Below are 276,444 nucleotides of genomic sequence, written 5' to 3'. Positions count from 1 at the left end.
TAGAAAAGATCATTTAACTTCCAATGAAGTGCTTTCAGCTTTGCAAAGGCACCCAGCAGTTGTATCAGTATGACCATAACTAAATAAAAATAATCCTAAGGGAGTGAATATTGCTGTGTCTGGTGAAAATACCAGACAACTGGGAGGGAAAGCAGTAACCTGCAGGAATTTGGGCAGAACACCAGGGCTATGTCCCCCCCGAGGCACTGGGTGTTTTGTAGGACCAGTGCAGCCTGTGAGACCTGCATTAACTAGAGCCTGACCCAGGGATTGCCTGGTCATCCCTCGGAGCATCTCCCACCCTTGTGGCATTGATCTGGCACAGGGATACATGTCAACTTGACAGGAAACAATTCCAGAGCTGGGAAATCTTTCCCCTTGTCTTGCCCTTCTGTTGCTGCTCATCCTAAGTAGTCTGTTGGTCAGGGTCTGGAATTGCATCCTCCACTGTGTGCTGTTTTTAGCCTCAGCCAAAGGTCAGATGTCTCTAGCCTGACTGTTGAGTGTCTCCTCTGGGATAGTTCCTGGGCTGCTCTGCTCAGGGACGGCAGAGTTGGCTCTTCTGACTCACCCCATCTGTGCAAACCTCAGTCTCACAAACCTCCTTTGGCAGGTGCCTGTTTGCCTCCCTCAGCAAATGTGGGAAGAGACAAGTTGAGCCTATAATCCTAAATTTTGATGGGTAATTCTGCCCTGGTTTTTTAGGTAGATGCACTTTGATGCCTTTCCTTTCAGCTTAACAGAGAGAACCCTGACAGAGGCACGTTGTGCAGAGCAGGGTTATTCTCCAGAGCAGCTCTTGCCCTTTCAGCTGGGGAGATCTGCTGTTCACATCCTGGTCTGCCAGAGCTGAGCTTTGCCTACAGGAGGAGAAGCAAGCAGAACATGATAGTGCATTGAAAGGCGTTTGTCCCCATTAGTGATCTTAGTTTCAGTGTCTGTGGCGTGGGCGGTGGCTGCCTTTAAGAACAGAGGGTTGGCACACCCGCAGAATTTCACTGTACCCGGTTCTTTAATGCCTTCCTGGATGGATAGTGTTCCATGCCATGTAAATTCAAGCCCCTAGAAGTGGTGGTGGAAACAGGCAGGACATTGTAAACATGCCTTGCAGTTTGCTGTATTATTCTGGGATAAAACACTGCCTGGCCCATGAATTCAGCTGTTATTTATTTGATGTACAGCGTGCCTTGGGGGCGTATTCTACCCTCTAGGACAGGCAAGGTGCTGGCTACCTGTGGGATGTGGGTCCCTAAGCCAGTAAAGAGAAGCAAAGCCATCAGTTCCCGGAGTCCACAGTCCACCCCAGTCCCACATCCTCTCCCACAGACAGTGGCATTGCCAATGGGAGCTACCCTAATCCCGAGGAGATTGGCAGAGCCCTCGCTGGGTCTGCCCCTCTCCACAATCTGGGCAGGCTGTCTTTGATGCACACACATCCTCCAGTCCCTTGGGGATTGAAATCCAAGTTAACATTGTCAGTCTGTGGGCAAATAGGGTGGGGAGCCTTTAGATGGAAATATTTTTCCTTGGAAAATGGCATGTTATCAAAACAGAAACCTTCTGTGGGAGTTCTCAGTTCAGAATAACTTCTGCTGGGGATGCAGTTTCTAGGGAAAGAAAGCACTATCCCAGCCTTGCCTGCGATGTGGTGATCTGTGTGTGCAAGGTCTGGTTTCAAGTCACAAGCCTGAATTAGGTCATAGAACTGTACTCTCATATCTTGTTGGAGTCCTGTTCAACAAATCCACTGGCTGTCCTTTGCTGTTCCAGTCAGCTTCTTGCAGACGTGTTTGCTTACTTATTCCTTTGTTTAATAAAAAAAGGCCTCAAGAAAACCCCATTTGGCTCAAACACAGAATGGGAACGAAATGTTTCTCTAGCTGGGAAAAACATTTCCTGCCCAGCTTTGTTCAGACACACAGCAGTGCACAGGCCGCACAGTAATGAGAGGTGTGGGGCCAGCAGAGCCAGGGGCAGGTTTTTGGTGCCCTGCTGCCCCTCTGAGGGATGGTAGCTTCACAGGGAAGGGCAGGAAGCATCAACAGCCATCAACAGAGTCCCTGTGCAACTTTCTGCTTTATACAAGAAGGGTAAACAAGGCAAAGAAGGGTTTAATGAATCACCCAAAGCTGCAAAGCAAAGCTGGAAGAGGCCTGTCTTGTCACTTTTAACAATAACAAAGCAAAGGTATAAGTAAAATAATATACTGCGAGCAGTTTTATTTTTGGAGAAAAACTGTCAAGAATGAGGTGTTTTCCTCTGGTTTTCCTTTTATCCAACCCTGCCTGGTATCCTGGCAGGCTCCTCCCTCCCTATCCAGTGGAAGGTTGTCACTGCTTCAATCCATGGCCATCCAAGCCCCAGTCCCAGCCTGTCCTGCTGCTCTTCCCTCACACAACCTTTCTTGCTCTTGCACTGACTGCAAGTGGGGACCTCACTGAAAAGCTTCTCAAACACATATGTTCAGACACCAGAGGAAAGCAGGACATTGCATCCTTTTGCTGGAAACAGGGGACATTGGAGGATGAAGAATATTTACCCCCCGTAAATACGGCGCTGTGAGCTGTACTCTGTTTCTTTAAAATTCAACATGGGGGAAATGTGTGATGCTCCATCTCTTTGTGTTTCTTCTCAAGTTGTTTTTGAGTATCTCCTTGTAGCTGTTTGATTGAAATCCTTTCTAACTGAGTCTTCCTGGGGAGATCCTTACAGCTTATAAATATAATCTAGGCCTTGGGCCCGTACAGCTCTTAGGAAGAATTAACTGGTTTGGAGCAGCAGACAGACTTCTGAGCCAAGAGTACAAAACAAGAGAAATGCTAAGGAAAATAAATAGCGATCAACAAAAGGAGACAGGCACAGGCTCTGATTGCTCATTTGTTCTGCCAGCATCTGTGGCAGAAAGACAAAGATATCCACCTAATGGGGAAGAAATTCATGAGCCAGGGCTCATCCATACACAGCATTTCAGGTAAGAAAAATATTGCAACCTTTCGAGGTACCTTATCCAGACCTTCTCCCTGCAGTGACCTTCCTCAATCAGAGGCCAGATTTCATGTGAAAGGTTTTCCTTTGCCAGAGTATGAACTTCAAAGGGTGAGAAAAAATGGGTTTCATCCAGCGACCAAGAATGCTCATTTTATTTATTTTTTCTTTGGATCCTAATTCCCTCTTATTCTTTCTCTCTCTTTGGGGATAAAGCAGGATTTTCTTACCACTGAGGCTGGGAATGAGAAGTATGGTTCACATCCATGGTGCTCTGCAGACATCGCCTTTACACTGAAGGTTTCTGCTCACGTCTCCAAAGCACCATCGCCAGGGAGAACTGTCTGATTCAAGTAACAGGACAGGAGGGAGAGAAGCCTTGGAGGAAGAAAAAGCACAGATAGACCTTGACAGTGGCAAGGCAGAAAGCACCAGCGATTCCAGAGCACTCACATTAATCAAGGCACCAGCCACATGGGTCACAGAAGTGTTGGGGTTGATTCCACCAACAGCACAAGGCTGGAATCCTGTTCTGGGAGCTTTTTAATTTGCCACCACATTTTATCACTCAGGTCTTAACATGTTCCAATGCTCAGTCTGAAGGTTTTTAAAAGCTAATGTTATAAGTGCTACACCCTGCCCCTTCTCATGCTGCCTCATGCAAACGGACGGGGAGTTTGGGATCAGATTTTCTGACCTGTTTTCTCCCCTGTTTGCCACCTCTTAGTGGTTGCATCTGGAGCAATGTAAGATATTTCCTTCAGCATTGACCTGGAAGGGCAGTGGGGAGAAGGCCAGGACGGCCCCAGATGTCCCACTTGCCAGGGAGGACATCCAGCAAAGCCTCAGCCCTCAGCTGGAGAGCCTCTGATCATCTTGCACTGATATGAATGTCATTAATCATGGCACTACTTTTTCTCCCTGTTGCATAGGCTACAAGAATATGCTCAGCACCGCTTTCCTTGAGCTGCCATTGCTCTGTTAGATTTCACAAGTAAATGTTTCTTGTCTCCATAGGGTGAACATTGGGATCATCACTGGTTGTACAGTGGCTCCAAAGTAAACCAGTGTGAGCTCCATGACTCAGTGCAGCCAAGCCTGTGGGGCAAAAATAGCAGGCTGGTGTGCTGAGATGGTGGGGGGAATCAAAGAGACACTGTCTACCAAAACTACGATGTCTGCAAATGAGCTCCCAGCCAACGCAGAGCCAAAAGAAATGTTTCTTCCATGGACTTATTTATTTTCGAAATCTGAAAGGAAGCAGTTGCTGAAGACAAATGGACACTGTGCTGAAGGTTTTAGAAACAAGACATAGTGGTACAAAGACACTGATAGTGGAATTGCCATCACTGATCTTCATTGTCCAAGCCAAGAGGGACTGAATAAAAGCTTGAACTAAAGCCAATGGAAGTGAATAGAAGCGAATGGGGAGATTCCCACTGCCTTTAATGAGTTTTGGCTCTGAACCTACATGAAGAAACATAACTAGCAATGAATAAACTAAAAATCCTTTCACCTTTAACAGAACAGACTGGTATGAGTGAAGTGACAGAGGGAATCTGTTTACATTGCAGTTTTTTTCTAAAGGTGGCTGTGTCCCACATTGGATAGACAGTCTAAGCTTTGGGCATTGTCCTTTCACAGGTCAGCAGCTGCAGCCATCAGGCTGAAATCTCAAAGCAGAGATCCCAAACCTGTCCTAGCTCCCCTAGCAAGAAGCCTCTTTTCCACCAGTCAGCGCGCCAGCAGCTTTGTCCCCCCCCCCCCAAGGCCAGCCACTACTACCTGGAATGGATGGTGTGTCACACTGAAAAGGGCACCTAAGAAAAGCCCTGAATATAAACAGAAAGTGCCTCAAGAAAATAAGCACCTTCCTCAAGGCTGTGGTGTGTCCTTCTCCAACAGAAGGACTTGGTGCAGTCCTGGGGCACTGCAAAAAGAAGACTCCTTGGCACAGTTAATTGTAAAATTAAGGAAGGAGATGCAGAGAGAGATGGTAGGGGGAAAGCAGGACAATATCATTTATCTGGCCAGTTCCTGCTCACCTCAGGGGTTGGGTGTTGAAGGAAAACAGAAGAACTATTTCATATTTGTTCCTCATCTATGCTCTGAATAGAGTCCAATCTTAGGAGCCCGTGATGGCTTTTGCAGGCAGGCAGGCTGGGATGTGAGAGTCTTTCTCAGCGAGGTCACCAAGCGAGCCAGGGCAGGGCCAGGAATAGCGCCCAGGACCAGCACGCAGGGCAGCTCTGTGGAGCTGGAGACAACAGGCTTCCCTTTGTCCCCTAGGAGTCACCACCCAGGCCAGGGAGCTCCACTCAGGGCTTGTTTCAGCACAGCCTGTGCCATGAATTTCAGAGATAAAGCAACCGTTTCTTGGATGCTGTTTCCTAAGGAAAAGCCATTCTCAGCGACTGCATTCTGCTGTTTGGTCTGTGAGTGAAGTCAGATATGTTCTTCCCATTTGGTGCTTTTCCTTCTCCAAATTTCTCTCTTAGCAGTCTCCTAAACTCAGTGGGCTATCAGACAGAAATGGGAGGAATGATCCAGCTGTCAGGGCATTGCTCTGGTTCAACAGCATGATTCAAACTGCTCCTCTGCCAAACCTCACCTGTATGTTCCTGGAAAAGTCACTTGATCTCTCTGTCCTTCTGCTCCTCGTCTGTAAAGCTGGGTTAAGTATCTATCCCAAAGACACTGTGTTCTCATAGAAGTGGTGCTCCAGACTCTGCAATAACACTGGAGCACTGGAATTATCCTGGAGAAGGAGTCTCAGCCTGGCAGGATATTAGACTGACTAGCAAGATATTTTGGGATTAAATGGGAGAAGGATGTCACTGCAGCCTCTCATGGCACCATGGCACAGGGTGAGACTGACTGGTTGCGGCAAACTGAATTGAAACTGCTGTAAAGTAAAGCCTGTATCCCATGGCAGGAGGGTCCTGCTTGTTTCTGCCTGTAATGTCCAGTAAAGGGTGAAGCTCACAGTGAAAAAAAATGCTGCTACTCTTTTTTTAAAATCCCCAAGCTTTGTGTTCTCTGCACCTGCCATCTCACAGCCTGTTTACTAACATTTAAAGAACAAAGCAGTTGTTTTTTAAAAGCCTTGGTATCCCTAGCAATGCCACAGACCCTTTTGTACAGAGGTTCTTTGTCTTCTGGGCATCAGGAAGAACGAAAAGTACTGGAGGGATTTCCTACACTAAATGACAGAGGTGAGAATAGCAAGGGCTTCCAGTGGGAAAAGCAAGGATTCTAAAAATCAGCAAGGTGGGCCCTGCAGACTGGTTGGTGCATGTCTCATCTCTGCTTCCCTTGGTTATCATCTCGTTGTCCAGGTACTTGTCAGGCTCTCGGCTGGTGCCTTTGGCAGCTGGGATTGAGATCAACCTACGTTGGCTTTATTACATTTTAGCTATGGGCAAGGTAGCCCCTTCTTCAGATAAGGGTCACATTCGCAGTCCGTTTTAAAAATGCAACCAAAACATGAAACTGCTGCTTCATCTTTTCTTTCTTAGCTTTAACTCCTTGAGCCAGACTGTCTCATTTCTCCCAGCAGCGCTGAGTTCATGCTGATGCCTGGAGAGGTTTCTTTCTGCTGATGGCACAGGGCTCTGACTCTGTGTGTCTCTTGCTCCTCATAGGTTTGTGGCAACAGTTTGTAGGTCACAGAAAACTTTATCTTCTTCTTCAGAGTCCAGGGATATCCTCAGATTTATTGCCTCTTGCTTCTGGCTGGATCCATGATGGGAGCACTTGGCATGAAGGTGCTGCAGCAGCAAGAAGCAGCTCACCCTCACCTGGGAGGCTTCAGCCTCTTTTCAGGAGAAGCCCAAAGGAGACTTCCCCTGGGACTGCTTTGGGTTTGCCTCAGTCCACACTCAGATTTCAAAAAAAGGAAAAAATCCCTCAAAAAAGGTTGAGAAGGAGGAGAGGAATTGCACTTCTCTCTGTCCACACAGTGTGTCACCCTTACTCTGTGCCGTTGTGCACTCATATAACATTCCTGCGGGATCATAAATGACTTTTAGAGGAGCGAACTCACAGTCCATAAGCTGGCACTGTGCAGGTGAAATGGGGATTTCACTGGTGACAGCCTCAGCCTGCAGAAGGATTGAACCAGCAGCTCCTTCTGAAGTAATTGAGCCTTGAGTAATGAGCCATTGAGGATTCCTGCCAGCACCAGTGGGTTGATGAGGGTGTTGCAAGGCCAAGAACTGCCTCTTCCTTCCCAGCATTATCCCAGAGCACGAAGGAAACCAGTTGTCCTTTCAGCCTTTCCTACAGGAAAGCTTCCTATTTCCATCTGCTACTTTTGGGAGCCAACAGTCCGGAACACCAACACCAACAGCAGAGGCTCTGCGAGGTTTGGCTGTGGCTTTCACATGTGTACTTTTGGGAACAATATCACTCCACTTTCCTGATGAAATGGTGGTGACAGTTCATGTGGATAACAGTGAGGTGCAGGATTTGAAAATTTCCAGGTCTCCCTTCCAAGGAGGCAGGTAATTGTGTTGGAGGTGTACCTGTGGGGAGGTGATTCAGCACATCTCTCTGTTCCCCAGCTACGTTGGTTTTTTCACTCCATTTCAGCAGGGTTTTGTTACTCTATTAGGGGCACATTGCACTGGTCTGAGAAACCCCCTCACTTTCCCTGGGACTACTTCAGGTGTAAGGGACTGTTCAAAATGCATAAAGGTAGCAGAATCTGGTAGATGGAAACAGATGCAGAGATGTAACAAAGGGCATTTCAGAAGGTACTTTCTGCCAATTTTATGTGGTGTATTAAAATCTAATAGGCATGAAAACACCGAAGTTACATATAAATCTAACACGATTTTATAGAAATTTTTTTTAAAAGTATAAGCATTTTCTGTATTTTCTGTTAGTGCATATTGGCACAAACATTAGAGTTATGCTGCTCTACACTGTCTGTCCTTCTGTGCTGTAGAATGGAATAACAGAGGAGTTGTCTGCCATGGACTGCTGGAGTATGGCCACAAATTGTAGATTGAAATTTTTAGCCTGGGTTAAAACATTTAACATTCTTCTAGAAGAGTTTTTCTTTTAACCTCATGAACATCAAAATAATGCTACAGTTTGGTGGCTGAATACTCACAGAATCGTAAATTCATTGAATTGTCCAGGTTGGAAAAGGCCTCTGAGCCCGTGGAGTCCAACCCTTCCCCAGCACTGCCCAACCACTAACCCTGTCCCCAGGTGCCACATCCACACATCTTTTAAATCCCTCCAGGGGTGAGGACTCCACCCCTGCGCTGGGCAGCTGTGCCAGGGCTGGAAGGCCCCTTCCATAAAAAAGTGTTACCAGTATCCAACCTGAACCTCCCCCCCCAGTACAATCGGAGGCCATTTACCGGGAGCAGAGCCCAACCCCCCCAATTCCCCCGTCCTGTCAGGGAGTTGCAGAGCCAGAAGGTCCCCCCTGAGCCTCCTTTTCTCCAGGTTGAGCCCCCCCCAGCTCCCTCAGCTGCTTCTGCTGCTCCAGCCCCTTCCCCAGCTCTGTTCCCTTCCCTGCACACGCTCCAGCCCCTCAGTGTCGGTCTTGGAATGAGGGGCCCAGAACTGACACTTCCCTGCTTGTCACACTATTGCTGATACAAAATAACATAATGAAATAATAGCATCCTTATGAAAATAATAGCAACCTTCAAATCCTTCTCCTAGCCCTGGAAACCCAAGCTGAAATTTAGATCTCCCTTTGACAAGTAATGTCATGACATTCTTACAGCTCTGATACTCAGTTCTGTGGTTTGACTGTTTCTTCCTTATATCAAGAAAGTGATGCCCCTGGATGACAAGGAAAATATTCCAGGGTCAGCTGTTAATTCTTGCTTTTTGCCATCCAGTTTGGCAGTAGCTCGTTACAAGTGTTGGCCTGAACAGCAATAGAGATTTTCCAATGGTTTGCAGTGTTATGGTGATAAGAAATTATTTATTGCTTCAATCTCAGAGCAATGTTGATCTCACTCTTTCACCCCCTCCAAACAAAAAACAAGACAGGGGAAATGGTCTAGAAAAGGAGAGAAAGAATAAATCTCAGTTTAATAGTGAGTGTGCACTGAACACTTCCCTTCCCCTGGGTGAGTCTCTTGGCTTCCTCCTTTCCACATCCCTCTGGCAGCCGCGATAGTTGCTTACACTGAAAAGTCCTGTTGTTCAGTTATACTCTCAGCTTCTTTTAATGCAATTTAGCAGCTGGAGATGAGGAGGAGGGCCAGGAGCAGGGGAGCAGCCAGCTCCTCATGTGCCTCCAGTGTGGGGCTGCCACCATGGCCGCTCCAAGCACAAAGGCAGCAAATCCTCTCTTTGGCTGCCACATTCCTCCTGCTTTTTGCACAGGAGGGGAAGAGAAGGAGGTTTAAGACCTGCTGGGTGCTTGCCTGCAGATGCTTGTGGAGAGAGGCAGGGCACATCTAAGGACACTAGTAAGGAATAAGACTCAGTCAGGAGCAGCACAAAGGAATGGGTGAGGGAGAAGCAGCTTCCAGTAATGTTCCCCATTTAGCACAAAAACATTTAAAAACATAAGATCATCCATAGTATATCATGTCAAAGATTCATCTACTCCATCGTCCTGTCTGACAGTGGCTTAGATTGAAGACAGTTAAGAAGGCAGTGAGGAAACAGTCTTTTCCAGGATTAGTTTCCCAGCCTGGGACCATCTGGGCACGTGCTGGCAGAGAGCTGCTGTATTTTTGCTTAATAACTCCTGGTGCCTTTGCTCTGACCTTACCACATTCATCCTGAGGGCATGTGTATCTTTAATACCCACAGCAAGGTTTTCCATAGCCTGTCTGCAGGGTGCAGAAGCGTCTCCTTTGGTTTTTCTCACCATGCCACCTGCCAGTTTCATTTGCTGCTCCCCAAGTTCATCGGTGCAGCTCTTGTTGCCTCTTCACCTCCTTCAATTTAAAGACCTAAATCACTCCCTGCCTCAGGTACCTATTTTTCATATTGGAAACCCATAGTTTGCTTAGCCACTGCTGGCACTGAAGCTGTTCCACATCACCTTTTTTTTAAAAACTTTTTCCAATGGATCTGTTTCTAACGATGTTAATAAAAGAAGCAATAACTTCCTCTGCACCTATGGAACAAAAAACCCCAAGGAGCGATGTGGAGAAGGTTTTGGCCCCCATAATATATTCCAGGTGAACTGCAGAGAGTTCCCCATGAGTCAAGTAAAAAAGGGAAGCAGAGCAGAAAGCACTCTTGAAACTATTTGGGAAAAGTAGGGATCCATTCTGAGACAAATTTCCCAAGTGCCTGAGTCTATTTTTGTGCTCAGTTCTGGGTTTATTTGCACCCACACTCACACTTTGTTCTGGCTACTCACCAGGATACTTGGGGAAGGCCCCTGTGCATGACAGCCCCAAGCAAAGACCATAAACCCCTCATTCAGAACCACTATCTCCCCCAGCCCCGTGGAATTTCATCCTCTTTCCTTTCCCTTCTTGCATCTGACCTGGGCAACTTTTTGCCCCAATGGCAGTGATTTTAGGGTCCCTCTGTGCTCAGAAGCTCAACCTGAAGTGCCTTAGAGGGCAGTTAAAGAGAAAGGAACTGTTTATATCTTTCTTCTACACAGTCTCAAGACGAGCATGTAAATTCCCACAGGTAAATCCCAGCCACAGACTGGGATGAGCCCACAATCTTGATATGGGAATCATGAAGGATATCTAATAGTGCACTTGGCTGTGCTTTCTCTCTGTTTAATCCTATCACTGTTACCAAGGGCTGTCTCGCTCTTTATTCTTGCATGATATGATAGTTAAAAGCAATGCTGCAGATGATTTGATCATTTCTCTTTTCAGCTGCCTGTGGTCTATTGCCACGTGTTGTCTCTGATGTGACAGAGGCCCCAAGAGCCATTATATAGGAAACTCCAGGGAAAATGGGAAAGCTGCATATTTTTCTTGGCATAAGGATGATTGTTCTGGCCAAACTGAGTCCAGTGTTGTGTGTGTTTATGTCACACATTATTATTTGCATGGCCAGTCCTGGGTTTCAGGGGCCGGTGGTTTTGTAATTTGTGCAGCCCTTGCTGCTTGCCTTTACTGTTCTCCGCTGGAGTTGGGGCTGTTTCCTTTTTTATTACCACTTCCTCCTGAGGGAGCAGTAATTTATGGTCAGAGGTTAACCTCATTTGCTGAAGTATCCAACTCCTATGCCAACAGATCTATAAAAATGGAGAACGGTGATGAAATTATGGGAAATAAATAAAATAAATGTTCTTCAAATGACACATACAGCCATTCCTGTGGAGACACAGAAACAGAGGAATTTCTGTGATGGCTGAGATCAAGCTCAAATCCAGTGTTCTGCCTTTGTTGGTGGATTTGCTTCCCAAGCCAACCGTGGTGGACACATCAGAGCAAAACATCTCCTAATCACGACAGGTTTTTACCTGGTTCTGTGCAGCCCTGGGCCCTCCCCTTGTGCCTACAGCACTGCCGAGCTCTTGACTTGGATGACATTTTGTGGTAATGAGTTCCACAGATTAGCTGGGCATAAAGATGTTTTTTTTCCTTTGCACATCAATGGCAACTCAAACTTTCCCACTGTGATCTGTACCCACGGTTTCAAAAGGACCTGGGAAAAATGTGCTGTGGGACAGAAGCTGCTGTGAGGCTTCACACTAGTGTGAGGGAGAGGCCAGGGCTGGATGTGTTTGTGCTGTGAGACCTGGAGTCTCCTGGATCTGTCTGGGCAGCTCACACCAGCATGTGAGACCTGAGCTGACTTCAGGGGTTACTGATTCTGGCAACTACCGTGTGTTTCCTGTAAAGGCCAAGCTCTTGGAATTAAGTGGATGTGCCAGGTGCTGATGCCAGGCTTTTGGGTTTTTCCCAAGGTAGATTCTTACTCTTATGTGTGTGTCTGTGCCTGTATGTCTGTGTGGGCCAAGAGAGTGCAAAACCAGAAGGCAAGTAACGAGATATGGGAAATGGGATTCCTTTTCCTTCAAAAACGTACTAGACTTTTATCCCTGATATGGAAGGAGGTGGAATAAACACTTAATTCTTCCAGCTGTGATAGCAGCCACAGACTTTTTGGTCTTGCTTAAAGTGAGATTTCGGTCTGTTGTACAGAATACTCTGTCTCCTAGTTGGAAGGGGGACTGCTCCAGAGCATGGCCCCTGTGCAAGGTCTGTGTTCTACCCTCCCTTTCCTGCCCCACAGTTATTTTTCATGACATTCCACATTAATCATAAGCATGCAATGTTGGTGATGAAGCAATTACCCAAAAGCTCATCGAGTGCTGTCACTGGTTCCAGTGCAGGGTCTGTGTGCTGACTGGCAGCTGTCAGGAGTGGTCTATCCTGGGAGATCCCTCAACCCTCACCCACCAACCCGCTTTGCTGTTTGGTCCTACTGCTCCCCATCAGAATTGTTCCCTCAGTTCTGGTCCTTCCCCAAGAGCAGGTGATCACCTTCCCTGCTGGTGGCTATTGCTTGTTGATTAGCAGATCAATTCCTGGAGTTAACTCAGGTGCACCAAACCAGCAGAAGGCTGCTCAGGCAGGGTGAGCAGAGCAGGGACAGCTCAGTTCCTTCACAGAATGGTGGCACTTGGGTTTCTCACTGACCCTCCTTCCCTTTTCCCATGGGGGTTCTCAGTCCCCATGTGTCTCAGCCACCCCAGGCCTCAGCTCCCCTGGGGGTAACAAAGCTCCTTCTTTTTGGGGCAGCTCTGTCCTAATTTTAGCCTCAGTGTAGATGATTCTGTTAGCACTTGCTACACTGAGCAGCTTATCAGCCCGGGCTGAGAGCTGGCCAGCTCTGCAATGTATAAATCGCTCCATATGTCCCTAATTCTGTCCCCCAGAAATGAGCTGGAAGTGACAAGGCAATAATTTTAGGTTGCAGGAGTCATGTTTGGCTAAGACGAGTTGGCAGCTTTTCTGAGACTGAAAGAAAATATTTAAATACAATAATGAGCACTATAAAGCCTGGCTTTAAATAAATATTAGGCTTTGACACAGACTGGAAGAAGCCAAATTTCCTGCTGCTGATAGGTTGCCCAGCTCCCAGGAATGTAATCTGAGGTATTTGGCTCACTTCATCTCAGCAATTTAAAAATCATTTGGACTGAAAAAGCCACAAAGTGTTGTCCATCAGAGTGATTTTGAACATAAGTTGGAATTGCCCAGGAAACTCCTCTAAGGCTGCAGACTAACCCGAGGCTGTTCTTTGCTGCACAGTCTGTGAATACCCTCACCCAGGCACCTTCTCCATCCTGCTCCAAACACAGCCCTGCCCTGTCTCAAGAGGCTCCCTAGGTCCTGAAATGGAGGGGGGACAGCAGACCATGAACAGTCCTGTGCAAAATTGCCATGAAAAGCCTGTTTGGAGTTTACTCACGGCTGTGGTTGTTTTTTGGCAGGCCCTGTTTGGTAAACTGCCCTGTGTTCCGTGTTTACTGGTGGGAAGAGGGTGGGGATCACTGTTGCACTGAGAGATTATAAATATATGCCTTTATATCCTTTCAGCAACAGATAAAGCAACTCCCCTGGTTTGAACCAAGGGACTCCAGCTCAACTTTCAGAGCACCCAAACTACATCATCCATGGCCTGCAAGATTCCCTGGTGGCAGACAGAACATCCTGGAACAAAAAAACAAAGCCTAAACAAAACAGCCTCCTGTGAAATAAATACAGGGATACACAGGAAAAGCTTTTAATCTTGGATAGACAGTCGTAATTGTCCTGTCTTCCTCTCCCCTAAAAAAAAAAGAGAATCCTATAAAACATGTTTTACTACCCAAGACACTGCCTGATAATGGGAGAGGGGAAGTGGGAGAGGAGGGAGCACTCTGTGAAAGAATGAAATCCTAGGCTTGGATCTGGGACATTAATACAAAATATACCTCCTGCTTCCAGGATAAATTCCTCCAGGAAAAATGTAGATGAACAGCATAAATGTTGCATTTAATTTTCTTTCCTCTGTTCCAGATAGTTGTTTTCCCAGAGATCAATGAACACTTTGGCTGCTAGAAATCCCACCTCTGGCAGGAGAACAATGAACAGCATTAAAAATGTAAATCCCACTGAACTAAATGCACTGAGAAATGCCAGTTCAGCTCTACAGAGACCAGAGGGGGAAGCTCTGGGGCTCGTGTCCATGTGGAAGTTGTGCTCAGGCTACAGGTTATCCCTGGGCATTTGGAAGATACTGGATTCTTTTTGCTTCTCCATTCAGATCCCAGGCTGAGCGGAGCCTGGCCAACCTTGAGCCCTGAAGAGAAGTATCCAGCATCCTGTGGCATCTAATGTTATGTCCCAAATGTTTGTGTCATTCTTTCACACAGCCAGGCTTGTCCTGAGCCTCCTTCTCTGATCACCTGATGTAAGTCAGCTTATGACAATAAGTGAAAACCTCTTTATCCTGAATCCATCCCTGCTTAAGGAACAAGCAGGGGATTTAGTGGGGAGATTGTGTGGAGAGGGGAGCAGAGAGAAGGCAGACCCCAAGTAAAAGCCTGTTATCATATTAATCTGCTCTGTTATGGAAGAGTGTGAGTGTACCAATGACAGGAGCCCTGCACCACAGACTGGGAGAGACCCCCAGGAAAAGTCAGGGCTGTGTAGGAATAGGAGACACCCTAAACCTGCTGCTGTGCATGGGAGAACCCCCTGAGCAGCTGAGCTGGCCAATCCTGCTGTGTCTGGGGAACTGGAGTAATGGGGAGGGGTTGAGTTTGCCAAGCAGGTTGGTTTGTGCCAGATCCAAGGTGTGGTCAGGGTTGAACACTGGGTGTATTCAAAGAGCCAACAAAAAAGTCCTGTCAGCTTTCCTGTGGTTGGCATTCCTCTCCATGCCGATGGGACTGCTAGGCTCTGAGCTACAAGTCTGACTTGAGTGTCAGTTCCTGTGTGCTATAGCAGCAAAATCCCCACTGAGGTCTACAGGAATAAACTCCATATTTTAGGAGTGCCTTTTCCCCCCTGTGAAATATTTCCAGAGCAGCTTCACCAAGTGTCTGTGCATTACATTTCTTTCCAGGGCTTGCAGGGAATACCTGTGTGTCCTTTGATCTTGAATTTCAGGGCTTTTATTTGATCACACAACATTTCATTTCATTCTCAGGTTAAAACCTGGCTCTTGGGGTTGCCTCTCTCAGCTTCCTCCAGGGCTGTTTTGTGCACACAAGTCAAAGTGTCACACCCAGATCCTGATCTTAGTAGCACTCACACATCCCTAAATGAATTTCTAGTGGCAACAGCAATGCCTCATTCTAAGACAAATGGAGGCAGATGTGGATGAACCTGAAGGAGAGTGTTTTGTGCCCCTTTTCCCAGCATGCTGAGCTGCCTCAAAGATGGAGCAGCAGAGCCATGCCATAAAGGAAATGCGTAAATACATGTGAGCTCTGCTCTGATGTACAAGAGCTGAATTACATCCTCTGTACCTCCAGTCTGCTTTCTGTCCCCATCCTTCCCTCTTGAAGTATTAATAGCTTTATGGTGAAATAGTTTCAGCTGTAAAAGGAGAAGAAAAAAAGAAAAAGTAGAACAAAACCTTAAGTTGGATCCTCACCTGAGGCAGCCCTCACAAAAGGAACCAAACCCACGTGTGCCCCAGTGTCTGTGTGTCTGTTTATCACCAAGGCAAAAGCTGCTATCACAGTGTTAAAACTTCTACAAGCAGAGACAGGCAACTGCTTTTTTGTCAGCTCCATTGCTCCTTCATCCTAAATAAATGCAGCACGTTCAGGACAGTTCTCACATCTAAATCTGAAGACAGAGTATGAACCTTTATAAGCTTCAGGAGGGATTTAAGCTTTCCCTTGATTTTTATTTTATCTCTTGTTACGTGTTCCATGGCAGCGTGGCAGGAACGATGCATCGGCCTTTTGAAATGCCTTTTATTTAATGACTTCAAAATGCTTTGAAACCATTTGGCATGTGATAAGAACTGGGTCAGTTCTGCCTTCCTCATTTTAGAGATGAGGACAAACGGGTAGAGAGGTTAAATGATTTGCCCTGCAAAAAGGAAATGGATGTATAGTCGGTTCGGAAGAGCACCTAAAACTTTTGGCTCTGTTACCTCTGTACTTACCATAGGAATGGATTTCCTCCTTCTGGGACAATTACTTCCTTTGTGATCATTGGCAGTGAGGCTGACAGCCAGAAAATTACAATTAAAGGCACCCCAAAGAAGAGCAGGAGCCCAAAGCTGAGTTTGTCCCTCTACAACAAGCTGGAAGGACGAGTTAGGGGGAGCTTTTAGAAGAGAACAGGACTGGCTCATGGGTGAAGTAATTGTAAAAAGTGTCAGGGCCTCCCAAAGCAGCTGCTGCCAAACAGCCCAGCCCAGTACCCTGGGAATGTGGAGCCGAACTGGGGCAAGACATCAAATTGCAGGGTATTTGCCCCATCAAATGCCTCTAGGAAACTGCAGAGCCAGGGAATAAACTGGCTGGCCAACAGGGATTTATGTCTTCTCTCCATTTCTGTTTGCTTTCATTGCTAACCCGACCCTGAGTGTGGAACTCACTGGGAAGCACATTGCTCTTGAGGCTCCCTGTTATGTAGGGTCTCCTGGTCATTCCTGTTTTGCTGGCAGTGACAGTTCCTGCAGAGATGAGGTTCAGGAGGGTCTCAGTTTTCATGTAAGGGTGAAGTTTCCAGCCATCACAGTTGCAGGGAAAAGCCCAGGTGACAGCTCACAGAATACACAGGCTTGAAAGGTTGATAGCAGGCCATCTACATCAAATCACCCTGAAACAGAATTGTCAGGGACTTTGGGGTGTTGTTTTATCACCTCGGCAGAGGAATCGCAGGCTTAGGAAGCAGGAGCTGCTCTGGAGCAATGTAAGTGTGTCAGATTTATTCCCAATTTATGTGACAATACAGTGGCAGGAGGTCAGATGCAACTGAATAGCATTTTAATAAATCTCAACAAAGTATCTCAGGAAACTTAGAAAGAGGAAGATGTTGTGCTACAACATCTTAGAATTACAGAAGGAATAATTTGCATTTGTCTGCTTCCTATCCGAGGCTAATGCAGTCCAATGCAAACGGGAATGCCCTTCACAACCCCTGTCACAAAGTACCTGAGGATTTCCTGAGTGGAAAAGTTGCTTACTAAAAAGAATTCCATGGCAGTTCCTTGAGCAACCTCCCCCTTTGGCTTGAAATCTGCTTGTATTTACTTCCAGTTGTGTCTTTATCATGTTTGCTTTTAATAATCAGGTTTTGACTTACGAAGGAAAATTTTGCAATCTAGTGATTCCCGTGGGACCATCTCAGTGCTCCTGCAATCAGCACAAAGTACTCTTGATGGCAATACAAAATGTGCCATTCGGGCCTTCGATGAGAGTCCTCTGGCAGCTCAAGCACTCTCAGACTGAAGAGGAGCAAATCCAGCCCCCAAATATGTTGGTTTTGCCCCTGCAGGTTTTCTCCTTGCACATTTAAGCTGTGCAAAGCTCCCAGTGGGACGACAAGATCTGGTCAAGAGGGTGGTAAAAGGAGGGATCCATGAGCACTGGGTCAGCAGTGCTGGTCCTGGGGATCCTGAAGCTTCCCTAGATGAGAACCAACCTTCATCTTGTCACCAGCTGTGACCTCCAGCAAGGAGATGTCCCTGCTCCAACTGCATCTGCACAGCTTGCTGCAGCCCAGCTGGATTATGTGCCCCTGGTGCTGCTCAAAGTGTTCCCTTTGGTAGGAAACATCCACATCACTGTGTTTGTCCTGTAGCAAGGCACAAAAACCTCAACAGACCTGGCTCCAGGCTGTTATCTGAATTTTAAAGTATAACCCCTATGTGCATGAAACCCCAATTTCATTATCCTGACAGCTCTTCCTTCCTTCTTCATGGATCCTCACAGAGGAAGGGAGAAGATGAGGTCTCCAAAGACACAACAGGATTTCCAGCAGGAAGGGCAGCATATTCTTATCTAAGACACTTACTGGAAGGGGAAGGATGGGAAATTCATCAGTTACTTTTGTGGAACAAATATTTTAAAAATTGCTACATTTGTGTGTTGTCTATAAATAATTGTATTTTTAAAAGCCATGTCAAGAGTTGGACTGACAGGATCCTGGACAATCTGGAGACTTTGTGTGAAAACCAGCACCTTTTTTTAGTTATCTACAGAAATAAAGAGGGTGTGGGAGCACCTGGAGCCAAACAGATCAGGGACCAAGGAGTTATTTAGAGAAAGGGAATGGAACATTCATATATGAGCAGGGACCACAAGGTGCCCAGGGCTAGAAGAGCCAGCATGGCCAAAAGCAAGGACAGTCCCTTCTCACTCACTTGAAATATGGCAGGAGCTGATAGCAGCTGCAGGAATGATCTTTTCAAACAGAAATTGATTTTCCCAAGATTGCCAGTGGAGAAGAACAGTGCTTTGGCATTAACAGAGCACGTCCAAAACCCAGTGTTTACCCCCCCTTCAAACAGACAAAGCATCAAAAATTTTGACAGTGAAGGACCTGACCCTCTGAAAAGTAATTTTCAGTGAACCTGCAGATTCTCTTCCTGCAGGCTGAAGGACAAAAATAAGGATTCTTTCCCCTGTGACAGTTTACCAGATCCAGAGGACGGATCATGCCCGGCCAGCAGCTCAGGATGGATTCATTTCCCTGTGTTCAGTCACTAAATGCCCCCTGCAATGTTCTGGAGCTTTGCTTTGTGCCACATAATGATTATTTAAGGGCAATAACCATGTTTACTTAAAACTGCTGCATCTAAAACACCAGCAGAAGATAGATTATATCTTTAAATCCCAATCTGGGCACAATTACTGTTGAATTAGCTCAGTATGTGTCAGCAAGACACAGCTCTTTGCTTCTTCCATTCTTTTCCTGTTACCAGGGATGGCAGAGGACACTTTGCCTTTGCTCCTTGAGGCAAGTCCTTCCACAGCTTTACTTTTAGGCTGTTGATGATTTTCATGTCAAAAGCAACGAGATTTCAGGAGTCAAGCAGGGCTTGTCAGATGGTTCAGGATCTGGACATTGAGAGACTGAATGCAAAATAATCCCTCACTTTGAGGGAGGTGGAAGGCAATGGAGAATAAGACAGAGCCCAAAATGATGTATTTCCCTGCTGACACATGCATCTGAGAGAACCCTGGGATGTCAGAATCAGAAAAAATTGTCCCCAGAGCTTTTGAAGTGCTGGCAAGTGTTCCAGCCAAGCACCCTGGGGTGCTGGAGCACAAGCAAGTGTGAGTGGAGATGGGCAGGGTGCACCCAGCCCCACGACGGGTGGGCTCTGTCCCACAGACACAGAGGGGCTTTTTGAGGTGGAACTGGTCATTAAGCAGCAGAATTTAGGCTGGGAGGGAGCTCAGCCAGGAGGTCATCTGGTTCAATCCCCCAAGGCCCAGCCCAGCTCCAGGGGAAATGTAATCATTTATTTTACAGAACTTTGACGAGTCCTCTTCTGGCAGTGAGTTGAAATCTGTCCTGCTGCACATCACCTGAGCCCCATCTGCTTGGGGGCTGCTTCTTTCTTTGTTTGGTAAATATTTTCTCCTTCCTTTTTTAAATAAACAAGAGATATTTTCTGGTTCAAATGTGGGGGTGGATGTGGGGAGAAGAGCATGGGGAGGAGGAGGAAACCAGGAGCGTGGAGAGCAGGGAATCCTCTCCCCATCTGTGAAGAGAAGAGAGAGAAGGTGGAAAGACCACCAACATAAAATTAATTAACAGGGCTGAGAATGTGTTATTTTACTTGCAGTAACCAATGAAACCAGCTAATAAAGGAAAATTATATTTTTTAAGGCATATGAGAGGTAGTCAAGGAAACACAATATCTCCCCTTCTCTGCTGTCTAGCCTCAGGAAAAATACATCTCTGATACTGATGCCATCATGATAAAATCACATTTTAAAAGTATCTGTACCTGTGCTGCTAGTAGTGTCAGATTATTAAAATGATGAGAACTGTTCCCATTTGTCTGGCAATTTCCATCCCTGTGCCACTATTAACTAGTGCCTCTCTGTCCACCGCCACAGGGACAGCCTTGTCTGAGGGAACTGAGTGCTTAAGGACCACAGATTTCATTTAACAGCTGAGGCAATGACCTGAAGCACCATCAGAGATGGGAATAAATGGCAATATTTGTGCTGCTTTTGGAGGGGAGGACTGCATCTGTGCTGAGGTTTAGCTCCTGTGGTGAGAGAGGAGTGGTGGTGGGGAAACAGGAGCCTGGTGTGGACCTCTCCAGCTTTGGTGCTCCTTTTCCCAGCAGTGATATAGGATGGACCTGGCATTACATGCTGGGGGATGTGATGGTGGCTACAGCTGGCTGAACTGTGGCCAAGAGCTGCCAACAAAACACTGGCACAGGCTCTGGGAATGAACTTAAGATCTAGGGATGAATTTAAGATCTGAGATTAGCTCAGCTGGTTAGAGCATGGTCACAGGTTTGGTCCCTGTAAGGGCCATTCACTTAAAAGTTAGACTCATCAAGAGAGGATCCCTGTGGATCCCTTCCAACTCACAATGCTTTGTGACTCTACCTAGGTATGAATTTAAGATCTAGGTGTGCATTTAAGATCTAGGTATGACTCAGATCTAGGTATGAATTTAAGATCTAGGTATGACTCAGGTCTAGGTATGAATTTAAGATATGACTCACCTTTGTTTCACCAACCAACATTTTCCTTGTTTCTTCACGGCTGAAGAAAGCACCTGGCCAGGGGGACTTTGTTAGACTTGTGCCTTACACACAGTTTTGGCTTGTCAGGGAAAATGCCCCTTTGGGAGGCTGACAGCCCCAAAATCACGTCTGGATTGACTCAGAGAAGGTGAGGGAGGCAGTGTGGTCCCAAGCGTGGTGTGGGAACTGATCTCAGATCACATTTTAAGAGCAATATTTACATGTCCGGGTCTGATAAAGGTTCCTTGTGACGCTGCCAGTTTCCTTCCAAGGGCTGAGGGACGGCTCCGTCCCGGCTCCCGAGGAAATGGGGATGAGGTGGAGACGCCCAAAAATGCATGGACTATTTTACAGATGAACTCGGGAGAATCTGGCAGGAAGCAAGGGCTGGGCAGGGTGGGAAGGGGAGTCTGCAGCATGCAGGCACAGGGCTCAGTCCTGGCTGACACTGCAGGGCAGCTGACACTGCCAGGGAAGGGCAAAGGCAGGGATAACCGGGTAGGGAAGGTGGGTGGAGAGCACTCAGCAATAAAAGGCCAAGTTTCCTGAGCCTTTAAAGAGGAACAGAAAGGTCATCACCACCTTTCCCCTGAGCTGGGAGCGCTCTTTGATGCCCAGCTGCCTTCACCCACCCTGCCCTGGCAGCACCACCACCCCCAGAGCACCTCCTCCCACAGACCAAGCAGCCAACGGAGGCTGAAGGGCAGGGTGTGCAAATCCAGGAGTGGCAGAGGGCTTGTGTTTCCACTGATAACACACTTAGGCAGAGCCAGAGGCCTTGAGGCAGTTTCGTAATTTTTTCCTGACACTTATTAATGATTTTCTCCACTTTGAAGAGCCGTGTGAATGTCCACCCAGAGGATGAGGACAACAGTGTGGGAACTTGGAGGAAGAGAGCAATAATGAGTGATTCTCAGTAATAATTACTCACGCTGAGCTTTGCAGACAGAGCCGTTTTCATTCCAAGTGATTCCCCTGCACTTGAGGCGCTGGCTAGGATGGTCCCTGTTCATGGGCTGCAGGAGCTGGGGCTGCAGCAGCAGAACTGATCCCTTCTCTGCACTTGCCTCTCGCTCTTGCACAGCCATTCTGTGCTAGGGAGGACACACACCATTAGGAAACTGCTTGGAGCTCATCTTTCCCTCCTCAGCATCTGCCCTGCTCTCTCCTGACTGATGCTGATCGCTGATAGTCCATGACAGTGCCTCAGAAATGACCCAGCCAGCAGGACATGGATCCAGCTATCCACAGTCAGCTGGGAGACCCCGCAGGGCTGGAGCCTCCCGTGCCTCCGTTTCCCCACTCCCGGGGGTAGAACACTGGGAATTACCCTGGAAGTGCTGTAGGGAAGCTGAGGTTTGCTGGGCAGCCACCAGCAGGACACAGCACTCTGGGGCTGAGCAGCAGAACCTTCCTGTGCCAGGCGGTTCCTCAAAGCACCTGGTCCCACCTGCAAACTAGGCCCTGCTCGAGAGGAGCAAAGCAGACTGGAAAATACGTCTGTCTCCAAGTGAGAAATGTGGGATTGCTGCCTGTCCCCTGCCATTGAATATTAATGATCCCTCCTGGGGAGCACAGAGGAGAGGGGGAGGAAAAATTGCAGTGTAAAAATGAGTTGCTGGAGGCAGTTCCTTGGCATTCTTTTTGGCTAGTTTTTCCAACCTAAACAAACAAATGTTAAAAAAAAAAAAAAAAAAAAGAAACAGAGAGAGAAATAGAGAAAATGTTGCTATTTCTTTTTTTTTTTTTCATTTTAAATAATCAAATCAAATCACTCATGAAATCAGGCTTTATCATAAGCCATGTGATGTTGGATGAATGACACAGAAATTCTCTTCCCAGTAACTCCAGGTGGGGAGTTTACAGGGAGTGCTTTAAATGAAATAGGGATTTTACTGGGGAATACTTGAATCTCAACCAGCTTTCTTGGATCCTCTTCCTTCCAGAGCTTTATCCCATGGGACTCCATGAAGCAAATCCAGGATAGAGAGCTTGCTGTGTGTCCTCCACCGTTTCATGGTCACTTCATTTCCAGATAAAGTGGAATAGAAAATTGATGTGATAAAAGGAGAGATTAGTGAAATGAACATTTTTTATGTGCCACGTGGAAATAAACTGTATTTCATTAAATTATTCCTCCAGCTGAAGGAATAACATTTAAGCTCAATAAGATTAGGAATTTAAAAGACTTCATGAGAGCTTCATTTCTCAGAAAGCACAATCAGGGACATTCTGACATTTAATTCCTGAGGAGACTGTAAAGTGAAGCTACAAAATTGGCCACAGTTAACATTTGCTTAAAACGTGGACACAGTTTTGCACAGACTCAAACAACGCAACCGGAGTCAAACGAATCGTTTGCTCAGTGACTTTGCCTCTTTATTCCTGCTTACAAATGCTTTGTGAACAGCTTGCAGTTTTCTCAAACACACCCATTCTCTTCTGGGAGGTACAAGGTATTCATCAGATAAGTTTTATGAGTAATTCTCAGTCTTTCCTTGCTGGGGTCTATATTTAGATTTGTGCTGCAGTGGCTAATATTGAGGGGAGGCTTAGGTCACCCATTACTATTTCTATTCTCTGACTGAGTGCAAATACACAGAGTTCTGAGCTCAGACTTCACTTCAAATGTCCTCTAATTTCTGTTAATAGACTCGTCCTCTCCAGCACTGGCCAGAAATGAATTTAAAAGTAAAGTGTGCAAATGTTAATTGACCTCAGCACCCCTTTGAGCTGCTGTGGCAGATATTTGATGTGCTACTTTCTCAGTTCCAATTTCAAAAACATAGAACACAAAAAACTGAAGCAACATTCAGTAGAGGTGGTTGGAAACTGCTGTCAACCTGAACTTTGCTTTGCTATTGCCCTCTCTAGAGAGCAAACTTAGATGACCAGCCTAGATTGAAAGCCTCTTTTTTGAGATATCCAAATCTCTGTGAAATGAGTCCTGTTTGAAGTAAAAAAATACCCCCAAAATCTCAGCATTTTGTGGAAGAAACAGCTTCTTATCAGAAAAAAATAAAATCATTTTAGCAGACACATTTCTGTCTCTGGTATCTATTTTTGTGTCCCTGAAAACACACACTGATCCTCTATACTTTATATGGGCTCAACTCTACAATTTTGCTTAGAAGGTTTGCTCCCATTCCTCCTCTTTCAGCATGAAATGAGAGACACAAATATCCATTTCTATTCTGATGAACCCAAATCAGACCCTCAGTGCACTCTTGCTTTTCTGTGGGCTACTAAAGAGCATCACTGCTGGATCTCCCTGCTGCTGCCACCCCCTTTTACAGCCAGTTTTGCTACAAATTATTAGGGGATGAATGGTGCATTATTTGAAATGAAGATATTACTGCTTTGCAGATGCTGCTGAGCTCTTTGGGCTGGAAGTCAGCTTAAAGAAGACAGAGGTCCTCCATCAACCTGCACCTCAGGAAGTCCCCCATCATCCCCACATCACCATTGGCCAATCAGAGCTGAAATCAGTCCAACAGTTTAATTGCCTTGGTAGCCTCATCTCCTCAGATGGTAAGATCGACGGAGAGATAGACAACAGGTTAGCTAAGGCATATAGTGCCTTTTGAAAACTCTACAAAAGAGTATGGCGTAATAAACACTTAAAGAAAAGCACCAAGATCGGTGTTTACAAAGCCATAGTGTTGTCTACTCTCCTATACGGCTCCGAATCATGGGTCATCTACCGCCACCACCTGCGACTCCTGGAACGCTTCCATCAACGCTGCCTCCGTACAATCCTGAACATCCACTGATCAGATTTTGTGACCAATACATCTGTACTAGAGCAAGCAGCTGTCACTAGTATTGAGGCCATGTTGATGAGAACACAGCTGCGATGGGCAGGGCACGTCTCAAGGATGAAGGACCAACCACCCCCTCCCTAAGATCCTGCTCTATGGTGAACTTGCCACTGGCTGCCGCAAGAGAGGAGCCCCGAAGAAAAGATTCAAGGACTCCCTGAAACAACATCTCAGCCTTGGCCATATTGATCACCATAACTGGTCTACTCTGGCCTCCAATTGGGAGGCCTGGAGACACCCCATCTATAACGCAGCTGTCTCCTTTGAGAACACACGCAGGATCACTCTCGAGGAAAAAAGGCAACGCAGAAAGAACCATGTCTTGCAAAATACACCATCTAAGGAGTCTTTCTGCTGCGCCTTTGGCAATCGGATATGTCTGTCACGTATTGGCCTCATAAGCCACCAGCGTGCCTGCAGCAAATGTGGATAGTGCCTTCCCAAATCTTCGTTTGCGAAGCCTAGCCGTGATGATTAGGGGATGAATGGTGCATTATTTGAAATGAAGATATTACTGCTCGGGAGGTTTGCTGATGCTATTCAGGGCTCCACGTGGAATGCCAGATCCATTCACACCATACTGGAAACGTCAGGTGCTGTGTGTCTCCACAGGGGTCCTCTGAATCTTCCCTTCTCTTACCCAGTTTCAATGCTGAACATCACAGGCTTAAGTGTTTGATTCAAAAGTCAGCAAATAACGAGCACTCAGGGTACAGTTCTACACTGCATTAAAAAAGAAAACCTCCTTTGAGCTGCAAAAAACAAAATAGTCTACAATTTTACCTTGGATTCTGCACCTGAAGGGAGATTTTGGAGAAGGACCTAGGCTATTTTTTTTGCAAGATGGTTGTGAGCAGACATTCAAATTGGCCTTGGCTGCAGGTTCTTTTACTCAGGGCCAGATCAGGCACCTACAGTTATGGTTTAGGTGAGTGTTTGACTAACTTGCAGGATGTGTTTTTGTCTGGGCTGTGCCATGTTTTTCTACAGAACTTAAAAGTTTTGAGACTCTTGGTTCCCTTTGTGCTGAGGCAGTGTGCTCAAAACCCCGCTGGAGGGTGTTTCCAGCTCACTGCAGGGCTGTTCACCTGCACTGTGTTTGCTGTCCTGCTGTTTGTCTTTCTCTGTCTTTCTTTCCTCTTTTCTTGTAGCTTCCTCTAGTAGACCAAACCAGAGGTTTTTGCAAAAACTGTTTAAAGTGGCTGTGCTGTGGTTGTGTCAGAAAACCTGTGCGGGTGTTCCTGCAAAACAGCGGTTTTAGCTTTCTGAGCTGCCTGGCTGCTCAGTTTGGGCTTCAAGTTGTTCACTCTTTACAAGGAAGTTTCTTAACTCCCTGCTAGATAAAGATATGGAAATGTGAACAAATATCAGAGCATATCACAAAATCTCTCAGTATTCTGTAGGTTTAACTGCTCTGGACCATCTATTTTTATTGTGGTTATATGCTGGAAACTTTCAGAACAGGCCATGGTTATATGTTTGAGAATTTTGTCCAAGCAATATCCTTTAGTAAAGATGGGGTGAGGTGAGTTCAGAAAAGAACAAACAACTCTGAGATTAATGGATGGATTTAAAGGATGAGTAGGAGAACTAATGGTCGTGACTCACTGGCCAGGCCTGTTTTCCAGAGTATTTCTAAATCCAAGATGTGCAGGCTGAAAGAAGGTGATAACCAGCTCTGACCTCTGAACCACACTGTTAAATGACACACTTTAGAATCCCCACAGTTATCTCAGCAGAAGAACTGAATCCAGCTGCTGCTTCCAGGTCCTGCTGCCCTATTCAGACTCAAAACCAGAGCTTGGTCCATCTTTTCCAAGCTTTTTAGAAAAGAACAGGTGATGATGAGAAATGCAATGGCACAGAATATGGTGCCACTTGTCAGCGGTGGATCAGAGCACAGGCCAAAGGAGGAGAAAAGAGTTTCCTTTCCTTAAACAGAGAAACCAAGGGAGGTGCTGTTGGAACTGGAAAGCTGTGATGGTTCGGAGGAAGGGAATTGCAGCTCACAGTCATAACCTGAAATGACCACTGCCGTAGAGCTGTAACCATGGCTACCCCTCTTTGAAAAGCAGTGCAGTGAGATGTATAAAGCCATCTTTATTAGTGCCAAGCTGAATGACTGTCATACCCACTTGGAGCAAAACAACCCAGCCTCTAACACAGCTTTGGGGACAGCTCTGTTCCTGTTTTGCTGAGGAAATGGAGAGGGAAGGTGAGGCCATAAAAAAAATGAAAAGACCTGCCATGATTCTAAGTTATATTTTAAGCTGATCCACATATGAGGGAAATACTAAAAAAAATGTGGCTAATATTAAAAAGAAATTCAGCCTTTTGCTACACTAAATAAACTGCAGACTGGACTGTGTATAAACACACATAGGCAGCATGTGACCAAAAGAATTTTCAATTAGAGATGAGATTGCCTCATGGGTCACTCAGGTGTTCCTAGGAAAATGCAGAATTACCATTTTAAACCACTTTCTGCCCATAATTAAAATACTGTAAATCAGAACCAACCTTGCTGACTGGTTTCTCTTCACATGCCTTTGGGAATAGAAGTTTATTTATTTACCAGTCCATGACAAGAAGTCCTCGTGTCCCATTCTGAGAAATAAAGTGTGCTGAGAGCTTGAGAATTCCCAAGGGAATAGGCAATACATGCCTATAGAAAGGCAGGTCTTGCAATAAGTGAGTAAACCTTTGTAAGCTTCAAATGGATGTGAACAGAACAAAAAGATTTAGGTAGAAAGAAGGGGGTTTTTAGGAGCACAGTTATATATTTTGGGGTGTGTCCTTAAACAAACTGAACTTAACACTTTTCAGAGGTCAGATGTAAAGAGATTTATTTCCCCTCCCCCCCCACTGCTTTTGAGTCCTACATTTGTTTGCTGCAGGAGGTTGGTTGTTTCAGTGGCCGATTTGTATAATCAGCTGTTATGATGGGCAACCAAGGATGGAGAAAATAGTTAATAGTGCTCATTTTAATACAAAGTGGAGATTTGTGCTGCATGTCAGAGCCTGAGGTATTTGCTTTTTAATGCCGTATTGTCCACCCCAAGCTTGTCCAGATCAGCTGTTTCACTGTTTCCTCCTCTCCAAAAATCGTGATAGTGGTTTAAAAAAAGGAGGGTGAGCTCTTCACTAACAGGGCAGCGAGCTGAAGGGCTCTGTGCTTTGTGGATGATGTTGAAGGGAAGCTGCCTCAACGTGTGGGAAAGGCTGGAGCCCCAAACCTGGCTTTACAGCCACCTCCCTACACGATGTGTCCCTTGCAGGGACAGGAGAGGATAGTGCCTTGGTCCTGTGTGCTGCATGAGAAGGGACCCACCAGGGATTGTTCTTTGCAGGCACTGCCATCTGGTTTTAGAAAATGTTGTGCTTTGGCTCTCACATTCAGTTGTGCCCAGGTCCAGCTTGCTGGGATAAATCCTGCTGGCTGTGAGGTGGCCACTCAGGCACCTTGTGCATCTCCTGGCCCTTTTAGTTTCTCAGAAGTCAGTACAGCTTCCCTCAGAAGCTGTCTGGGGCCAGTCTTCAGGCAAGGTTCTTTTTTTTTTTTTTCTTTTCTTCCCCCTTCTCTGTGGAACTGATTGAATCTGGGTTATGGCAAGTGGTGGAGACCCAACCTGCACCACCAAACTGAATCCCTGTTCAGTCCTTCTCCTTTGCCAGGTACATTTTTCAGTACTCATACAAGTAATCAAAACCTCATCACCTGTTGCTCTGGGTTGCTTTATTGCGTGTGACTTTTCTTGCAATCCATGTGTTCTACACTTTGGCATTAACTGTGTGGCACAGTTCTCCTTCCAAGGAGAACCCAAAGGCTGACCAGCAGCTGCTGGTGAGGATGTCCTGGGTGAACCCAGCCTCGTTTGGTCCATCTTTTCCAAGGGGCAGATCCCTGCAGTTCCCCATGTCCAGGGGTCCCATGGGAGACAACTCTTTGCTCTTCTTCCAGCTGTGCAGGGCCACTTATGGGAACTACTTGACTGTTTTCATGATTTGAGGCACTGGTGACCAGAGAAAAAGGAGTCCTTCCAACCACATGTGTAATTATTCACTGTGATGAAAGAAAAGTGAGTAAATTCTCTGCAATGCATTAACCTTTGTCCTAATAATGGGTATCACTTGATTTGTCACTAATTCCTGGAAAACAGTGCTGCCACAACACAAAATCAATTTACATCTCTTGTTTTCACAATCGAGTGTCTTTTCCTTGTATTATGCCCCACTTACTTTCTCTAGTAGATACATTGTCAGTTTTTATATTTTCTCAGCAGTTAAGAGTGAAAAAACTGAAGATCTTTCTTCAGAGAAGTTATGCTAGAGCTGCTCTTGTGATCCATGCTGTGCTGTCTTATGCCTGACATGTACCATGAGTAATTGAGGAAATTCTTCTGCACCAATGATAGTAAATATTGGTGTCTGTCCTCTTCCACAGAAAATTATTTTTGTGCTTGTTTCGGAAACCGAAATGACTCTTGTTTCTTTGAAAGGAATTATCTTAAATTGCTGATGTACCTCCATCACTTCTGTTGTCAGAATCAATTCAAGGACAGGATGTGTTTGGGTTTCTTTTAACAGTTTAATAATACAGAGTTGTTTGGCTTCAACCTGCAATAAAAATTGTGTGAACTATTATGCAGCACATTTGATCCCAAATAAGGTGGCTCAGGGAAGCTAAACAGTCTGCAGCAAATTAAGTTCATGTGCAGCCACTCGTAATCCTTCTCCCAGTCGTTCCCATTTACTTTGACTCACAGGTACTGTGGTGGAAGATATTGTGTGGGCTCAGGGTGACAAGTCTCCATCCCAGCTCTCCACTGCACTGCCTGAGGGAATCCTTTCGTCGGGGTCAGAGTCTTTATTTTTGTCCCAGACCCACAACTGAGACCTGCCTCAAGCACAGGGGGACACTGGAGGTGCTGCTGCAGTGGGGGCTGCTACAGTGGAGTCTGGGATGGGCCTCCATCCCTCATTTTCCAGACACTCGGTTACAACATCTCCAAAGGATGGTGATGCAGCAGTTCCCTCTCTCTGATGGCAGGAACATCTCCTCTCACAGAGAGGAGATTAAGCAGACAAAGTGCTTGGAAACAACATTCCAGAATTCTTGCTGTGACCACTAAGGCAGAGAAGAAGAACATGGAGCAAGCACAACATTCTCAAATAGCAAAAGATCGAGTTTCCAACAGCCTCTCCAGGTGACTAAGTGTTGTCAGGCTGGAGGGGGCCTCTGAAGCTTGTCTTCTGTATCTTGCTGTTCAAAGCAGGACTGGCTTTAGCCACAGACTGGATTGCTCTGGGACATGAAGCCTCCGTGTATCTTGTTTTCTGCTGCTGCCTATTGTTTGGAGTACCTCCAGCCTGGTGGGAAACTTTGGCTGTGGATATTGAAGATGACTTGCATTTTTTGCTTTCATAAATTCTTCTGTGACTTGGATTCTTTGAGGAAATAGGTCTTATGGACAGGTGTTTTAAAATGGCAAAGTTAAGGCATCTGCTCCTGTTGTGGCTGTTGTTGGTCTGAAGTGTCTATTCTGTACCTTTGTATTTCACATTTCACTTACTGTGGTCAGTAAAAATAGATGATCGTTATATTTTGGTTCAACTTCTTCCTGTTCTTATCCATGTTCTCCATCAGACTCCCTCAGTGGCTCCCTGAAAAGTCTGAGGCCACAAGCTCTTCCTCCCTGCCTCCATGGGATGGCTCATGGTTTTAGTGCTGTCACCAAAAGTCTGGGTTTTGTTATTGAAATCTGCTCTGCTGCAATGCTCCTTTAAAAGGGACTTTAGCAGCAGTCTCTGGCCAAACCTTAAATACTTACAGGCTGCAGAAAGGGGGGTGCTCTGCATGACAGCTTATCTCTTAAAGACTAAAGACCTGAAAATTCCCAGCAGGCAGGATTTTGGTCTGCTGAGGGCTGGGTGTTGGGATGAGAGGGCACTGAGGGGTGTCTCCAGCTCTGTGTTGAGGTGCCTGTCTGGGCACAGCCCTGCACTACCCATGCTGTGCTGAGAGCGAAGCGTGCATTCTTCAGACATAGTGTGAGCCTCAGCTTATCCCTAATGGAGCTGCAGGGACACAGGGAACTCTGCACTGCACAAGGTGGAAAGTCAAGTCTCTAAGAAGGAGGCAGCTCAGCTCCTGGTGTGGAGAGTAACACAGGGACAACACGGGTGCCCTGCCCAGCCCTGTGTGTGCTGGAAGTGCTGAGGGAGGGTTTCCCCACTGACTGCATGGGTTGGTATCTCCAAAGCCTGTATGAAGTCTTTAGTGCTCCACAGCAGGGCGGGTCCTAAGGAAAACACCCCAAACTAAAGTAGTCAGAGTGGAGGGAGCAGAGCGGGAGCAGCTCCTCGGAGTCGAGCGCCACGTCCTCTAAATGTTACGGGAACATCCCAGGGAGATGCTCAAAACACTCAAAAGGTTACCACTGCCCAGGCTTTCAGTAGAACAAAGGCCAACTATTTTTAACTTAATTTCAAGTGGGAAGCCTAAAGCCATAAGCTGGCCTGATTGTAGGAGGCCTTGGCTTCTCTGCTAATCAGAACTCAATGTATAATGTGTGCCTGTGTCTGACTATGCTGCATCCAAAATCTGCTCTGGTCCCGCCTAGTGCCTGACACCCACAGATGGGGCCCAGCCTCGTGAAGTCCTGCAAGCACTGCACTAAAAATTCGTTCCTCTTGGAGAGTTACTGTAAGAGACAGCCAGTTCATGAACCAAAGTTGAGGGTTAACAGAGACATAACAGACAATTTGCATTATTTAGAAGTGGCCCCATCTGCAGCTGTTCACTACAAGAGAGTGAAAAAGCAGGAGGGATTGCCAGGCACATGGGACAGACACCATAAGATCCATAGCAAAGGGATCTTGTGTTCTGTTTGAAGAATCCAGGGCTCCTTAGGTGTATCCTCTACAGGACACAAAGCTTTGACTCCAAGGGTACTTTCAAAAATTAATAATTATATTTTCTTTTGAAGATCTGCAGAGATTCTGTTAATGTGCCTGCCAGCAGGAGTATAAGCATTGATAGGAGAAGGTCTGCATCTGTTTTGTATGGCTTTCTTCACCCTGGTGATAGAGCCAAGAGAAGCCAGGTTCTGGTCCCCAGTCACTTCCTAAAGTGCTGCTTTTGTGGGTCTCTGCTCATACTTGTTTCTGGTATCAAACAAAAGCTACTGAGACTTCTTGGTGAATTTTATGAACCCAGCAGGATCTGAACATCATCTTGGATGGGTAAGCTGGGCCAGAGTTGCACTGTACTTCCTGACAGTTCAGCCTGTCTTTCTGGTATGACAAAGCTGTGTCAAGAAGACAAAAAAGCAAGTTTAGGCCAGCCTTATTCCTCTTGAAACAGTATTTGCAGCAGGGCCTTTCTCAAATTTACAGCATACTTTTCTGGTTTCTGACCTGTCTGGGAGGGCAGGCCCCGCGCTCAGCGAGGCACGTTTTCCACTGCAGCGACAGGCAGGAGTGCACAGCTGGTTTTCCATGTGTTGGGAAACGGGATCACTCTCTGATTGTGGCACTCTGGGGGACCTAGGCAATGGGAAGAGCTTGTTTCTTAAGAATAAGCTTGAAAAGCTTTTAAGCAGAGGACCCATTTGTTTCCTTGGTGGTGGGCAAGGGCTGGGGACAGAGCAGGGCTCTGGTCCTGGAGCACCACCCTCGTCTTGGAGCGCGTCTCTGGTCCTGGAGCTGGTCCTGGAGCACAGCTCTGGTCCTGGAGCTGGGCTTTGATCCTGAAGCTGATTCTGGAGCACAGCTCTGACCCTGGAGCTGGTCCCTTGGATTGACAGTTTGCAAACAAAGCTGGTCTGTGCCTTGGTGCTGCTGAGTGCCCATGAGGGCACTGCCTGCACAGTGATGTAGATGAGGCTGGGAAGGTTTTGTAGCCAGATGTATAAATGCAGTGCAGCCCAGGCCTGCTCTTGGCTGTGTCTCCAGCAGCTCTGAGGGAGCAGTGACCAGCCTGACAGCGTGGTGGTGTCACAGCAAACGGTGCCAGTTCCCCAAAGAGTTTGATCCTATGGCTCCCATACCTCAGCTGCTGATCAAACACCTACTCTTGCTTGTGCAGGTGATCCCACAGCTCAGTGCTCGAGTCACCCTGGTATTTCAAGGGAAAACTCTGCTGTTGCCTTTCCAAGGAGGTTTTTCCTGCCCTGAGCACGGGCAGGGATCATGCAAGGTTGCTGCTGTTTCTGGAGGCTTCGGTACCGTCAGCCTGTTCCCTTTTGCAAGTAGCACAGAATGGTTTTCTACAGCACTGTGAGAGTTTGGAGCTGTGCTCAGTGTAAATCCCAGCTGTTGTTGTTCATTCCTTTGGATCTGATGAGTGTTCCAGACCTGAACATCTCCAGTGTAGTTCTCTCTTTAGTGCTCTGCACTGCCTCGTGCTTTTGAGGAAACCAGCATGTCCCCAGGATGTTAAAGTGCACTGAGGGCATGGATACACATGTTCATCTTATTTGTAGGACTTCTCTGTGCCCCAGCTATCCCAAGCGCTGTGGAGGTCAATGAGTTTGGAGATCCCAAACTGCATCACAATTGAGGCATTGCCCTCATTTTTCTATTGAGAGACAGAGATGTTGTGGGGTTTGTTAAGGTTGTTATAGAGCTCTCAGCATGGGAGGTTCCTGCTCTTACTCTTCCAGAACTGAGACCTACCCGTGGGTCTCCCCTTGTGTGGAGCCTTTCCTGCATTTCCCCCGTCCATCAGAAAGCACCACACTTGGTGTCTGTGCCCAACAGCCTCTCTCTGCTCTTTGGGAGAAGGAGAACAGCCTCACAAACCAAATCCAGGCTGCATCTCCATCGTGTCCTGCAGTGCCCCCTTGCTGGGCACTTCCCAGGGTTGGCCACGACAATTAGTAACAATTAAGAGCAGGGCAGAGCAGCAGGGCAGAGATGCCTGTCTCACTTAGTTTCAAAGCTCTCACAGATTGCACGCCCCAGATCACAGGAGGGAGTTGATGCCACGGGTAAGGAGCACTGGTTAAAACAGACCTGGCTGCTCCCCAGAGAGCTGAAGGACTAATTAGGGCCACAGAGAGTCAGCTAATTCAGACCTTAATGAGCCCTGAGGGTCTGTGAGATAACAAAAGCTCAGATGAGCACAGCCCTGGAGCAGTGCTCGGTTAGTAACAGGAGCCCTGACAAAAGACGGGCATCCTCCATGCCACTGGGAGGAAACTGTAGAAAAGAACTCTAAGGAATCTGGAGGCAGATCCTCCCTTCTCCAATGGCAGATTTCACCCCAAAAAACCCAAGATTTGAGTTGTCTGTTGTGAAAGCTGCAAAATGGGCTTGTTAGTTCTTGGGTTGCAAAGAGAAACTAAACCTGCCCAAAGATGAGACGAAAGTCTTCCTCTTGTTTTGAGGACTTGGATTAGATCTTAAATTTCTTCTGTAGGCAATTATTTTTGGGGTTATTTTGGAAAAAAACTCCAAAAAAGCCCATGGTACTTTTCCTCTCCTTCATTTCCTTGGGAAGCACCTTTTGTAGGGTGCTTTTGTACATCCTCCCCAGTGAGGATTTTTGTGTGTGCATGAACAGGGCTGTGATCTGCCCTTGTCCCACGTATGTGGAAACAGGGCTAACACCTCATGGGACATTTCTGTGCCCCTCAGGTATAAAACAGATGCAACGCAAAAATAAACAAACCAAAAAACCTCCCAGCTGAGGGTCCCCTGTACCTTTAATCTCTGCAGTTACTGGTACCTGGAGCCTTTGTGGTTCGTGTTGTTCTGCAGTGACTTTTGTGGAGAGGTGGACTGGTAAAAGCAGCCTCCAGAACAGGTTCTTCATAATTTTCTGACAAGTATGAAAATATTTCATCTCTAGGGTCCTTGGTGTGACTTGGGGTATAGTGTGTGTCACTCCTCATTATTTCAGGCGGGGTTTTCTCACCTCCTCCACCCTGTTTTTCCATGGCTGCTCCCGCTGTGCCTCTGTGTGTGTGTGAAGGCATTTCTACCCCAGCCTTCCCACTGGGAGTGTAGGGCAGGATCTGGCCTTGACTCCCAGGTTTCCATGAGGGCTTGTGCCTGGCTGGCTGTAGCACCAATGATCTCTGCTTTTAGAGATCACTGAGAAGTTTGGGACAATGGACACGATTTTGCTTCACAGCTCATTTTTCATGAATTAAATTTCAATTTCATTAACTATTTCTCACACTTTTATACTTCTCCTCAGTAAACTAAAATGCTGATTGTGGAGCAGATGAGCATGATGTCAAGTTTTCAAAGAGGGTTATGGAGAGGAGGAAATTTCTGCACACGTGATGGAACCTCCCCACCAAAGGAGCACCTGGGTTTGCTTCCCTTCACATCGATCCAATTTCGTATACATGTATGACACTGTATGTGTCTGGGAATCCTCCTGAGGGGGTTGCAATTCTTTCTGTAAAAAAAAAAAATAATAATAAATGGTCTTTTTGACAGATTGCTTCAAACCTGATCTTACTGGGAGCCTGGCAACACCTTCCCTGATGTGTTGCTCCCTCAACCCTGTGGTTCTAAGCCCATCCCACCATCTCATGTATCACTAATCCTTTCAAAATATGGATTAAAATACTGAAAAATATAATAATAATATTGATAAAAACTGATTAAATAATAATAATTATATTAATTTAAAATAAAACAGAAAAATAATACTAAACATAAATAATAATACTGATATTAAATAATAAAATAATACTGATATTAAATGAAAATAATACTGGAAAATAACACTAAAATAAATAATAATTATATTAAATAATAATTATTATTATATTAAATAATACTAAATAAAAATAATACTGAAAATAATACTAAAAAAAGAATAATAACAATACTGAGAATATATACTGAGAATAATAATAATACTGAGAAAAGCTAATTTAAATACGGATAAAATGGTTTTATTTTTATTTTCTATTACATGTGTCAAAGCAGGCCTGTGCTAAACCTTAGAATGTCAGCCCCGTTGAGAGACAGAGGCTGGGTGGGAGGTCACCTGGAATGGTCAGCTAGGCCAACGGTGAGAAAGAGACCAGGTTTGTTTCCCTGTAAAACAAAGGATGGTGCCTTGTTCCTTAGCCTTGTTTACCCAGCTCAGGATCAGCTCCTCGCTTTGCAAGGCAGGATCCTTATCCAGCTCGCTTTGTAAGGCGGGATCACGCCCTTCCTCTGCTGTCCCAGCGCGTTTCCTGACAAAGTACAACCTGTCTCCTCCTTCTGCCGCTGCGACCGAAATAGCCGGGGGAGCCGAGCCCTCCGGCGGGGGAGGTGTCACTGCAGACACCGGCCCCTGGTGCTGCCCGACGGCCCCGAACACGGGGTGCAGCTTCCCGAGGGACCGGGCTGTGCTGCTGCGGGATAAAGCTCTGCTGGGCACGGCTGCACAGAGCTGGGAGGGGGGGGGGTGTGACACGGGCTGGGATAGAGGGGACAGGAGTGGGTGTGTGACAGGGGCTGGGTTGGATGGGATGAGACTCAGTGTGTGGCACAGGCTGGGTTGGATGGAGCAGGAGTGGGTGTGTGACAAGGGATGGAATAGATGAGATGGGAGTCACTGTGGGGCACAGGATGGGATGGATGGGATGGGGGTTGGCATGTGACACAGAGTGGGTTGGATGGGATGGGAGTCGATGCGTGACATGGGCTGGGATAGATGGGAGAGGAGTTGGTGTGGGATGGGCTTGGTTGGATGGGATGGGAGTTGATGTGTGACACACTTGTGTCAGATGCTCCATGAAGGTTCCAGGCAGCCCCAAAAGCTGGTGAACAGTGTGTCCAAAGCACTGAGCACAGTCCTGCTGTGACTGCAGGTGGTCAGCACATCCCCCCGTCTGTCTCACAGCCTCTCTTTTGCATCCTGACTGTGTGATATCTTCATTGTACTACATTTTACTATTCATAGCTGTAGCTATGTGCTGCCTTTTGCATCATGTCTGTATTAACAGCTTGCGCCCCTTAAATATCCCAGCCAGGCAGATGTGTTGTCTGTGACCACCCTCCTCTTCCTGTGCTGCCAAGGGCAGTATGTGTCCCCCACCCACAGCTCCTCTCCCTTTACCACATGGGCAGTGATTTGCTGGTGCTCTGGCTTTTCTATTCTGGCAAATAGAAATGGCTGCAGCATGGACAGGAAAAGAGTCTTTATTTTTGGCCTTCTGAACTTAGTACCACAAAATAATGGGATATGTTGCAAATTGTGACCTTTTAAGCATTATTTCTGGCATGAAGTCCTGACGTTCTTTTTGCTAATATTCTTGATATATGAACCTTTGAGGTTTTATTTTGCAGTCTAAGATCCCAAGAAGAACGTAAAACGGTGCAAGGTTGGCAAGAGCTGGAGGATTTACAAGACAATTGCAGGCGTTTTCCTTGTCATGGAGTGAGTCTGTCTCATTTACTTTTCTTTAGGAAGCATTTTAGAGCAGGTATGTTTTTGCTAACCAACCCTTGTGCTACAATAACATGAGGGTATTTGATTTTCTTCTTGTTATTTTATGTGAAACCCACTGTGCAGATTTTTCAATCAAAATTCCCCAGTGACACTTCATCTGAGTCATTATCTTTTAGGAAGTAGCTATTGGAAGTCTCATCTCCCCCCTTCCCAGCTTCCAAACCACTTAAAAGAACTGTGATAGAAATGGGAAGAGCCTCAATCAGAGATGGAGAAGTTAAGCACCGCTGAACTCCACTCATCCCCCTTTTCCCTTCCCCATAGCCACTCCCACACCCTTCTGCTTTACCTCCTGCCTCTCCCAGATCAGCTCCTGGCTCCCTCTGGGTTTGGCACTCGGCAAAAGTGGAGACCTGAGGGCAATTCCTGGATGGAGAAGGGAATTCCTACACTTTTATCCTTGGGGATAGTCTGATCCTCGGCTCTGGGATGGACAAAGGTGGTGTGTTGTTGCTGCGAAGGTTATGTGTATATTCTGAGGGTCTCTGCAGCTGCCACTGACTCTTGGGAGTGTCTCACTCAAGGCCCCAGAGAGAGTGCCCTTCCTGTCTGTGTGGGAAAAGATACAATGTGTGTCCTCTGAAGTGAACACAATAGCATGCAGTGAAATCCTCTGCATTCCTTGTATCTTACTTCCAGCTGAGATACATTTGTGGATGCTCCACTGGGTGAGTTCGATCAGGGCATCTAGATGGAAACAACTCTCTTCTAAGCATTTAAATAGTTTTTATTTGTTTATTTTAAATCATAACTATGGGAAGAAAAATCCCCCTGCTCCCAGCAAACCCTGAACCCACATGAATGTAAGAACCACAAAGAAACAACCTCCTGTCTGAGTCTGATTTCCTGGTCCCACTGCTCACCCCAGTAGGGAAATACATGGAGAATCAAATGGAAAGTGAAGAGAAATATGATTCACCAGATATTTTGCAGCCCTGTCATTAGAAAACTGAATAGGTGGAAGAGTTGTCTTGGATTAGGAATTCCTCAGCCCGCCTTGTGCTCTTCTCCCTTCTCCTTGTTTACCTTTGGCTTGCTCAATGTAGAATTCATTAATGTGGCAATGATATTTTAGGAGAGCACTGGGCAGATACTTTGCCTCTGCTCCCAAGTCAATCCTCCTTCCTTGCCTCCTGCTCCTCAGCTGCTTTCTTCAACAGCATCTATGATCCCACATTTTGGGCAATAACAGGGCCCAGAAGGGCTCTGGTTTATTGGTTCCCATCTGGAGTCCCTTTTCCCTGGCTTTTGCCAAGTGTCTCATACACGTGGGGAATAAGCCCTATGTGGTACTTTCCCTCATCTCTGGCTGATGACATTTCCTGGGATAGCAACATAGGAAAAATAATTAGCAAAGCTCCCAGCAATAACAAACCGTGAAAATCTTTGCCCTTCAACGTGGCTGTTTGGCATTATCAAGGAGAAGAATGTGAAATGGTAACACTCTTTAATTCATTAATGTGTTAATTGATTTCACAAAATTAGTTTGTAGGCACTAAAAGCAGTCTCTCTTATCTGCTTTTTATGAACTGCAAGTACAAAGCCAAAGCAGGGAAGGCAAGGCTGCCACCTGCACAAATAAATGGAAATGCTGATATACCACAAGTTGCCTGAAAGCAAAAAGCAAATTCTCTCCTGCTGAATTTGGTATGCATCAAAAATACAAACTTCCTGCATTTCCAGTACTCTGGAGAAGAAGAGGGCAATGTTTTGTTCCCCATTAAGAACAAGGGACAATCAGAACCAAGTAACAGGGAGCAACTCAATTCAGTGAATTTATTTTATTGTCAAGAAACCCCTCATCAATCTATTGCCACAGATCACTGCTTGTGAGAGAACTGGAGCATAAAAGTGAAATGGAGTTGTCATCATACCAAGTGTGTCTCCCTTCAAAAACACACTTCCAGTAGTATTTATTTTCTGTATTGATTTCAAGAGGCTCTGGCTACAATACAGCTCCTCCTCTGGTGTGAATCCTCCTCTGGAGAATGTCTTCCAGGTGTTTTTTCTGAACACAGATATAGTTGAGAAATCAAATCAGCAGTGCAGCAGACAAAGGGGATGGCTTCAAAGGGTAACCTTGGAGTGGTTAATGGCTTGGCATCACTTTCTCAGCATCTTTGCCTGGACATCTTAAGCCTCCATTGCTGTCAGGGGAGAAGAGCTCTTTTCCCCCTGCTTTCTCTCTAGAAGTTTAACCCACATCCAGAAGTTAAAAATTACTCTCTTAGAAAGAGAAAAAAAAAAAACAGCAGATTGCTCACTTTGAAAGAAAACAATTTTTTTCCCTCCCATTTTAAGTGAAGATGGGCTTTAGTGAAAAAGAGTTGCTGGGTAGGAAGGGATGTGTCCTGATGGAGGAGCAGGCCCAGCACTGACAGGAAACAGGTGTTGCCCTCACTGCAATGAAATCTAAATTTACCTTGCATCGGTGTTCTCCCCACTGCATCCCCAGGGATGTTTTCTGGACACCTGTCAACCCCCGGCCAGTTTGGGTCACCTCCATGTCAAGGTTGGATTTTGGAAATCAGCTTGAGGCTGAAATGGGGCTGCATTCAGAGTCTTAAAGGTCTGAGCATAATGAAAATGGTTGCCATGAACCCTGGCCCAGGGTTGTTTCTTCCCATGGCTTTCCAACCTGTGTTTCTGTGAGTGCTGTTGGAGAACAACCTGCACTGGTGAGGGCAGAAGGACTGAAGGGCTGGCACTTGTGATTAGTGCTACTGTGAAGCTTCCAACTGCTTGGGGTTTAGGAAAAGTTCAGGCATCTGAAAGTGCATTATCCTAACATTTGGCACGATGAAAATCTGGAGGAGAGAGTATTAGAAATGTAGTTTTCATTAACACGAGCTAATCAAATCATTTAGCCAGCACTCTCCGTACCGAAGCAGCCACGTTCTATTTTGAGCTTTCACTTTTTCTGCCAGGTTCTGGTCTCCAGACCAGCTTTATTTTTGAGTGAGAACTAAGGACTTTTGCACAATGTCAAGCATCGTGCACTGGATCTGCTCATTTGTGGCTGGATTGTGCAATTCTTACCCAGCCAGTGGGACTAATTTTGGGTGTGCCTTGAGTATGGGGTGGCTTTGGTTAAGGACAGGCTCAGCCTTGAGCTCAGAGTTCAATTGTATAAGAACCCAGCACAACCATGAGTAAGGCTCATATGATGGAGCCCTTTCTTTCAATTCTCAGCTTTGTTGTAGTCAAGAGTTTCCTAAGAATATTGTTTATAATATACTCAGTTCCTAACAACCTTTTATTTCTCAGTAGCAGAACCTCACCCCTTCTGTGGTTTCAGCCCACAGTCTGGGAAAAGGAAGTTTCTCCTGTTTTGTTGTGGATTCATCTCTTTGCCATTATCCTTCTCACATCTTTGTTGGATGTAGACTTCGTTTTCCTTTAATAAACTTATTTTTAGCTCAGGAAAGTGCACTTTAGATACCATCCTTCCTGAGCCATGCTGCTGCCTAAGCAACCTTGTTCTTTCTGGAGCATTTAGTGTAAGGTATGTTTTCCCCCTAGGATTTAGTAAAGCTGCACTGAAGTACCTGTGGTGCTTGGACACGAGTTTTATTTCCTGAGAAAGGCTGAAGTCCTGAAAGTCAAGAGTGAAACTCTGATTGACTCCAGAGAAGTGAGGATGAAGGGGGAGTAGCTGATATATCACCTTGATAAAACTGGGAATACGTGAGTGTCCAGCAAGAACAAAACCCTGGCACAGTTCTGCTTCTCAGCAGCCTCAGGAGCCCAACCAGTGCTCCACTTTCCAGCTCTGAGTGAAGGATGGGCTGCCCAGAGGTGAGAGTTGGTCTGTCCCTTTGTACCCCAGGGTTTGCAGACACTGAAGAGAGCCTGGTGAAAGGAAAGAGGGAAATCTGCAGTGAAATCTGAGAAGAGACGTAGTGCTGGGATGACTTGTGCAGACGAGTCAAAAAATTGAAAGCGGAGTTCAGAATGTGGACAAAAGTACTGAGATTACATCCTGATGTTGGCCTGATTAACTCATTAATTCCCATGTAATTCAGTGGGCTTTGGAGAAGGCTCTTCCTGTGCTGCTGCTGCAGATTTGGCTCAGTTCAGCTTCACTGGGGTTTGCCTGGTGGGAATAAAGCTCCAGCAGCTTCCCCAAAGGTGTGACTGGGCCCTCCCTCCTGTGGCCAGCCAGAGATCCAGTTTAATGCACAGCATTTCCCTCGGGCCACAGGACCTGTAGCTGGCTGTGCACTGCTGCTGACAGGCACCTTCCATGGGAGAAACAGGGGGGGGAACCATTGCTGCAGGCCAGGGAACAAGGAGAGATGGGCCAGGGCCATGAGTTTGCTCTTAAAGGTCTCTTCCAAACCAAATGATTCCAACTGCTGATTTGTGTCTGTCTGGTTCTCAACAGCTCATGGAGGAGGTTTGCTCAGTCTCTTCCCTTCCATTAAAATAGTTTTTCTCAGGGGGTTCCTGCTTGCTGTCTAGTTTGAGATCCATCTTTTTCTCTCTCTGCTGTAATTTTGTTTTCATAGCTCCTACCTGGTTGTTCACTCACTGCACCAGATCTCAGGTTTTATTTATTTTAGATATTATTTAAATAATTATTTTATTTTATGATCAGGAGCTTACGAGTGTCTTTTGCCAAGTGCCACATGCATGAGCAGCTTGGCACCACCAGTGTCTGGAAAAGGTGCCTTTTCCCACCACCAGCAATAGCAGCTTTAACCTTGTGCCTGGTTCACTGCTAATTTGCAGTGCTCAGAGCACAACTATGCCTGCCTGGGACTGCTTAATGGAAACTTGGGAGAGGAAGAGAGAGAGAGAAAATGCTCAGGAGGCAAAGCAGGAGAGATAACAGCCTCTGTACCATGGCTAGAGATGGTTTTTAAGGAGGGAACTTTGCAGATGTTAATGGAAACCTGCCCCATGTGCACAGGCAAATGCTTGAGAACTGGATGCAGGGGATGCACCAGCTGGAAATGGAGAAGGACAATGATTAATGCAGAATCCAAGATGATATCCAGCAGGGAGTGGGCTGGAAAGGAGTTTGCAGGTGAAAGCCGAGCCCTGCAAGCCAAAGGGCCCCTTATCTCCCAACTTTCTGCAGCGAGAGAGGGGGAAATGAGGAGGCTGTGGAGCAGGCTTGGCACTGCCTGGCCAGGTGATGAGGTGCTCCCTGCACCTGCCCTGGCTGCTGGCAGGAGAATGAAAGCAGTGGAAGGCACAGAGAGAAATTATTAAATGCAAACAGAAATTATTAAACCCAACAGAAGTGGAGAAAGGGCTGCTGTGCTCTTGGCTTGGCCCTTGCTCCCAAGGCATTTCAGAATGCCCTGGCTAGCTGGGATCTGGGCTCCAGCAGAGACTAATTCTGGATTTATAAGAGTTACAGTTATGCCCTTTACTGCTGTTTGAATTGAAACATTGGACCCAAATAACTGAATTTAGGGGTGTCCTTAATCCAGTCTTCAGGTGCAACCTCAACAGCTCCTACTCCAGCACTGGGCAGTGGGTGAGGAGAGGTAAGGGAGGAAGTAAGAAGGGAATTAAGTTGCAGTCGCTGTGCCAGGCAGGGTCAGGACACCCCTCAGCCACTGGGGTGCTGATTTTTCTCATTACCAGAATGAAAGAGGGGGTTGTGTGTGTGCAACTCAAGCAGTGCTTTCCCAGTCTGTGCTGGGCTTTAGGCACCGCTACCTGAATAACAAGAAATAATGTCAATTGGCAGAAATGCTGCAGTTTAAACGACTCACTCATGGTTTGTTTGAGCTGCTACATCGCAGAACTAATGGCCAATCACCAACATTACAGCACCCTCCTTGTCACAAATGAATGCACACAATGAGCCTTGTTTCTGTAATGTCACCGCCTGGCAAGTAATGAGAAAGAAGAATTTTTGCCTGTAAATTGGAGCACATGTTAAAAACCAGAAGTAGAAAGCAGAGGAGCTTGTGAACCACCTCAGTAATCAAGAATTTACAACCCTCAGTGCTGGTCATAGCAGGGAAACGGGGTGATGACAGAACAAGGGTGTTTTCTGAACAAGCTGTACAAGCAGGATGTATCTGGGAAGCAAGAAAGCAGTGAATTAAATGCAAAAGGAAATTTAAAAAAAGCAGAGGTGAAAGGAAAGGAAGAAAGGAAGGGAAATGAGAGAGGGGGAAAAGAAAGGAATTAAAGGAATAAATAGAAAGAAAGCAAATAAGAAAGGAAGGGGGCTTGGATGTGTCCACTCAGGCACTGGGTGACCAGCAGGAGGGAACAGGTGGAGGGGTGTGAGACAAGGAAGGAAAGCAGGTGGAGAACGTGGATCTGGCCTCTCCCCAGCCTGTGGGGCAGGAGGAGTGAGCTGGCAGCCCAGGGGACAGGCTGGCTGGGGACACATGGTTGGGCTCTTTGGGGCTGTCTGTGTGTGTCTCTCTCCAGGACCATGTGGCTGGGAATGTTTATTGCTGCTTCAGAGAGGGCTGTGTCCTTACAAATGTCCTGTGGGCAGTTTGACGTGGCCCTTAGGGACACCCAGGGGGTAATGAGACATAAAGGGGCTTTCCCCTATGCTCTGGGGGGTCCCCAGGTGCCCCCCCGGCTGCAGAGGGCACTGATCTGTGCGCAGGCTCCCTTTGATCACTGTCTGTGTTCGTTTCATAAGCCCCGGACCTCTCTGTTCCTTTACATTTTCCTGAAATGCCTGACACCAGCACACCTGAAATGATGTCCCCTGATACACCACTCTCTTCCCACCACCTCAGTCTCCCACTGTATCCTTCACTAACCCCAGTATTGAGCTCTGTTCTTAGGAGCCAAAGAGAAACAACTTCAAGAGCAGCTTTAATTCGTTATGAGCCACAAGTCAAGAGCGGAAAAAAAAATCTATTTTTTTTACCTAGACAAGTGTTGCCATGTCATTAATAGTGCCTTCATTGCTAAGCCTCTTTACAGTCCACTTGTCCTGCCATCTGCCTGGTTTGCTCTGAGTGCTCTGCTGGACCAGGCTGGGACAGAACCATGGCTGGCTTTGCTGCTGGTTCTTTATGCTCAGTTCCACTTGAAGGATCTCTGCTGCAATATTTGGATGGAAATACTGCAGAGATGTGGTTATTTATCTGAACCATCTCTTTCCGTTGGCACAAAGGGAGCCCATCACAGTGTTTCTGTTGGTTTCAAGCTCTTTGCACACCTGGCAGAGGCCATGCACATGAGCAGGTCCAAGTGAACAGGGTTGTCACCAACAGGTCATGATAGTTTGGGGTGGGTATAAATAATGCCTGACACTGAAGACAATGCTCTTTTTCTGCTGCCCTCTTGGAATTTCTCATCCTCCAGCCCGGGAATAGTAGAGGAATAACTTGGAGCGGGGGGTAAGGGGGTGTCAGAATTCAAACTGGCATTTCTGCAGCACTTTCTATCAGCTTTTCTCTTCCAGCAAAAGCTTTTGTTTGTGTTTGGTACATGACTGGCTATTACTAACATGCCTTTTCATGAAAAACCCAGAGAATTACAGAGTCAGGACAAAAACCAGCACTGAGCAGGTTTTCGCCCTCTCCCAGGGATGTTATCTCTGGATTTCAGGGGACTGGTTATTCCTTAAGTGTAAATTAGCTCCTTACTCTAACAGCTTCCAGTGTCTAACTCAAACTGGATCTGGCTGGGGAGTGTGAATGAACTGGCTCTGCCTCTTGGGTACATACTCCGATTTCTTTTTCACTCCCCAGGAGACCACACGAACACAGCCCCTGCCTCCTCAAGTTACACAGTCTGGTTTCTCATGCATTGGTAAATCAGCAAGGTCAGTGTGCCCAAGGTGCAAGAAGTGGGTGTGAGAACCCAACCACCCATTTCCCTTTGCCAGATAAGTGTTGTTACCACCTGTTCCAGCATAAAACCACCTTGTATCCACACACAACCACCACCTTGCTGCTCCCTGTCCAGGGGTGTCTTTAGTGGAGCCCCTAAATGATGTGTGAGGCTGAAACCACTCTGTAATCAGGCAGCAAAATCAAACTTGTTTAATGGTACATCCAGACAGTAAAACTCAGGCCCGTGTGGCTGTGCTAGCAGCACCAGGAAGGACAGCAGGACACGTCCTGGATGGCAGTGGCAGCCCCAGGCCTTGTGCCATCACACGTTCCTTGCTTCTCTCCATCCATTTCCTTCTGCCTCCCATGATCCTGCCCACTTGTGAGTCCCAGAGCTGGAATTCTGGCTGGGGCAGGTGCAGCAGGTGGGATACATACCTTGGTGTCACAGCCCCTGTGCAGTCACTTCACTGTCCACAGCATGCAGCAGGTGCCTTCAGGTGGTGATTTGGTGGCTTTGTGTGGAGCCTGCATACTCAGAGTCCTCAGGGAAGGGGCACAAACCATCCTGGGAGCAGAACCAGAGACCATGACACCCATCTGGGCTCCCACCACAGCTACGGGTATTTATTGTATTTGCTGCTATTTTCTTTTCGTGGTCCAAAGATTCGGGATTTCCTTTGTATAGCATGAAACCACCGCAGCAGCAGGGCTGGCCAGGGACTCCTCTCTTGCTGCCCTGGATCTGTGGGGGAGTGAAACTTTGAGGAAATCAGTGCATTGGTCACAGATTCCCTGAAAAACCAGCCTGTGGGATAAGGGTTTGTTATGGCAGGTGACAACATGGTTACAGCTCCCCTTGACATGATGAGAGAAAAACCCTCCCAGTTCCTGACCCACCTTGGGTGTCCACACAGCCCCACCTGTGTAATGGTACCAGTGCCTCTGTTGGAGCAGGGAGGGCTCTTGGTGGCTCTCCCAGGCTTTTGTGTTACCTGGGTGATCCTTGGGAATGTGAGGGCCCTCCACGGCTGGAGGACATGGACATCATGGACACCAACACAACAGAGCTTTGGCTCCAGCCAAAGCAAAAAAATAAATCACAAAATACGAATGATGTGGTTTGGGGTTGGATAAGGCAGCAAGTGACAGTTTTTTACAATGGCACCATTAGTGCAATTTGCCCATTTCATCCTTTGCTGGTTTTGGGCCCGTGAGACTGTCAAAACCACACACTTCCATGTCACCTGAGCTTTGGAGGGGGAGCTATGGGAGTGTGCTGAAAGGCTGCTCTTTTTTGGCTAGTCTGGCTGCTGAGGAATTAAAATACAGCAAATGGCACTTCTTTGCATTTATCCAGCTTCCAAAGAGACAACAAAGAACCAGTGAGATGGCTCAAATAGGTGGAAAGCAATTCCACTTTCATACATGCTAACATACCTTTGACTCAAAACTCCCTGTGGTCTGGGCTGCACAGGAGTGACTGATGATGGAAAAGCCATCAAATATCCAGGTAAGCAAGAATAAAATGGATATTAAAATGACCTGGGCAATCCAGCTCAACAGAGCTCTGCTCAGACCATTCATCTGGAGAGGGCAGCTCTCGCTGGGATGAAGAAACAGCCAGTGACAAAGGAGTTTCTGAGACAACAGCAGTGACTTCACTTTTGTAAATGATTTATTTGTTCAGACCTGCTGCTCTCTTCACACCTCTGCAGTGTTCTGAATGTGACAGAGCATCAGCCCAGCCTGTATAAAACCTGCCTTTAAAATCACTCTCTTTAGGAGGAGGAGATGCTTCCTCTTCAGTCTCTGAGCTAAACCGTTTCCACCCAGGGCAGACTGTGCTGTGTGCAAGGGGCAGCTGCTCTCTGACTTCCTACGAACCTGCAAAGGCTTGAATGCACAGACACACCCTCCTTCATGAATAAAAGCTTCACAGCCTTTGTAAAGGTGAGCTAAGAAGAGAAGCAAATTTACCAATAGATCCTCTTATTGCTTCTCCAGATGAAAAAAAGAATGAAACTTCTCTTCTGAAGCTAACTTCGCTCACTTCCAGGGCCAGCCAGGAAGACAGCACCGACTCTCTCGGAGCCTGAATTCTCAGACATGATTTATAAGCCAATTTAGTGCCATGATTTATTGTGAAAAACCCAGATCCTGGCAAAAACGTGTCCCTGCTCCAATGCAGATGTACAAGGAGTGCAAGAGTCAGACAGGCTCTAGCTGTGTATTTTGTGGCTCTCTGCTCTCACAGGCAGTGTATGTGTCCAGATCTGTGTGTGCCCAGCCCCATCTCCACCCAAAAGGGGATGGCCAGCTCCCCTGGGACTGCAGAGGAAGCCAGAGGTAAAACGCATTCTGCAATATGCCCCAGACCTGAGCACTGCTTCAAGCACTGACGTTTTCTTCATGAGACAAATGTTTCTGCAAGGGTTTAACTTTTTAACACACTCTCTTAAACAAAAAATAAGCCCTCACACTGTTCCCATCTTGCAGAGGTTTTGTTGCTGCAGTGACCAGAACGGAAAGAAGAGGAAAGTGCTCCATGTCCCCCAGACAATGCACTGGCCACCACTGTCTTTGGCTGGGAGTGGAGAGAGAGGTGCTGGAGGGAGGTCTGGAGATGGGCCCTCTTGGAACAGGGAAACACTTTGGAGCCATCGCTGCTGCACGGCCCAGCCTGTGGAAAAGGCTGAGCACAGAGACCCTGTCTGACCTGACAGAGGTGACAAACTACTGTGGCTCTGAAATGAGTAGGTGCAAGTCTTCACCAGGAGGCATTTTGCCTTGACAGAGCTGGAAGAAAAAAGGATGTGAACATTACAAGCATTTAAGAAATACCTTGTATCTCTTTTCCATAGCAAAGATAAGAGATGTAGACAGTTTTACAATTTGTTCCTGCAGTTTTGGGATTACATTTGCAGTTTAACAGCTCCTGTCCTTCCTTAGCTGAGAAACCCTCAGTGGACAGGTCTTACAAACACTCTCAAAGTGCCAGTTACTCCTGCTGCATCCCCAGCAACATGTAATTCCAGTTGTTCTTTATGAACCTGCACAGATAGAGCATTACATGCCTCGGAGGATGCAGACCTGCCAGTGGACTTAGTGCAGAACCCAGTGCTGCTTCTTAGCTACAGAATAACAAGACAATGTATTGTTTGGGGTGGATTGAGATGTGCAATCCCTGCACCACCATTCAGATTGGAAGTCTGATTCCTTAAAAAGCAAAAGCTCTTCTGTAATTCCATGGATATACACACACAGATAAACCAGACATGGCTTTGACGTCCAAAGTCATTCATACAACATTCCTGTCATGTCACAAACATATCAGTCTAAGAGCTTCACCCATTCCATTACATTCCCAAGCAGAGCCCATGGAGGCTGCCAGCTCTACACAATGTCCCTGTGCCTTCGGGTGGGGCAGCACAACAGACCAGGGGGTGTCACAGGAACACAGCCCAACCCCCCCAGCCCCCAGCAAGGGAAAGGGATTTCAAACGGGTTTCTTTGGTTTTTGTTTTTGTTTCATGCAAGCAGAGTTCACAGTAGCTGGCTGGATGCTGGGTGGCTGGAGAAAGCTAAAAACAAACAAATCCTGTCACCAAATAAAATTCAGAAGCTGACTACAGGCTGCAGCAGCATTCCCAGTCATGGAGTGCTCTTCCCAGTGCCAGGAAAGCAAGCCGGGGTGGGAGCAGGCTACAGGGCATGGAGGTCCTTTGTTTAAACCTCTGAGTAAGCTCCGGTGGTGCTCTTGCTCCCAGTGCACAGGCTGGGTGACTGGGTTTCCTCCCCACTCCCCCTTTGTCAGGGATTTTTTGGGTACATTACAGACTTTGAGCACCGCATCCGGCTCGTGCTCTCCCTGAGCACCCCCTCCTTCCCCACAGCTCCCACCTGCTAACTCGGACTGCAAAATCCTGGCAAACAAGTCTTTTGGCCGGCAAAGGCAGTGGCGAGGGCAGGAGAGGAGTTCTCCGAGAGGAGGTTTGATCTGTAACTGCACTTTGGGTCTGCTCCCCCTGCAGATCTCCCTGGGAACAGCGCTGTGCCTCTGCTCCCGAGGGCTCCAGCTACGAACGAAACGGGATCATCTGAAGAGCTGAACCCCAGCACAGCACCAACGGCCTCTTCATTGCAAGCAATAATGGAAGCAAGAGAAAAAAAGCTTGGCTGGAAGCAGGAGGCAGATGTGAAGCTGTGATGTTTGAGTTCTGGGTGAGCCTGCTCCTGAACCTGCTCAAACGCTGGCCCTGCAGCTTTGCCTCTCTCTTCCTCTCAGAGCAGAGCTCCTTGCTTCTTGCATTTTTGGAACCTTGTCTGACTGGTTTCCTCATCTGTGTGGGCTGAGATGTGGTTGGTCTGCGTGCCAGCACCTTGGCCATCCCTCACCCCGACAGGGCAGAGGAAAGAGCAGAAAATCAGTGCAAATTGACTGCAAAGGCAGCAATTGGGCTGCAGTTCTTTACAGCACCGAGGTCCTTGCGCCTGAGTGTTTCTCCCCGTGACAACAGACACCACTCGCTACCACAACTGGGCCATGCTGTGATAACCCTGCTTTGCTTGGTTAGAATTGTATTTTTAGGCTATCTAGACGTACACGACTCAACTGTCTTACCTGCAAAATGCCACTGAGTGTCTGGAGAGAGCACTTGGCCTTTCAAGGATAAAGTTCTTTCTCCCAGGGCAGGAACCTGCTCATTCCCTGTGTCCAGCCCTCTGCAGCAGGGCAGTGCAGGGCCAGGCTCCTTCCCTTGGAAAACCCACCCCCTGTTCTACTTCCACACGCTCCAAAATGGTTCTTGGGTTGCTCACAGCATATTTTGCTGATGTCTGTCCGGAGAGCTCGGCTGTCTTCACATCTGGGCTGGAGCTGAGCAAAGTGCAGGAACAAAAAGCATTTTAAACCCATGTCTCGCAGACTCGATCCCAGCTCCACTCGGAGCAGCCCCTGCCAGCGCTGGCAGGGCGGGATGCTGTCAGTGCTCAACCTCCAGCTACTCATTTATCACTTCACTCAGTTCACAGGGAGGACACAGAGCAAGGGGAGGTTGGATATTTCCAGAACATTCCTACTTTTTGGTGGCATATGACTGTCTCAGTGTCCACTTTGCTGCCAGGCTGGGGCCCCACCCCAGCGACTCGTGCTCAACCTTGGGGGAAGGTGAGACCGCTCTGAGGAAAATGAGTTAAAATGCCTTCAGATGCCTTTTCACTTCTTTTTATTTAATTCCATAAATATTTTCATAAGGCTCAGTGTCTTTACAACACTTTTTTAAACACTTTTTTTGTTTTATACACACAACTTTGACACTTGTTTGACAGGGTCAAACAGTCCAATATAAACAAAATAATAAAACTGGCAAGTGCGGATCAGCTGGGTTACCAAAATCCTTTTTTTCTTTTTTTTTCTTTTTTTTTTTCTCTTACTTTTAAAACCCCAAAAGCACTAAAATATCAGTATTTGGCTTCAAACTAGAATTTTAAAAACCTTTTTTTTTTTTTTTTTTAAATTCTCTGCTACAAGTCCCTGTCGTCATAGTGCCTTTAAACTCCTACAGACTCTTCTTTTCTTCTTAAGGAAAAATAAGCTTGGTGATGCCATGCAGAACTTACAATAGCTACTAAATATACATGTTCCCTGAAATGTAGCTGCAATGAAAAGATGACAGAGCATAAAGAGAACAAAACCAGAAACCCAAAGCACCACAGTGTACTATCAATAACATTGCAATGGATGGCTAGTGCCCATCCAGAAACTGAAACAAATTTCAAATATATTTCTCTATGTATTATTTTCTATTTACAACTGTTAGATGCACCTAGGTTGGTTCTTGTTTGACTTTTTGGAGAGGGTGGGGAGGCGAAAGTCTTGAATTTAGATCCTCTGTTCTAGTGTCTAGGTCAAGGGGTAATGCATGTCATTTACCTAGGGAAGAAGGTATCTTTATTTTATATATATATATATATGTATAGATTCAGCCAGAGAAATACCGTAAACATTTAAGTTTGTTACAACTCTCTTGTTTCTGCACATGGAATGGTAAGTGGGTTCCTCCTGTCTGGCATTGAAATGAAAGTCTGTTATCAGATGCTCAGTCAAATCACCCAATCTGCATCCGTGCCGCTCCCGCCGCGCACCCAGCCCTGCTCCCTACTGGGAAAGCCACAGGAGGTGGGAAAGTGGGACCCAGTGCTGGTTCTTCTTTGTGCCAATGCTCCATCTCCTGCAGCACCTCTGGCAATTTATGGAGGGGAAGAGCTTTCCCGGATGCCACTGCCTGAGAGCCAAGCCCCTCTTCCCTCTGGAACACATGCCTGCAGCTGCTCTGCTCGGGCAGTGCTGGCTCGGGTGGGCTTCCCACTTAAGAAAGAAGCTGCGAGTCCAACAAGTGGCCTTGTCAGATCAAGCGAGTCTTGACTTATGATGCAAATAATGGTGTGGCGGTGGTGTTTCGTTTTTCCTAGTGCTGAATATTTAGGAAGCATCTTCTCATAAAAATTATGGATGTCTCATTCTCACTCTCTGAGGCACAAAACAGTAAATGAACAGGCTTAACTAATGTGCTTGTTACTTTTTTTTTCCCCTAAGCAATTAAAAAGGCAAAGGAATAAGTGAAATTTTCATCATGTTGACAACATTTTGGAATCTCTCTCTCTCTCTTTCTCTCTCTCTCTCTCTCTCTCTCTGCATCTCTCCAGTCATTCAGAAAGAGTAAAACATTCCAGTTAACTGCCGAGAACCCCTCTCATTCACTTCGTTAAATACCCATTCTGTTAAAGAAACAAAATAATATTTGCTACGTATCCCGTATTAAAATCTGACCATAAAAATGCAAAGATACAAAAGAGCATAAAAATAATTTCTGATATAAAATTAGGTTGCTTCCTATTTGGGATTCCTGGTGTTTGGCTGCTGCCTGTCACAGAGGGGCCACTTATCCACTCCAAAACACTAATCTGGCTTTGCTGGTTATTGATAGTTTCTAGATTAGTCAAAAGTATATGAGAGATTATTTTTTGACTTAGATAAAAATAATGCCACCCTTGCAATATGCCCTGAAATAAAACAGGCTCCATGGAAATAATGAAATCACGCTCTCTGCTCTTCCCATTGTATTTCTTAGGGGAAAAAAAAAAAATGTATCTCCACACTCGCTGGCCCGGGGTGCTTATGTGGTGTATCAGATTCAAAGGAAAATGACAAATACCGTGATCAATCACTTTATCCCACATTTTCAAAGGAGTTTGCAGAATGGCTCTGAAAAGGTTTTAAATTCATCTTCTAAATCTGGTTAAACAGTCTTATTTGCCCTAGGAAAAAAAAATCATCCTCGTGCACAGTGGTTTGTTTTACAAGCTTAACATAAGCTTTTGCACTTGCAAACAAATGTACTTAAGGCTGAAATTGTAGGATGTGTCTTTAAAAACAGAGCTGTGAATCTCCAGAGGGAGAAAAAGAGAGAGAAAGAGACCGGGAGTTTGGCTGAATGACTCCAGAGCCCGCGGATACTGATACACCTCTGCGAGTCACGGATGGCCTGGGGGGTGAGCTGAGCACTGTTCTGGATCAGGACACACAACCACGGCTACACCTCTCAGGGCACATCCAGATCTGTCCTGAAAGGCAGCTCTCAGCTCCTCTGCAGCTCGGGGGGTTTACCCAGTAGGTGAACCCCTCTAGGGATCCTTCCACTAACGGGTCACTACCGGCAGCTCACGGGTGTTGGGAGCCAGGGATCTGGGATGCCCGGAGTGGAGCAGGCAGTGAGTGCAGTGAGTCCCCACTTTTGGGATCACTGCTCCTGCAAATGGCAATTAGTGGTTCATTAACCAGGACTATGCAGGCTGAGTGTGGCCAAGGATGGGACCTTAGTTCCTGAAGATGGAAAACCGGCCATTTGTCGGAGCCTCGTAGCCAATTTTCCTCCAGCTGCAATGGAGGCATGAAGCCATCAGTTTTTAAGCTTTTATCTTTGCACGGAACACAAAGATAGGAGTGGGCTTTTCAGAGTTGTGTCTCAGCTTGAAAAGCAAATAAAATCAAAGATAACCCCAGAGAAACAAAGCTCAATGCGAAAGAAAGAAAAGCCCCTGATATTCTTTTCTCAGTCTTACTCGAGTGTGAACAAATCACACTGAATTGAGAAAAAGACAGTGCTTAAAAAAATGCAAAAAATTAACTGAGGAAAACCCATCTCTCACTTCCTAAATAGCTGCTTCCCCTTCTGCTGGGTTTCACCTGCCCACAACAAAACAGTTAAAGCCAGAGAAATACTGCGCAGCGGAGCAGGAGCACAGGGAGCACATCCAGACAGGCACGAGTCAGACCAGGGAATGCAGGACAGGGAATGGGGCCATGTCTTCACTGGGATGGGGACTCTGGGGACAGTCAAGGGAGGGACGGAGAGGGTGGGAGAGGGAGCAGAGACCTCCCAGCACTCCAAAAAACAAACAACCCCCCCATAAATAAAATCAAAGAAAATATACACCAATGTAGTCCATGAGGAACTTCCATGACGGAGTCACACAAGCGAGAAAGCATTCTGGGATGCCAAGGACAACCAGGATGAAAATGAAGAAAAACAGGAAAAAAAAAACCAAACAGATGTCCGACCAATGGAATAAAATAAAATAGGTCACATGGTTAGAAATCATTGGTGCTTCCTAGTATCTAGTAGCAGATTACTTCCCAAAAACAACAAAAAAAGTTTTTGGTCCTTCTATATATATACATATATGTATATATTATTATTTTTTAAATGTGTGTATACATATATATATGTATATATATTTAGTTGCAACAGTGCTTCTCCGAAAAAAGGTCCATCTATAAATATAATTTTATTTATTTTTATTTTTAAATTTTAGTTCTTTTAAGTTAAAATTCTCCATCTCTCTAGGTATTATTTTTTGAATGGTGTTAACCTGCTGAAGTTTTGCCAGAATGGTGCCTGGCTGCGTCTGGGTTCGGTGAACTCGAAGACCTGGGACTGGGATATGCCATCTGTCACCATGTATTGTCCCTGATTTAATGGATCCTGGGGTGGTGGGTAGGCTGGAGGAACCGACTTGGAGTAGCTCACACCTGCATCGATGATTGGGGGGAAAAAGAAACAGATCAGTCAAAGAGCAATTGGGTCAGTCGTCTTTCTTTGTCACGCTATCGCCTCTTATCACTCATAACCAGGGTCCCAAACACCGGGGAGATGTGCGAGAGACACAAATCTACGGAGCAACCAGCGCTGCTTGACCTCTCAGCTCCGAGGCTGCCTGTGCTGCACCAAGGCCTGAAGATTTGGGAAAAATCCATTACTTTTGTATCGGCAGAGTTCTGCCCGCCCTCATGGAAAAGTCCTGTGTGACCGAAGGAGCACGGCCACGTGCACTGTCCTGCTCCAGATGGAGCCCAATGACCGCAGCATTCAACCCACTCCACTAACACCTGCTGCTTCCAAGCTCGTTTTTCCCCTCCCTCCCAGCTTGACCTGGAACACGGCTGTGCCCACATGCCCCGCTGACCAGCCCCAAGCAGCGCGACCCCAGGGACTGCCTGGCACGGCTCCCGTGCCGGGGTGGAGCAGAGCTGCTCTGCAGAAGGCTGTGCTCATCTGCCTACCAAAGGGAGCTCGTTATCTTCTCTAGGAAGGTTTTAGGACTTTTCCATAGGGTTCTTTTTGAATTCACCAGTCTGGTTTCAGCCCAAAACAGCTGCACACAAAGCAGAAAAGGCTGACTCTGCTCAAGCCAAACTGGTAGCAATGGATGCACTGGGAAGGCTACACTTTGGGATCTGGATGTCTGATTCCCACACAGGTGAGCCACAGCTCCTGTGCAGGAATAGGGTGAGGGGATGCTGCCCTTACAGCATTCCCATGGAAAGGGGGGGCTTCAGCAAGCTGGGGCCTGTGCAAGCTGTTGTAAAGGATGGTGTGGAAAGTACGGCTCTGGGTGACTGGAAGTGAAACAGAAGGGATGTGTATCACCACCAAAGCACAGACTACAGGGCACAGTGACACAGTCTGCATGTCCTTCCCCTCAACACCGCTGATGAGGGATAACCCCTCCTTCAGCCTCAGGGCAGCGTGACTGTGACCGGCTGGAAACCACAACTCCAGAGAAAGGCAGGAAGGAGAGAGGAGCAGGGCTCTGGAGCAGGCTGCTGTAAGCTCTGGCCATCTCTGGATCCCCTCTGCTGCATGCAGAACTGCTCTTCCTTCTGCGGGGTGTAGGCATCACGAGGGCCATCCCGAGGCCGCCGCCTGCCCCGGCTTTAACCACAGGAGCCAAGGTGACTCTGCCCAAGCAGCTCAGGGTCCTCATCTGGAAAAGCGAGATGGCAGCACCCACCTACCTCACAGGAGGGATGTGAAGCTAAATTAATTAATGTTTGTAAAACACTTTGAGATCCTCGGCTGGGAAGGTGCTAGAGAAGGCAAAATACGGTGATTAGCACCCAGGTACCACAGCAAGGTGTGCACAAGAAATGCGTTTGCAGTCCTACCCACACACAGACACACCGGGGCCAGGCTGGCCGGGCACAGGACGGCTGCACACGGGTGGCACTTACACACAGGGGAGAAGCCTCACAAGGGGCACTCACGGAGCTCACCACACAACTTTTGACATGGTGCTGCACTGTCCTTTTGGATACAAGCTAAGGTTTTAGTGTGTCTTTAGGAAAGAGGATCAATTCGCTTCCCCTTGCTATAGAATTTAGGAATCAAGGGTTAAAATCCTCCAAAGGCTCAGACTGAAAGGAGATGTCATCTTGACTATGTTTAACTCATTTCTCCTTCTTTACTATCTCTGTCCACTGCAGGGAGTAACCAAGATCTATTCTTGCAGTGAACAAAAACTGCTCCATGATTCATCCTTATGAACCTTTAACAAATTCATCAGTTAGTATTTCAAACTTATTTGAAAAGATCAACCTGGAGATGTTCTGCATTTGTATCTACATGATGGAATATTTACTCATCAGGGAGTTTTCTACTCTGTCTTCCCAAGCTCCTGTTTCCCACAGAAGGCCTGCAGAGCAGAGGACAGCCCCAGAGCCCTTGCTGTCCTGGGGTCACAGCTGGGCAGGGGCAGTTCTGGGATACCTGACACAACTTCTGTACCATGCTGTTTGGCAGGTCCCAAACAGCAGTTTGAATTTCTCACACCATGTGACTGAAGCAGATGATGTCCCACAGGGGCAGAGCACGAGCTTGAGCTCATTTCTGCCATTCCATCTCTTCTTCTGCCACTGTCCTGCTTGGAGCTGCCTTGCTCCAGGCAGGTCAATGTGGGGACAGTAAGACCAACTGCAGAGTCTGCTCTGGAGGACAAACTCTAATCCTGAACCCACACAGGAGTGTCGACATCCTCCTGGAGGCCACCAGCCCTTGGCGCCTTGGCCAATTTTCCCAGCAGAGACTGGTGAGGGATTTTAGGGTCTGTGGGAAGGTTAGGATCTGCTAAAGGTCCCTTACATGGCTAGAGCTGGAAAATAAATCTTCTGGTTTGGTTGACCCAGGGGACCAGGAATTACTTCAAAGGCAAATAGTCCTTGTGCCACCAAAATTAATGTTCTACAACAGAACAGAGCTACTAAGGGGGATACAGCACTTGTTTTTAGCTTTGGAAGACATTAACCCCACATTAATGACATGGCCCAATGGCTTTGGCATCCTGTGGCTGCAGAGTAGCAGTGAGCCCTGTGCTGCAGCCAAGCTGGGCTGAGCTCTTTACTGTCCCTAAACCAATTTGTGGAGGATGAACTAATGTATTTTAATGATCATACAGAAATGCTAAAAAATGTCCTGGATCAGCAGAATGTTATGCACTTGGAAGGCTGAAGAAGAAGAGAAAGGGCAGTCTGGCTGACATCCTCTGACACTGATGGAGTTACACTGCAAAGAATGGAATCCATAGTCCGTCTTCTCTAAGAGAAAAAAGGCAGACTCCCCTGGCCAGATCACTAGCAAACCCCATTCAGTTCTTTCCCAAAACAGCCTTTTTGGTCAAAACTCCTGAAAAAGTCTATCCTTGCTTGAAACAGACCCATGCACACACTGCCGCTTCCCTCAGTAAAGCAGCTCAGACCCCTCTCCTCACAGTTGTATGTGTGGCCCTGTGTGAGGATCTGGGCATTAACATCTGGGCTGGGTGAATGCCAAAAGCTCCTGGCTGGTTCTACTTGCATAAGCAGCTGAAGGTTTGCATATTTATCGTATTTATCAAGTGGCCTAAACAAACAAAGCTGTGGATCTCAATGACATGCATCATCACTGGGGGGGGATGCAGATAAAACCACTGTGCTCTGGCAAGTCAGGCTGATAATTCCAGAATGCACTTCCTCATGCAACTGTGAGACAGCACTTTGCAATAGCTTGAGGTGCCCCAAGAATGGCTTTTAAATATTTTTTTGAACAAACCCATGTTCTTGACAATGTGGAACACAGAAATGGGGGCTGGGAGGCAGAAAGATCCATCTAATCTGCACATCTTCAAATCCTGAGAAAGAGCACTAGCAATTCTGGGAAAAAGGCAGGCAGGTATTTTTCTTTTCTGCTCTAAAGTGGTTTGTTCCCTCATCAGAACTTGGGGCTGTTGTGCAAAACTGTCTCTTGAGGGATATCTTTTTAATATTTGAAGCCATAACTCCACTGCAATTGAACAGAAAGAAATGAGCAAAGCTCTTTTCCAAGACAATTTTGGGCTGTGTGGCAGACGGAATTCAAAGCACAAAGGGAAAGAATCGATAGATAAGTAATGATTTCTAGGCACAGCTGTGTCAGAATGCAGCTCTACCCCCACGACCAGACCTGGAGCTCCTTCTGCTGGCTCATGCATAATTCTGCACTGTGGCTGCAGCTGCACAACAGGGTTGTGGGGAGCTGCTCAGAATGAGAACAAGAAAACTCCCAGATTTATAATTTGGCTAGACAAAACTGGTAAGAGAGACGCTGCTCTGTCAGTTGAAATCATGTCTTTTTTTAGCACTAGGCAGTGTCACTCAGAGTCTTTCAGATTTCTCAGCTCAGAAGAAGACAATTAAAAAGACTTAAAACTGTCTCTTTTTTTCCCTTCTAGGTTTTGTTTTGTTTTTGTTTTCCAAAGTGTCTCTTCTACTTGAGGTTACAACATGATTTCAGTAACACTTGAAGATTGAGGAGCATGCTGTTAACTCACAGGCAATGCACGGACATGTGCAGATGGATCATACAGCAGGACACGACACGGCACCCTCCCAGAGCTCACACAAACATACACAGAGTGCACACAGATCTCCTCCACATAACCATGGAAATAGCCTTACTAGCTGCGTATTCCATCCTCAACCTGTAAGATTTTAGCTTACACTTCGATAAGGAGCACTTTTCCTCTACCCAGCTCTCCAGGTGTCACACTGTCCATTAGCCAGAGTGGGGGACAATGCCATGATCAACACTTGGGTTCTGCACTGGCAGAACCTCCCAGGGGCTGCTGGGAGGAAAGGGAGCAGTGCTGCACTGAGGAACCTTCCAGCTCCCTCTGAGCTCAAGGGCAGCTCAGCCAACTTGCATCTTTCAGAAGCCATGCTCAAAAATCCCATAAATTCTGTTTTCTCCTGAAGAGTGTAACATGGGGAAGCCAGGGACACGCCTCAAGAGCACTAATTGTTGTGTTAATCACTCCTGCAATAGCAACAAGCTTAAGGTAAAGAAACAAGCAGTACTGGCTGAGTGGGTACAGCCCTTTGTCCTTCCGCAGCACATTTCAACAGAGGATCTCAAAGCACGATTCACCAGGTCCCTGTTCGGTTTAGGGCTGGTAAACTATGTGTCTATTAGTTCTCCCTGATTGCAGCCCTACAGAAGGAGGGGGTGGTGGTGGCTGTGAACAGGATCTATCCTGAGCAGCTGTGGACTGGTTTATACCTCCTGCTGAACCACCCAACTCACTTTTCGACATATCTGCCCATCTCAAGAGGAATCTGGGTGGTGCCTTAGCCATGGCTCTTCACACAGCTGGGGATTTTACTTAACAGTCTGGCCCAGGCAGGTATTAATGGGATGGTACCAGTGAGGAGAACATGCCTCAGCTCCCTTTTCTAACCACTGACCTCACGTCTCTGTTCAGGAGGAAGAGGGAGGGAAAAGGACTGACTGCAGCTTGAGAAATCCAACAGAGGAAACAGTCATCTCATGTCCTGGATGTTCCCAAGCCAACCACAGTATCTACCTACACACACTGAGGTAACTCGACCTTCCTGAGTCTATTTATCCAGTCTGTTACTGCAGCCTGATGTCATTAGAGCAGACAGTAAGATAATGATTCCTCATGTGATAAGAAAAGCTAATCGAGGCAAGACAAGAATGATATGGGGGCTTTATCAATCAAAGCCAGGTGAAAACTAATTTTTCCCATCCTGTATTTATACAGCCTCCCTCTCCTGCAGCACTCTGCAGGCTGATCACAAAGATCACCCCGTGGGTTTCACTGACAGGAGGAAATCAGTTCAGCCATGAAAACCCTGAAAAGCTGCCTCTTCTGGGAAGCAGCACTTGCCCCTCACCTGAAACCCTCACCAAGGTTAAGTGCAGGAGTACTTGGGCTGACAAACTTATTTCAGTTGGAACCTCAATGTGTCATTGATGTTGACACCTGGTCTCTTCAAACAAGTACCACTAACACCTCACCAAAAATCTGCCCTGCAGCACGTGCTCAGCAGAGTCACTGGACCATACTCAGAGGTCTACCAGCCAAGAATTTACTCTTGATTTGCCTTAGCTTGTAGATCTGATGTTCTCAGAAGATATTACTGCCTCCAGCTGGGTTCCTGATGCCTGCAGCAAGCAGCACACTCTCTGTACTGCTGTGGGATGGTGCTTGTGGACCCACAACACGAGCACTGCAGTGGGCAGAGGTTTTACAAGAAATGGGGTAAGCTCTGAGATTCCCTGAATCTGTGGGGAAATCCCACTGAGAACACGATTAGCTCCATTCTTTCACCTACTGTGCTGTAAAAAGGGGGAGTGACCCTGATTATCCGAAAATGCAAATGCCCCTCTTTGTTTCCAAGGGTTATTCTGTGCTTGCTCAGGCTCCTGTAATCCCCCGAGGCTGTGCCTACGTACGTGAATAGGATGGGGAAACATGGCAGGGCCACGTCAATCTTGTCAGCAAGATGCAGTAAAACAGGTTTCAACACTCCAGAGAACCACGGGAGGCACCGGCAGTCCCTGTTCCTTGGTCAGCCCTGCCCCTGCCAGCTGGCACAGGAGCACTGACGGGCAGCCCCTGCTCTGCTGGGTGCACATGCTGGGAGAGCTTCAGGTGCTGAAGGGTGAGAAGTCAGAAAGAAGCTGTTGCATGTCTGTGGTGGGGTTTTCATGACATAGTTTGCTGTGAGCTCAAGTGATCGGGCAGGAATAAATTAGCAGGAAAATCCAGTGATTCAGAGGGTGTTTCATGACAGGCCAAAGCAGCTCATGCTGGCTGATGACTTAACCCCTGCTGGGTGTGCACAGCTGAGTATTCATGGCCATGTTTGGTGCCAGCATCCTTCTCAGCTCAGGGACGGGGTGATCCTGAGTAAATCTATGCGTCCCTCCTTCTAAAGGCTTGTCTGGGCTGAAGGCATCTGCTTTTGGGAAGCTGTGCACAGTGCAGAGGGGAATACACAGGGCAGGGAGAAGGGCATGAAGGAGCTGGCTCACAGTGTGGGGTTGAAGAGCTCTCCTGGAGTGGGAAATCCTCCCAGCTCACACTAAGGTCACTTCTCTAAATCTGAGCAGATATTTTATTTTCCAAAGTGAAAACATCACTGGGAAATGGTGCATTAAGAATGGAGTCTCCTTCCTGGGAGAACCTCTCATTCCCTGACACCCCTGGCTGGCAGCTTCTAGGAATATAAGCAAATATCCCTGTCCTGCACAGGACCAGATCTGGACAGAACTGGGGATCAGAAAGGTATCAGGAAGGGAACTGAATGTTCCTGCAGGCTGCAAACACTAATTATTGGAGGGAGATGGCAAGTGGCCTAATGGAGAGAGGCACTCCAGGAGCCATCTGTTTCTAGATGCTTAGAAATGGAAAAAGTACCCTGGATTAACCTGTGGCTAAGGATGGACTGGAGATCCACAAGAGACCTGTTTTCAAGGGAACTTTAGACCTGTTTCCACTGCTCTAATTGATAACAAGCACAGTGCTGGAAGCACAACCCAATGCCATCATCCCTCTGCCGTGTCAGCATAGGCAGTGGAAGTTCTCAGTGGGACCTGGACTATCTGCAAAGATCACACTTGGCTGCCTGTGGCCTGCAAAGGGCTGCGGGCGTTTTTGTTGTTTTTGTTAAGACAAATAAAATTCTCTTGTTACTTTACTACTTCTAGGAGACACCACACTGAATTCTATTCCCAGTTCCCACACTGACACTGAAAGAAGTTAAAGGGCAACAACCAAGAGGCAAAATCTTGAATAATCAATGCAAAAGGAAAACAACAGCAACCAGCCCTTTTCTGTCTGTGAGGTGCAGAGCCAACGGTACCCATTTACTGTATAGCTAATGGACTTAAAGAAGGCCCAAAATTGGTTTAATGCTGTCTTAAGGCACCTGATCTAATAACATTATGTTTTGCCCAATCCAATAAGTAGTGCAAATCCTGGGCTGTTGCTGAAATCTGCCCTCGTGCACCATTAACTGGGTCTGGCAGGGAGTCTGGCCCTGCACACATCGTGTGCTGCCATGAGGGTCAGGAGGGGCTGCTGCCAGGGGACCCCACAGAGGACCCTCAGGTGCGGATCAAAAACTTCTCAAAGAGTTGTGCTCTCAGTCACCTGGATAAAGGTTCTGTTAGTTTAAAAAGCAGAGTTTTAAGGCTCCTGCTGCTGCTCTCAGCTACTCCCAGTGCCTCTCCCTCGCCTGGCTGCAGCCAGCAGCGGTTTAAATGCCTCCTCTTCAAACACATGCCAGCCAGCTCGAGAGCAATACTTCTGGGAGGTATGGTACAACAGTGCATGAAATAAGCAGCAGTTTATACTATTTGAAAAATGTTTTTCTGCTTCACCTCTAACAAAGTTGATTGCATTTTCCATTTCACCTCCTTCACGGCTTTTCTCTCTTCCTTAAGTGTTCTGTGACAGGGGAATTACCATGGTTTCCCATTTAAGAGGTGGAGGGAACAGCTGAGATAATCTAGGAACAAGTCTGTAATAGGCACCCGCTGACATGAGAGCAGAGCTTGCGACACGTCGGGCCAGGCTGTGGAGCTGTCAAGCCCTGCTGTAGCCACTGAGACCATCCTGCAAAGCCTGCATTTAAGTGAATTCATAGTTCCATTGAAGTATTCCCTCTCCTGAAGGGCTTCACTGCTTTCTTTCCAGGTATAACTGACGCTCCAAAACCCACCTAAAGCTCTTTCTGATGCTTCTGTCATGCGGTGGGAGGGCAGAGGCAGCAACCCCTGGCACAAGCACACCTCTCTGCCTGCTCCTAAGCCTGAGCCCTAAGTGTCTGCCAAGGTCTTGGCAAAAAAAATGTTGTCAATATCTGTAAAATGCATATGGCAAGATTCAAAAAATCAGTCACTAAAAGCCAGCTCTCAGGAATTTCCTCCTACCTCCCCCTTCTGAGCAGTGCCAGCAGCTCCCTGCTCCAGCAGCCTCTAGGCCTGGGCACAAGACAAATCACAGAGAAACAAAACGAAGCGTTTTCAGCAAAACCTTCAGTGTCAATACTTAATCAATCTGAGTGAGACTGGGCTATGATCACCACAGTGCAGGACAAAGCAAACAGAGCTACTGTTTTAACGACCCTATTTGTTGTTTTTCAGATTCTGTGTCTTAAAAACAACGAGGCGGTGCTTAACTTGGTGCTGGGATGTGACTGAACTTCTGTCTGACTCCAGGACTTAATCTCATAAAAAGAACTGCCAGTGCTACAGCCTAAGCTCGTTCTTCACTAAAGAAATGCTGACTGGTGCTTTAGGAGCTAATGAGTTTTATAGTCCAAGAAGCCTAAGATAACAACCCCTCTTTTTTCATCTCAGAGAGAAAGAGAGAGAAAGACAAAGAGAGAAGACAGAGAGCAATTGCTGTGTAAGACATAAGTCCTGTTGGGCATATTGTATTTGTCAGGATGCAAGTCCAGTGATTTACGTGGGAGTAACGGAAGGCATGCTCAGGCACCTCTGAACTGTGTTCCTTAATGGCTGAACAGTGCAATTATTAATTAATACCTTAATTAATTAATAATATAATTAACTGAACAGCAAGTAATAATTTAAACTGGTTTTGTCATGGCAATCATGCAAGTCTGATTCTCTAATTTTCCAGTTGCCACAATCCCTGTGATTGGTTTCGTGCTGAGCGACGAACATGCAGGTGGTGAGGGGGACTCTGTGACCACGAGCTGCTGACAATGGCCACTCCTGCCTGAAGCACAGGTACCCTGTGTGAGGTACCTGGGCCTGGTTTTGGGGTCTGCACACTCTGAGCTCAGAAAATCTGGCCAGGAGAGTTTTTAGAGAACATCTTAGAAGACGACATAGGAAGTTAGTAGAGAGGAGAAGACTAATGACAATGGAGAGACACAGCAAACCAAGGAGTTTACAGTTGGCCTGGCAAACAACAGGTGAGGCAGAAAGCAAAGAGCTCCTTCAACTTCTGAAAAAAACCCCCACTGCCTGCGCACAGTGGGGACAAACCTGCCTGGGGCTGACTCGAGCCCAAGCAGTGACGAGTTCTCTCAACACGCATTTATAGGCCCAGTTGTGCCATGGAACTTTGGTACTGAATCGATATGTCTATGACATAGTGAAGCTTTGGAGAACTTGAAAGATGACCTCTCTGACTTTCCCTCTGTGTTCAGTATTTCCAAACCTGTAGCTGCAAGAGTTATTGCCAGAGATAATAAACGCTGGCCTTTGCCAGTTGTGATTCTGCCTAATACCTGGCATGGCATTGACTAGTTGGCTGTACCCTGCCTGGGTGGGGAAATGAATCTGACTCTCAAGAAATATGTCTTTACTAAAACACTTTATTTCCTAGAGCTGATGCTACTGTGCTGCCCTTAAAAAGTTATAGGCAGCCCCAGGAAACAAGAGTGTCCCCTTTCCAGAAGCCGGAAAGGGGTAGCTCCCTCCCCAGTTCCAGCATTTTAGTCATCCTTCTTTTTTTGCTTAATGAGAGACTTTGGGAATTAGCAGAACCCCTACACACCTCCGCACTCACTCCCGTTTCCGCCTGAGATAAAACAACTGAGATAGATTTCTGCCCCCAGGGACAGCTTCTGGACATCAGACCGGAGACACGAGATCAAATTCATCTCTGGTGCCATTCCACTGGCTTCAAGCACATTTGACCAGAGATTAATTTGGCCCACAGATACATTAAGAAAGGATACAAAGCACAAACGGTATTTTATAAAAAAAGAGCAGGGGAGGGGGAAGTTCAAGGGGACGCTGGATCCTAACCCAGCAGGATTCAGCCCAGCCCGCTCCACCCTCACATCACCAGGCACAGAGCATGTTGCCGGTTACCTTTTTGCTTACTGACTTTCTTTACTGTCATTGCCGCTTGCCGCTTTTGATTTTCAGAAATTTCAAAGCCTGGAAAAGGGAACACGGCAAACACAATTCAGAAGGTTGCTTACAAAGCCTCGGGGTTTTTTTGGGGGGTGGGGGGATGCCCTGCACTGTTGGGCAAACACAGAAGGCCCCAAGCGGGCAAGGATGGCCTGGTGAACTGAGGGTACGGGTGTGTTCTACTGAAAAGCAACTCTTCCTTGAAGGACAGGCCCCTTTATAATCTCACTTCTGCAGTGAGATGAAAAGTAAGATGAAAAGTAAGATTAGACCCATTATTATTTATACAGTAGCATAAATATGCCCAGTGCTTTACAGCTGAGCACCAAACTGAGCCTGAACTGTCACTGGTTACAGTCAATGGACAGGCTGATGAGAGGGGAGGGCACGGCTGGGAAGTCACTGACTCTGCTGCCCTGCCACACTGCACGAGATATAATCAGAGCAGAATGGTACAGCCAGGAGACACTGAAGTCAGATGGCCAAAGACTTCCTTCTCCCATATACTTATGGAGGTCCAGGCTTGAAGCTACGGGCAGAATTTATTTATTGAGGGCCAAAAATAACAGTAGCTGAATTGGAAAGAGACCTGTTTATGACTATGAGAGCAACCAAGGACATTTCACTAAGACTGAACTGTAATTCTACTACATAAAAATGTCAGCTTCTCCACCCATTGGGGCTAAATTAAACATTACCAACAATCTCCTTTCAGATTCATTTTCATATTCCTCACCTATCTTTTCATCTTCTTTTACCATCTTCCTTTCTTCTCTGAAAGCTCTAAGCCATCGTAACTTCTCCTCCAGTTTCTTGGCAAAGAATAAGTGCATTTCCTCAGTCTCCTTGTTATGAAGTTTGAAGGCATTCTTCATGCTGACATTGAAGTCATCATCTCTCCCATCGTCTATATCCACCACTTCATATTTATCCATGTCTATGCGCCCTTTGTAATACAGAATATCTCTTCTTATCAGATCCTACAGAGACAAAAGGAGAAAGGGTTGATTGTAGGATGCTTATAGAGCCTGAGCTCAGCACGAAATTCCTGGGAGGGCTGAAGAAAACAAAGAAATAATGGTGCAACCTGGAGAGGTTCTTCAAGCCTCACCTGTTGTGAACACATTTCTTGCAAACAGGGTAGATCACAGGCAGAGAAGAACAAAATACACTTCCTTGTGCTGCAAAATTCAGCTTCTGAGCATGAAGAAATGCCTCTGAGTAGGAAACACGCTTCCATCATTTCCCATGATGGGAGGTTCTATTCCACGGGATGAGAACCATAAGACACAGGCCACTGGCCTGACGGAATTCCTGTGCTGCCAACCAGGTGTACAAACAGAATGCAGGCATGTTTGGCAGTGCAGACTGGGTAGTGCAGATCTGTTTTCCAAACACAGTCCCAGAGCCAGGGGAGACAGGTCTCAGCCCTTTCTCCTTGGAACCCATTTCCCATTCGCACACAGCTCACTGGTGAGAAATCACCCCGATCCTCAGGCCAAAGCACTCCTAACCTATCTCTGTCTCATTACACCCTGGATTTAACCTCTTGATCCAGCTTAAAATTTTCTTTTTCCCTCCTTGATATTTATAACCTTTTCAACCAAACCTGTTCATGTTCATCTCCTTCCTCAGTTGGTTACTCCTTTTTGTTGAGCAGCAACTTATTTCTCTATGTCAGGAAGGGAAAAGTAAATTTTGTACTGCCTTTGCTAGAACTACTCTTGATTTATACTGATTTAAGAGGAGCATTGGCCCCACATCTCTATGTCTTTACAGGAGAAGATAACAAAAGACGATCCTCAGAAAAAAATGTTAATGCTATAGTCATGACCACACAAAGTCATTCAAGTTTCAAGGCACACATATTTAGAACACCAAACTCAGCAACACACAATCAAGATTTCCTTCCTCTAACCACTCTCAAAAGCCAATATTTAGGTATATTAAATCAATTTAACCTAAGTACCTTTGGATTTTTGAGATAAAGATAAATATAAAGATGAATGTATGTCAAAGGATTCATTTAAGAAGAAAAATTAAATCAATGTACAGCATTTATTTACTCAAATAATATTTAGCAGTGAGGTTTTTTAAAGATAGGCAGTAGGTATAACTTTAAAAAAATTAATCTTGAAAAATAAACTCTACACCATAATTTATTTAGCAAACTTGCACCTTGCTCATGGATCTGCCAGACAGTATTAATTCTCATTAGACAGGGCACTGGCGAGAAGCTTTAGATCCTGACTCCTTCCCCTGGAATGTTCTGGGCAGGGGGGAAATTCCATTAACAAATCTCTAGTAGAAACACCTTCCTCTAGTGCAGGCTCTGAGCAGTGATGCTGTCCAATACACAAAAAAGGGTATTTCAGGCTGAATAGGCAACAGAATATCTTTTCTATTTTGTCCTAACTTCGGAAATTGCTTCTTTCCCTCTGTGCCTGGGAAAGGCTGTAAGCGTCACACAGGACCTGATCAATCTAATCGATACCACGCACTGTGTTTAATGTGAGTCTGGGGCTCATCTGTAGAAATAACATTTTATCTCCACCACACTCTCAAAAAAACCTGATCCCAAATCTCACAGGAACCGAGATGTGCTCCTTAAATTAGCTGTACAACAGCCACTCTCCTTCCCACTGATCCTGAGGACTTGCAGAACACCACCTGAACAGACCGTGCTCGTGATGACACGGGTGAAGAGGAATCCACAGAACTTTTCCAGGCAACTCTCATGATTGTGTAGATTTGTTCATGAAGGTATTAAAAGAATAAAGAATCACAATCTTCCTTCTCATCAGGCTCTGTGTGTTGGCCTTTTCCCTACACACACACTCAATACATTTTTCCCCTTTTATCTCTCTGATTGTGACTCAGAAAACATTATGAGCTATTTTTAACAGCTAATGCCAAGTGAATGCTTTAACACCTTTGCGCAGAGGACAGTCCCTGGGTTTGGAGGTGTCTGCCTGAGCTGCTCCATACGTTTCCTCTCCCAGGCTGAGGCTCTTGCAGAGCATCTCCAAGGCTCCTGAGCTCCCTAGGTGCTGCTGAGCACTGATGTGAAGGTAACGGCGCTGCCTGGGAGGTACTGCAGGAGCAGTGAGGAGATACCGGAATCCTGCAAGGGCTTCTGGAAATAAAATGGCCCCACAGAATATTACGGTTGGCGAAATGCAATAGTTCATCTGCTGAGCCTGCAGAGAACGCGAGGAAGAAACGCCATGGATTGCCCTTGAGCGCTAAGCAAGCACAGGGGAAAGGAGGGAAAAACAAGCACAAAGCTCCTGTCTGCCACTTTACTGCCACTGGAGGAGAAGGCTCAATAATGACTCTAGAAGAAATGGATCATCTCTTCTCCCATCACCCTCCCGATACCCCACAGTGCATTTCCTTCCTACTTCCACAAAAGAAGGACATTCCTCACTCACTGACCACAAACTCCAGCAGTGGTACCCCGAATTTATGAGACACCCTTTACTTCTCCCAGAGTGGTGGAGCACATAATCATCTCCGTGAGCAGCACATGCCTGCTCATGGAAGACACTTTGTACACACCTGATTCCAGAAAGTTCAGTCCATAGAGCAGATTAACAACTGTAACTGGATAATGTAATTTTTAATATCTGGGCATTTCTATTCTCACTTCTCCTTCTTTTTGCCACTCAATAAATGGATATTATTTCCCAACTGACTAAATTTTAATACCCATAGTACGGGATGCATAATAATTATTTGATCCATGGATATTTTACCACTTATGTTCCTACAGCTCTTAAAGAATAACAGATATTACTTAGCTCCTTAGTAAACCATGAGCCTCTTCAAATGGCTTACACTCTAATTGAGTTCAATAAAATTTAGGTATTCATCTGGGCTATGTGAGAGACAGCAAACGAGGCCAAAGACTTGTTTTAAGGAGCTTTTTATGCATGTACACAAGAGAATAGGAATTCAGGGAACACACAGGCCATGAAGTGATGCTGCTTGTGTGCTCTCTGCCATGTGGCAGCCATGGAACCTGGAGCAGTGCTGAGAATGATCCCGGTGCTCCCCACCTGTTTTGTCCAGCACAGGACTATCCTTTCTCCCAGCACGTCCGTGGAGACAAACAAGCAAGCAGAAGACAAAGGAAAGTAGCTGTGTGGCCGAGGAGAAAAATGGATTGTTCAACCAGCCCAGTTAAGAGTTGCATGGCAGGAGGACAGAGCAGACAGTACACACAAAATGAGATTCATCTGCTATGGAAGCAGCCACACTGTGGAAAGGAGCTCTGGCTTTGTGGGGCATAGAAATGGCAGCTGGGCAGGCTGCTGCTCCTGCTCCTGATTATCCCAGGGATAACATATTAAGAAGAAATAATTAAGCTCTAAAATGTACCTTCATGTACATGCTGGCTGTATTAGTATGGTATTGCCTGTTATCCTGCCCACAGTTCAGTCAGCATGATGACTGGCTGGTTTACACTGCCCAGTTCTGAATGTCACACAAAATTATTTCTTGTAGTTAAATCAGGCAAGAGCAAGAAAACATAAGAAGACAAAAAAAGACCAAAAAAAGGACTCTCAAAACCTCATCAGTGGGGAAATGGAGTTGTTTAATCTAGAAAGATAATAACTAATAACTAAAAAGGAATGTGCTGTTGGTATTCCAGTAGGTGAAAGCTGCTGCTCTTCTACGGAGCCTGGTAATCAATTATTCTCCATTTTGATTGTGGTTTGGCTCAATTTACCACCAGGGAGAACAGCATTAGAATCTTGGGACAAAAATCTTTCTAACTATAAGAGTAGTTAAACTCTAGAACAGACAAAATAGGGAAGTCTTGGGATGGCATTCCTGGGGGATTTTCAAAAGAAGGTTAGAAAAACATCCATCAGAGATGATCTGAGTATACTTAATCCTGCGAAGGGAATAGCTGAATCTCTTGGGGTCCTTCCCAGCTCTGCATTTTGATGGTGTCTGGGAGGAAGGTGACAGATGGAGGAGGGATGGATGAGAGCAGGTGGGATTACACGGACTGGAGGGGCGGTATGGGAGAGCCCCAAGGCAGCAGGAGCCGCAGCGACACAGACCTGCAGTCTCTGCAGAGCATCCAGACTGCCTTGCCTGACTCTGAAGGCAATTGATGCATCTGGGTCATTTGCACTTATTTGTCTAAATATGATCTGTTTTTACCCTACAGCTTCTATGATTTCCTTTTCTTTCCCTCACTGAGGTTAATTAAGCTCTACTGAATAATGCTCTGCAGTCTGTTCACGTAATCTGTACTAAGGATTCACAAGGAAAAGACGAAGCCAAAAAAAGTGGTGTTTGATGGGAGCACAAAACAAAGTTCTGACATATTATGTAAGCTTCCCCCCCCCCCAGTTCTGCTCTCCGAGGGTTGTGTTGGTGTTTGCAGCTCGAGCAGCTTGTGCTGAGCTCGGGGCTGGACCTGCCTGTGGGACCTGCCTGGGCCATTCCCTCCTGCTCCCATAGCCTGCCCCTCTCTGAAGGGGGGAAGGTCACTTCAGAAGAAAAAAATCTGCTTTGTGACCATCAGAAGGAAACCAAGGCTGAGCTCTGTTGGAAAACTTGGAGATCTGAATGTGGGATGTGGCTTCCACAATGAATTACACACTTATTGAAGTGGATATAGATACCTGCAGAAAGGACTGCACCCGTAAATCAGAGTGTTCAGTGGCTCTTACTATTGCATTGACTTCTACTTGTCTTCAGTACTGCTTCCTCCTGCTCTCTAGCTTTAGTCCATCACATTTTTCTGCCACAGCTGCCCGAGCCAGGCACAGCCTTTGCATGCTGTGGGTGTGCAAGACCCTGTACGAGTCACACCTCTGCAGAAGAAAGAACATTCATCACAAGGAGAGCAACCTGCAGTCACTCGTGCAATGTGACATCAGAACTGAAAGCTATTCAAAGGTTTAAGCAGCACAGGGCACATAAGGAGGAAATTACCCCCTGTCAGAGGGCACAGGTAAGGCCCTGCCCTGGTCCCAGTCACTCGTTCCCACGAGCTCCGCGTGCAGCACCCATTCCTCCTATTAATTGCTTGGTGCAAGGGTGGATGGGGAGGCCTTAAGCAAGGGCTGTGATTTTAGGATGGTGCAGTTTTTCAAGGGCTGTGGTTTATTCTGTGCTGGGTCACACTTGACTTCTCATGCGTAAAACAAATCATTCGTGAAACACAAATGGAGGAAGAGCCATTTGCAGCCGTGAGTCATTAGATCCCTCTTATGAGCTGACAGGCGAGGAGATGCCAACCACAGAATAATCCATGACAAGGTTCTCATTGCATATGTAGGTTATTGGTCCTCCTGGTTACCAAACCCCTGCATATTCCAATGGCAAAGGAGGTTCAAACTGACCTGGGGAGGGGTGATGTGCTCTGAGCACAGGGATCAGCCAGGCTGTGTGAGTGCAGCCCCCAGGGCTGGCAGGGGCTGGCTGGGGGCCTCGGGGTGAAGTGACATTTCTCCCTCAGCCCTTCCCCAGCTCTACCAGGGGATAATGACATTTGCTTATTGTACAGAGCAACAGGGAGCTGTAAGTAATTGGTGAGAGACACACTGGCAGCCTCTGATGGTGGATCTCTAACAGCTCAGAGCCACGTAAGAACAGCTCAGCCTTATCCACGCCTCGGGATCAGAGCTGGCAGAGCCCAGCGAGGCAGAGAGACCACTGGAGAATGGGCAGCTGAGGATGAGGCTAGAGAGATGCCACTACAGCCAAGTACCACCCCTTGGTGAACAGCTGACACTGGAAGAGTTGATGAACAGTGAACGGTTGATGCTGAAATTGGGCAAAGACTAAGCCAGGGTCCATAATAACTGCACTCAAACACAAACCCACGATTTGGGAAAGGCAGAAGTTTGGAAAAGGTTGAGTTGCCTTTTGCACTGAGGTGTGGGGCTCAGACCCCTCTCTGATGATTTCTCGCTGGCCTGGGCAGTGCCTGTAGAGCAGAGGGAGTGAGCAGGGTTTTTTAATGTACTCTTGAAATTTGTCCTGATTTTCCTGCCTGCTTGCTCTCTATCTTCACTCTGCCCAGCCTGCCGTAAGCAATGAGAGCATGGCACACTGCCACTTCGCCATGTCTTTGGGTATCTTTAGTCATAAGGGTTTTCAACGTCCTTTGGCTTTTTAAAAAAGTATTTGGAGCCTACATTTTTAAAATCTAATTTACCTTAAAGAGACCCTTTGATGAAAGCAGCCCAGTCTGCTTTTCATGAATACCAAGGGGGCAGCTTTCTGTAGCATTTGTTCACGTACCTTAACCCTCCTGTGGGCTGAGTTTGAGATGGGGCAGTGACACACGGAACTCATCGACCAGCCCAGAGCTGTGAGTGCATCATCCAACCAGGCCCTTCCTCGATCCAAATGAGAACCTAAAACTCAATGAACCCTTGTGAATGGTTTTGTCCTAAATATTCTTGATACCAGAAAACAAATCTAAGCCCTGCTAAGTGTTTGGAGGCCAGAGGCTGTGAGCCCCGGTATCAGCTTGTCAGACACAGCAGCTGGGACTGAGCCAGCCTGTAGGAGCAGGGAGATGGGGCCTGTACAGCACAGCCTGAAATGTGGTGAGGGATGGACTGTATTAGGAACAGGGGGATGTAACACCACCTCCCCAACACCACCCTCAACAAACCTCCTGGGACGGGCCAAAGAGCCTCCCAGGGGAGCCTAAACCTCTCTCAGTTTACATAACTCCTCTTGCACAAGGACAGCTGTGCTGGGGAGGTCGGCAGATTCCTGCCAAATTATTCAGCACTGTCTGTCTCCTGAGTTTGGGAAGAGACGTTTGATTCATCCTCGCCAGCTCCATGGAGCTGCAGTGTGGGATCCGAGAGGGGGAGGATTGGAGCTGAAAGCATTTATGTGGAAATGCTGTTTTGGTTCCATGTATTTAGTGGAACATCAGTGGCATTTTGATGCCTTGTTCCACCCTGAGCCCAATCACTTTGGCTGCGAAGCCGCGGGGCAAGGGCGAGTGCCTTTCCAAAGGCAGGAAGAGATGGAAGAGATGGAAGAGATGCACCCACGTCACTAGGCTCTTCTGGTCTTTCCAACTTGCTCTCAGGGGCTTCAAATGATGAAAAGCCACAGCAGGAAGAGGGGTAGATTTTCAGCTCTGGAGGTTTTGTTTGTGGACCAAATTTACACCCACTGCAATTATGGGAGTGAAAAATTAGGCACAGAGTATATTGCAGAGCATCCTGCAAATCTGTACGACCACAGGAGGAGGGACACCTGATCCCTGTCCAGCCAAGCAACACAGACTGTGAAGGACTCTTAATTCAGCCCTTTTTGGATTTTAACACTGAATTAGCAACTAACAACTTAAAGCCTTCCCTTGCCCTCCTCCCGCTGTCTCCTCTGGATCCCTCTGGCTCCCACTCTTCCCTCTCTGCTCCCTCAGAGCCAGTGGATCACCAGCAAGTGTGGCAGGTGCTGGCTCAGGTCAGTGCAGCCCTTCAGCACGAACCCTCCTATGCAGCCGTGCGAGGGCACATGGCTGGCACCTGCACAGCCCTGCCCGAGGGTCACCAGGCACTCCAGGCTCTGGGCTGTCAAAAGGAATGTTTTCTTTCCCTGAGCACACCTGTCTGAAAGCTGAAGGACTGTTTCATAACTGGTTTTAAACTATATCCCATCAATTGCTGGACTTGCCTTCATGTCCAGCTCTCTGCTGGCCAAGGGACAGGAGGATCCAACTTCCCTGCTATGCTCTAAGGACCCAAAAAATACCTCTTGCCTGCAGACGGCACTGACTGATCATCTGGGCATGAGCACAGGGGTCTGGCAAGTGGGGCTGTGGAAACACTGGTCGCTAAAAACTTCATTTCACACTTTGTTCTGGGGCTGTGACCAAGCCAGTGTGTTCTCTTTGGTCACCTCCCTGCCTATCTCATAGAATCATAAAATATCTTGAGTTGGAAGGGACCCACAGGATCATCAAGGTCCAGTTCCTGGCCCTGCTCAGGACAGCCCCAGGAATCACCAGCAATCTCACCAGGTCCAGCAGCAGCAGGCCCTGCCTGCCAGCAGTGAGTCTCTCCTGAGCTGCTGGTTTCAGCAGCTCTCCTGAGCCTGACCCATTTGCCCACTCTGCTGCAGGCTGGGCCCAGGCCTGACCCAAAACAGGGCATTTTGGGGAGATCTGTGTTACCGGGAGAAAAAGAGAAGGGATGGGTGGTGCTGCAGAAGTCAAAGAGTGCTCCTTGTGGGTCAGAAAACCACTTCAGAGTAATAAGAATTGTCCCAGGGCTGCTCTGTTTTTGCAAACAAGATTTTGGGCTGGTCCTGTGAGACCTGGTTAGCCTGTAATAAAAGCAGGGCCGTTGTTTTGGTGCAGAGATTACTTCAGTGCTTCCAGCAGAAGTGATATGGGAACTAGACCTTCTTACACTAAAAGGGCTCAGCAATGTCTCTTTTATCTTACCACTTGGAAACCTGAACTGTAATGGAGGCTGACAGGATTATTTTATTTACTCCATCTCCTGTAGCACAGCTATTTCTGGCTGTCTGTCTGTCTACTGCTATTAAACTGGTCTCATTTTGCTTCTCATCCAACCTGCTTTGCTCAGGGAGCTTAAGGGAAGACAGCAATAGCAATAAACCACAACCTGGAGCCTGTGTTGCCTCTTGATTACAAGAGACACATAAAAAGCACAAATGAAAACTAAATGTGTTTCATGCAGTCACTGATCTTTCTGCACTGTCAGAAAACACCAAACATGGAGAGCCCCATCAAGGACTGCTTGGCTATTGAGGAAGGAAAAGCGGAATTTGGTGCAGAAACTCAGTTAACCCTTCACACTTCATCCTGTCATTCCCAGCCTGATGCTGCAGCGCCCTGGAGCCCATTGGGGGAATCCAAACTATCACCCAGAACAGATAAGGGAAGATCCTCCTCTGCTGAGTGCCTCCAGCATCCCCACCGTAACAGGCTGCAATCATAATTAATGCTGTGTGTCACAGGCCTGGATGTTAAGTACCATGATTTGCAAATCTAAAGCATCTCTGTGTCAAACTCTCTCAACTTCGGGGTGATGAGGAAAGTGGACCCTGTGCCTTTAAGGCAACATCTTTTAATGCTGCCATCATCCAGGATTGCCTTCATTTCTTGGTAATTATGGTCAGCATGCTTGAATATGCATTCCTCTCCTATTATACACATAGGGCAAGGCACAGTGAGGCCAGTGCTTGCTTCCTGCTCAGTGTATTCCCTTCTGCCTTCCCAAAAGGCAACTCTGCATTAGGGCATCCGATCAACAGTCTCTTCGGAGAAGCCACCACTTTGTCCTCAGGCACATGGCAATGTCCCACCCTCTGGTTCAGGAGACACGGACAGAAAATTCATTGGGAGACTTTGACATTAATCCAACAGCTGAAAGTTACCCGGCTTTGCAAAGAAAACCTAAATCCTGAGCTCTCCCAGAGGCTCTGGATCAGGAACTGTGGCATACAAACTGGTATTTCAGCATTCAGTTTATTGAAGCCTGAAATAGTTGACATGGCCATTTCATCTAATTAAACTCCTCACTTCCTGGCACCAGGAAATAATCCAGTGGTGATGTTAGGAAGTGACCAGTGCTGTCTCTGATGGCCAAATCTAAACCAAAGAGCTCAGAAACAGCTTTTGTTAAAATTATCCCACACAAGTTGCTTTGCAAGATGTTTGCCAGCAGTGAGAGCTGCCTGCCACGGTGCATGCTGCATGCAGCCCTTGGAAATCTTAGTGCAGGTTTCCTGCTTGGAATAAAGACCTAAAGACACCCCTACCGGTGGAAATAACACCTACCAAGCACAGCTGAATGCAGCCCTTGGTAATTACACATCTTCACAGCCCAGGTCTCTGAAGACCTGTGCTCATGGTGCTCATGGAAATGTGTTTGGGAATTCTGCCTGAGGCAGTGGATCTTAGGCAGCCAGGGAAGGGGCTGAGCTTGGCCACTGGATCCCACCAGTGCCACTACTCCTCTCCTGACAGCTGAACTATATTAATGACCAGTTTATGACAGTCACATTGACCTAGAGAGTTCAACACAGTCATGTCAATGACCACACCAATAGCTGGATCTTCACACCCAAACAGACTGTCACCAACTGCTTTGAAAGGACAAACCTTGGATCAGCTCACACTGCAGAAGACCTTGGAAAACTCCTAGGACACACAGCCAGTGGGAAGACAACAAGGACGTTCAGGTTCAAGGAGCTGCTCCCACCGGCAGCTCTCAGCCCAATCCACCCACCTGTATGAGACCAGAGGGCAGTGGGATACAAGGCGTGGTCCCAGCCTGCAGGGATCTGTGGACAACCACGATTTCCAAAGGCCAGGTAGATGCTGAAGCCTTGCTTGAAATATTTGGGAACAACCAATAAACACAGTGAATGCTGATCAGCGAGCTCCTGGCTGTCAGAGGGCTGAGCTGGCACTACTGATGGGCTTGCAGGTGTATCAGGCAGGGAACAACCAGGTGATAATGTCAGGAAGAATCACATGAGAGTTATCTTCCCTCACAGAATGTCTTGGCCAAATGTCCAACAAAAAAAAGGCTCCATAACCTTGAAACATTCTCAGACAACAGCAGAAAGGGATGGCAAAGTCTCTGGAAAGCAGGGCATGAGCAAAGCAGATGGGGTTATTTGGAAATATGTTACTTGCTGCTGAAAGCAGTAGCTGGATGCTAGAAATACCTCCACAGCCAACAGACCATGTCCCTTAGACACAGACAACAGTGGATGGATCAGTGGGAAAAGAAACACGGTAAATTCTGGTAGCACACAACAGGAGATGAAACCTTCCTGGGCCAGCTGCTGCTGGAGCCGCTGGACCAAACCCAAGCCAGCAGGAGAATGGTACAAACAAGATGGTTTTTAAGAATGTGTACTGTGCCTTGTCCATATAGCCACAGAGAGGACACCATGAGGTTGAACCAGAGCTATCTTTGCTGTTCACTGACAGCAAAACTGCTGTGAAGAACCCCAAACTTCCATGAGGGTGGAGGACACGTCACTTTGCACAGAGCACCTACCTGAAATAAGGGGCACAGAATGAGTTGTTACCTTGGCTACAGAGAGAATTTTTTATCATTCTGCTTGAGTGCAGCAGCAATACAGCAGTACAGAGCAGTACAGCCACCCAGGGGACCAGCAGCAGTACAAACACAGTGAAGGTCACAGTGGGTTCTCCTGGGACTGACGCCCAGCACTCCGGAGGGCTGGGACCAGAATGCTGCCCAAATTTCTGCAGCAAAAGAAAAACTGACTTTCACTGGCTCTCTTCCAGATAGTGCAGGAATTCATATTCCATCTTCCTGGACTACTGGTATATCAGCAAACACCAACACCTCACCCTGGCCTACAGGAGGGACGCTGATTCCAGCCAGGTTTGCCACGTAAGATTTCCTCAGCTTCCACTGTACAAACCATGAGCAGGAACCTGCCAGCCTGTGCACTATGAGCCCACTGTGGAACCACGTTTGGAGACAATGGAGTTCAAAGGGAAGGACAGAGAATACCAACATCCAAAACTGTCACAGAGCTTAGGACACAGAACTGTGTTCCATCAGGAACTCATGAATCACTCTTTGCAACCATGGGATCCACGTGCATTCCCAGGGGATGCAAGAGCACAGAGCTGTTGCAGCTGCAAACATCTGCCAAGGAGACCATAGGTAATGAAGTGAGGATGATGTGCAGGTAACTGCAAGGAAGATCTGGAGTAGTGGGGAATCTTGTTGAAATATGTGCTTGTCTTCTAGAGCCTCTCAGGATATCTAGCAAACCTCGATCAAACTGAAGCATCTGTGGCATATTTAAATAAGGAATTAGTTTTAGTTCCTTATCTCTATTAAAAATCTCTTTTGACCGATAAAGAGATAAAATTCAACTACTATAATTTAAAAAAAAGTATTCTCATATAGATTGTGTCATGATGAAGGATGTATCATACCTACTGATTTATTATATCTGAAAAAAACCACAAATGCAGAAAATCTTCTGAAGAGGAAGATTCACTGAGATATGCCATCGTAAGTGGTACCAAAGCTGCTCTGGAGGATGTGGGTCATATTTCATATCCCTCAGAGGATAATTTCAAAGCTCCAACTTCCCACACCATGAGGTAAATGAATGGTGCCTCACTAAAAAAGCCCCAAGACACAGTGCTCTGGCTCTAAAGCAGGGGTCATCCTGCCTGTTGGGATCTGTGCAGCAAAGCCTGACACAAAGGTGAAGGCAATATAGGCTACAAATCATTCAGATTTATTTTATATGGGATTCATGATCCCAAAATGTGAGCTAACACTCCTCTGGACCCATACTGGGACAATTATTCTCAATAAAGTTCAAGGAAAGCATTATCACGGGAGAGTACAGCTGTAACCTCATCTCCCCTCCTGCCCCAACACTGAAAAGTAACTGCAGTTTGCTGCTGGAAAAAAGGGATGCAGAAGAAGAACCTACAGCGAGGTCTGAGCTCCGTGCCCATGACATTGGGGTCACCACAGGAGTTCCCACCCTCTGCCCTGTCACCCCAAAGCTCAGGGCGCACACACTGTCCCAAAGACCTCGGCTGGTGGCAACAGGGCTGCCAGATCCTGGCACAGTCTCTCTTCCAGGAAGGCCCAGGCCCCACGTTCCAATCTGCCGGGTGTTTCCCTGTGCAGCACCTCCTGCAGCACCACGTCCCCCAAAGGGCCTTCTGCGTGCAGAAAGGAGGAGGACAGTGTCCCACTAGTGCTGTTTGCATACTGCTGGAACCTGCCAGGCCCCTAAAGCCCACTGTGAATTGCTGAACACTCTCCACTCATGCGGATGACCATGGAAATCCCAGCCATGGTTTTCCCGGAGCATTCCCAGGAATGCTCGATACCTCTCTGGACCAGACCCAGTGTCTGGATGCCAAGCTGGATGCTGCTTTGTGAACTGGCAATTCAGGTCACAATCAAAGTGTGGTAGGTCAAGATTAAAACTGAAACCAGCTGTGCACCTCCAGACTCATTATGCCAGCTCTGACCGTTGGACCTGGTTATTGTTGCTCTGTGGTTATTTCTGTACAGAGCCAGGCCAGGAGTAAAAGGCACAGCAATGAGGAGGGGAAAAACAAGCACATGCATTCCAGAAGGCAAAATTTCAGTCAACCATGACTCAGGAGAAGAAAGTGCCACCCACTGCACTGCACAGGCCACGAGCGGGCAGTGATGCCGCGGTGAGTCAGGAGCCTCCCACGCCTCCTCCCTCGCTGCTTCCTGCAGTGCCAGGGCCCTCCTTGGAGGGCTGGCACATGGAGTGGGGCTGGCTCAGCCTGTCCTGAGCCCTGAGGCTGTAACAGGAGCACAGCTCCCTGTCTGCGCTTCCCACTGAAGCCAGACATGGGGACTCCCCCTGTACAGTTCTCTGTGTGGCTGCACTGAATGTCACTGAATCCCAGGCTGTCACACACGGGACTGATGTGCTCTGTCCCTTCACGTAGCACAGCTGGGATGGCAGTGAGCTGGGATCACCTTAGTGGGATACAGCAGTACAGCTGTGATGCTGATGCTGCTGCATAGAGCTGCTCTGAAACACAGTTCACCTGCTGCTATTCAGCACATCAGCACCAGCATCCTGCACTGCCTTCCTACCTTCTTGATGGGTTTCATGGCAGAGACGTGCCCTGTAAAACCCAGCACAGCAGAGACATCAGGATGAGGCTTAAAATACCTCTGCCCAAGTGCCAGTACAGACACCCTGCACAGACTGAGCTGCTGATCATTGTCTCAATGCAGCCACTGAGCTGTCAGCCCAAGTGCCGGGCTCTGCAGTTCATGCAGGAATTCTAGGGCTATCTAATCCCAGATCATATGCTGCAGCCAAAACCTAAAAGGAGAAGTGAGGCAACAAGCCAAACAAGGGGCACATGAGAAAAAGGCATTAAGTGAAAAAGTGGAGGCTGGATTTGCTATGAGCATAAAAATCCCTCTATCCCAATATGCTCACTATCCCACAAATCAGTATTCTGAGCATGTGGATTACTCCTCCTCAGTGCTATCCACATCCTCTTCTGCATGTGCAGCAAAGAGCCACCTTGCCCTAAAAACCACTTTGGACTGGCAAGCCTGTCTGCAGCATGCCCTTAGCCATGTCCTTACCTTCTTGCAGAGAACCATCTGGTGATCAAAGAGAAAGAAAACTCGCTGCTGGTTCCGTCCATAAGGCTGGTAAATCCAGGACATTTCCCCCGTGTAGATCAGCTCCGAGCTGCGATCCAAGATATCGTCTCCCTGGAGGGCAGAGAGAACGAGGCCGAGTGAGCCACTGCTCCCAGCCAGGGCAGTGGACATGTCTGTCTTTGCAGGATGGGGAGAGGCAATCATTAAGTAAGATTTTGGCCCTCCAGCAGCTCCCAAAGCCACCCCATCTGACTTTGGACCAGAAGCTGGGGTTAGGGGATAATTTTGAAGGAAGGAGAATAAATGAAGTAAGTGTGGGCACTCAAAGCACAGTCACTGCAGTTCACATTGCAACGGGGAAAGAGCTGCTCCAGACACTTTACCCGCTCCCCTCTCCAGGTACCCCCAGACCCTGATCTCGCTGCAGGTGTTGGTGGCATCAGGCAAACCAAAGCCCCTTCCTGCTGCCCAGCACAGCCACTTCGTATTCAGGGTAACCAATCCCCTGCACCTTCCCCCTTTAAAACAGCATCCCAAAGCCTTTTTGGTCCTGAAATGTCAGGCCAGCCATCTCAAATCTCAAAGCCACCAACACTGAGCTATCAGTTCCCCACTCATGATGCTGCCAGAACTCACCCCTCTGGAGTGTCGCTTCTCTTCCCACTCACCCAGGTAATGACAGTCCTTTCTCCCATAGCTCATTAGAGCTCCCCATCTCCAAAAACCTGTCAGGACCACCCCAGCTCCTCTGGCAGCCTCGGGCCCTCCCAGCTGGCCAGGCCTCCCTGGCTGGCTGCTGGAGTGCCCTCACCCTTCCCTGCCTCCGGCTAACACTTGTTTTCCTCTCTGGTTTTTTTTTAAGGATTCATGAGCAGATGGTCTTGAAAACACAGAGCTCTCTCTCCCACTCTCCGAGAGAACAAATGCAGTCACCCTCCACTAATTGGAATGAGCTGGACTTTTTTAAAAAGTTAATTAAAATCTATTTATTAAAAATGGGTGAATTCACCACCACCTGCCCTATGGGCATCTCGGTGGAACACCGCAGAAGGAAGCGGGATGACTCCAGCTGAAAGGTAAGGAGCAGGATTCAGGAGCAAGTAAAAGAAGAGCTTTTTTTTTTTCTTTTTGGCTCTTAAACTACTGCAGTTCTGGCTTTGACGCCAAACTGGAACTGATTTCTGGGACAAGACCATCCCAAAATCTCAGCAAACAGCTTGTAAAGGTTCAGCCAGCTATGGGGGGGATCTAGATAGACACATGCTTCTGGTGCTGCTCACAGCTGCAGGTGCCAAAGCAGCCAAGAGTCACCCCCACTCCTCCTTTCTTGGTGAGGATTTCAGACTGCTGCCTAGGTAAATGTGTAATTAACCTCTCAGCATTGATTGGAAGCGACCGCCTGTGTCCCTGGGCCCTGTGACAACAGCAACTTCATTAAGTCACTGCATCACCATCCTGCAGCACAGACTAGCCAGGGGTTTATCCTCCTCTCAGTCTCACTTCTCTGGCTGTGGTATCCCAAGGGTTAATGAGGGTTAACTTCCCAGGGACACAGAGGGTCACTCCCCGGAGGGATGGGCTGTGCGTCACGTGGTGTCTCAGCAGGGTGGTGACACCTCCTGCCCAGAACCCAAGGACCTGTGTGCTGCTGCCACAGCTCAGGTGGGCATAAGCCCTCGAACAAGAAGCCTCTGAAGAAAACACACTGGCTCCAGAAATTATGGGCTTTCCTGGCTAAACACGAGCTTCTATGAAGAAGATTCCCACAAGCCTATGGATGGGAGCTTTAGGAGAGGGGGCGAGCTTAGGAGAGGCTGGCTGCTAAAAATAGAAAGCCAGTTTTGTCTTTTACTCCTGTGGTAGCATCTGAAGCCTGAGGACACACAGAGGACTCTGTAAGCACTTCTACTTGACTAGCTGAATCCAAACTGGGTAGTCCCTGCAAGCTACATAACCCAAAAACATTCGGATCTGAAATGATGGGATTTGTATACCATTTCTTATGTTGGGAAAACAATTTATATATACAGTCTATAGGCTAGAAATAGCTGATTTCCCATGCTGGGTTAGCAAATTGGAAAATAAATATTGCAAATACTTTGGGACTAGCACATGGCTGGCCATGAGCAGCATGTCCAGAGCCCTGCCTGCTCCTGCAGCCCTGGCTGCTGTGCCAATTCACCAGCCAGAGCCTCCCAGCAGAACCACTGAACCTTGAAAGGCTGTTCTTTTCCTGACAGTTCTACACCTCTGATCAGCACCAACTGCCCCCTGCAGGGGGGGAGGTGTCCCTTCTGGGGGCTCAGGAGTCAGTTGCAGGATGGGAACAAGAAGGGACACATTGGTTTCTCAGCTCCGCTGCCACTGTGGCTCCCCCAGCACACCTTCATCCATGGGCCTGACTCCAGGCAGGCTTTCCCAAATGCCTCTCCCAGTCCCAGCCCTGGATCCCTCCAATCCTGTACAGAACTAGGAAAAAATTTCCTTTTTCTTTTCAATTTTCTTCCAACTCCTAGAGAAGCTGGATCATCTATATCCTTAGGTAAATTAAGAGAAACCCTGCCAAAAAAGGAAGAGGCTGAACAGGCAGATTTCTACTGACTTCAGCCGAGCACAGCAGCAGAATGGCCAAGAGGAGAGTGGCTGACTTCCTGAGGCCTTGTCCAACCTGAGTTATGTCCCATAAGCCTCTAACAAAACCCTCAGCCCTCCCCAGCTGCACCAAGGGTTTTCAGTGCACATCCTGACACATCCTCCCTGCACATCCTGCTGCATCCAAAGGGCAGCCAACAGAAAGCTGACTCCTCTCTTCTCCATGCAGTCACAGCAGAGCTCCTTTGTGAGCAGTAATGGGAGCAGAAGGTCACCCAGATCTGGGTTGGATGAGTGTTTCATGCTCCCTCAAGCCTGCAGTGACACACACAGTCCCAGGGCTACTCCTGACTGTGACAGCACAGGGTCAGCTCTGCTGTGGCTGCATCAGAAAGACGTGGATCCCCAGCTCCCCAGTTGCGCTGGAGCGACCACCACGCTCTGCAAGGAGCAACTGGCAGGGACCAGAAGGGTTGGAACAATGCCATGGAACAAAAGATGTTGGGAGCACCCACACAGCGAGGATGGGCAGGGCACTGTGAGCTGTTCCACCTCTCACAAGCCAGCCCTGAGCAGACACTTCCCTGGGCTTGGGAATGCTCAGGAATGCTCAGGAGCCCACCAGACCCACCCCCCAGCTCCCAAGCCCACCCTGACATAGCCCTTTTGCTGCCACTGCTGGGCACAGTGAGGAGATTCTGTGCCCTTGCCCAGCTCCCAGGCAGTGAGCAGGGCTCTCTCCTGCCTGACACTGCTGTTCTGCAAATTAGAGACTGACAGGCTGATTAGCACCTGGGGCTAGACAGAGATCAGAAAAGGAACATGAGCGAGATGTTGTCCTTTTCAACAGGCTCAGTTTTGATACCTTCTGTTGGGGGGGGGGGGGGCAAGAAGAAGAAGAAAAAAGAAGGCTGTATTTCAGTCCCTGACATAATTTTTCTCCCAGGAGGATTTCTCATCAGGCTGTCCCTGCTTGCCAAGCAGCACATTGGTTACATGCAGCTTTCTTTCATGTCACTCTTGGTTTCACTAACATAATATTAGGCTGAGGCCAACAATTATGGATTACATAATTAAGGGCAGCAACTCTTGATTTAAAGGACCCGTAAACAACAAGAATGGGAAGACATTTAAAAGGACAGTGCTCATTATATGTCTCAATTACATATATTTTTCCTTTCATGTAAATTTAACACTCTTGAAACCTGCCATAGTGGCAACCCATGGGAATCTTTGGTAGAAATATCAAGATAGCTGCATAAAGTAATCTGTTTAAATAGCAAGTTAAAACCAATCCAGGCTGATCAGCAAGGCTCTGTCCTGTGCCAAACATCCTGCCAGTGGCTCAGGGACCTCCACAGATTCCCTCCTAGGGAATGGGAGCCACATCATATCCCTATTCTGAGAGAAACCTGGGCTGAAAGGGAGGAAAGGGTTGCTGGAAGCTGCCATGAGAGCAGGGACTGCTGCAGGATTGCTGCTTCATTTTGTTTTGATGTGGTTCAAGAGCTGTTCAAAAGGCATGAAAAGGAGCAATTCTGAGGTGTGCTGAAGCACAGACCTGCTTTCCACCTCCACATCATCCACACAAGGCACTCAGTGAGGGTGCAGTGGCCCCTGAGGCTGTGGTGGGCATGGGGCTCATGCCAATGGAAATGGCAAATCCTGCCCAGCAGCACAGCCAGAGGGAGCTGGGCACGGGTCTCCACGGCTCCACAGGCTCATAGGATCCACAGGGAGGGCAGGAGAGAGGTGAACATGCTCCTGCCACGGCACAGGAGAAAGAGAGGAAAGAAGGCAGGGATGTACCAGTGCCTCAACTTTGTGGTGTAAATACAGCCCTGCCCAAACTGGGACTGGCAAGGACTTGGACATGATGACGGGCTTTGTGGAAATGTCTTTCTGACATTGCTGTGTGTGTATCTCTCCAGCTATAGCCCACTAACCCGGGAGATGTGCAGCTCTCAGAGGGCAGGAGCAGCAGAAAGGACCGAGCAGGAAAGGCTGCCCAGGATGGGCCCTATTTGAAGTCTGCTCTGAACCTGCTCCACCACCTTGTGTGCCGGTTTGCCTCACTGCCTTTAACTGTCACTGTTTTGATCTGAGGGTATTTAACTACGAACAAGGGGATGATGCTGAGTGCAGGGAAACAGAGGCTGAGCATCAGGAAACACTTCATAGCACCGAGAGCTCTCAGGCAGCAAAAGGGCTCGGCAGGATGTGGTGGAAACCCCACATTCTGCACCATTAACAGCTCAAAGCACAAAAGGCATGGCAGCACTGGTGTCGGCAGGGGCAGCACCTCTCTGGTTCTGTTTATATCCTGGAAATTCAGGCTACAAAATAAAGAAGTGAGTCATACGTGGCAACAGACCAAGCTGGGCTTTTCGGTCAAGCCCACATTCCCACAAATTTTACAGGAACACATTTCAAAGTGATTTGGATTATTTCTAATTTATAGCAGTCAGTGAGATCAGAATCTTCCCTTAAGATTTTGCTCAGTCATTACTTGTCTAAAGCTGCCAAAGCTGCCAATAATTCCTTAAGACTTCAGGCCTTGGCTGCCAAAGCTTATCGGCGGCCCCTCACATCAGGTCACCCTTTCCTGATCCCAATGGCAATTTAAACCATCAGATCCTGCTTGCATGATTTCTTGGGAAAAACCTCTGCCCTTGGTTAACTCAAGGATATTTGCAGTTTCCAAATGCTCATCCTGAAATTCACTTTCCCAGGACATGCAAAAAGTCTTGAGGGATAAAAGTGATTCCTGAAACACACAGGCACAACTCCATGGGATTCAGTAAAATCCCTCTGCCTAAATCAGCTTGGACATGCCCCTACTCTACCCGTTTGCTTTAGGATCAGCAATATGTATGCATTCCCAAACACACCCTCTTCTTGCAAGAAAACACGTACACACACTTGGTACACAAGAACATTTCAAATATTCACTCGCTAAATATTTGTTGTTTGGTTTGGATTTTTTCTTCTTTTTAAAAAACCACTTTTTTCCATCTCATCACAAAACATGGGTAAATTTAGACAATAAAAAGTACTTTCAAATCAGATAATCAACCTCGTTAGTCTCAAGATATTGAGGAAAAACAGACATTTCTCCAAATGAGAGATTTCAACGTGCTGAGACATTTAAGCCACTGAAATAAATCACCAAGTGCCACATGCAGCGGGAATTCAGGATTAGCTCTGTCTTGTGCCTGGCTGGATATTTGGGGGAAAAAAGTCTGAACTGATAATTTTTTTCTCCTGATTGTTTTCTTGTTTCCCTGCTTTTCTTTGAGTGCTATTTTCATGTGTCTAAGGAAGGCTGAGCTGTGCACCCCGGGTGATGCACCACTGCTCGCTCTGTGTGACACCATGAGGGACAGAAAGCTTTGGTTTGGGGTACAGTCACTAATCAGAGCAGGAACAGGGCCTCGGAAAGCTGGGGAGTGTTCTGTGGGTTTCTCTTCCTGCCTCAGGGAGCACTTCCCACAGTGGGGAAGTGGGAGCACAGCACTGACAGTGGGGCCCTCCCTTGGCTGAGGGTCCTCCAGCAAAGACCAGCTGGAGTTGTGGTCTCCTCAGACTGGAAATGCCCACTGCCCACAGCCTGGCAGGGGCTGGGGACACACACCAGGAGGTCCCTTAAGTGGCCAAGCACAGAGGATGAGTGAATCCTCATGGACTGGGTAAGGAACTAGCCCCAATGTCCTGAGTCCTGGGGGACGTGCCCCACAGCTGAGGGGGGCTTGGGGTTTGCAGTGGGGGCTGCAGTGCCCAAGGAGAGCATCTGCACAGATCTAGGGTGGATCCAAGCATCTGGTACCGCTTTTGATTTCTCCCACTCTCTTCCTGCATTGCACAATGGTTCACTTCTGGGTATTTTGGGTTTCTGTGCATCCTTCTGGCCATTCCGTGGACAGCTGGGAAGTGGGGGCTGGATCCGGTGATTCAGAATTACTTCAGAGGGAAGAATCAAGCCGTGAAATCCTCTGCTGGGTCCAGCTCTCATCCTCTACTGTTCTCATCAAAACTCTATGCCTCCTCTTAATCCAAAAGACAGACTGAAAAAGGCAAGAAGGGTGTTTTCCTTTGACCTGGGGCAGCACTATATTCCCAGGGGATCTCTCAGCAGTACCAACTGCAGGCTTTGCTATATTATGAGAAGTTGAAGGATGGTGCTGCAATAATGTGCTCAAAATTTGGACTAGTTGAAAAAAGCCTGGAAGAATGAGTTGGCAAATTCCTGAGGATAGGATAGAGATAAAGAATGGGTACTGCTAAGCAGGAATGAATTATCAAGGATATGGCTAAATAAAAATGAATTATCAGCTGAGCTAATGGAAGAGAAAAAGAAACTGCTATTCCATAGATCCTATGTGGGGTCACCTTGGCTTTCCACTCACACACAAATATTCACAGACTTGGAATTCATCTGCCCTTAATCGAGATTTATTTGCAGAGAGGGGCTCCACATTTCTTACAAATGATTCCCATCAGCTCATCCCATGGCACACTCTGAAGGCTGAAGATGGAGCTGATGGTCCTGTGCCTCCTTGAGAGCAGTTTTCCTCATTCTCAAAATGAGCATGTGTGTCAGTGAGAACTGTGAGAGATGTTCCTCCACAGTAAACAACAGTAAAACAATCAAACACATCGTCTGTGCTGTCTGCTCTCCCAGCCAGCCACAATCCCATACCCAGCTCTGACTGCTGCAATTACGTGCTTTATCACGAGATCCAGGGTTGAATCCAACCTTCATTACAGCAATGAAACTAATTCAGTCAGGGAGGACACGCAGTCAGAAGGTGATGCACCTGTATTTCTCTCCCTCTCTCCCCAGCCTTCACAGATCTTTTCCAGGAAAAAAAAATAAAGGATTAACGCCTCTTCCCATACACTAATTTACATAGCATGATCCCAATGACTGGAATGTGGAATTATTTCAGATCTTCCCAACTGTGAGGAAAAAGAAAGGCTGCTCCATCACTCTGACTATCAACTTGCTGAACACATGGACCAATGACAACGTTGGGAGGAATTACAGCAACATTTACCCTCCATCTGCTTCCAAACCCTATTTACAGATTACTTGCATACAATGACTTAAAAAAAACCCAGGGACAAAAGGAAAAGGAGAACATAATTTTAGTTGAGTTTTTTTTAAAAAAAACACATGGCACAAATGTAGAGACTGAAGGCCTGCTGGTGAGGAATCCTTCTGCTGACTCTACCTTCCCTGTGCCTCTCAGCTCTCTAATTACATGATCACTACACCTGGGGCTGGTTCAGAAATATCTTTAAGTGCAAAGTCATTTATAAAATTCAAATACCATCTCTAACTCCAGCTTAACAGTTTGGCTTCCAATCACAAGGCAACCACCAGAAGGATTTTCTCCATTTTCTTAACCTGTCACAATTTCCAGGGCTCTTTCCCGACTTCCTCCCCAGTGACACAGCACAGAGCCAGAATGCACACAGAGTTTGATCCAAAGCTCACCTACCACCAGCACTGCAATCACAACAGTTACTCCAGGTTTCTACTGATGAAATTGAAACTGGACCCTAGATTTTCTTTAGGGTCATTAATGTTTAAGTCCCACTCGGAAGTCTGTGGATGTGTCTTCCTTGTCCCAGGAATCCCAAGACTGGGCTGGGAGTTAGATAATGCAACAACTGCATGGAATTTGCTTTTCCCAGGTTCCCAGCACCATGTTACTGTACCTCCCAGTCCAGGACAGAGGCCTGCCACTGAGCTATCTTGTCAATGTTCTCCAACCTCCGCTTCCGCTCGTTGATCTGGAGAGTCACATTCCTCATGACGGCGAGGGCAGCGGCCACATACCTGTAGTCACTGCAGAGAACACACACGGGGAGGCCATGAAACATGCACAGGAGTCTATCAACCCCCAGCAGCAGCACAATCCCACCATTCCCCACAAGGACACAAGGGAAGGGGTTTGCTGCTCAGCGTTGCGATGCCATATTTTGTATTTTTTCCACTGGCAATGTCTGGAGCATCACAACGGAGCAGCTTCATTGGAATTGGAACTGGGAGCCAGCCCAGCTCCTCAGCTGGTTCCATGGGTGCAGTGAGCACAGCCTGGCCTCTACCAACCCAACACCTCAGCTAAAGGGCATCACCCTAAAAGATAGTCTGAACATTTACATAGCTTGGGGCTTTGGGCCTGGATTTTTCCATTTTAAAATGAACATCAGAAAATATTTTTCATTTGGACAGTGAATGAAGCACCTCCCAAGCCATAAGGCGGCTCCAAGAGTGCCCCAGAGCACTTATCCCATGGAATTCACTCTTACTGCAGATTTCAGGTGAGCAAATCAAGGCAAAATCTTCCTTTTTCCTCATATGGGCCTATGAATGCAGCAACACAGAGTGAGAATAGGCTCCTGCCAGGGCCAGTGAGGGCGATGATCAGTCTTTTCAAAAAGTGATGCTGAAATCAATGCTATTGATTTCTGCCCTGTGCCTCCTTTTCCATTCCAAGGAGCTGTAATGTTCATTTCAGTTGGGAAGACAGGGAAGGCCAGCTGCCACAATGCCACCATAATGTATTATTAACTTAAGGGCTGCTATTGATTGCTGACTAATGAGAAAAACTGCCATCTTGGGCAGCAGCAGGGGGAATGGCTGTATTGATTATTGCTAAGGATTGCACTGGTGACAGCTAAAATGGGGTTGAATGCTGGGAATTAGATGCCTTCTCCATGTGATCCCAACAGGATAAATATTAAGAAGCAATCACACTGTGATAGACAATAGATTACTTGCTGTTTTGTTTGGATGAAAACCTGGGATGAGTTTTTTATTTTTCTTCAGTTCTAATGTCAAAATTCTAGCTGAGGTTAAAAAAATCTCACAAATTCCAGAACACCCGGACTGGTCCTTCAGTAAAGGAGAACAGAGGATGGGCTGCCTAACATATCCATTGCAGAATGCCAGGATGCTTTGGGTTGGAAGGGACCTTAAAGCCCATCTCATTCCATGCCCTGCCTGGGCAGGGACACCTTCCAGATTGCTCCAAGCCCCGTCCAACGTGGCCTTGGACACTTCCAGGGATGGCAATGGTCATGATACACAATGAACTTCTTGTGCCTCCCTTTGTGGGCCATCTGTGTGAAGGGAGCATTGGTTGTGCATGGGAGGAATGAAGCTACGTCAGGGTGATCTGCAAAATGCCCACGAGCTCTTGTAGGGAAACAGGAAAATCACTATGGCCAGAAAGGATGTGTAGAGGCAGGCAGACGTGCAGGGTTTACAGACAGTCACTCATAATCTCCTAGCAATTATGCCCAGGCAAGGAAGGGAGGGTAATGACAGTGACTCCTCAGCAGAGTCTCCTCACAGAACATGTTCCTACACTCTTAACTTCAGCTCAGTTCTACAGTGGGAATGCTCAGGACACCAGCAAGCTGCACTTAGGACCTTCATATATTTAATTCATATTAAGCTGGAGTAAATCTTTAAGAGGTGAACAGATGTGGCTTTGTGAAAAATTCAAATGAACCAGCCTCAAAACAAGAAGCAACTGAAGGGAGCCAGGCTCTGAGCACCCCTGTCCCGCCTCCACATGGAGTGGGCCAGTGCCAGCCAAGCCGGGTTTATCCTGGGAATGCTAATTCCCTAATTCTGATGAGAAAACCCCATGCACGTTTTTCTTTCACGTTGTAATGAAGAAAGAGTCAGGACTGAACTTTTTGGGCTCCCAGCCCATGTCTGTGGCAGAGCTGGCAAAAACATAAAAGAAAAAATAACAGAAGCAAAGCATTTGGCCAGTGAATTAATAATAATATACCATTAACTATGAAAGGAAGGTAAATAAGTGGTTTGTCAATTCCACTGGGGCTGCAGTGACCATTTTCCAGTGCTCAATCTGAATGCAAGTCTAGATTCTTGCCAGATATCACGTGCAAACTCGGGGGAGAGTGGTCAGGTTTCTCATTTAGGTGCTACTGTCCTGACCTGGTGCAGGGAAGATCCACAGCTCTGCAGGTACAGTGTCAGGGAAAAGAAAGAAAAAAAGAGAAAGAGACTGCATGTCTCTCTGTTAGGTGAAGCTCCCAGGGAATCCTGGGCCTCTGTGAGTTTTGCCTTCCTCCAGGGCAGGGATCCAGCACAGGGCTCTGTGCAGCCTGGGGTTTCATACCTGTGCTGTGTTACAGCTTCGGGGTGGGTGGGTGGGGAGGTTACTCCTTCTAATCAAGGGGAGCAAACATCACCCTGCTTTCCCTTTTCAGAACATGGAGAAACAAGAAAGGAAATGTCAATGGCTGTGTCCTGTCTGGACACAATCCACTGAAACAGAGCTCTCAGTCTGAATCAACTGACTGCTGCTTAACCACAGGGGAGCCCCAAGTCTCCTCAGAATGTGACTGTATGTGATGACATAACAACATGGCGAATTTAAAACATCCCAAAGGGAACGGGAATGCACTCCCAAAATAATCCAACCCTTGTGTGATCACACTGTCCACATCCCCTTTGGTATGGCCACCAAATAACTCAAACACAGAGCTCCCCTCTCTGAGGCTGCTCGTGTCCTCCCATTGTGAAGCCACTTCTGAGCTCCCAGCAGTGCTGTGGGTCATCACATGGCTGCTGAGGAAAAAACCCACAACCTCTGGGACCCCAGAGCTGCTTTCTGATACCCTAAGGTTCCCACGACTCCACTCCAAGTTTGTTTTGGTCTTGCTATGAAGTGAAAACCAGGAATTGTATCTGGAGCCAAAGGTATGACCAAACTGGAGATTCAGCGAGCCTGAATCACTCAAACTCATGGATGTAAGTCAACACATCTCTGCTCATATCACATCTCCACTCTTCTGGAGATGCGTTCCGGGAAAAACAAAGAGGTGTTTCTGAAACATTTGTGGTCTTTTTTGTTCTCAGAAGCACCTACTTTTAAATGGGTTTTGGAAAAAGAAAGAAAACTGACAAGGTGGGAGTAAATCTACTCTTAGAGGTCCTGATTCTTCTTTCACCTTATTTTTACAGCAGTAAGTCACAAATGATATCACAGCTACTATTCCTGATTTACGCTGTCAGGGAGTCAGGCTGATTGCCCTCAGCAGCAGCAAAAGAGATCCTGGAAATTTTGGGAAGTAATCAAACTGCAGGTGCTCCTCTGAGCCCAAACCCCAGGGCAAAATGAGAGATGGGATCAGGCTGAAAAGCAGAGCAGGTTTTGAGTTCTGCCCAAATCTGAGCATGTTAAGGCTGGAGTTGCAGATCCTGGCCCTCCACTTGCTGTGTGCCAAGGTCCTCCTTGGGAGAAGGGAATGAGCCTTTTGGACCACTGAATGCTAATTAGGTAATTTTTCTAGTGTAACTGGTAGCATCAGAAAAGTACATCCAAGGGTAATTAGTTCATGTCTGATTATAACAGAGATGAGTCTGGCTCCATCGAGAATTGGTGCTTTGAGAAGCTTTAACTGTCTGCTGAACCTTTGCCCTGCTTCCATTTATAAAGGATGTCACCGAGAGAGGAGCTGGGCAGAAAACCCCAAGCCCTGTGTGTGGAAAGGAGCACTGGCAGCCCCCCAGTGCCCTGGGCTGGTGTTACCTGTGCTCCTGGGCCGTGTACTTGAGCAGCTCTGCCAGCTGCAGGGGGTACTTGCAGATCTTCTGCACAGGCGTGAGCAGGAAGCCATCGATGGCAATGTCGATCATCTGCTGCAGCAGGCGACACGCCTCGAAGAAGTGCTGGTACCTGCTGTCCTTCATCAGCTTGGAGAGCTCCATGCACGCATCCAGGTGGTTGTTACAGTACTCTGAATAGATCCAGAATCCATCTTGCTGTGGAGGAACAGGGACACATCAGGCAGGTGACCCAGCTGGCCAACAACACATCCCAGCTAGAGAAGGGCAGGGTGAGATGGGAGACTGGGGAGAAATCCTTCCCTGTGAGGGTGGAGAGGCCCTGGCACAGGTTGCCCAGAGAAGCTGTGGCTGCCCCTGGATCCCTGGAAGTGTCCAAGGCCAGGTTGGACAGGGTTTGGAGCAACATGGGATAGTGGAAGATGTCCCTGTCCATGGCAGGGGGTGGAACGAGATGAGCTTTAAGGTCCCTTCCAACCCAAACCATTCTGGCATTCTAAGAAAGCACACCCCACACAGGAGGAAGGACAGATCCCAGAGTACTTTTCCTGCTTGGAGGAGGTGCTGATTGCTGTGGGGGAAAAGGGAGGCAGAGAGGGCCCTGCACACTGACACATGGCTGAGATCTTGTAGGTGCAGGTGTGTTAATGTGAACCCTGTAGCTGTTCTCAGTTTCAAATTGTGCCGTGGGGTTTTCATTAGAAAAGGTAAAGGCAGAACCAAGATCTCTAGATTTTGCTAAGACAAGATGACAACCTTTCTAGAGCTCTTTTCCTGAAAGATCACAAAACATCCAGCAAGTGTTTTAGGAGCTGGGTATGTTTGAAATTCTCTTTACCAACAGGGACCCCGAGGCACCAACCACTGTGGGGATTTCCTCAGGGCCAGAGAGTCAGAAAACACCAAAGAATGGAAAAATAAAGAAAAAACCCACTCACACATGTGCCCCTCTCCACCTTTTGCACTGGTCTAACAAGTCTTTTGGTGCCAATTTTGTTGGAATTTCCTTTTTCTGCCATCACTGACCACAGATCTGCCATCACCCTTAACTCAGGCTTGATTCATCTGGGCCACACAGACAAGGCAATGGAAGGTCAAAGAAAGATTTCACTGGAAGAGAGAGGGACACAACCTGACTGCCCGGTATCCCAAATTAAAGTGCAGTTTGAGACAGCCAGCTAAAACTCAGGTGTTGTAGGCCAGCCTGAGATGCTCCATCTGGTTGTGGCAAAGCCCTACAAACTACAGAAAGGACAAGACTTTATTTTGTAAAAAAACACACTTGCCCAGCAACTTCTTATTTCTCATGTCACTGAGGTCCAAAATAACCTGCCTTTCTGGGATAAGGGAGGCCTGGTATCCTTCCCATCCCCACTGACTGAGTCATGCACTCACAGCTCTCCCTTCCTGAAGCAGATGAGGAATTAAAATGCTTTGCAGAGCCATGGACAGGATCTTTAAAATTATTCATCCCTCAGTTTCCCCAAAGGCTGAACAGGGATAATTTATCAGGAGTTTACTCAGCCAGCTTTCAGCCCCTGTCTGGTTGACAGGCAAGTCTCAGATCTTCCTCCAAATAACAGCAGCAATTCCTTTACTATTGTCACTATCATGACTTGACAGGCACAGCCTGCAAGTCATGACGTTTAGCTACTGATTCTCACCAAGATTTGTACATCTTCTCGGCACAGAGTGGAACTGTGATGCTGCTTTGGAAGGAGCAAGCATATTGCAGCCACGTTAACGCCTCATGCACCTGGCTCAGAAGGAAACTTTGCCTTCAATGAGAGGACCAGTGATGCCTACAGAGGCACTCTGAACCTCTTTAGGGATGCCCTGCTGAAGTTTCAGGAATGTCTGTCAGGAATTTCTCTAGTAGGAATGAACTGCTGCCAGCTCAGCCCGCTGACCCAGCACAGGACCTGCAGCCCAGGAGCACCTGTTGAGCTCTGATACCACCCTTCATTCTCCCTCAAAGAAAGCAGGGCTGTCATTTCTTGACATTTCCTGACATAATTTCAACACTGGCCAATTTATCAGCTTCTGCAGTAGGTGGGCTATGGAACGGGGTGATGGGCTGGGCCACTGAAGATGTGTGGCGTGTTTCATGCCTTCCAAGTGCATCTGAGTGCCCCAGAAACAGCCCAGGCACCTGCCCTCCTCTACTTTTCTTGTGTAATGCATAATTAAGGCCTCTTTTTTACCTCTGGACGTTCTTACCTCCTCCAACCTTCTGCCACCCATGACCGACTAGGAGGCCTATGAGTGGGTTTTTAAGACACATTCTGAAGGTGGGGAGCAGGTTGAGACAGTCACACCTACATAATATGATTAAGGGTGGATGTGAAAAGGTGCTGGGATTCAGATGTACTGGAGGCTATCCAACTGTATGCTCCAAGTTCTCCCTCCTCTGTATCTCACAAGGTAGAACCATGCAGTAGTCCCTGATATGTTACTAAAACACTATGACTCACAAAAGTTACCCTGAGTGGTTCCTGCCTCCTGACTTCTCTTCCCGCCCCCCCACACAGCCCCCCATTTCCTAACCAACCCCAAAAAGTCCCAAACAAAATGCCAAAGCACTCACGTGTTCCAGGAAGCATGGTCCAATCTCACTGAGATGGGGGTCCTCGTTGTTTGTACTGTTTCTCCAAGTCCCGGACAAAGCACTCTGAATCTGTTAGATGTCTTCGATGTTCCCAAAGATGATTTTAGCTGTTCATCACTGAACATGTCCCTCCTCTTCCGGCACTGCTTTAAGTAACCCTGCAGGAGCAAGAAAGAACAATTTGCAAGAGAACAGCAAAATCTGGCTGACAGCTCCAAGAGGTGTGTTATCGTCAGATGTTGTACGGCCTGTCCTTCCAAAACCCACTGTCTTCCAACACCTTATATCCAGGGCAGCTCCTACACACATTGCTGCTTCCACGTCCTCTTCAGTGGCACATGGTGTTACAGAGAAAGCGCTGCAAGGGGCTGTGTTGAGCACCTACCCACCTTCTGATTTCTCTTTTAGCCACAAGTAATCAGGACAGGAAGCTGTCTTTATCAAGTTCTGTTTAATATCTTTACAACAATCTGGATGAGGGGATTCAGTGCACCCTCAGTAAGTTTGCAGAACACCAAGCTGGGCAGGAGAGTTGATGTGCTGGAGGGTGGGAGGTGCTACAGACACTTAGCAAATCACTTCATCCTCCTGTGCTTCACCTGTGTGGATGACTAACATGGAATCATAGAATTGTTAAGACCGGGAAACAGCTTCTAAGACCATGAAGTCCCCACACAATGATTTAGACCAGAAACTTTGCAAGGCCAAGCCTCATGTGCTGTAATGGCCTGGTCCGTTCTGCGGCCTCTTGACTGAAAAGAAGTAATATGGGGGTCATCAGGAGATGACTTGCTTACTTTGCTTGCCTTATTATATAGGAGGGGAAAAAAAAAGGAAAGGAAGAAAATGCCAGCAGCTCCAGTGGAATGGCTATATTTGGGAAGTCAGGATGCTTAGTCACACAGCCACACTGCCAGCTGGTGACACGCAGCTGCTGGGCCACAATGAACCATTGGAACACTGTAATAAACTGTCCCTAGCCTCACCATGTGGTTCCTGGAGGGAGAACTTCAAACACATGAATGAGAAATGCAACTTTGGCTGACCTGGCCAGGACCCAACCTCTGTGATATCCAGCTTAGCTCAGAAGATGCCGCTACCCTGAGCTTCCTGGCTTTTTCAGCTTGGGTTACAGAATACCTTCTGCATTTCCTAATCCAGGTCTCTCTTCCTGCAGGAGCTCCTTGATGACTCATTTCCTGGTCTTCCCTCTCTCATTTTCCAGGTCAGGAGGAATGGGAGCAGGCTGGTTCCTATGTTGCCGGACAGTCGCGGGGCAAACTAGAAACTAAAACTCAGGAGGAAACGATGCAGAGCAGCTCTCTGTGCTGCTGCTCATGCTTACCTGCTTATCTCAGAAGAGCTTTGCAAACACACCAAGGAAAAAGCTGTGCCCTGCCACGAGGCCAGGCTGGCCCTGGCAGGGCTCCAGTGCAGCGGTGCCGGCGATGCCCAATGAGCCGCCTGTACAGGGACTTGTGCCCACTCCGGGCTGCCTGCAGGCAGCAGCCTCCCCTCTCACTCTGCTCAGTGACATCCCTCCCTGCCTGATTCCTGAGAACATCTCTCAGCCTTGTGGTTGTCACCGGCTGTGACTCCTGTCCTGACTATTCCCATCCTTCCCTGACTATTCCCATACTTCCCTATTCCTATCCTCCTCGCACTGGTTCATCACTTTGCCGGAGTCACATGTTTGCAGGAGCTGAGGCAGCACATTTCTGCACAGGCATCTATAAAAGCACAGGGAAAATACAGGAACATGTGGAGTTCCCAAGCCTTATTCCCTCTATCCAGCCAGTGCCTTTGGATGGGTGGTTTCCAGTACAAGCAGGAAAAGGGATACTGAAGATTAATACATAACACGCAGCAAGAGGCAGCTAGAAGGCTGCTGCAGAGTTTTTCCACTAAATTTACTTCTGTTACATAAAACAGTGTCATCTTCCTTCTGCTCATCCCGTCAGGTTTGCTCAGAGAAGGGATAGCTGACTGATGAGCAGATGTTGGAGAGTGTTTTGCTCAATGAATACCTAAAAATAGCTGCCAAACTGTCTCTCTTTAAAGTACTTTTCCATGTAGTCCCTGAAGCATAGGCCAAAGTTGGAAAGTATTTGCAGGAGGTTAAGTGCTAAGTTTTCTTCACCCAAAAGTGGATTTAGAGACAGTCAGGAGAGCTGGACCATCCATCCATCCATCCATACTGCCTGCCTGAGAGCAGGGTGAAGGAGAGAATGAGGAGGTAACAGCCACTGCAGGCTGTAACTTCAAAGGCAGCTCTGATGATATTCCAGTTTCTTTCTTCTCTGAGCTGTTTTGGGGCTGTCTACACTGCCCTGTAAGCATTCCTCAGCTTGGCCCAGTACCATTTGGGCTATAAAACACTGTGCAGGTGAGTGTGGTACTGATATGCACATACCCAAAATAAGCATAAGAGCAAAGCTGAAACTGTTTGAACTGAAGAGGCAAACCAGAGCCACGTTTGGTGGCAGGATTCTACAGCACTTACTCAAATACTTGTTACAGCCACCACTGAATGTTGGGCACTGTGATTGCACTAAAATATAGAACAAGTCTTGGAGGAACACAAGCCTGTTCCTCAACAGGGCAACAATCAGCCAGCTCCAAAGTAGAAAAACAAAGTGTGCACAAGCAGGCTGTGAAAGACAGCTACAGGCTGCAGAGATATGCAGTACAGACCCAAAGAGCTCTCTGCAGTCACTCTGCAGTCTGGTATCCATGGAGGACAGACTGGGCACACCAAGGAAGCAGCTCCTCAGCCCTGGGCCTCTGAAGGAGGGCACCACTGCTGCCAAGCAGGTTTTATGCTGCTTCGCTATGAGGCAGGCACAAGGAAAGTGTCTTTCATCCATCTTGAGGATGAGTCAGGCTAAAGGACCCAGACCACGTGGGGACTTGTCTTGTCAGCTCTGCACAGCGGCCCCGGCCTGACACGCTGAGCTGCAACCAGGATGTTTTGCATGTGGCACTCAGAGCTGTCCTGGTACCAAGGCAAGGCTTAGGTGGAATCCAGTTGACGTTATTAAAAAATAAATTCAAAGTGAAATTACTTGGAAAAGAGCAGAATGCAGCACTGGAAGTTGGCTGCCCTTTCCCACCTCCCACCTCCCACCTCCCAGTGGCTTGTAACATGGAGGATTCCTTTGATCTCTCAATTGCCTTGCTGTTCTCATCCAAGCCCTGTCATTTCTGCCTCTAACACCTCCTTAAATTGAGCTGTGTCTCCCTAATTCCTCTGTTGGTCCAAATCCTGCCCATTTCTCAAAGCCTGGCACCCTGCTCTTTCTTCTCCCTCTGGTTCTTCCACCTGCGCTCCCTAAACCAAACCCCCTCCCTGCCCCTCTGCTCCCCCTGAGGCTCCTGTCCTGCCCTGGACAGACCCTGTGCCCTCCCAGGACCAAACCCCAGGGGCAGCAGGTTTCTTTTCAAGCCCAGAGATAGCCATGCATCCAGAAAATCATGGAATCACAGAACCACTAAGGTTGGAAAAGCCCTCTAGGATCATCAAGTCCAGCACCACCACCTTGTTCACCACTAAAACATGTCCTCAAGTGCCACATCCAGATGTTTGTTTAACATTTCCAGAGATGGTGACTCCACTACTGCCCTGGCCAGCCTGTTCCAAGGCTTTACAGCCCTTTCCATGAAGAAATTTTTCCTAATATCCAACCTAACCCTCCCCCGGCACAACTTGAGGCCATTTCCTCTTGTCCTGTCACCTGTTACCTGGGAGGAGGATGTGGTGCTTCACAGTACAGGGCTGAGCAGCACTGCCTGACAGTAAGGTTGGCTACTCCTACCCATCCTAAAAACCTAGTTTTCAGTACTTTATTACTTTTCTAAGCATTAAGTGCTAACCCTGACATTCCTATTGCTGGGTGTTTCCTTAAGGTTCAAGTCTTTATTCTTTCTTTTCATAGAATCATCATGGAAGCACAGAATGGTTTGGGTTGGAAAGGACCTTAAAGATCATCCAGTCCCACCCCCTGCCATGGGTAGAGACACCTCCCACCAGCCCAGGTTGCTCCAAGCCCCGTCCAACCTGGCCTTGGGCACTTCCAGGGATGGGGCAGCCACAGCTTCTCTGGGTAGCCTGTGCCAGGGCCTCCCCACCCTCCCAGGGAAGGATTTCTTCCCAATATCCCATTTAACCCTGCTCCCTGTCAGTTTCTTGCAGGCTCCCTTCAGGTCCTGGACCAGTTAGGTCACTCCAAAGCTTCTCTTCTCCAGGCTGAACGATCCCAATTTTTCCCTTTGGTGATATTTCAGAATAATGATCCATCCACTCCTGATAATGCAATCCAAGCAAAACTCCACATTTTACCCCCAGTACAAATCTCTACAGCAGTGTTTCTTCCAGCAGCAGTTCAGTCCTTCATGCCCCAAGTGAGGGCACAACACCACCCATGGGGGCAGTGGGGCTTTGCTGGGATGGGCAATTCCCTTCAAGCAGCTGCTTCCCACAGGCCTTGGCTTGCATAGGTGATTTCCACCCTGGTGTTTGCCAGCTCCTGAGCTCCTGGCTTGGCCAGACTCATGCCAGGGGTGTTATGAGTAATAACATGGTGTATAATAACACAGCATGATGCTCCAAAGGGCCACAGCAGACTTCGATGATCAGGACAATATCTACATTCGATATCGTACTGATGGGAGCCCGTTCAACCTAAGGCGACTGAAGGCCCACACCAAGACCTTAAACCCTCTTGTCTGGGAGCTGCTTTATGCTGATGACGCTGCCCTTGTCGCTCACACAGAAGCAGCTCTGCAGTGTTTAACATCCTGCTTTGCAGACGCTGCTGAGCTCTTTGGGCTGGAAGTCAGCTTAAAGAAGACAGAAGTTCTCTATCAACCGGCACCTCAGGAAGTCTTCCTTCATCCCCATATCACCACTGGCCAACCAGAGCTCAAATCAGTCCAGCAGTTTAATTACCTAGACAGCCTCATCTCCTCAGATGGTAAGATTGATGGGGAGATAGACAACAGGTTAGCAAAGGCATAGAGAGCTTTTGGAAAACTCCATAAAAGAGTATGGCGTACTAAACACTTGAAGAAAAGTACAAAGATCAGTGTTTACAGAGCCATAGTGCTGTCTACTCTCTTATATGGATCTGAACCATGGGTCATCTACCGCCACCACCTGTGACTCCTGGAACGCTTCCATCAGCGCTGTCTCCGTACAATCCTAAACATCCACTGATCAGATTATGTGACCAATACATCTGTTCTAGAACAAGCAGCAGTCACAAGCATTGAGGCCATGTTGCTGAGAACACAGCTGCGCTGGGCAGGGCACATCTCCAGGATGAAGGAGACCTCCCGCCTCCCTAAGATCTTGCTTTATGGTGAACTTGCCACTGGCTGCTGCAAGAGAGGAGTCCCGAAGAGAAGATACAAGGACTCCCTGAAACAACATCTCAGCCTCGGTCATATTGATCATCATAACTGGTCTACTCTGGCCTCAAATCAGGAGGCCTGGAGACACACCATCTATAACGCTGCCGTTTCCTTTGAGAATGCATGCAGGATCGCCGTCGAAAAGACAACGCAGAAAGAATCGTGCCTTGCAGAATACACCACCTAAGGAGTCTTTCTGCTGTGCCTTTTGCAATCAGATATGTCTATCTCGTATTGGCCTCATAAGCCACCAGCGTGCCTGTAACAAACGTGGGTAGAGCCCTCCTAAATCTTCGTTCGCGAAGCCCAGCCATGATGAGGTATTGGAAATACATTGTGAAGCAGAAGAGAGAAATGGGAGGGCTCTTAATCACTGTTGTCAGTAACAACCACATATCCTAAAGTGCCTCCCTGGTATTAGGATTTGTTATTCATTACAGCTCAGCAACAACAGTATGACCACACACTGCTAAACTCAGCACTAAATCAGGCTCAAGCTTTGCCACCCAGCCAGAGCCCCTCTGCCACCCCCTCCAGTGCCTCACATCGCTGCCATTCCGCCTGACACCCTAAAACAAGGAGTCAAGGGAAGCAGGGGATTCGCCACTGTCAGAGCACTCGTGCAGCTCATGGGGGTTTGTGCTCGTCCTGAGGCACAAATCACACCTCTGTTATCCATCAGGGGCACTGGGAGCTCCAGCCAGCCACTCTCTTCCATCTCCAGTCATGCTGTGCCCAAATGCCCAAGCCTTCTCCAGGCAGAGGGATTGCTCTGATTAAACTGAGCACAATGAGGCTCTCTCCAGCAAGGCACAGCCCATCATTTCACAGATGAGAATGCCCATCTCAGTCCTCCTCCTTCCTTAGCAGAAGCAGCTGAATCATTTCCTGGTGCTCTACCTGGAGGTAAGATTTATCCCCTCAATACCATTTTGTATCAACAGAGCAAAGAAAGAGCTTTCCAGATCTCTCTCTGTAGTGGTTTGGACTTTGTTTTCCCCCAGAGGATAAGAAAAGTGGTAGACCCCAAGGGGTGGAAACCCCTGGAAGTTTTGAAATTCTGTCCAATGAGCGCTCCTGCAAAAATGTAAACATATCACAACCAAACGGAAGAGAAGAGTTGTAGTTTTAGGTTTGAAGAAGTGGCCATGTTGTGAAAGCCACAAGGAGAGGGGCAGGAGCCCTCTGGGGGGCCTCTGCCCCCCCCCAGCCCCAGCTGGGGGCTACAGAGACTTGGAACAGTGTTAAGCTGGACTATGTGTCTGTAGCTGTGAGCTGGGGGATGTTTTCCATCGTGAGTGAGCAGAGACAGAGCAGAAGCGGCGGCAGCGTCCAGAGGTTATGGCTAAAAGCCAACTGATAAGACCTGAACCAGCGAAGCAGCAGAAACAGCATGCAGCCAAGGAAGACTCAGAGTTGCTCAAGCTGAGGTAGAGAACCGGCAGCAGAGAACAGAACTAAGTTTCTACAGAGAGAAAGCTTGGGGGTAAGAACTGCAAAACTCCCCTAAACTTCCTTGGAGATCCCTCCAAAAATGGAGGGGGTGGACTCCTACTGATTAGAAGTCCTAAATGGGTAAAGGAGCTAAGAAGCTCGGTCGTCCTGAGAGCTCAGCCAGGACGGAGTGTGGGAGGTTGGCCTTGAGGGCCCTCCCTTGCTGCAAGCTACAAAGAAGCTCGCAGCCTGAGACAGGGCACAGAGGCCCTGCAAGGAGCTTGAATCTCCTGGAGATACCAGACCGTCACAAAGACCCCCTGTGCTTCGTGATATGACGTGGTGAAGCGACCTTTGTCTGGGGTGAACGCAGCCCACGGAAGACCCCTTTGCCTGCGTCAAGGGGCCGAGAGGAGCTTGGAGGCCTCCCTTGTGAGTGCTGGCAGAGATCCAGCCATCAGCTGCTGCATGAGAAAAGGATAGATGACTGCTGCCTTAGAGACATTGCTGCTCTGAAGAAGGGATCTGTCCTTCTTTCCCTCCTGGACTTTTATTTGGAGGAGAGAAGAGATCTGATCCATTGTAAATACTATATGTCATGGTAGAGATAGTTGTATTTGTGTGTTTAATGTGTTATGATATTTATTTGTACAGTCATTGTAATATATTCCCTTTCCCCCACTCTGAGTCTGGTTGTGTTTTGTCTGGAAAAACCCATCTCACATTGGGTTGAGATGTGGGAGGGGGAATGGAGCTAGGGAATTGGATTTTGGGGTATCTCAAACCATGACACTCTCCTATCTGGGACATAGCATTAGGTGCAGTAAATCCGTGTCACCCCATGGATGTCAGTCCAGCTGTATCCGGCTGTACCTCCTGAGAATCCCACTTGGCAGAAGCACAGTGACATGGCTGGAGGTGCAAGTTAAGGTTTATTTAATTTTTCAATGGAAAAGTGCAAATGCAGAAAAAGAAACAGTATGGGGAAAAGTGTCTGCAGTTCTTCCCTTCTCCAATGCAAAGCTCTCTGACCGAAATAGCATAGTGAAATTAAGCTCATTTGTTTCCAAACTGAAATCCCAAGACTCTTCCATATTTGAAAAGCGTCATAGATGCTTTTTGGATGGCTGCTCTGCCTCGTCAAGAGACAAGCAGCAAGTAGGAAGGGAGGAAGATATTTTTCTAAGCAGAATCCTCAAGGGGCTTCACCACATTGACTGGGCACAGGCTCACTAAATCCTAAACATTCCAAGGGATGAGCTGAAAGGCATCCATGGGCTTTGATTTCAGTGCTAGCAAACTTCTGCCTCTCAGAGATAAGTACACGCTCTACATAGAATGCCCAAGCTGTCCTGCTGCCCTCTCCAGTGCAACTGTGCACTCCCCTTCCTACACGCTCTGCACGCCAAGCTCAGCTCAAGGCACTAATCCTGTGTGTAAGGGGTTGTAGAGGTTAATTGTAACATCATGAAGAAGAATCAAATTGGGGATGAGTGGGGTCAGTCACTAAGGTCCATTTGTTTGCTGGTTTCCTTCCACTGAATAAACCTAATGTACTTCATTTCTCACGGTGCAAACATTTTTCCATCAGTCTCACCATAAGCAAAGGCAACTGGGGGGCATCCTGAGCCAGGAGAAATTGTGAACCGGATATGAAAGGCACAGATGACACGGGTAACTGATTGGTTTAATTACAACCTCATTTCCTCAATCACAAGTTCAAAAGTAGATGGAATTGGTTTTAATTAAGAGGACTGCTTGAAGGTTCTCAACCTCATCATGTTTCAGTCAAAGAGGTATGGAATAAAGGGCCGGAAATTGTACTTTTAGTTAATACAAACTGAAGGAATTATAAGATCCAGCAGAAAATTCTCAGAACTATCAATACTTATCAACAGATGCTGCTCCTCTATAGACACACCACTCAAACACACTGTGGCTTTTTCACAAATAACCCATGGACAAACCTCTCCTGACAGCCCACTGTGTCCTGCTGAGTTCCCAGGGTCACAGCCCATGGACAAACCTCAGCTTATGGACAAACCCTCAACCCATAGACAAACCCTCAGCTCTGGACAGCCCACCATGTCCTGCTGAGCCCCAGGGTCACAGCCCATGGACAAACCCTCAGCTCTGGACAGCCCACCATGTCCTGCTGAGCCACAGGGTCCCAGCCCATGGATGAACCCTCCCTGTGGACAGCCCCCAGGGTCCCAGCCCCGTACCTCGCAGATGTCCTTGAGGTGTTTGATGTAGTGGCGCTCGGTGCTCATGATCTCGTTGATGACATTGGCTCTCATCTGGTCGCGGTTCTGCACGGTCCTGCCCAGGCACAGGCAGTCGGCGCTGGGATCCAAGTGGCCGTTCTGCACATCGCTGGTCCCCTCCTCCACCCCATCCTCCTGGTTTACCCACAGCTGTGAGGAGCAGAGGGGAGAGCAAAGGGCTTATTGACAGCAGCATCAGGAGCCAACGAGTCAGGGTTGCCTGGTTTTTGGGAGATCCACTCCCTCCTCACACCCACAGCGGTCACCGGGGTGTCCACATGGCTCACAGCCCACACAGTCCATTTCTATGGTTGCCCAAAGGTTGCCCACACACTGCCCAGCTCTGCCCATAAGTGAAGAGTTGCAAGTGTTGGCTGTTTTGATCCCAAATACAAAATAATCATGTGAAAGGGTGACTGAGTCCTGGATGCTACCAAGTGCTCCGAACCATGGACAAGTGTAAAACAGACCAGTCTAAGGAGAACTGCAGGTACTGGTGTAAAGCACTGCTGTGCCAGTTCCTGCCCACCTCCAGCTGGGGTCTGTCTGAACAGGAAGATCCTCTGGAAGGAGGGATAAGCCCTTTCCAGGTGACTGATTTAAGGTCAAGATGCGCCTGGTTCAGAGATGTGAATGAATGCACACATGGGCACTGGGCTGTGTTCCTGGGGTTTCTGTAACAGCCCAGGTCAGAGTTTGTGAGTGAGCATTGATTTCATTTCACAGCAGATTTCCTCATCAGTTCACATGAACAGCTTTTCTGACTCAGGCAAATCCCCCATCTCAGCATCCCGAGATTGCAATCCCCAAACCACAGGGACAGCACTGAGTAAGTCTCCTAAAACCTGGGGGCTGAGGGCAGCTCAAAATGGGGTGACGAGCACTGGGCACTGAATACTCTACACTGGAATAATTACAAAAAGCAATGAAAAAGTACCACTCTGTTTTCAGCACACTGAAGTTTCTTTCCATCATCAAATAAGAAACCTACACTGAAATTGCAAACTAAAAGATTACACTCTCTCTAATCTGTATTTGAACAAGCCTGCGCTCTGCACGCAACATATGGATCAAGGGCCTCCTTCTGTCACCTTTTCCCCCAAATAAAACCTGCCTAAAATAACTCTGACTCAAATTGGGCTCAGGGTAGTTTGTAAACAAACATTAAATAACGCTTAAAGCTGACAGAAACATCCCCGGCTTACACAGATCACCTCAACTATGATGGAAATCAAGCAACTTCTCTCCTCAGCATTTAAAGCCCAAATACTGAGGACTTTCAGACCTAAAAATTCGTGTACCTGTGAGCAGTGGAAGAGTCCACACACATAGCACATGGGGAACTAACAGCATCATTAACCAATCTTCAGGCTTCCCTCAGTGGTAATAGTTTTCATACATTCCTATTATTCAGTTTAGATTAGGTTTTAAACAGATTGTAAAGGGCAGTGTTCCTGGTAAAATTAGTGAAGTAAAACCCCAAACTTGCTCGTGCTCCTTCCCTGCTTTCCCAACCAACATCGTGTTCTGTTAAACCACCTCCTGCAGCTCCCACATTTTGCCATCCTACTGTGAGTTCTAAAGGCCATAAAACCCCCAAACCCATCTCTTCTCTAGCAGAATGTTACTGCTGCTGCAAACTTGAGGGATAAAACAACCCCAAAGCAATAAAAAGCCAAACTTGTCGCCCTGTTCCCAAGTGTGCCCAGTGCCTGGAGCTGTCAGGGATTGGACAGGAGGGTGTAGGGCAGCAGTGCCTATTTAAATACCAAGATGCCTCTTCCCTGGGCCACCAACCCTACCTTGAGCTGCTGCCCCTGGGCTGTGCTCAAGCAGTGCCAGGTACATCCCAGGGCAGTCCATGTGCCCAAGTGAGCCAGTGGCAGAGCTGGGATGGATCCAGCATCCTGCCTGCTCTGCCCACGCAGAGCCCTGCCTGTCCCCCCACCTGCCCTGGCACGTGGAACCTCCTTTGGCACATCAGGAGACCGGAGGGATGTGTCAAAGCCTTCACAGAGGCCAAACCAGGGCTGGAGCTGAGGGAGAGAGCAGGTCAGTGACCCCAGCCAGGCCCAGCTGTGCAAGTTTGGAGACACGGAACCCCTGGGAGCTGCAGCACCCCTGGGAGCAGCTCTGTGGGCCTTTCCCCAGGACCTTCCCTCAGGATGGGCTTCTCCATTGTGGCATCTGCTGCAAAGACAGACTAGCTCCTGCTGTCTCCCAGTTATGGGGCTACACATGGATCTCTGAAAGGGGTTTTGTACAATTTCTATCAGCACTGGAAGGCCTGGCTGAGCCACTGCAAGGGAAGGCAGGGATCTAATCCCACTCAAATACAGGGGGATCCAGCATGGAAAACCTCTCCTGGCACACTGAAACAAATGTCAGAAGCATGTCTCTTGTTCAGAGAAACAACCCAAAAGCTGTTTAGGAAACATGGCTTTTCCCAGCAACCCCTTTCTGCTCTGGAAGAGGTTATGGGTACACCGAGGCAGAGCAACACTCCATGTGTGGGTTATGCTGAAAAATAAATGCCCAAGTGCTGCTGCTGAGTTCTGGCCACGTTGATGTAAGTGACCTCAGGGGACAATCTACTGGTATCAGTGACACCTACTGCTCTGCTGAGAAAACCTGGGGACACCCTCAGAAGGGAAAATGGGACCTGGAAGGACAGAATGCCACAGGATGCCATGAGGGGTATGTCCTCATGGCGCTTCACTGGCATTCCAAACCAATGTTGAAAATCAAGCAGGACTAATGTCGGTATTAATTCCTGTTGGCTGAAGTTTAAAATAACTTCCCACCCTACCCTCCTGCTCCTATGAAAAGGAATTTCGCAGCTTTCCCAAGCCCAACTGGAACAGTCTGTCACCAAGTTTTACGGCACTGCTGCCAGTCTGGCAACAGAGCACACTTCTAAAGCTCTACTTCCTCGAGTCAGGTGAGCATGAGAAAAAATTCAATTTTTATTTAAAACATAAAGGAGAAAAGATCTAATCATAACAACTATGTGCATGTAAGCTTGAATCATGAATCCTAAGACTTTGAAACTCCAAGGCAAACAGCAAGCTTGCGAACTTCCACGATTTCTCAGATTCTGTCTGCCTTTTGTGAACGGCAGGAACACTCCTTCCTTCCTCATCTGGGAACCTCAGGAGTCCTGATTTTTTCCTTAATGAAATTTTTGCTCCTTCCTGCCAGGATTCATGTTCCCAAAAGGACAGAAACCACAGTTCTAGTCTAGACGACTTCTGCCTTAGATTAAAAACAAATGCAACAGTTTTATCGGGTCCAGAGGAAGCTGAAGGTGCCTCCCACCCTATGCTCCCCAGCCTCAGCTGCTGGAAGGATGAATCCCACTGTGCTGCTCAAACACTCCTGCTTTCTGCCTTAGTCTCTAAAGCTCTCTGAAATTCCAGCCTGGGTCATTCTTCCAGGGCATCGTTTGAAATTTGGACCATGACTCACAAAAGCTGAGGCACACTGGCAGCTCTGCCACTGACCTTGGGTCAGTCACTGAAACTAGAGGAGGCTTTCCCAACCTAAAACCAGGGATAATCACAAACTAAAACCAGGGATAATCACAAACTCAGGCAGACATTAAATATGGACTTAAACGCATCTTGTGGGACATGCAGGGATATGAGGAGGTGGCACTTAAAGAGTTAACTGTGTCCTTTGTCCCAGAGCCACCACCCCAAGCTGGATCCTCTCTGCTTCACTGACCCGCTCGCTCCGACCAAAGTGCCGGCACTGCAGGCGACAGCCGGGTGGAACAGCAAACGGGGGTGACACTGAAACTTATTAAATGTCATATTTAGTTGATTTAGAAAGCGCTGCAGCATTCCTATTTTAGCCCAGTCATCTGTAAGAAGGGTGTTCACTATGTTTCAGACACATGTGACTCTCCCAAAAATGCTCTCCTGCCTGAAATGCCAGACCTCCTTCCTGTGGAGAACAGCTGAGATCCCACTGATGGGAAAAGGTCCATCTCCTCCCCATCTTTCCAATGTGCACTGGACACAAACGCACAGATGTACCCTCTTCCCAGTGCAAATACCCCTATTTTTTATAAAAGAAACTTCATAACTCTAGTTTTCTCCCAGTTTCACACCATCTCCCCAGCCTTTCCAGCTCAGGATGGGTGGCTGCCACTCCTGGGAAGCTCCTGTGGGGCTTTCCACGGAGCAGAGATGGGATGTCAGTTCCCTGGCAGCTCGTCAGCTCTGCTGCTCACTTGGATTCCAAGAAGCCTCTCCAGGCTCCTGTCCTGTCCTCCTCAGCACTCCAGGGCTGTGGCTTGGCACAGACAGGGGGTTAGGACACCAGACTAAATTACTGCATCCACTGCCACTGGGTTTTTAAGAATAAATAACAACAGCTGTTCACCAACCATCAACAACCCTACAACAATAAATCAGCCTTCAGTGTCCCTTTAAACACCTCTGCAATGCAAGACATCCTGGGCTGTGAAATAACACAGCACTGTGTGGTTCCCCCATGCCATGAAAAACACTTGGCATCAAACAACCAAGTCTGCCCCAAGAGCCATTTCAAACGCTTTGTGTCAAGAATTAATTAAAAGAAACCAACAAAAGCTACAGATGGAAAAAAATTCAAGTTGCATAATGCTCATCCTACGTGATGTTTCCCATTGAAAGGCCACAGTACACGTGGAGAGGAACAGGCTTATCATGAGGCTCCCAGTCCTATTTCAAAATTCAGCCCTAATTGGGAAGTCATGACCAGCTCCTGCGTAATGGAATAACTTGCAGAGGCAGATGAAAGGAAAACAGTGAAATAAAAAAGCCCCTTTTCCCTAAGGACCAGCTCTGGGAGCCAGGGAGAGCTGACCATTGCATTGCGCTAGTTTATGCTCTGTGTGATTGATATCCTTCTAAAAAGGGAAAAAAGGAAGACCCAGAGAGCTACAGGCCAGTCAGGCTCACCTCGGTGCCCAGCAAGATCATGGAGCAGATCCTCTTGGAAAACAAGCTAAGGCACATGGAAAACAAGAAGGTGACTCATGAGAGTCAACGTGGTTGCACTGAGGGAAAATTGTGCCTGGCAAATTTAGTGATCTTTGACAAGGTGGTTACAGACCTGAGAGCCCCTTCCAGGGCCTAAAGGGGCTTCAGGAGAGCTGGAGAGGGATCTGGGACAAGGGCTTGGAGGGACAGGACAAGGGGGAATGGCTTCCCACTGCCAGAGGGCAGGGTTAGATGGGATATTGGGAAGGATTTTTTCCCTGTGAGGGTGGGGAGGCCCTGGCACGGAGAAGCTGTGGCTGCCCCATCCCTGGAAGTGTCCAAGGCCAGGTTGGACGGGGCTTGGAGCAACCTGGGCTAGTGAGAGGTGTCCCTGCCCATGGCAGGGGGTGGGACTGGATGATCTTTAAGGTCCCTTCCAACCCAAACCATTCTGTGATTCTATGATATAAAATTCTATAAATCTGATTCATCAATTTACAGCTATACCCAACAGTGCATAAATTCACCTGAGGGCACTGGTCCAGCATGAGCTGACCTGCAATTATCGCATATTGAACCTGCTGAGTGCATGCACTGTATGTAGAGGACATTTTACTTGAATAGGCACTGAAGGACTGATCATCTCATGCTAATCAGAAACCACAATAAAACAAACATTTTACCAGCTATCTCGATTATTAATCTCCATTCAGTGGATACTCACAAGGACAAAACTAGCAAATAATGTGCCATTTCGGATCCTAGCTCACAATTAAATAACGTGGCAGATTAATGACACATGGAGATCTTTCCAGAGAGCTGTTGTCATTCCAGGGAATCTGCTCACCAGTGATTTTATAACCAGCACCAGTGTGAGCAGCCCAGCCTTCACCAACACCTGGTACCGACAGTGGATTACAGTGTCACTGGCCCTACAACTGCTCAGCAGTGTCAGAGGCTCCAATATCCTCCAGGAATCTGCTGCACCACACGACTATTTCCCACCTGGTCACGCTGCCCTGCTCGGCAGGATTTGCCCCTTTCCCTCCCCCACTGAGCTGGTTGTCGCTGGTGCTGTGCCTTGTTTGCAGCCACGGGCCCTGTGTCACATTCCCGCTCCGCTGGACTGACACTGGATTAGGAAGATCACTTACTTATTTGCAATCAAGGAGGGCTCATGGTGCAGAGCTTTGCATAAGTAAAGGATCATCAGTCTCCTGGCGTCACTCCAGCAGTCCAGGCACAGCCTCTCCCTGCCCTCAGGAGGGAGCATAGCCTGGCCTCGGCTGTGCAGAGGTGTTTCCCCTTCCCTGTTTCCAGAGAGGAGTGAGGACCTGAGTGTCCTCCCCCGGCCAGCCCCAGCCCCCTGCCCTGCTGCAGGACTGTGGGTGGGATGCTCTTTGCTGGGAAACTAGCCCACCTCCCTGTATCCTCTTCCAGGACAAGGAACAGGATGTCTGTCAGTAGAAGGAAAAGTAGTTGAAGCAAGTTGCCCTTTTTCCTCCCGTGGTCCCACCACTATTTTCTTCTGGAGCCCGAATTTCTCCCTGTGTAATCTGCCTCCAGCCTCACCATCCTTCGCTTTCCTCCAGTTCACAGGCTCCTGGATATCTTCTCTTTCCTTCCTGCAAAACCACTTCCAGTTCTTGCTCTCCCCTCTAAAACTCTCCGTTCCCAGCCTCAGAAATTCCCTTTACTCAAGGTGCGAAATACCCTTATTTCTGGAAAAGGAAAGAGCAGGGGATTCTATAGGGCCAGCTTCAGGCTCTGCAGCATCCATGAAAGGTGAACAAAAACAGCTCCAAGGAACTGGCCCTGTGCTTGCTCCCTGTTTCCTGCATTCCAAATGCACAGACTCCCAGGGGCTGGAGCTCCACCATGTAGCAAAAATGTCTTGGACACTGCAATAAAGTGGATGTGCTTTGTTTTATCCATCGAAATACTGGGAATTAGGGCTCCCCATTTCTCAAAAACCAAAAGCCCCTACTGTGTGATGGTACAAGGGGCAGGAATGAAAGCTCCGAGCTCACTGCAGACCCCTGGGAAGGGGAAGGCTCTTCCCTCATGACCCCCTTGGCAGGGGACAGGGAAGGCAGGCTGTGAAGATTTGTGCCTGGCTTGCCTGACTCAAAGAATGGCCTCAAAACTCTGGTTTTGCACCCGCAAGGCAGTTTGTAGAGGGCAAAGTGCCAGTGCCTGCCCCTGTGGGGACCCGAGGGATGGGACCTGTCTGGGTGGCACAAGCTGTGCGGTCCCAGCGGCTGCAGGAGCACAGGCAGCACTTGGGGTTCAAATGCTGCTTGACTTTAAAAAACCCCAAACTTCTTCAGCCCATCCTGTCTCTGTGCTGTGCCCAGACCTCCATCAGAGCTATTTTTATGCTGGATTTGCCATGGGAGAATAAAATCTCCTTTAGAAGGCAGTGACTGCAGCAGGCACTGCAGCACATCCCACTCTGCATGTCCAACAGGTGATGCCACCTCAGCACCACCCTCTTTCTCCTCTGGAAATCTCACCCTGGTGCCACTGCCACCTATGCTAAGGGAATGCTAATGCAGGGACTGCAGCAAAGGGAAGAGCAGGTGAGTGATGAGCTGCTGTATCAAGATATAATCAGATTTTAAAGGCAAAAAGCAGCAGATGTGGCTGGCTCTTGGAATTACACCTGCAGTACAGACCAGTCACAACTCCTACAATCAAAACGAAAACCACGTACCCAATAAAGGTACGAGCTGCCAGGCCCTGGGACAAGGCTCTGAGTTTAGAGTCTCCTCCTCCACAGCACCTTAAAAGCTCATTCCAATTTATCCAGCACTTCTCCTTTAGCAGCAGAAAATAAAGTGGGTCAAAGGCAGCTTTTCAGCAGGAAAATCAATCTAAAATTACAACACTTGAGGGAACCAAGGAAACGGTGAGAGAGAACATGGTGCTGTCCTCCTCCACCCCTGCATCTTCTCTTGGAAGAGGTACAGCACATAAAGAATTCAGACATCCTCCCTGCTCAGGCCTTGGGAGGACCCTTCATTTCTGCACAACAACTCAGGCACTGCAAGAAGCTGCAGTAAAACCTCCTCAGTCCCAGCTTTGCTCTTTACCTTGGCTTCCTAAACGTAAGGAAGGCAGACTCACTGCTGATGAGCTGAGAAGAAATACATTCTGGAAACTCAGTCTGCCTCTTGGATCCAAGAAGACTAAGGAGAGCTTTACAGAGGAATAAATCCCCCCCTCTGCCCAGGACAGGTGCACTCTGCCACGTCTCTGCAGGAAGATTCCACTGCACTAAACGTTCACTTGTTTTATTTCTTTTTCAGTGGAAATATATCAGAGCCCAGACACAAAGCCATTTGACTTCCTGTGCTTGGAGTGCCTCACCTGGGCCCTTTGGGATGATGATGTGGGGCTCTGCAAGCAAAATTTTGGTTTGAGACTTACTGTGTTTTCTAAAGGAGACTCAAGGTACAACAATGGATCCATGTGCAGCACTGTTACTCTGTACTGTAAATCCCTCCCTACCAACACTAAGCCTATTTTTTGAGCACGTCAATGCTGGATGTGCTGCTATGCAAAAACTCATATATATATAATACTTGCATTAACAATTTTAAGAATCCTGTGCTTCCCAGAAATAGGAGTTTTAGTTGGTACACTGTATGTAAGTGATATCAACCCAGTTAGTTACCTTAATGAATTAGTGATGAATCAAGTTTAACTTCATTCCTAATCTTTTCAGAGGGTACAGACCAGTAAATTCAACTCTACAACTTAGGATATGGGGTTTTTGTCCTCCACAGTTTTAAACAGGAAGTTTAAAATTTCTGTTTAAAATTCCTGCTGGTTTTTCCAGTTGCACCTCCCAACCTGCCAGACCACTGGAAGTTCACAGGACGTTCAAAGACAACATGCACTAATCATGGGGTTGATGGCTGCACCCTGTGGGTGCCCAGGATCCCTGGATAATGTGCACTAAAATACACACAGATACCTTCACTTGTCCTAAACAGCTCATTACTGAGCCTTAAATTTAGTTCTGGAGTTCTTATCCCCCTTTCTGACTCATGGGTTTTCATAACCTTCTCCCTGAGTGCAGCAGTTCCCTGCAGAAACCAATGACCATTCCCTACTAACTCCAAATTTTGCTTCTCCTATGTTGTGCTTTTTCTTTTCCCCAAAAAGCACTGCTTTATCATCCACTTTCTCCTTGAGAGTTGTTGTGCTCCCAAAACTCTATGGCTTTCCTCTCTCCCCCTTCCCAAGCTACGAGAGGAATATTGCAGGTGTGAGCATGGAGACAACAACTCCTGCATGCGCAGGGAATTTTTGTGTGCCACCCCCTGACTCTGTGTGGAAAGAAGGTCAAGGGAATCAGCAGGTTCCTGTTTTCCTCTCCACTCCCAAATGTGAAGTTTCCTGCTATGAGATTTCGTGAGTGCCAAGTGCTTTGCCAAAGGTTTTCAGATGATCTGGCTGGAGAGCAAGAAGCGTCAGACATCTCATTGCAAACTAGGTTTGCAGCCCAGTTTTGTCCTCAGAAGTGATCCAAAGGACTTTCAGAGGAACCCAACTGTGCAGTGATCTGCTGCAGCCACTGTTAGTACTTACAAGAGCCCTGGAGTCTAAAATATCCTGAAATTATTCCATTTGTTTTTATACCTGCCTAGTCTGTCTGACATCCCTCATTTGAATGCTATTCCTATTCTGCTATTCAACATGTTGTTGTTCTCTTTTCCTCCTGGTACTTGCATAAGAGAAATATAAAGAAAAGCAATTATTTTGCAAGTAAAACTAGAACCACCCAGGCTAAATCAGGCAGTTTCTGGCATCATGGCTCAAAATAAAACAGAGAAAAAACCCAGCCTCCTCATGATGAAAGAGAGATCAGCTGCTCTTCTCTCAGTTCTTTCAGTTCTTATTCAGCTGCTTTGGAAACCTGGGGGGCAAATCTTCCCCTCCAGCCTCTCTTGAAGACCTGTGGACAAAATGGGCCAAAGCTCTTATTTTTAAATATTAATTCTCACTCAGGGCAGCAGAGCCAGGCAGTGCTCCCCTTCAGGAGTGCCTCAGTCTGTCCCAGGGCAGCGGCTGGTCCCAGACCACCCTCAGCAAGTGCCTCCCACACGGAACAGCCAAGCCAGCCCCTGATAGAGCTGATGGAAGGACTGATCTCACTGGAGAAAAGTGAAGCCACAGGGTTGTGACTTTAGACAGAAGGGACAAGAAACCTGCCTGGCAAGGCCACCGTGATGCTCAGCACCAAGGGTTGTTCCAGGACGTTGATCACCCACTTGTATACAAGAGTCTGAGATTCACTCATTCCTCTCCTTTGTTTTTCTCAGTTTCTAAACCCATCGTCCCAGCCTTTGAAAAGTGTAGGAAGAGATGGAGAGTTCAGCCAAGTCGAATGATCCATGGGTTTGGGACTTGCTCATTCAGCTGGTCATTCAATATCCAAAATAATTTTGGGACTTGCTCATTCAGTGTGGTGTTTTCAGAAAACAGGGCAGTGCAAAAGCAGACCATTCTCAAACCTCCTGTGAACAGGATGTTTATGACATCACACAAAAAGGGGGGGTAAATCTTCTCCCCAGAATCATAAACAAAACAGCAGTGGTCAATGCACTGAGAAGTTAAACTGGTCCAGAACATTTAGTCTCTAAATCAAGCAAAAATAATGAGACAGATTGTTCTTGTTCAGCCTTTCCAGCTGCAGCAGAGGAGATGTGTTAGGGACACAGGTGGGAGTGTTTCTGCAGGAAGGTTTTCACCTCCATCACACCTGATACAAATCCATTTTCCAGACTTGTTGCCTCCACTGGCTTCAGGGTCAGACTCACAAAATTGTTATTATTCTGGGAAAGAGTAACAGTATAAACTTTTTCAGGCAGCCCAGGCTCCAGTTCCAGCCACTGATCTCTTGCTCTTGGCACTGGCCAGTCCTGGGAGAGACCCAAAAGCTGCACCCTGACTATCACAGGGGACAAAACTGTGTGCTGGGGAGGCAGTAGCAAGCAAAGGTCTGAGTTCCTCGTTAGTGGTCACTGTAACACCAGAGGAAAAACACATTATACATTTTTACCCAATTTTCCTAATCCCCGTGGCTATTTCCCAGGTGAAGTGATCAATGACACAGAGATGCTGATGATTCAGGGATGCCCAGAAGAGGGAGGGTTCAGAGAAGAAGGTGAGACAGGCAGAGAACCAAAGCAAACACGGAATCTCCTTGGGATGCAGAATGTCTTCAGCGCATGTTTGAGGGAGAACAGTCCTCCCCTTGCCACTACCGAGCTCGTCAAATGGCCTGGAAGGGTGGGAAAGAGTCACATCTCACACAATCTTACAAGGCAAAAGAAATCTTTGTGATTTCTTGGCCACCCCTGTAGTGCTGTGTCCAGCTCTGGGCCCTCAGCTCAGGAAGGACATGGAGAGGCTGGAGCAGGTGCAGAGAAGAGCAGCGAGGCTGGGGAAGGGACTGGAGCACAAGTGCTGTGAGGAGAGGCTGAGGGAGCTGGGGGGGCTCAGCCTGGAGAAGAGGAGGCTCAGGGGAGACCTCCTCACTCTCTACAACTCCCTGACAGGAGGGGGCAGCCAGATGGGAGTTGGGCTCTTCTCCCAGGAAGCAGCAGTAGGATAAGAGGGCAAAGGCTTGAGCTGTGCCAGGGGAGGTTTAGGTTGGATATTGGGAAGGAATTTTTTATGGAGAGAGTGATCAGGTATTGGAATGGGCTGCCCAGGGAGGGGGTGGAGTCACCGTCCCTGGAGGTGTTTGAGACTGGATGTGGCATCAGTGCCATGGTCTGGGAACCACGGCAGGGTTGGATCAAGGGTTGGACTGGATGATCTCGGGGGTCTTTTCCAACCCAGCTGATTCTGTGATTCATTTTTTGGACCATATTTCCGAAGCTTCTTAAAGGAATTAAGTCTCTGATCCTGCCTCTTGAACCCACAGCAGAAGAGAGAGGACAGAGAACTGCAGCAGGTCAAAGGTGATATCTTCACTCCCTGAGGAAGGCTCAGGAGCACCCAAATAAATGTGGTAGGAGGTGACTATAGCAGAAAGGGCATCTTAGTAACCCTTTGCACTTTTATCACATAGTGAGCAAAAAAAAACCATTAAATGCTCAAATCCTCCTTATTTCTAAAAGGCTGGATCATCACTGGGGATGGCTGGGACAGAAAACCTGCTACAGCAGAAAAACAGAGACAAAATGGTTGTCTCCTTAAAAAAATAACCAGAGCTGGCCACAGACTAACTGGTGAAGTAATTTTACATCCAAAACTGCTGAAGAGTCAAAATGCAGCAGCGCTTTGGAAAAGGGGAGGGCTGACACCTCCCTGTGCCACACAAAGCTCATCTAGATCATAGAATCATGGAATGGTTTGGGTTTAAAGGGACTTTAAAGCTCACCTTGTTCCACCCCCTGCTGTGAGCAGGGACATGTTCCACTAGACCAGGTTGCTCCAAGTCCAGCCTGGCCCTGAACATTTCCAAGGGCATCCCCCGTAGCCTGGTGAACTTCTAAGCCCCACCAAACCATACACTTGCAGGCACCACAAAACTGAACTGGTTTTACAAAGAACTGCTTAAGAAGAGAGGCTACAATAGACACACAGCAAAGGCCACTTCATATCCCAAGAGCATAGAAAACGAGAGCCTCCCTCTACCCCTCTAATTTCTTTTGAAACCTTCCTCGCTCCGCATTTTTTGACAGAAGACAGACACAGTGGAATTAAGCAGAACAAACACAGCAACAACTCAGTTCCTTGATGCTCTGATCAGCAGTGATTCATTACAACAGGAAAAAGAGGAAAGTCACTCACCCTCACGAAGCTGGCTGGAAACCATCCTTCTTCATCATCGATCTGACCCCACCACCAGTCCTTGTTGGAAGCATCCAGGACCTTGATAACGTCTCCTGCTTTAAACGCCAACTCCCGGTTGGCCATGGTGACGTGATCCCATACTGCCTCAGCACTTACAATGGAACCACCACTGATCAGCTTGGGAAACAGAAAACCACAGTCAATGCATGCCCTGATCCCCAGCACTCGCACGTGCACAGCACAGACACAGCAAAGCGCTCAGCCAAACGGCAAACAGCTGCCCTCATCCCAATCCATGGCAATGCCACCCTCACACCGTGTGCTCCACAGCCCACCATCCTGCTCCCCACCGGGCAATGTCCCAGCTCCTGGGACAGCAGCACCACCTCCTTCCCACCACCACGCTGTGTTAGGAGCATGCACATCTGGCAGGGACATGGCTTCCAGGGACAGTTCCATCAGCAAAATACACAGTTCCCAAAAATGGAACAAAACCAAGCGATAGGGTCCTGCAAAGGAATTCTCACTTCAGAGCAAGTTTGCTCAGTCGGAATGTCAGAGGCTCAGGAGGCTTTCCATGTAAATCCAAGCAAAGGCAGCACATGTAACCAGAAGAACACTTTTTTTTTAAAGTGGAAGTTCCCCATTTTAGTACTGGTGATGTACTGACATCCCTTGCTTTTGACATCCTCCAGCTCTCCAGCAGCTCAGAAGGGCACAGTGGCATCTCAGTGACCTGCTCCAGACCTGGCCTGGGGCACAGCCCAGCTCAGGGAAACCTGCTGGCACTGGCTGTGCTGACAGTGCAGAGACCTGCCCACTGGAGACTGTACTGAGCCCACCCTGGCGTCTGACAGAACCTACGGAACACCCCTCCATGTCGAGCCTCAGAGCTGGGCCAGCACCATGGCACTGAGAGCCACCGAGTTTCACAGAATCACACACAACCACAGAACGTGCTGAGCTGGAAGGGCCCCACAAGGGTCATGGAGTCCAGCCCTCAGCCCTGCACAGGACCATCCCCAAGAGTCACACTCTGTAACCCAGAGTATCACCCAAACCCTTCTTGAGCTCTGTCAGCCTTGGTGCTGTGATAGATATGAAACTCCTGCTGAACGCTGGCAGGAGGGACTGATCCGAACGCTGCTGCTTGTGCTTCCACAGAAACCATCCATCCATGCCCGGGACACCCACTGCTCCTCTGAATGGCAGTCGTGTATTTTTTAACAGAATAGTAAATTGTGTTTGTGTTTTGCCCACTGCAGGAACTCTGCACTGAGCAGTGAGGCTGCCCCAGCAAACACACACTTCACCTATATGCTTATTAGCCTGTCAGGGCCATCCTGAACCTCGCTCATAATTCTGCCACTGAGACGCCCTGAACATGGACTTGGGCTTGCCTCCAAGTCACAGTTTCAGCTCACAAGGACAGAGCTCAGCACTGGACTATTACAGACCATTATAGACCTTCCACATGGTGAAGTTTTTCCAGCCACAGTGTCCTGTCAGCTCAGGCAGGGAACACAAAGCACACAAGCCCATCACAGAGGTTATGCAACTGTAGAAGCAATGGTTACAGAGCTCTTAATGGCTTTTTCCTAAATCTGGCTTTCCAAAATGCCTGCTAATCACTACCTGCACACTGAGAACTTGCTAGAAGGGAACCTTCTAGCACTGCTTGAGGGTTCTTGGCATAAAAAGAGAAGGACATTCATGTCCTACAGGCAATCCAGTCAACAGATTAAAAGAGCTGATTTACCATTTGCCTTGAACTGGCTTTCCTTTAAGAAATCAAGCTCCTTGGGTTTGGGACAATCAGAGCTGCAGTTCCAGCTCTTCAGTTATTAGTCAGTTGTACATAAAGCAACAAGATCTACAAGGCTTAACTTTTGTCCTCAAAACCCAGACAGATCTAGGCAGTGGGCCCCTCTTGTTCCTGCAGCAAAGTGAAATAATAACTTCCATTTCGACAAATCATCCTTTCTAATTCAAAATCAGCTGTAAAAGAAACATGGCTGTATCACACAGGGGACTTGTACACACGAGCCTCACAAGATCTCCTGACATCAGACAGCAAACACACACACAGGTCAGTGACAAGCTCTCACTGAAGAGTCAAGCAATGGACCCAGCTCGTGGCTGAAGTCATGGCAGAGGCATCTCCTGCTTTAGCGTGGGGTTATCCTGTGCCTGGGCTTTGGACACAGAGCTGGAAGCAGCTGGGCACCAGAGGGTCCCATCCCAAAGAGTGGCACCTGGAGTCAGATGGTTATGGACCCCCAGTTCACCCCATGCTGGGCCATGGCTCAGCAAAGCAGGGTAACTACACCCGGAGAAACAACAGTTATAGAGACTGATTTCTGATCCCAGTGCTACCTCTGAGTGCTCAGATCAAGGTAGTGCCATGTTTCTGTGCTTCCTCACCACCCCTTGCTCTGCTCTAGATTGAGAGTCCTGTATTTATGGACCCTGTCCAAGCGTGGTTACCCAGGTTAAGCAAGTTCTGCCGTTCCAGCCCTGTCCTGGCCCAGAGCTCTTCCTTCCCACAGGCATTCCGCCAGCCCTTTCAGGCATCCAGGTACTTTCCCTGCATCTTCCCTGAACACAGATGACCAGAACTGTAAATACTATTCCCAAAGAGACCTTACCAGAGATCTGTGAAACAGCATGAAAAATTTATTCCAGCGTCACAGAAATCCTGCAGTAATACCTCACATGTCCCCCTTTGCCCTTGGCCACCTTCCACCCGTGGCTCACTGGGATCTTGCATTCAGCTTATCTAAGTAAATGCAGTAGGGTACATTCTCTTTGGCTGGAAAATCAGTTTTCTTGTCAAAAAATGACTCAGGTTGGCCTGACACTTGCTCCTTTTGTTAATGCCATTGGGTATTTTAGTCCATTTTGCAGTGATGAGGAACCAAGAACGGAGCTGTTATGCAGGGGCCCTGTTCCTGCTGTTTCTGCTTCAGCTGACATAGACTTTGCTGTCACTTCACACACAGGCAGTTCTGGGCACAAACTGCCACAGAAACATCACCGAAACCAAACTTCAGAGGGACTGTGTTTTAAACCCTCCTCGCCTACTTGGCAAAAATACATTTCCGAGCCCGAGGCACAAAATCCCAGCTCCGAGGGCTGGCAGGGACTGTAGAGGGACAGACAGGGACAAGGGGGTGACACCTCGGTCTTTTTCTGCTGTCAACACAGAGCTCTGAAAGGTGCTTTCAGGGGATGTCAGAAGCTGGGGTGGCTTTGCAAGGTGCTTCTTGATCTCAAGGAGGAAGGCTCTAAGGCCTTGGTTCTCAGTGCCTCGTGCCAGCCACAGAAGAAAGGCCCCTCTGGCTGGTCCCTCCTAGCCCTTGGTCCTTATTGTTGGCCCAAGGAGGGGATCCACATGCCAGGAATCCTGCAAGCAAGCCTGAGCCTTTCAGAATGGAAACACAGCTCAGCCTGTAAAAAAAGGATGGCAGTGGGATGGTAGAACTGGAGTTCCAGCCATCACATGCTAAGTCCATTGAGAGAATGTCAGACCCTAAAATTAAAAGATCCAGTTTAATTTATCTTGTCAGACATCTTGCTGCATCTGTGGAGCCGTCCAGCTCTCTCAGGGCAGGGATATGGAGACAGGACCTGACATCTGCAGCAGCAGGAGATGATGAACTGGAGAAAGGTCAGCATGAAATATTATTTTCTGAGAGAATTCAACACAGGAGCTCTTCACTCCAGAAAGTTCACGTCTCTCGGTTTCAAAGCCAGGTCTTAGTGCTGTGGTCAGAGCCAAAAGACCTTGAAAGGAACTTTTCTCCCACAGTGTTACCACACAGCAGGTCAGACCACTCATCTGGACTCCTTTTTAACCAGTGAAGAGACATGTATGGAGTGGGATTCATCTGGGCTATCTCAGCCATTCACCTTCCAGTTAGGTGAATCATGTCCTAGAAATTACAATTCTCTGTGTTTAACTGGCTGATGCAGAAGTTTGCACTTACAACATCTTACATTCATCCCAGCTACAATTTGTCCATTGCTAAAACGGGGTAACCAAGACCTGCATTTATCCATAATAATCAAACAGGAATAGCCAAATATTAAACAACACTCTTCCAGACCCAGCAGTTTTCTGTGTGGTGAAGGTTGCTGTAAATAGAGTTATGTTCTCTGTGGCCACCAGGAGAATTCACAAAATCTCAGCCTTGCAAATTTACAATGAGGACACAGATACTTAGGCAAAGTGTCCTACCCAGGAGAAGAGGGAGGCACTGAGAAGAAATGCAGGAGGTGACAAGTACATTCAGTCTGACATACCCTGAACATGTTTTGTCTTCCAGGTGAAAGTCCTAGCTCCTATTAAAATCAATTATTCTTGTCAGTTGGTTGTTCAGACTAAAGAGCCCAAGGAGAAAATTCCTTGGCACTTTCACCATGTAACGTCAGTGCAGAAACGCCCAGGAGCATTTTGGAACAACAGACCTGAGAATAATGTTGCCAGTTTTACAGGAGACACCAGAGCACTTTCTGGGGTGGAGAAAAAAACTTTCTCAGTGGGCGGAAAACCAGATTAACTACTGGGAAAGTCACTGCTTACCTTGGGCCCTTCCTCACCTCCCAGTAAACACCTGGGAATGGGCAAAGGTAAGTTCCAGGACAGACAGGGGAGGGGCCACTTCCATGTCCCAGCACCACAAATGAATTGACTTAATGAGGAAAAGAAAAAAGGGAAAAGGGACAATGCTCCCTTTAATTATATGCATAGCTGGCACTTTTTTGGAACACACTAAGAACAAGGGGTGTTATCCCTGTATCACCAGGATGACATACACTTCAGCCTTCCCAGGGAATTTCCCCACAGGTTTCCAAAGCCCCCTGCAAACCTCCAACAATTCAGTCACAAACCCTTCCTCTACAGATGCTTATTTAAGACACTCCCACCACTCAACTACAACAGGTGAGTGCTTTACAACAGTGAGCAAAGTCAGTGGGAAGGAATTAAATCATTCCTACTTAAGGTCCATTAGGATTTTGCTTTCTCTTCTAGTCTAGTGTCATTTCCAGGATGGAACGTGGCCACTGGAAATACTGAATTGCATTAAAGGGTCCTGCCAAAATAAAATGACAACAACAAACAGTAAATAAAGGGTCTCAGAGGACTCCGCAAGTCCCAGGCAGTGCCAGCCCAGCCCAACAGGGCAGGCCATGGGAGGGATGCTGCAGAGTGTCCCCACCAGCACTGGGAAAGCTCAGAAAGGCCCATCTGGCTGATGATCCCAACTGTTTCCTTCTTCCCTCGTGCTTTCCAAAGCCAAGGAGAAGGATTGTCATTAATGCCACAGGGGGAGCTTCCAAGGAATATAAGGAAGGAGTTCAAAAGTGGTAGTTTGACTCAGGATTTTGCAATTTTCTCTTCTGGCCATGCCTTGGTGGCACTGCTATCAAGATAAAATAACTCCCCGTTGAAGTTACGCAGGAAAATAAAAACTAGAAGGAACAACTGGAACAACTCCCTGTTACAGGACCTGGTGGAATCACTCTGCCTAACCCTGTTACTAGAGCAGGTCTGGAGCCAAAGGAGAGGAGGACAAGGGGGGTGCCAGGAAAGACCCTCCTGAAGCAGCAGATCCTCCACACCATGTCCCCTCCTATCTCACAGTCCATATCCATAGCACATCCGGATCAAAAAAGCCCAGGATCCCTACCCAGGATGGTTTCCTAAAGCACATTTACAAAGGGACCTCTGAACTAAGGGTTACAACTCCCAGGCAGGGTTTAAATCTGTGAGCCACAAACCCACTGTGACCCTGCAAAGGGACTTTGCTCCAGCTCTTCAAGATGGGACCAACTGCAAGACTATTTTGGGGGATGGTTGAGCCTCTGCCTCCAATGCATCTGGTGCATTTTCCCTGACTTTGCCCACTTCCCAAGCCAGGACACACAGTTGGAGGAAACAGCTGCTCCCCCTCAGCCCCTGCCTACAGTGAGGCAGCCAAGAATTAAACACGTTTGAGTGAAATCAGCCACTACTGCAAAATTTTGCTAAATGTTTTCAACTAATCAGCACTTACTGGCTTCTTATAGGCCAACTTGAAAAAGGAACTGGAGACTTAGCGGTCCCTGGAGACTGAAGGGGGCACAAACTGGTCACTTAAACCACTCTTACCTGTCCATACCCTTCCAGGGATAAATGACCATCGTTAGCCCACGAGATTCTGCACTGAGTTTCCAGTACAGAGTTTCCCACTAGTCCAAAATGCATTTAATGAAGAGTTACCTTCCCAAAAAAAACCCCAAAAGATATCTACCATCAGTTACTATCTCCTTAGGAAATTTTAGGTACCTCAAAGTTTTCAGGACTATGGCCTCTAGAAATATGAATAATCTTAAAACAGGGAAATATCTCTCTGTTACATCATTTATTTCTGCATCAATAGAGTTCTAACATTAGAAAGTAAAAAGCTCTGGGTAGTTCCCTTTCAAATCAACGTTATATAAACTGTGTACTCCTCCACAGGAGAGGGATGCAGGAACAGGAGCAGGCTGTGAGGGGAGATGGAGAAACATGGTGAGCCGATGCCATTTGTTCACACCGTTCTTGTACAGACATGCCCTTTATTCAGCCAACACAAAAGCACCGTAAAATAACAATAGAATTTCCCACTGTATTCACCAGGCCCTTCCAGAATCAAAACATCTTCAAACAAGGATATACAAAGAGCTGGTGTTCAAAGAAATGAGCACTCAGAGGAACCCCAGCAGGACAGGGAGCAAGGAGGGGAGTGGGGTAGTGGGTTCTGTACCTTGTGTTTCAGTCTAACACCTCACCGTGGTTTTCCCCACAGGGTCACTCAGCTGAAGGAGCAGACAAAAGAAAGTGTACAAGAAAACATCCCCCCACCCCATCACGCTGCACTTCGCTCTTGCATAATCTTCTAACAGTCCCTCTGATTGTGGATCTATTTTTAAACCTCTCTTCAGAAATTATACAAAGTGAATAATGCCAAATCTTACTGGGTCTCTGCATGGCTCATTCACCAAACAAATGGGAGGGCAGTTCCACTTGATTTGCTTATTCTCTGAAGAGGTGCAATCACCCAAAGGTTAAGCACAAGTCAAAGAATTTCCCTTTCTGCTTTCAAGCCCTTTGATGAATTTAACCAATGGCTGGATTTCAGCTGAAAGAGGCTGATTGGAGCAAGAGCCTGTGATAGCCCCATATTCTGGGAAGGCTGTCACACTTGGTTGGAAGCTTTATATAGATTAAAGGTAGAGAGTACAGATGTAAAGGCTCATTAGGACTGGGTTGTTCTGGTTTTCATTGGTCCACATTTTCTTGAAGAGGTATCACCCGGCAGGCAGGAGATCACCTGGACTCAGACAGGGCACAGCAGCAGACCCCAGGGGATGGGATTAGTCTGATTTTCCACCTTATTATGGTTATTGCCCATGTCATTCCTATTAATAACAACAGCTGGAACACAGATCCACTGGAGAGCTGAGAGTGCCTATAAAGCCATGGCAGCATTGAGGAGAAGGCCTGGTACCAAGGCAGAGTGTGCCCAGTAAAGCACTGGCCATGCAGGTTTGAGTTGGCTTTGAAGCACCAGTGAGCCCTGGCTCTGATGGCTCATATGTTCCCGTAACTGCTTCCCAATCCCTTCTGTGTGCAGGGCACATCAAGCCTCCTCTTGCCTCATGGCATATCTTTCACGTAGAGTAATTACAAATAACCACTAGCCATAATCTTTTAGCTCAGATAAATAATGAGATTGGGTCTGGAATTCAAGATTTAAACTGCTTGGGGGAAAACAGCACCTTTGTCCTGCAGAGCCAGAGCAGCTTCTGGCGCCTTGGACTCGGGGCCAACAGCACAGATCCCTCATTACAGCACAGCACACAAATGCCTAAACACTCTTCAAGATCCAAACCTAAAATACCCATGCAAATCCCAGTCTCCTGCTCCCAGAAGGGACTCCTCACATTCTGTACCTGCCTCAAAGACCTGCAGTTGTGCTGAAATCCCTCCTGACCAGAGGGCCAGAGCTGGGCTTTGATTTATGCCCAGTTCAGTCTCCCTGGCTGAGCCTGCACTGTGCTATGGGGATGGGAAAGCAGTCAGGCTTCCTAAGCTGTGTTCCCAGGGTCCACAAAGCCCCAGTCCAGTCTGCTGCTCAGCACACACCGGGCCCTATAACATCAGGGCATCGTGTACAGCTCACGGGGCACGAGGGACACAGCTGTCTCTCAGTTATCCAAGGAGCAGAAAAATGCAGATAAGCAAACTGGATATTACAAAATGTGTATAAACTAGGCTCTGAGAATGTACAGAGGGGCAAGAGGCTGCTGGGGAGCCCTGAGCCCTGGACTAAGGGACCCAGTGCAGAGGCACAGCACAGAGATAATCCAGAGCATCCCCATGCCTGTGGCGCCATGATGCACAACATGACGGATTTTCACCATAGATAAGCAAGACTTGACTGGAAATGTCAGCAATGCCACATGTAGATTCATTTTACTCAAAAAGCCTGTCCTTACTGAAAGTGGAAAGCAAAAGACTTGTCTCTCGCAGAGCACACTGTAGGCAAAGTGAGTTCATCTGAGCAACTGAATGGTTTTTGCAGGGAGAGGAGACAAAATTGTCCTTGCTCTGAGGAGGGCAAGAGTGCTCGATGCTTTAGAGGGTATTTATTTTAAAATGTACATCACCTGTTACTCTGGGGCATGGGCGTTTCCAAAGCAAAAAGGAATTAAGGAGAAAATCACACAAATGACTCCCAGTGGATTGCATTATTTAACATAGCACAGCTCCTCACAAAGGGAAAAGCACACGCATCTGCTTATCCCAGACGTGGGGTGTGCATACCTGAAGCTGCAGAACTGCCACCAGCCACCTAAAAGCTGGTGACACACAGATGAAGGGACACGGACACACGGCTGCACCCAGGCACACCCACCAGCGACTTCCCTCACCCAGAACCAGGAATTCACAGGGAAATTAGTAAATTGACAGGACCAGAACCCATGAAAGTCTGTCCTAAAAAAGCTGACACAGTTGGCCAGGGTTTAAAAATCATGAAAGGAAATTATTTCAAATATAGGTCTATTAATACAAACCAGAAACATTACTCCTGGATGGCCAAGTACAAGGAACCCTTTGTGACTGAGGCACTGCAAAGTGTTCTGAAACACCTTTTAAAAAGGAAGTACAACCCTGGACTGTGTCACGTTAGGCCACAATCTGTTAAACACATCTTCAGGAATAGACTCAATAATGCATAACTCTCATTTATCAGTATCGTGGTAAGAGGCCAAAATTGTATTTAAAAAGAAGGTATTTTCAGCGCTGAGAGCTTGGAACTTCAAACATGGTGGCTGTTATTATTGCAAATCAATGCCCTGGTTGGATTAATGTCCAGATTAATGTATTACACTGATAAATTCACCACTCAGGCTCCTTATTTGCTGTTCTGATCTCCTGATTTCTCAAGGTAAGTCGGCAACCACATCTCACACTCACATCTCACCTTCCATCCACATCAACTCCTGACAGGGCAAACAGGCAGCACTTATAGGAGATAAAGCCCAGAGTAAGAGTAAAGCAGCTTCTCCCCTTGAGATGCTTGTTGAGCCAAAGCCTGTGGTATTCCCTGGCTCTCTGAGCTCACTGCCTATGGTGCTTAGAGCCCTGGCTTGGCCCAAGATCATCTTGCCTTCTGCACTGCATCACCACAAACCTGGCAAGCACTGCACACTGCTGGTGCCAACCTTGCCTGCCTGCACTTGGCGAGGCCGTGCCTGGGGCAGGGCAAGGCAGAGAAGTGGCACCGCGGGGCTCCACCACAGCACCCACCTCTGCCCCCCTGGGTTTCATCACTGAGGTACCAGGGGGTATCTGGATTGCTGCTCTTATTCCCATCCGATTGATTTTGTGTTACCATGGCTTTTCTCAGGGACAGGCTGGATGTACAGGCTGTCTCATCAGGAAGGTAATGAATGGATGCTCGTTAAATGCACAGAACTCTTCCCAGATTGCCATCAGAGCCTATAAGCCTATTACAGGGATTGGCCAGATCAGCACAGGGATATGCAGCCTTCCACCCCTAAGCTGCTTTTCTCAAGTCAGACCAGGAATGACTGAGAGTCGCTGCCTGATGGCTTCTCAGATTTTATGGAAAATTGCCACAGCCGAAATGTTTCCTTTAACAGGAGTAATTCAAGGCAGACACTTGCTACAACATTCTCCCTCAGCTGGACCACAGCTTGGACCAACACCCCTCAGCTCCAGTTAAACAGGGTGGAAAGGCTGCAATATCAGGTCTTTTTTCAAGCCATCACCAGCTGTTGTGAAACAGGAGTTACCCCAGCAGCACTCAGGGGCACAGGGAGAGCAGCCACGAGCATCCATGTGGTCCTGCTCCCATCTCCATCCCCTCAGCTGCTGCACTGCCCCTGCACCCGAGAGCTCAGAGCCCTGGCAGGAGCCCCAAAAGCCCAGAGCAGGTAACATGAGCTCCACCCAAGCACCTGCTAAGAGTGAGCCAAGCTGGCTGTGTTGTTTCTCACCTCAGCTTGAGCAAACTGCTGCTGCCTGAGGGCACAGAAGGGCAGAGTGGGATGAGCGAGGGCTCCACCACTGTCACCTCATCCATTGTGTAACTGTCTCCTTCCCCCCTCTCCAGGTCATGCTGCACAGGACACATGCAAGCACCGTCCCTCTGTCCCACTTCTCCTGCTCATGGGGCCACATTTCCTGCCTGGTATAAGGAAATTATCACCTGGGTGGTGCTGGAGAAAAAGGTTACACACCAAGATAATTCTATTCGAAGTCTAGAGGGCAAAGCTGTCACAGATGAAGTATCTTTGTCTATTATCTGTTGGGAAACACGGGACATAATGGCAGCTACTCAGCTTAATGCCTGGTATTCCAGCTCCTTCAAATGAGCCCATGCTGCTGTATGTAATCACAGGATATATTTAAAAGCATAATTTCCATCCAAAAGGACCATAGCTGGGGCAGTATGACTCATACAAGCTCCCTGTGCATCAGAAAAAATGTCAGGAAGACTGGGAATTTGTGAGCACGCTGCCATCTGTGTACAAATTTGGCTGTGGACACGATTCCTCAAAGCAGTCCATGGCAAATTCCTCTCACATCAATGGCAGTTTGGAGGTCGCTGAGTCCCAAAAGCCAGGCCCTTTGCCTCTACACCCAAGGGATCAAGAACACTTCCTGAAGCTGCACAGGAAGTAAAGGGATACAAATACTACAGAGAAAGGCAATGGAATTAAAAGGCATCTCTCCCCATATACCTATTCCAGCACTCCGGAGCTCAGCAGTTAAGAGCTGCACACCCAGCTTCATTCCTGCCATAACAAAATCATCTCCACAGCATAATTAGTGTGTTCTTTTTAAAATGGGTCCAAGCGCATGGAAAGAGGCATCCAAATATGAATTGTTTTTCAAGACAACATGGTGTTTTCCCTGTCTAATAGATTCAATTCATTAAGGAACACCAAGAGCCAAGCAAACCACTTGCAGTAAACCTTGCTGATTTTAGCAGACTTTCATCCTCGGTGAATTCTCCATCAGTAGACTGGTTTGCACATTATTATTTTTTACCTGCTATGAAGTTGGCAAGCTTTTTTAGTCTGACTTGCCTACACATGGCTTACAAACTATCTGTTCTGTAACTACTGCTCAAAATAGTGCTTATTCCTAATTTCCTTAATGGGTCAATTAAGTCCCCTGGCACTGTTCTGCTCCAGGACTTGATGACTGTCACATCCACACACAATTTTCAAGATAGCTGGGTCGAACGTTTGTGTGAGCAGATATTTTCACGAGGATTTGCAACACTATCTCAGGGCAAACATCTGAGTTGTCTGAAGGGGTTTCGAATGAATAATTTTCTGCGTTGTTCACCTACCTCTAGAAATAACGCTCCATCTGTTCATGGAACACTTCCCTTCTCTTCCTTAGGTGGAGTGAAGGTCACGCAAGGGAAAGAAAAATTTGCACATCCCCAACGTCCTACAACTCCACCACGCACGTACCTGGCCAAGGTCACCAACCAGTCAAGGGAAGAAATACAGCTGTCAGGTTAAGGGTGGTGAGTAATCACCTAGTGCATCATTGCTGCGACAAGCACCCCAGGACACAGGCCGGAGTCACAACATGTCCTTTGCAATTAATCACTAATCAGGACGTGCTACAACAAGGAAGTCAAATGGCAACTCTAAAGGTGAACCAAAATGTTACTTTTAAAACACCTACGCTTAAAAAAGCCAAACAAAACCAACCAGGAAAAACTCAGCTCTCCGTTCTGAGGGGAAAGGCAAACGGAGGGTGGACAAAATCTCTACCAGCTTCTGGGTGAAAAACAGCCAGCTCCTACTGGGACTGATTCACCCCAGGAGAACTGGCAGCAGGAGAGCTCACGTGAATCTGGTTTGGGAGACCTTTCCCTCGCCTGTCCCATGTCCCTGGAGGGAGCACTATCTGATTTCTATGAAAATAACAAGACTTGTCCTCCCTGGCTCCCCACACTGAGCTCCTGCCTGGGCTCTCTCTTACCTGTGTGTTTGGGACAACCATGGGCAACCCAGTCCTCTACAGCAGTACGATAACCCTCAAGCCTTGTACTGAGCGCTTACAGTCACAGTCACAGAATCATTAAGGAAAAGGCTGGGATTGCCCTGCAATCCTATTCCCCCCACCTGAGCACAGCCAATGTGGGGTCCTGTCCTTAGTGAGCAGTGACACCAAAGTCCATGGGAACACCTACAGGACTAGGATTTCAATGCTGCTTTCCATCTGTAGAGCAAAACCAGTGTAAAATGTGACTGACAGTCTGGGGAGGTTGGTACATCCAGATTTGAGAGCTCACAGTGACAGCCCAACTTGGGTCTGGATTGAATCTTGTCCAAATAGATGGACTCAGCCCAGAGGAATTCTCATCCAAGGACCCACTCAGGCTCAGCTTCAGCCATACTATATACTGTTTGCCAGGCATGCAGTCCACACTCAGTTATATCCAGGAAATAAATATTGCTCATTTTGGAAATAGGGTTTCCCTACTCAGAATGTTTAAAGGATGCCTTAAAGGACTGGTACTTCTGGAATAAGAATTTTCAGAAAAGAGACCATATAATGAAGGTGGGAGATTCTGACCTAAAGGGAAATCTCCAACTTCTCTCACAGTGGTTTGTTTTCAGCTAAAAAGCAGAAGTTGAGTGTGTGGCCTTCCCTCGGATGTACCACATGTCCAATCCACTGTGGATTGGACAAGTGTGGTAAGATCCACCCAGGGAATTCACAGGGATTTTACAATGAATGGTGCCACAAGAGATAACATTAATGGATAGTGAAATATGCCCAAATCTCTGAAATAAAACTTCAGCTAGAGTTGTTTTGACTAATTGCTGAAAACCAGAGCACGTACCCTTGCTGCTCTGCACCTCTTCCGTTTCTCTTTCCATCACAGGACCAATTTCCAAATATTCCCAAGGCTTTAAGAATGCTGTGCCAAGCCCTGTCCCACTATCTAAACTGATACTGTTTTTTGAAAGCATCCAAGATGTTCTCTTCAGGAAGGTACTTGGTAAGTACCCTTCAGTGTCCTGAAGACATCTGTAAGGAATTTTTACTACTGGCCTAGATATTTACTCCACCTGGAAGAATTAAGTGGCTCTAAGGAGCTTTTAGTTGAAGTAAATCCTCATTTAAACAAGCCCTAAGAAAATGGATAGGAGCTCCAATTGTCTCATTCACTTTTTTTTTATGACCCAATCAGAAGAAAAAGAACCAGGCAGGATGTAATGTGACCTGTCTCTCCCAGGTTTCCCTTGTTACTCCATACTTCACTCCTCAGTGCTTTTCCCTCCTACAGCACTGCCGTGGAAACAATAAATTATCCCACTCACAAATTTTCACAATAATTTTTATCGCCAGAGTTGCTCAAGAAGGAGCCGCCTTCCTTCAAAACTGCCCAGCTGCAGCAGCCAGGAAGCGTATCCAAAGGGAAGGAGTATGGAAAAGAACTGCCACAGTGCAGAAATCTGACCACAGTGGCCAAAGACATGGCCAAAGAGTGAGATGAGCAACACTGCAAGTGGCACCGTGGTCAGGTATGATGGGAAAACAACCCTTCTCCTTGTTATTTCATCTGTGATAGGAATCAGGGAGAACCTGAACATCTCAAAAACATGGAGAGATTTTTCCTTGTGTTTATGTTTGGACAAAGTGTGCTGCAGTGGTTTCACAGAGCTAACATCAATAGAAGAGGCTGTCCCAAATCTTCTGCTGCCTTGCAGTAGATGGTGTCATTTCCACACTAACATGATGGAAAAAAGGATAATCTCCCCTCCAATTCAGCTGCAGTCTTTGAGCAGTTAGCCCCTGGATCACAGACTGAGTCTGCTGTCACACAGTTTTCAGGATCCCACGATGTAGCACAAAGCAAGAAAAAACAAGGGCAACAAACCAACCCCAGCATTTCTTGTGGTCTTTGACACCTTTACATCTCCCCTGCAATGTGGAAGAGGTGATGTCATTCACTAACATTCTCTGAGGAAAACCTTGAGAATGTATCAGAGAACGGAGAAATAGAGCTAATGAACGGGAAGCAAATTCATTCCAAACCCATGTTCAATGGGAGAGATGTCACAGGGCAAGGAATGGCAGGAGCGATGGTGGCAGGGAATCAGAGGAGTCTGAAATGCACTGAAACGAAAGCAAGATCCATGAGAGGCTGTAACAGTCCCTCCTTCATGGCTTGTTCTGCACGAAGCAACTCATTCCAGACAGATATCGACAGCGTGGGAGGGATTCAGAGAAAAGCAACAAATTTTATCAGAGATTCTGGAAGGATTAATACCCAGAAAGAGATTAAACCTGTTAAAAACTCAGCTAAACTACCATTTCAGAGCCTGCTAACACAGTTTAAATAGTTCCAGAGAGGTATTAGTTATGTATAATGGGGAGAGCTGGGAGTCTGAAATGGAGAAAGGCTCCATTTTACCTATCTAAAAGGAAAACACCGACAAAGGATTTAAAACAGAGGATCTACAAGGTGAGGAACAAAAAAAAAAAAAAGAAGCACTTTTTCCAAGGCAGCCCAGGAAGGCAGGAGGGAGCAGAGACCAGGCACCAGCACATGAAGCTGTGGCCAAGAGCCTGGTGGGATGGGACAGAGCCTTCCCTCTGCAGCAGCAACCAGCCCTGAACCTCTCAAACCATGACCAGCTCAGGGGTGGATGTCTATCATCCGGAAAAAGTTTCTCCAAGGCCAGACTGGCAGGAGCAGACTGTGGATGTAGCCTGATGCAGTTACACCAGGTGAGCTGGGCTGAGCACATTAACAGGCTCTTTGATGGCTTTGCAGTCCAAGGATAGGTCAGTGAAAGTCTCCTTGGTGATGCAACGCAAGGACTAACCCACCCATGGTGTTTACAGTGGGCGCCAGGATGGCCTAAAGAACACTGATGTACTTGGGAGTGTGTCCATTGCACAGGCACTGCCATGAGCTGGGCTGGGACAGTAAGAGGATCATGTCACTGCAGCACAACAGCAGTGCTGCCACAGCACTGACGTCTGCTCACAGATTTCAAACAAGAAAGCACTCTGACAGTGCCTCGTTCTCCAGACCTGCTCTTAAACTCATCTCTTTTTGGAGAACTCAAATGGTCCTCCCTTCTAAACTGCAGCACAGGGAGTGGGGCAGGGGGGGTCTTTGTTCCCAGGCTATAGTGGCAGAGGAAATGCCACAATCTTGGAGCCCCACACCTGCCCCCAGCAGCCCCAGCCTCCTTGCTGAAAGTAACACAGGTCTGTCAAAATCTCCTGGCAATGTGCCACAAGAATTCCCTTGAATTCTTCCACCTTGCTGTGTCAAAGGGCCTGTGGCTCTTTGGGTGTGCAGCCTCACCTTTTCCTCACCATTCTGAGGACTTACTTGTCCCAGAAGGCCTGTAAATACTTGGAGACATCCTCTTTCTCCTCTTAAAAAGGCAAAAATAATAATCCCATCTCTGTTATTACTTACATTCCTCAGAAATGCAGTTCCTCAAACAACTTCTAACAACTTAAGTCAGCAGCCAGTAAAGGTCGAGAGGAGATTTGTGGATATTCCAAAACAAGTCATTTCAGTGCCCCAAACAGCCTTAATTAAGTAAGAATATATATAAATACTACAAAACATCTCCATAAAAGTGTCTGAACTATCACTAGTGGCAACGTACAGCGTTGTTTGCACCATACAAAGCTCCCCAGGCCCTTCTTCCTGGGGTCACTCAGTGCTAGAGGGGGAACCGGGGATGTTTTTTCTGCACTTTAATTGAGCTGGAGGAATTAAACCCCAGATTGGATGCTGGCATCAGGTTTTGCACAGGTGTTTTCAGGTAGCAGCAGCTATCCAGGGGAAAGGAAGGTGTCCCTGGATGCAACATGCCTGTTTCACAGGGCAGTCATGGAAAGGGATTACACACAGTAACTATTCTGCGAGCTTTGGACACTGGAGACACATTTTCAAGGCATTCATGTGGCCATCTGAAGCCGCTGTCTCAGGACCGGACCAAAGGGTGCTGTCACCTGGCAAAGGTACCTAAGGACAGTTTTCCCCAGGGAGCACAGATTTGTCACAAGGAAAGGCACAGCCTTGTAGTGCCCAGTGCTGCCAGAAAGCAGGAGAAGCTGAAATCTCACAGGAGAATCTCCTCTAGTCTCTCAGCCTATCTGCCCTTTTGCAAGCGAGGGGAAAGGCGGATGCCTTGGGATGGCAGGATCCCAGGGCTCCCCAGCCACTATTCCCACTCAGTCGCTACTCTCCAGCCAAGGGTATTGCATCACAGCAGCCAAAACTGTACACACTCCAAAAAATCTGATCCTCCTGATGGCAGCCCAAGTGCTGCTGTGACAGCCCCAGTTCCAGGGCCACAACCGCTCTGTCCTGGAGCCACATGCTCTGCACAGTCCCGGGGCAGACCTCTCATTCCCCACTTGGAAGTGGTTTAACCCTCCCAGCAGACTGAGACCCTGGGCCTCCTGGTGCTGAAGGCAGAAGAAAGTTTGGGTGTGGCTGGGCAGACCTGCCCAGCAGTTCCCCACAGCAGCAAAACCCTCTGGACCTCACAGCTGCCTCCATCCACGGCTGCTCCCAAGAGGACAGAGGGACCAAGAGCAGCAGGACTGTGCAACCTCCCACCTCTCTGCTCCCTTCTGCACCAACACAGTCATGACAGCAGCATTTCAGTGCTCCCCCAGCCCTGCAGGACCCTGGGAGGGGGATCCAGACTCTGTCAGTTTGAAGGCTCTGTCCGGGGTACAGTGGGTTCACAGGGCAGCTCACTGGCAGTTCTGCAGACCCAGCTCCCAGCATGGAACCCTCACTTCTGAAGGGAAATCACAGAATCACACCATCAACAAGGCTGGAAAATACCTCTGAGATCATCGAGTCCAACCTCTGACCCAACCCCACTTTGTCACCCAGACCATGGCACTGATGCCACATCCAGTCTCAACTTAAACACCTCCAGGGACAGTGACTCCACTCCCTCCCTGGGCAGCCCGTTCCAATGCTCAATCACTCTCTCTATGAAAAATTTCTTCCTAATATCCAAACTAAACCTCCCCTGGCACAGCTGAAGACCCAGCCCTCTTGTCCTACTGCTGCTTCCTGGGAGAAGAGCCCGACCCCCACCTGGCTGCCCCCTCCTGTCAGGGAGTTGTGGAGAGTGAGGTCTCCCCTGAGCCTCCTCTTCTCCAGGCTGAGCCCCCCCAGCTCCCTCAGCCGCTCCTCACAGCACTTGTGCTCCAGTCCCTTCCCCAGCCTCGCTGCTCTTCTCTAGACCTGCTACAGCCCCTCCATGTTCTTCCTGAGCTGAGGGGCCCAGAGCTGGACACAGCACTCCAGGGGTGGCCTCACCAGTGCTGATGTAGGGGCAGAATCACTTCCCTGGTCCTGCTTTCACACTATTCCTAATCCAGGAATAAATAGCTCTAAACCATGGTCATTATTTCCCTAACATTCCTCTCCATGTAGGTAATTGCTGCAGTCCCAACAGGATGGGGGCAGTCCCAGCATCACTCCCAGGATGACCAAACTCCTGGTAGGTTGTGGTCACCACCACACAGAAGCTGGTGAGCCACAGCTCAGGGGGTGGAGGACTCAGGAAGGCTGAGGACAACCACCCAAGGAAGAATTCAGCCAGGACACTGTGACTTGATCCCCTGCCTTGTGCACAAAGTGCTGAAGGAGTTTAATTGATGGGAATCCACACCCTGAGTCACGCCCAGCACCCAGCACAGATGGGCTGCTTTTCCCACTCCTGATTTTCTCCAGGATAATGCCATTGCTCTGGCATCAGAGCCACGCTGGGAAGGGGCAGTTGGTTCTCTTCTGAAATTCAAAACACCAAATTGGATCCATGGTTTCCATTTGGGCCCATATCTAACAGCTACTGCTGGTTCCAAGGTGTACTGCCAGGAGAACCAGAGCAAGAGGCTGGAATCTGGGAGGAGTCATCAGGAATTGTTTTGTTTCTGACATAAAATAGTGCAGTTTTTAAATGTGAATTTTCTGATTCTTTCATGCATTTAACTTCTCAAATTGATCTGGGTTTTATTTAATCTTTTAAACACCAAAAAAAGTGAGTTAAAATGTTGTACGAGGAAAAGAAAAAGGAACAAAAGAGCATAACCATTTCAGTTATGCTCTTAGACATTTGTCAGGATAATTTTATTCCTTCTGAAAAACAAACTCTTTCCAAACTGTGAGCAAGGTTTCGGGTTGAATGCTGCAAGGTCAGAACAACACAGATTTTCCCTTTCTGGAGCAACACATGCTCCCATCCCCACGTCCAACCTTCAGAGTGGCTATTCAGGACTCTTCTTCCCGTAACAATCTTGTCAAATTAATTCATCATTAAGGACACAATTTTTTCTCTCACTACTGTGTGTTAATTAGCGAAAGGGTTGCCATGGAAACCCAGCAACACTCGTTAACACCACAGAATTCACCATGTTGGCAAAACGTGGGCTTAGAGCCCCGCAACAGGCGCAACGACAGGCACCAGTGTTGGGGATGTGTTGGAGCCAGATTGGCTCCCTTCATGTAGGCTTTGACATCTTTTACTCAATAAAAGTTGGAAAAACTTCTAAAAACCTGGATACTGCAAGGATCTGTAGTGACAGAACAAGGGGGAACAGCATTAAGCTAAAGAAGGGTAGAGTTAGATTGGATATTAGGAGGAAATTCCTCCCTGTGAGGGTGGGGAGGCCCTGGCACAGGTTGCCCAGAGAAGCTGTGGCTGCCCCATCCCTGGAAGTGTCCAAGGCCAGGTTGAACGGGGCTTGGAGCAACCTGGGCTAGTGGAAGGTGTCCCTGCCCATGGCAGGGGGCGGGACTGGGTGGGCTTTAAGGTCCCTTCCAACCCAAACCAGTCTGGGATTCTATGACATCAGGACTGTCATATCACAGTTATTCTGTGGATCGATCTGAGGGCAGGCTCCCATTTTCCTGATGTTTTAGTAAATACAATAAAGAACACTGACAGGAATCAAAATAAAGCAAAAGGGTTCAGCTGAGTGTGTATGAACAAAGTTCAGGCATGTGCTCAGCCCCAGGCACTCACCGCCAGTAATTACCAATAACCCATGGCCAGCTTAGAGCCTGTGGCCACCAACTGCTGACACCACAGTGGTGGTGGAGGTGCACTGGAGGGGTCCCCAACACCCCCTCCAGCTGCCATGACTCTGCCTGGAGGGATTTCTGCTCTCAAGCAGCCCTATAACACCCTAAGGGAGGTTTCCCCACCACCACGCTCCTGCCTGATGATCAGAAACTGCCTCCTGAGAGCCTGTATTTGCTGTGATCATCCAATAACCGCTCCTTCTATCACCTGAGGCAGTTCTACTCAGCAGCTCTTCGTCCTCAGAGCATTTGGAGAGCAGCTCCTGCTTTGTCGCTGTTCTGCCAGGCCAGCCAAGGCACACTGCAGCTCACCTTCATGGACAGATCCTCCATCCCCTCAGCCCTTGTCCCTGTTCCAGCTCAAATACATTCCTGTTGAGTACTGGCAATCCAACAGTCTGCTCTAGTCCAAGTGAGCTCCACTCTCTGGTACAGCAGCATTAATCTCTACTGGAAATTCATCTCCTAATCCATCCTTGGATCATACCTTGCTTTTTTATGGCCATGTCACACTGTGAGCTCTCCATCAGCCTCTGATCACCCTGATGGAGCCCAGCCTTTGTCCTGCATGCACAGTGGAAGCTGCAGCAGGCACTGCTCTCCCAGGGAGCCACATGCTGCTGCTCTCTGCTGCCGTGTGCTGCCAGTGACCTCAGCACTCTGACTGTTTATCTGGTTACCCTGGCAATATTCCATCTCCTCCTTTGCAGAAAAAGTCAAGGCTTCAACCACCTCTTTAAACAGTCAGTTCTCACTATCTGTGTAAAATGAGATGCAAATCTCAACACCAGACTAATGCAGGTATTTCAAGACCAGAACAAAATCCCAGGTTCCCCCAGCAAACAAAACCTGGAATAAGGCAGGGATTTGTCCATCCCTCGCTGAGCCAGCTTCTGAGGAACACAACACCCAGTGCTCACCAGCAGGTCGCCTCAGTGTCTCAGATCAAGGGAAGTCCCCCTCTCCTACGCTTACTGGAAGAGAAACAATTTTGGCTCTTCCATCCTGTGAAACACCAGCGAGCCCAGGCAGAGCCCCCCACCCTGAGCACCCTGCTGGGGATACCCACCTGCCCACTGCCCCTGCAAATGCTTCATAAGAAGGAGGAGCCAGGTAGGACTTTTTTAACCCTTCCCCCCTTCTTGTTCTTCTGAGGGATACACATAGCTCACATCAAAAGCCAACCCAGGAAACAGGGAGCCAGCCCTGACCCTGCCTGTGCAGAAGGTCACAGCAACCTCTCTTCCAAACACCTCCTCCTGCTCCAGGACAGGGTTGCTTCCCACTCCAGCAGATCCTCCCCTACTCACACCACAGCTCAGCACAGCTGTGTGATGAGAACCAACTTACACACCTCTTGCATTTTAAGGAAAAGACATTCAGGTTCACAAGAGCAGGATATATGAGGAAGTTCAGCTTCTCCACAAGTATCCACATTAAGACAATTTAATTTGACAAAACCATTAAAGAAATCAAGCTAAAAAAGATCTCTGCTGCCAAGTTTCTCCAGCCCTTTACATCATTCCAGCAATCCACCCGCAGGAATTTTTCTCATCTCAAATAAATAGTTATTTTTGCACTTAAGGAAAGATGAAAACATTTTCTATACTTTCAAACTTTCTCTGGCATCCCCATCAAGCTCAAATCCCTCCTCAAAATACCCTCCAAGCTCTGGGGAAAAACATTTGCAGTTTTTGCTAAAAGCTCCAGAAAAGTTTCTTTCACAGGCTGATGTTTCTGCAGTGACTCGCTTTCCTGTTACATAATTCAAGGGCCCAAAAAAGACATAAAGGAACAGAAATACTAAACCAAGGCTGGTCTCTAAATGGGAAATCTGAAACACGAAAGAGCTTCTGGGAAAACAACCTTTTGACAGTCCAGAGCATCTCCCATGCCTCAGTGCCCGTTGCTCTACTCCAGGTCAGAGGAACACGAAGCTTTCATGTCGTGCAGTCCAAGTGGAGAGAGCCTTCCTCAAAACTGGGGCACTAATTATATTAATCAAGGCTTTGGGTCAGTACATCCCATCAAGCCCAAATTGCTGTTTCCTGAATTAATAGTTCTCAGTCCAGTTTCAAGCAGATGGGAATCCAGCAGAGTTGGGAAATCAATGTCAATACACTGAATCCAATAGATTTTATTTTTAGTTTCTGTTAGCGTGAATGAGATCAGGACTGGGTCTTCTTGTCCCAGAGTAGGATTAGGTTACCTACTCCTGCAAAATTTCTGGTAAAGGGAAGAATATTAGGGCGTATCAAAAATTAAGGGAAATGAAGAAAGTAGACAGGTTACCCCAAATTGAGGAAAGGTACGATTATACTTGGATAATTCTCAGGCATTTCTGTGAGTATCCAAGTCAAATTTGATAATAAAAGAAGAAAAGTCATGTGTAGTATTCCACACTGAAAAAACCCCAGCAATAAATAATAATCATCCACAAACAGCCCAAGGGCCACAGACATGCACTACCAATCCTATAGAGCCCCATGCAAAGGTACTGGAACACTCCACACAAAGACACCCAAACACTGCCTGTATCCAGGTGCTTCAGACCATATCATTCCTCACACAAAGTAGGGCTTATGGACTTCCTAGTACGTCTGTTATACGGAGAGTACTGACAAACTTTTACAAAACTGCTCAGTGGTCCCTATGTGTGTGTGGTTCTGCCTCTCAAAGCCAACCCTGGATTAAGCCAGGGGTCAATAAAACTCTGCTCTGGACACACTCCGCTGCCATCCTTGGAGCCAATCCTTTGTCTCATCCACAGAGCAGTCAGCCCAGATGTAACTGCTGTGACTGAGGGCAGGACCTGGCCCTAAGGAAGGGACAGGGAAAGACAGGCAAAGGTTAAAGCAGAGAAACAACATGTGAGGAAGACGGCAGGAGCTAGAGGGGCCTTCAGTTTTGATTCACCAGTCGCTGGGATCAAGTGACCTGACACTGCACAGCTGTTCTGGGTCCTCAGCAGAGATCTGAGGATCTGCATCCGAACACAAACCTTCCTCTCCCTTCTGCAACCCACTGAATAGCTGGTGAGTGCCTCTGTTTCCAGGCCAGCTTGGGCTCCTGCAGCTCTGGAACACATGGGAATTGGGGGAAGCCCTATGACCTGCCATTCACTTCTACGGGAGTGATTTTTGCTCCTGTGTCTAACCTGAAAACACAAAATTATCACCAAAACTAAGCAGCCCTAGGGGAGACAAGGGACATGCTTGGGGAGAGAGCACTGAAAAGCAACACAGCAAACCCAGCCACATGGCCTGAATCCCTTCCCTGCAGCCCTTCCCAGCGCTGCCTCAACCATTCCTGGCATTACACGGCTTCCGTGTCTCTCTGGGGTTACTGAGCATGTCTATCAACTTCCACGTGCCTCTACTGCAAACCTCCTGGATAAGAACAGAAAAACGCTCTTGATCCTTCCCTCCAGGATTTAACCCCCTTTATTTGCCCAGATTGGATGCTCTGCCAGTTATTCCCTCCCCACAAGCCCCCCATCTCGGGAAGGTGCAGCCATGAGACCCCCCAAGTTGGGACCATGGTTCAGATGCTCTCCTTATCTCCCCTCTCTGCTCACAGCTCTTCCTATGTTTTTTCTCCAGCAGCTTTAATTCCAGCACTGCCTTGCACTAGGAGCTGCAGTGCTCCTGTTGTCAGAGCTTTACAGGGAAATTCAGATTTATCCTGATGCATGCAAATGATCCAGGCGGGCAGAAACTTGCTTCGGACAGAGCCGGAAGTTTGCTGTGGGAGGCTGCTCTGGAAATGTCACTGTGGAGGATCTAAACTTGGCTGGAATATTCACTTTCCTGCCTCCTGCAGGTCCTCACTCCCAAAGCCACCAAGGTGTGTGCAATACTACCTTCACCTGGATGAAAAGACTCACAAAAGAACACATCCACCCATCTATCCATCCATCCACCCATCCATCCATCCACCCATCCCTCACATCTTACAGGCTCACAGTGAACGTCCCAGACACGAGGCTATGTCTGGCCTCCCCCAGGGTTGCAAAGCATCACTCAGCATCACTGGTCTATGGTTTCCCCCCCAAATTTCTCCAAGTGCTGCAGAGGTGGGTGCACAGCTCTCCAGGTCGCACATATAAGAACTGCTACCGACCCTGCATTTTCAGCTTCTGGGCATCTTACAGCCTCTCCTCTCAAATTCCTTGCTTCAACCAGGACAGAAACTCCTTTTTTTCTAGCAGCTTGGATTTTTAACAGAAATTATCTCAATACAATATAACTCCTCTAAACTTGCCTTTTTCACACTACAACCCCAGTGCGAGAAGGGCTTATGAGCACAAGCCTAAGAATACAAACGAAAAATCCTGAAACTGAATTCAAACTAAAGAAAAATGAAACTGAAAACTGGGTTCCCCCAGCTGGACACCAAGGAAAGCAACTGCTGTTCATGGGGAAAGCTACCATGCCCATGCAATTCCCTCCCTGCAGTGCCAGAGGCAGGACCAGGAGTTTTTAAATCACTGTTATCTCAACCATCCTCTTTTGCAGAGGGGAGGTTTCTTCCTGTTATTTTTAAACTCTGTTGCCCGGTACCTTACAGACGACAACCTTTGCAGAGCAGCTGGCAGCCCCTCAGCTCCCCACCAATGGGTTGGTGCCCGTGGGAAGGCGCCAGAGCCGTGCCTGGAGCCATCAGGATGCTGGGCCTCCTGCGGCAGAGCTCGGCAGCTCCAGATGAAAAGGTGCTTTATTTGCTGCAGCTCTACTTCCCATCCTCAGTGCTGGAAATAATTCCAGACTGAGAGGGACCCAAGGGATATTTTGCAGAGAAAACCGTGGGCAGCTGAGACATTGGAGTAATTCTGGAACTGAAACCTGGAGAGACTTCCCTTCATTTTTGCTTTTTTGAGTGGTTTTTTTAGTGTCCTGCACAAAATTCTCTCTCTTTCAGTGGTGATTCTGGAAAATTAGCAACATAGCTTTGCTCTGAGCTTTTAAACTTCTGTCTGCGTTAATTTGCAAACACTGATATGGTTTTTTGCCTGTGTGTGCACGCCTTTGTTCTGAACGACCACGAGCGGGATGAAGGTACCGTGACAGCGATTCCTCAGTTCTCATCCATCCACTGTTTAGGAGTTTCACACAGAATGGCCCAAAGAAAGGGTACACACACCTCCAAAATCTCTCCCCCACCCAGATCTACCACCTCAGAGCTTTCTTGCACTGTGTTGATGACACAGAAAGGAATCACCTTCTTTCTGCAGCAGCCGCAGACAACAGCCACACACCTGGTGAGGGGACTAGGGCAGCCTCCCAGAGGACTGACATATTAATGAACTCAGAGCACACCAAGCTCAAACCTGGGAGGAGGAAGGACAAGCAGATAGTCAGGGTGGATGCCTGGTCTCCTTGCCTGTCAGAAATGCTGGTGTTGTGGCGGTTGTGGTGAGGGCCAGGCCAGACACATCCTCCACCAAAGGAAGAGCATCGGGCCTGGGCAGGGCTCACTGCAAGCTCGCATTGATCTTTCCCATCCTCCATCACCCACAGGATCTCACAGTGTGGTTACAACACTGATGGGAAGAGCAACTCACCTCAGTCAGGCCCCTCTGCCCCCAAACAACCTGGCCAGTAGGTTCTGCTTGGTCGTTTGGGTTTATAAAAATGTCATTTAACCTGTTTCCAAACCAAAGCACAGCTCCCTGGGATTGTGCTGCTGACTCTGAAGCACATGGATAAGTGCCAGGGCCCGCACAGATGAGTCCAGCTGTGAGCAAGGAAGACACTGGGGTTTGCAAGAGCACCAGCATCCACCCCCTCCCAGCCTGGCAGATCCCTTCCTCTCAGGAAGGCAATCCTGCCCTAACAAGCTTCAGACCAAACCACTTCCTTTGCCACTGCCTTCTAAACCTTGATACCCAGGATCACAGATGTCAGCACCATCTTTGATGGGTAAGGTGAGCGGTGCCACTGCATTTCCTACCCATGCCCTTCTGTGGGCAGCCCCACAGCATTCCAAGGAATACCAGTACCTGGCCAAGCAGCTTTCAGATAATCACATACCTGACCTGAGGTGGAAATCACTCTCCCTTCTTCCATGTATCAAGATACCTCCTGAATTCCTTCGGTTTAAACACTCACCAGTCCTGAGCAGTAACTATTAGAGACTGAAGCCACTCTGTGGCTTTGCAAGGGACCAGCCTCAGGGGCAGAGGGTTTGGAGGAAGAAAGCATTATAGTAATGAATTCTCAGCTCAGACTCTACTCATCAGTCAGGAAACACTGAAAAGAGGGAGGTGCCATGGGATCCCTAAAGGAACTCGCCATCTGCATCAAACAGCAAAGAATTATTCATCAATTAGAGAAAGGTTAAAGACCAAAAGCCCCCATGGCACGTGGAAAGCTCCTGTGGCACACTGTCCTCCAGCCTCTGAAAGCTCACTGGAGCCTCCTGCAGAAGGGCAGCCACATCCTTATTCCACCTTAGGGAATATTATGTATCAAGGAAATGCAGAAGTATTTATTCTGCCTGCTCTTCCAAAGTGCCACTGCCAGGTACGAGGAAAGAAATGGAGCCACAGTACCTGCATCCTCTGACTGGTGCAGCAAACTGGGCAAAGTTAATTTAGACATGAAGAAAAAACAAGATAAAAGACAGACCTGGCATCCCAGAGGAGATAAAATCACAGTGCCACAGAATTCTGAAGTGCACCAGCTCTTAGCTTAAACAGGTGCTTCGGATTTTCAGGCATACAGGATTCAAAATTCCAGCTACAGACAAACATCTGTGCTGCTGAATTTCAGGCCTGGAGCTGGCATGGGCTTGGGTCTTCACTTTGGGCCTGGTGCAAACACGCTGCCACCCCTAAGACATCAGGTAACATCCGCTGCCAACAACTGGTAAGTCTCCTCTTTATCCACTGGGGTTTGTACTCCCTGAAACTCCCAAATAACAGTATATCTTGTTATAATGGCCAAAAATAACCTTGAAAATATGCAAAGACTGACGATGTCTGACATTCAAAATAATGTAGTTGTGACATTTCACTTTGTTATTCCAGCCATGGACAAATGGTTCTGCTAAAATATCTGTCACAAGCTAGTCCCTTATGCCCAGACTACAACAATCTTTTTCAGCAACTAAAAGGTTCTGCTAAACCATTATGAACTTAACTCCAGTCAGGAAAGAAATGGAAGAGCTGGAGCACCAAGGTAGCAGCTATTCTTGTTAAATTGGTCTCATTTTTTCAAGGATCCTGTTGAACATCACAGAGGTCATACCCTGCGCCGCTGTGGAAACCTAAGAAGTCTCTAAAACCCATGGAGTTTAATAAGAAATGCTATATTCCCAAATTGCCTCAAATGTTTTACAGGGTATTATGACTTTCAGCTTTATAGGTCCAAACCACTAACCAAATAAAAAGTCTATTTCTTCCAGATTTTCAAGGTTCAATTTTTAAAAGGCCAGAGGCACAAACTGTTTCTGTGAACCAGGGAAGCCTCAGCCATCAGCTCCTATGAGAGATCCAACCGTCCTTCCCAGCTCCCAGGGTTTGTGCTCCCTGTGCACAAAGGTTCATCTGTTCCCATATTAACCTGGTGCCATTTACTTTTTTCAGCTTTCCTAATCATAGAATCCCAGAATGGTTTGGGCTGGGAGCAACCTTAAAGCCCATCCAGGCCCACCCCTGCCATGGGCAGGGACACCTTCCAGTATCCCAGGTTGCTCCAAGCTTTGAACACTTCCAGGGCTGGGGCAGCCACAGCTCCTCTGGGTAACACTGCTCTAAGCTCTAATGTTCTAAGCTCTTTTTGTACTCTTGAGATAAAACTTCTCCTGAAAAGCCAAAATAACCTGTCATGGGACACTTCAGGCTGAGCAGCATCAGAGGATAGACCTCAGCATCCTGTGGGATCACGCTGCCAACATCCTTGGCTGTACATTTTCCATAAATCTCCTACATCTAGGTTCCTATTTCCCATGAAGCATGGTCTGAATGGACCGAAGTGGTTTATAGTGCCTTTTTCTCCCTCCTCCTGCCCTCACAGATACACTGTTGTTCTGCTGACAGGACTGAAGCCCTGCCCAAGGCTGTGCCACTCCAATTTACTGATGGATACCACAGCATTCCTGGGGCTCCAGGCAGCTCAGTCTGTGGCCTTGGCAACTGTGTCTTCAAGCAGGGACATGAATTATGGCCGTGGTGGTGCTGGTGGGGTCTGTCCAGCTGGACTGAAGCCGCGACTTTCCTTGGGGTCACAGTGGCTTTCCAGGCACTGCCAGCTGGGACTGGATTTACACTTTTCATTTACTGTATGTTGGGTTGTAAAATTTCATCTTTCTTTCCATGCTGCCCTTCCCTTCTAGATTAATTTTATTACCAGCTCTTTTTATGGGCACTATAAACCACTGTTCCACATTTGGGCCCCATTTAAGAAGATAAATTTCTACACGGACCATCTGGTATCTGAGGGCAACTCTTGAAGCACGCTCCTTGTTTCCCTTGTTTTCCTCACTGGACTCACATCCTCTTTATCCCCTTCAGAGGAGGTCAAACCAATAACACAACTAGTCAAGTACTGAAATATCACAGCTGGTTTCTCTGGGGGGCAGATATTGCACATTAACACTCCCAAAACACAAGCAAGGACACTGAGGACCCTTCAGGTCCCTTGGGTCAGCTCAAATCAGCTGCTGGGAAACATAAGCAAATGCTACTTTTTTGGGATTTACCCTTTACTTTCCCCACTCACGTTTCACAAATAAAAACCAACGTCTTATTTCCCACTGAATGACAGCACTGCAGTTCAGCAAATTAATAAACTCATTCACAGCTCTGTGCCTTGATTACTCCCTCTCTTTTATTACGAAGGAAAATGTCAAATCCTTTAATTTGAGTCTTTCAGGAGCATTTGAGCAGCTGATCAGCAGTTCCTCACCTCTGAAAGAACTGGCTCACAGGGGCTGCTCCACACACAGCCCCAGATCTGATTTCTGATCCCACCCCTGCAATCCAAATCCTGCCAGGCTGACTCCCAGTTTACAGCAGTGAGGTCGAATCTCCACTGCCTGGAACTGGAATTGCTATCAGATAGGCAGACTTTAGGCTGGATTTTCATTTTGATGCTGAACTGCAAACACCAGCCTGGCTAAGCTGAGCACAGGGCCATCATGCAGAGCCATCCACCCAGCTCAGGCGGTCAGGGGGTATCGGTCACTGCCGGCCCAGGTGCCACAGCCTGCAGCTCAGATTAACATGTCAGCACAGGGCAGCCCTAAGCACCTGCCTCTCCGCTAATATTATAGTCTCCCTACATGTTTTGCTCTCTCTGATCCAGCCTGGCCCACCCTGCTCCTCTCCCCGGTGTTCCCAGAAGGCTGCACGCTGCTCTGTGTCTCCAGCTGAGCATATTCATGAACTTTTGATAGAGTGCTCCACTCCTGCCAAGCCCCAGAGGATGTTTCACAGCAAGCAAGTGAGCCCACGCTGGGGGCTGGGGGCTGCAGCCCAGACCTGGTGCTTGGCCCTGCACTCACAGCCGTGCCAAGAACCCAGAGCCAGCAGCACCGTCCTGGCAGCGCCACTGCCTCCATCCAGTGATCCTCAGATCCTCCAGTGATCTTTTATATGGATGAAGTGCTCCTCTCCTTGCTCCCCAAGCAGTGTTTCACTGAGGCATTGCGTGTTTGCTCCCTAACACATCCATGCACACTGATAAATGTTGAGCGTCTCGCTCCCTCCTCCTCCTCCTCTCCCTCGGAATTTTTCCCCCCTTGTTTCAGCCAATCGCACAGGGGAGAATTCCAGCCTGAGCTTCATTAGTATAGGATGTAAAAATAGAAGTACGTTATCTTTCGTAGTTCCCTCAGTTGATTCAACATCGGCACGAAGGTAAAATAATTAAATGTTTGTCTAGTGAAAAAATAAGCCCACGAGAGAGACTGGGTTGGGCTTTTCTGGAACCCGAGCGTGGAGATTTGGGGGTTCTTGTGTTGCACAGACTTCGCCCTCCCCATTCTCCATAGCTACCAAAATGATGATGATTCCTCCTTCCCTCCTTTCCTCCTCCTCAGCTCAAAAATAAACACATGATGGAAACTTCAGGAGAAGCTGGCAAATGTCTCTGCTACAAAGCACAGACCTCCAGCAAGAACTTTCACTGAAATTTCCCCAAATGCTGCCTGGCAATTCCCTCAGCACCTCCAGGAGCTCTCCCGGAGACAAGAGAGCCGGAGGAGCGGGCGGGTGTCTGCGTGGACCAAGGTCAACACAGGAGAGGTTCAAAAAATATTAGTGAGTTGACTTGATCCTTCATCAAAATACTTTTTGCTTTTCCTTCCTAACACTTCACTGCCCACGACGTGCCAGGCTGAGCCGATGTGACAAACTGTCGAAACACATTTTTTTTAACAGAAAAAAATTAAACCTAGACTTTAAAGGTAAAACTGGCCTCTCTGAGTCCCTCTATCATATGTGACATTCCTGCTGGAAAAAAAAAACAACAAGGGCTCTGAGAGCAACTTGCTGGGAAAAGGCTACAACGAGTGGTTAGAGCTCCAGTCTGCAGTGATCTCCTGGGCTTCACCTTGTTTTTTAAGCTCACCTTAGTTAATAAAATAACCACAGAGGTGCAAAATCACCTGAGCATTTATCAATCCCCAGACATAAAACCTATACGAAGATGCTGTTCACTGATTCCATAAAGTAACAAGCAAGTATCCCCTAAATAATTCTGCTGGCTAATAATATCAGCTACCAAAGGGAAAGGACCACAAACACCACTGTTCCTCACTCTCTGAACTCCCATTTCGTGGTTTGTTACTGCTGTTGCATTGGTAATGACCTATTTACCACAAGGCTTTGGAGGGTGTCAAATCCCAACCACCTCCGTGTTCCCTGCTGGAGTCTGAGATTTCTATTGATGAGCTCCGTGGCTTGATGTAAAGGAAATGAGCTGAGTTTAAGGGATGCTGGCACTCTCTCCGGAGAAATGCCAGGGAATTTTTAGACAGAGTCCTCAGCACAACAATAAAATGCCATGGCTGTGAGTCACAGTGGGCAGCACCTCCATGTGAGTCCAGGAGCAGCAGAGCTCTGTCTGTACATGTGAGAAAATAATTAAAAAACAATAACCCAGAAGAACGTGTCCAAATTCACATGCAGGAATGGGCACTTATTTGGGTCTCTGAAGCTCCACGCAATCAACATTCCTTGCAAGCACAGAGGGTCACCTTTCCACTGCTCTGGGATTCCACAGGGTCACACCAGCTCTGCAGGTAATTCCTGATGTGTGGAGCTGCAAATCAATGTCTTGCTGCACACTGGGTGTGTTTGAGCGTGCAACAGCCTATAGACTTTTTATATTCTGTGCTTATAAATACATTAGGTATTAAAAAACAGTCTTTCCTTGGGGTTAGATGGGCAGTGAGTTTGTAGAAAGCACCTTACAAATGTCTGGCCATATTCATTAATACAGACTCCAAAGAGACTTTATGTTTCTCTCCAAAAACTGGTTGCATATTTACTGTTATTTCAAAATTATTCTCCTGGAAGTGAGGTGGACAGGTTTGAATTACTGACATATTATGTCAATGCATGATAGCCTGGGACAAAAAAAAAAATTAAAGCCTGAGAGCTACAAAAAATCTTGTGATTTCCTATCAAACTGGAAAGCTCTGAAGCCAGCTGACCAGGAATGTGGTTCATTGTTTTGGAGGTCTTGGACTCATGTCCAAACTCTCAGAATCCCACCCCAGCATTCTCCCCATTAGGTCCATCAGGATGAGCAAGATCCCTGGAGTTCCAGCCCACAGACATTTTAAAATGGCTGGAGCTACTGCAGGAAAAGAAAATGGGGGTAAATGTTCTATATTTATGCATCAATGTAAAGTGGGGAGAGTTTCTGAGTAAATAGCACAGGATGGGACAGAATTATTTAAGAATTAAGGCTTTTTTGCATGTTAGAAGAACCCAGTGCTCTTGGAAATGAATACAGGAGCCTTTTTAAAAATAAGGCATTGAAGCTGCTGGACACAGATAAGACTCCATGGCTTTGTCTCTGCAGCACCTCAGCTCACCAAACACTGCCTGTGCTTTCTAAGGTCACCCATAAATCCAGAGGACTTCTGGCTATAGAGATCAGAGAGGTCTGGAATAGGCTATTGAACTGCCAAGATAAATCCTGTTCTTGCAGCCAACTCCACCTCTATCAATCTTCCAAAAGCAGGAATCAAAACACTGATTCCAGCATTTGCAATATCTCGCTTGCTGCTGCTGCTGCTTCTTCTTTAGGACCAGTGCCAAAACCAAGACTTACTTGCAGCTCCTGGCACCTGTAAGCACAGTCTACACCAAATCACCACCTAATCAAACCTGGACCTTTCCATCCAGCAGTCCTTCCAGGTTCCCAAAGCACTGGTGGATGGGCTGACTGGCTCACACGTCTCCACCTCCCAGCTTTCCAGCACAGGCAAACTGGCAAATCCTCCCCCCTGTTAAAGGCTTGAATCCTCTCCAGGTAATAACAGTAAAACACTCCCTTCCTCTGCTCCAGCTTTACCAACCACCCATTTCCAGAGCCCTCCTACTCCTGAATCCATCTGTCCTGGGGAGCTCTGCTGCTCCTCTCTGCACTTACCATCACAATAAACTCTACTTTAGGCACATCCTGCCGGTGCTGCCCCTCCATTAAGCTGTGCCCAGAGGTGCCTGCATGTGAGGAAACACCATGCTCCTTGTAATTTGGGGGGCTCGGGGTTCCAAAAACCAGATTTTAATCACCTATTCTGCCCAGAGCCAAAAGAAGACTGTCCCCTTGAGATCCCATTCTGGTATTTTCTCTAATCCCAGGAGAACTGCCCCACGGGAAGGTACATCAGCTGTTTTCCAGAAATACAAACCATGGCCTAGTGGAACACATTTTCTGCATGTTCTACTTTGTCCTGATCTCCAGTCCCAGATTTCCCTTTATAACACACACCTCTATTCTTAGTTTTACCTCCTGCATTGTATCCTTCTCCCTCTTCTGCCTGCACTCTCTGGATTTGGAAAAGCCTGCATCTCCCCTTTCCTTGCCTCCATCCCAGACCACAGATGATTCCTCTGCGATGCTACCTCTCCAGATTCATCCCAATTTGAAGGATGAATCTCATCCTAACCTACTGCAAGCTCTGTTCCCATTTCTCTCTGTTGCTTTAAGCCAATTATCTAAATGTGAATGCATTTAACACCCTGCAGTGACAGTCTGAGACACGGGGAGGGGGACAGGAAGAGAGGAGGGAAGTCAGAGGAGATATCGCAAACTTGGAGCTGACTGCTCATGTTCTGGTCCATTCTGCTGGGAATCTCAGTGTCTGGCTGTCAGCAAAGGCAGACATTTCCTTGGATTCCTGTCTCAAACCCTCACCTGTCTGCAAATGTGATGTCTGATCTTCGAGGAGCCTGCCTAGTCTCCTGGGTTACCTTCTTCTCGCCTCACTGCTTCAGTCCATCTCCCAGGACTGCATCCAGGCGGGACAAGGGGCAGGAAGAGACCAAGGGACACTCTGGAAGCAGTGAGGGGGCAGCTCCTCGAGCCCCCAGTGCGCCCAGCAGAGACACTCAGTCAGCAGCCACACAATGCAGAGCCAAACTGTGTGCTGGAAAAGCAACAACTCCTGCAAGCCCAAGGCAGCAGAGCCTCCCCCCTCCCAGGAGCAAAGGGATGCTCATCCAGCACTCAGCTCCGCCCATGCACATCCTCTGCCTGGCACTTGCCAAGAACTGGATTCAACACAAGGCACTGTCAGCAGCCCTGAATGCTGAGGATGGACAAGGAACAAGAAACCTCCTTCACAAATGCCACCAAATACAAGAGAAATGTCACGCTGGCCTTTCAGGAGACTGCTGGGAATGACACTGATGACATCTGTTAGATTCAGGACTTAATTCTGCCAAGTCAAAATAGCAGAAGCCTTGAACACTGATGGACTTCACCCAGTCTCTTAAGCAGGCTGAGGACACATCCGGAGAGAGGGAACTTCCAGGTGATCAGGCAGCTCTAATGCCTGTGCTGCACAACCTGATCTCCGGATTAAAAAGATCAGAGTAAATAGCACAGTATGGTCCCAGCTCTGCCACTCACACAGGGTTATTGCCTAAGGAAAATTCCTCGTGTGTGGACAACAGCCCACCCACCCTGATCACCTCAGCCTAGCCTGGGAGACAGAGCATGGTCCTCTCCAAAGAGGGGTGATCCTACAGAAATCCTGCGGCTTCCACCTTCCAATTCCCTGTGCTCACCACCACAGCCACCTCATGCTGTTCCTCTAGAGACAACAAGAGGGAAATGCAGAGCAGAATACCCCAGGACACCCCACTTATGTGGGGCCCACCTGCCCACCTGCCACACATCCAGCAGGGAACCTCTCCATGGCCACTGCAAGGAAGGAGGGATTCAAATGAACTGTGGGAGGAAGCTGAAAATAAAAATCCAGAAAGCTCAAACATCTGCAAGACCAATGCTTTGCTCTACAATTCTGCATTGATTTCTTGCCTCAAATAGATTTCTAGATGGATTGCAATTAAAGTGAGTTACACAATGCTGTAAAAACGTTACTCATTTCCGTTTCAGATTTTATTTTTGCTTCTTTGCTTTCTAGATCCTTTTGCATTTCAACAGCCACCCCTTGGATCTTAACTATCTTTTTCTTTCCACTCTTCTTCTGGCCAAACTGCTCTGCATCAGTTTTTCCCTTTCCTTACGCCAAGGATGATGCTTGTGGTGGCTGACACAGCCTTGTAACAGTGCCCTGGGAAATGGTGAAAATCCCCACTGTGAGCTCTGACTGCAGCTGCTGAGAAAGCCCCCGAAACCTCTGAGTATTTACCAGAGCTAATTCTTCTGTGAGCCACCCTGAACCCCTGGGATACCTTTGTCACATGCCTCCAGGACAGCAATTTCCATCTCTTGTCCTGACTCTTCCTCAGAAGCCACAGGAGGGAGGATAAACAGTGAGGAAGGCTGGACTACAGGAAAAGAGATCTACTTTTCTGAAAACCTTGTAAAGCCAGCCCAGCTACCACTGAAAAGGGCACTGCTGCCATTAGCCCCGTTCCAGACCTTTGTTGCACCAGGATGGACATGAAAACATGATAAAACACGGAATTTCCAGCCAGGCCAGTAGTAGGAATGTCACACACCAAGCCCAGCCCTCCAGAGCATCAGGGTTGAGTTTTACAGATGAATGGGGCTCTTACAAGAGCCTAGAGAGAGACACAAGGTTTGGATAAGATACTGAGGAGAAACTCTGGGCTGTGAGGGTGGGGAGGCCCTGGCACAGGTTGCCCAGAGAAGCTGTGGCTGCCCTATCCCTGGAAGTGTCCAAGGCCAGGTTGGACGGGGTTTGGAGCAACCTGGGCTAGTGGAAGGTGTCCCTGCCCGTGGCAGGGGGTGGAATGAGGTGATCTGTAAGGTCCCTTCCAACCCAAACCATTCCATGATTCTGGGATTCCATGATTACGAGCACAGTAGTCCCTCTGCACTGACCCAATACAACCTCAGTCTTGAGCTGCTGTGGATAATACAGAAGACTGCTGGTATTCCCAACCCTTTGATCTTCCTTTGACTTCTGAGGGTTTTCAGGCACCGTCTTCATTTTAAAATAAAAAAGTACCCAAGTATTTATGTAGCACAAAGGCTTTAAAGGCTTTAAAACTTCAGAAAAGATTTTTAAGATGCCAGAATGAAAAATGCCACGTACTATTATTGCTTAAATTTCAACCTGAGTTGGAAAAACCCTGCAAAGTTAAAACCATAGAAACAGAAAGGGCAGTAAAATACAAACCCACTGGAGTGATGGAGAGATGTTTTCAGCTGTGGGAGACCTGTTCAAAGGAAAGAGGGGAAGTCTTCCATGGCCAGCTGAGAATAACTTCAGACATCTACCACCAGGTTTGACAAAACAGGAGGGAACATGCCCCAGGCAACAACCTTCCTTTTGGGGAGAGGATGGACAAACACAGGAGCTCTGAAAGGAATGAACTAGGAAGTAAGATGTGAGCTTGTGTCACTCAGCCAGAGACAGCACGTCTCTAGGAGACAGCACTTCCAGGCAATCCCAGCATCCAGAGCAGGGCTGGGCTGCCCTGGATGGCTTTTGTGCCCTTCCTTTGTGCACCTCGAGCCTCTCCTGGCCCTCACTGCTGGCTCAGAGACCAGGATTATGGTTACCTGGTTATGGTTCTGCCCTGGAGCTTGTGCCATGAAAGGCTGAACAGCTACTACTCCAAAGCTACTATTTTTACTTAGGTATTTCTACTTAATGCAGATTAATTTCTTAACATCACAGAAATACCACAAAAGGCTTAGAGAAACAAAAAAGCCTCATTCGGATCAATTAATAACGCAGAGCAAGTATATTATTAATGAGTAACAATTGAAGGCTCTAAGGAGGTGCAGAGCCCTTCTCTAGCTGAGTGCTGGAAAAACAGGGGCAATAATAAGGCTGTGATCTGGTGCTGCAAATGCAAAATATTTGAGGCCAAATTAATCTTTGGTGGAGCCCTGCTGACATCACTGTTGGGATCTCGGGTGGAATGCAAGATGTTTTATACTGAAGGAGGGAGCAGCCTGGGTGGGAGCTCAGCTCTGCCAGGGACTCCGGCAAAGCCCCTGTCCCCCCTCCCCTTTGCCACAGAGAGGGAGAGGTATTTTCCAGAGTCTGCTGCAATCCCACCTGCCTTCAGTACAGCTCTTTCCACCCTCTGCTGTCAAACCCTTGAACACAAAAGGGCAATTTCCTTCCATGTGTTTTACAGAAAGAGAAATAAAGATGTACGAAGATGAAACAGCCTCTGCTGCGTCACCCATGGGGCTGTTGAGAGGTGGGAATGGGGGGCAGCTCCCCCAAATCCCAGCCCTAGGAGCATCCCATCATTCCCCAACTGCTCCAAACTCTGGGCAGACACACAGCTCAAACCAGGCTTTCGAATAAAACATGGAGAGCCCTGATGGATGGTGGATGGAAGAGCACACCCCCTGTGCTAAGCTCATGAGAATTTCTGGTTACAACAGAGATTTCTGTGGGTTTGTCTCCAAACATCAGAAATTCGAGAGCTAATGAGGGTGAAGACAGAATGCTCTGGATAAACAGGTTATTCTGTCACCATCAGTTATTGTGTCTCTCTCCATTTGCTCTCCAGCATGTGCCTCAGACACCATCCCAGACAGGGTACGGAGCTGCCTGCACTCCTGCTTTCAGCCAGCATGGCAATTTACTACCTCCTTGGGAAGGCTTTGATATTGGAAAACCACAACAGAGCTTTCTCTTTGCTTGAAAGGCACCCATGGGCTCAGGCACAGCAGAAGTGTTTGCAGTGCCCTGGGAGATGAAAGAAGTTCGGAACCTTTCGCTTTTATTGGGCAAATTAAAAACAAACAAGTCCTTTCCTTTCACTCTGCTAATGCCCATTGCCCTCCTAGGCTTTCGAGGTATCCTGCTGAAATACAGGGATTCAGAACAGCCTGGAATTCAGTCTGGCATTGGAGATGGAGACACAGAGAGCACTGTGCAGAGGATAGGAACACCCAGCACTGCACAGGGCTCCGTGCCCACTGCTCCCTGGCCCTACACGGATGTGGGGTGGAGCTCAGGGTGGAGGATTCAACCCCCTGATGTTACTGCTGTCTGACTTCCAGATCCATCTTCCTTGGCTTTTTGTTTGCGCTCCTCTGTCTCTCCATAATTCATGCTGCTCCCCCCTCCCTCCTCTGTGCACACGGAGTGTGTCCACCCTCACCCCTGATGTGAAGGCACATGATACCCCGGGCACCGACTGCACCAGACAAGGGCTCATCCAGCTGCAGAAGCCTTAAAATGGTGTTGAACCCCCTCCAAATTTCCCCCTGTGTGGGTACAGCTGGCACAGCGAGGGAGGGGGCGAGCAGAGGAGCAGGAGCCCAGGGCTAAAAGTGGCTGTTGACTTCACTCTCCCAGTTGGGTGTAGGTGGGGGAGGTGGGTGGCTGTGAGCAGCAGGAGGCGGAGGGGGCAGCAGCTATTTCCAGCTGCACTCATGTGCCATTTCTCTCCGTGCTGAGATTTTATAGAAAACAGCAGGAGGTGGGAAGTGGGGGGAACCAAAAAGGGAAATCACAGAGTCTTTTCAGGAAAAACATGTTAAGGAACAGGGGAAAAGTCGTTACCATCATCACAGCCCTGAAATTCTGGTCTTGAAACAGAGAGGTTTAAAAATATAACAGAACCCAAGGCTACTGGGACTACTTTCCTGCACTGGACACAACAGCGTAGGATGGGAAATGAGGCCACTCAATCAAGGGGCACCGAAATGATGGTAAAAGCTGCTGTTTGCAGAAAGCCTCCTTCCTAATAAACTGCAAGGTTTTCTTCACTCCCAGAGATTATGTAATATGTTCTTGCCTGCTGCTGACTCATATTTTCCAAAATATATCTGGGAAGGAAAACATATGCACATGTGTTTTAATGCATAGGTTTCCCTGCCCGTGTAAAAAGAAGCAGAGAGGAAGGTGCAGCCCTGCACACGCATGTGCACGTTGCCGTGTGCAGGGATGAGAGAGAGGAACAGTCAGGAATCTGCTGGACAAACACAGAGATTAAACCAGCACCGTTTTCTGGAGCAAAACACAGCAATTCTGGAACACAGTGTAGGAGGGGAACAAGGAACTGGGAAGCTACGGGGGAAGATGGCAAAGTAAGAAGCACTGAGCATGCGCTACGGACAACCTCCAGCCAAACCTGGGCTCTGGGCATGAAACACAGTCTCGTCCTGAGCTTCAAATCCATCTGGGAAAATGGGGTTTGTGGCACTTGGAGCCACTGTGGCAATATGCAAATAGCAGTGGGCTGAGAGCACCACGGGGGTGGCCCAGCAGTGGCTCAGCAGCACCCACCCCTGCAGAGGGGTGCTGGGGCAGCGGCACCAGCACTTCCCCAACTCCGTAAATCCACAGTCTCGCTCCTGTGAATGCCTGTGAATACACTCCGGGTATGCACGGAAGAAGCCAGGCTTCTCCAGATTGAAGATTCATAATTCTAAGGCAGCCAGTAAGTCTTAAGCATATTTGTTCCCAGCCTGCAGGTTTGGGAGTTTTATTTTCTTTGCTCTTTGTGTGTGTACTTTTAATTCTTTAGGAAAGGCTTTCTGACACTTCTGCAAAACCCTCAGTACCCAGGAGATGGGATCGATCTGCTGCTGGGCATCAGATGAGAGATCCAGCTCCCCTGGACCAGAGGAGACTGAAAATCTATCCAGATGTCAACTCCTGATCATGAAATCAAGGCAGACGCTCTCCACCAACGACAGCTGAGTTTCCTTGTACTGCCTCCTCCTTGTGCCTGTGTGTTTGGGCAAAAGCAGGACACAATTCCCCAGTGCAGCTCCTTGTGCCCCACAGCAGAGACAGGCCCTCTCCTTCAGCATCAGTACACATATACACACATCCCAATACATGGGCACTATTAACATTCCCTGGTTTATTCATCCAGCTTTCCATATGTACAGCACCAGAGTAAGACAATTCAATTTTAACACCTAAAACCTCATCAGAGCCAACTGCCAGTTAAAGGATGCTCTTTCTTGTTTCACAACAACTTTAAAACGTTTCATCTGGATTCAAAACCTGTTCTGTAATTGCTACTTTTTAACTAAGTTCATCTAGAACTTCACAAAAGACCAAAGAACATCCAGTCTGCCTAAAAGGCTTTGGAATAAAGCTTAAAAACAAACATTAAGGATTGATCGCGTTTTTCCAAGATTGTACTAAAACTGACTGAAGCTCAACTAGATAAGGAAAGAGAGTTGCATTAAATTAATCGGCACCTTATCAAGCCAGGAAGAAAGAACTGCAGATAACAAACCTTCCCTAAATTTGGTATGAGAACAGAAACTTCAGCGCACGACGTACTGAGCAAACCTTGTCAGATATCCTGAATACAATGCAGGGGAGTGGAGCAGCAGAAATAGCAGGGGAATGTGGTCCGTAGAAATAGCAGGGGAATGTGGTCCACAGAAATCCTTTGAAAAAACCTGTTTTCTGATAATGCCAGCAAGAGCCTGATGCTTTTGTCAAACGGAACAATTTTACTTGACTAAACTTTTCTACAGATATGCCCAGCAAATTAACCCACTGCTTATTGGGGTAAAAGACTGATCCTTAGGGGTTTGCTCTCAATTTCTACTTGTGTAGCTGAGGCCATATTGCATTTTGTCGATAACAAGAAAACAGTTCTGAACACAGTTTGGATCTTTGTTGCTTTGAAAGCCCTTGGAGTTTGGCCAATTCCTCTCCTGGAATCCTTCAGGGTGAGCTGCAGCCACTCTCACCACTCTTGAGTTCCCTTGTAGGGCCTTAAAAATCCAAAAACTGGCACCAGGAGCAGCTTAGCCCTTGGAAAACACACACTTCGGGGCAAACATTCCAACTCTGGAGAGGGAACTGATGTGAACAAACCCAGTTGGTAACATGCAGGGATTTTTAGGGCCTGCCCGTGAGGCTGTGGGTTCTGTGGCACAGGGCAGAGCCCAGATGCTCACGTCCCCATCACTCCAGGGAGGTCACCAGAGGAGGTAGGTGGGGAGCAGGGCTGGGGACAGCGACCACTGCCTTGGGAGGCCATGGGATAGCCAGGTATGCTGCCTTCCCACCAGGAGCAGTGGGAAGGACACTCCAGCTTCAGTTCCCCCCTGGCAAAAGCGCAGTCCCCCCAGGCATGCCCGGGCAGGGTGGCGACAGCACAGCAGCTTTCCCAGAGAAGGACAGGACGCCAGAGCACAGAGCTGTGCTGGGGCAGGGAGGTAATCAAACAACAATGAGCAGTCTAGAAATCAACTTTGGGCTTCAGCCAAAAAAAATAAAAGGGAAAACAAAGGGCCAGGCTGTCTCACCCTGTGCCATGGCAATGGGGTGACTGCTCTGCCTTCGTGGCCGTGGCCCCCGGGCGGGGCTGCCGGCTGTCCCCGGCACCGGGAGGGTTGAGCTCTGTGTCCTGCCCGCCCTGGGCGGTCCCGGAGGGGGACAGCTCCTCCTGGACTGGACCTGGCCGGCCGAGCAGAGCGCTTTGCAGTGCGGCCCCAGCCCCGCTCAGCTGCGGCTGCTGCCGAAAATAGCCCCGCGCTCGCTGCCATACTTATATATGTCTCAGCTGACGCAAAGGAAGGGGCAGGCGCTGATCCACACGGGCCTTTCACATGGGCACGGGCACACTGGGCTGCTCCCGGTGCCTGCTGTGCTGGGGGCTCCCAAATCCTCCAGAGCAGATCCCCCACGACACTGGAGCAGCTCAGCCCACGGCCCCAGCGCCAGCCTGTCCCTCTGACACTGCCACACGGCAAGCTCTGGGTAAAACTGTACAAGCCAGAATGCAAACACCATGGCATGCCTGCCCTGCCTCCCCCACAGCCCTTGTGCCCTGCTCCTGCTCCCAGCCCCACAAACCCGTCTCACCACACATCTCTCCAACCTCCTGGTACTGTGAGGGCAGCAGGAGTAGCTCTCAAAGTAGCACATTTCTATGAAATTTTCTGTAGGGATAAACCAGAGTCGGTTGAAATCCAGACCTATTTCTTTAAATACCTTCCTGCACATGCTCCCTTCGCCCCCTAAAACTCTTTAGTTCAGTTGGTGAAGCTTTTAGGCCTGCCCAATGTGTTCATTAACAGCAGAGTTCTGGGGGCTTCCTGCCCTGAGCTCAGATGCCGTTGTGAACACACCATCTGAAAATAAGGGAGTAATACTCTACGAAAACTGGGAATAAGGAGTGAAGGCTGCATGGCCCTTTGGTAATGAGGAGGCCAGCAGGGTTAGAGCCAACCTGGCCCTCTGTGGGTACTTGCAGATTAAAATTCATTTCCACTCAGAAAAGAAATCCAACCACAACTAATGAAATAAAGAAAATAAATCATGGTTCCTCCAGCAGCTCTTCCTCCAGGAGCATCTATTTTTAGTGAGAAGCATCAATCACTACAGTTTGCTGTCTACGACAGCTCCAACAGGCAAAATCCAGCTAGGCTGGGCCAACGTGGGCACACACACGTTGCCCACCTGTCCTGCCATTCCCCCACCGACCAGCCAGAACACCACCACAGAAAGGGGAGAAACAGGAGTCCATTGGTCTTGGCTGCTCCACGGTACTGGATGATGTTCCTTTTTCCCCAGGTGGGAAAGAGGAGGCACAAGGCAACAAAGGAACGTGCCCAAGGCCATACAGTAAGTCAGTGGCAAAGCCAGGACCAGGCAGAATTATCCTCTGTAACCCCTGAACAAGCACTCTCTTCAAATAGGCCAATTCTTACACAACTATTAACATATGGGAGTTTTCCTCAAGCTTCCCAACTTCTGGTCACTGGAGACTCCGCAGCTAAGAGACAAATCGCTGCGTTCTACCAAAATAGCTCTGCCAGCATTTCACTGGGAGAGACGGATTGAACACGATTATCACACCCAGTTGAGAAAACACACATTGCAAATACAAAATCCAGGACCCCCCTCCCCGACAGATAGAGATGCATCATCACAGCACAGAGCACATGGATACAACACGGCATTGCACACACACACATGCACCAGGCACCACGGAGCACAACCAGCATTCCCTGAACGCACAAACCAAGGACCACAACGAAATGAAATGACAATACAGAGAGGGGTTCTAGTCACAAATTAAAATAAAACCAACCAAAAAAAAAAAAACCCACAAAACCACCAACAAACTTACATGGATTTTTGGCAATTTTCCTTCAGACATTATACACAGCAGCTGGGCTGTGTACTGAATACCTGATCCGAAAAGAAATATAACCACATTATGCAAACAGATGGAGGCAGAAGTCAGGTGAACATGCAGCTCTTAACAACACTCATCTATGGGCTGAGAAAGCACATCTGCATTCCCACAGAAGGGCTCAGATCGGGGCAGATCTTCATTCACTACAAAGCAAGTGCTGTGCTGCTGCCATCCGGGGGAAAATCCAAATGGCAGGACACAGCAGAGCCATCGCGTCAGAGACCTCTGAGCGGTCCCGTCCCCTTTAACTTGTCATGTGAGCTTTAACACAGAGGTGGGAAATATCCAGGGTGGGGGAGGAAGCCCTTAGAAACCCGAAAGGAAGCCCTTTATCAGCCCTAAAGAAAGAGCATTAAAATCACTGTGCAGGCAGGACCAGCTGAGATCATCCCAACATGTCAGCTTGCTGGGAAGCACCCAAAGAGGGGGACATCACCCACATCACCCTTTCCCCGTGGTGAGGGGGGTGTTTGAACCTTTAAGACGGTGGATTGTCATTCAGGAGGAATGGACTTTTTATGGACTGTGGGAAACAGGGTTGCTATGATACAGGCAGAGGCATTTTCATGAATCCTGTGGCAAATAACATTGAATCCTGCTTAAGCAGACAAACAGCAAGGCAGGTCTCCCCTCACCCAGTCACAGCAAACACACAGCAGCAAGCACTGAAAGAGGTTTTATGCATTATAAATAAGCTATTTGCAGACAAATGATTTTTTTTCTTTGGGGCCGCATTTTCCAGAGGGTCAGTGCTTTGGTTCCTTTAAAGGGAACGATCCTTCTTCCTCATTCCTGGGCTTGAGCATCCTCACAAATGGGAAGAACTCAGTGTTCACAACCCAGGGGGAGTCACAGGGGTAAACTACTTCCAGGAACCCGACTATGACCAGCCACGGGCATGACCCGGATTGTCCCACAGAGCTCAGGGAGAAGGGAAGCTCCACTGCATGGAGATGTTTCACAGCGTGCAAATGACACCCCGAATTTTGCAAGCACAGTCACTTACGAGTACAGGGGATCTACCACAAGCCACTGGGACTGCTGTCACCCCAAAAAGCTCCTAACGCGGGATGTCACAGACGGAGCCGCTCCTGAAAAGCATGGCAAGATGGAGTTGTTTCAGTGGCTCCTCGCTCCCGCAAAGCCGGTGCTCCCAGGCTCTGCTGCAGCCCCAGGAAACGCCAGGCTGCAGGGGCAACACCACCCAGTGGGGCTGGGGCATGTGGCTCAAGGCCACTTGAGGAGGTAGTCACTGAGGCCTGGGGTGGGAAATGGAGATCAAACCAAACAAGCACCAAGTTCAGCCCTTGTTCGCTCTTTAATTTCCTCTCTTTCCCTCAAATTCCAATGGGAAGCCTGAAATGACAGGAACAGTGCTGCTACAACAGCAAAGTTTTGCTGCGCCCAACTTTCACATTGCTCTACATTAACTTTCCTTCTTTAACTCCACCAGCCTTTGGGAGAATAAAAGGCAAAAAGTTGTAATAAAATTAATAAGTTGTAATAAATTAATTCTCTCAAGCATGTTCCACAACGGGAAAAACTCGGTTCGCAGCGATCCCTCCCCAGCAGCTGAGCGTGCACAGCCCCTCGTCCTCCCCATGCACCCCACGGATCCCACACAACTCCATGATGGAACTAGAGGGGCTGGCAGGGATGAGCCACTGGACACGGCAGTCCCAGCACATCCACACGCTTCCCAAAGATCTCCCCACAAGTACAAGCTCTGGATCAAGGAATGCACTGGGCACTAGGAAACCGTGCCAGGTACAGAGCATTCCTTGTAGAAATCATATTGAAAGGTAAACCTTCATGCCAGAAAGCCAGCCCTGAGAAAATAAACATTCAGGCACAGCCACAGCCCATTGGAAACTCGCTCGTTAGTTTGGGGTTGGTTTGTTTCTCTCATTTTTCCAAACTTACTCCTCAAATCCCTATGTCACTTAAAGCTGTTCCCCTGAAAGGATGTTTTTGGCTGCTGTTTGATCGATTCCCTCTCCATGGTGATCTCAGCTCATTTATTACATTTCTAGGAGATTCTGCAACCTATAAAACTAATGACAGAAGATGGCTAACAGGCAAATAAAGCAAATTTGAGCTGTTTAATGACCCAACCATCCTCAGCATCAATTTTATTTGTTTTGTTTTTTTTTAAAAGAAGACTGACTCAGTTTCCTGTGAAGTGCTTGAAGCCAGTACCTCTTGCAGACAGCTACAAGTGAAGAGGGGAAACGGAGCCAGCAGGCACCAGAGCATCTTCCTGGCTTGTATCCCTGGATCCTGGCTTTTCTCCCCATTAAAATGGGCTACTGCCCCTGAACACTTCTGGTCATCTTTGGGGGCCAGTTGTTACCACCCCAGGACTCAGGGAAAATTTTTTTTTCTCTTTTATTTACAACTAAAACCACTTTGAAATTGCCAAATTGGAAGATTTATCTCAATTTTCCAGCCAGTCAAAAAGCAATCGGTTCCCAAGCCCAGCTCAGCATTTAACTCACAGCAGACAGACCCTCACAGGGGAATACTCCACATCTCCATCTACTAGCTCCAGCGTTGTCTTTATGGATCAGTTATATGATTTATTTTTTCCTCCCCATTAGTAGAGGACATCAGATAAATAACAGACAGTTGGAATTAGCACAAACTAGTTAAATTATCAAGGCAGTAAAATTTCAGTGATCATCAGCAAGAGATGAAAACATTTTCAAACTGATTTTTTTTATTTGTTTGTTTTGAGAAATTCTGATTTTTCTGGAGGGGAAAGTAATATATAGAAAAAATCCTTAACACTTCTAACAGAAGCATGGTACAGAGACATATTTTCAAGAGGAAAAGACATTACTCTTTTCAGACATCTCTTTCATATTCTCTCCGAACTTCACATGCTATGATGGGAGCCTCCAGCCAGCCCTGCTTCCAAGCTGTAAACATTGCAATTTTGGTCTAGAAGCACCTCTAACCTAGTGGACACCTCTCCAGCAAGCCTATAATATACAACTTAACACTTCATTTTGAAGAAAAATCAATATAAATAAAGTCACGCACAACAACCCATCTCAAAAGCTCGTTATCCTGGAGGTGCTCAAAGATTTTTCTTACATACATTCCCAAAAATTATATATAAATATATACACATATATATACAGTCCACGAAAGAAAAGAAAGGCAAATCAGATTTCTAGAAAATCAAAGCCAAATCCAACCTTTCCGTATCTGTTGCTTTAGCAAAGAATAACACAGCTTGCATTCCCCTTTTCCCCTTTGATCCCTCCTTCCAATTTGCAGAGACAGAAACCACATACAACCAAAATAAAAACCCAGCAGGTTATGTTTTGGTCCCTCTCACATCTTTAAAGAAAGGAGCTGGGTTACATCAGTGTGGATGTAGAATTTGGAGGCTTTGGGGCTGAATACTGAGAAATCAAGTCAGATCATCAAGGCAACACAGATAAATACAGTAAGTAGAATTTCTCTTTTTTTTTTTTTTTTTTTTGTGGCTGAATGTTATTTTAGCAAAGATTTAATCCTTTAATAGGATTCTCACCCCCCCCCCTTTAAAAATGTCCAGAGCTCAATTCCATTGCACATACCACCATCTCTCACCTGGCACCTACACGGTACTCTCACAAGACATTGCACACAATGCTTGCTAGAAACTGCACACAAATGACCTATTATTAACTTCAGCCTCTATTTCAAAGAAAGCAAAACAACACAGCATTGCTCACCACGGACAGATATTTCCACTCTGCTTCTACCTAAATAAGTAGAGCCCTATCTCGCCAGTACAGCACCAGAGCAGAATGGATCACTGTTATTATTTATCACATTTAAAACCCAGGCAAAAGCAGCTACACTTAACAGGCCTACTTAAAAGACAAGACATGACAAAAGATTTAGGGAGAGATAATATACCAACGTCATACATATCACAGCGAGGCCATGTTGAAGCTCAACGCGTTTCCCCCCTCAGTAAGAAATCTCTCTCTCTCTTTCTCTCTCTCTCGTCTTTCTCTCTCTCTCTCTCCCGCTCGTGCTCTCTTGTTGAATTGCTAGTGGTAGTAGTAGCCCCCCAACAGCTCAGGAGAAAAAATCCATTTAACGACGTGCCCAGGAAGAACATGAGTATGACATTCACAGCAATAGCACCACAATCACTGCAAAAACGACCACCGTTTGAACATCCAAGGTCATGGTGCAATGCAGAACACTGTAGTGTTCGAGGTGTGGGGCTGGCAGATTTGGAGAAGTCAACCTCTGCTCTGTAAGACTGTCCATACATCCACCATGCTAGAATAGAGGAGGAAAACTGTTCCTGGTTTTGGGTTGGCTCGTAATGCTTTGTAGCTCTGCCTTAATTTCTCCCCTATCTGCTGTCTCTAGCTCATTCTGAGCCTGCTAAGTGAAGCATCATCACAACCAGTGAGCACTTGGGATGCAAAATCCTTCCTTTAGGAAAAGAGCGAGCGCTGTCTGCAAGCTTCTCTGTCTGTCCTCGTCCCCCCTGTCTCTCCCGGTCTCCTCTCTCGATGGCTGGCTGGCTTTTTAATTCAAGCCAGTGCAGATACGGCGCCCGTGTGAGTGTGACAGCTCCGCGAGCGGCTGCGGCTGCATCCTCTCGGAGCGAGGCGGACCCTGGCGCATACTAATCAGCTCCAGTGACCAGGCAGCGAAGGGATCCTGGCTGTCACTCAAACGCAGGAGGAAGCGCTGGCTCCATAAATACGCGAGGCTTCCGCCCGCCGTGCCAGCGAGCGCCACGCAGACATGTCTCTGTCTCTGCCCTGCGCTGCGGGCGGGGCAGCCGCCGCGCGGGGCCGATGCGGAGCTCCGTGCCGCGCACAGCCCGCTCCTCGCCGCCTTTCTACGGCGGGGCCGCGGCCCGCACCGCCTGGGCCGAGCTTCCGATGGGAAACTTGAACACCCCGAGCTGGCTGGGGGCCTGCTCAGAGCGGGAAGGGGAGCGAGAGCGGGGAGGAAAAGCAGCCAATTGTAACAAATAGGCAAACCTTGGTAAACCTGGAAATCAGTGTGAGCCTGAAATGCGGGAATTGATAAGGGGAATCACGTTTATAGCTCTGTACAGAATACTGAATCTCAGAATCAACCAGGCTGAAAAGACCTCTGAGATCATTGAGTCAACCTATGACCCACCCCACCTTGTCACCCAGACCATGGCACTGATGCCACATCCATTCTGCCCTTAAACAACTCCAGGGACGGTGACTCCACCACCTCCCTGGGCAGCCCATTCCAATTCCCAATCACTCTCTCTGTAAAGAATTCTTCCTAATATCTAACCTAAACCTCCCCTGGTGCAAGCTTAAGTCTGTGCCCTCTTGTCCTACTGCTGGTTGCCTGGGAGAAGAGACTGAATCCCCCAGCTACAACCCTCCTGTCAGGGAGCTGTAGAGTAGTGAGGAGGTCTCCCTGAGCCTCCTCTTCTCCAGGCTTAGCCCCCCCAGCTCCCGCAGCCTCTCCTCACAGGGCCTGTGCTCCAGACAGCAATACACACATCACCCCTCACAAAATCCATACAGCTCTCTCCCCTCAGCACTGCACGGGTGTCTCCACGCTAAGAGTTAAACTGAATTCAGAGATCTATAAAAGGGGGAAGGACAGATGGAGGATCTTTATGCCTTCTACAGCAGCCAGAAAAGCTCATTCCTACATACATCCCACACACACTCAGGGTTTATAGTCCAGGTGCCAGGTGCTATCCCAAACCTCAATCTTAGATCCCAGCACCCAGCAGTTACCTTGGAGAGGCATCACAATACCACAAAACAGATACACTCAGCGGGAAAAGCAAATGATTTTCCAAACAAGACAAATATAGAAATGTTGCCAAGCATATGCATAAGCACTAAAATGCGCAGCCGGGGACTGAGCACAGCACCTTCCAGGAAACCTGTGCCTCCCAACTCCCTGGCACTTTTCACACCACAGACACAGGGCCAATGCCGCACCAAACAGCCACTGAACTTCTTCTCCAGCAGCAAACTAAAGTCTGGAAGGACTTAATGTTTAAACGTGGACAGGGAATGTGGTCGGCTCCAATGAGAGGGCACTCAGCATTCGGGGAAGGGGCACCAGCTCCTTCCAGGGCACCAGCATTCGGGGAAGGGACAGGGAGGTTATGCTCATACTCCACCTCACCACTCAAACCAACACTAAATCCAGCTGTTCACATGCAAGGCTTAGCTTTATTTATTTCCTTGCTAGTTGGGTTGCCGGAGGGGCTTACTTAAAAGGAGGAGGCTCCTATATCACCTCAAAACACCATGAGGGAGAGCGTGTCATGTGGGCAAGAATGGGCCTCCCTGGAGCCTCCGTCCTTGGCCTCCACTCAGACCTTTGCAAGACCTACACTCCTCAGCCCCATTCTCCTCTTCTCTGACCAGCTCTGTAGTACATGTGGCCATGATGTGTTCACAGATGCTGAAGGTGGGTTGTGTTGAGCACAGTGGAAATAAGAACACTTTGGTTCCATCAGATGGTTCTTCTCCTCTCTCTTTTATTTTGTGGGAGAATACCAGCCAGAGGTTGTCTCGAGCACCTGAGTCCCCTGCTCTGTTCAGCAGGGAGTTTCTTATCAGGAGGACAGTGAAAGGTCATTTTTCACCTGCAATTTTACAAGAAGCTACTTTAAAGCTGCCCCGTTAGCACATGTGCCAGGCTGTATCCAGTCACCAGCTTCCAGAGCATTCCCTATCAAGTATCCAGTTTTAGGACAGGTCACGTCTGTCTGATGCAATTTTAGAACTAAACCAAAGCAACAGAGAATCACGATGGTGTTGCGTTGGAAGGTACTCTGGAGATCATTTAGTTACAACAGTAATAGATATGGAATATTTACTATTGCTACCATCCTTTCCCAAAACAATACATGCAATTTTCTGAAACCCAAACCTGAACTCACCCTAACATTCAGAAAACTCCAGTTTCTGTCTCAGAAATAAGTGACCTCACATCCAAAACATACAACCAGCCCAGATTTAGAGGCAGTTTAATGTTTCCTCTAAACTGTGATGAGAGCAGAGGGAGCCTGGGTCTGGACCCCAGCTCAGGCTCAGCCTTACTGTTAGAGGAAGCCCAGTGGAGATGTTCTACTGATCCACACAGCCCTGAGGGCTTGCAGACCCTCTGCAGACACAGCCCATCCTTTGCTCTGTGTGTCCTCTCACTGCCCGAACAGGAGGCGACCGGTGCAGTTCCAAGGCAGATCTCCTCTGAGCCTTTGCACACAGCCAGGGGAGCAGAATCGGGGCAGGTACGAGCACGAGGCCTAAGAAATATCCAGAACAAAGTGCAGCGATCACACATGCTCACAAGCTACTTCCGTAGCTGAAAGGGAGGGTTTCATTGCGAGCACTGCCTGGCAGGGCTCGGGCAGTCCCTCCGCACGAGGCTGAGCCACTCACAGCGCAGGGGAGGGCAGAGATGCTAAAGACAGGCTTTATAAAGCCAGCCCCTCCTGGGGCCGTCTGCCAGCCGCGGGTAGGGGGTCCCCAAAACCCCCTCCCCAGTACAGCCTGAGCATCGCGAGCAGCTGCAGGTGAGGGGGGCGAGCAGTGCTGGGCTCCTGCCGCAGGGGCTGGGGTCTGCTCCAACCCAGCATCCTGCTCCCCAGGTCACACTCCAGAGCAAACACCCCAGCAGATCAGCAGGAAAGCACCAGGTGCCTCACCTCACACAGGTACAGATACTGGGCTCCAGTGAAGCTGTGTGTGTAACAACCACTGAGAGTGAGCAGCACAAATAGATTTACTGCAGAGAAGCTTCTATTTAAATGATTCACAGTATTCCCATAGTACTTGCTGCTTTATATAATTTCCTATGCCTCCTGCGTGCACTAAATGTTAATTTTACTACAAAAGTGGATGATACTTCTCTTAGAAGCCTCTCTGAAAAAGAACACCTACACAGCAGGGGTTTATATAAAACCACCGCAGAGTTAACTCATGTAATGCTTTCTGGAAGTTTAGTCTAACCTCCTGCACAGAGTGAAACGCGAGAACGAGGATGATAATATCTGTACTAGTTATACAAACACCCACCCTCACAGTACACGCCTGCCTGACACTACAGGAGATTTGGGGAGCACAATTTGTAATGCAAGTTGAGCGAGGGCTCTGCTGTAGGAGAAAGGAGATTTTAATTCAGCACCTCTCCAGCGGGATAGCGATCGGAGGAGGCACGGCTCCCACTCACACACACACCACCCGCACATCTCTACATAAGCATAAATCATCACAATCTGATAGACAAATATGTAGGGATACGCATTCTGGACACCCAATAACAGACAGATCAGAGGGCCCTCCACTAACATTAATTACAATATGGTAATTTTGGGGCAAGCCTATGAAGCAGATGATGCCAAATCCTTCCGACCGTAACACTCGGGCTCAGCCTTGTGACCACGTCTCCCTCCAATGGATGTCTCCGGCAATTAGCACAGCCCACTCCTTCCAGCTCAACAAATACAGCTCTAACTCAGCAGCCAGGATTTGCAACTGGAATGCTCACAGTTCTGTATCCCACTCCCAATGACAGCTACATGATCTGGCAGAGTAGTCCAGGGGCGGTGTGGCAGTCCAGGGCTTCAGTTCCTGCGCAGATAAACACCTTCAGTTTTGGACATGCAGAGGCATCTATGTTTTCCCAACACATCATTCCACCTTCCATTACTGCAAAAATGAGCCACTCAATGAAGATCCAGAGTATTCCAAGCATGCCGCTGTAGGAAGTGTTGTGGCCAAGCTCTGGGATTTGGCATGAGACGGCCCAACTCTGCCTCACACTTGGCCAAGTCTCTTGGTGAATTTGGGAGAATTTCAAACAAATCACAGGGTGTGGTTCATGATTCTGAGTGGGTCTGGATGGATGAAACCCATGGACATGGGGAAAACAGCTGCCATCAATCATCAGTCCAGAACTGCATCAGCTTGTTTATGTTCCCTCTTGGAGCAAAAGCCTCACCCCAGACCTATATGGCAACATGAAGGAAGTTTAAACTTTTAATTTGAATTAATACTGCCCCCAAAAAGGAACAGATGGCAACAGTCTCAGGGACATGTGGGCAGGAGACAGGCTCCTCCATTCCCAGTCTCCTGTGCTGGGCTCATGGACTGTGGCCGTGACACCAATAGGGCTGTGAGTCCTGGACTCCATTAGAGATTATGAGACCATTAAATTAAGTTGGTTTCTTTCTAAATCTAGGCAAATTAAACTGGGGGTTGAGAGATTAAAGGCCAGTGAGATTATGATTTGCTGCTTCCAAAAAGGAGGATTTCCTTAATCTGGGAGTCGCCTCTTTTTCCTTTCTCTTCACAGTGAGTCTGATAGAGCCCCTTCTCCATCCTTTGCCAGAATCTCCACAATCTTGTATGTTTATAGAATGGCTTCCTGGGAAGCTTTAAAAAGTTCCAAATGCCTAAAATTCCTTACCCAAACTGCAAAATGGGAGGAATATCTGTTAAGACTTGGACTCAGGGGACTGATTTTCGTGGTTAAAAATTACCTTTTCAGTCACCCCAGTTCCTTGCCTGTCCACTCCATCCCTCAAATGGAAAGCTTCCTCACTGTCCATGAACTTGGAACTTTTTCCAATAACTTCCTCCTTCTAAACTGCCTAAGAAAAGGCTGAGTTGAGAGTCAGCAAAGCAGTGAAATGGGAGAAGGTGGATGTGGGAAAGAGCAGAGCAAGACCCCTTAAGCAAGCTGGGTAGCAAGTCTGGGAGTGCTGGCAAAGAGAATAAGTTAATTTTCTAAGCCCACTTCTGTTTGGGGAACACAGGGCACTGCCAGAGGTTGAGTTTGCCACATGGCTTAACCTGCATGACCACCTGGCCAAGAGCTCAAAGGCCACGGGGACAGACCTGAGCACTTCCCTGTCACTGCTCTAAGTATTCCATGAAAAGAAAAACAAGGATTTCACCAAAATGGGAAGCATCACAGTGACCTCCACAGCTTGACCCTTGGAAGACACACCATTTAGAGACACATGGAGCTCAGGCAAGTTGTCATAGGTGAACCCTTTCCCATTCTTCACCAGTTCTAATTTTATCTCAGAAAACAAGAAGTGATACACAACAGAATTATGTCCCCAGTGTAGAGATTGATTTATTTATAACAGTTTCATTTCATACTAACAGCCAGACACCAACCAAGCCAGGGAGGTTGTGATGTACTAGTGCACCAGCCCCAGTTAAAACCCCCTTGAAAAGTAACCATGTGCCAGATGAACAGGTCTTTGAATGTAAGGCAGTAGTGACACAGAATCATCACAGAATTCCAGAATGGTTTGTCTTAGAAAGGAGCTTAAAACTCATCTTGGTCCATGGGCAAGGACACCTTCCACTAGACCAGGCTGCTCCAAGGCCATCCAGTCTGGCTTTGGACACTTCCCGGGATGGGGCAATGTCAGATACTAACCAAGGCTGGTTACAGTCACATCTGAAGACCTCAGTTAATCCTGGTTCCTCCTCCAAACAGAGCCAGCACCTGAGCAGATGTTGCTCTTTCTTCAGGTGAAGAACTAAAGCACTTGCATGGTGCAGGGAGGGGGAGATATAACCAAAGCCTTGTCACTGCTGTCTTATGAGGTGCCCAGATGCTTCTTCCAGAGCACCCTGGCCAGTTGTCACCTGCATTCTAGGACAGCTCACTGTGTCCCTGCCAACGTCCTGCCCTCACACTGCAGGGCTGCACCAGCTTGGGCTGTGCTACAGGGAGTGATGTCCCAATGGAATCAGCACTCAGAGCTCTTGTAACACTATTTAAACCATGCTGAAACAGCCCTGAGAGTCTGTCTGGGGGGGATTGTTGTGACCATTGTGCTTCTCTGGATTGCAGTGAGAACAATACATCTTCCATTTTTAAGTTTATTTGAACTTAAAGCATTAAGACAGACTAAAATCTCCTGCCCTGGCAATCGTGTTGCAAGTGCTTTCTCTTCTCCTTGCATCTGCTCCATACCCCAGACTGTACTCTAGAAGCATCCTCAGATTCCCAATGCTGAAAAAGAAAAGAAAAAACCCTCAAATCCAGCAGAAATCTGATGTGGTAAAACACCAATTACCCTGGTCACAGAGAAAGACTTGAGGGCTGAGAAAGTTCAGTTTAAAAGGACCTATCCAATTCAGATGCTCATTTCAGCCTTATGTAAGATGTCCTTGTCTGCAATAAAAAATCCCACTGGCATAAAAGAACACACAGAACTTTACTCCTTAATTTTACTTCTCAGGCTTCTGGGCTCGCAGCTGACCCTGGAAACAAAGCAAAGGAGGCAAAGCCCAAACTGCAGAAAAATCCAAGCCAAATCCCTTTCTTGGGGGAATATAAGTGCTCCCTCCAGGCACTGACAGGAGCTCCAGTGCTCCTGCTCTCACTTCTGACATTAAATAGCAGAATCTTCATATCAACACATGGCTGGACGAAGTGGTAAATGGGAAAAAAAAATTGTCACCCTCTAGAAACTACAACAAACCCCTACTAAATCCAGGGTCAGTGTCCCCAGAGGGGTCCCTGCGAAATTCAGCTGCACAGGCACAGAGAAACTCTTCGTCATGAATATCAAAGGGTGCATTTCAGCTTTGCCACAACACAGGAAGGTCCTTTGAAATCCAAGGCACCACAATTCCTATGCAGTAAAAAAGGCAATCTAACGGAGTATTTCCCTCTGCCCAAGCTGGTGGAGGTCTGGCAATAGTAGTGCGAGGTGCTGGGCAGAAGAGGAACAGTGTGATCCATGATGCACGCACCAAACAGCAACGTCAGGAACCAGAGAGAAACCAGAGGAGGAGGAGAAGTTTTGGGTCTGCTTCGTGCCTTTATTGCCTGGCCCTGCAGAAGGTGTGGGTTAAGGAGCAGCTCTCCTGCAACAGGATGCTCCCTCTGAACAGGTCACCATCATCTCTGCTTGTGGGCAAGGCTGAGTCAGGCCCTGCCCCAGGGCACCAGGAAAAGACAAAGGCTCTTGGATTTCCAAGTCCTGATGCTTGTTATTCAACTCTTCACTGCTGCCCTGCCACCCCGAGCTCACTCTGGGGGAATCTGGAATCCCCCACCATGTACATATCAGGCAGGCTGAGCCAGGCACAGCCCCTGACTCAGTGAGAGCCATGGCACAGGAGCAGGAGCCACAGCCCTGCTTGGAATACAGGAATGAGATGAAAAGAGCCCTCCCCACACCCCTCCTGTGACACTTGGCTCCAGCTTCCCTGGGTTTCTCCTCGTCAAGACACTGAGTAAAGAAAAAACTATCTCATTAAGAAGCTGACCCAGAGGTCTCATGTTCTTCACACAAATTAACCCAGAGAATTAGATTTCCTTCATAGAAATCATTTTCTCCCCCTCTCTCTGCCTCCCAAAAAAAGAAGAGGGAGAGTCTGTTGAATCTGGCACTCTTTTAATGAAGGAAACGATGCAAGCCAAGCTAATGAAGTAGGAATTCCAGACAGATAGCAGTAGGTGTATGAATAGTACACGGAACGCTTGTTTTTATCAGCAATATAAGCATTAAATAGGAAAAAGAAGTTTTTAGCTTTTTTCTTTCATTTTTTTTTCCTTTCTCCAAATGAGGTCAGTAGGGTTTCATTCCCTGTCCCACCCTGGCCCAGCAGGATTCCTCACACTGAGAGGGAGCAGAGGCTGCTGCCTTCCAGGAACAGGCAACTCTGCCCTCCCCACTGCTCCTGACACTGTGTGAGTGCAGAGAGCCAAGGGGACCCCGGCTGTGTGGGATCACACAAATAAACCCCTCTGCTGTGGGCACAGCCACACACGGTGACCACAGGAAGGAGCCTGGGGTGGAACTGGCTTCTCCCAGAAGCACAAACTGCACTTCTGCATCGTTCATCAGCAAGGACAACATGTAAATCCAGTGGGATAGAGCTGAGGTTTGCTGTGCGCCCCAAAACACAGCACTGCAGGAGTTTTGAGGGCTTTGGCTGCTGCCTGGAAACAACTATGGCACAGAAGGTGTGGTGCCATTTACTGCAAGCCCAACATTATCTTGGGTTACCTCCAAGTAATTCTGCAGCATGGGGAGACGGAGGTTGGGATCCCCACAGAACAGGCATTCTGTACACTGACACAGCTCCTTGGGTTCAGGGGGAGTGACCAGAACTCCGGACAAGGAACTCTCTACTTCTCACCCATCCCCTCCTACCAGACTAAGTTGGAGATTTCACAGTCTGAAATTGGCTCCCAGATATGACACTCCGAGATACGACACTCCAGCCGTTCCCTAACAATCCTCATCTCTCCCCTCCCTGCCCATATTACATAATAAGCATCTTTATTTATTCTTTTTTTCGTAAGTCATCTTTTCATAACAATAGAAACTACTAGAGACCGAGATAACTTGATGAATTTTTCCTGTTATCTAAGAGCTTAGTCACTCAGGGAATTAGTCATGTTCAAAATAACAGCCAGGCTCAAAGAGATTCAGAGCAACCATTCTGGAGCACAAGCAGCTAATGTCATAAATACATTAAGATGTCAGCTTGAAGCATTTCAGAGATTTTTCAAGAAGTGTTTAAAAAAAGAAAAACCGTTTGACTAGATATAAGGAAATCAGGTTCTCAGCAGTTAGAATTGTGGTTTACAAAGCCCGTGGTGCTCAAACACTGAAAGCCTGAGCAGGAGGGACAGATGGACATGGTGACCACGTGGTGCGTGTAGTTTCCCAGCGAGTACAGCCTGCTCGATGTTCCACATGGCACCCTCCCAGCATTGCTCTCACAGGGTTTTCCAGACATCCCTGATGCATCATGAAGACATGTCTAGGAGACAGAGAAGTTATTGACATGTCCAATATCCAGCAGGTAAGAACAGGGGCACAGAGCCACGGGACCAGAGCCATCTCCCCCTAGCCACACGTGGGACTGACACAAGGGCAATCCTCAGCATATTTCAGGGGTTTATCCAAATATTTTTGTTTACCACAACGTCAACTCTTTCTTAACCAGGCCATTTATCATATACTCTTATAGTAGCACTAGTCAGAGGCTATAACTGAAAGATTAAAGGAGCCCCAAACTGTGAGTGAAATGAAAAACTGAACAGGTACTTTGTGAGTAAGAAAAATCCCACAAAAACATGCATTTGGTAGGATGGGCTTCAGGCTCTGGGAGCTCTGTGGCACTGCAGCACACACGGAATTCTCCAGTACCTGCAGAGCTCAGTCAACCCAAGTATCAACCTCCAGTGACAGCAGATTCCAGGGTGAACAGGAACAAACTTCCAATAAGCCACTCTGCTGTGGAAAAAGCCCTCCCTGCTAAGGTCCCAGGGTGTGGAGCGGCTGGACCTGACAGCATCCTCTGCAGGACACCCTAACTGCTCAGCATGTCACTGGGCTTCCTGGGAGCTTCACTGGAGCTGAGTGCTCCCCGTTCCCTTTGATCTCTGCAGGACTCTGAGAGCTCTGGGCCTCTTCAGTCCCATTTTTCCTAATGCCTGGATACTGCAAGATCCTGGTCCATCCTGGCCTGGCTTCTCTCCACCAACTGCATTGCTTATCCAAACTTTCAAAAATGAAAGTCAAACCAAAACTGCTTTTTTCCTCTTCTCTGTTCCTGACTTCACATTGAGCTTTTCAGAATTACAGAGCGCAGAGAGTCTTTGTACTTTCAATATCCTGTGATCTGCAGACTGACAAGTGGAGAAGGATCAGTAAGGAAAAATGTAAGCAAGATCCTGGCTGCTGACCTGCCCTGTTCGTGGATATCTCCACCACTTGCAGTGTTTGGCCCTTTGATTCACTGAATTCCTTATCACCACACTTTTAAGCTGTGATGATTTACAAGAGCCTACTTTTTGTTTAGGAGAGAAATGGAAAATATCAAGCACAGCTTGATTTTAAGTATTTGAACAACTGGCATAGCAGCCTAGGGGAAAACATGACTGTATATGCCTGAAAAAGAGAAAAGACTGGAACTGTACCTATGGAAGGTAATGGTTGCACTCACTTGGACTGTCACAGGCACAATACTAAGCCTAGAAGGAGACTCTATGTGAGGAAATACCAAAGAAGATTCACACTTGTAATACAGTCAAAGGCCTGGGAAAAAACTGTGCCCTTGGCAGATAAAAAGCTATCCCAGAAAAGGTCTGATTTAATCCAACATTTGATTACCATGCTGGATCAATACTCTCTGAAGAATCCCAAACCAAATAATCATCATCCTCACATGCCAGTCAGAGGTGTAGATTGATCCTCATCACTACCAATGACAATTAGTTTCATCTTTCTGGGTTAGAAAGATACCAGAGAGTTTAGCAACTTGGTACCAATGAAGCATGTAAAGCATCCCCGTGGGATGCCAGCATAATTGGCAAAAGATTAATTGTTTAAAAAATGGGAAGCAGCATGCAAAGGAGGAAAAAAACAAGCCCCGACAGCTTAATATTGGAATAATAGTGAGGTTTAAGGGGCTGATTTAGAAATAAAGAGCCACCTGCCATGAGAACAAAAGCTACTATCACTTGGAAACAGTAGTGACAGGCTTTCTAAAGATGAGTACTCCGAAGGGAAGTGGGTCTGAGTCTTTAACCCAAGCTGAGAACAGAAAACAGCACTTTGAATAAATCAATGCTGTGCAGAACTTGGGAGAATCAGTCTAAAATCCAGGTTTAGACCAACATGCCTGAGCAGAACCAAGTCCAGAGATGATGGCCAAAATAAATGTATATTGCTGTTCTTTAGCAGGTGCACAGAAACAGTATCAGAGTAAAAAAGACAGCTGAAAAACCCTAACAGGGGCTCAATGTTCATGAAAATTGGTCCAGTGATGCTCTGAGTGAAAGGCTGAGGTTCTCCACGGCATGGAAGGCAGTGAGAACAGAGCAGCCAGCCTTCACTCAGGAGTCAACAGAGCCATTCAATAGCTCTGTAGCACAGTTTAATCAGCAGGCTGAGATAATATATTCCCACTGACTTGCTGAAATGCAGCTCCTTCTGGTTTGGAACAACTCGTTTGTTTAGCAGCACACACCAATACGATCCACATCTGAAGTGCTAAAAATTAAAGTAACTTACCAATGGGGGCAGCAGGCAAAATCTGCATTACAGGGAATATCACTATCTGCACTGGCGTTTGGCCAGGACATCTGGACTAACATGCCTTGTCTTGCCAGAAGAGCAGAATTTGGAGGGCCCAAGCATCAGTAGGACCTTGGCTCCACAGCACAGCCAAGAGAGCGCTCCCAGCATCCCTGGGATTCCAAGGGCAGGAGCCCACTGAACCCATTGGACCACAGCCACCCATCCCCAGGGAAACAGGCTCCTCACTCACAGGGGACTGCAAAGATCCCTGCTGGATTTATCTTATTTGGGTCAGTTCTACTTGTTGGTTTGTAATCATTTTTTATTTCTAGATACCTGGAGATATGTGGAATATCTCCAAATACTGCTGAGGCTGTTAAACTGCTGTATCAAATAAAGAAACCACAGTTCTCTCTTTCGTTTTTCCCTTTGAGACAGGCGATACTGGGAAACTCCTGGGTAGAACCCTCTTCAAAATCAGTCACTGGAGTTTTACTTTCCCCAAAATATCACATATTACAGGCTATCCAGCAACCCCTATAATTCCTCTCAAAGAGAAGGCAAAGATCAGACTAATGAGAACAAAATAACAAAGTCTCCCTGGCCGCCGGCAGCAAGGAAGGAAGCTGGGAAGGTGGAGGGTGAGAAAGTGTCAAGTCTTATGCTGTGTCAATTAAAAAAGCAGTTTGTCCTGCACCACATCCAGCCCCTCCCCACCCGAGCTCAGCAGTCACCTGGGAGGAGAGGAAAAAGGATGCAAGAGCCACGTCCAGCTTGCCAGCACCACTTTTCTGCACCGTACTTATCTCTGACAACGTAAACCGCGGCGATTTGCGTTGCTTGGACACCGGCGGAGAGCGGCAAAGTGCTCCTCGGGCTGCGAGCGGGTCCAGGGGGCACAGGGAAGAAATCCCGCCCCCTCGGGATGCTCAGAGGGTGGGAGGTGGCAGCAAACCCCCCAAACCGCTGCGGGGTGGTAGACAAACCTTAAACAGGACCTAAACAAATGTGGAACCTAATGCAGGCTGCTGCCTACAGCCGCATCACACCGAGCCTTCCAGGAGCACAAAGCACTCCGCCCCAATTTGTGCGAGTATCCGAGAGGGGCTGAAGGGCAGAAGGAGCCACACAGGGCGGCACAGAGTTGGTGGCTGGGCACCAGGAGAGCGCGGGCAGTGATCCCTGCGCTGGCTCCAAAAGCCTCCTCGCTGCCAGCAGCATCTGCCGGTGCCCACGCGGAGCCGGAATGCGGGGGCTGAGCCAGGTGACGCCAAGCCTGCTCGGCCTGAGCCAGCCAGACACCGGGAGCAGCCCGCAGGGATGCCCGAGGCTCCCCGCAGGAGGGAGAACGCCCAGGGAAGGCAAACCCAAAACCACCTGCAAGCCCAGCCCCACAGAGGGAAATTGCCGTTGCAAAGCCAAGCTGTGCAAGGAGGGAGAGATGGGGGCGAGGAGGATCTCAATAACAACCGCATCGCTTCACGGGGAAGTTTCTGAATGAGGCAGAGGGACCCTGCTGAGCTGGGGAACTTCCCCGCTTCCCCCCCGGCACACACAAGCCCCTACGAGCCGCACTCCGGGCTCAGCGAGGGCACCTGCAAATCGGCAGGATTTTGTCTCATTGAGCAGAGCTGTCAGTGCTTAACCGGCTTTCCTGAAGCCTCTCCACTCCCGAGGAGTGTGACAGCCTGGTGCAAGCGCAGGCAGGGACTCTCCAGCTCAGCAGCACATTCGGCTCCCCCCGCACCGCAACTCATCATCCGGCGGAGGGCAGATCTGACAGGTCCCGGCGGCTGCCGCCAGCCAGCATCCTTGTGCCGGCACTCCTCTCCTCCCAGTCTCTCCCCCGGCTCGCACACCACACAGCCCATCTTCGGGAACCTGGAAAACCCTCGCTTCCCCCATAGTCCCCCAGTTCACCCTACCGAAACCCCCTCTCCAGCCCCGCCGAGCGCCGCTCCCCCTCCCACGCCCCAATGCGTGCCCACTCTCCTTCCTCTCTTTTAATTTCTTCTTTTGCTCAGCAGTTTGGGAATGCAGAGTCCATAAAATGGCTACAGAGTGATCAATGGTTTCAAGGACAGGGAGTAAAGGAGGAGTCAGGAGATAGGACGGAGGTTCATTTCCCTGTCAAAGTACTGCAATAATAGGATAAGAGAACATAGCTACCTGAACTCACCATTCCTGTTCCATCCCTTAGCCACTGCATCTTGCTTCTGATGATGTCCTTATTATCAGGGAGGGGAAGGAAAAAAAAATCCCTACTGCCTGAGAGCTGGCAGGAAAAAAGAAGCCCCCCACCCCCACCCTAGCCCGGAGCTTTCAGTCAGCCATCCCTCAGCCCGGCAATCCCGTGCCTGTCAGGAGCACGTTACTAGCAGCCCCTCACTACCTGGGATTGTGCTTATTTATTTCAGTCACGGACCGAGGGATTTGAGGGGAGGGGGATGTCCTTTTTTTTTTTTCCCTTGCCGTGCTTTGAAACTCTGCAGGAGGGGAGGGAGGAGAGCAGAGGGGAGGGAGGGGGGACCTATACAAACTTGGGGAGGGTCCCCAGTCGCCCAGCAGCCCGGGCACCCCCTGCCCTGCCCTGGCCGGTCACACCTCGCCCCCAGCACTGCAGGACTCCGGATCTGCAGAGCCAGCACATGGCTCCACGCTCAGCAACGGGCTGGGGCTTTTGCTGACGTTCAAAGGGCAGTAGTTTCTCACTCTGCTTTCCACATGCAGGATAAGTCCCCTTCCCACTGAAACCAAAGCCCCCAGCCCAGCCAAGCGCTGCCCCTGCTGCCCGGGTTATCTTCCTCGCAGCACCCGCACCCCACTCCCCACCCAGGGCTTTAATCCCCTGCTTGCTCCCCTTGTAAGGGAGCTTTATCCCGACTTTCTGGTCATGGCAAGGAAAGTACAGCCTGCTGCAGAGTTGAGAAGAGAATCCACTCGTTAAGCATTCCCCATCGCCACGGCCACCCACCACACCGAGGAGAGAAGATCGCTCTGTCTGGCGCTGGAGAGGAGAGGCGGCGGCAGCATATGGGATGTGTAGAGCCAACTGGAGACAGGGCTGAATCCTCCTGAGTCCTCCAGCTGGGACACGCATGTTGACATGGTTCTCCCCATTTTTCAGAGAAGACATGGAGATCGCAGGAGTTGGCCAAGGCCATTCACGGAGGCGGCTACGCCATCCCAGGGCTCGCTGCCCACAGGAAGGGGCAGCCGGAGCAGGGACTGACACACCCCTGAGAACAGGCAAAATGCCCCCCCAACACTCCCCAAATCTCCTCTCTGGCAACCAAGGTCTGCAGCTGGTTTCAGAGCCAGGAGGGCAGGTAGGAATTGTGGAGACAAAGTGGGAAATGGCTGACATCCTGCTCAGATGGGCACAGACACCCACAGTCAGGATATACATGCACTGGGTACACTGGACATACTGGATCCTCACACAGGATATACTGCAAAACCTCTGGAGAAGCTACAGTCTCCTCAGTTACACTTGCAGAGGATTTAGGGTTGTGTTTGAGTGGGGTTTTATCCATGCACTCAAGGGCAGAAGGGCACTTGGATCTCCTGCTCCTGGCCTCCAGAGGAGTCAACGTTTTTCCTGCAGCTGAAGATTCTGAGTCAGGAAACAACATGCGGCTCCTCGTGACTGCCACTTTGTGCTGGTCCTGTGCCACTCAGCAGGATCAGAGCCTAGGTGTCTTCACTTATTTGTTGAACTGGGACAGAGCAGGAAAGCAGGCAGGAGCGAAGGGATGCTGCCCAGCATCTCTGCATTGTTGCGGCCCCACGTTAACCTGCTCCAGTTACATCAAGCCACATTCCATCACTTTTTCTACAGGCACTGACAGACATCATTATTGCCAGAGATGGCTGACAAAAGAGTGAGTCAGGAGACAAATGCTTATAGCTGTCCAAACTGGAATTCTACCTAAGTTTCCTATGTTAAGTGACAGAAACTCCAGGTAAGTTATTTACATCCATAGGAGGACTCTGGTTGGAAAATCCCACCTCTGCCAACCATTCTGGTGTTGTCAATCAGGGTCTGCTCCTCATCAGGTACAAAACCTGTTTGGGATGTCAGACAGATCCAGCACCAACTGATTTAAAAGCTGCAGGGATTGGGGAGAGCCAGGACAGCAGAACTGACAGACAGACGGATATCCTGAATGCATGGGCATTGCTCCTTCAGAAACCTGGACTAAAAAGAGAGCAATGATGAGGTTATCTGTAATTGAAGGTAAATATTTTTCTACCGGGAAATATTGAATGAGATCTGCATTGTTGTCAGCACACACAGATAATACAAGAATGACCCTCTTAAGCACGAGATCATCTTTAAACCACACACGGCATCATCCCAGTAACTCCACTCACTCCAGTCCAAGTTACACCCATCCTAACCTGGCAGTGCAAATGGAGCGGGTATTTGGCACATCCCACCCAACTGTTCCAATTGGTAATGTGGATCTGGAGAAGGAGGAGGACAATTGTTGTGGAAGTTTGTTGCACACGAGAAGAAATTACCCTGTTTTGCTCCTCCTGTCAGCTGTTAATCAGGCCTGTCAATAAGGCTCATATTCCCGTTTCACATTCTATCCCTTGTTTACACTAAGCTGATCTGAGAAGCAAAGCAAGAGTTGCCAGGTTAATTCTTGCTCCCTGCGAAGGTAAGGAAAGGCAGGAAAGCCCAGAGATCAGCCAAACCCCTGAATGAGCATCAGCTTGCACACAAATCCCATCCTGCCCAGAGCAGTGGGGCAACCATTCTCTCTGGCACATGCAACCACAGAGAGAACCCAGCTGCCTCTTCCCTGCCAAGAAAATGCACCTCTGCTGCTCATTGTCTATGCAAAGCGTTCTGCAGGCAGCCAGCAGGCAGGGGACCAAACCCAGCATCCCTGCCAGAGCAGGGGGAGCAGGGAGGAACCACATGTGAGCTTCTGGTTGGTCCTGTGCTGGGCCAGGAGCTGGACTAGGATGATTTTTGTGGGTCCCTTCCAGCTCAGGATATTCTGCTTCTGCTCTACAATTCTCCACCTCCCACACTGGATCAAAGCACCTGCCTTCCAGGAAAGGGCACCACGTCTGGGCCCCTTTGCCAGGCATTCCAAAGGGATGTTACAGCCCACACTCTGAAGGCACAGTGGGTTGCCCACCCAGCACACCCCAGACATGGGCATTTCAAACAACACACGTGAGCTGTGAGTCACAGAGCACCGTGGAGCAGTGCCAGGGCATTGCACTGGTAGGAAAACCCACGGTGCCCCCAGGGAAAGGGAGCCAACTTTCAGTGTGGGGTGTTTGGGCAGAGTCTGCACTGCAGGCTCCTGCCCTGGGACTTAGCGTACAAAAAATGGGATTTCTACTACCTGAGCACATCCCACTGGGGAGGCAGGGACGAGGTTTTGCCCAGGTGAGCAGATAGAGTCCCTGGTTTGCCTGGGGATTGCTCTGGAAGAACTCGTGTATTGCTCATCCATAACACAACGTCCAGTAATTCTCAGCAGAGCTGTGCTCTGGTCACATTTTACCAGATGTCCCTTCCCTCCAGAATGAGGACAAAACGAGCTGATGTGCTTCACCCTCAGACGGCTGCTTCCCTTCAAAGGCCAGTCCAGTCTGGGGTCTACTTCTGACTGCCAAGTGATATTCATAATGGGCAATAGCCTCACTGGTGAGCAGAGATGGGAAAGAAGGGACAGCGTTTACCTGGACACTGCTCTGTAGTAGCAGTTGTGACTAATAAGGGACTATAATGATTAGATTTATGCCACTTTTCCATGTGTAATTTATTTTCTCCTAATTCCTTGCATCTGGAGAGCGACTCAGAAGCCAAGCAATTTGGTATCAGCAGGACAGTCACTATCACATCACACTCTGAAACAGCAATAAGTAATCTCCATCCTTGTACCTCATCCAATACATCTGGAGCCATGGAAGTGACACACACGACTTTAACAACATTCCCACTGCAATCTGCTGTCCAATCCAATGCACACAGACACCCACCCTGCTCTCCCAGCCACTATTTGTGGTATCGCTGTGCAGCTTTTTGGTGCAGATCCCTCGTTTCAGACCTCCAAAACACAGCAGTGGGATTCCAAACATGATGGTTCATTTTCCTGCAACCTGTGAGAGCAGCAGAGCAGCAGAGCAGCACTGCAGGACTTCACCTGCCTCTCATCTCTTTTCTTTATTGATATACTACATCACCACTGAAGTAGCTCTCCTTTAGAGCTATAAACCTCTCTCTGGATGTGGGAACTTTTCCAAGGTGCTCCTCTCCCTGCCCTGCTGCTGCTGCCTTCACACAGGGATTTCCCTTCCTCTGCTTTTCATCCACTCTTCCCTCTCCTACAATGCAGCGGTAAGAACATCCCCCAGCCAACACCTCCCTATTGAAATTCCAGCCCGGAATTGCCTCATCCAGGCAGGAGCCCGACGGTGCCCTTTGGAGAGCCCAGGCACATGACAGTATTTCACTGCTGCAGAAGGCAGATGTTCTTCATTCCATATCAGAGAGCACAAATATGTTCCTGCAGTCATTGTCTCTACTGAACTGCAAAAAAAGGCACCAAATCCTACAGGTTAATTAATGAGAAAGGAGGAGAATTTGTCTAACCTCTACTAGGAATTATCCAGCCTGGCTTTATAAACCAATCAGCCACGCTACACAGCTATGAAACACGTACCTTCCTGCAGGAAAAAAACCCCAAACCCCATGGAATACTTTCATAATGGCCCAGTGCCTCTCTGATTAGCACAGCAATAACAGCGCTCCGGGCTCTTGCAAAGTATTATTATTATTTATGGTACATTACAAGAGAGTTTGTCTGTTCTTTAATAGGAGATGACATATTCAGAAGCCCCAGATACGAGTGTCCTCCTGAACTAACTCTGACACAAAGATAGTTTCAGTCATAAATTATAGAATCACAGAACCACAGGACTGGAACAAGTGCATAAACATCACTTGCTCTCATGGCTGTGGGTTGGGATCTGGCTGTTTACCACAGGAAGGGAGAAAAATCATTACCTGCAAACCAGGGCACAGGGGCTTCCCCTGATTGCCCAAGGTGACACATCAAACACTGGCAGGGACAGACAGGGGAGCCCAAACCTGTCTCCCTCTGCTCCAAACCCCTTCTCCAATCCTCATCAGCTACTTGTACGTACACTCTGTATGCTGGTACAAACTAGAGTAATTTAATTCTAATCTAATTACGTACATGAGGCATTGTTAATTATTTGGTATATTTATATTTAGCAGTCACAGTGCAAACAGACCCCAGTGTGGCTCCAGGCACAGTGTCACACAGCCTGCTCCACGCTAAAGGAGGGAAGAGATGAAAAGGGCCATGGCCACACTCTCACAGACTCTCCCCAAAGGACTTTTTGGATTTTACTAACAAAATTACAGCTTCAGTTTTTGAGAGGACCAAAACAAACTGTAATTTTTATGCAGCCCGAGTGGGAAACCACAGTTGGAAACCTGTTTTAAAAAGCAAGTTTTTTATTAAGTAAAAACTATTTTGTTGCCAGCCCACGATCCCCCAGACACACAGAGGTTCCTGCTGCTCCTCTCCAGGCCATCCTGTGGGATAGATGGGGCCCTTGGGAAGGCAGGGAAACAGGCAAATCCCAGACCTGCCTCCTTCCAGAACTGATCCTTCAAGTTCCCTTCATGTTTTGCACCTTGTTTACTATTCCTTCTCCTTGCCATCCTCACCTGACTACAAGACTCCTCATGCCTCGGCCCATTTGATTTGCTAATATCTTTCAACTTTTTCCAACAGTGGCATTTTGAAGCCTCCCACTGCTGCTTTAATGAACCAAGGAGTCTGTTGCCAAGGAACACTCGCTGTTGCCAAGACCTCTGCTTTAGAGGTGAAAATTAAAAACCTGCAGGCAAATTAAACTCTTAGGGTGATGAGGAGAGCACCCCAGTTCAGATCCCCAAGCCCAGTAAAGGCTCTCCAGCATCCATGTCTTCTTTATGTCCATCTGTCACTAGCACTGCCCTAGTTCTGCTTATTTAGGGAAAATCCTATGGAGATTAAAAGAGGAATAAAACTAAATTTGAAACTGAAAGGGCTTTACAAGTAGCACAGTGCTTATATAAATTCATTTCATTTGTGTACTAAGAGATCTCCAGCCAAAAAGAGATTTTTTTTTTTGAAAGAAAACTAGAGCTTAGTATTGCTATTCATGAGAAGATCTGCGGGGAAACAATAAATGCTGCCCCAGGTCGTGTGTTTTGAGGTCAGAAGGGACTGACAAAGCCATACATCCTGCAGGCATGATCCTCCCTCGTGCCTGGAGGGATGTTCCCATGCTGGAGCTGGGGAAGGAGCCTCCAAGGCCCACAGCATGGCCACATCTCATGGCGTGGGGGCTCTTGCAGCCCTCCTCTGTCACACCAACAGGCAGACTCACACCTGAGCTCCTGCCTGGCCCCTCTCCACCACCCAAACCCAGCAGAGATCCCACTGGAGCTGGGTGCCTTTGGAGGAGGCATCCCAACCTGGTCCTACACCCACAAAAACCTGGGACAGAAATGCTTTCTCTGCCATGTTAATCCCTGAACCTGCAGAGAGCAGCACTGCAATGGCAGGGTGTGATCCACCCATGGCACAGCTCCCACCCACATCCATGGGATTCCTGCCTGAGTAACAGTGTCAGGGCTTGGCTCTTGGGAAGCAAAGCAGAAGGCAAGGAGATTGGTCCCCCAAGACCTCACATCTCCGTCAGGAGGTGAAGGCTTAACGAGCAGGTCGTGTTTATGAGGTAATGGCCACAGTTCATCAGGATGCACAGAGCGATGTGGAGGAGCCTTTCAAACTCACTCGTCACTCTCCTCACTCTATTATTCAGTTTAAGCTGTGACCTGTGGCCCTGGAAGCTGAGCTTAAGCAGCTCAGCTCACAGCCCTGTTCTCATGGCCTCAGTTAGTCTGAGTTGCCACAGGACGTGTTAGGACAGCCTTGGCCAAGCCAGGGGTACAGGGAGGAGCAACACACCGGAGCAGGGAGGGCTCCCAGAGCAGCCCAACCTCAGCCCTACACGTATGGGGTGTCCAGTGATGGACACCCAGGACAACGGGGATGTTTTGACCACCTTCCCCACGATGATGTATGTTTAGTCCTTACATGCATATTTTCCCAATGTGGCTGGGTAAAGTTAATCCCAAGGTTTCTAGTGCCTTCCTGCAGATTTCCCTCCCTGCTTATCTCGTGCCTGCCATCAGCTGTGCCAACCAGGGCACATCTGGGAAAGAGAAACAGTTAGGGAAAGAAACAGCTGGGACCAGGCCCAGCCTCACCAGAACTTCCTGAGCTGGAGCATCATCTGCAGCTTCCATCAGCCTAAGGAAACCTCTTTGCTGAGTCTCTCTTTGAAGTGGAACTACTGACTTTCAGAGTCAGGAGCATTTCCCAGAGGATGCTCTCCTTCAGCACTTTGGGCTGCTAAAGCATCGTGAGGTTTCCCTTTAGAGAGAGAGCCCTACCTTGAGTCACCCTCTGGAGCCCAAAGAAAGGCAGAAAGACTCTCTCTTCCCCACCCACCATCTGCAGAGGGATGTAAATTTTCCTGGTCAACAGCACTGCAGACTGAAGGCTGCAGCTCTCCAAACCCACTGAACATGCTGCTTTCATTCCCAGCTGACTTTTCAAGACCCTGCAAGTCCCACAGTCCCCTCATCAGGCTTCCAGGAGTCTTCCCCACTGAGCTCAATCTGCAAAGGAAAGTTTCAATCTTGTTTCACTTTCAAAAGTCTATCGAATTCCCTTTCTGACACTGTCTTCTCAAAGCTCCCACCCCAGTTCTCTCCTTTGAACCCATAACTCCTTGCTGGTGTCCTCTGAAATCATTAAAACTCATCTGCCTACAATAATTACTAACTCAGTGGTTTAATTCCAAATGAAATGAGATCCCTCTTGGTCTTGTTTTATTCTTGCAGAGGAAACAGGCCATGGGCTCCAGGAGTCTCTGGCTTATCAGGAAGGAAGTGTGGGGCGGGGGGTCGGTGTCCCGCGGCGCCCACGCCATCCACACCCACAGCGCCCGCTGTCCCTCCCGCTGCAGCACTGCACTGGGCTGTGCAGTAACACGAGCAGACAGGCACACCCAGCAGGAGCCATGGAAGCCATTTCACAGCAGGGATGCTCGACAGCAAACACAGGGTGTAAAATATGGACAAGGATCATCTAACATCCTCCAGAGCTGTTAGAACTTGAGGTCGTAAACCAACCGAGGTGTACAGGGGTCAAATCTCAGGAGCAGTTGTGAAACTATGGCCAGATAAATAAAGGGATTAAACCCAGCTATCGGACTGCCTGGCAAGCCTTGCTGCAGGAAAGCAATTCCCTTATTGAACACATCCCCACGCACAAATGGAGCCATAAATATGTGGCATTCTCTCCCTCTAGTGGCTGGAGGCTTGGAAATGAAGAGGATGGAACATGACCCTGCAGTTTCTGGAAACAAATGGAGTTGTCCCAGTGTGCCTGTCCCCCAGAGCCCCAGGGAGACAGCAAGGACCCCAGCAGGTCCTGAGCCCAGAGAAAGGATCACACCCGTCAGTCCCCATCAGCAGGGGTAGAACAGGACACCACGAGGGGCTCTGAGGCTCACCTTGCGTTCACCAGAGCCTGGGCTACTGCACCAGAGCCACTTCCCACATGCTCTGCCTTTGTGTGCTTTCCTGCTCTGCAATGGTCCCCCTCACAAGACTGATCCTTATTAATGCACCACTGCCAAGAACATCCATACTATTGTCATGGTGTCACGCCACAGCAGTCAGGCTGCTGGGTCTGCTCACACCTTACAACGTGAGTGTGCTTGTAATAAAGCACAAGACATAAAAAAATCCCCCTGAGGTGTTCTGACCTCACCAAGAGAGCACTATTGAGAGAAACCAAGTGTGTAACTTGAGATGACACAATAGGAAAAGCTCCTCAATAAACTGTTTCTGAATATACTGATCTTAGTCAGCATTGCTCAAGGATTTTAAAGATCATAAAACACTGAGCTCTGCACCACACTTCAGGTTCCCAGATGTGGTGACATGGTTTCTTAACTTACAGGAGTGCTGGGACTTGCTTCCACATAAGCCTCACTCATCCTCTAAGGACAACCAGCAGGGTCTATGATCTTCATTTTAAATAATGAGCACCATTCGGGATGGCAGCATTCTTGGAAGGAAGACAACATGGTAAAACCAGTTCAACACAGCTCCCTTCCACTAACAACAATACAGCTCTACCATTGCATTTATTTTAGGTAAAAAACCCCAGACTCACTATCAGTAACAGGCATTGTTACATCACCACAAAATTTGTGTGTGGGTGTGAATTCTGGATGAGCATCCTCAACAACAGCAGAAATGTCCTTACAAAAGCCTAAGAAAAAGGGAAGAAAGAGGTGAGGGGTGCTATCCAAATGGGTTGGTGGGTTTGTTTCAAAGACCACACTTGCAAATGTTCTTTGCAGTTTTTCCAGGCTTGCATGGCAATGAGCACACCTGAGTCTTTTCCACGGCCTTGGGGAAAATGGTGAGTTTGAAGTGGGAAGGTCTCAAGCTTGACTTGACCAGGAAAAAAATCCAGAAGGGAAAAAAACGTACAGAAGGAAAACCTGTTTTGAACTCAGTTGGGAAAGGTTAACAGAGCTTCCCATGAGCCCTCTGGCTCTCTGGCCGTGTCCCAGGCACCTCTCTCCCACTGCCCCACAGGGCTGAGCTGTGACAAGCCTGCAGGGACTTCTGCAACATCGACCTGCTTGTGTGACCACAGCCAGTCAAGTGTGATTTTTAAAGAAGTGGATGCAAACCTCAAACCATCCACCCAAGCAGCACCTGCATGAACCAGTGAGGCAGGCAGCATTAAAACCACCATTATGCCCAGATCCCATTAAACCATTTTTAATCCAAATCCCATTAAACTGCGTCAGCCTTTTCCTGCACCACCTTCCCTGCTTCTCATGATTCATAAGTCAGGTCCATCCTCTGCCTTCCAAACCCATCCTTCTCCATTTGGTACTTGGATTGGCAGTGGAGCTTGTAATTAGGTCCCAAATGTGCCACCACATCACTGCTGAGTACAAGGGATTATACAGAAGTAAAGACTTCAAGAGTCCATATGATGTGAAGTCTGAACACCATCCATCGCCTTCTGGAGTGCTAAATATACCCATATTTTACTATTTACTTGCCTGCTAAACTATCTCAGGAGCAGTCTGCATCAGTCCCTAAAGAAGGCAGTTTGCTATTTATATGTAATGTGCTTAGCAATTTTTGTCACTGAAGTTGCACAGTTATATCCCACATGGAGCTTTTCATCCTTATGAACTTCAACATGGGAAAAATCTACGCTACGAACTGATTCCCAAGTTCTTAGAAAGGGATGCTGGCAGGCAGGATGAGTGTCCTGACACCTCCAAGACTGTAATTCCTGTAAATTGTCAATTTTAGCAATGTTAAGAATATGGCATGAGAAATAAGTTATACAGGCAGCCATCAAAAAATCTTCCTGTATTCCATCCATGAGAATAGAAGGTTTTGTGCATTACCCTAAATTTTCACTAAATACAGGTGGACATCCTTCCTCAAGGAAGAAATCACCACGATTACTTGCATAAGCCAGCTGAGGCTGCAAGATCACGTTTTCAAAGTCTGCCCCAAATCTAAAGCTTTTGGAAACACAACAAGCTCGTCTGGCTGAAGACAATCCCCGAAACTCCTTAAAATCTCAGCTGTGAAAAAAAACAAGACAGAACAAAGACACGGGGCTGAGATAAAAGCTGGAGGTGCAGCCCTTGCCTGCTCAGCTCTGCCAGATGGGCCCTAGAATGGCATTTGAAATACATGAAATACACAAGAAGGTTCAGCCAAGCTGCACACGAGGCTGTAAATGCAGCCAGAAAATTCCTCTGATCCAAGCACTCTGCTGCCATTTACCACCTGGATCTTGCTGGGGTGGGTTTATTTGGAAGGGAGTGGGTTTGAAATGCATAGGATTGTTTATAAAACACAACTTGTCTTAATTGAGCCATGTTGTGAGTGTAAAAATAGCCTGTTGGGGATAGCAGACTAACTGTAGAAGCCTCACAAAAATATCCTGTGGGAAGTGAAAGGTGTGAATACATATCCTTAAAAAGGAACATGTGGCTTATGCTTTACTCTGCTTCCACTATGCAGCCATATGTTGGCTGCTGGGTTCTATTAATAAACCCTGTGCTCTGTGTTATCCCACATGTGTCTGGATAAGCACATTTGGGGCACACAAGTCCTTAATGCCAGTACCTCCAGAGGGCAGAATGCTTGGGTGTCAGCTCTGCCAGAAAGGGAATTTGATTAGGTCTCCTGCAAATTGCTCTAAGAACACAATGATCCCACTCAATTCATGGATAGGAAGGAGGGATGGGCTCCTCCCTGCCTCTAAATTACTCTAATCCCTCACTGATATATGAGGCCTTCTTTCGTCATAAACACACATAAATCCCTACAGAAGTTCCTCCAGCTTTAATCGCAGCCTGGGTAGACATCACTCGGGAGCGGTGCCCGCTCCCAGTGTGGCACAAAAGCAACAGGAACACGGGAATTCCCAGGACACACCTGAGGGAATGCATCCATGGGCAAAGAGCAGCTGGGCTCCCTGCCAGACACTGACATAATTACTCCGCCAAGTTCTTCGTTCCAAAGGCAAACACCCCTGTTAGACTGGTCAGCTCCTGCCTCCACATTTCCAGCTGCCCCAAACCACCGGCCAGAGGATCAACATCACACATGAACCCAGAAGACAAACAGGGTTGGCAAGATCTTCCCGTTTCCTTGGGACTAACTGTATTTAAAAGATGCCTTTACAGCACTGGTGACATAGCCAGGCTAGTCATGAACTCTGCAAGTGGGACGTGGAGATGCATCAGCAGGTTCTTCGCTGCCTGTCCACAGATGCAAAGTGGATTTTCATGTGGGAACTGCTCAAAACCACCAACCACAGGGGTTTGAAGTCTGAGCTCATGCTGCAGTCCAAGGAAAGTGTTCTCCCAGGATGGCAAAACCTGTGTCTCTTTGGGTGTTTTCTCTTCACCCAAAGGCTGGGGTTGTGACCTAGTTTTACCTAAATCTATATATACTCTTTACATGGAGATAAAATGCTTGAAGGCATTACAAGGTGATATAAATTACTAGTTATTGGTTAATGATTTTTCCATGGTGGTAAAACAACCATCTCTCATGTTGGAGAGAATATGGCTTATTGCAAAAGGTGGGGAATTTAACAGAGATACTGATAAACCACAAGAGTCCAGTGTGCACACTTAGTGTCAGAGACGCAAAGAGATGATGATCCTTTCTTGGATGAAATATACTGAATAACTTTGATTTTCCTCCTAGAAATTACACACATTTGTCCCAAGCAGGATCAGCAAGGGCAGAATGCTGTCACAGCATCCTTCTAACCCCATTTCTCACGAACTAGAGACCAGAAATAAAACAGTTTTTTTCTGTAAGTAGAGACATTTGTTTAATCCAAAGAGGAAAGAGGGGAATTAACTTTTCCAACTCAACTACAGTAGACAGTTCTCCAGCCATGTGCTGGTTCCACCAGCAGCTCCAACCCATGCTCAGCGTTATTTGGTTACACTTCCCAAGTGCTTTGAGCTTTGTAAAGCTTCATGGAAATCAACGAAAAACTGGATTTGGCAAAGATTCCCGAATTGCTGCTTATTAGAGAACATTTTGTTAAATCATTTGCTTTGATACCTACAGTTCCAGCTGGAAATCAGAAAACCATTTTGCTGGGACCCAGCCCTGAAGAACTATTCATCAGAAATCTTCTCTTTCTCCAAAGCCACCCAGCAGTGATCCAGACTTACCCCTCGACTTTGAGGTTTGAAAAGAAAAACAATGGGGAAACCTCTTTAAAAATCAATTACTTTAAAAAATCAATTAACTTTAAAACAAACAAACAACAAAACAAAAAAAAAACACCAACAAAAATATGGAATAAGCACTTCTTGCCCTGTATGCCTCACAGAATACCAAGCCTGGATCTGACATATTTAAGCACCACAGTCTATCTGCCCAACCCTTCTGCTCTGCCAGTTGTTGTTCCATTCACAGCTCACACTCTTTCATTGCTTCCTCGGTGCTCAGGCTCTATTTTTTGGTGATACATAACCCTCCCAGAATATTCTGGACTTGGTGGCTGCAGTAACTGCACGGAGAGAGAAAATGGCTCATTAGGATCCCTCCCCCCCCCCCACACATTTTTCCTTTTTTTATTTTTCTTCGCTCCTTCATTTTTCTTGTATTTCAATGTTATTTTTACCATCATTAACAGCTCTGGTCCCCGCCCTGATGGGGCCACCCCTGGGTTACCCAAGGAGTTCTCTGCTCCCATTGACTTCACACCCACACAAACCAGCACAAGCAATGGGGCTGAGCTTAAGAGCTCTTGAGCATTCACTTCTTTGTACTATTCTTAATGGTCAATCCTGTAAAACCTAAATTATTCCACACTCATTTACAGGAATTACAGACAATATTCCCTTTCTCTTTCACTGAAACAGAGCTAGTTGTTGGGCTGCCATTCTCTTGACAGCCCACAGAAATCCCTACAATAGATTAAGCCCCCAAGTAAAGAACACTCAAACACACATTGCAGCCCAGCCAGCACAGAGCTGAGCACAAAACTGTGGCTTCTGCACAAACACAGATATTAAAGTTGGCTTTGGCTGTGGAGGGTTTATTGTGTTTTGGTTTGTTTCTTTTTTTAATGAGCTTTCTGAAGAAAATTTTCAGTTTCAGCTAAAACCTGAAAGTGAAGTTGATTTGATTAGTTTGGAGCCGTAAAACTTTCTATCTTTCTGTTTGAGTCTTTGCCCTCAAAAAGAAGGGCAAAGAATGAAGGGCAGCAGAATGAACACAAAAATGGATTGTAAATCTAGATTTTCTGACCAAAAGTCACAGTCTCAATGGAAAATATTCAAGCCAGCCTTTCATGAAACCATTCAGCACAAGCCTGGGTGCCACTGGTCTTGTCACTGCTGTGTTAGTCATGATGAATAAAGAGGAGAAAATGGGAGATGTTTTCCTTGGAGATCACAGGAGGATGGTGGGTCTGACTGCTGGGTACCTGCAGAAGCTCCCTCAGACCCAGAGGAAGCTCTATGAGCACGTTGGCAGGAACAACAGGGTAATTATCCCTGATGAAATTACTAATTTCTTTTTGTCCACTTGTTTTATTTGTTCCCTCAAGGAGATTAGTGCTTTCTGAGTTTGGAAAGACTACTAAAGCCTGAAAACTCAGAGTATGTGAAGCCTGCTGGAAAGTACCTCTGGTATGTTCATACAGTGCACTACATTGATGCAGGCTGGCAGCACATTAAATTGCTTCTCCCTGAAAGCTCTTCTCCCACTGAGTCTGCTAATTGTCTCTGCTTTTAAAAGTTATTAGTGAATTTAGAGTTGGGCATAGATGCTGATTTAATAACCCCAAGACTCCGAAACAGGTATTGGATAAGCACCAGCAACAAAGCACTGTTCACTAAACTGACTTAGAGAGACCACCCCAAAAAAGAGGAAAGCACTGACCAGTCCATTCCTCACCCCCATGACACTTCCATAAGACCAACCTCTGCCTCAAGGTAGGACCCCATCCAGCTCCTCCTGAGACAAACCACCTCCTTACCTGAGGACACCATGCACAGCGTCCCTGGATGTGGAGATGGACGAGGCCGGTGCCCTCAGAGAACTCCCCGTCTGTGTGCAGATATGATACGGGGCATCTGGACAGGAAGGCACTACCACCCTCCATCCCAGAGGAGCTGCCAGAAAGGCACAGTTCCCATGGCCATGAGCACCCCCGAGTCATCTGTCCCCATCTGTGCCACCCCACTTACGTTTCCAGAATAATCACCATTTCTTTACCCTTTCAGAAGCACTTTTGTGCTGTGACCCGCACTCCCATTCCCACCTGCCAAGGTGCAGCAGTCCTGTGACGCCAAGCTGGGAGCTGCTGCTTCCACTTTACAGTGGAAGACCTGAGTAGATTAGACCTTGATTAGACTCCTGCTCTCTCCTCTCTCCAAAGCCATTCAGCAAAATCTCAACATTTAATATCAACTTGCAAGCTGAAAATACATCCCACAATACACTTCCAGACTCTAAGCCAAGCTTGGGAATCCCAGATCACCCCTAAACTCTCACTGCTTCTCCCACTCTTATCTGTCTTGTGAGTTGTTCTCTCAGAGACACAGAGATGCTGTTCCCTTTAACAAGGCACATTCTAACAAACCAACAAATACTTTTCCTTCCACAAGGCTCCTGCTTTTACTCCAGACGTGCGTTCATGTACATCTCCCGCCTGCTTTGGAAATTCAGTTGGAACTGCATACCAGAACGTTTTTTTTAAGACTCTGAACTGATAAGGTGGGAGGGGGAAAGCCTTTCTTTTTCATAAAGCTGCCTGAACATCTTTGAGACAATGAAACAGCGGGACAAATACCCCCAAATGTAAAAATTTCTCCAGTTTCGAGAAATTTGAGTGTTAAAAAAACCATGTGGATTTGGCACTTGAAGACATGGGTTAGTGGTGAACATGGTGGTGATTCTGGGTTGACGGTTGGACTTGATGACCATAAAGTTCTTTTCCAACCTTAACGATTCTGTGAGTCCATGACTCTATCCGCACACTGTGTCCTCTCCACGTGACACCCCAGGAGAGGGCACAGCCCCCCCTGGCAGTGCTGAGCACCCAAACAACAGGTGCCTTGGCAAGAGCAGGCCCGTGCCAGAGAAAGGAGCCTCCAACTGGCAAACACGAGCGAACCTCCCAGTATTTGCAGTGAGAGGCGAAAAACAATTCTCAGATGTCTGCAGCCCATCCTCTCCCACCCCAAGAGGATTACGAACGCTGTAAATACCTCATTATTCTGGGGAAAATGCAAGAGAAGAAAGGTTACATCCCTGGGAGTGTCAGGGCCAGGTGGAATAGGGTTCTGAGCAACCTGGTCTAGTGGAAGGTGTCCCTGCCCATGGCAGGGGAGTTGGACTAGTTGATTTTTTTTAGGTCTCTTCCAACCCAAGCCATTCTAAGGATTCTATGAATCAGTCTCGTGGAGGGGAAGTATACTGACATTTCCTTCATGCATAATATTAGCAGCCACCTCCCAAATAAACAAGGCACTGATACATCCTTACACAGAGAGGAAAGCAGGTAAACAAAGGAATGTGCAGCATCTTCCTCTGCCAGTCATGTCTTTCATTGCCCACCCTGAGCTAAGTTCAACTCCTGTTTTTTAAACATGATATAATTAACTCAACAGCACTGACTAGAAGTTTTAAAACGACACACAAAACATGAAAGCCATAAAATGCTCTCCAAATATCCTTTTTGCCCTCTCATTTTGCATTTCATTTAGTCTCTGGTGTATCAATTGAGCCCATCTCACCGAGTTCACTGTGGAATTAGACTGGTAGCTCCTCCGAGCAAGAGCAGAGGCTGTTTCTAACAGCCAAGATGTTGTGGCATTTAGGTGGATGGTTTGGTATTCACACCAGTGTGACCAACACAGCAAAGCAGACTTCAAAGTGCTCACCACTACGAATCAAACACAGTCCTCAGAACTGCTGGGTTTGGGGGCCCGGGTGGTAAACGTAACACAAATGCTGACAATACACTTCAATTACTGGTATGTGATGTTAAATTGCCAACATCAGAGGGCCGATGCCAGCACAAGTGCAAAGAAATAATTAGCATTTAATATTTCATCAAAACGTTTAATTTTTAAACACTGAAGTTGTCAGGGTTTTTTTTTTTTCCATTATAATTATTATTAGTTTTAATTATTTAGCTGGTTTTGCTGGTTTTGCAGCATCTTTGAGAATGTCTTCCAGTGCCTCAGGTGGCTCCAATGCCAACTGCTCACCAAGGGATGCCACATGTGTTGTTTTTCAGGATGGCAGCTATGATGAGCTTTTAATTAAAACCCTGCTCCTGACTGCCACTCATGGTTTATTCATGAGGAGAAGCATCTTCCCCTCAGCTCACACACTCCTGAGATCTCTGCCAAACAGGTGGGAGTACCTGGGCATTCCAGCCCTGCTGCAGCAGAGAAGGATCCTCATGGATCCCACACCAGCCCAGAGGTGAGACATGCCCAGCCTCCCAGTGCTGGTGCTCCTGTCCCACCAGTCCCTCTGCAAACAAGGGCAGCCCCAGGGCTCTGGGGAAGTCTGACATTGTGACAGAACCAAGAGAATGGCCTGGAGCTGTGTCAGGGCAGGGTCAGGTTGGATCTCAGGAAAAGGTTCTTCTGCCAGAGCTCCAGGAGGGTTGGATGATCCTCTGGGGCACAGGGTGTGGACTCTTGGGGATGGGCCTGTGCAGGGCTGAGGGTTGGACTCGATGATCCTGTGGAGCCCTTCCAGCTCAGCATATTCTGGGATTCTGTGATCATGCCTTGCTTTCCTTCCCTTAACCCAAGGACAACCTCCCCCCCCCCGAGCATTTGACATGTCTGTTGCCCTCACCATGGCCAGAGGAAGGCAGAGGCAAAGCCCTGCTCGCCCCTGTCTCTCCCCAGTGACATCACAGCTCTGGGAGAACACAGCAAAAGTCACTCTGCCCTGTGTCTCGCTGACAAAAAGCACCAGCTGGAGCTGTTCTTACCTGGTGACGTTAATGTGCAGAAGGAGCACTGTCTGCCAGGTCCCACACGGAGCTCGGAGTGGCACTGAGAAGGATCATCCCTCCCCCGTAATCTGAGCAACTCTGCCACGGGTGTCACTCAGGAACAAACATGAACCTCTCCAATCCCTCTCTACACTCCGCTTCATCGTCTCTAATCTGGCCTTTACCATCCGGAATACAATGGGATAGGAGCATCAGGACAAGACACACTATCAAATCCTGGGCAAATATCCTGCAAAATTCTGACTTTTAGCATCAACCCTCTACTTAAACATCTCAGGACCTGCTTCTTTACAGCAGAATGAAGCAAGCAGGTTCCATGACTATCTGTATCCAGACTGGGATAGCACTGGAAGTGCCCTCCCAAACAAGATTAAATACACTGCTCAATATTTTTAATCCCTCTCATGCTGCCACTTCCACAACCACGGATTTCAATGCCTCCCCACACTGAGAGCTTGGGATGCAAGAGTTTATCAGGCTTTCAGAGCCAACTGTACAACCAGTCATCAGTTCACCTGGAAACCAGGACATTCAATCAGATCCTTGTTTTCCCAGCTTCTAAGAAATAGATGGGCGAGCTAATATTAGCTCTTCCAGGATAGTCAGGTGGCTAAAAAGAGAACAAAGGTGATAAAACAGACTGTCTGCAGCAGCTGCAGGTTTTATTCCTCCAGCCTGCCTGTTGTTACCCCCGATAGCCTCTGCCTTCTGCTGTCACTTGATGGAAGACCTGGATAAACCCCTAGGGTCAGCTGCAACACTCACTGCCAGAGGGGCACAGGATTAATGCACATCAGCCAAAACCCATCACGCTGCTGTGGTTTGGGCCTTCTGCAAGTATCTGTTGTGGATAAGGAAGGAGGAACCTCTGGCCAGCTCAAGTGGCTCTTCCTAATCCTCTTCCTTCCAGAGCAGACATCACTGCAGGCCTGGTGGTGGGAGCAGTAGGGTGAAACACTTTACATTCCCCTGGAAGCCCTCACTGCAAAATCCCAAGAGCTTCAGGGAACTGAATGTGGATTTGCAGATTGTCTGCTGGGGAGCTGCTACTCAGGGACAGAGGTGGGTTTTGACGCAAATGCCCAGCAGCCCACAGCCAGCTGCAGTGGGACCCTGAGCTCCTGTGCCACCTCTGTGCAACCCTGGGTGTGCCTGTCACACAGCCAGGTTCCTGCCATCTCCTCTTCCTCATTTCTGATCCCACCACACAGTAATGAATACAGGATAGCTGGGATCAGATCACTGCTACCCTTTCTGTGCATCAATATTCCCCATCTCTTTAGTTTTTAATGATAAATCACCCAATGGCTCAGTGTTCACTCTTTGTCCAGCCTGACCAGGAGAGAGAAACACCCAACTCCACAACAGATGGAAATGAAGTGGGTTAACTCCTGCCTTGCAAACGCCCTGCTACAACTAGGTTAGAGCATCAAAAGTCACGAGCTAAAATTCCTCCTGGATATTTCACTTCAAGGAGCTGGTAACAGTGGGGAACTGCATAATTTGTTTCCATTTTCGTGACTGCATTCTGCCTTTTGGGCCACCAGCAGGCCTGGCTTTATTGGTTTGCAAATTACACACGGAAACAGTCATAAACTGTACTGACGTATTGCAGGACTTTTCTTCCTCCTCAGAAACAAAGGTTGGACTTGATGACCTTGGAGGACTTTTCCAACCTTAATGATTCTATGAATGGCTTGACACACTGTGGCTTTATTAAGCCATCATGGGTGTACCTGCTTGGATGACTAAAATTACTAGAATTTAGTAGGGTCTTTTGTTCTGTTTATAAGCTAAAGAAACAGGGAGCCAGAGGAAACAGAAAATAAAAGAGCACTGGACACAAAAAGTTTTCCAGGAACCGCATGAGAGTATGAGGAATTGATGTTTGTGGAAAGGCATATTCTGGATGACGTTAACCAGTCATTAACCAAAGAACATCCGACAGGCAACAGGGCCACAAGGAAGATTCATGGGAATCACATTATATCCCGTGGTCTCTCCAATGGTGTCACTTGCTCTGAGCTCAAGGAAAGGTACCAACAGTTCCCAGAAAAAGCCCTAGACCACCCCTGGCCTGGGCTCCACCATTCCTGCAGCGTGATTTTCAATGCCCCTCAGAGTCATCTTTGATTCCCAGCAAGTAACACCCTCCAGTGCTCTGTGAGCCAAATCCATGCTGGGTACAGGCAGAGGCTGGATGGAATTTTGCCTTTGGAAGCATTCCATAGACTGCTGTGCAAAGCCCAGCTTGGAGGTGTGCTCCTGACTGTGCAGCTGGATCCCTGGGCAGGATGCATCCTCTTGTCTGCAGACATGCTCCCACATATCCGTGCTCCCACATATCTGTGCTCCACAGGGAACCGTGAGAGGAAGTTCTACAATACTGTGAACAAGGTGCACTCACTCCACAGCACAGACTGAATTTCTGAAGGTCCTCCACAGGACACCTCAATGCTGTGTCCCTCGTTCTCCAGGTAACACCCCACAGCAGAACGTGGATACCCACCTTCCAAAAAAAAACCCCAAAACCACAGCAGCAGCTTCCAGGGTTTCCCTGTTGATTTACTGAGCTTAACAGCACCCCAGCTGTGTGATGCCGCCTTGACCTCAGCCACAGGAACAGCAGAGGCTGTGGCAGACAGTGCTGGCACCCAGGGAAAGGCAGGTTCGTGCCAGGAACACAAGCTTGGTTTCACTCATTCTTTTATTCCTCCAAACTGCACAGTTCTGCAGTGGAAGACACAGATATTCCCAGATGAGCCCCAAAAATTCAAAAGCCAGCTCCTGCCCCGATTCCTGTACAACCCTCCCATGCAGACAGGGAACACCTTCCTGCACAGGTATAAATACCCAGTGGCTACTACCCCACAAAACAGCTTCTTTGGTTGGATTCTTTCCTTGCCAATTTGGACAGCTGAGAGCCAATGAGGCTTGTCACTGCTGCATTTCCCCTGCAACGGGAGCATGCCTGGGAATCTACAAGGAACATGTAGATCTGATCCTGTGATGAGTGCCTGCTTTGGATCAGCAATCAGCCAGGCACCTCAGAGCCCCAATGCACACTGCTCCTCCTGACAACGCTCTGCATCCATTAGCAGCATCTGCTGCTAATAAACAAGGATAAGCCAAGCTACCAGCTCACTGCTATTTTTGGATGAGAAGCTTGTTTGAAAGCAAAGGAAATTTCCAGCTTTCACAAAGGCCTTTAACCTTCTTTATGTGGGAAACTACCTGCTGCATATTCCCACCAGGCATATACTCACATACAGAGTCTTTAAATACCTGAAATGCTATTAGCTTAATTTCCAAATCAGAAGCTGAAGCATGCTGCCAGAGAGAGAAAGGAGGTTATAAATGAACATTAGCCACAAGTGGAACATAAACGCAAGCCAGTGCTGCCGAGCCTGTGAGAGACAGATGAGCTGTTCATGCAGAAGGGCACTGAGCAGTGAAGGAAGATCCCTTTTCCTGTGCCACTGGAGGCTCTCGGAGCTAAGCCAACGCGCTGTGGGATGTGGGCAAGAAGCATTTGCATAGTCCCTGCCGTGACGGCCCTGTGAAAGCAATAAGCTCAGAAAAAAACAGTGCTAAGGGTCAAAAAAATCCGACAACTTCTGCCTTTATAAACAGTTTTGCAAGAAAACAATGAGCTCTCCTTTCCCTGCAAGATATCCCTCAGCCTAATACCAAAACAAGCACTTCTGTCACGCTCCTCAGGGTCAGAAAAGAAGTCAGTGCATATTCCAGCTGAAGGCAGGCAGGTGGGACCACTCCTGTGATGAGCACAGCACCTTGCCTTGTACTGCACCTAGCCCTGACACTTTTCTCTGACTAATCCATACAAAAGATATTAAGGGGCCTCAAGCAAACCCACAGATCCTTAGTAATTCTTTGCTTCAAAATCAAGATCTCAGTCTGGTTCCTCAAGCCTTTTTGCAGTACCAGGTGTTCCCAGCAGAATCCTGCCTGTGGGTGTGATGGGTTTTGAAGGCTGGCTCAGGTCACAGATCCCAAACCTCATATATCCATCAAATGTTAATTTTTAATTCCTTTCTCTCCAGTGCCAGCAGTCTCCATGTCCCAGTGAGAGTGAGACCAGAGGCAGAGGAGCACGGGACTGAGGCACATATGAGTCAACCCAGCACAAACAGCTCCAGCCTGAAGGCCAGTTTAGATAAAGAACCCCAAACTAACATTTTCCCTTTATTTCTACCCAAAACAAAGACGCAATTTTTACCGTCGGTCTTATAATTTGGGGGTAGTTGGTGAGGACTGACTCAGGACTCATGAATGCTTTGGGCTGGCAGTGCTGCAAGGATGGAGAAACCACCATGAAATGTCCTTTTTCTCAACCCTGGAGAAAATTCCTGCAACCAGAGAATTGCAGGGCAGCAAGATCAGCAAGGGACCAACCCAGAGGGGTCTCCAGGGGCATTCTGCTGCTCCCCACAGCACACACAAGCCCCAGCTCTCCTGCCCACTCCAGTGCTCCCCTTGCCCTCCCTCCTCCCGGTGTCTTTGCCGCAGTGTGTACAACGTGGAGCCCTGAATCTTCACCTTCTTGCAAAACTATCCGGGCTGTGATTAGGGAATGAAACATGCGTCACTGTATCTGCACATCAAAGCCCTCACAGCCACAGCATCCACAGGGATGGAGAGGGAAGGAGCACAGCAGAGGTGACACAGGGACTGCTTTGGTGTAGAGGGAGCTCCCCACTGAGAATTTTGTCAGAGTGTATGTAAGGATCTGGGATGCTGCAGTTCCTCAAAGCTTCCATAATTCCTGCTCAGCAAAACCCGGCTTCACCAACCCTCCTCCCTGCCCGTGCAAACCTCCTCAGTATCCAAAGTGTCAGCCTGAGACTAATGTCAGGCTGAAATCTGCTGGCAAAAGTGGTTGGTTTTGCAGTTTTGTTTTTCCACTTAAGTCTGCATTATCCAAGCAACTTGAATACTCCAGTGACTCAGATAACAGAAACCGATGCCTCCCATATGTGCTGGAAGGGGACTGTCAGACAAGAGAAGCTCTTTCAAATACCCCAAGATGCTCACATCTTTTTTGCTCTTCCTGAACAAGTCCCTTCTCCCCCCTTCTTTGATAAAATTACAAAAAAGAAATAAATGAATTGGTCTTTGGACACTCATTTCACCACAGACAAACTCAGTCTGAACAACCCTTGCAGTCACTGAAGGATTTTATGCAGCACTCCCTGAAAGGTGCTGGAATTGTCTCTTCCCTGATCCTGGTGAAAATCTCCCCCAAGCTCCACATTGCCAGAGGAGTGCAGCTGTTAGTTTAATTTTATCCAGATATCTTTCCAGCTGACAGACTGCTCCACAATGGCCATACCCGAGCAGGCAGGTGCCTAACCTCGTGCTATCCAGCCAAATTGGCTTGTAGAGCACTAACAGATTTCCACGGAGAGAAGCACAGGGCAATAGATCACTCAGAGATGAATTTAAGCTGTCTGTTATGTAGACTCCCTTCTCTTGGTTGTTGTTCAGAGATCCTTCCAAGGCAGCACACGGAGCACAGCTCATGAACCACGGCTTTAACTGAGACATCTGAGGCACCCGTTCTTGGAGCTCCACAAGTTTCCACGGCTTGAGGGCTGCCCAGCAATCCTCAAATTCAGGAGAGAGAGAAAGAGAATGCCTGGGTGACAGAGACAGATGAAGTTTTAGGCTCTGACTTCCCTTTGAGGTGACACCCTAACTCTCAGGTCAGTTATGCTCTGAACACCTCTGAATGTGTTTGCTCCGGTGTATGTGAAAAAACTCTTTTTCCTTCTGTGCAAACCAGCACAGAATGTGCAAATTCTGAGATGCTGCAACTCCATGATGAAAAAAGAGTCCCACCTTCTTCAGACTTGCACAGGAAACTTTCAGCCACTCGTCTCAGCGGATCTGATGGATGTCTGGCAGCAGCAGTGCTGAGGGGAGGGTGCAGAGGTGATGCCCTGCCCAAGCAGCCAACAGCACATCTCCAGCCCCCCAAATTCCTGTCAAAGCCGTCAGATCATGCCACACGAGTGTGCTCTGTAACTAGATAATTTATAAGACTAACCAACACAGTGTGAGTTATACCTGGCAGGCATTGCCACCTAAACCATTTCCCTGTGGGAGAATCCTCCTGCTTTAGAGGTTGATATTGATTCTTTAACAAACACATGACTACAGTATTCATGTGTATACGGGAACGGATCAGAGCAGGAGTGTGCACGCACTTTAACCATCGCTTCAATCTGGTTTCTAATATTTGGCAGATTTTTCCTATCCTTTTCACAGCTCCAATAAAGAATAACCCATTCGCTGAACTCAAAAAATAAACCCCAACAGCTTCGACCTATAAATAACCAAGTCAGATACACAGGATTCTGTAAACTCCTATTTTCACCCAGCAAGAAAACAGGAAAGACAAAGAGAATGGGTGGAGTTAGATCCTTTTTGTGGTTTTTTAACAGCATACTGCTGTAACAACAGAAAACACTTATGTACAAATGCTGTGCAGGCTGTCAGAGCCAAAGTGACACACGCAGGAGCTGCAGGATCACAAACCACACTCTGGCTGAGCCTGGAAAGATGTCTCTGCCAGCCCCCAGCCATGGACAGAGGAAGTAGGAACTCCAGGCTTGCAGTAGGAAAGCCACAACACACCTAGAGCTGTGCGACAGGAAATATGACCCTGCCAGCTCCTCTCTTGCTTCAGGAAGGCCTGATTTCCCCCCAACCATCGTTTCCAGGACTTGAAGAGGGTGGTGAAAGTGCAAAGGGCTGTGACTGGAGCATTAGCAGAGAGGGGAGCAAGGAGGGGAAATCTAAAAAGAAAATCCAGCACTGCAACATTGATGTGATCCCCTGTCTCCAAAAACCCCAGAATTATGCACCCCACTATGTTTGCCATGTCTGCACAAGTAGGGGATTACTGCCCTACCTGAACTCTTCCCATCATTTCTAACAGGCTGGCAAACCCCATGGGCCAGTGACTGCAGCCACTGCACAGCCACACCACTCCATCCCACTGGAAAGAGGGCACGGAAGTCCCTTGAGGATGTTTAGGTGTCCTCCTCACAGGAAAACATCTCCATGACCAGTCTGGGTTGGAGCCATTTGGATGGGTGCAATGTGGTCACCCCCAGCACCATGAGCTGGTAGATGCTGAGGGTGCCCTACAGTCAGGGATGCTCAGCTTCCTGGCCTGGCCTCTTACCAGCAGTTCTCCGAGCTCAAATATCCCATAGGGTACCTTCAACTCAGTACCTTCCTCCTAATTCACCCCTACCCCTGTTTCTTAATAAGAGCTTGCAAACCTCATTTTAAAAATTATGGTCCTCAGCATATTCAGGCATAAGTATTTTTGTTTACGAATGGAGCAAAGAAATGGTATAAATTATGCTGAAGAAAACCCTTTGGCACTTTAACAGGAATTGGAAAGAACCAATTTCAGAAGAGTGTCTTATAATGGGTGTCTCCATGGATACCTCTTTGTCAGCACCTCATTAGATAAGAGCTGAGACATGTAAGAGTTCTTCTGCATTTCAGAAGGTACCTTGAAAACAGTAATTATGCAAATCTCCATCCTCCAACTGATGGATACTTCTAAGTTCAGGTGACAAAGTGGATAAGCTGAGCCCTGTTAGGAAAGGAAGGAAAGATACTTCATTTAGCCTCTCTTCTTTATGATTGCTGATGCTTCAACAATTACCAGAGACTGGGGCCACGAAAGTACTCCCCTGACACCTCCCTTTTTCCTTTCAACAGCAAGAAAATAGAGAGGAAGAGACAAATGGAGATTCCAGAGCAGCATCTGGCCCACGTGTAGTGTTTGAAAGCAGGAGAATCTGTGTGGCAGAACATCACCAGGACTATCTAGGACCTGATGGCTGGGGAGACACACCAGAGGAGTGAAGACGAGCTCTCTTTCTAGACACTTCACAGATTAGTGACTAACTAGTCTCCATAAGGACAAATACTTCAATTAAAACAAAAATCCAGCTCTGGTAGGAACACAGGAACCCCAAAGCTGGCTTGACTTTCAGGACAGGATCAATGGCAGTAGAAAGACAGAGACAGCATCAAGAGATCCATGTGAGCTGTATACTTGACACAGCCAACAAAAACCTGAAAAGATAGTGAATTGTGGGACATGGGTTCCATTGGAACCTCCCATTTGTTATTCCACTGCTGAGCACAGCAGGTTACAAACAGTGCAATCTCCTGCTCCTGGAGTAGCCCGGAGCCCACTCAGATCCTGGGAGGGCCTGAAGGGGAGGGAAGGGGTTTCTCTCTCCCTGAGCAGTCACTGTAAGTCAGCCTAATTCCCAGAAGAAATCCCTTGGACTGCTCTCAGTTATGCTGATGTGCAGCAGCCCCGTGGGACTGTGTGCCCACTGGGATTGCTGGCACACTGCCCCTTGGCTGCAGTCCCTCCCTGCTTCCCAAGTGGGAGCAGAGAAACAGGGAGCTCCCTATCAGGGGAAAACTGCCCCCATCAGCCAGCTGGGTGTTTGAGCCCCTTCCCACAGCACCATGACAAGGCTCAGGACTGAACCTGCAGGGATAACCTCCAAGGAGAACAACACCATCTTACCGAATCCTTAGGGGGATAATCCAAGACGAGATCTTCCTGCGGCGTGTTTCTATTTTAGGCAAGCTACTTGAAAGCTCAGGAATGAAGTGGAGCCCTGCCAGGTTTCTCACAGCCAGAGCAAAGATAACTCACCTGAGAAGCTGCCACTGCAGTGAGTTAAACAGAAATGAGGGTCCGGTCATAGGACTGGGAAGTTCAGATAAGGCAGAAAGTTGGATCTGCACAGGTCAAAGTAAGAGCCTGGCAGTGCTGCTGTGTCTCCAGTGCAGTTCTGACTGGGACCAGCTCAGATCCAGTGCAAACTGGGTTCAGACTAAGAGAGGTGGATAGGAATACCGAGAACTGCCCAGGAAGGGTGCCAAGCTGGAAACAGGCACCCCCCAAACATCATCCTGCTGGCAACTCTCACAGATGGCTGGCTCACACCCTTCTCCAAAAGCTCACACAAGTCCAGCTTACAAGTCTCAGTTTAAACTTCAAGGTCAATCCTGAGTGTCCCCATTATCCATGTCTACAATGAAGACACCAGCACTTCCCAATTCCCACAGGAAAGGTGGGGCAGCCCATGTCAGGAGCACCACCAGGAGACATCGCACACTGCCACGTCATCAGCTTATTATGCTTTACTTCTTGATGGCCGTGCCATGAAAATTCCTCTGCTGCTCACCTGCAAAAACCTTCTTCAATCCCTGGGAAATTCAGAGTGTAGACAGGAGGCCAATCTCCCTGTTTTCTCTAAGCCAACACTCTCCATCACCATGATCGCTGAGGCCACCTGACCCATGGCTCTCCTGCCTTCTACCCCTGCTGCTCCACATCCTCACCTGCTGCTGCACATCCACACCTGGCCGAAGCACCCTCAGCTCCCACTGCACCTCCTTTCACCCTCTGGCATGCCAGCACCGGGCACAAGAACTGCAAACCCTTCTTTCTCTTCTTGCCACGTGATTTTGGGGGAACGGCCTTAAACTGAAGGAGGGCAGGTGTAGATCAGATATTGGGAAGGGAATTCTTGGCTGTGAGGGTGGGGAGGCACTGGCACAGGTTGCCCAGAGAAGCTGTGGCTGCCCCATTCCTGGAAGCGTCCAAGGTCAGGTGGACAGGGCTTGGAGCAACCCGGGATAGTGGGAGGTGTCCCTGCCCATGGCAGGGGTGTCACTGATGAGCTTTAAGGTCCCTTTGACCCAACCCACTCTATGATTCCATGATTTTTGACTAAGCAGTGACTATATCCCCCGAGCAGATAAAATATTTCTATTTTATGTGTCACACAAACAGCAGTGGGTTTAATTATGCCAGAACTGGCTCCCTTGTAGCCCATCTTCATTATCAGTCCTTTACCTGGGGCTGCATGAGCCAAAATATATTTTGAGTTTTTCTAATGACAATTGCATGTATCCATTTACTGCCTGTCATGCCAAGGAATCCCCCTGCACTGTGAAAGGGGGGAACCACTCTACTTATCCCTGAACTGTAACTACCTCAACAACGCAAAGTGGCAGCTCTTTAACACACACACCAGGAGGAAAGTTTCCCTGACCTGTGACAAGAAGGCGAAAGAAAACAACTTTACACAGCGAGTTTCTCAGCACTGAGACCTTTGGCACAGTCCTCCCCCATCAGGCAGTGCCTTTGGGACACTGCCATGCAGACACAGGGGTGACTCTTCCGAGGCACACAGAGCACAGAAGCTCTCATGCTCTGAGTGTGCTGAGAACAGAGTTGTTTGGTCAGACTTTCAGGCTGGAGACAATGCTGAGAGACATACAGATAATGCCACTGAGTCAGGGACCCTAAAGTAAACACTGATGTCCTGCAGCTTCAGGAGAGATCAGAGGAGGTGCAGGCTCTGCTCAAACACGGGAAGGAAACACTGTGATTTACAGAGAGCACTTCAGGATCTCCAACACCGCAAATTTTTGAAGGGCAAACTTATGCAAACCTGAAGTTTGAGCATTTTCTCTCCCAGATATTTTCTCTAGGAATCCTTGTCCTAGAACAAAGCCTTGTTGTCAATGACGAAGATACATCCATTCCTGACAAAACCTTCTTTATGAAAGGAAAACTTGCTAAGAGGTTCTTGGCCCCCACCTCTGCTCCACTCTCCCAAGAGGGGCAAGAGGGGCAAGCCTCCCAGTTACCAACCAAGTACCATTAAACTGTGACTCCCTGAAGATTTGATTGGAACAATGATAGGTGTGGGAGCAACTTCCAACTGAACATCTCCTTTTCAGCAGATGTGAAGAAGGTGAATGGCTGAGGTCAACCAAACCCAGGTTCTCGATATTGAACATGACCTCAGAAACTTCAGCAGCTGAATAAACAGGCTCGTAACCTAGACAGAGGGCAGGGAGTTAAGAAGTAATTCATTTCTCCACAGCCACCCTCCATGATCTGGAGGAAATCATCAGGCTTTTCTGAGTTTCCTTTGCCTCTTGAGCCTCCCAGGAACGATGGCGCAGAGCTGCTGGGGTGATGGGAGGAAAGCTCTCTGATGGCAGACGTGCCACATACCCTCCCCTTCTGTGGTGTGACATCCTTTCTGTCAGAGGACTTCTTCTTAGTCTCCCTGAATTTCCTCAATAACCACAGCTTTCAGAATACATTTTAAGACAAAGACATGCTTGAATATTAATGTTATTGAAAAATGCTGGGAGTTGAAAGTATGTTCTTGATCGTGTCTAGACAGGATGAGATATAATGGATTTCTAGTATTTAGGTAGTAGATATAAATAGATTAATATTACTCAAAGACCTGGAACATCTCTGTGCATTATCCAGAGAGGTGTGACCCTATAGCACAAGCTTTTACCAAATATCTGCTAACAGAGAGTGAATCAGTACCTGAGAGACCAGGTTGGATGGAGCCCTGAGCAACCTGGTCTAGTGGAAGGTGTCTTTGCCCATGGCAGGGGGTTGGAACTGGATGATCTTTAAGGTTTCTTCCAACCCAAACCATTCTGTGATTCTATGATTCTATAAAAGCAGAAGAAAAGGGTCAAGGGGTGCTGGGTAGTTGCTCAGAGCCCACTTGCCAATCTCTTCTGCTCTGGTAAAGGCAGTAAAAACTGAAACTCAGTAAACTTTAAATATCAGCAAACTGCATCCAAAAACTGCAGGCAAAGTGCCCTTTCAACCTCTCAGCTGAGAGGAGCATCAGTACTCAAGTCGTATCACTGGCCAAAAACCCAGGAAAAGCAGATGCGAGGTCAAACCTGGGTCTGATCTCCATGACTGTATTTCAGAACCCTCAAAGAGAGCAGGTGAATTCCCAACCCTGAGCTCCTAAGGAATTCACACTCCCATCCTGCTACAGCCAGCAGCCCAGCAAAGGCATGAACTGAGCTCCTCCAGCATCCTACACAGAGGCTGTTGTGGTCAGAGCCAGGCCCCTCGGAATGCTCGGCCTAGGTCCACAGACAGCACGGGGCCAAAGGGTGCATCAAAACCAGGAAGGGCAGAAACAGCACCAAAGCTTTGTGTGATTGCTGTACCTTGTACTCTTTTACAGATAGCTTTGATTGTGGAACTCACACACACAGTGTGACTGTAATGCTATCCCTGAAGAGTATTCCTACTTCTTCCCTTGGGAAGGGACAACGTCACTCCCCTGAATGCACCCCAAATTCCTCCTGCATCCACTCCTCACAGCAGTTAGTGCAATCTCTGGCAGCTCTGCATCAAGCTCACTATGCTAAGCTCCCAGTTTCCACTTTCTCTGAGAAAAAGCCTCCATCAGGAACCAGCAGATGTTTTTGGGAAGGCCCAGCACTTGCTCCCCACCAAGGCTTGAGTTTGGGTACTGCTAAGAAGCCAAATGTTAACTGTGCAGTAGCAAACAGGGAATCTCACCCAGACCTGGATGCTGAGGAGCAAAAGCACAGGAGTCCAGGATCCCTGCTGTGCTTCAGACGAACCCCGTTCCCACCGCTTATGGCCACAAGTCTGTCTCCCCAGAAGCAGCACAGGGATGTGCATCTGGAGCCAGAGCTGGCTGGGGGAAAACAGCCGTGTTGGCTTAAGAAGCATTCACACTTAACCAGAGTTCAGGAACATGAAGACCTTTGTCAAGAAAGGGGAAAACATGAGAAAGGAAAAAGAAACAGCGCAAGCGCAGGAGCGGGTTCATCGATGAGTTAAGGCTGTTTTAGGTGTAGGCCTGGGGGAATTAGTTTAACACTCCATTTCAGCTTCTTTTTCCCCATTTTCTTTTGCACAAACTTGCATCTTTCTCCTGTCAACTTTGATGGCTTTATGTAACTGTTTAAAAATTGAACAAGCTTCTTAACTTAGATTTAGCAGAACACACTTTTTGCTTCTCTGTCTCGAATGCACATTAAGAATAAAGATTTCCGGAGAAAACAAGACCTTTTCCATCCTCTGACATCAGCCACTGGAGTACACAAAGCCAAGTCCTTGAGGACTCTACATTTTGTACATTCTGTTCCAGCACAAGCCAACGCATCTGCAGCCCCAGTGGGCTTTACAATTGGTAGCTGGAAAGAAAGACTCATCCCAGAGAAAATACACAAGTTCCCCATCACAGCAGCACCCTCAGTGCAACACTGCAATGGGGGGAGAATCCTAGAAAGCAGGAGTGAGGAAAGAAACCCAAAACCTTGGCAGGAAGGTATGGCAGCCACAGCCCCGAGTGGCAGGAGGGGTTTGCCTGAGAAACAGCCTTGGACCTGCTGCTATTGTGAGAATAATTCTTCTTTTTTTCTTTTTCTTAATACCAGCTGAAAAAATTTCTGTTCCGTGTGACTAGATGTAAAAGCTTGAGAAGAGCCTCCCTCAAGGCTCAAAAACAGAGGCAAATAACCCCCACCCTTTTCTGTGTGTTTGCATTTTTTGATCACACCAGTTTCCAAGTCAGAACTGTATTTGTTGATGCTTCAGGTTGGCAGTGCTGATGGAATAGGTTTTCAGGAAACCCAGTAAAAACAGTCAACAATAAGATTTGTAATTAAAGCCTTTCTCCTCTTGTGCTCTGCCTGTTAGCAAGTACCTCTGTGTTTGCAGTGTGGGCTCTTCAGGGCAAACACTGCTCTTTGCTGTTTGCAAGAACCAAGAGACTGGATCCCATTGAGGGCCATGAGCCACATTCGACCAGAACACACAGCACAGGCACCTCTCCCAGGAGCTGCTTTGCTTCCAGCTTGGAGCAGAACCACAGGGCTCACAGCAGCAGGCCAGGTCTGCAGAAGGCATCAACCACAGACTTTACCCAGCTCCAGTTATGAAGACAAAGAGCAAAGTGCCCCCAGTTCACAGAATCACAGACTGAGTCAGGCTGGAAGGGCCCACAGTGGCTCCTCTGGTGCCACCTCCCTGATCCAGCAGGGTCACTCCAGAGCATATGGCACAGAATTGTATCCAGAGGGCTCTGGAATATCCTCAGTGAGGGAGACTCCACCCCCTTTCTGGTCTCTGTTCTTCCTCACATCTAGGAGGAACTTCCTGGGCATCAGTTCCTGCCAGTTCCTCCTGTGCCGTTTCTGGGCCCCCCTGAGCAGAGCCTGCTCCATCCTCTGCCCCCTCCCTGCAGACCCTGCTAAGATCCCCTCTCTTCTCAAGGCCAGTTCTGCTCCTGGTTGTGGCTGCACCAGCCCAGCTGCCATGGCAAGGTGTTCATCCTCTCCTCCCAGACCATCCTGCAGCAGCCTCTTCCTGCTCCTTAACCCTGAGCATCCCTGGCACAACAATCCCCGCCAGCAAGCCCAGAGTTTGTGCTGCACAGACACCACTGGCCTTCCCAGCAGCGCTGTGCTTCCCTCAAGTTCCAGAAGAATCCCAAAGGGCACAAATTGAGCACTGCAATTCCAGCAGCATAAACCAAATTAAACCTCTTGTACCTAACATCTGAAAAACTGGGATGCATGGAGGCCATGCTGTGCTGCCCCTGCTAGGGACGGCAGTGCCGAAGTATGGCAAAAGCTGGGAATTTTCCTGCATCCCACAGTGAGTCAGCAAGATGATATTAAAAAATAGCACAATTTAGGGTGATTAGCTGCTGTTGATCTCGTGGCTGTGTGGAGGCTCTAATCCATTCCTGCCCACACCCTGGCACCATGTGGGGCAGGCTGGTAAAGACCAAAAATGAGCTACTTAAAGCACTGTGGTGCTTCCCTCTCTGCTGCTTTTACCTGCCACCTTCCCATGCCAAGCTTCCCAAATCTCTTCAAGGATGGCCAACTCTGCAAGGATCCTGTTCCCAGGGCTCATCCCTGCATGGCTCCTGCTCCCCAGGGCTCATCCCTGCAAGGACGCCGTTCCCGGGGCTCATCCCTGCAAGGACCCCGTTCCCGGGGCTCATCCCTGCAAGGACCCCGTTCCCGGGGCTCATCCCTGCAAGGACCCCGTTCCCGGGGCTCATCCCTGCAAGGACCCCGTTCCCGGGGCTCATCCCTGCAAGGACCCCGTTCCCGGGGCTCATCCCTGCAAGGACCCTGCTCCCCAGCTCAGCACAGGCAGCTGCAAAGCCGAGTGGGACACCTGCCTTCCTGACTGGAGCTTCCAATTGCCCAGTTTTCAGCCCCCAAAGCAGGCTGACGTGCTCTCAGCCCCCACCCCTTGCCTACTCTGTACAAGGCCCTGAGGGCTCAGCAACATCCCTGCGACTGGCAGAGGTGGGTACATCATGCTCTATGCCCTGCAGATGCCCAGGCCTGTGCTGCCCTATATCATCATGGCCAGGCTTTGGGAACAAAGATTTGGGAAAGGCTCTATCCACATTTGTTACAAGCATGCTGGTGGCTAATAAGGCCAATATAATGTGCTGCCCTATATACAGCACATTATATAAGCTATAGGGGAGGCAGCTCCTTTGGCACCCCCAGCAGTTACCTGGTTAGCCCCAAAATCTCAGCAGCCCCTACACCAGCCCTGCTCAGCTCAGCTGCTCCGTGTCAGGCAAGAGTTATCCAACTTCTGACCTACTTCTGGGTTGTGTTTCCCCCCCTCCCTGCTCCTGCCCTCAGTCCCAAATTAAATCTGTGTGGGATTTCCTCAATTATCCCTTTCCTGCTAATAGATACGGAAAGAGGATGCCATAACAATGTATTCCTCTGGCAATGGTTCAAAATACAGCTCAGAATTACTGTTGAGGAGTGCAGGATGTAGGAATATTTTAATTAAACATAAATGTATAGAAACGAGCAGTTACAGTTAAGAAAGCTGATCTTGTGCTGCCACCACAATACTTAATCTCTCAGCCATGCAGTGAGAATCCTCGTGCTCCTCTTTAATTGACAGGCCAATAAATCAGCACCAATCTCCCCCTTCTGTGTAGCTGTGCGTGCTGATGTTCAGCTGAGGCTCAGCTGGTTTGGAATACAGCAACACTCAACCGGCACAACCTGAGCAGCAACACGCATGGGAATCCTGCTTGGAAAACACTCCAGGCAAAGCATCCCGATCCTTGAAACAGACACAGACCTAGAACAGAACTTGGAAGGGGGACCTGAGCAATAAAAATCTGTGTTTGGGAATTTTTGCAGGAGAAGTTTATATGTATCTTTGGAAAAGGAGGAGCAGAAACAGAGAACTCCCCTTTGAAGGCATGAAGATATTCTGATAGGCAGCTGCAACTCTGGATGAATACAGAGGTAGTTTGAACACGATTTCTAAATGAGACAAGAACAGTCTGTGAGGAACAGGGAATGAGCAGTGCTTGGGAATTGCTTTGCCCATTACAGAAGTCATCAAGTTTTTATTCAACTCTATAGGCCCCTTTCGACTCATCCCAGAAAAGCACTGTGAGAAAAGAAATTGCAAGTCTTCATAAAGGGAGGCTTTAATCCAATGGAAACTACATCTGCACACCTACAACTGCATTTTCCATACCTGAGTTCCTACTTTATCTCCTCTTCTTACCCAAAACTGTATCTGGGGCCAGAAATGCTACACAATCTGGCAATTAAACACACCACTGCAAAAGGAGCTCATGGTAGTGATATCACAGAAGAAAGAAACGAGTTTATTTTAAGCCTGGTGGAGAATAGCTTGTAGAACATTAAAGGAAGCCAGATCGCATCCCTGCATCAAACACCCAGTAAATTCACAGGCAGCGAGTCCCGAAATACACAGCAAATAACTAGTGGGAGATCTCCAAATTATTTAGGGCACTGCAGTGCTGGATGAGGCTGAAATGAAAACAGGTGGAGACTTAAGCCAAGATAGCATCTCTGTGCGAGATGTGAACCCATCTCTCACAGCAAGGAACAGACAGGCTACCTCAGAATCCCGGGAGACCACAGGAATGACCAGGCTTCCTCCGTGCTGGAGATGGACTGAGGAGGGGAAGGAAAGAGAACATTTTTTAACTGTTCTCCATTACTTCTTCATGCTCTGTGTGGCACCTGCATGTTAAAAATTATCAACACCCCTGAGAACACAGTACCCTCTCTCAAAATCCCAGTCCTCTTTATCCACAAGAAAGGAAACTCCTGTCCCACTGAAATTACATGCAGCAACACTCTGCTTGTCTCTGGAAAACACACTTCTTTTAAATATCTCTTGAGAGGCTCTAAACAAAAAGCTGCAGCTTCCCCTCTGCTGTTTGCTGTATTTACACCAAAGGCCTTTGTTTCCACCTTACTGCACATGTACTGAAGCTATTTTTGGCCATGAGTGACGTGGCTTTGTTTGCATAACTGGGTTCCCACCTCATGATCTGCCGCTCTAATAGTTTGCAAAATAATAGCTGGAAAATGTCTGATTCCCAAAGAAATGCCTGTAAAGTTCAGTCTGCCTTTATCTTAAGTCTGAAATAAAGGGGAAAAAAAGGAAGAAAAAAGCCTTTCTGCAGCATCACTTATTAAATGCTTCAGCAAGATGTAAAGCAAATTATGTAGTGATGACGAGCTGGGATGTAGGGATTTAATTCTGCTCTGGTTTGGGTAAAAGGGTATCAAACCAGAAATGACAACCCCAAATTCACACAGTGGAGCTTTAAACACTCCAGCCAGATCCACTGCAGCCCTGATTTGTAACAATCCAAAATATCATCCGGAGGAAATGCAGACTTATCACTGATGGTTAAAAACAAAAGCAGAGCTCAAAATAGCAGCATTTCAGATGAGGCAAATACTATTGCTATTCTCAACTGTCAGAGCTGAGCTGCAATCACAGATCTCTCTTGAGGAATATCTGGTGTTTGTCCAGGGTCAAAAATAAAAGTGAGATATTTCAGAAGAGAAAGAGATAGCCCTAATAAAGAATGTATGGAAATGAATTGTGGGTACAGAAAGATCCAACCACTGGTTCTTCTTGTCCAGTCCCCAGCTACTGGCAAAAGATGGACAAAATCCATTTCTAAAGGAACTCTGTCACTGCAAAACGCTGTGGTGGGATGAACACTGTCCTAATCAGCAAAGCTGACTGAGCCAGGAGAACTGGGTATTTTTGATTTAGTACACCTTCTTTTGAAAGTACCGGTGCTTCAGCTTCTCACTTCACTCCCAGGATGGTGCTGCCTGAACCAGAACTTCACATTTGGGCAGCATTATTGCTGTGTTTTACTGGTGACATCTCCATCTTCCTCCCTCATCCATTACCCTCACCCACCCCTGCCCACAACCTTAGAAGGGCTTGAGGCATTTCCCTTTTCATCTCACATACCACTGGCTCCAGGGAAGTCACAGATTAATGAACATGTGGACTCACATGCTCATGATTAATGTGAAGCCACAAAAGACCATGAGCAGCTCAATCCCCCACAAACCCTTGTTGCAGCAAAGAGCAGGGACAGAGGCTATGGTGGGGAACAGCTCTCCCTCCTCATCTCTAGGAAGAAATTTCTCACCTGCAGGAATCATTGAGCTGCCAGAGAGGGGAGGAGAGTCTAGAAACATCTTTCTTACCCTGCACTGGCAGAGCACATCCGGGGAGCTCCACTCATGGCCAGCTGTGCTGAGCTGGATTTCAGGAGGGAATCACAGAGCAAGCACCAAGCACTGCAATCACAGGGCACGCACCTGGCAGCACACTGGGCAGCAGGGCTGATGGAAACAAAACAACATACCTGTTCACTAAACACTGCATTACTGTCTGAACCATCCCATGGAGTCGCTGTGGGGCCGGGAGCCTCCCAGTGCTGAGCCCAGGCCTGTCGTACTCAGACAGTGGGAAATCTCCAGAGGTGTTGGAGCCAGCAGTGGCACACACAGATGAACAACTGGGAGTCAGCACTCCAAAGACAAAGGCAGTCCTACAAGACAGCTTCTGTCAGCATCACCCTGTGCTGTTCCAGGAACACACAGCACTGCCAAGGCACCTCAGTGCATCATTGCCACAGTGAAGTCTCGAAACACTTTAATTCACCTGTGTCTCTTTGCTTGCTTGCTTCCTAGAGGATGACACCTGACTGCAGCCTGTTTAAGTGCCTGAAAGACAACTGCAACAAGACAGCCCTGTCCCTGCTTGGCAGTGAGCTGCTCATTATTCAGCTCAGCCCCCTCCTCAGCACTACACTGACACTGATCTGACACATCCACATCTGAACATCTCAGAGACATCAAGTACCCCCCAGCACACAAGTCTCCTTCAGAAGACAGACAAATCACTGCCTGGCTGCCATGGGACTTGTTTGTTTCTCCAGGCAAGGCTAAACTCACCTAAAAATTTTGAAATGTGTCAAGAGGCAGAGCTGAAGAGCACCCATCACACAAAGGGCAGCGGCGGAGTTATTTCTGCTCTTAGATATAAGTCCTCATATGAGGAGTCATTCCCCAGTGACTCATCTCTGTTGGAGGAACCTGCTTCCTGGGCATTCCACTCCAGCTGCAGTTTACAGCAGCCCTTTGCTGGCTTGCAGCAGTTGTTCTCTTTCCTTTCTCTCCAAATCATACACAGCATCCCTAGGGAGAAATCCTACATGGGACATCAGCACAAGGAGCAACAGCAGACAAGGAGAATTGCAAAGACAACTCTTTCTCAGATTGCAGATTTACAGGAAAACACAGATTGACCTGGGAAGTGACTGGTGCCCAAGCAGCTCTCCACATTCAGCAAAAGTTAAGCCAACTGCTGAGGGCAAGGGTGATTCAGGGCTAGTGGCCAAAGACCCTTCCAAAGGTGGTCCCCGATGGCCACAGGCTCCACGTCCCCAACAAGGGGGTGATGTCTCTGCTGCTGGCTCACAGTAGTTCAGTCCCTGCAGCCTTCCCCCTGCATCCTGCTGATGCACAGGGTGACAAATGGGATTTCATACTAGTAACAGCAGCACTGCCACCAGTTGTTATTCCATCTCTCTCCCAGTTGCACAGGAGTGCCACCGCTGACCCCATCACAGTAGAGCTACCACGAACTCTCTATTCTTGCTCAGATAAGACTGATCTCTCAAGGATTTTGGACAACAGGATAAGGTATTTCCTTAGATACTAGAGACTGAAAGAGATTTACTAGGGGAATTTTTCTCTATATTCTGTGCAGTCCATTAAGAGATGAAGTTTTCCCTGATTCACGAGGAGCTCATTGCAGGCCATGTGACTGCACTAATATAATACCCAAGTTCCCTTTGCAGCCTCTTATCCTCTTAATTCTATACTCCTCATTCTCCAAGTACAAGCACAGTGATGGGTCAACATCCCAAGTTTAATACAGGTATGAAAACCTCCGTAATTCTGCAGGACAAAAACAGGGACAAAATTAGACCCTTTATTCCTCCCTGTGGTACAAGAGGCAGCTTGTTACCAAATCCTACTTTGGCTTCTTCATTTCAAAGCACAGAGCAAAACCCAGCCAAAGCAGCTGCACCTTCCCTGCAAGCCCCATAATTTCACTTGGCAGCATCACAGCAGTGGGGCCAAGTTTTTATGAACCTGTATCTGGGGTTTATGAACTTATCCCATCTCCACATTGCACCAGGTTCATCAGATTAGACCAGGCTGGGGAGAGCAGCACAGGGGATGGTCCTGGAGGTTCCTTCCAGGTTGTCAATGGAAACAAATCAAGTGCTTTGCACACATGGGATCACACACAGCTCCAACACCACAGGAGCAGGACAGTCCTCCTACCTCTCCCCCACAGGATCCCAAGGGGACTTGCCCTTGGCCATGTCAGGCTGACAGTGCAGTGAAGCACTCGGAGGACAGGGAGCCACACACACGGCAAACACTTCCCCTTCATCCCTCGATGCATTTCTGGATACATCCACCTACCCAGTGACCAGTGGCTTCAGCAACACTTTTGTGATGTATCTCAAACCTGATGCATCCCAGAACCACATCTCAGCAGAAGAGACTCTGAAGCCATGACCTGTGCTTTTGCCTTTCCCTCCCAAGTTTAGCTCCTTTTCAGCTAAATACTGGTGACACTGCAGTGGCCTTGAATCACAAACGCAGCCAGAGCTTAGGAAGCACCACAAAAGCATTTGTTCCAATATTTACTCAGAGATTTTTCATGCTACACCTACCACGAACTTTAGTTTATTGAGAACATAGTGCACTGGGGAAGGGCAAACCAGAGAGTATATACTGCTGCCAAGCAAAATGTCATTAAGGTTTTAGCAATGCAACACAAATTAACTTTACATTAAAGCTTCTTTTGTATAAACCATATCCCAGAGTGAAACACAGTGACAGAGCTGAGTAATGAGTTGAAGCAGAGCAACCAAGGTGGAACTACTGAGCAATAGGAAAAAGGAGCCATTCCAAACTGCTATTTAAAGTTAGGTTGAGAGCTTCATTTGAACTACAGAAGAGGTGATTATGTACAGTCACCATCACACACATTTAATACCATGTAGGATGCAGTACCTACCACCTGCAGTTGCACAGAAGACACCCCAAGGTTCAATTGCACTATAAAACCCATCATGATCTGGAAGCTGAAATTCTTCTTGATACAGAATTAGACATAACTGCTGAAGAGCTGAAAACCTCTTCTAAGTCTGTAACTTCAAATCTCTGCCTTGTGCTACCCAGCACATAAACCCACAATTAAAGTTCACCATTTTGTCATTTCCAACCTCTCCTTCCTGTCAGGATCCACACTCCCTGTCTGGCCCCAGGAGTGCTGGAAAACACCTGTGTTATGGTACTGCTGGAGCAACTCCAAAGTAATCAAGGCTTCTGTGCCCCCAGCCCTGCCCTGCACAAAACCACAGCACTTTTAAACGCTATTTCTAAATAAGCAGAGCATGGTAGGTTTGGAAGCACCACTCAGTTCTGGTTCTAGGCATCCTTGCTTGGCATTAACAGCCATCCCAGCCCCTGGGGAGCAGGTTCAAGGCATGGCCTGTTCATGCGAAATGGATGCAAATGGGTTGAGGGCTGACCTGGAGTTCACACCCTCATTCACAGTGTTCTTCATGCTCTGACCAGCTCATAAATCAAATCAGATCAGACACACCACAGCTCAGGTGCTCGAAAGGCTGCAGTGCTGCAAACCCCCCCCCCCCCCCGGTTCGGGGACCCTTGCTGGGCTCTCCTCATGCAGACAGATGGGGCTGGATCACTGCGCTGGAGAGCTCTGAGGCTTTGAGACAGAGCCGCCAGGACCTGTCAGCCTGCACTGAATCCCTGCCTCCTCCTCAAGTGAGCAAGCCAATTTTTATTTATTTTAACAACTGTGAACAAAAGACAGTTTTTCAGAACTTGCTAAAAACATTTATAAATGCCCAAGAGTGGCTTCAAGAAGGAAAAAAACTATATAAAGATTTCAGAGCACTGCTAAGTAGACTAACGTAATAACTTTATCAAGATATAAAACAACTCTCCCCAAAATACACAGCTCAGACATACCCTGCTAGCAGAAGCACTCAGTGTTTAAGATGAGGGAAGAGAGATTCAAAGAGGATGTGTTTTCCTGGCAGCCCTCCATACGTGCATATAAACCTCTCGTAGCAGCACACTGATATTTAAACTAATTAGCACCAGGAAAGCCATGGGACTGTGCTTTTCTCTCAGCCTATTCACAGGGACAGGAGGACTCCAAAATGAATGTGATTACATCCCACTCACGTACCAGGATGCTGCAGTCCATGAGCCCCAGCACATCCCCTTCCTCCCCAAGTACAAGGCAAGAGAAACACGATGCAGGACACATTGCAAAGAGGAAAAAAAAATCGCCCCACTACCCAAAATGCCCACTCAGCATTATGTGAGAGGACAAAAATAGCAAGCAGCAGAACTGGCCCTGAATATCAAGCAGCATCCCCTGTTCATTGCAGCACAACGTGAGCAAGAGAGAACCCAAATCAACTTCCCCTTCACTCTGTTCTCCTGGAGGCTGCACGTTGTCTGAATTTCCTATTCCTCATAAACACGCTGGTGGGGAATTAGCTCAGGAGAGCTGCAGACTCATACATCCACCATCACTGCAATGGCAACCCCCCACCAGCCTCTGGAAACAGTTCCTGACTTCCAGAGGAGAAAGGACAGGCTGGGGGGTGGGTTTAGTGAATATTCAACACCTCTGCACAGCAGGCCTGCCTATTATTAGTATAGAGGATGTCAAAGAAGCTTGCTCTCATGCAAAGTTTCCATTCTAGCTAGTTAACAGTGGCTTCCTCCAGCATATAAATTTGGGCTTTAGTCCCTTGTACAAGAGCATGCAGGGCAGGAAGGGAGGAAAGGAGCAGAGAACAGGAATGGCTGCAGTCATCTTTGGGAACTTAAAGGCTGAAAATTAAATCTCTCATCACAGAGCGAGAACCAATACATACCTCCACACATTGAGAGGATGGTTCCCATTTTAGGAAGGGCTGAGTCTCCTGGAGTACCATCCCCACCTGGAGTAGTGTCTGCCTATGGAGAGAGCTGAGACACCTTCGACTGGGAGCCACAAGTCCCTTCTTGACAGGAAGCAGCAGAGGCCAGTGATTTGGGTCAGTATGAAGCCAGTCCAGGATGGGACTGTCATCCTCTGCTTCTGCCACCCAGACCATAAAACATCTCCCAGCACTGCTCTGGGGCTGAAGAAGGTAACTCACTGCTGCCCTTGTCCATGGTCCCCAGGGATCAGCCATGTCCCAGCTGGCAGGACCTGCCTGAGGGTAAATCAGAGGCATGATCAATGCTGAGGGCCCTGTCAGAGCCAGGGCTGCCTTCCAGTTTCCTCTGGGACCTCGGCAAAGTCTGCAGTTTGGGGTACCTTGAGGTCTCGTGCAAGATGGTTTTGATTGCGCCAAACTGCTCCCATAAAAGCAAAGGCTCTGAGTGACCTAAGTGCTAAACCAAAATGCTCTGCACATAAACCATTTCAACGCAGAGTTTTCTCCAGGCTGAAAAGTGTACTCTGGAAAGAAAATAAAATACTGAAAGCTTTCAGAAGTCATGTCAGTTTGACCCTCTTTACTTTTTACCTGCTTTTTTAAATCAGGAGAGTAATAAAAAAATAATTGTATGGCTTTACATGTACCACCCTCTAGTGTTTCAGTTTTCTTATTCCTCCTACGAAGTGGGAACAATAAACCACACCTACTCCACAGAAAACTTCTCCAGCTTGTGCCCAGACTTGCAGACTCTTTGGTTAAGAGAACAGAGCCACAAGCAGCAAGAAAAAACACAGGTTTGTGCATGCACACATGCGCTCCCAGGATAAAAATCAGATGGAGACATTTGCCCTTCTCTCCTCTCCTGTAACTGCATTTTGCCATCCCTGCTCTCTTTTAATACACAGTCAGCTGTGAAATGATGAACACTGATAACAGATGTGACAAACAATAAACAGTGGTCTTGACAAGGGGATTCCTCCTTGGGCTTAGGATCAGCCCCTCAGCCCAGACTTCTGGGTTAGCAGGTAGTTAAGAGATGCAATTTCTAACTCACATATACAACTCCACAATTAAAAAAAAAAAAAAAAAGAAATAAAAAAGAAAGAAGAGGGGTACGTTCTTGCCAAAATCTGCACATTGTGCAGAGCAAAGAACAAGCAGCCTCTGAGGGTTCACAAAGCAGCTGCTCATCAACAGCTTTGGAGTTTTGAAGGCCATGCAGTGATACCAATGTACCACTGCTCTTCTTGCACAACCACCCTCACCCCTCCAAGGGCCAGGATGGCCCTGGTGCCCCTAAGACAAGTCTGATGCTTTGCCAGTCTCCTCTTGCTCTCTCCCCAGCTCACACACTCCCATCCAAGAAGGAAATCAGGCACAGTTTCTGCAGAAGCCTGGCTTCTGCTTTGGAAGTATAAATCACCCCTTTCTGCACTAGCTCTGTCACCTGACCGGTGTCAGCTGTCAGTGAAGGCACCTGACAAGCAACACAGCCAAGCCCACAAGTCTTACCTCAAATTTATAAATCTTGCCAGAGTACAAATTTCTTTCTGGCAAAGAGATGATTTACAGACCTGCAGATCTTCATTGAGCTTGGGGTAGAGGCAAGAGATGAGTTTTCCAGCACTGCTGTTTTGAGCCACATTTAGAGATCCTGCTCTTGCAGCACTGGCACAGTACCCCTGATTTATAAACCCCAGCAGAGGTTTCACACCTGCCTGTTTGCCATAATTCAGGCTGAGCAACAAGCTGTCTAATGGTAGCTCTGAACAAGCCTCCCCAAGCCCAGTTCTCTGCCCCAGTGGTGCACAAACCTTTGGCATGGCCATGTCTGAGCCAAACACCACCCACAGATCTCTGTGCTCGTGAGAAGCTCATGTCCCCTTCCAGCTCCACATCTTCCCTAGATACCACCACTGGAGAAGCAGAGTTTCTCAGCTAACCCTTCCCAAACTTCAGCAGGGCTTTTGGTTTGCAGAGGTTTCAGTTTTCCACTGGCTCTCTAAGGGTCTCTCATATCAGGCTCTGTATGCAACCAGAAACAGCTCAGGATGCGGACCATTCAGGAGCAATTCTGTGTCAAAACAGAACAGCACCTTGGCTTCCAGGAGGGCCTCAAGGACAGCTATGAAAGCTGCAAAGGTTCCTCTTCAGAGATTAATAAAGTGATCAAAGTAGACCAAATATATCCATGCACTGTTCAGTACCAGATTCTGAACATGGAAACATAATGAATAGCAGATCTGATGACATTCCAAGGTCAGATCTGCACACTGTACAACAGGATACTTCACTGCTGTACTGCTCTGCAGTCACCTGCCTCTGTCGTGGCCCCAAGGACAAACAGCTTTATTGGATCTGAATCTATCTTCCAGGAACTAAGATGATCCAAGTTTTGGATGTTCAGCTTGTCTAAAACCAAAACAGCCTTCCTGAGCTGAAAGAAGCAGTTCATGTCTGGGAAGCAAGGTAAGACCCAAAGGGAAGGGAGAGAAAAAGGAATGGCTGAACTCCCTGTCTTATCTATCCCTCTGGCTTTTATCTCAGTCCACAAAAAAATCAGGAAAGAAAACAGCAGTGATGCAAGATGGCATCCCAGAAAGGCACAAGCGACCAAAAAACCAGCAGTCCATCCCTGCATGTGTTCCCTGGAATCCAACACCCAACCCAAGGATGGAGGAGTCAGTCTCATTTACTGCCAACTTACTGCTTGTATGCTGGAAAAACAGGCACAGAGGCCAGGTCCTCCCTGGAAATCACACTTCAGAAAGGCAGTTCATCAGATATTAAAGGGAAAACTAATACAATAAAGGTCTGGTAGGGAAGGACAGTAGTGGGGCGGGAAAGAGCCACAGACACAACCACTGGTCAGTCCCCCCCTCTCGATTCCAGCAGGGAAATTCCTGGCTCCCAGATCATCCTGTGTTTGTCTGTCCTAGAGGAACAACAAAGGCCAAAATTCTTCTGCCATACTCACTAGAAAACTCTCCTTGCACCACATTGCAAGCTAGAAAATCTGTTGGGTTTTGGACAACCCAGAGTGCAATATGTTGGGTACCAGTGAAACCAGACTCACAAATACTACAAATCCCAAACAAGACCATGGAATAGCCAAGGTCTCCAGACCTCAAATTCATGGCACAGCAAAAAAAAACCAAGCCCCACCCAAGCAAGGAAACATATCAGACAAATTATACAATTGTTGCCATATTTTCTGAATTTTTCCCAGAGAAAGACGTGAACATCCCCAGGCCCACGACAGCTTTTACTTCCCCTGCTAGAAGCATCATTCACAGAAAAAGAACAAGGTGGATTGTGCCTCTATTTGCAAAACACTTTGGGAAAGAATCAGTGACATGAATTTATCGCTGAGATGGTGCTGGGGGCAGTACCAAACTCAAAGGACACATGACTAAAAAAGGAAGGGCAAAAATAAATCCATCAAAACCATGGAAAAGACCTAAAGGTGATGTGGAACATCACCTGCAAGGGACATTCAGCCACAGGAAATGGAGGCTCAGTGCCTCCATCAGACCAGAAAGCTTCCAATACACATTGAAGGAAAGCTAATTCAGGGGAAAGCACCTGTTCTTTTATTGCCACCAAATGACTCTAATAACAAAAAAATCCCCGTGTATGGCTGGAGGAACCACGGCTTGAGGGAGCTGTTAGCAAAGCAGATTGTTAGTTTGCCAGGCTGAACACATAGCAGGTAAATCCCACCCCTGAGACAGGCAGAGGCATGTTCCACACTGCACCTTACCCTACTGATCTGCAGCTTCTCAGCTCCAGGCTTGAAGAGGTTCCACCGACGGCCACCGTTCCTGCAGTTCCCGCGCACCTTGAGAGTCTTTGAAGCCTGTTCGTTCTCAGCTGCCAGGAGAAAATCCACAGGAAGGGGAAAAAAAAAGGGAATGACAAAAGATAAACGCTGTGCTTTAGCTCAGGCTGGGGGCGGAGGCTGTTCTTTTAAATGAAAGAAACAAAATTGTTTGCAAGAGACTCATTCAACCTCTTCTTTAGAAAAAGAGAGCAGAGGGTATATTTAGGTGCTTTATTTAGTGCTCTTGGGATACAAGAGAAATAGTGCAGCTTGGATACTACAAAGCAGAGGCACAAGAGAGCAGAGCCTGGAGCCACATCCAGAGGTGGGGTCAGACAAGCTGGGTGTGGAGCCAGGATGCTCCCCCAGGAGCTCCAGGAAGCAGGAGACCCCCATCTGCACACACAGGGCAACAGCTCCCTGGCCATCACTGACACCAGCACCACTGTAGCAGGACCTGCAGAATTCCCAGCTGGACAGTCACTGTGGGCTGTATGATGCCAGGCCTTGGAGAAGAAACAGCTCCTTGAATTTAAAGAAAACAGAAATGGAAAAGGCCAAAAAAACTTGGTTTTTTTAAGGAAACTGGGCTAGTTCTCACCCCAAGAGTTTCAGGCCAGCCCCTCACAGATGCAGTTCTGCTCTAGCTTTAAGCAAGTAATACCATTTACACCAAACCTCAGCCTGGCCCTGCAGATGGCACGTACCCCAGGCACAAAGCAGCTTGCAAAGGAGAGGCAAATGAGCTCTACTTTCCCAATCAACCCAAATTTTCATCTCCCCATCCTATCCCACTCTCTTTTTGAGGTGAGGCTGCCATTCTGTGTGAGACTAGAGTCTTTCCCTCCCACAATTAGCAAGCGATTTTAATCCCTTTTTCCATCAGGGTTCCATCTGGCCTGGAGGCACAGGCATTAGGAGGAAGAAAACAGAGCTGGGCACCGCACCTGTCCGCCAGCAGCTGCCAGCACAGGTACGTGTGGGCCAGGCAGGGCACATGGATGTGTAACCACACCCCCATGGCTGTTCCCAACCCCTGCAGCCTTGTCATCCCTTTCATGGAGAAAGGCGTCTACAGAAAACAGCCACATTCTGGAATTCTTCCCTAAAAGATGCACGGTGCTGAATTTCTATTTCCCCATGTGCCTCTAACCCAGGCAGAGCTTTCAGACTGTCAGTCATGAGAGGTTTGAAATCAGCACAAATGGTCCCAAGCTTTGGGAGAGTGGAGACCCCCAAACCAAACAGGTTGGGGCCCTGCTTTGCCCAGGACTGAGAGCAGCGGAGCAGGGGCCCTGCTGCAGGCTAGGTGGGCAGCAATCCTGATTTTCTTCCAGCGTTGCTGGGAGAGAGATTGCACTGAGACCTATTTCCTGAACGCTGATGCAGGCAGCCTGCTGCTATTTTTAGCAATACACACTTCACTTTGGAGGCTCAGGGAGAGCCAGGCTGCAGCACGATGCCAATTATAGCAGGAGGCTGCTCCCGGCTCCAGCGCCCACGGGCCATGGAGTAGCACCCGGGAGCAGCAGCAAACCTGGGAATGCTCCCGCTGAGACGTGGGGGACTCCCCATGTGCCAGCAACGTGTGCACCCCGAAAGCAGAGCCAGCAGTTCACAGAAGAGGCAGTCAATTTGCCTTGTCCTTCCTAGTTGTTCTCAACCCTGATGTGCTGCCACCATTCATCAACTGCTCAGATCCCCAGCGTGCTCCTGAGTGATGCCAGCACAGTCTGGCAGCACTCCCGTGCTTGCCCATTGCTAAATCACAGGATTCTTCATGCCAGCAGTATCCCTTCAGGAAATCATCTCCTTACTCTAATTATCAATCTTTCTAATTAGGAGGTTCAAAAATGATGTCATCTATTCAACCATCAGCCAATTTACCTGCCAACACAAGACCCTGCCAGCAAATACATTCCGTGGTGCTCTCTCCAGCATCGTGAGCAGGACAAATGCAGGACAGGTCACCCCAGTCTTTGGCTCATGAGATTCCCTTCTTGATGAAGAAAAGTACCCAAGCACAAGAGGAAAAACAACTCCTCACTTCTTCTTGTCTTTCCAAACAAACACGAGACTTGAGTTGTGATCTTAGCATCCATCACCACTCACCACCTCCAAACGATGAGTACTCACGATAGAGGATTCTAAGAGGACAGAGAAAACTACCAAATGTAAACTCACACAGAAGCTGCTGAACATCTCTTACACCTTATGTGCCTACCTGTTCATCTTCTCATAACCAAATTACAGGGACTGTGTTCAGACACATTAAAGAGAGAAAGCAGCCTTATTTCCTAAACACACTATACACAAAAAGACCTTATTAGCCAACAAGTAACTCCTCAGCATGGGGCTATCGGAGCTCCCTCTCCTGGTGCCAGGGGTATAACGAGCCACATTCCTCACTTGTGCACCCATCCCACCCTTGGCTGGCTCTGCAGGAGGGGTGGTACCAAGACAGCCGGGGAAGGAAGATGCAGAGCTACTCACCACGCCGCCGCAGCAGGTGCTGCATGCGCCCGCCCAGCTGGTCCAGCCCCTGTGGGGTGCTCTGCGACAGCGGCTCTGAGCGGCACCTCTCCACCAGGACCTTGAAGGGTGGCACTTGTGGGGACGGCTGAGGAGGATGGGACAGTGGCTGCCAAGAGAAGGGTCAGAGAAGAATTTTACCAGTGAGTCAAACTTCAGGCAAAGCAATCACAGAACATATAACAATAACAGAATTTCCAGGACAGAGCACACCTTGGACTGCCCGCTGCAATCTGCCCCCGCTGCATGTCTGACTGCGAGATCGAGACCTGCTGGCTCTGCTGCTGGAGCCTCCAGTGCCTCCATTGCAGGGGGCTCATCCCTGGAACACAGCAGTATTTGAGTCCAACAACTCCCAGTGGCATTGAGCAACCAAGGCACTTCTGGGAGTAACGCTGATGGAGATATCTGCTTCCAGCACAGCATTTAGGCTACTCTCACGTTCCCAGCTACCAGCAGCAGCACACGCAGGAGGGAATTAGCTGGTGCTGAGGACACAGGACTAGCTAAAACATCTGGGGTTGGCTTCACAATGTGCAACAAGGGCTGGTTGATTGCTAAGGGACAGCAAACAGCAGTCAAGGACTGGTTGGCAGGACGGGGCCTCACCCACCAGCCCCATCAGAGCAAAGGACTAGGCCAGGCCTAGAGATGGTGGCCAGGGTCAGCCAGACTTCAGATCATCAGGCAGGTCCCAGGTAAAGCTGGTGAGTCACTTATAGGTCAGGGGCAAGCCCATGAGGGGAATCTCTGCAGGTTCCTCTGACCATCCATTACAGGGGCCATCAACAACACACCTCTAACACCATTTTCTCTCTAACGTTTGTAGCAGCCACCACAGCAATTGGTTTTGTCCTTTTTTTCAGTTATTACAGTGTGCCTTATCTCCAGGGAGAACACATCTTACAGCCCTTGCCACGTTTCAGATGGTCAAAAGCAAGGATGGGGCAAACCACAGCACTTATAAGAAAACTGAGACCTCCTTCTCTGAAAACACCCAGGTACATTTTTAGCAAAACTAGACCATTTTTCCTAAAAGATTCACAGAGGAAAGCAGGAATTATCACAGCAGTTTCTCTGGAGCTGACTAATGACATCAGCTAACAAGACATGTTACTGGTCTATCAAATATTACTTGGATGAATAAAATAGTTCCAGTTGATGGAAGCACCCATATAGCAGTCAAATACCCCAGTTACACCTTAACAGTTGGTAACCCAAAGAATTAGCATATAGAGCTAAGTGGAGAAAAATGTTGGAGGTTTCCTCACTCCAACTTTTATTTTTCTATTCCAGGAGGAAAAGTTCCTGAAAAAGACAACTGTGCTGTGACATTTTGCAGAATGGAATGTCCTTTGTAAAAACATCACAATTCAAACTCCTATTTTTCATTTTATTCTCTATGACATGTGACACCGTGGAAGTCTTGTGTATAATCTTAAGAGTCAAGAAATCAGAAGAAAAATCATTTGACAAAGGTCAGGAGAAGCAGACAGGAGGTGCTTCCTTCTGGGGGCTTCTGCCCCCAATCAGAGATACATCTGTCACACTTCCAGGGCCCTGCTAATAGCTGGGTGCCTGGGATGGTTTGGAGGATCTGTCGAAGGACTCCAGAAGCCCGTTTTCACTGATGGGCTCTTATTTTCATTTAAAGCAGACAGGTTGTAATTACCCCAAAGGCACAGTGGGAAGCTGTGGATGAATTAAGGCTCCATCTCCCATTGCCTGCTCCCAGCACTGTATCCAGTGATCCAGGACACTCCTCTGGGCTGAGTAACAGCTGGGAGGAGGTAAAAGCCAAAGAAAACCTTCCATCCAGGGAAGTTTTGCACACACAGCCCCTTTAGCACACAGACCCCGAGGTTCCCATTCCTATCACTACTCTGATGGCACCACAGAGGTGGCCAGTTGTAACTTTTGAGCCTGGGAATGAGACACAACAAGTAAAACGTGGAAATCTCAATTATCCATGTGTTCTATGGCTGGTTATATATACATGCAAAGCCTATCAGCTTTGCACACTCAACCTGCCTTTCCCTGACAATGCTAAAAATATGTTTCCCAAAAAAACCTCTACCCCACTATAGATAGCACTAAATATAGGCTTTAATTCAAGATTTTCCTAGCACCTCATGGTTATTACGAATACAAAAATCTGAACAGCTTAAAGATAGGCTTTAGAGATTTTGTCTTCTCTAAAAATAAGATGATTGTCAGACATAACCATATTAAAAGCCATAAATACCCCGAATCTTCATTCTGCAAGTAAATTGCACCTTGCTGCACACAGGAATACAGCGCTCTTTTGGCAACAGCAGGATTTGGAAAGTAAAGCGCTGTTTCTTAATTTGGAAGGACTATAAAGTCTTTTGTAAGCGGCAGACTGAGGAACTGAATAACCAGGAGATGAAGAGAGCTCTGAAAACCAACTCTCTGAGACACCATTTCCTGGTCAGTGCCATTCAAGAGTGGGAGGGAAGGAATAAATTGACTCAGCAATCCCATCTCTGCAGCTGCTCCCAACATGTTCTGCAGCAGAGAGACAATAAAACAATCTCAAGCTAAAGGTCACTATGAACTTGCTGGGCATCACCTGCAATTTCTCATCAAACACAGAAAAAAAAGTTGTTGTATCTTCCTCTCATGAAAAGACACTTGCAGCTGCACTAAAGCAAAACCCCAAACCTGTGGGAGGATCTGAGATATGCCCCAGCTATCAGACAGCAGATCTGCAAACCTATCCTCTGGCATGTGCACACTCAGGCAAATCAGTAATCCTGTGCTTCCAGTCGGACCCACCACACAGGGAGAGGCTCCCATTTTCCCACACAAAGCACACAATGCAGGAACCATCAAACCTATTAATGCCCTGAAAGCACCAACCCTGCCCCAGCCCTCTGGGCCACTCAGAGCACCATCACACTCCACAGCAGGGAGCACTGGGACAGGTTGGCTCCTGAGAGGCAAAAACTCAACAGCTGCTCAAGAGAAGCATCTGCCGTGATGCTGAGGAGTGAGTTTGATCACACTGCCCCTTACAGAGCCCTGAAACCAAACTGTCTGGAAAACCTGGGCATCCCACTGGCCTGGCACCTCATCCCATGGTTCACACACTGCCTGCCCAGGTTGGCAAGCCTGTAGAAATGTCATTGTCACACTTCTGGCAATCCTAATTCCCCCAGAGAACGGCCCCACAAACACAACTGGTGTCTGTGCGCAGCCACAACAGCCAGAAGCAAGCGGCAGGCTGCAAACTTTCTGGAGATAAAATCCAAAATCCTATGGAAAAAGGGAAGGTCTGCTATTCCATAAAAATCACCTCCTATTTCACGAATAAGCCAGCAGAGGGCACAGAAAGACTGCGGTGAAACCCCTCTGCTCTGTCACTGCGAGGATGACACGAGCCGGAAAGATCCACGGGGCTCAGTCCCAGTGGGTGGCCCTGGGATGAGCAGGGACGATCTCTCTGCCAGCAATAAATCTAAAAGTTGTTTCTGGGACCTAAAAACTCTAAACTGATACCTAAAATATGATCTCAGATGCATATTCTTGCAACCTTTCCTCATGTCATTCCAAAGGAGGTTTGTGGGCAAACCTTGTCCAAGGACACAACATGTAGTTTGAAGCCCTGATGTGAAGCTGGAACTGCAAACTAATCTACGTCGTATCAAAGCTTCCTTACACCTCAATGGCATCTCAAGCTACTGCAAGTGGTCAAAGACAATTCATGGGGCTATGCCTGACTCCCTGCAGCAGCGGTCTTCCTACTGGGATGCTTTAGAGGCAGGATGAGGATAATTCCCTTCAGTAGAGGCATGGAAAATGGAAATTTCTAGAGTTTGCAACTGTCCAAAACTTAGTAAAGCCTCCATCTCATCTTTTACTGCACTTCTCATCTCTCTCAAAACAAGGAAGGCACCTTCATTCCAGAGATGCAGCAGTGTGAATGAGTAATTCATTTCCCATTAGAATCTATTTGACCTTTATTGTTCTTCCAATTCTTCAAAACATTTTATCTCCACTGTTTCACAAGTTTCCAGAGCACAGGAGAACTTGGGATGGTGTCTGAAAGCAACTGTCAGGGGGACAGTTTAAGAAGTAAGTGGGTTCTACCTTTCTACAGCTGCTCTTATTAAATGCTGTTGCAATGCTATTTCCTTTACAGCACTAAGATCAAATCCTGTTGAGCTGCTACTTGCCCATAAAATCGGTCAGCTCCTGCCCAAAGACATTACAATTTTAAAAGGCAAGGCCAGGAAAGCAAGAAACAGGAGCATTAATTGCAGGAGAGTACAGCTAAACAGATTTACTTACTGCCAGAACCAACCTGCATGTCCCCCAAATGCCACTCCAGCATCCCTGGTACTACACCAGCCTCAGCCTCTCACTCCAAATCCTCATGGATTTGGGCATGAGCCTCAGTGGGAACCAGTACTTTCGTGCTTTCTGTGGGACAATGTGGAAGTTGTTTGGAAAATACTTTCTTCCCTACACTGCTCAAAAACTGTAAAACTGCTGGGGAACTTGCCTACAGCAGCTGGCCAAGCCAAGCCAAGCCACCCTGGCCTGGCAGCATCTTCTCCCTGCTTGAGGTTGAGCATTTCCCTTGAAATACAAAGCCTTCAGTTAATCACAGCAGCCTGGAGGTGGCAGGGCCAACAACTGTCCTGGGGAACAGGTGCCAGCAAAGAGCTGAATTTAGCCCTAAAACAATAAGAGGCTGGAGTTCGCTGCCACTGTCATGCTCAGGCTGAAGTTCCTCCTCTTCCATATTTATTTTTGGTCAAACATTTCCGAGTGCCGCTCCCTGATGAGAGATCCCTGGGGGATATCAGGTCAGTTGTTACTGGAGCTGCTGGAGGACTCTCCAGGTCTGTTCCCATCCCAGAGCATCCTTCCATTAGCCTCACTTTGACTGCTACAGGTTTGCTGCTGCTGACAATCCATTTTCAAATCTGCAGGGCAAGTCTCTGGGATGCAAGAGGTGTTTACAACCCAGGAGGGGGGCTCTCTGCTCTCCCTCCCACCCTACAGCTGCTCCTGCCCAGGGAGGAAGCGGCGGCAGCCTGGAGGTCCCACTACTACCGCCACACTCGACGGGAACACGGGAGAGGTTTCCTGCCCAGTTATCTCAAGCACCATATTTAAGCTTCTTGGTAATGTTTGCAACCTGCAGCAGCTGAGCTGAGACTTACAGTATCTCCTGTTCACACAGCTAAGCTGGGATTCTGCCCCTGGGATGACACATGCAGCCACTGCCCTCAGCCAGTGGAGATGTGGCTGCCCTGGGAAAAGGGGGACACTGTTCTCCTCTGCTCCACTCAATCCTTTTGTGCCTCTCTTATCTTGCCTAGTCCCCATGAAGGGATATCAAACCACAACCCTCTCAAGCTCCTCCTAAAAACATCTCTTCCGGAGACCACAAGAAGTGAGCAACCACTACTCACCTCACCTCTGGAGTGCCTGGAATGGACGGTGAGCTGTCTATAATTTGTTGTATTACACAAAACGGAGCAGAAAAACAAATCCAGGAATAACTAACAATGCTCCTGCCCATTTTAGCTGGGAGTCAGAACTTCAGATTGTTTTTTTCCCCCGTCATTTCTAATCTGCTGCCAATTTCAAACACTTCCCCTCTTGGCTCAGAAGCTTCAGTGACCCCTTTTCCAACAGGGAACAGTGTCATCACCTCTGGAATATCTCTGGTCTCTCCAAGCCTGAAAGGAAAGGAGGAAGTTTCTTCACAAAATTGACCCTATTTCCCTACCTTGCACCTTAAAAAAAAAGTCATAATTGCAGCCTCATCTCATCAGCAGGCAACCAGCTGAGCTGATCATATTGGGTCCTGCCATGTTTTTCCACAATTCCACAAGTGGCACAGAGTGACAGAGACTGGCACAGCTGATAGGACTGTCACTGCTCACACTTTCTGTGCAGGTGATAAAGCGATGGGATGAGAGTTATGGGATAGCCTGTCAGCTTCAGGAGGCCTTTTCTCATGCCATACATCTCCCTCCCTTATCCACGGGACTTCTGAGGTTTCCTAGCATTAAGCTGGACAAGACAGGTTTGTAATATCCGGAACCTACTGCACAATACAATGTCCACTTAAATGTTTTGACAATTGTAAGGGCTTTGAAAGACTTGCTTGTACCAAACAGGAATGTCCTGCCCTGATTAGAGCCACCACCACTGCCCACCTCTCATTCAGGGCTGGGTATTTAAAATCCCAAAAGGAAACATCATTTTGTGTACAGATAGATGCAGGGAAGTGCTGACCAGACCCCTCTTGGCATAGAGTCACATTAAGAAGGTATTTTGCTTATATTACGTACCCAGATCCTAAGCAAGGCATTCCACTACAGGCTCAGCACAAACTACTGATGCCACACAACTTCTGACATGTTTGGAGCAGGGACAAAGCTCAGTAGATCTGCCAGAGCAACGACTCAGTGAGCTCTTCAAGACGCCTTTTTATTTTTCTGTTCTTGCACTCCATGCCAGGACTCTGACAGCTATTCTGGACGCTGTGTTGTGACCATCATCATTCAGTAAAAATCAAAACCTACCATCTCTACTGTCATTTTAGGTAAGAGAACAGAGGCCATAGTGCAATTGCTGAATGCTGTTTGTCCACAGCACACTTCAAAACTCTCCATTTGCCAAAACTACTCTTCTCAGGAGCTTCTACTTCAAATGCACTAAATGTAAAGAGGAAAAAAATTAAAGGTAGTGCCTACAACCAGCTTCTGCTCCACCCTCTTCTAGAGGCACTGATACACACAAATGGTCAAAGGGCTGCAGGAGAAGCAGCTCTGGAGGTTTAACCAAGAGCTCAGGGATATGCCAGGTAACTCAGACTGATATGGTGTCTACTGCCACCATTCACAGAACGATCTACTGAACTGAAAAGTCCAATGAGGATGTATAAAAATGCTTTCACATACAAACCAGCTTCCTAGGATGTACAACAGTGGGGTCTCATTGCAGATATTATAGTAAAAGTTACATTACTCAAAGTTACTCCTACCTTTCCATTTTTGAGCCGCCCGGAGGAGACAATCCTGGAGACGCGCACTTGGAAAGGCTGGCACTCTGAGCTGCAGTTAAACTCTTCCACTCCTTCTGTGATCTCCACAGAGTTCTGTTCTACAAATGAAGTGATCCCCTGCTTCTTAAAGCAGCCATCAGTCTGCTCCAAAACCTGCCTTTTCACTGTTGAACACTTCAAGAAAGTCACTACAGAGAAGTCAACGTCAGCAACTGCAGAACAGCCCAGGTCTGCAGCATCCAGGATATTCACAGGAAGATCTTGAGAAGGTGGCAGGTCCCTGCCCATGACCTGACTCTTCTCCAGAGCACTGACAGTATCTTCAATCTCCTCAGTTGCGGTTGTCTCTGGAAGGTGGATTGAAGTCTCAGTCACTACAGAGAAGTCACCATTGGCAGCTGGAGAACAGCCCAAGTCCACAGTATCCAGCTTATTCACAGGAAGATCTTGAGAAGGTGGCACATCCCTGCCCACAGCCTGTGCCTTCTCTGGAGTACTGCCTGAGTCCTGAATCCCCAGCTCACCTCCAGACAAGTCTTGCAAAGGCAGCTCAGGATTTCTCAAGTCCTGAATATCCAGTTCTGCCTTTGAAAGCTCCTGAGCCACTGCTGGAGACGGATCCATGTCTTTAGCAACCACTGGAGCACAAGACACGTCCTCAGTATCAAGTTTAGTCGGCAATGCCAGTGGAAGGTGGATCTGAGCCTCAGTTTCTGCAGGAAAGTCACCACTGGCAGCTGGAGAATGGCCCAGGTCCACAGCATCCAGACTATTCATAGGAAGATCATGAGAAGGTGGCAGGTCCCTGCCCATGACCTGTGTCTTTTCTGAAGTACTGCCCAAGTTCTGAATCATGTCAGTCAGAGTCGTCTGGGGAAGTTCAATCAGATCCTCAGACGGGTCTTTGCTATTTAGCTCAGTGAAAGAACCATCTGCAAGCTCTGGCAGGTGGGAGATGGACGGTTCTGGCCCAAAAGGAAAAAGTGATGTTCCATTAACCCTGTCATTCCCGCTGCCCAGGGCAGAGGAACCAACCTCTTTGGACCCTTCTGTGGTTCTGCAATGCTGCATGGGCTCCTTCCCCACCAAACTCTCAAAGCTCAGGTTCTCCCACGTGCCTGAATCTGGGGACTGCAGACACGCTCCCACCGTGCAGAAGGCCTTTGCGCTCTCGTTCTCAATAACCAAGCCCTCTCTGTGGGAGGCAACATCCTGCCCCCAGCCTCGGAAACTCCGCTGAGGCCTCTTCTCATCGAGGGAAAACGCCTTTGAGGAGCCTCGCAGCCTCCGAGCTGCCTCAGCCACGCTCGTCAGGAACCTCACAACCCCCCCAAAGTGAGGGGCCTTGGCAGCACCGTTGGATTTTTTCCGCTGTCTGGGATTCTCCTCACATCTCGTATCAAAGTCAAAATAAGAAGAGGAATGATCAGTTGTATTTTCTAAGTTCTGGAAATTGGTTTCAGCCCTTTGATCTGGAAGCTTTGAATTATCTTTGCTAGTTAATGAAATTCCTTTCAGATAGCTCCAGACATCAGAGCTCCTTCCTCTCCGGCTCTCCTGTGGGAGCACAGCACACCTCTTTTGATTGTCCCCTTCTGCAACTGCAGGACTCTTAAGGTTTTCAAAATTCAAAGACTCACTCTTTCTGGCTGGTATTCTGTGGCAGTTACCATCATTATCCTCACTGTGTAATCTGACACTAATATCCCTGAGACATTTACTTTCAGTGGCATCAAGTTCAGGAATGCTGATGTTCAGCTCTATGTCTTCAAAAGAGGAATCGAAATCCTCAATGTACCCCGCGTACGAATGGCGGGAGGGCCTCCGACTGTCCCCCAGCTTCTTCACCCTGTAGATAGCTCTCTGCCCACTGGCAGGAGGCTCCTCCTCAGGGTCACACGCCATCTGCACTCTGGATGCTCTCAAATCCACATTCTTGGGTGTCCTGGAGGATCTTCCCTTTTTCGACGACCGTACCCTCTCCATGAAGGATGGCTTTTTCAATTCCGAGACCTCAGAGGTAACTCCCAGCAGGATCATGGACTGAGGTCTGTCTTTACTCGTGGAGAGTCCTTTCCTTCGTCTGACAAAATTCCAGATTCGGTTGCCCTTGGTTGTCTTCTTATACCTGGGTACTTCCTCCCGCTCACTTGGAATTGCGTCGCTGGAGGTGCAGTGCTCAGCACCGCAAGCCTCCAGCGCATCAGTGCTCCCTTCCTCCATGTTCGCTTGGAAAATCCTGTTTGCATATCCATTGGGAACTGTCGCGAGAGGAGTATGCTCTACAACTTCCATCGCCCTGACTCGCAAACTGGGATTGGGGTCACGGATGCATCGTCTTCAGATTGTTTTCTTCACAAGACTGAGGGGAAAAAAGAATAAAGGAACGGAATTAGGAGCAGAAAGCTTTTTTAGGAGGCACATTTGTTAAAGCATCGCAAGTCAAATCTCATACCAGTGGCCACAGTGGTTTTGCCATTGATTCCAGGAAGGCTGAAATTTTGCTCCCAAACCACGATTAAATCTGATTTAAATGACTGAAGGTTTAGTAACCACAAATAAACTTCCTGCATTAATAAAGTTACCACAAAGTATGTGCAGAATACCATGAATCACATCTTCGTTTTGCAAGTCTCTGGGACTCCAAATACATCAGAGTACATGGTGGAGAGGGAAAGAGGAAATTCCAGTGAAGTGTCCCTGCACATGTCACTGTCATCTTCACCAGCCCCATCTGCCAGGAACTGGCAACGCACTCCCAGTGAGTTCAGTCTCTTCAGGGAAGCATTCAAAGTCACGACAAGCCTTTTCCTGGAAGCAATGCAATTCTGAAATACTACAACATCAGAAACCTCATGGAATATCCAAGCCAGATTTTTCCTACTTTAGTGATGGCACCAGCACAGGAATCCCTTGCTGGAACTGGACCACTGAATGAAAGCTGCTTGGCCACCACTCAACACTGCACAAAACACATGCGATCCCCTCCAGAGAGCTCCAGTGAACAGGATTAAAAATACAGATACCCCACATAGAACAGCAATGGAAACCACTCCAAACCCTCTGTGGGAAAACATCTGAACTCCCACTCTTACAGATCCTAAAGCTTCCCTTCCCCTGAAATACCTCTGCCCTGTCTCACTGCTACAACTTCCCAGGTCCTGAGTCTGGTCCTGGATTTGCTGTCTACCTTTGCAACATGCCAGGCACTAATTGGGATTAAATCCTCTCAATTCCCAACCTTTCTCTCAGGAGAAAGAAGGAAGCAAAAGCAGCAACAATAAGGGGTACAGCCCCAGAGACTCAGGTTTGACAATGGAAAACCTCTTTTCCAGTGAGCAGAGGGAGAGCAACACCCACACCAGCACTGTTCACGGTTCCCATATCTATAAAAAAAAAAATTAAAGTTACTATATCTGTTTAACACAAAGGTTATTAATGCAGCCCTGGACACCTCTTGGCCAAGGAAAGGCTCTCCCTTGCACTCAGTCAAATGTAGTTGCTTCTACCTTGCCACCACATCTGTCTTACACCCACAGATGGCAGAGACACCACAGAACCAGAGCACAGCCAAGGGAGGTCAGAAACCTTAAGAGAAACAACTTCTATCCCAGTTTTTTATGAACAACAGTCATCTGGCTTTCCACGAGCCACACCACAGGGGTTGTGCCAAGCATTTCTGGCACCAATAGTACTTAGGGTAGCAGAAATGAATGTTTGCTGCTGTGGTGGGCTGACCATGGCCAGCTGCCAGATGTCCACTCACTGTGCTGTCTCTCCCCTTCCCCACACAGGACAGGGGGGAAATAAGATGAAAAAGCTGCTGGGCTGATATAAAAATATGGTGCTCCCTTACCAATCACTGTCAGAGGCAAGCAGACTGTGACTTGGAGAAAACTGGTTTGATTTATTACCAGTTACAATTGATTTGGATAATGAGAAACAAAGACAAAACTAACACAACCCCTTACTCTCACACACCCCTTTTTTTCCAGGGTTCAACTTCCCACCTTCACTCCTGATGGACCTACCTCCCCCTCCAGGGGTGCAGGGGGATCGGGAATTGGGAGAGAGACAGTCAGGGCATAACAGGTGTTCTCTCTCCTCCTCCTGCGGAGCCTCCACAGGCCACAGTTCCTGCCAGGAGAACCTGTTCCTGTGGGACCTCCGCAGGCCACAGTTCCTGCCAGGAGAACCTGTTCCTGTGGGACCTCCGCAGGCCACAGTTCCTGTCAAGAGAACCTGCTCCTCTGGGACCTCCGCAGGCCACAGTTCCTGTCAGGAGAACCTGCTCCTGTGGGACCTCTGCAGGCCACAGTTCCTGTCAGGAGAACCTGCTCCTCTGGGACCTCCGCAGGCCACAGTTCCTGTCAGGAGAACCTGCTCCTGTGGGACCTCTGCAGGCCACAGTTCCTGTCAGGAGAACCTGCTCCTCTGGGACCTCCGCAGGCCACAGTTCCTGTCAGGAGAACCTGCTCCTGTGGGACCTCTGCAGGCCACAGTTCCTGTCAGGAGAACCTGCTCCTCTGGGACCTCCGCAGGCCACAGTTCCTGTCAGGAGAACCTGCTCCTGTGGGACCTCCGCAGGCCACAGTTCCTGTCAGGAGAACCTGCTCCTGTGGGACCTCCACAGGCCACAGTTCCTGTCAGGAGAACCTGCTCCTGTGGGACCTCCGCAGGCCACAGTTCCTGTCAGGAGAACCTGCTCCTGTGGGACCTCCGCAGGCCACAGTTCCTGTCAGGAGAACCTGCTCCTGTGGGACCTCCGCAGGCCACAGTTCCTGTCAGGAGAACCTGCTCCTGTGGGACCTCCGCAGGCCACAGTTCCTGTCAGGAGAACCTGCTCCTGTGGGACCTCCGCAGGCCACAGTTCCTGTCAGGAGAACTTGCTTCTGTGGGACCTCCACAGGCTGCAATTCCTGACAGGAATCACCTCCACAGGTCACGATTCCTGTCAGGAGAATCTGCTCCTGTGTGGGGCCTCCACAGACTGTGATTCCTGTCAAGAATATGGTCCTGTTCCTTGATTGGGTCTCTACAAGCCACAATTCCTGTCAGGAGAACGTGCTTCAGTGTGGAGACTCCACAGGCCCCATTCCCATCAGGAGAACCTGCTCCTGTAGGGCCTCCACAGGTCCCGTTCCTGTCAGGGATCATCTCCCAGCTCCAGCACCTCCTCCCTGTCATCTTCACTGACCCAGGCACTCACAGTGCTGTTCCTCACCTTTTTTTTATCCCCTCCTCACTCCTTTTGGCCATTTCTGCCCCTTATTAAATATGTTTCAGAGAGGTCCTGCCAGCGCTGCTGCCGGCTCTACCACAGGATGTGGCGGGGCCACTGTGGGAATAGTTGGGCCAAATACACCCCAAAATCGTATATCCCAAACGGACACTGCCAAATACACCTCAAAATCGTATATCCCAAACGGACACTGCCAAATACACCCCAAAATCGTATATCCTAAATGTACACTGCCATATACACCCCAAAATTATATATCCTAAATGTACACTGCCATATACACCCCATAGTTACACAGCCTAAATGTACACTGCAAATATACTCCACAGTTACACATCCTAAACATACACTGCCAAAAACACCCCAAGGTAACACATCCTAAATGTACACTGCTACAAACACCCTACAATTACACAGCCTACATGTACACTGCCAAATACACCCCATAGTTACACAGCCTCACTGGATACAGCCAAATACATCCCTACAGTTACACAGCCTCACTGGATACCACCAAATACACCCCCAGTTACATAGCCCCACCGAACACAGTGCTGACCCTCCACACATGTTGCCTCGCTCTGCTTTAGTCATCTATTTATTCAGCCTCTTGTACTCGCCACCACGGACATTTTAAGAGAGAACCTCCTTCCCCAAGCAGTTTTGGGGCCTCAGCACCACCTGTCACCATTTAAACCCTAGGGCACAAATTCACCCAGGAGCTGTGTTGTCCTGGGTCCCTGCAGAGACCACAGAAGCTTTTGTTCCCAAAAAAACAAAGGTTTAGCAGGACAGTTTCTCCATCTGATACTTGAGGAGGAGACCAGTTCCTCATTCCTCAGGCTGTCGCTCTGGGATGCGAGTTATTCCCAGACATCCCTGCTGCAACTTAAAGACTAACATATTGGAATGGGTTGGAAGGAGTGAAAAAAAACAAAAAGAGGGTTTGAGTCGTTTCAAGTCATGCAGGCAACTGGCAGCAAAAGACAGAAATCACAAATGGTCCCTTTTTTTTGTTTGTTTTCTCTTTTCAGTTTTATGTTTTATTGTTTTGGGTTGGGTGGATCCTGCCTGAGGAAAGATTCAAAGGGAAGAGGCTTGTCTGTGAAGTCTTTGGAGGGATGTTAGCATGGAGAAGACAGGCTGTTTCTTATGTGTCAAGTAAAGAGATCCCACAACAAGGGACAGATCCTGCACAGCTCTCCCCAGAGAAGCAACAAAACCCAGAACAGGATGCAAAAGTGGCTTTAAAATTAATTATTTTTTTTTTTAAACAGCTTTAAGCCAGATGTAAATTAAAGCCATCACCACTAAGCCAGACCTGAGTGCTCTACGCAGAAAGGAGACCCATTCTGTGACCAGTGGTCAGTGGCTCCTCTCCACTTTCCCCTTCACCACAGCCTACCCTAAGCCTCTCCTCATCTTTGAAACCATCACCAAGACTTTGACAGAGATCTCCCTGAAGGATGAGTGGGATAGGAGGACATAAAATGGTGTTCAAAATCCCTTTTGGTCAGCTGATAGCAAATACTGAGGTGAGGGAAGCACCTAATCGGTGTGTAATTCCCAGCAATCACAGGACTGCACACACTGAGATCACAGGCTAACCTTGGTAGGAGCCACAGGTTCATTAGCACTCACTGTTCCAGCACTGTCCCTGAACCAGCTCCAGCCCAAGGACTGGCACTGCCTCACCCAGAGCAAAGCCTCCCACCACCAAGGCAAATTCTCTGCACATGAACAAATTCCAGCCAGCTTCACTCAGTCCTCCCTGAGCAGGTGCCAAGATCTGCTACGCTCCGCTGACTGACACAGCCTCCGAAATGAGCGTCTGCCACTGTGCAAACACCCCCAGCAGCATTCTGGTGGGAAACCTATGCTTCAAGTAAGCCAAACAGGGCAGAGGTAGCCTTACCAACCGAACCACGTGGGCTCAGGGGCATTAGGGTCCACAGTGACAAAATAAAACTTGACTATGGAGGAGAACAGCCATGAGAGTATCTGATGAACCATTACTCGCCTTTCTGGGGTGCAGGGGAAAGAGGTTTGGAAGAATCACTTTGAGAACACCTATTACCCAGAACATTATACCACTTAGTCAACCATATGTTTATTTTTCCCCTCTGAGCTGGGACTACCATCACTGTATGAGGGGCTTTAACCACAGAAAACATGAGGTAACACAATTACCTTATACCTCTTCCTAGTGGAATTCCTCAGAACTACCTGGAGCCCAAGGAGGAGGGTGGCTCACCCAGGCTTGGAGGCTCCAAAACACACAGCACCTCATGCAGAGAGGAAGATGGTTTTATAAAACCCCAGCTATCAACCAAACACCACAAACAGCTCCAGTGTACAGGGGCTACTTTGCCCTCTGCATGACACCCTGTTCTCACCATACAAGCAGCAGTCCTTCATTCTGAAAATCCACTTCACTTTTCCAGGTAATCAAGGTGGACAAACAAGCTGGAATTGATGAAATCCGCAGCCAGTGGCACCAAGTGTGTTACACAAACATCTATACCTACAGTCACAATTCCCCCTCCAAATTCTTTCCATATTTTTGTATTATCCAAATCTTTAAGAAAGAACTACGCATGCTGTATCTCACCCACGATTGCACAACATTTCCTCGGCAACAGGCTCTTCCTGCATGATACAGGTGGGAGTAATAGCAATTTTGCTCCTTTTCAGTGTGATTTAGCAGACAGACAAGCAGAAACATCACCACAGGCCCAAGGAACACCCACTGAAGTTAACAGTTCTCACAGATTTAAAAGACACCAAATCAGGCCCAAGCAATCAGGGCTGCCACAAGCCATCACCCAGGGAATGGTGCTTTTCTTGGGCAATCTCCTTCTGCTGAGCTCTTAGTAACCTACAGGAGTCATCCACAACCAGAGCAAAAACAGGGTCTAAAGGCAGCAGGGTAGAGAAACCAGGTAGAAAGGAAACATCAATTAGGAAAGGTCTGATCCAGGATGAGTTTTCTCAAGAGATCTTAATGACGCAAAGAAACTGCTCATTTAACAATGCCCAGTTCAGGCTGATTGTCAGGCAGGCACCACACAACCCCTGAAATCTACTTCAGACCAAGCAGTTTTGGGGTAACTAGCAGAAGTATCTTTTTTCAAAAAATATTTAGTGCTGAGAAGCCCTGTGAGGGTGGGGAGGCCCTGGCACAGGTTGCCCAGGGAAGCTGTGGTTGCCTCATCCCTGGAAGTGTCCAAGGCCAGGTTGGATGGGGCTTGGAGCAACCTGGGATAGTGGAAGGTATCCCTGCCCGTGCCAAGGGTTGGAACGAGATGATATTAAAGGTTCCTTCCAACCCAAACCATTCTGCGATTCCATGATCCCTAGGCATTGTGAAATTCTGGAGAATGCATATTCCATGTTACAGTTCAAATTGTAAATCCCCTCTATGAAGTGACCCAACAGAAGAACTATTTTGGCTGGGGCCCTGAGAAATAACAAGCCTTTGAAGGGAACAAAAAGGAAATTTGCGGGAGGTTGCCCTTGGGGCAGCCCAGACAGGATCACATGCCAGAAACATGCTCTCCACCACAGAGCTCCTGGTTGGAAGCACCTGGAGAGACCTGAGGTCATCCTACAGGGTTTTGGAGCCAGAGGTACAGAGGGTCTGAGGCTCAATCACACCCTGCCTGCAAAGCAGACATGGGGGGGTTTAAGCCATGTCACAAATAGTCAGTACAAAAGCCCAGCTCTTCTTGGCACCATGACCACCTGTGCTGTGCTGGGTGTTCATGGACAGGATCTGCACTTGCTGCGGAGCAGTGACTCCAGATACCCCGCTAAGGCTCTCCATCCCCCTTCTCTCAACTTTCAGCAGTGCCAGATTTGCTCCAAACCCCCCTGTCCCCCCGGGCAGCGCGCGGGACATGTGAGCAGGAGGCCTGCGGATGGCGCAGCCTCGCAAGGAGCTGCCGGAGCTGGAATGCGCCGAGGGCCCCCAGGGACACGATCTTCCACTCGGCTCTTCCTCTGCAGGATCCAAAACAACAAACAAGAAGGAGCCCTTGGCCATTGTTTCTCGGGGAAGGGGGGTGACGGGGAGAGGGCACGCAGCGCAGCCTGCCAGAGGCACGGCTGAGCTTAGGAAGTCCTGCCTGGGCTTCAGCGTATCCGTTCCTCTCCAGGAGGGGCACGGGGAGGCAGGAAGGAGAGAAAATAGAGAACAAATGATCATGTAGCCCTTGAGAGAAACCTGTCTGCTCTCAGAGAGCGTATTTAGCCCAAGCATGCAGCGCCTCTTGCTATACAAAAGAAAAAGAGGAAAGAAAACCCCGCCAGTTCTTCCGTTACTATGTTCTACTCCCGAAAAAAATGGGAGGAAACAGATGTTAAGCTCTCCAGCATCAGGAAATTATCTCTTCATGAGGGTACAGTTACTTCAGTGTATTTAGGTCAAACAAGTAGGGGGAGAATCATGACTTCTCCCCCTTTCAGTTTATGTCTCTGCAGACATTTCAAGCTCTCTGGGTTTTTGTTTTGTTCTTGAAGGACATCGAAGGACCAAGCACAGAGCTGTCCTTGCTCACAGAGCACAACCAGAGGATGCAGCCTGATGAACAATCCCCTGCCCACCTGACAGACCCCCAGCTCTCAGCCACCCACACCACAAACCGCTGCAGCCCCTACAAAAATTTGGCACCTCCTGTTTATGGGTCAAGGAGGAAGATTTGCTGCTGGGCTTTGGCCAGACACGGCAGCACTGCAGCTTGCTTAATGATATTTTTTTTAAAACAGAAAAGGAGGTGGAAGGAGCATGGAGGAGAGACTTGGGTGAAACATCTGCAAAAGGGATCTCCAGGCCATCAGCAGGCACAGTTTACGACTTTCCGGTGCTGGCTCCCCAAGGAGTGCTGAGCCGGTGCCCGTAGGAAGGGACCATAGAATTGAACCAGCGTTTTACATGCTCTGCAAAATACGTTACACAGGAAGTTAAACCCCCTCATTAGGAGCAGGAGAGCAATCTGAATCCCTCTTCAGTCAGGAGTGGACAGACCTTATCAAAACAATGAGTTTAAGAATCACAGAATAGTTAAGACCTCCAAGATCATCAAGTCCAACAGTCAACCCAGCACCACCACCATGTTCACCACTAAACCACGTCCTCAAGTGCCATATCCACACATTTTTTGAACACTACCAGTGATGGTGACAACACCACTGCCTAGTGGCTGAAGGGACCCTGCAGCAATGGCCTCCTCCATCACTGAGGGCAGACTACCAGACAAATTAACAGCAGGCAAACATGCTGCATTCCCTGTGGCAGCAAGCATCTGCCCCACACAGTTTACACTGGTTTAAGGCAAAGCTTTTACAGTCCTGGATCTGCATTTGTGCTCCTGTTAATTCAATCTCCAGTGGGCAGACGGATGGATGCATAGACAGACAGTTCCAGCCCTGTATTCACAAGGACGGAACTCAAAACTCCAGGCTGAGTAAATCAGTTCACTCATGCATAATTTAAACATTACTTCCTTCCCATTTCAGGGAGCTTTAGAGTTTGTGTGGTGGCTAAACACAATGAAATTAGAGCAGGAGAATCTTGCCTGAGGCCATGGGAGAGAGAGAGAGAGTTGCTCGACTGCATCTGTCAGACAACCTGGGCTTGTGCTGGTGCTGCCAGGGGAGGGACCAGCTCACAGCAAACACCAGCAGCTCCACGCTGGGGGCTTGGTGGGCCTGCTGAGATGGGGGGGCAGTGCAGAGGGGTGCCAGGCACCTCCAGGGTACCAGCCCTGGGCTCTGCAGCACACTGAGCTCTAGAATCTTCCACTAAGCCAGGAACAGCTTTATACACACAGTGCCTGCACAGGAAAGGGGAGAGAGCACCTTGTGCCAAACTGAACAGAAGAAACTCAAGGAAAAAAGCCCGTGTTAACTGGAATCAAACGATGAACATACAACAGATTAGTTTCCTGCTGATGGCGAATTTCAGAACAGCCTCTCACAGAGCTCAGGCAGCTTTGGCACTGTACCTGTGCTAAATGTTCCTCCACCCTTGCAGAGCTGACCCAGGAACTGCAGATACACCTTCTGCCCACTGACCCGTGGCAGCATCACCCCTTGCACACTTCCATTTCCCCTGCTCTGCAATTCTAAATTCTTCTGCTCTACAGAAAATAAACTGAGGTAAGTATCAAAGAGGTCCAAAGGATCTGTTCAATATCGACACCCAGGGACTCCCAACAAAATGAAGGAGCCTGAAAAAGTATCCTCTGCCAGAAAAAGGTGATGTTTTGATGCACAACAGCTGTTTTCCCCCAACCTCCCCAGCTATTTGGCACCAACTGTGGTCACTGTAATACAGAAATATCTGCCATTACATGTAGATTATTTAAGCTGCTCAGGAATCAGTTGAAAGTAGTTATTATACGTAAGAACACTTAATTACTATCCAGTAGCATATGTAGGTACTCTAATACCACAGTGATGAGCTAACACAAGGAACAGGCTGATTCAGGGGTCTACACCCATACACACCTCACTAATGCCAGCTCAACACCAAGCCATCCTTCAGGAGGATGCTGGGAGGCAACGCTTCATGATGCTTGTGACTTACTCTGCATCCCAGTTAGTCAGTTTAGTGGAGATGCCTCAGGAACATTACAGATGTGGTATGTCTTAAAAATCCTTTCCTTCTCCATAAATCCTTAAGCAAGAAAGCATGGCTGCCCGTGGGCTGAACATCAGGGCAGAAATCAGTAGCCAGCACTTAATTGTTTATATCTTGAGACAAAGATAGTGTCTAAATAATTGTCTATTGTATACAGAGACAGTACAGGAAAGCTCTTCCCCTCGCCGGGAGCCTACAGGTCACACATGCTTCTGCCATAACATTTGCTATAAATAATCCTCAGTTGAGCAAAGGTCTGCACTAGTTACAGAGCAAGGCAGCACTGTGCTCCTATCGGTTCAGCCATTACCCCTCCCCAGAGAGTGCATATCCTACCCTATTGTTCCTGCTCAAATGTTTGAAAGAATTATTTTTTCCTTGTTTCTTTTGTTTGGGGAGTTTATTTATATTTCCTCTTTGACATGGAATTACTACTAGAAAAAATAAGTGCCATCTTTACAAGGCAGCTCACCAATGCCAACACTGAGGGTCACGTTTGTAGGATATTGCCATAGTTACAGACCTCCCAATCTGTGATTCTGTGTTCATGTATGTTCAGCACATTCAGATCAGGATTAGAAACAAAGAGCTGGGTGCCAACACTGGTCCCAAAGTCACAAGCAAAGACTGGGAGCACATGAAGCAACCCGTTCTGCTCAAGCATTTCAAAGAATTTTTCAGCATGTTACTCAGCCACTCCCTTACATGGCCCTGGTGATGTCAAAGAGCATCTCACATGTACTTAACTGCCTCCCTCCAAGCCCTATTTCTACCTCCAGACCAAGTAACCCATTCCTTTTAGGCAGATACACAGGTGGATTTCCCCGCACTCCTTTCCCCCCGTGCCCTTTTTCTTGGAGTACTTTGACACAACCATACGAGCACAGGACTGGACAGCTGGGGTTCACCCCCCCAAGCACCACACTATGGAAAATCCAACTCTCAAAGCAAAGCCTTCTGATACAAGGTGAGGTATCTCCTTGCCATGCTCTGAAATTGCTGTCAAGTCTCACTTTAGAGCCCCAGGTGGAAGTGTAGAAGTGTCACAATTCCTTTAGGAGTCTTGTGCACTGCTTTCAAGTAAAATCACCCCCGGTTTCTGGGTGTTTGGAGGCTGGATGTTCCAAACAGGCCCAAGATACCCGATGTGCCTTCAGCCATTGCTACAGTCCAGGATATCCAGCTCAGGAAGACAGGCAGCCTCGAATAAAAATTGCCTTTAGGCACATAAAAAACCTAACCTCATGTTTCCAGAAAAGCACGGTGATGCCGTCGTGCCTGGCAGCTCTTGCACTGGGGCTTTTCAACCCCAGAGAGGCACAGAGCTTTGGGGGTCTGACACCTTACTTCTCCCTCACAAGGCTGGCACAGAAGTCTCAAAAGTCACATGGTGCCTCCCAGACATGCAGACACCTTTCTCCTGCCTTCCTCCTCCACAGCAACACCAAACCCCATCCTTATCTGCCTCCAGAGCAGTGACAACCCATCCAGGAGTGCCCAATCAGCCCAGGGAGACACATAGTGATGCTCTGCAGGAACTAGGGGCACATGGGTGATGTTCAGAGCCTAGATTTGGTGGCTGTTGTAGGTGTTACCGTATATTTGTGCAGTCCAGCTTGAGCAGAGCTGCTCTTCACATGCACAGCTCATAACCCAAGGCTTCAAACCCACAGTCTGCCAGGGCCAGCCCGCTGTGAGGATCCAACACGGACACTAAACCAAACAAGCCGAGTTTGGGCGGACACTGGGAGCACATCCCTGTCTGGATTGCTGCACGGTCTCACTAGCGTGGCTTTGCCCTGCAAAAGGGGCTGTCAGCTCACATTCCTCATGCTCCAGGGCCCCACTCCAGCCAGCCACGCTGCACTGGGTGAGGCAGCTCCGAGCACCGGGAACCAGCATCGGGTTCAATTACCATCACTGCTGAGGAGCTTTCTCACCTCCTGCCACACATCCCGGCCCCCAGGATGGGGCTGAGCACACACAGGTGTCTCCTCCGCCTTCCCACCCTGCCCTCCTCAAGGATCCACCCAGCCCTTTTTTTAGGGTTAAAAAACTTGGCAGAGCAGGAGCAGCTAAAGGTTCTCTTCATCATTATTTATGGAATAAAACCTGAATCTCTTTTTTTTTTTTTACAAGGAGCTGGGGATTATATTCCAAAGTACTAGGCATCTTTCTATTTCACTCTCTTCTATATTCTGTATATTCTATAGTCTCTCCAATGAATCTTTTTCAACAGCAAGTGAATTTATTGCTATGAGTGGTAAAGGACTAAAAAAAAGCCATGAGCAGGATAGGAGAGGACCAGTCACCCTGAAAGTGCCCACTGCATCCCCACTGCAACTCAAGGATGACCCAGCACACCTGCATCTTCACCCGTGCTTTAAAAGCACAAACAGTCCAGGAACACGTGCAAGCAACATCTAGTTTTTGCAGGAAATTGCACTGCACGAATATCCAAACACTGCTATCATGCCAAAAAAACAACATGCTGGATTGCCATCACACAGACCTGAATGCTTTCTAGGTTACAGTGTTCAGCAAATGCTGAGCAGCAGTGATACCTGCCCTTAGTTCTGGAGAGCCCTGGAACTCCACAGCAGCCAGGCACCGGGCTGCAAATCCAGCAGCATGCCTTGGAAAAGATAAATATATATGTTCTGCAAGGACATGCATCCTATGGAGGGACAGGACCAGCCCACAATGAGCCATGGCACAGTGGCTTGTGTTTGCTCAGGGACTGGGTTCAAACCCTGTTCAGCTGGTGCAGGAGCTGCAGGAACTCCCACACAGCTCGACCTGCCTGCACAGGCAGGGCAGGACCAGCCCAAGCTCCCAGGGAGCTCCCTAGCACTGCCAGCCTTCACAAAAGCTCTCTGGATGTTACTCCAGCCCGGTGGTGTCTTGTATTTGGCTGGAGCCAGCACTCAGCGCCGAGGTTTACCGGTCATATGCTGTGTCTTTGCTTCGTGCTTTCACATTTCCTTCCCATAGTACAATGACTGGGCTCTCCCCTACATAGGCTATATGGGAATAAAAATCTTTAAGGAGTCAAGCCTTCCTGTCCATCCCACTCAAGAAGCATCAAAAGTGCACTCTGAGCCATGCTCATACCCAACCATTTGGCACAAGGGCTGAAGACATCAGGGTGAAGACAGCAAATACTTTGACAGGCTACTGGTCCCAGTGACAGCACCTTCCCACAACCACTGTGATTCACCACTCATCAGCAGTGGAAAAAGTGACCCCTTCTTCCTTCAGAGGAAACAGAGACGTGCTTAAAAAAAAGGTTTTTTAAGAAAACTTGAGCAAAACTCAATTCCACAGAACCAGAGGGATCTTCCATGGACTTTAATCGCTCCTTTTCTTGTGTGTCTTTAAATACTCTCCCTCCTCCAGCAGGCAACAAGTGCCAATCCCAGCAACGGCACTTGCAGAACAGCCACTATTTCACAACTACCTGCAGCAAGAAAATCAAGAAACCTGACACAGCGTGTCAAAAGTAATCTCCCTGAAAGAGGTGGCAACTGGGAAGAGTTGGAAAGAGCTACCCCTGGCACAGGGGCTTCGATCCTGCCTGTGGATACAGAAACACATCAGACAGTGACTGCTCTGCCCATGGCTCTCAGTGGATGACAAAACAGGCCCAGGGAAGGCAGGAATGAGGCAGCAAGAGAAGCACCCAAAGAAAATCAATCTTTGTGATCCTCACACCAAGGCATTCACCCACGTTCAGTTTGTTTCCAATCCTGAAAGAAGCCTATGCTGAACTTCCCTCCCAGCTGCACTCCTCTGGCTCCCTCAACAAGGGATGGATGCAAGAGCAGAGAAGGAGCAAATGAAGAGAGAAAATAATTAAGCATCTCATCTGTGAGCTGGGTTATATGCTCATTTTTGGAGCTGGCCTGTGTAGAGCCAGGAGCAGGACTTCGATGATGTTCATGGGTCCCTTCCAACTCAAGACATTTTGATTCCATGAACACAAAGTTCTCACCCATCTCTACAGGAATGCAGCTCCACAGCCGCCAGTTCAAATCCAGCTGTTATTTAACCAGCTCAAAACATGATCTTCCCATACCCCAATAGCTAGAAATCACAATTTAAGCTGCACAAGGCTGAACCCCAGCTTACTACCATCAGCAAAAGAGCAGATTAACACAGGGCTCCAAGGGTACTTCGCTGGACTCTTTGCAGAAGATCTTGTCCCAGATTGTAGCTTCTCTAGAAACCCTCCTGCACACTCAGGAAATGCTCACAATCCATCCATCCCAAAGATACTCCTAACCCAGCTCCCTCAACTCCTCTCCCACTGCCAGGGAGGAAAGCTGTGCCTTTAAGCATCAAAATCAGATTTCCCACTGACCTGCTCAAACACATATTTAGGTGCCTAACTAAACTGCAATTAGGGGTCTCAATATTCATCCTTGCAGTGTGTTGTTACCCTCATGCAGCAAAGGGGATATAAAGAACCAGGGAAGTGCAGCACAGAGGGCTTCCTCCAACACCACCTAAACCCACGGCTCCTTCCTGCTTCCAGCAGAAGTTGCACCTCCTTTTGTGTGTTTGAGGGAAGACAGACAATGCTTTTGGTCTTCTGAACAGTGCCCCAAGGAGCATCCAGCAATCAGTCTTTGTCCCCTGGCCACAGCACTGCACAGATCCATGGAGCTGTCCTGCAGCATCCTGCAGTAAAGCTCTGCCCAAAAAACTTCTTTTTCCTGTTTTCATCTCTGTCTTGTTAAAAACATCTATGCTGCAGCTGTAAATAAAAGTTAAATTTTCCAGGAATCAAAGAAGGTGCCTAGAAAGAATATAGAGTAATTATTACTCAGAAAGTTGAAGTCTGAAATCATAGGGATAGACTTCCTGTACTTCCTAGAGACCATTTTTGTGGCATTGCCCTCATCCTTTATGGGTACAAAACCCACTGACCACAGAGGAGCATTAAGGAGTACAAACATACCAGCCCAGATCACCCAGGGCTTCCATACAACCCACTGCTTCCTCCTGTGCTCTGGGCAAGGGCAAACGCTTCAGAGGCAAGAACTTCATTAATGAGTAATTGTAGAATAATCTGCATCCTGGAGAAAACTGCTTCTAGCTCTGTCATACACAGGCTGGCTTTTGCCCTTAAATGCATTTCTTTAGTTCCCTTTTAAACAAATATCTCTAACTAATGCAACTCATTATCTTCTTAAAAGTTTATTTAAATGCTTGGCTTTAACTTATTTATGTCAAGAAGTCATAGGGACCAATTATGGACCAGAGAAAGGCCACAGAGGCAGTGCCTGCCCTTGGAGAATTTACAGAGTGAGAAAATATCAACCACTGAAGGGTGAAAAGCAAAGCCTTGGCTCTTCCTGCAGCAGATCCCTCCTGCAGGATTCCTGTTTGCAAACATCAACTTATTATGCAGTTCCCAACATCAGACCTGGCAGCAGGTCCCCTGGACAGTCCAGCTGAGAAACTGAGCTCCCTTTGAAAGTAATGCTCAGATGTTTGCATCAGGCTTCTGAGGCCCCCGTTTCTCCTGCCCCCCCCCCCAACTCCCTCTCCGTAGGTGAGGTGATGCCCTACCCTGTCCGAGGGGCAGCACTCACCCTGGTGACTAACTGCGTTTTTTTCCTGGTTTTCCTTGCTCTCAGCAGCCCCCTCTCAGGAACAGGAGGGCAGCCTATTCAATTCCATCAGACTGTTCAGCAGCAGCCAGAGCTCTCCCAGCTCTGGTGCTGGGTTTGCCACCAGGAAACCTGGAATGGTTCCTTTATCATAAGGAATCGTGGCCACTCCAGCACCACCTGGAACCCAGCAAACCTTCCGGTGGAAGGTGTCCCTGCCCATGGTACAGGGTTGGAACAAATGTTCCTTAAGGGCCTTCCAACCCAAACCATTCTTTGGTTTCTGTGTTTCTGGTGGCTCTGCTTTAGATTCAGTTCATTCACTCAAAAGGAATCAAAAATCAAGCAGAAGGGGGTTTAAAATCCACCTCCACTCCCATTAGAATATTTTAGGTCTGGCCTTCAAAATCTGCCTTTGCAGGAGTGGAAACAAAATGGTGTGACAACATGAACCATCAGCTGAACCCACTAGAGCTGAGACTTGGGATGTTCTCTCAACTCCAGTCCTGGTCCAGCAAAGCCCCAGGTTGTCTCATCTTTCATTTTAATGTATTTTAACACAAGCCTTGTCTGTAAGACCAAGGTCTTTGCCATCCATAACTTCCTTCCTGGGCAAATGACGAGATAATTCATGGGAAATATCACTCAAAACAAACCAGATCCATTTGGCTGTGGAGAGCCTCTACACAGACTATACTCAGACGTTCCTTACATCATTACCTAAATCTAACTTTGAATTTAGCAAAGTCACCCTGGGAACCCCTGCTCAAAGCTCCCAGCTCAGAGCAGGAGGAGCCCTTGGGAGAAACCAGCTCCCTGCAGAAGGTTCTTATCGCTTCGCTAAAACTCGAGGAGCAATAACAGGAAGGAATTGTTTTGGCAGGACTTACACCACACAAAGTAAACTCACCAGCCACTGAGGTGTAAAACCTCACTGGAAAGCACACGGAGACATTACCCCCTGTGGGTGTGGAGGGCATGCCCCGGGCTCAGATGGGCTCCCATGCACTCACCCCAGCCATGCCCAGCCTGCCAGCATACACCACACCATGGGACCACGTTCAGCCACGTTCACACCATGTGGAAATGCTGACACCAGCACCCTGAGCCCTGCTGTTTCTCCCAGCTTTCCCTGTTATCCATAAGCAGGTGATCCAGGCATCAGCTTGGGCCACCAAGGGACACAGGGTGTGCTGCTCGCCTGCTCTCACTGCTGTCAGTCTTTTCCAAGTTCCAGTATACAGTGTGGAAACCAAGCTCAGGATGTGTTCTGCACCCAGGAATGTTGTCCAACTCCCTGTGGCTCCAGGGAGGGATGGGAAGTTGGTAACGGGCTCTGGGGCTGACGGGAAGTGCCCTTTCAGTGCAAACCCACTCCTTGAGCTGCTCAAAACCTGGTGATGGCCTCCTCCTCCCCCTCACTCTCTGCTGTGCTGCCCGAGCTCAGGTAGGACCCTGGTGCCACCACCCAGCCAAGAGCACCCTGTGCTCCAGCGTGGTGAAGGAGGCTGGGTGTGCTGTGGGGAAGCCCAACTGCCCGGCTTGAAGCTTCAGTCTGGCAGCTCCAGAGCTGTGTGACCTCACTCCACTGCAGCCACATGTCCCCCAGCTCAGGGCAGACACTGCCATTGTTGGACACACAATAGGCATCTTTTGTACCCAGGACTGAAACAGGGTAGCTTTAAACTGATTAATGGCTCTCTCACACAAGCCCCCAAGTGTGCAGGAGGCCCCAGGCAGACAGTGCCAGCCCATGTTCCAGCGGGGTGGCATCAGCCGCTGCCCAGTGCCAGCGTGGTGTGAGGGGCACAGCGAGAGCAGATGAGCTGCACCCGCTGCCAGGGTGGCTTGTTCAGACTGAGGGACACAAGCCGGCTGCTGCCAGGCTCCCCGTCCCGCTACCAGGCACGTGGCGCACAGGCGCCTCCGAGAGCCTGCCCAGTGCCCATTACTCATGCCAGCACACGGCTGCTCCGCCACCCTGTCCCTCCACAGCAGAGCCCTCACACTGCAGCCTGTTCAGTGAGGATCCCACCGCTGTTGCAGGCAGCAAAGGAGCTGCCAGGCAGCTCCTGCTGACACCCTCACCAGCCGGTGCTGGATCCGAGGGGCTCACACCTCCTCACCTGGATCGGGACAAGCCTCTAGCAGCAGATTCCCTCCCAGTGCAGAACAGGCTGCTGCAGCTCTGTGTGTGGGGACTGGCTGCCTGTGCAGCCTCCCCAGGGCTCTACTTGGCAGCAAAAGTTCAAGAAAAAGCCATGGGAAATTCAAAGCTTAATTCCGCCCCGGTGTGCAGAGGTGGAGGAATGTCACACATGTGGCTTTGATCTTTACACCTGCCCCAGTTTGGTGCTTCCCTCTTTTGGGATGGCAGCCAAAGGTGAACAAAAAACCCAGTGAGAGCCTGGGCAACTCAAGGTGTGAGCAGCCAGAGAGGGGGGCACAATTTGGACAGCAAAGCTTTCAGATCCTCCTGATGGTGTTGCCAAGCTGTAGCCAAACATCACACACTGCTCTGTGTGAGAGGAGCTGCGGCTTCACACAGGTGAGGAGCAGCTTTGGCAACCCAGAGAGCACAGCCTGGGAAACGCAGCTATCGCTGCCAACCATCTAAGCCACAAAGATTAGTTAAGGGAAAAAAACAAGGTGGAAGCAACACAGGTCGAGCAGCTCTCTCAGATAAGACACTGAGGCACGGACAGGTTAACAGGCGGCCTTGGTCACAGCCACAAGGCTGCGGCGAGTGAAAACAGAGCCTGCCACGTGCTCTGCCTGCCCACCCACACCTGTGCCATCCAGGCCACGTGTTCTGGATGCCAAAGGCAGGGTTTGGTGGGTTCTGCATCCCCCACACACCCTGACTTTGCATCACTCAACGTGTTCGCAACACACCACTCACCAGCCAGAGCAGGCTAAGCACAAGAAGCTGCAAACTGCAATGAGGGCCATGCCCTGACTTCGGCATCACTCTAAGTTTTCCTTAACCCGAGGTTTCCTGTGAAAAAACCCAAGGGTGAGTTTGAGCAGAACACAGGGATTTGGGCTAAGCATGAGCTGTGCACGACGCCAGCCCTGAGCTTCGCCCTAGATACTCCACAACATCCTTTTAACCCAGCAAGACGTTTAGGATGTGAGCAAGACCAAGTCCTGCCCTTGCTCCAAACAATAGACTCTGCAATAATGGTGCAACCAGAACTTCCTGTGCAGTGGCGTGCGCCAGCTCCCGGGAAAAAACACCACGGAAAGCACTGCCACAGGAACAGAGCACCAGGGCAGCTCCTCTAGCATCCTGGGGACCCTGCTTGGGCAGCAAGCAAAGCACCACAACCCAGCCCAGGCTGGGAAGCAGGGAAAACCACACCAGTGGCTCAGAAACCGCCCAGGAATGGCTATGGATAATTCATTCTCACATCAGCCTTTTGCAACATCTGGACGTGGCTTTCTCCCATGGATGTCTCATTGTCCTGCAGAGCTTGTGACAGCTTTGTGATTTGGGAGGCTCTGATCTCAGCTCAGCTAGGGTGAACCTGATCATCACTCTCTCCTGGTGCAGGAGTTCAGCATCTCACGGTGAGATTGGACGGGTCCAGCAAGGACAGAGCAACCCATGGCATCAGACACCAGAGGTACCAATTGAATTCAAAGTGCTCCAGTGTTAGCCTGTTGGAGCTTCTACCACGAATGAGGGATCAACACAGCCTGCTACCCCAAGCACGGAGAAAAGCCAATGGCAAACTCCTACAGCAAAACAGGAATTGAGTTTTCCACAGCTCTGCTGGTCTGGGAGGATTTGGGGAGAGATGGGGAGAATTATTAATGAATGGGAAAGGACTGAACCAGCACTCAACCAGACACCACCAGCTCCAAGCTCAGGAGTGTTTTCTCTTGCCAGCCAACAGCAGGACACAAGAGCTCCAGGCTGGAAGCTGCCAACACCACACACCTTGGCTCTGTGCCATCCCTCCCTCCCTGGGCTGGGGATCCTGAACCCTGGAAGCTGCAGAGGACGCAATGCTCAGTGTGCGCACACGAGGCCACCCTCACACACTCAGCATCCTTCTAAAGTCACATCAGTCCATCTCTCCAGCTCTGCTGAGAACACTTGTCAAATGCTGGTACATTCATTTACCTATAATCTTTTCAAACAGGGACAGAAAGTGTTTCTGTGAGTTTTTCTGGTCCTAAAGTGGAGCAGATATCCACCTGAAGCCCATGGATGATCCTATGCTGAGCAGGGGAGGAGTGTGAGGAGTCCTCCCACTGAGGAGAGAAGAGGGGCAGAGACAAAGTGTGATGAGCTGACCATAGCCACTGTTCGCCATCACCCTGAGCCACTGAGGGGGAGAAGATGGAGAAAACTGAGAGTGAAGTTGAGCCCAGGAAGAAGGGAGGGGTGGGGGGGAAGGCGTTTCTTCTATTTCTGCCACCTTCCCCACAGCCCAGGAAGACTATGCCATGGATGTGCAGAAAGCCCAGCATTTATTTCAAAAGGAAAAAGCTCACTAAACAGGTGACTTGCACTTGAAGCCTGGCTCAGCAGCAACCATGAAGGGTTTGGGATGCTCCAGGACCTCAATTGAGACCTCCTGGAACAAACAGAACTAGCTAAATTAAGTCCCCTACTACTGGATTTAGCACATATAAAGCACAAACTCCTGTGAAGCACATCAGTACAGGCTGTGCAGAGACACAGCATCCAGAGATACTGCCAATACATGATAAAAAGGCCAAATTTCCCCGGAAAAACTGTAACCCAGCAGCTGGCAATGTCAAAGAGGAAATAGTAAAGCGAAACAAGGTTTCACACCATTCCTTCCATCAGCTCACCTAACTTGTCTCTGCCTTGCTCTCTCCCTGAGGATGTAGAGAGGGATGAGGTGTCCCTCTACGCAGCAGCTCCCACAGCCAAAGTTGTGGCTGAGCATCCCAAAGTACGAGGACTGTCCCCCACCAGCCTCTTCAAAGAGTCACCTGCAGCAGGTCAATGTTTAAGGATAAAGAAAGCAAAGCCTCATTCCCAGGACTAAGGAAGGCCTCCTTAAATGGGGAAGGAGAGATGAGGACAGATATGGCAAGGCCGGAAAGCACACACTGATTGGGACACCAAGCCCAACACACACTCCATACAAGAACACCAACCCCCACAGCCCCAGCACAGCTCCCTGGTGTTGCACAGTGGAGGACTGGGCTTTACCGGCCATGTGAGCCAGGTTTGGGTCAGGACAAGCAACAGGCAGCCTGGCAACACATTCCAACAGAGGGAGACGCAGAGCTGTGGGCTCCAGAACCTCTTTCCAGAGAGGAAGAGTGGAGAAACCACATGCAAGAACACCAGAACTCTCAGAGTCAACCAACAGCAAAAAAACATTCACTAGGAGACAGTAGGAAAATGCATTTTAAAGTGGCTTCCTTGGGGGGAAAAAAAAAACAAAAACAAAACAAAAAATCCAAGGCTACTCCATAGTTTCTTATTTTAACGACTACTTGGTGGCCCAGTAGGCTGCAGTGGGACAGGGAACTGGGCTCCCTGTACTCAGCCCTCCACACACAACACCCCAAAATTCATTTGTTAGTGTTCAGGTGCACATAACTTTGTTATATGAGGGAACTCTTCCCCACAAGTCTGTGTTCCCAGACGTGCATCGCTGCCTAATTATCCAGCAGAGCTCTCCCTGCCCAACTCCCCGTTACAAAATCCTTTATGATGTTTCCAAAATGCCCCTTCTGGCAAATTCTAACGCAGGTTTTCGGGTGTGCAGATAAAGAAAACTCCAATAAATCTGTCCATTTAACGGAAAATTAATACTGTGTCCTAATGTTAGCACCACAGAGAAACTACCTCCTTTCCACAGCTATTGCGTGTTGGGTGCAAGAAAGCCAAATACAACAAACCTTTAATAAAGAATGCCCCACAAAAATCAAAGTTGGTGATGCTTATGCCCTGTAACACGGCTGGCAGGAGGCCACACGTGGTCACATCCCTGGCTTGTGGGTGCCAGCAGGAACCCATCCCATTGGAGGAGCCCAGGGTGGAAGCAGCACCCGCCCATCTTCAGGCAGAGTAATTTATTAAATCAGCTCATATTAGTGCAAAAATTGGGGAAGTGCTTGGGATCACAAGACATAAACAAAGCTGGGTGAACACAGACAGAAATAACTGCTGCAGGTGTCACCAGGTTGCAGTTATTAGCTGGGGAGTTTTCAGCTCCTGACCTCATGCCCTTGGGATTCCCAATACGATTTCTGAGAGGTCTTAATAAGGTAAGTTGAAAAGGAAACTCATTCTCATGCTTCACCTGGAAGCTTCACAGGAGCCTGCAAGCTGGAAAGAATAAAAACCCACTGAGCAGGATGGCTGCAAGGAATCAGTGCTCAGGAAAACGTGCAGTAACAGCACGCAGGAGACTCCGGTGCTTGGGAAGCCAGGGTGGAGAGAATAACATTTGCAACAGGTATGGATAAACCAAAGTGAACACAAGGACCAGAAAGTCAACCTGTTGCAACCGGGGACTTGTAGTACACAGGATCAGGAACTGCAATTTTCAGACTCATCTTCCCAAAGCAGAGCTTTCCGCAGCACTTCCAGCTTAACCTCATCAGGAGGCTGCCCCAAGGAGAGGATGCATTTTCCCTCCCTGGCTTGCACACAAGTTGAGGCCCCTACCTGTTTCTCCTCTCCCTTGAGCAGCCTGGACCACCAGGCTCATGTCCCACTTGGCCTGAAGCCACCACCCGAGAGCCTACCAGTAGCCAGCCAAGCTCTGGGACATGTCCCCCGGGGCAGGAGGAGAACAGCAGCGAGGCCCCTGCCAACCTCTCTGAACGACAGCGCCCACCCCGAGGCCACTCAGCGTCCCGTCCCTACCGCAGTGGGGACACGTCAGCCACTGGTGACACAGGGACAGAGACTTGCTCCGAGTGGCTCTCAGTCCATACCCTCCCTGGGTACCACTGATGCCGGGCAGTCAACATGCCCCTCTCCAGCCCGACAACGACCACCCCGCTCAGCTTCTCCTTACAGCAACACACAGAAACCGTATTAATTCATTCCAGGAAAACCAGCTGGCAAGAGCAGAAACGCGGCACTCCCCGTGCCTGTCTGGTAACTTGCTCAATCAGGGACTGAATGCCACTGGCATGAGCCGTCCTGCCAGCGCCGGGCACCCTCGGCACGCGAGTAGGACCCCCAAACCCTCTGCACAGGGGCTCCAGCAAAGCTTCCCCTGCCCTGGGACTGTCAACTGACTGTAACAGACGGAAATTGTGCACTTTTACTTTCCCCGAGCCAGTGAGTGACGATGCCGTGGAAGGAGTAAGCAGCATTCCATAAATATTTGATTTAAACGGTCACAGTACAGTTTGGATCCACCGAGGGTTTAATACCTACTCCCACACGGCCCCGTGTGAGGTGTGATCGAAGTCGGCCCCGCAGCCTGGTGCCACTGGAACACGGAGCTGGTGCCGGTTTTGCCGTGATCCGTCCTCACTTGGGGGAAGGAGTCGTGCCTTGTTTTATAACAAAATACGAGGGAGGAGCAAGGAGGTGATATCAGCCATTAATCCCTGTATTTTGAAACATCTCATCTCATAAACGTTCAGGTGTAAAACAAACCACAGAGGTGGAGATGGGAACGGGAACTCTCCAGCGAGACTCTTTAAACACCCGAGTAAGACTTTCTCACCGAGGTTGCCCCGTCGATTCCCGAGACCACTATAACCTGCAAGCAGCGAACCCTCCCACCAAAAAAAACTCCCACCACAGCCCACAGAAATGTTCTCCTGGACTCAAACACGCCCTGAATCAGCCCGGGTGAGCAATGACCCAGTTCTTCGGAGTTCACACCGGGGGTAAACCGGTCTCAAAACCGCTGGATTCTAACACACACGGAAAATAAACCCGGACCCGGGGGCCGCGCAGGATCTGCCCGGCTCGGCTTCGCGCTGGTGCTTCCTCAGCATCTCAACGAAGCCAAAAAAAACCTAACAAAGAAAAAGATTCCCACATGATGTTATATAAAGGGGTTTTGCGAAACCAATCTGAACTCCGCGGCTTTGCGATCATTGCGGGGCGCAGGAAGGTCTGTTCCGCAGGTACCTGCGAGGGGGCGACACGTATTTATGGGACCAGAATACAACGAGGAGTAATGCGACCCTTCACCCTGCGAGTCCCCGGCACTGGGGCGGGGGTCGGGGATCCCCATCCCAGTCCTAATCCTAGTTCCCGCTCTTACCTCACCGCATGGCCTCGGCGCCGCACGCTCACGCGATCCCGGCAAATCAGGGCAACTCTTGCGCTAGCGTCGGGAAGTTTGAAATGTTTTTTAAAAAAAAAAAAAAAAAAAATACGAAAAAAATAAAACTGCAAAAAAATTTTTCAAAAATACACAAAATTAAAAACACCCCCGAAAAATAAAACTATAAAAAAAAATTTAAAAATACAAAAAAATTAAACCCACAAAAATTAAACCCACAAAAAACCAATAACAAAAAACCAATAACAACAAAATAAAAAGAAGTTTTAAAACGCGGCTAAAGGTGCGAGATGCTCCAAGAGAAAGTGAAGTCAGCAAACGACACCAGCCGGCGGAGGGGGTGCCCGGCCGCCCCCGGACCTGCTCCCGCCGCGCTCCCCGCCGGCCCCGGGCCCAGCCCGGGCCCCCGCAGCTCAGGGGGCCCCCCGGAGCGGGCTCGGGCCGCCCCCGGGGCCGGCGGCCGCCCGCGGGCAGCGGGGCGCGGGGGGCGCCCGCGGGGCCCGGCTCGGGCCGCGCTGCTTCCGCCGCCGCCGCTCCGCATCCCCGCAGCCCCAGCCCGGCCCGCCCGGCGCCGGCCGCCGCTCGCCGCACCCGCAGACACAGCCCCGACGGCCAGAAACGAGAGCTCGGAGCGCTGCTCGGAGCCCGCGGAGCCGCCCGGGCCCGGCCTGGCCCCCCCGCCCGCCGCTTAACGCGGCACCGCCCGCCCCGAACGCGGGACAACACCGGGGCGATCCCCTGCCCCGGGCTTTGGGATGGAAGGTGCTTTTTGCCCCCGCGCACCGCAGCCCACGGGGGCGGTGTCCCTGCTGTCCCTGCGTGTCCCCGGCCGTGCCGCTCTCCGCCCGCCCCGCTGCCGCGATAAGAACAATCGGAGGAAGCGCGGCCACAGCCCCGTCCCGTCCCACGCACCTCCTGGCCCTGGTGCAGGAGGAGAGTGAGGCGCCGGAATGTGGCACAGAGGGCTCTGCCCCCCAAAAGGTGGCAGGCCCCTTCCAGGGGGGCTCACGACCCCCAGCCCTACATCATCACTAAGGTCCATTCCAATGCAACCGTTCCACGGTGGCAGAAAGACACTCTGCCTCAGGCACACCTAGACCAGCTCCTCCATCACTACTGAACAGCCTAAATGGGCAGGAATTAAAACTTACCTCGATTTTACCCAGGCTTCTTACTCCCAATTTGCCATCACAGGTTGGGCTCACCGTTTTCTTCTTTCCGGCTTCTTTTGCTCCCTCTCTCTGGAAGGAAGACCCCTTCTTTCTCCTGCCTGGAGAGAAGACTTTCTACACAGCCACAAACTCACATGGGCAAAAACAGATTGTTTGGGTTTGATCAGATGCTTCAAATTACTCCTTTGCCAACCACAAACACCTGGTGAAACAGGCACTGAGCTTTACCACCCCATTGCCCGCAGAATCATGGAATCATTAGGGTTGGAAGAGCCCTCTAAGACCACCAAGTCCAACTGTTCCCCCAGCATTGCCAAGCCCACCATTAAATCATATCCCCAAGTGCCACATCCACGAAGTTTTTGGAAAAAGCTTATAACCAAGCAGAGCTCTCCTGCCCCACCCATGCATCCCTCTCTCCAGAGATCCCTGCAAACCCAACAGTGCTTCCCATCAGTGCCCAATCTGGAGGTGTTCCCTGACGTGAAATAGGAGATCACAAGAATTGCTTTTGTTTTAAGAAATAGCCTTTATAACATTAAAAACATTAGAGGGAAATTAAATAATTACTTAGGCAAGGGTTAGTGGATATAATTGCTGCTTTTCCATCGCACGTAATTGGTGTTTTAAGTTATATTAGCAATGTTTCCTATGAAGAGGCAGGTGTGTGCCTCAGAACGAGGCTGTTATTAATAGGATAACCACAATTAAGTGTAATTGGGATCATCATATCAATCACTCCATGGAATAGCACCAGCACAGAGTTTTCCACCTGTTTTTCTGATCGTTTCAATGACACATCAAACCCAGAGAAACACCTTTGGGCACAGGCAGCAAGAAGCTCCTTAACCTTCTATGCCATTGACCCAATCATGGGGAGTTACTCTGAGGGCCAAAATTCCACCCTGGTTCTTCCAAGGAGGAGATGGGTCACCCCCAATGTCTGACGGAGTGAACAGCAACGTGGCATGGTGGCACTGGAGGCTGTTTGCATCCTCCTGGTGGCTGATGCTTCTGCCAACGAAAAGCTCAGCCCTGCTGGTGCCACATCCAGCCCCCTCCCCATCCCATAAACACCTTGCATGAAGAAAAACAAGCCCAGGCAGCCCCACACAGGCTGTGCTGCCTGTCCTAGGGGGTCAGACACATGGGACTGAGCTGTGAAAATGGGGGCTCTTCCCTGGGTTGTGTTTCCTATTCCCTCTTGGAACATTAAGCTGTGACATCTCCTGTTTTCCTCCTTGTGGAAAGCAGCTAAAGCTCACTTTTCCAGAAAAGGTGAAAGCCTGAGGAGATCACACAGTTTCAGAAGCTTGGCTTGAAGGAAACTTTCAGATGTATTAAAAAAAAAAAAAAAAAAAAAAATCACAACAAGCACAAAATCCAAGGGCAGCAATGCTGATGCGCCCGTGTGTGCATCTCCCAGGGACAAGGGTAACACCTCACACCCTCCAGCCCTTTTACCCCCCAAGCCCCCGCTCTGATGATGTATCAGCCCGTAAATTTTAACAAACAACTTTCCACACAAGGCTTTCCTTCCCTCTCCTACATCAGCACCTGCCAATAGCCGCCTTTACAAGCCAAAGGTGTGCTGCATGAGGTAATTCCTTTCCCCTCTTTCCTGGTCCTCCCGACAGTATTACTTCAATTGTCTTCAGCTAAAATCAATTTAGGTCAAAAATCTCTGAGATTTGGAGCAGGCCCTGAACTTGTGACTGATCAGAAACACCCCCTGCACTTACCTGCTGTACAGGAGGTGCTCCAGACCTCCTTGGCTGCTCCTGTAGTGGTGACCATGGTGCAGGAAGGCTCCAGGGAGACCTGAGAGCCCCTTCCAGTGGCCAAAGGGGCTTCAGGAGAGCTGGAGAGGGACTTGGGACAAGGGATGGGGGGACAGAACAAGGGGAGTGGCTTGCCACTTCCAGAGGGCAGGGTTAGATGGGATATTGGGAAGGAATTCTTCCCTGTGAGGGTGGTGAGGCCCTGGCACAGGTTGCCCAGAGAAGCTGTGGCTGCCCCATCCCTGGAAGTGTCCAAGGCCAGGCTGGACAGGGCTTGGAGCAACCTGGGCTAGTGGAAGGTGTCCCTGCCCATGGCAGGGGGTGGAAGTAGATGAGCCTTAAGGTCCCTTCCAACCCAAACCAGTTTGTGATTCCATGGTTCTACCTGAGCCCATCAGCAGATTACCAGCCCTAAGGGCTACCAGGACTGATGAGGGTGAAGAAAGCCCAGTAGATGCTGAACTGGCTTATTGAATTATTTTTCCTGGTGTAGCAAAAGTTGGTTGCTTCAGGCAGCTCGGCTGGGGCCACAGGCAATGTGGTGCCCTCCCAGTCAGATGCCATCCAAGGACATAACTCCCCCAGGGCCACCTAAACAGGACTCCTTAGATATCTCTGAAGTGAGAAGAACACTAAACAAAAGTGATAAGGAATGAGCAGCTTCTTGGAAACCCAAACAAGTTTCTGCAGTGATGAAGGAGTCAGAAAACGTGCTTCTCTAATCAAGACATCCCAATTGCTTCCTACTAGGAATTCCTACTAGGAATTCCTACTAGGAATGCCTCTGGGGAGCTCAGCCCCACAGAACTGCAGCTGCCTTGTCAGGGAGACCTCAGGCTTCTGCAGAGGTTCAGATTTACAGCTGGGTTGGGTCAGGAGTGGGTTGCAAAACCCATTGTTTGAGAAGAAATAGATCATATCAGCAGCCTCTTCTAGCCGGTGTCCAGTGGAGGGATGGCTAGTTGCCCCCATCCCATAACCTACAGTCCTTTCCACTCTCTGTAGCCAACCGTCAGTCTCATAGCTCTTCATACGTGGTCTGTGCACCGAAATCAAAGAAAACACAACATCACAGACCCTCATTTTTAATTCAGACCCCGTGACCAGGTGTTAAAGGCTCTTTCCTTCCTCCCAGAAGAGTTAAGTGCCTCCATACTCCTAGTTTATTCCTTATCTTTTACCTTTGTAAGGTTCCAGCAGCATCTGGTTTGTTGTCTGCTTTCATTTTCTATTACATTCAGCTCAAATAGTTTCAGCTGAGATAGGACACCTGCTCCCAGCATCCTCCCACCACAGCTGGAAAGCTGAAGTGAGACTGTTCCCAGGCGGATTTTGCCTGGTTAGCACGTCACCCCTTGCCCTGATCCCGGACAGGGAATCCCAGGCAATTCCCAACTACTCAACCCCCCTCCAAGTCCCCCACCACAGTACATGGGGCTGCTCAGCTCCCTCAGCATCTCTGCTCTCTTTTCCCTACTCCCTTGTGCAGCAGCTGGATATTCCCACCTGTGTGTTTGAAGGGAGAAACATCCAACCCTCCCACACTTGGGAGCCAAGCCCAAGTACAGACCCTCCTAAATCCAGGCAATTTCCCCACCTGGGTGTTTTCCTGGTGTTCCCTTGTGCTCCCAGGTTAGACAAACACCCATAACAAGGCAGGGTGAAGCTCAAGTGATCTTGGTGTGTGGACTCAAAGGAGCCAGGCACTGGATGGCTTAGCCCAAAACTCACCTTTAGAGCCTACAATGAGTTCATGAAGTGACCCTTAGGCTGGGTGAGGTGGCCCTGGTGAGCTCAGGGACGTGGGTGGGGACAGCTTCCCCTGAGCCACCATCGGTGTGATGCCAAGTGAAGGACAGTGGGCTGGGAGGCACAGCCCAGTGTGCCCAGCAGCAGCATTAATTGCACAGCTTAAATAAGGCTCAGCCCTTTGGCTTCCCTCTCACCAGAGTGGGTGCAAAGGGAGGTGACCTGGGCAGGGGATGGATGCATGAGCACCCCATCACCCCAGGGCTTGGTTTCCTTTCAGGTTCCAGCTGCACATCCAAGATAAGGCAGGTCCACCCACAGCAGAGAGCAGAGACTGTTTTCTCTCCCATTTAAAGTTTTAATGGCTGGAGTATGGGGTAGAGAAACATTCAGCTCTGGAGCACCAAACCACACTCATTAACTCCTGATTGGGGCTGTAATGAGGGTTCATTGTCTCCTTGTCCCCTCGAACCAACCCACCGTTTATTCAGGGGTGACTCCTAATCTTGCCCTGGGCCTTGCTTATTCCTCTCCTCTGCAAGTGTAATTTTTTAGGGAGAGGAAAGAGACTGGGAGTGAGTTCCTGGACTAACACAGGAGCCCTCACAGCATCACCCACACCCTCAGAGCCCGGAGGTGGCAAACCATAGGGGGAAGCAAATTAAGGATGGGAAATCTGGAGGAAAGGATAAATTCTTATAGCATCGAAGTTGTTCTGCAAGAGCTTCAGTATCTAATTATGTCTAAAGAAAATATGAAACTTCCTCAGCCACCTGAAGGACAATGTTGCAGCAATTAATTAACAAAAACCCCAAACCAACATGCCTCCCTTCTCCAATTTAAGGTGTCTTCATTTTCCACCATAGTAAATTTCTAAATGCATCTTGTAGACCTCAAAATACTGGAAAGGAAGTTACCATTCAAGGGAGGTTTTTCTTGAGATACTGTAAATGGTACTAATTTCTTTTCATTTGAAATGTAAGTTGTGCCATAACAAATAATCCTGTCGTGTAACCAGTGTCCACACAGCTGAACTTCTGCTATCAGAAAAAGTCTATTTAAGCTTAATACTATCAAGACCGGTGTGGCACGTCCAACTTAACTGGGAAGGAGCCATCCCACAGTCACCTTGCTGTGTGTCTGGCCTGGGTTGTTTTTTCTTTCTCTGTCTTTTGCAATAAAGCCAAAGTTACTGGCCCAAGCCTCCAGGGAAGCATCACCCAAGCAGCCTCCCCAGCTGGAAGGAGGGCCAGGGGTCCACCTGGAGAAGGGCAGGATTGCTCAGGAATGGACAGAGAGGTGGGAGAGGGAGTCGTGGCGGGGGGGGGTTAGCCATGCATCTGAGGACTGTGTGTGCCTGGAGAGGGCAGGGCAGGGCAGAACCTGCCCTTGGTGGCTGCAGGAAGGGACTTGCCAGCAGAGCCACGGCAGGGGAAGCGTGGCCAGGCTGAGTCACAGAGCATCACCCCAGCCCTGCAGAGCCTGTCCCCTGAGCGCAGGCTGGTTTCCCAGGCTCCATGTACCACACAGCTCCTGCAAGGAACTGGCAAAAATCCCCCAAATCCATGGGTAAAGGTGCCCTTTCCACCTCAAGGAACAGCTCCCTAAACCCCTCTCCCTCTTTCTAAGCAGCTCCAATGTGCCTTAACAGTCCTTTTTCCTCTGGTACACCCAGAATCTCTATTCTTTGATACTTTCTCCCAAACTCCCAGAACTACCATCCAGCCACTGAGCTCAGCCACAGCCTGGGCTGGGCAAGAAGGGCAGGGAGCAACAGGCCAGCCCCAAGCAGCAAGTGGGAAAACAAGGAAACATTTCCATGTATTAACTTCATTTCCTTCGTTTCCTCTGGCTCAGCAGTCTCGCTGGGGGGGGTTATTAATAGCACAGCCAGGGCTGGGGCTCCAGCGTCCCAGCACCCGCCCCAACAGCCACCAGGAGGGGATGGAACCAGGGGGATCCACTCACAAAACACAGAGAACCCCTGTCCCTTGCAGCTGGCACTGCAAATACCCCTCAGGAAAACAGCACTGAGGGAAGATCTGAGAAACACCCAAATTTCCCCAAGTTGAGATTCTGGAAACTGCGTTAAAAACGTTAAAAACTGTTTTAAATGTCAAATCTCCTGCAATCTCATTGATTTCTCTTGTGGAGGAAGCACAGAGGTCTCCTGTGTTTGTAAAGCAAATGCTGCTGGTACTCAGGGTGTCAGAGGGAGCAGAGGGGAGGCAGACAAAGTCACCCTCACAGAGTGGGACCAAAAGCCCCATTTCCCAGCAGTTCCCAGGTGAACCACCTTGTCCATCCTTGACTGTCGCTCCCTGGGAGGAGACATGTCCTCGGTGACAGTCTCCTCCCACTGCTGTCACTCAGCCCAAAGCCACACAGCTCCAGGAAGGGGGCTGGCATTTGGGAGCCCACTACCCTCTGCCAGGCTGGGGATCAGAGCTGGAAGAAGGAGGGAGAGCCCGAGGCAGGGGGAAGGTGGGCAGGAGAGGAGCCCCCCAGGAGAGGAGCGATGCTCTCAGCCCAGCCCAGCTCCCCCAGCACTGGGGTACCCAAACCATTAACCCAGTTAAAACTCTGCTCCAACCAGTCCCAACGTGCACGTTGGAGATGGGCACGATCTCCAAAGGCAGGAACAGCCCTGGGGAGATTTCTGCAGCGTGACTCACTCCCACTCTGGAGCAGCTCAGGGATCCAGGCAGAGCCTTCTGCAGCCACCAGGCTGAGCCTGGCAGAGCTGCCAGCCCACCCTCCCTGCTGGGATGGCTCCTGCTCAGCCATGGTCACACTGGTGGGATCAGGAAAAAAGCATAGCTAAGCTTTACTGATGCTGCAGGGAGGTGGAAAACAGAGGAGTGCTGTCAGAGAGCCCTTTCATCTCCAGATCCTCCAGATATATCCCCCAGGGATCCATCTGCTTGGTGGGATCTGCAGTGGTGCTGCTTCAGCAGGAAAAGTGGGGGAGAGTGGAGGGTCCCAGCACCCAGTGCTGGGGGTTTAAGCCTAAAAGAAACATTTTATGTATTTATCCAGCCTACTCCGAGTCCCCTGGGCCGTGGAGTTTCACCTACTGCTGCCAGAGGGAAAACCCTCCCAAAGAAAACACTGGATTCCAAACAAAAGCCTTCAGAGCAATGGAGAGTCTCCCACCTGCCTTGGAAATTTTCCTCAGATGCCAAATACCCTCTGAAAATCCTGGACCTCCTGTTTGCAGGAGGTTACTGACCCGCAGCTTCCAGCCCTGGCTCTCTCCAGAGCAGGCTTTTAAACTTCACAGCAGCAGCACAACCATCCCAAACAGACTTTGGAAGGGTTGTCTGGAGTCCCGCCAGCTCCTCCTGGAGTGGGAAGGTGGAGCCACAATCCCCAGGAAAGTCTTGTTGAGGAAGTGAACTGTTGAGCTGCTCTGGGACCATCCAGGGTGGCTGGAGGTGATGGATGGGAGTTCCTTCATCCAGCACCACAGTGGGATGGTTCCTGCTGTGCCATCCCTCCAGCTGCTCTCAAAGCCCAGCCAGGGGGGACCTCCAGCACCCCCAGTGCAGAGCTTCGATGATTAACACACTCCAGCCCCCATGGAACAAGTGATACCCTCAGCAATATTGGCTTCGTGATTCACTGTTGTGGGGTAATTTCTTGTAGTAAATAGGGAGGAGGAACATGCAGGATCAATACAGGATTAAAATAACAGGAAGAGTAGCAGTATGGGTGAAAAAACCATAAATATATGTATTTTTTGTTTATGTTTCATTATTTATATGTTTCTGTGGTGCCTGGCAGAGTTATGGAGCAGATTATCCTGTGTGAAATCACACAGCAGCTACAGGATGGACAAGGGATCAGACCCAGCCAACATGGGTTTAGGAGGGGCAGATCCTGTTTGACCAACCTGATCTCCTTTTACGATCAGGTGACCCACCTGGTGGATGAGGGAAAGGCTGTGGATGTGTCTATCTGGACTTCAGCAAAGCCTTGGACACTGTCTCCCATAGCATACTCCTGGAAAAGCTGGCAGCCCACGGCTTGGACAGGGGCACTCTGTGCTGGGTCAGGAACTGGCTCGAGGGCCGGGCCCAGAGAGTGCTGGTGAACGGAGCTGCATCCAGTTGGCGACCGGTCACCAGTGGTGTTCCCCAGGGGTCAGTGCTGGGCCCAGTCCTTTTTAACATCTTTATCGATGATTTAGATGAGGGGATTGAGTCCATCATCAGCAAATTTGCAGATGACACCAAGTTGGGAGGGAGTGTTGACCTACTGGAAGGCAGGAGGGCTCTGCAGAGGGACCTGGATAGACTGGAGAGATGGGCTGACTCCAATGGAATGAAGTTCAACAAGGCCAAGTGCTGGGTCCTGCACTTTGGCCACAACAACCCCCTGCAGCGCTACAGGCTGGGGACAGTGTGGCTGGAGAGCAGCCAGGCGGAAAGGGACCTGGGGGTGCTGATCGACAGGAGGCTGAACATGAGCCAGCAGTGTGCCCAGGTGGCCAAGAAGGCCAATGGCATCCTGGCCTGCATCAGGAACAGCGTGGCCAGCAGGAGCAGGGAAGTGATCCTTCCCCTGTACTCTGCATTGGTGAGGCCACACCTTAGTATTGTGTTCAGCTCTGGGCCCCTCAGTTCAGGAAGGATATTGAGGTGCTGGAGCGGGTCCAGAGAAGAGCAACGAGGCTGGTGAAGGGACTTGAGCACAAGTCCTATGAGGAGAGGCTGAGGGAGCTGGGGTTGTTTAATCTGGAGAAGAGAAGGCTTAGAGGCGACCTCATCACTCTCTTCAACTACCTGAAGGGAGGTTATAGCCAGGTGGGGGTTGGTCTCTTCTCCCAGGCAACCAACAATAGGACAAGGGGACATGGGCTCAAGCTCTGCCAGGGGAGGTTTAGGTTAGATGTTAGGAAGAAATTCTTTACAGAGAGGGTTATCAGGCATTGGAACGGCCTACCCAGAGAGGTGGTGGATTCGCCATCCCTGGAGGTTTTTATAAAGAGATTGGACATGGCCCTTAGTGCCATGATATAGTAATTGGAGTTGGATCAGGGGTTGGACTTGATGATCTTGGAGGTCTTTTCCAACCCAATCTATTCTATGATTCTATGATTCTATGGTTACTTCTGTAAATAATCCTCAGAGTGTTGCCCCCCACCCACGTGCTCCGGGGTGTGTTTTGACCCCTAATTCCTGACTGAGCTTTCAGTATTGAGACTGATCAGACTTTCAAAGCCCTCACTCTGGTGCTTGCCCAGCTGTCCCTTATCCCACACCCTTCCCAACCCCTGCTGCCATACGTTGCTGCTCAGTTTGATTTTACCCTGGCTTCGGGCACCTGAGCAAACCCACCACCAAGAGTACAAAAGCACATGTGCCTGAGGGCATTTTGCACCAGCAAAAGGAATCAAAACGGGTTGTTTTTTTTTCTCAGGAGCACAGGAGCCTCGGGCAGGGCTGATCTGAGAGCTGTGCTCCTGGGGGGGGGGGAGGGGCAGAGGCTGGGAGGTGACTTCACATGGCATTAGTGGCACTATCACTATCCTGGTCACCCCTCAGGAAAGGATCTCAGCAGAGAGGGGCTGGAGAAAGCTACAGTGAGGAAAGCTAGCCCTGCAATGAGGGAAAAGGGATTGGGATGAGATGATTTTTAAGGTCCCTTCCAACCCAAACCATTCCATTGTTCCGCATGTGGAGCCATCCTGGCAAAGGCTCAGACATACCTTGGCCGCAGGAGAGCAATTACCAGGGAGAGCAGCCAGGGAAGGATGCTGCAGGGGAAGCGCTCCAGAACTGTTGGTCCTTGTCCTGGAAAACCAGGATTTGAATTCAGAGTCACAGGAGGGTCAGTCAAACGGTGTCACAGGTCCCAGGGCTGGACTGAGGTAGGAATACTGCCTCCCTCCCATCTCAGCTGGGACGCCTGTGTCCCGGAATGGCTCTGGAAAGCTGCATATGTCATCAGGCAAGTCGTATGGAATTATATCAGCCTCACTTCAAACAAGCATCAATTCTGGGGCCAAAAGCTGGTGATTTTTCAGTCAGGCTGTTCTCATTCACCTGTCTCACTGTGGCAGCACTGAGCCAGCTCTGCTTCCTGCAGCTCCTGCTCGGCTGCCAAGTCCATTGCCTCGGCTAAATCCCATTATTTGCTTTTTAAAACAATTTAAACAATCCTTCCACACTCCTGGTTGCACTAGCAAGTGGGTTGTGCTCCTTCCTGGGGGAGGTCAGGGGATGCCCTGGCAGGGAACAGCCCTGCCCAAGTAAGAGCTCCAGCAGCGCCTGCGGCAAAACCAGACCCTGGTTTCAACTGGAAAAAACTCCCTGCCAATTTCTCGTGGGGAAGAAACAGCAGCTTCACACCTCTGGCCTTGAGGCCACAGCACAGATGCTGAGGTCACTCAATCCCAGGTTTACAGCCAGTCCCCAAAAATTCCTGTTCATGGCCAGTTTTCCTCTGTTGTGTGGCCACTGCAGTTCTCCTGCTCCAAGGGGCTTAGTGTCCCACCTAGATCCAGATCCCAGCCCCTCTCCCAGATGCTAGAAAATTGTAGGACCAGTTTTGTCGTGTTTAATGGAAAACCAGAGGTGAACCTCCCCCTGGATGAGCCCAAGCTCAACAGATCCACCCAATCCTCTCATTCCGGGATCTGATCGTGTTCCCTTTCCCCCTTGGCACAGGTCTTGTGAACCTCAAAGCTCCCAAACCAAGGAGCTGTGTGACAACTAGAATATTCCCAGGGTAGTCAGTGGTATTAGAGGATTCAAGAAGAGGGAGATGGGCCTCAAATAAAGGCTGGCAGGTGATGTGTCCCAGTAAAACACTGAGTGCACAGTGCCCGAGCCTGCCCTGCTCCCTAATCCCTCCTCACCCATCAGCAAAGGGAGGTAACTGCAGACCAGCAGCTTCCTCCAGCCTTCAGAAGCACCTGAGCTGAAGCTGCTTGGGCTCAAAATTGGGGGACGTTCTAAAACAGAGCACAGCAAAATGCACCAGCCACCTCCCCAAAGTGACATGGAGCTGTGACGGGTGGGAACCCCGAGAAGCTGTGTTGTGCCATCCTCCCCTGAGGTGCCCAAGCAAGCAGCCACCCAGCAAAAACAACACATGGTGAGGTCAGGAGAGACATTTGGGGTGTAGAACAGGAGCAGCAAGACCCAACTTCGCCCCAGGCACTCGAACCTCAGCACTTCCTGGCACCGAGTGGCACATTAACGAAAATCTATAGGCCCATGCCAGAGAGTTTTCTGGTTTAGGCTGGTTCTTGGGGTTTTTTGGAAGAAACAATAGCAGAAAGCAGCACTCCTCCCTCCATGGGTCTGGCTCACTTCCAGATTTCACTTTTCCTCCCTTAGTTTCACACCAAGAGGTACCTTATTACCACAAATAATTTAGCCAAAAAGGAATAGGGGTCAGTAGAAGGTAACACCACATCCTTGGCACGTTGTTAATATGCACATGGAATTAACTTCCCTGTGTTGCAAAAAAGCACAAGGAAAGCTGTAGCAGAGTGTGGTGGGGAGGAGAGAGATCAGATCAAACAGCTCAGATCAAACAGAGCAAAGCTCCCCATGAAAGCCAGCACAGCTCTGTGCGTCACCGCTCCATGGCAGGGAGCCGGGAGCAGGAGGAAGGTCCTCAGACGTGCTGGAAACACGTGTGGGCACCAACACAGGAGTTCCTGCCCTCCCTTACAGGCCTCGTGTGATAAAACAACACATTGCTGAGCCCTCTCCAGGCACAGAAAGGCGGTATTTGCCGTGGTGGGATGTGCCCCGACAGGGAGACAGGAGCAGCACCCGGAGGGGCTGGAGAGGCTCCCACTGTCAGGGAGGAGGGATTCCAAAGCCTGGGTGTGCTGGGTGGGGTATTCCCGAGGAAAAAACAAAATCAGAGCGGAGCCAGGCCCGTGAAAATCGACTGAAGGAGAAATCCCCCAGGGAGCAGAGGGAGGGGGAGCAGCCCATCCCGCCTCCTTGCATGGCTGGAAGGGGATTCCCCAAGGAGCCCAGACGGCAGCACCAGAGCCAAAATGTGCTCAGGGACAGCCTGGATGGTCGAGGTGGAGCCGAGAAACCTCCTCAGCAGGTCTGGCTGAAGTGGCACAGCCTCGCTCCGCGCTCTGCATCCACCCTTTGGAGATGCCAAGTAACACCCTGGAAACCTTCCCATGTGTTTCCAAAGTGTGGGGAAGAGGAGGGAGCCTTCCTCAGCTCTTGGCATGAGAACAGACAGGGCCAGGCTTATGTGCCTTTAGAGGGGTTGGTTTATTTACATGTTGGTGGCTCTCTGACATCCTGCCCTCGTGACGTCCCTTCTCCAGCCATGGCAGCCCTTGCCTGCCCCCGGAGCACCCCTAAGGGACCTTTGGGGACATTTGAGGTTGGCAGTGATGACACCAAGAGTCATTTGAGGTCAGCAGTGATGACACCAACAGCAGTGGCCCCACGGTATCTGGGCAAGGTGAGCAGGAGAAGGGTGGTGGTCCAGTCGAACCGGGGCACGTCGATGGGGGATGAGGGAACTTCACAACAGGCTGGGAAGTCAACTCATCCTTCAGGATCTGGGGCCCAGGGAGGGCTGGGGAGCCAGGATTGGGCTTAAATGCGCTCCTGGGTCTGTGCATAGGAGTGAGGGTCCCAGGTGAGGCTGCTCAGGAATACTGAGGGCTGTTAGTGCCCTCAGGGCTCCAAAGCTGTGCTGGGGGGAAAGCAGGAAAAGAAAGATGCCAAGGCCAAAAAGGACAAGTTGTCGCAGTGGAAGATCATTTGGGCACTTGTGGGGGCTCCAGCCATTTCCCCACAATGAGTGTGCAAGGAAGTCCCTCTCTTTATCCCATAGGATTTCTTGCCTCCAGTCCTGGTTTTTTTCCAACTCAGCCTTAATCACTTTTTAATCAGATTTGAGTCTCCTTTGCCTTTAGCATTCCTTAATCTTGGAGATGCTTCCTGTAAAAACTGCCTGTAATCCCTCCCAGGGCTCCACATGGAGGCTACAGCTCTCATCCAAACAAATGTGTCCTTCACATCAGCGTGTTCTCCAGCCCCAGAAAGCCCAGGGAGATGTCCATCACTTCGTCCAGCCAAAGTCCCTCTCCAGTTCTCCTGGAGCCCATTTAGGCCCTGGAAGGGCTCTCAGGTCTCCCTGGAGCCTTCCCTTCTCCAGGTGAACCCCCTCAGCTCTCCCAGCCTGGCTCCAGAGCAGAGAGGCTCCGGCCCTCGGAGCAGCTCCATGGCCTCCTCTGGATTTGCTCCAGCAGGTCCCTGAGTCAAGGCAGTTTCTTGAGGAACTCAGTCCCCTATTTATTGGGATGGGTTTTTCTTGAAAATGCTGGAGCATCTACTCATCGTTGTGATTTTACAGCTTCCCGTGCTCCCCCCACGCCCCACATCCATGCTGAGCCTGCCCTGCCACAGCCCGTCTGTGTCCCAGCCCACCCTGCTTCCAAAAATAGGGATTTTTTCTTATGTGGCAACACAGAAACAGGAAAAAATCCCCGAAAAACTGGTGTCTGGGACACAGCAACGTCCCTCCTCCCCCCACTCTGCTCCAGTGGCACCTCCTGCTCCCTGGGCTGCCCAGGCACAGCCAGGGAAACCAAACCCTCCTGGGTGAAAGTTGGTTTATTGCCGCATGTTCCCACTTACAAACTGGTGGGACTGAAGGAGAGAAGTGGGGGTCAGAGAGAAGTGGGGTACCCTGTCTGGAGGGTCGGGGCGGAGGGGGACGGCACCCTTTGTCCTCAGACCCTGCACTCACGGTGCCACCAGGAGTGTCCAGCCTTCACCACACTCAAAAGAGGAAAAAATCATCATAAACAGACTGTTATCTGGGACAGGGAGCTGAAAAATAACAGCACTGTGGATGTCTTGAGGATGTGAAGCTGGGTTTTAAAAACAGGACCCTTTTCAGGCTCTCCCGCCGCAGGGAATGGCCGAAAGCCACCACCTGCCCGGTCCCCATGGCAGAGCCCACTGCTCTCACTGGTGGCACTGGTCTCTGATGCCCTCTGGTGCCTGAGCTCGCTGCAACAGTGGCTTTGCCCACCCGTGGAGCCACAAAGATGTGGCACCCAGGGCCCCCCTCATGGAGTGTGGGAGCAGTAGGACTCTGCAAACCCCCAGCTGCTCCCAGCACCTGGAGGCACCTCACACAGGGGTCCTGCAAATTCGGGGGGCACCAAAACCACCAAACCTGTCCACGGTCATGGAATCACAGGCTGGTTTGGGTTGGAAAGGACTTTAAAGCCTTTCCAGTCCCACCCCTTGCCATGGGCAGGGACACCTCCCACTATCCTAGGTTGCTCCAACCTGGCCTTGGACACTTCCAGGGATGGGGCAGCCACAGCTTCTCTGGGCAACCTGTGCCGTGGTCTCACTGTCCTCCCAGCCCAGAATTCCTTCTCAATATCCCATCTAACCCTGCACTCTGGCAGCTCATGTCCTTCCAGCCTGGCTCCAGTGTGTTATGAGGCGCCCCACAGCTCACCTGGGGTTGTGACTTGGAGCTGCTGATGCTGAAGGCTCAGGGCACTGAGGGAACCTGAAGCTCCAGTTTGTCTCCATGTTTCCCCCTGTCATGTCCCCAAAAAGTGCTCCAGGCCCCCAGACTGCCTCTTTGGGAAGATTTTGGGGAGACCCAGCTCAGCATCACTCCAGTCCAATAACGGTCTGTAATTATAGAACAAGGGGGAAAGTTTTAAACTAAAAGAGGAGAGATTTAGATGCAATATTGGGAAGGAATTCTTCCCTGTGGGGGTGGTGCGGGGCTGGGATGGAATTTCCAGAGAAGCTGTGGCTGCCCCATCCCTGGAAGTGTCCAAGGCCAGGTTGGACAGGGCTTAGAGCAACATGGGATAGTGGAAGGTGTCCCTGCCCGTGGCAGGGGGTGGAATGAAACGAGCTTTAAGGTCCTTTCCAGTTCAAACCACCCCGTGATTCTGATTCCACGAGCTGCAATGACTGAGCTCCCTTAGAGGTCAGCCTAGCACCAAAACTGGCCCAAAATTCCCCACAGACCGATGCGATTCCTGCAAAGACCTGGGGTTTGGTCACAAAGGCCCTTCGGTGCAGGCAGGGGATGGTCCCCAACGCTTACAGCCCCTCACTTTGCTGGTGCCGAACAGTATGCCCAAGAAATGAGCTCTCCCAGCCACGCTCCAGCTCCTTCCCACTCACTGACTGCTCCAAACTCCATGTCTGCCCCTGCTTAGGGGACAGACTTGTTGTACCCCTGTTTGGGGAAAGCCTGACTGGCTCCAGATTTTGGGGAGCAGGATGACCTGGTCTTGCTGCTGCTGTGAAATTTTCCATGCCCAGAGCAGCCAGAACACCCTCTCAGAGCCTTTCCTTTTGGCCTAATTCCCCCTTTCCTTTTCCCTTTTAACAGACAAATATGACTCAACAAAAAGACTCCCCCAAAACCCCCTCCAGCGGCAGCTCCTGCGTCAGAAAGAAAATTGCTCTTTTTATTTGGGTTTTTTTCCCCCACCCCAAATCCCTGCAGCATTAAACAGATTTCAGTATTGTTCTAAAAATAGAGGGATTATAAATAATCCTCCAGCATGGAGCAACCACGAGCAAGTGGCAGCCAGGGCTGGTGGCCTCCCTGGGATGTTAGACCTTGGGGCTGAACTCTGGGGAGGCACAGGAACCCCCAAACCCACTGGCTGAGGTGGTGAGAGGGAATTGCTCTGTTCCCAGGATGGGTATCCAGGATGGTCCCCAGGACAGGTATCCCAGACAGGTATCCTGGGACTGTCCCTGGCTGTGCTGACCCAGCAGGAACCACCAGTTAGGAACTGCAGTATCATGGCCCCATAACATCAGGCGGGATGGGATGGGATGGGATGGGATGGGATGGGATAGGACAAGCTCCTCTTGACCAAATGGGTGAAGAGGCCTTGGAAATAGGGAAGAAACTAATCTAGTTGTCCCAGGGGTGACAGCAAACCTCTGGAAGGACTTCAGGTGAACAGAAGATGGAGTTGGGTGCTGCCACGAGCTGCAGGTGACACAAAGGCCACCCACCCTTCGGACCAGAGGGATGCAGAGCTCTCCTGGGCTGCTGCAAGGAACTGCTTCAGGCTCTCAGGGAGCATCCCCAGCCCTGTACCAGGGAAGGAGGTGGCAGCCAGTGCTGTGTCCCTCCAGGCCCCCACAGCCTGTCCCCCCTATTTCTTCCTTACAGGAGCTCAAGTATGAAAGTCAAACCAGGCTGGACAGGGCTTGGAGCAACCTGGGATAGTGGAAGGCACCTGGCAGGGGGTGGAATGGGATGAGCTTTAAGGTCCCTTCCAATCCAAACCATTCCATGGTTCTATAATTCTATGAGATAAAGCCTGAAAATGCAAATTGAGGGGAATCTAAAACCAGCAGAAAGTAAATAAAACCAACCCCACTTTTGCCCTCTTTTATAAAAAGCCCCAAACCAACCAAATGAGCTGAGCACTGGTGGGTGGGAGGGTTTGGCAGCTCTTTTTGGGATCCCTCTCTCAGCAGGACCCATCTCCAGTTCCTCTGCTGGTGGAACAGGGAAGGAGATTCAAAAAGAAGGCAAATGTGTTGTGCTGCTGAGCCGGGGTGGGAGTTAAGGACTAGGATTATCCCAGCGGAATGTCAGAGGAGCTGATGAGGGGAAGTAGATGCTCATCCCGTCCGGCAGAGCCATGTGCAGAAGAGGGACCATGTATATTGTTAAAGCTGGGCCTTAGGATCTTTGGAGGGAGGCAGGAGCTGGTCAGAGACTCAGCACCTTTCCCAGCCCTCGGATTCAGGCTGGGATTCTCAGATCCAGGCTGGGATCCTCAGCTCTCACACCTTTACACAGCAGGACAGTTCCAGGATGGAAAGGGAGCGATGGGCAAAGCAGCTCTGCCCCACACAAGGGGTGCTCAGGGTACATCCAGCCCTCTGTGATAAGACAGGAATTGATCCCTTCCTCTGTGATAAAACAGGAACTAAACACCAACTGCTTGTTTCTGCAACAAGCCTGGAACATCCCAGAACTCCTAGCCCCAGCTCTCCGGCTCTGCTTTTTTCTGAGGCAAAACGTTATTTTCCCTTTTTTTTTTCCATCTTTGAAGACTTCAGAGGGTATAAAGGGTCTTTCCTGCCTGAAATATTTTCCTCCATGGCTCTGATCACCTTAAACAAGTCCTGCCTGAGCCGTGGATCCTCCTCTGCCTGACCCCATCGACTTTGTTCGCCTTTGGACTGGGATTTGTGTTGGCTCTTGCTCATCTGTGCCTTCACATCACTCACAGCAGAGAGGTCTGCTTTAAAGCCAGGACTTGGAGAGCTGAAGGAGAAATTAAATATCCAGCAGAGCTTTCCAGGTCAGGTCCTGCAGCAGAAGTGGAGTCAGAAGAGCCTCATGGCCACATACCCCTGGACAACTGCCTTGATTAACGGGCTGGCTGCTAATTATCACACTGGCATAAGAAACAGGCCAGGCTGGGCTTGGCATGACAGGATGACCCTAGTTGGGATCCCGGGATGCCAGACCCTGGGAAGCTTCTTGGTTGGAAAAGCCCTCTAAGATCATCAAGTCCAACCCTTCCCCAGCGCTGCCAAGGCCACCACTTACCCATGTCCCCAAGTGCCACATCCATAGGGCTGTTAAATCCCTCCAGGAGTGGGGACTCCACCCCTGCCCTGGGCAGCTGTGCCAGGACTGGGCAGCCTTTCCATGAAGAAATTTTCCCCAATATCCAACCTAAACCTCCTCTGGCACAGCTTGAGGCCGTTCTCTCTCTCCTGTCCCTTGTTCCCTGGGAGCAGAGCCCGACCCCCCTTCGGCTCCCCCCTCCTGTCAGGGAGTTGCAGAGCCAGAAGGTCCCCCTGAGGCCCCCTGAGCCTCCTTTTCTCCAGGCTGAGCCCCCCCAGCTTCCTCAGCCACTCCTGCTGCTCCAGCCCCTTCCCCAGCTCCATTCCCTTCCCTGGACACACTCCAGCCCCTCCAAGTGTCTTGTAGGTAACACCAGAGCCACACTCAGCCCCACTCAGCCCCATTTCTCTCCAGCCTCTGGAAAACAGGAGTCATGAGGAACCTGCCAGTCTCACACACTCCATGTTCCTTCATGGAGTGAAGTTGTTGTGTCAGTGCTTCTCAAATTACTTAGGAGAAAAAAGGGGGGGAAAAAGAAACACTTCAAAGTGTGAAATACATTTCCATGCTGACAACCGACTTCCAGCGTGTTTTTTTCAGTGGGAACTTGTTCGCAGCAAATGGGTCGATTTGTGTTTACTAGGAGGCAATTAAAGCTGAAGGTTTGAAGCATTCCCAGTGGGATGGGTCATCCCAAGCACTCATCCCGTTATCATCATCAGCGCTCCCCTGCCATGGCTCAACACTTCTCCTGCCACAGGTGCAGGGAGAAGGAGAAAGCAACACAGGGACAAGGGGAAATCCATCTTCTGTAGCATCTCTTGGCCAATCTGCTTCCAGCATCCCTTCTGGAACATGGTCACCTGTATCCATCAGGAGCTGCCACTTCAGGGCTGAAGCCAAGGGGAATATGCTAAAGGCACCACTGATGACGAGGTATTAAACACCCACAGTCATGAGCGTTGCCAAAATCCCCTGGAAAACCCCAGTCCCTGCCAGGGACACCCAGCTTTGCCATCACCCTGGAGAGAAAATGCCATGGCAGCTTTACCGGCCTCAGATCTCAAAACTGGGACATGGAAGGCAATCCCAGTGCTTTGGGGAATGTACTTCAATCCAAGAAGCTGCAGGATGCAGGAAGGATGCTTGGAATAACAGCCCAAGGGGGTTATTCTCTCCTCCAAGAGGGAGAGTTTGAAGACTGAATTTTGAGCTCATGACCCAGGAACCACCAGGCACCACCAGGCACAACCCTTCCCCCTGCCCAGCCTTTCCACAGCCCTTTTTGTCCTGTCTGGCTGAAGTTTCCACCCTTGGCAGC

The 276,444-nt window shown here is 48.5% G+C and overlaps 1 protein-coding gene and 2 long non-coding RNA genes across 3 annotated transcripts; all 3 read right to left on the bottom strand.

Moving 5' to 3' along the window:
* Window positions 1-28,170: 28,170 nt before the first annotated feature.
* LOC116793937 lies at window positions 28,171-29,521 on the bottom strand. The gene is made up of 2 exons (XR_004359641.1): window positions 29,214-29,521; window positions 28,171-28,512 (listed from the first exon to the last, which is right to left on the bottom strand). It is a non-coding gene; the product is annotated as an uncharacterized LOC116793937 (long non-coding RNA).
* Window positions 29,522-49,904: 20,383 nt separating this feature from the next.
* ARHGEF9 (Cdc42 guanine nucleotide exchange factor 9) lies at window positions 49,905-256,933 on the bottom strand. The gene is given in 14 exon segments (XM_032701633.1): window positions 49,905-53,787; window positions 64,211-64,279; window positions 64,992-65,235; window positions 79,396-79,527; window positions 87,733-87,862; window positions 91,590-91,822; window positions 94,212-94,333; window positions 94,336-94,390; window positions 103,304-103,495; window positions 116,131-116,310; window positions 221,419-221,528; window positions 223,972-224,119; window positions 231,041-233,423; window positions 256,799-256,933. Coding segments are annotated over 13 exon segments (4,113 nt in total). The 5' UTR covers window positions 233,357-233,423; window positions 256,799-256,933; the 3' UTR covers window positions 49,905-53,605.
* Window positions 189,586-194,224, bottom strand: LOC116793674. The gene is made up of 3 exons (XR_004359556.1): window positions 194,181-194,224; window positions 192,849-192,939; window positions 189,586-189,861 (listed from the first exon to the last, which is right to left on the bottom strand). It is a non-coding gene; the product is annotated as an uncharacterized LOC116793674 (long non-coding RNA).
* Window positions 256,934-276,444: the final 19,511 nt, after the last annotated feature.

This window comes from Chiroxiphia lanceolata, chromosome 14 (assembly GCF_009829145.1).
Source record: "Chiroxiphia lanceolata isolate bChiLan1 chromosome 14, bChiLan1.pri, whole genome shotgun sequence".
Taxonomy (NCBI): domain Eukaryota; kingdom Metazoa; phylum Chordata; class Aves; order Passeriformes; family Pipridae; genus Chiroxiphia; species Chiroxiphia lanceolata.
This window is presented reverse-complemented; position numbering and strand designations above follow the sequence as displayed.